Source organism: Mustelus asterias, chromosome 11, assembly GCF_964213995.1.
Source record: "Mustelus asterias chromosome 11, sMusAst1.hap1.1, whole genome shotgun sequence".
NCBI classification, from domain to species: Eukaryota; Metazoa; Chordata; class Chondrichthyes; order Carcharhiniformes; family Triakidae; genus Mustelus; species Mustelus asterias.
The window spans coordinates 100919585-101207942 of record NC_135811.1 but is presented as its reverse complement, the minus strand read 5'-3'; the positions used below and the strand labels follow the sequence as shown (position 1 = coordinate 101207942).

The window sequence follows — 288358 nt, the reverse complement described above, 5'->3', positions numbered from 1 at the left end:
CACATATTTTACCCGCTAATGTACGCATCTCAGGACTCTAAGGGGCAATTTCTAACCTGGCCAATCAACCTAACCCACACATCTTTGGACTGTGGGAGGAAACCGGAGCACCCGGAGGAAACCCACGCAGACACGAGGAGAATGTGCAAACTCCACACTGACAGTGACCCGAGCCGGGAATCGAACCCGGGACCCTGGAGCTGTGAAGCAGCAGTGTTAACCACTGTGCTACCGTGCCGCCCGAATGTAATGTTCCTATGAAGCTCCTTGCTATGTTTTACTACACAAAGACACCATATAAATACAGAAGTTAGCGTTCTATTTCCCATTTTAATAGACCAGAGCATTTTTAAAATTCATTTTACAGGATGTGGGCATCGCTGGTAAGGCCAGCATTTATTGCCCATCCCTAGTTGCCCATGACATTGCTCGTTGTAAGGACAGGGCTAGTATATCTTATACACAATGTATTATTTTGAAGTGGAGCTGTGCGCAGAGGTGCTGGAAATCTCGACTACTCCGACCACACATCAATAAGTCAGTAAAAGGTGGCACCATGGTCAGCACTGCTGCCTCACAGCGCCAGGGACCTGGGTTCGATTCCTGGCTTGGGTCACTGTCTGTGCGGTGTCTGCACATTCTCCCCGTGTCTGCATGGGTTTCCTCCGGGTGCTCCGGTTTCCTCCCGCAGTCTGAAAGACGTGCTGGTTAGGTGCATTGGTCATGCTAAAGCCTCCCTCAGTGTATCCAAACAGGTGCCGGAGTGTGGCCATTAGGGGATTTTCACAGTAACTTCATTGCAGTGTTAATGGAAGCCTACTTGTGACACTAATAAATAAACTTTACTTTCTGAAGGATCGTCCCACTGCAAGCAGTCATTGTGTCTCAGGTTTGCCATAGAATCCCTACAGTGCTGAAGGAGGCCATTCAGCCTGTTGCGTCTCAACCACGTCTCTGAAAGGACTTCCATCCAGGCTCATCTGCACTATCCCTGTAACCCTGCGCATTTACCATGACTAATCCCTCTAACTTACATATCTTTGGATACCAAGGGGCAATTCAGCATGGCCAATCCACCTACCCTGCACATCTTTGGACTGTGGGAGGAAACCGGAGCATCTGGAGGAAATCCACGCAGACACAGGGAGAACATGCAAATTCCACACAGACAGTTAGGTTAGGTGCATTGGCCATGCTGAATTCTCCCTCAGTGTACCTGAACAGGCGCTGGAGTGTGGCAACTAGGAGGTTTTCACAGTAACTTCATTGCAGTGTTAATGTTAGCCTACTTGTGACAATAATAAATAGTCTTTAGAACCTATTTTTCTGTCTCCGGTTACTTGGGAAATGTTTCTTGTTGCTAGGGCCCTTTTCCTGTAGATTAGCAAATATGATTACCTACTACGGTGGCATAGTGGTGATGTAACTTCCAGTCTTTAGCTAGGCTACTAATTTAGAAACACAAGTTCAAACCCCACCTCAGCAGCTAGGAAATTTCAATTCCGTTAAAGAAATCTGGAATTAAAAAGCTACTATCAATGATAGCCACCATGCAGATTGTTGTAACAACCCATTAATGCCCCTGAAGGACGTTAGCTGTTGCCTTTACCGGGTTGTGACAATAATGTGATAGATTCTTAGCTGCCTCCTGCAACAGTTTTGCAAGCCTCTCAGTCGTGTCAAACCTGCCAGAAAAACTATAATAAGAAGTCTAACAACACCAGGTTAAAGTCCAACAGGTTTATTTGGTAGCAAAAGCCACTAGCTTTCGGAACAGGCTGTTCCTTCATCAGGTGGGTGGGAGTTCTGATCACAAACAGGGCACAAAGACTGTGATCAGAACTCCCATCCACCTGACGAAGGAACAGCCTGTTCCGAAAGCTAGTGGCTTTTGCTACCAAATAAACCTTGCTGGACTTTAACCTAGTGTTGTTAGACTTCTTACTGTGTTCACCCCAGTCCAACGCCGGCATCTCCACATCAGAAAAACTATAACCCACATGCAGTGCAGGGGTTTAAGAGGCAGCTTACCACCACCGTCTGAAGGGGAATTGGGAATGGGCAATAAATGCGACACCTGTGTTCCATGAATGAATATAAAATAAAACTTGCACTCTTGTTTCTCACTGAAATGACTAAGTTACCGCCAAATGTGGCATAGAAATTTGCATATGTGAGCCCTGAACTGCGATAGACTCAACTCAAAATGGTTAGAGGTCAGTGATTTCATTCCATTTTCACTTGTGGCTTCTGGTTCTGTTTATTACTGTGTTCCTTCATATGTAGCGGCCGGAATTCTCCCAAAAAAATTCTAAGCATTGAACTCGCATGAAAACTGGAGTAATTCATGTTGGTTGTTTCACTGGGTGTTCAGACTAGAATCTCCCATACTCTGTGCACTGCAGAGGCTACCAGTGTGAATATCATTACATTTCAGGGACGGGGCCTATTCCCACTGGAGAGGCTGAAATCAGCGGGTTATGCGGGCCACTGTGCATGTGCTGATCTGTCAGCGCCGAGATCGGTGCATGCACAATGGCCCCACACTGCCGGCCTCCCAACTGCTGGCTGGCTCGATCGCTGGCCAGACCCGCGACCCCCGCAACGCTGGCTCTTCGCACCCCCCATGGCCCGATCGCTGCCCCCCCCCCCCCTCCCAGCCTGTTCCGATCTCCAGCACACCCCCCACCGATTTCCCCCCCCCCCGACGGTTGCCCCCACCCCCACAGTCCCAACCCCTCCCCGCAGTGCTGTTCCCCCCCCAGGTCTTCTACCAGGCTACACAGAAGCTGCCTGACCTGCTGAGTAATTCCAACATTTATTTCTGATTTTGTGAGGTCCGGCGGCGCAGTGGGTTGGTGGCCCTGCCTCTGAGACAGAAGCCTCGGGTTCGAGTCCCACCCCAGGACTCGAAGGGCATAACGTGGCCAAATAGGTTGAGTATCAACCGGTAAATCTTTCCAAACACGCCAATGGCTGGTGGTAAGAGCAGGAGAGACTCCCAGTTAGCCATGCCTGATTTGATTTGATTTATTATTGTCACATGTATTAACATACAGTGAAAAGTATTGTTTCTTGCACGCTATGCAGACAAAACATACTGTTCATAGAGAAGGAAATGAGAGAGTGCAGAATGTAGTGTTACAGTCATAGCTAGGATGTAGAGAAAGATCAACTTAATGCAAGGTAAGTCCATTCAAAAGTCTGACAGCAGCAGGGAAGAAGCTGTTCTTGAGTCGGTTGGTACGTGACCTCAGACTTTTGTATCTTTTTCCCGAAGGGAGAAGATGGAAGAGAGAATGTCCGAGGTGCGTGGTGTCCTTAATTATGCTGGCTGCTTTGCCGAAGCAGCTGGAAGTGTAGACAGAGTCAAAGGATGGGAGGCTGGTTTGCGTGATGGATTGGGCTACATTCACGACCTTTTGTAGTTCCTTGCGGTCTTGGGCAGAGCAGGAGCCATACCAAGCTGTGATACAACCAGAAAGAATGCTTTCTATGGTGCATCTGTAAAAGTTGATGAGAGTTGTAGCTGACATGCCAAATTTCCTTAGTCTTCTGAGAAAGTAGAGGCGTTGGTAGGCTTTCTTAATTATAGTGTCGGCACTATAGTTAAGGGGGGACCAGGACAGGTTGTTGGTGATCTGGACATCTAAAAACCTGAAGCTCTCGACCCTTTCTACTTCGTCCCCATTGATGTAGACAGGGGCATGTTCTCCTTTACACTTCCTGAAGTCGATGACAATCTCCTTCGTTTTGTTGACATTGAGGGAGAGATTATTGTTACTGCACCAGTTCACCAGATTCTCTATCTCATTCCTGTACTCTGTCTCGCCATTGTTTGAGATCCAACCCACTACGGTGGTGTTGTCAGCAAACCTGAAAATTGAATTGGAGGGGAATTTGGCCGCACATTCATCGGTGTATAGGAAGTATAGTAGGGGGCTGAGAACACAGCCTTGTGGCGCACCGGTGTTGAGGATGATCGTGGAGGAGGTGTTGTTGTCTATCCTTACTGATTGTGGTGCTTGATGTGGGTTGGCACCTCCTCAAACTATAATCCCCTGGTGACAGACTAGTGACCTGTTCCGGGAATTACTAGCTATGGGAACAGAGAAACGTCCGCCTTAGTGCGTCACTAAGTGTGGGAAGAGAATTGGAATTTAAGATTAACAGAGTCTGTAGTACTTTGTTTTGGTTTTAATACTTAGGGTGGGATTTTCTGCCTGCCCCCTGCTGTTTTCCTGCAGCAGATGCAACATGCCATTGGCCGCTGACCAGATCTTCTCGTCCCACTGATGTCTAGGGTGTTGTGCGTAGCTCCCCTGTCCCCATCGTGCAGGGATAGCCTTTGGTGGGACTTTAGTTAATATCAGGGCAAAAATTGTACCTCATTGCACCCATGTTACGAGCATAAAAAAGAGAGACAAAGAAGACCAATTTCAAGGGCTAATATCCTGCCCTTGGAGGATTCCTGAGAGAGGTCCAAATTGATATTGGTTCAGGCCCTAATTCTGCTGTTCCCTGCTGTGACTTAAGAACATAAGAACATAAGAAATAGGAGCAGGAGTAGGCCATCTAGCCCCTCGAGCCTGCCCCGCCATTCAATAAGATCATGGCTGATCTGAAGTGGATCAGTTCCACTTACCCGCCTGATCCCCGTAACCCCTAATTCCCTTACCGATCAGGAATCCATCTATCCATGATTTAAACATATTCAACGAGGGAGCCTCCACCACTTCAGTGGGCAGAGAATTCCAGAGATTCACCACCCTCTGAGAGAAGAAGTTCCTCCTCAACTCTGTCCTAAACTGACCCCCCTTTATTTTGAGGCGGTGCCCTCGAGTTCTAGCTTCCTTTCTAAGTGGAAAGAATCTCTCCACCTCTACCCTATCCAGCCCCTTCATTATCTTATAGGTCTCTATAAGATCCCCCCTCAGCCTTCTAAATTCCAACGAGTACAAACCCAATCTGCTCAGTCTCTCCTCATAATCAACACCCCTCATCTCTGGTATCAACCTGGTGAACCTTCTCTGCACTCCCTCCAAGGCCAATATATCTTTCCGCAAATAAGGGGACCAATACTGCACACAGTATTCCAGCACCATGCTTCCCAGCTAACTTCAATACATAACACAAGCCTGAGATCTTTCTGACTTGATCACCTTCCCAGAGGGAAGGTTCTATGAACTGTCTGAGTAGCTCAACTAAATACAAATGCAAAATCATCCGTCTTTTGAATGAAGAGGGGGCCAGAATTTTACCGCGGCTCACAGAACTGCATTCTCCGCTGGCCTCGGGCGGGATCTTACCAGCCTCGAGTGGGTGAGGCAGTTAAATTCCAGCACTCCTGTCTGCCCTCTCGGGTGGATATTAAAAAAACTATACTATTGTTTTGAGGGAGTTCCCGCCATTGTCCTGGCCAGTACTTATCCTTCTGCCAACCAGATTATCTGATCATAGAGATAGTCTTTGCTCGTGGGATCTTGCTGTGTGCAAATTGACTGTGGCATTTCCTACATTTTTCTTACAACAGTGACTTACACTTCAAAAAGGACTTCATTGGCTAGAAGGTGCTTTGGGATTTCCTGAAGTTGTGAAGGATACAAGAGAAATGCCAGCCTTTCTTTTATCAACACGCCTCGTTAAAAATGGAAACAATTTACTAAAGGAAACATATACTTGATTGGCTTGCTAGTTTATTCAGTGACTGCAAGGTTACAAATGATTTCTCCTTCTAGTCTATAGTAATCGGTTTAATAACGATGGCAGGGGAATCCAACTTTTCATATTCAATACAGAGACATTGTTTTACAGTAAAATCTGGCCAGTCTCAATTCTCACTAGACCTTTGGAAAAATCAGAGAAATTGAGAGCAAGGCTCCTTAAACAGCATCTTCCAAACACACGACCACTACCATCTAGAAGGACAAGTGCAGCAGACACTTGGGAACACCACCGCCTGGAGGTTCCCATCCAAGCCACACATCATCGTGACTTGGAAATATGTCACCATTCCTTCCATGTCACTGGGTCAAAATCCCAGAACTCCCTCCCTAACAGCACTGTGGGTGTACCTACAAGGGCAATTCGGGATGGGCAATGAATGCTGGCCTAGCTAGCCACACCCATGTCTCTTGAATGAATAACAAAAACATTCAGATGCTTGGATCGGACTGAAACACTGGGAGACACAGAAGATTCCTGATTTGATGGGGATGCATGATTGTCTTAGGGAAGAGAACTCTCATTTATGTACACATCCCACTATCTCAGGGTGTCCCAAAGTGCTTCACAATGAATTAAGTACTTTTGAAGTGAGGTTTCTGCTGTAATTTAGGAAAACCTGCAGCCAATTTGTACACAGCAAGATCCCAGAAGCAGCCATGAGGTGATGACCAAGCGATCCGTGTTAATGATTTTTAATTATCAGCCAGGACAGCAGGAAGCCATGTCCTGCGGTTCTTTGAAACAGTGGCATGGGATCGCTTAAATCCATTGCAAAGAATTCTTGATGCAGCATCTCATCTGAAAGACAGTATGGCACTTCCCTCACCCTGCAGTGAAGCGTCAGGATTGATTTTGTTCTGGATGTTGCTGGACTGGGCCTTGAACCCACAAGGAACTGATCCCCGAGATGAGAGAGCTGCCAAACTGATACATGGGTTATGTTTCTCTAACTTGAGGAGGGCTGTGGTTTCATTGGAGGCAGTTCAGAGGAGGTTCATTAAATTGATTCTAGAGGCGAGGGAGGTGAGGCGATTCTCCCATCCCGCTGCACTGATTCTTTAGCGCAATGGGCCAGGAGGTTCAAGCGGTGCCCAATTAGCACAATCCACGCTGGATTCCATGGCCCTGAGCACTCTCCCAGTGCTGGATACACGGCGCTGTCAGCTCCATGCCAGAAATAGGCCGGAGCTTAATACATTATGCATCAGGTAATTTGCATAAAATTTCAATGCAATTAGCAGGCCCGGGACTGAAATCTCCAGACCCGCTACCATAGAATCGTAGAATAGAATCATAGACTCCCTACAGTGCAGAAGGAGGCCATTCGGCCCATCGAGTCTGCACCGACCACAATCCCACACAGACTCTATCCCCATATCCCCATGCATTTACCCTAGCTAGTCCCCTCGACATTAAGGGGCAATTTAGCATGACCAATCCATCTAACCTGCACATCTTTGGACTGTGGGAGGAAACCAGAGCACCCAGAGGAAACCCACGCAGACACGGGGAGAATGTGCAGACTCCACACAGACAATGACCCAAGCTGGGTGTCGAACCCAGGTCCCTGGCGCTGTGAGGCAGCAGTGCTAACCACTGTGTTACTGTGCCACTCCCCCGCCCCCGCCAGAAGTGATTCACTCCAGCGGGGTTTACAATAGCTCCCCACTTGCGGGGAGCTGGTGGCCTGACCCCGCTGGAGTGAAGGGGGGGGTGGGGGCAATCGAGGCCCCACAGGGGGTCGGGCCAGCGGGGGAGTGGTGCTTCCTGGGCATTGGCACCTCGGCAGTGCCAGCATGGGTCCCCTGGAGGAGGTAGGAGTGATAGGGAGGGGCAAGGCCATGCATCAAGAATTATTATTCTGGAATTGAAATTACTGTTCTCTTACCTGAATTGAACCATTTTGTGGGAGGATGCTGGCAACTGCACAATTCACTTGAGAAGCATTGTTAAGCTGATCGATTTGGAATGAAATTGAAGTCTCTAACATTATGAGTTGTGATCTTCTGTGTAGGATTAGCACCAGACTTTCCTCTTCAAGTATTTGGAGAAGTTTTTTTGTTCTGTATTGGAAATAAACCACGCGTTTTTAATTCCTCAAAGGCTGCTTAACTTCCTGTCACGCTGCGATATACAGAGTATGAGGCTATTTTGACTTGCACCTTTCTGATTGTATGTGGGGTCTGTGCTCACCTTCAATTTTGAGATTTTTATCTCGTTGCGTTAAGAAGGCGGCGAAATAATGGGCACAGAAAAATAAAGCAAAAAGACGCCTTTTACACCCTGACACAATATTCTATTGAAAGTCAAAGAATGTGCTGTGTTAAATTGTGTAGATCACAAACGACAAATTTCAGCACAACCTTCGCCAAATGTCGGATTGTTGAGAAAACACTCCATTTTAATTGTCAATTTTCTGTTACACAATTTACAAGCTTATTTACTTTTTGTGTGGTGTCTGCTTTGTAGATATTTTCCCGTTCTCTCTCTATGCACCCTCTCATGGCTCTGTGGGTGAATATACACGGTCAACATTAAAGTAGACAAGTCCCCAGAGCCTGATGGGATATACCCCAGAATACTGAGAGAGGCAAGGGAGGAAATTGCTGGGGCCTTGAGAGAAATCTTTGTATCTTCACTGGTTACAGGAGAGATAAGAAGTCTCACCAGGTTAAAGTCCAACAGGTTTATTTGGCAGTGCAAGCTTTCGGAGTCTTGCTCCTTGTTCAGGTGAGTGAGGAGTTGTGTTCACAAACAGGGCATATACAGACACAAACTCAATTTACAAGATAATTGTTGGAATGTGAGTCTTTACAGGTAATCAAGTCTTAAGGGTACAGACAATGTGAGTGGAGAGAGGGTTAAGCACAGGTTAAAGAGATGTGTATTGTCTCCAGCCAGGACAGTTAGTGAGATTTTGCAAGCCCAGGCAAGTCGTGGGGGTTACAGATAGTGTGACATGAACCCAAGATTCCGGTTGAGGCCGTCCTCATTTGTGCGGAACTTGGCTATCAGTTTCTGCTCAGCGATTCTGCGTTGTCGTGTGTCGTGAAGGCAGCCTTGGAGAATGCTTACCCGAAGATCAGAGGCTGAATGCCCGTGACTGTTGAAGTGTTCCCCGACTGGAAGGGAACACTCCTGCCTGGTGATTGTCGAGCGGTGTTCATTCATCCATTGTTGTAGTATCTGCATGGTCTCCCCAATGTACCATGCCTCGGGATATCCTTTCCTGCAGCGTATCAGGTAGACAACGTTGGCCGAGTCGCAAGAGTATGTACCGTGTACCTGGTGGATGGTGTTCTCACGTGAGATGATGGCATCAGTGTCGATGATCCAGCACGTCTTGCAGCAGTTGCTGTGGCAGGGTTGTGTGGTGTCGTGGTCACTGTTCTCCTGAAGGCTGGGTAGTTTGCTGCGGACAATGGTCTGTTTGAGGTTGTGCGGTTGTTTGAAGGCAAGAAGTGGGGGTGTGGGACGTGATGTACCCCACGACGAAGGGTACTCTGTCCGGCGTGTCCCGTGTTTGTCTTCTGAGGAGGTCGGTGCGGTTTTTCACTGTGGCACGTCGGAACTACTGATCGATGAGTCGAGCGCCATATCCTGTTCTTATGAGGGCGTCTTTCAGCGTCTGGAGGTGTCTGTTGCGATCCTCCTCATCCGAGCAGATCCTGTGTATACGGAGGGCTTGTCCGTAGGGGATGGCTTCCTTAACGAGGAGAGGTCCCAGAGGATTGGAGAACAGCTACCCTTAAATTCTGCATGAAATATTTCCAGAAATGCAAATCATCTGGAACATCATAACCCGATGGTGGCACAGTGGTTAGCACTGCTGCCTCACAGCACCAGGCTTCGATTACGGCCTCGGATGATTGTCTGTGTGGAGTTTGCACGCTCTCCCCATGTCTGTGTGGGTTTCCTCCGGGTGCTCCGATTTCCTCCCTCAGTCCAAAGATGTGCGGGTTAGGGTGGATTAGACATGCTAAACTGCCTCTTAATATCCCAAGATATGTAGCTTAGGGGGCTTACCTGGATAAATACATGGGGATAGGTCTTGGTTGGAGTTCTCTGTCAGAAAGTCTGTTGCAGACTCGATGGGCTGAATGTCCTCTTTCTGCACTGCAGGGATTCAATGTGCGTTTCTATGTGACTTCATAGATGCCGATTGACCCTCTGTGTATCTCCAGCACGTTCCTGTGTTCTGATAACAGTTTGCGACATTCAGCAGAGTTATTTTTTTTCCTCTCCACTTTTTAATGTCAGTAGAAAATCTGACACCAGGAAAAGCAGCGAATCACTCCTGAATGTTCTGGCAACACAACAGGAACAGTGAAGCATCTCCCTGACATCTGTACCTGTTCCTTTCTGCTGAGTGAGAATTCCTGCAGCATTGCTACAGAGACACGCCAACAATACTTAGAGAGGAAATGCAAGCGATTCCTGGCAGCTTTCAGTAGTCATTTATGTTACTTAAGTCACTGCGGCAACCTGACAGGAATTTAATACTGTTTAATTTTCCTTCCATAATAGCATAGCGTCTGCTCAGACACATGTGTTAATATAATGCGGGAGGCAGGAAAGAACAATGCAGAACCAAGCTCAAAGCCACTGTTTAATTTTGCAGACAGGGGGGAAAATGTGGGTTCATTTGCCAACAGAAACCAGAGGTTAGGAATTCTAAGACCTAATCCAATGAGCGGGATTCTCCAGCCTCCCCACGGCGTGTTTCTCGCGATGCGCTGTTGGCCGGCGGTGAGATCTTCTGGTCCCGTCACTGTCAATGAGATCTCCTACTGAATCCATCCCATACCGCTGGTTAACCTACGGCAAGGGTGTTCCATTGGCGGGACCAGAATGTTCCGCTTGCAGGAAAAGCTGGAAGGTTCCGGCCAACGACTGTGCAACAAGTAGGTATTCTTCAGAGAGGGTGGGACGGAGAAGAGTGGGAGAATATTTGTGTGGAGCGTCAACATCGACATAGACTCTGCAAAACCTTAAAATGGTGGGCAGGACCAAGGACTATTATTATGTCATTATAAATGCTTGGCTGAGTTTCAAAAGTTACAATTACCTCAGCAGGGGCTTCTGAGCACATAATTTGATTGACAGTTTAAAGGCAATGTTAAAAGATTAGCTGTCTCTGATTTTGGGTCTGCATATTAGCTTGCTGGATATTAGCCACTTGAGGAGATTTAAAAGTTTGAATAGATTTCATGAATAGGATTTTTTCACTGTCAAGTTTGTACAAGTCAGAGCTGTATTCGACTGTGAGATGTTTATTTTTTTAACCTCCACATGTCTCCTAAGCTCTACCCCTGGTGAACACTGGGTGAGTGACTGTGGAGGTGGCAGGGGCGCAATGATGGGGCATGGACAATGGGTGGGAACATGAATTAGCATTGAGTTGGCATGGAGGGTATTCAGGGGCCATGGTCTGGGTCGTGGGGTGTGTGGGGTAAAGGTTAGAGGGTCATAGAGTCAGAAAGTTATAGAGGTTTATAGCATGGAAACAGGCCGTTCAGCCCAACTTGACTTCAGTAAGGCCTTTGACAAGGTCCCTCATGGCAGACTGGTGCAGAACGTGAAGTCGCATGGGATCAGAGGTGAGCTGGCAAGGTGGATACAAAACTGGCTCGGTCAAAGGAGACAGAGGGTAGCAGTGGAAGGGTGCGTTTCTGAATGGAGGGCTGTGACAAGCGGTGTTCCTCAGGGATCAGTGCTGGGACCTTTGATGTTTGTAATATATATAAATCATAGAATCATAGAAACCCTACAGAGTCTGCACTGACCACAATCCCACCCAGGCCCTACCCCCATACCCCTACATATTTTACCCACTAATCCCTCTAATCTACACATCCCAGGACACTAAGGGGCAATTTTAGCATGGCCAATCAACCTAACCCGCACATCATTTTGGACTGTGGGAGGAAACCGGAACACCCGGAGGAAATCCATGCAGACACGAGGAGAATGTGCAAACTCCACACAGACAGTGACCCAAGCCGGGAATCGAACCCAGGTCCCTGGAGCTGTGAAAACAGCAGTGCTAACCACTGTGCTACCGTGCCACCCAACCACTGTGCTACCGTGCCGCCATGTGGCATATATGATAAAAATAAATGATTTGGAGGAAAATGTAACTGGATTGATTAGTAAGTTTGCGGACGACACAAAGGTTGGTGGATTTGCAGATAGCGATGAGGACCATCAGAGGATACAGCAGGATATAGATCAGTTGGAGACTTGGGCAGAGAGATGGCAGATGGAGTTTAATCTGGACAAATGTGAGGTAATGCATTTTGGAAGGTCTAATACAGAGAGGAAATATACAGTAAATGGCAGAACCCTTAAGAGTATTGATAGGCAAAAGGATCTGCGTGTACAGGTACACAGGTCACTGAAAGTGGCAATGCAGGTGGAGAAGGTAGTCAAGAAGGCATACAGCATGCTTGTCTTCATCGGCTGGGGTATTGAGTTTAAAAATTGGCAAGTCATGTTGCAGCTTTATAGAACCTTAGTTAGGCCGCACTGGGAATATAGTGTTCAATTCTGGTTGTCACACTACCAGAAGGATGTGGAGGCTTTGGAGAGGGTACAGAAAAGATTTACCAGGATGTTTCCTGGTATGGAGGGCATTAGCTATGAGGAGATGTTGGAGAAACTTGGTTTGTTCTCACTGGAGCGACGGAGGTTGAGGGGAGACCTGATAGAAGTCTACAAGATTATGAGAGGCATGGACAGAGTGGATAGTCAAAAGCTTTTTCCCAGGGCGGAAGAGTCAATTACTAGGGGACATAGGTTTAAGGTGCGAGGGGCAAGTTTTAAAAGAGATGCATGAGGCAGATTTTTTACACAGAGAGTGGTGGGTGCCTGGAACTCGTTGCCGGAGAGGTAGTAATTGCCCTTTCTGGCCTGCGTTATTTTCTTCAGCTGTTTTCCTTAGTTTGATTCTTTTCCGTCCTCCCCTATCTTTAATCATGCAGTCTCATTGTTAGCTTGTTTACATAAACATTTAAAAACTTTTCAAAAAGAAGCTAACTTTACCCATGGTATGGACACGCTTCTAAGAAAATAGATAAAACATTCGAAATAACAGCAGGATTTGACTATATTCCTCGCAAGAGATCATAGAATCCCTACATTGCAGAAGGAGCCCATTTGGCCCATCGAGTCTGCAATGATCCTCCAACAGAGCATCTCACCCAGACCCACTCCCCACCCTATCCCCACACATTTACCACACTAACCTATACATCTTTGGACACTACAGGACAATCTAGCATGGCCAGTCCACCTAACCTGCACACCTCTGGACTGTGGGAGGAAATTGGAGCACCTGGAGGAAACCCACACAGACACGGGAGAACGTGCAAACTCCATACAGTTACCTGAGGCTGGAATCGAACTCGGGTCCCTGGCGCTGTGAGGCAGCAGTGCTAACCACTGTGCCACCAGGTTGCCCTCTTGTGCTGAACCCTCATCCAATGTGATCTAAGCTGATCTCCTGCATGAACTCCACATTGGTGTGTCTGCTCCCCACACCCCTTAATTCCAAGATCAATAATCGATCTATCCAAGCCTTGAATACACCCAACACTGGAGCATTCACAAACCTCTGGGGTAGAGAATTCTGAAGTTTCACAACCCTTTTAGTGAAGATATTTCTCTTCCTGTGAGTCCTATATAATTGACGCCTTATTCTAAGACAGCGCCCCTGTGTTCTAAACACCCCAGCCAGGTGGAAAAACCACTCAGTCGTAGAGTCATAGAGGTTTACAGCGTGGAAATAGGCCCTTCAGCCCAACTTGTCCATGCCACCCTTATTTTTTTTTTAAAACCCCTAAGCTAATCCCAATTGCCCGCATTTGGTCCATATCCCTCTATATCCATCGTACCCATGTAACTATCTAAATGCTTTTTAAAAGATAAAATTGTACCCGCCTTTACTATTACCTCTGGCAGTTTGTTCCAGACACTCACCACCCTCTGTGTGAAACAATTGCCCCCCTGGACACTTTTGTATCTCTCCCCTCTCACTTTAAACCTATGCCCTCTAGTTTTAGACTCCCCTCCCTTTGGGAAAATATATTGATTATCTACCTTGTCTGTGCCCCTCATTATTTTATAGACCTCAATAAGATCACCCCTCAGCCTCCTACGCTTCAGAGAAAAAAGTCCCAGTCTATTCAGCCTCTCCTTATAATTCAATCCAACAAGTCCCGGTAGCATCCTAGTAAATCTTTTCTGCACTCTTTCTATTTCAATAATATCCTTTCTATAATAGGGTGACAGAACTGCACGCAGTATTCCAAGTGCGGCCTTACCAATGTCTTGTACAACTTCAACAAGACGTCCCAACTCCTGTATTCAATGTTCTGACCAATGAAAACAAGCATGCCGAATGCCTTCTTCACCACTCTGCCCACCCGTGACTCCACTTTCAAGGAGCTATGTACATGTACCCCTAGATCTCTTTGTTCTGTAACTCTCCCCAACGCCCTACCATTAACTGAGTAAGTCCTGCCCTGGTTCAATATATCAAAATGCATCACCTCGCATTTGTCTAAATTAAACTCCATCTGCCATTCGTCAGCCCACTGGCCCAATTGATCAAGATCCCGCTGCAATTGGAGATAACCTTCCTCACTGTCCACCATGCCACCAATCTTGGTGTCATCTGCAAACTTACTAACCATGCCCCTATATTCTCATCCAAATCATTAATATAAATGACAAATAACAGTGGGCCCAGCACTGATCCCTGAGGCACACCGCTGGTCACAGGACTCCAGTTTGAAAAACAACTCTCCACAACCACCCTCTGGCTTCTGTTAAGAAGCTAATTTTGTATCCATTTAGATACCTCACCCTGGATCCCGTGAGATTTAACCTTATGCAACAACCTACCATGCGGTACCTTGTCAAAGGCCTTGCTAAAGTCCATGTAGACAACATCAACTGCACTGCCCTCATCTACCTTCTTGGTTACCCCTTCAAAAAACTCAATCAAATTTGTGAGACATGATTTTCCACTCACAAAGCCATGCTGACTGTCCCTAATCAGTCCTTGCATCTCTAAATGCCTGTAGATCCTGTCTCTCAAAATACCTTCCAACAATTTACCCACCACAGATGTGAGGCTCACTGGCCTGTAGTTCCCAGGCTTTTCCCTGCAGCCCTTTTTAAACAAAGGCACAACATTTGCCACTCTCCAATCTTCAGGCACCTCACCCGTGACTATCGATGATTCAAATATCTCGGCTAGGGGACCCGCAATTTCCTCCCTAGCCTCCCACAACGTCCTGGGATATACCTCATTAGGTCCCACAGATTTATCTACCTTGATGCGCTTTAAGACTACCAGCACCTCCTTCTCTGTAATATGTACACTCCTCAAGACATCAATATTTAATTCCCCAAGTTCCCTAACATCCATGCTTTTCTCAACATAAATACTGATGACAAATATTCATTTAGGATCTCACCCATCTCTTGTGAATCCACACATAGATGACCTTGTTGATCCTTAAGAGGCCCTACTCTCTCCCTTGTTACTCTTTTGCCCTTTATGTATTTGTAGAAGCTCTTTGGATTCTCCTTTGCCTTATCTGCCAAAACAATTTCGTGTCCCCTTTTTGCCCTCCTGATTTCTCTCTTAACTCTACTCCTACACCCCCTATACTCTTCAAGAGATTCACTTGATCCCAGCTGCCTATGCATATCATGTGCCTCTTTCTTCTTCTTGACCAGGGCCTCAATATCCCAAGTCATCCAGGGTTCCCGACTTCTACCCTGTGTCAAGACCATTCAGAATCTTGTGTGTTTCAATGCGATCACCTTACATTCTTCTAAACTCCAGAGAGGACAGCTCAAATGTACTCAACCTCTGAACAGAGGACAACACTCATCCAACAAACCACTCTAGTGAACCTTTGCTGCTTTGCTTCCAATGCAAGTAAATAATTCCATCTGCACACAATACTCCATTTGATTTGATTTGATTTGATTTATTATTGTCATATGTATTAGGACACAGTATTGTTTATTGCGCGCTACATAGACAAAACATACCGTTCATAGAGTACATGAGGAGAAGGAAAGGATAGGGTGCAAAATATAATGGTGTGATTCTCCCAAAAGCGCTGAATGGGCGGGAAAACTGTTCGAGATCCTGGCTTTTATCAGTTCAACTTCTCACTCGAATCTCCGCACTCCGTGCACTGAAGAGGTCCCAATCGTGAATCTCAGTAAAAACCCACGGGAGGGCGGGACTTATTCACGCTGGAGTTTGACAGTTCCGGAACTCTGCGCATGCGCAATGGCCCCGATCTGCCAGACTCCCCGTTTGCTGACCAGCTCGATCGCTGGCCAGCCCGGGACACCCGCAGCGCTGCCCCTCCAGCACCCCCCACGGCCCAATCGCAGCCCCCACAACAATACCCAGGCCAGCCCTGACACCCCCACCCCCCCGTCCCGGAGCACCCCAATGTCCAGCACACAACCCCAGCAGTGGCGATCCCCCCCCCAACCCTGGCAGACCTCCCCCCTCCCCTCCCACTGATCTCCCCACCTCCCCGTGGTCAGGCCCCCCTGCCCCAGGAGGCAGGCCCCCCCCCCGCCCCCCCTGGCAGACCACCCCCTCCCAGCCCGTCTCAATCGCTGCCGTCCCTTCATCCCAGACCGATCCCAATGCAGAGTGGCAGCAGGACCCCACATCCGCACTGATTGTCTCTAGGCTCCGCCCACAATAGACCCCGTCCCATTGGCACTGCCCGATGCCCGGTGGGCAATGCGCAGGTGCATGGGCACTTTGCCCCTTGGGCCATGCCAGGGGGCACAGGCTGGCACTGCCAGGTGCCCATGCCCAGGGGGCACCACCCCCTGCCGCCCGACCCCATTGGGAGCGCCGATTGCCCCCCCTTCATTCCAGCGGGGTCTCCCCTAGTTCCCTGAATGTGGGGAGCTACTCTAAACTGCACCGGAATGGAGTACTCCTGGCGGGGTGGGAGATTCAACCGGGACTGGTAAGTTCCCGATAATGAAATGTAAAAGATATTTAAAACATATTAAAAACAGTTTCAAATGACTTACCTGCCTTCCCACCGGTTTCCAGCGTGGTCTGGCCTGCAATTGTTCGCCGGCTCTGGGAGATGTAAACGCGTTCCCGGCGACGCGCATCTCCCACCCCGACCCGCCAGAAACATTGCGGGTCGGGCTGGGAGAATCGCGGCCAATGTTACTGTCATGACTAGGGTGTAGAGAAAGATCAGCTTAATATATGGTCGGTCCATTCAAAAGTCTGATGGCAGCAGGGAAGAAACTGTTCTTGAGTCGGCTTGTATGTGATCTCGGACTTTTGTATCTTTCTTCCGATGGAAGAAGGTGGAAAAGTGTATGACCAGGGTGCATGAGGCCCTTGATTATGCTGGCTGTTTTTCCGAGTCAGCGGGAAGTATAGACGGAGTCAATGGATGGGAGGCTGGTTTGAGTGATGGACTGGGCGACATTCATGACCTTTTGTAGTTTCTTGCAGTCTTGGACAGAGCAGGAGCCATACCAAGCTGTGATACAACCAGAAAGAATGCTTTCTATGGAGCATCTGTAAAAGTTGATGAGAGTCATAGCGGACATGCTGAATTTCAGGCTTATTTTACGAAATCCCTATACAATTGCAGCATGGGCTTACATTTCCTTAGCACCTTACAAGAGATCAGGGTGTTGCAAAGTGCTTTACAGCCAAAGAAGTATTTTTAAAGTGTAGCCACTGTTGGAATGCAAGAAACACAGCACCCAATTTGCACACAGCAAGCTCTCACAATATGGTAATGACTGGTTAATTTGGTGTTGGTTGACAGCTCCAGGTACCAGGTGGAACTGCTCTCACAAAATTGTACCGCGGGATCTTTCACGTCCACCTGGGGAGGCAAATGGGGCCTTATTTTAATGTCTCATCCAAAAGACAGCACTCACAACAGAGCAGCACTCCCTCGGTACCGCACCGGGAATGTCAGCCTGGATTTTATGCTCGAGTCTCTGGAATGGGATTTGAATCCACTGCTTTCCTTCCAATGGACAAGTGTTGCTACCAACCATGCTGTAACTGACACTTGCATTTTCTGCTCACACTAAAGTGAAAATAATTCATCTAATTTATACAGATCATACGTGACATGTTGTGCTGTGACAGGGGCTGTCATTTGAGTGGTGTACACCCCAACGCCTGTCACAATGGAGATTTAACAGACACGCATCATCCACTCTCGAGCCGTTTGCTCCAAATACCAACCCCCCACCAACCCCAGAACATCAACCTGAATTTATGTGACGCCTTTATTACAGAAAAATGTCCCAAGCTGCCTCTTAGAAGCATAAAAAAAACCTGAGACGTGGAGATAAAGATGGAAACCTCGGATGGTAGGCCAACGAGCTTGATTTTAATGTGCGTCTTGGAGGAAACGTGGATATAGTTGGATATAACGCACAGAAACAGGATTTCCAAGCTCCACTCAAACTCCTCCTAACTTCCCTGAACTAAATCTATCTCGATTCTCTTCTCTCTCAAATATTTATCTAGCTTCCCTTTAATCGCACCTGAGCTCTTCATTTCAACCACTTACTGTGGCAGCAAGTTCCACATTCTCAACACTCTTTGGGGAAAGAAGCTTCTTCTGAATCTGCTGTTGGATTTCTTGCTGATTTTCTTATATTCTCTTTGAGTTGTGTCCAATTCCCCACAAAAGGAAATCTTCTCCCTGCATCTACCCTATCAAAACCTTTGATAATGTTAAAGACCTTTATTGGGTCACCCGGCACGGTGGCGTAAGTGGTTAGCACTGCTGCCTCACAGCACCAGGGACCCGGGTTCGATTTCTGGCTTGGGTCACTGTCTGTGCGGAGTTTGCACATTCTCCCTGTGTCTGGGTGAGTTTCCTCCGGGTGCTCCCGGTTTCCTCCCACAGTCTGAAAGATGTGCTGGTTAGGTGCATCGGCCATGCTAAATTTTCCCTCAGTGTACCCGAACAGGTGCCGGAGTGTGGCGGCTGGGGGATTTTCATAGTGACTTTGTTGTAGTGTTAATGTAAGCCTACTTGTGACACTAATAAGTAAACTTTAAAGTCAGCCTTCTCATCTCAAGAGAAACAGTTCCAGCCTATCAATTCTTCCTGATATATGTACCCACAGATTTCTGGTAACACCCTTATAAATCTTGGCCCCCCCTCTCCAGTACCTATATAACCTTTCTATAATCTGTTGAACTCAGTGTATCTAACCAAGGTTCAGTACAAATTTAGCATAACTTTTTAATTCTGAACAAAAATTTTTGAAAGAATATGAGGTGAGCACATTGAATCATCCAGGATTCTGACGGGGTTTGACAGCTCCAGGTTCAAGCCCCACCCCAGGAGTTGATGACCAAGGAGGGCGCATTCATAACAAAGAACAAACTACAGCAAAGAACAAAGAAAACTACAGCACAGGAATAGGCTTTTCGGCCCTCCAAGCCTGCACCGACCATGCTGCCTGACTTAAATAAAACCCCTTACCCTTCCAGGGACCATATCCCTCTAATCCCATCCTATTCATATATTTGTCAAGACGCCCCTTAAAAGCCAGTACCTCTCCTGGCAGCGAGTTCCAGGCATCCACCACCCTCTGTGTAAAACATCTGCCTCGTAAATCTCCTTTAAACCTTGCCCCTCGCACCTTAAACCTGTGCCCCCTAGTAATTGACTCTTCCGCCCTGGGAAAAAGCTTCTGACTATCCACTCTGTCCATGCCTCTTATAATCTTGTAGACTTCTATCAGGCTGTCCCTCAACCTCCGTCGTTCCAGTGAGAACAAACCAAGTTTCTCCAACCTCTCCTCATAGCTAATGCCCTCCATACCAGGCAACATCCTGGTAAATCTTTTCTGTACCCTCTCCAAAGCCTCCACATCTTTCTGATAGTGTGGCGACCAGAATTGAACAGTATATTCCAAGTGCAGCCTAAGATTCTATAAAGCTGCAACATGGCTTGCCAATTTTTAAACTCAATGCCCCGGCCGATGAAGGCAAGCATGCCTTATGCCTTCTTGACTACTTTCTCCACCTGCGTTGCCACTTTCAGTGGCCTGTGTACCAGTACACCCAGATCCCTTTGCTTATCAATACTCTTAAGGGTTCTGCCATTTACTGAATATTTCCTACCTGTATTAGACCTTCCAAAATGCATTACCTCACATTTGTCCGGATTAAACTCCATCTGCCATTTCTCCGCCCAAGTCTCCAACCGAGCTATGTCTGGCTGTATCCTCTGATGGTCCTCATCGCTATCTGCAAATCCACCAACGTTTGTGTCGTCCGCAAACTTACTAATCAAACTATTTACATTTTCCTCCAAATCATTGATATATATTACAAACAACAAAGGTCCCAGCACTGATCCCCGAGGAACACCACTTGTCACAGCCCTCCATTCAGAAACGCACCCTTCCACTGCTACCCTCTCACGGTCAAACAGGTTGAGTGTCAACCTGCAAATCCTTTCAAACACGGCAATGGCTGGTGGTAAGAGTGGGAGAGACTCCTGGTCAGCCACGCTTGATGTCAAGTGGCACCTCTCAAGGTATAAGCCTCTGGCAACAGACTAGCGACCTGTTCTGGGAATTGAAAAAAAAATTGGGCAGGAGATGAGATGGGGAAGTAGAGAGTGACCAACTGAAGTCAGTTAGGGTCAAAGAGTAATAAGACAAGCTTGGCTGTCCAATAAAGATAGCCAGGAAGACATAATGCACTGGTCATTATTAGAGAACAGTCTAAACATTCAAGGCAAAAGAAGACGCCTGTCTTTCTTACAAATCAACACAGTTGTAATAACTTGATTGGAGCAGTTGATTTGCATGTGACACAAAGAGATCATTGAAAACATCTGGAGGAACCAAGTCACTGTGAGTGGAGCAGTTCCATGATCCAAGTGTGGTGGCTGAACTTCCTGTAGACATATCTTCCCCCACCCCATAATGGTTTTCATTGGTTTCCATGGTACCATACTTATAAATAGCTTGCATTAAACACACAATAGCATGATAATGCCAGGACTGAAATGTAAGCATAGCATTCACAAAGCAACGCCACCTTGAACATCACAAATCCACGCTGCAAGGCTGTAAAGTGGTCAAAATGCTACAAATCTTTTCTCTGCTTATTTCCCTCATGAGTTAATTTACATTAACCACTTCTCCCTTCTATCTCTTTCTGTCTGTCTCCATCTGTCTCCCCCCCCCCATGGTGGGAGAGTTCGGAACTCGGTGTCATAGTTTGAGGAAAAGAGATAAACCTTTTTGGGCTGAGGTGAGGAGAAATTTCTTCACCCAGAGTGTGGTGAATGTGTGGAATTCACTATCACAGAAAGTAGTTGTGGCCAAAACATTGTGTGAATTTTTAAAAATTCATTCGTGGGACATAGGCATCACTGGCTGCCCTGTATTTATTGCCCATCCCTAGTTGCCTTTGAGAAGGTGGTGGTGAACTGAGTGGCTTACTCAGCCATTTCAGAGGGCAGTTGAGAATCAACCACATTGCTGTGGCTCTGGAGTCACAGGTAGGCCAGACCAGGTAAGGATGGCAGATTTCCTTCCCTAAAGGACATTAGTGAAGAAGAAGTTAGATATAGCTCTTGGGGCTAAAGGGATCAAGGGATATGGTGGGAAAGGGGGATCAGGATATTGAATTTGATCATCAGACTTGATCAAAATGAATGGCGGAGCAGGCCTGAAGGACTGAATGGCCCACACCGCTTCTATTTTTCATGCCTCTTCCCAGTGTGCAGTTTGAAGCACCTCAAACTGAGATAGAATCATAGAACCCTATAGTGCAGAAGGAGGCCATTTGGCCCATCGGGTCTGCACTGACAGCAATCCCACCTAGGCACAATCCCACAACCCCACATATTTACCTTGCTAATCCCTCTAACCTTCACATCCTGGGACACTAAGGGGCAATTTAACATGGCCAATCCACCTAACTTGCACATTTTTGGGTTACGGGAGGAAACCGGAGCACCCGGAGGAAACCCATGCAGACATGGAGACAATGTACAAACTCCATGCAGACAGTAACCCAAGCCAGGAATTGAACCCGGATTCCTGGCGCTATCAGGAAGCAGTGCTAACCACTGTGCTACCATGCTGCCCGTTTGTCTAAGGAAAATCTAATGCTGTAAATATGAAGCAAGGAATAGAATATAAAGGTAAGGAAGTATTGTTGCAACTATACAAGGCATTGGTGAGGCTACACCTGGAGTGTTGTGCACAGTTTTGGTCCCCTTATTTGAGGAAAGATGTAGTGGCATTGGAGGCAGTTCAGAGGAGGTTCACTAGATTGATTCCAGAGGTGAGGGGTTTGTTGTATGAAGAGGGATTGAACAATTTAGGCCTATACTTTCTGGAATTTAGAAAAATGAGGGGAGATCAAATTGAGGTATACAAGATGATAAAAGGTATGGATAAAGTAGACGTGGAGCGGATGCTTCCTCTTGTGGGGCATTCTAGGACAAGAGATCATATTCTTAGGATAAGGGAGAGCAAATTTAAAACAGAGTTGAGGAGAAACTGCTTCTCCCAAAGGGTTGTGAATCTGTGGAATTCACTACCCTAAAGTGCGGTGGATGCTGGGACAGTGAGTAAATTTAAGGAGGGTTAGACAGGTTTTTAATTGGTAATGGGTTGAAGGGTTATGGGGAGAAGGCAGGAAAATGGGGATGAGGAGCATATCAGCCATGATCGAATGGCAGAGCAGACTCGATGGGCCAAATGGCCTAATTCTGCTCCTATATCTTATGAACTTATGAGCATGTTTCAATAACCAACATGATTCTGAGACCATTTCATTAAAGTGGGTCCAACAACACTTTGAAGAGTCTCTTTGGTCGGGTCGTGGAGGCGGAAAAAATCACAGCCTCAGTCAGATGATATGATTGGGGTGGAAACATACATCCCTTAGTCTGAATGAGTGAACTGAGAGGCCCAATGGATTCCCTCTGCCCAATCTATTTCACAATCTTGTGAATACTGTACAATAACTCAATGAGGCATGGCTTCTCATCCTTATCTATAAGTTTTAGGGCTGATTTTAACTCTTGGCAGTGGAAGAAAGTTTATGTTAGCTGAATAGCTACATCCTCCTCATTTCTTCTTTGCTCTGAAGTCAACAATAAGGGAAAAAAGTCTTTGCTCTTTCATGGAATGTGGGTATTGTTGGCAAGGCCAGCACTTGTTGCCAATCCCTAATTGCTCTTGCACTGGATGACTCACTAGGCCATTTCTGAGGGCAGTTAAGAGCCAATCATGTTGCTGTGGATCTGGAGCCACATGTAGGCCAGACCAGGTAAGGACGGCAGATTTCCTTCCCTAAAGGACATTAGTAAACGAGATGGGTTTTTACAACAAGCGATGGTAGTTTACCACTTACCAAGACTCACTTTTGATTTCAGATTTTTTATTAATTGGATTTTAAGTTCCACCAGCTGCCATGATGCGACATGAACCCATCTCCTTTGAGCATTAGCTTGGATTGCTAGTCTAGTACCCCAAAGCCACTATCTCCACAAATTGGACATGGTGCATAATGGACGGTTGATCGGTCTGCTGCAGTGAGATTTACACCATTTCCCCAAGCTAAATCTGACCCCTTATCCATTGCAATCACAGGTTGAATTTTTAGTCCACTCACATGGTGGAAATGGGGCTCTAGTTCCCTGAAAATGGTAGACAATGACTTGTTGCCGCAGTGGCAATGTTCCCCCGTATCTACTGCTGGGTGACTCCCATAGTCGCATAGGAGGTCCATTTTAAATCACACTTTGGGTCCTCCCATAGAACCCTATTGCCATCTTTAGAATGGGCTCTCCAACCAGAATTAGCTCATGGTCCCACCTAGGGGATCCTTTGGGGCATTGTGCCATCATGTTTCACATTATGTTGCTAGGAGCAGGAGCCCCTCCAGAATCCATGAAAATACTGAGCTCTGCTGTTCTACCCAAATTCACCCCCTCCTTGGCCTCATCTCTCATGAGCCTCCCCCACCCCTGACCCCACCAGCCCCGCCCTTCCCCAGGACCCAACCACAAGCGCCTCCCTTATCCTGACCGGCTGATACGCCTGAGGGACAAAATCTCAAAGCTGCCTTGGGTTGCCTGCCTGCAGTTTGCTATTGGGATTCAGATGAGGCCCGAGCCACAAAATCGAGGTGAGGGTGTCAGGGGGTGGTTGGCACTGGAGGAGGAGATGATGATGAAATTCTCCATCATTGGACAGACCGATCAGCCAACGGGTTGGCTGGTGAGCCGTGCAAAGGGCAGAATCCTGACCTGTACAAATGCGTTTTAGAGACCATGGCCAGGATTCTCCAGGCCCACCCAGGCCGGATCAGAAATTCCCGTCAAAAGCCAATGGGTGGCACGGTGGCACAGTGGTTAGCACTGCTACCTCATAGTGCCAGGGACCCGGGTTCGATTCCCGGCTTGGGTCACTCTCTGTGTGGAGTTTGCACATCCTCCCCATGTCTATGTGGGTTTCCACTGCGTGCTCCGGTTTCCTCCCACAGTCCAAAGATGTGTGGATTAGGCTGTGCTAAATTCCCCCTTAGTGACAGGGAGACTAGCTGGGGTAATAGATGGGGCTGTGGGGATAGGAACTGGGTGGGACTGTGGTCGGTGCAGACTTGATGGGCCGAATAGCCTCCTTCTGCACTGTGGGGATTCTATGACCCTTTGGTGGCCAGACCAGGTTTCTCCTCCCACCTGCCCCAGTCCATATCTTGCTGACTAAAAGTCAAGTCAGCCAGTCCCTGCGTTCACGTATATTTCATCTTCAACTCCATTCCTTTCAGCCTTGTTCTGTCGTCCAATCTTCAACTAGCTTAGTCAAATAAATTTTTACAAGAGATCAGTTCTGTTCACCTCAAGGTCCATTATTTTTTTAGATGTGCTGCAAAGGGCAGAGGAAAAAGTGTGGATTAATGGAACGAGTTCAGTTTGGTTTGAAGCCATTCACTTCAAACTCGACAAAATCCAATAAACATGAGTTTCACAAAAGAGAAATCAATAGAAAAGTAGAGAATTGAGACAGAGAATTAGACACTGATCATGTTTTACTTCAAGCACTTAGTTGTTAATGATGATTAATGCCCTCTGTCACTGTAGTCAAGTGGTAAAAGTGGAAATGAGCAATGATTTCAAAAGGAAATCGGATGGAGACTTGAGGAAAATAAACCTGATGGATTTAGGAATAGAGCAGAGGAATAGGACCAATTGGATTGCTCTACTGAGAACCAGCATGAACCTGCCTGAATCTCCTTCCTATTGCAATTTGACTCCAATGACTGTGTATTATTGTCCTTGAGGCTAAAAGGTACCTTAAGTGAGTATTTCCTAAATGGTAAGAAATTAGAATGTATAGATATACAAAGGGACCATGGTCTCCTCATCCACGGCACAGTAGCACAGTGGTTAGCACTGCTGCTTCACAGCTCCAGGGATCTGGGTTCGATTCCCAGCTTGGGTCACTGTCTGTGTGGAGTTTGCACATTCTCCTCATGTCTGCGTGGGTTTCCTCCAGGTGCTCCGGTTTCCTCACACAGTCCAAAGATGTGCGGGTTAGGTTGATTGGCCATGCTAAAATTGCCCCTTAGTGTCCTGAGATGCATAGGTTAGAGGGATTAGTGGGTAAGATATGTAGGGATATGGGGGTAGGGCCTGGGTGGGATTGTGGTCGGTGCAGACTCGATGGGCCGAATGGCCTCTTTCTGTACTGTAGGGTTTCTATGATTTCTATCCATGGAAGGCTAAAATGCAGGTGTAACGAGCTATTAGGAAGGCTAATGGAATGTTAGCCTTTATCGCAAGCTGATTTGAGTACAGGAGCAGTGAGATCTTGCTTCAATTGCATATAAAGCTTGCTTCGACCATACCTGTGTGTACTGTGTGCAGTTTTGTTCCCCTTACTTCATAGAGAGAGAGCAACGAAGGGTCATCAGACTTGTTCCGGGGATGGCGGGACTGCCTTTTGGAGAGAGATTGGACAAATTGGGCTTCTATTCTCGAGAGTTTTGAGGAATGAGAAGTGATCTCATTGAAACCTACAAAATATTTAAATGAATGGACAGGATGGATGAAGGAAAGATGTTTCCCTTGGTTCAGGAGTATGGAGCCAGGGGGCGCAATTTCAAATGAAGGGAAATGGCACTTAGAATTGAGATGAGGATAAATTTGTTTACACAGAGGGTTGTGAATCTTTGGAATTCTCTAACCCAGAGGGGTTTGGAAGCTCTGTCATTGCCCTACAGAGGGGCGGCACGGTGGCACAGTGGTTAGCATTGCTGCCTCACAGCACCAGGGACCCGGGTTCGATTCCTGGCTTGGGTCACTGTCTGTGTGGAGTTTGCACGTTCTCCCCGTGTCTGCGTGGATTTCCTCCGGGTGCTCCGGTTTCCTCCCACAGTCCAAAGATGTGTGGGTTAGGTTGATTGGCCATGCTAAACTGCCCCTTAATGTCAGGGGGATTAAGTGGGTTACAGGGATAGGACAGGACCAGAGTGGGATAGTTGTCAGTTGCGGCTCGATGGGCCGAATGGCCTTCTTCTGCACTGTTGATTCTATGATTGAGTATGTTTAATGCAGAGATTGATAGATTTCTCATTAGCAATAACATAAGGGATTATGGGGATAGTGTGGGTAAAATGCATTGACGCGTTCGATCAGCCATGATCGTATTGAATGGAGGAGCAGGTTCAATGGGCTACTTCCGTTCCTAAGTAGTTTGATGGAGGTCAACCAGTGGTTCAGTGAAATTCTGGCTTGATTCTTCAGGTTGCATACAATCCAAAACTGTTTTGGTGTCCTGGCTTCGTGTGACGTGTGAATCAGGAGTTGTTATCATTAAGCATCATAGAATCCATACAGTGCAGAAGGAGGCCATTTGGCCCATTGAGTCTGCACCGACAACAGTCCCACCCAGACCCTATCTATATAACCCTACAATTTTACCCTGCTAATCCCCCTGACACTAAGGGTCACTTGAGCATGGCCAATCAACCTAACCCATACATATTTTGGAATGTGGGAGGAAATCAGAGCACTTGGAGGAAACCCACGCAGACAAAGGGAGAACGTGCAAACTCCACACAGACGGTGACCCAAGCCGGGAATTGAACCCGGGTCCCTGGCGCTGTGAGGCAGCAGTGCTAACCACTGCGCCACCGGCTTGGTCAGAGAGGTAGGTTTTAAGGAGCATCTTAAAGAAGGGAAGAGAGGTCGAGAGACAGTGAAATTTAGGGAGTGAACTCCTGAGCTTAGAGCCCAGACAATTGAAGGCAAATCTGCTTATGATGGAGTGGTTAAAATGAGGGATGGTCTGTAGGCCAGAATGGATGGAGTGCTGAGATCTCGGGGTGTTGTGAGGCTGGAGATTATGGAGATAGGGTGAAGCCAAAACATTGAGGATTTGAATACAAGAGTAGGAATATTAAAATATAAATAGGAATATAAATAAAATTGCTTGACTCGGAGCCAAAGTAGGTCAGCGAACACTGATGGGCCAATGGGACTTGATGCAAGTTCTGACAAGTGCAGCGTAGTTTGAATGGGTTGAGTGGGAGACTAACTGGGGGTGTGTTGGAATAATCATGTCCAGAAGTAACAAGGATATGGAGGAAGGTTTCAGCAGAGATAAGCTGAGGGAAGGGCAGAGTCAGGTAATGTTGTAGGGAAGGAAGTAGCCAATCTTCAAAATGGAGTGCAGTGGGAAGCTCATCCTGGAGTCAATTATAGCACTGAATTTGTAAGCAATCTGATTCAGCTTCAGAAAGTTGGATTCGGTCGCTAGGAGGTTGGGTCTGTGATGCCAATCAAAGACAATGGATGCAATTCTCAAGTGTTGTCCCCGGTGGGAAAAGCAGTGAGATTCCCGTCGGCAAAGTCAATTTCTTGGAGCTTGGGAAGATTCCCGCTGGGAGGGAGTTGTGCGCGACATAAAGATACTGGCAAAGCTGGGCCCTTGGAGATTGGGGCACCATTTTTGAAGGGCACCCCGATTTCCAGACACCCCTACAGCCTGCACCCCCCCTACTCACCAGCAAAGACCCACTCCCCTCCCCCCCCCACACTACTCACAGTCATCAGCCCCCCCCGCAACATTGCTAGTGTCAGCGGCAAACCCAACCCCAAACTGCGTGTCACCCTGCAATGGGGTTACCGAAGACCCCCCTTCCTTTTAGACCACCGCTCTCATGCCCACCCCCTCCCTTCAGGCCACGCCATTTGCAGTGCCAACCTGGCAGTGCCACAGTGCCAGAAGGTAGTGCCAGGGCACTACCTAACCATGCCCTTGACCAGCTGAGGGCTTCAATGGCCGCTGAGCTCCCCAGCATGGTCATCGTGTCTGAACTCCATTTGTAGAGGCCATGATGCGGAGATGCCGGCGTTGGACTGGGGTGGGCACAGTAAGAAGTCTCACAACACCAGGGTAAAGTCCAACAGGTTTATTTGGTATCATGAGCTTTCGGAGTGTCACTCCTTCATCAGGTGAGTGGAGAGGTGAAGGAGCAGTGCTCCGAAAGCTCGTGATTCCGAATAAACCTGTTGGACTTTAACCGGGTGTTGTGAGACTTCTTACATTTTAGAGACCAATAGTGATTCCCGCTGGCTTCACATTGAGCCGGTGGATCGGTGAATTTCGGGAGCCGGGTGAATCCGGCTGAAAACAGAAAATGCATAAATCAGTAAATATGCTAATGTCCTTGCAGCGCATGAACCAGATTGAATCGTTGGCTGGGAGTGGGGAGAATCTCAAAAGGGGTTCTCCTTGCTGCAACTCGCATTATCATCCCTCTTGCGATATTCCCTGGCCATAACGCCTTTTGCGCCTGTGCATGCGGGGTCCGAGAATCACCCCAGTGACTTCTATCCTCCCAATATCTACCTCCCAATATCTACCCGGAGGAACCTTCTGCTCACCCATATCGGAGGTTGGACAGGTGGCCTTTTCAAGACGGAGGAAGGATCAAACCAGGTGGAATTGAAAAGTTTATTTATTAGTCACAAGTAGGCTTACATTAACACTGCAATGAAGTCACAGTAAAAATCCCCCAGTCGCCACACTCTGGCGCCTGTTCGGGTACACTGAGAGAGGATTTAGCATGACCAATTCACCTAACCCGCACATCTTTGGACTGTGGGAGAAAACTAGAGCACCCAGAGGAAACCCACGCAGACACGGGGAGAACGTGCAAACTCCGCACAGACAGTGACCCAAGCTGGGAATCGAATCCGGCTCCCTGGCACTGTAAGGCAGCAGTGCTAACCACTGTCCCACCGTGCCACCCCAAAATCTTGTGCCATTGGCGTGCATATGGAGACTGCTGTCACATTGCCAAGAGGTAAAAAATAGAGAGGGGGGGGTGGGTGGGGCGGGGGGGCGGGTGGGGGGGGGCGGTGGCAGGGGGGGGGAGGGGGAAGGGGCAAAGATAGATTCTTCAGGAAAACCAAAGGTAACAGTAAAGGATCAGGAAGAGAAGCCATTGCAGGTAACTTTCTTAAGAACATAAGAAATAGGAGCAGGAGTAGGCCATCTAGCCCTTCAAGCGTGCCCCGCCATTCAATAAGATCATGGCTGACCTGATAGTGGTTTAGTTCCAATTACCCGCCCGCTCCCCATAACCCTTAATTCCCTTATTGATCAGAAATCTATCTACCTGTGACTTAAACATATTTAACGAGGTAGCCTCCACTGCTTCAATGGACAGAGAATTCCAGAGATTCACTACCCTCTGAGAGAAGAAGTTCCTCCTCAACTCTGTTCCAAACTGACTCCCCCTTATTTTGAGGCTGTGTCCTCTAGTACTTGTTTCCTTTCTAAGTGGAAAGAATCTCTCTGCTTCTACTCTGTCTAGCCCCTTCATTATCTTATATGTCTCTATAAGATCTCCCCTCAGCCTTCTAAACTCCAAACAGGCCCAATCTACTCAATCTCTCCTCATAAGCTAACCCCCTCATCTCCGGTATCAACCTGGTGAACCTTCTCTGTACTCCCTCCAAGGCCAATGTATCCTTCCGCAAATAAGGGGACCAAAATTGCACACAGTACTCTAGTTGCAGCCTCACCAGTACCTTGTACAATTGCAGCAAGACCTCCCTGCTTTTATACTCCATCCCCTTCGCGATAAAGGCCAACATTCCATTTGCCTTCCTGATTACCTGCTGCATCTTCAAACTGAGTTTTTGCGATTCATGCACAAGGACCCCCAGGTCCCTCTGCACGGTAGCATGTTGTAATTTTTCACCATTTAATTTTCCATTTAATTTTTCACCATTTAATTTTCCAGCAGAAACTGGATATAGATCAGAATGAAAGCAGGCAAGTTGCAGCCACATTCAGCCAGGTGATAGTGAGGGGATGTTGGAACAGAATTTTGTGTCAAAGGCTGGAGAATGAGGAGGAAAGGTTATTCTTTGGCACAGTCACTTAGGATGTCTTTTGTGACTTTGATAAGAGCCATTTCAGTGCTGTGACAGGGGCAGTTTGCAAACAAAGTTAGAGCACAGTAGCACAGTGGTCAGCACTGCTGCCTCACAGCGCCAGGAACCCAGGTTCGATTCCCAGCTTGGGTCACAGTCTGTGCGGAGTCTGCACGTTGTCTGCGTGGGTTTCCTCCGGATGCTCCGGTTTCCTCCCACAGTCCGAAAGACGTGCTGGTTTGGTGCATTGACCCAAAAAGGCGCCGGAGTGTGGTGACCAGGGGAATTTCCCAGTAACTTCATTGCAGTGTTAATGTAAGCCTTACTTGTGACTAATAAATAAACTTTAAAAAAAACTTTAAGATTTCAGGGCTCCTCCCTAATACATTGCACTACATAACTGATACCCACAGTTGCATAACAGTGAATACAATCAAAGGTGTGATGAGGAGGTGAGAATAAAATGTGCAACATCAGATCAGTAAACTGTGGCTCGGAGAAGTGCCTCTGCAACACAAGAAGGGCATGATTGCCAACTTCCTGCCAGGATTGATGTCAAATGCTGCTTGTGAGATTGCTTCTTATAGTTGGTTCTACTTGGAACCAACTATCAATGGGAAATGGAACAACTTAAATAAAAAAGTAATTACTCTTCCAGCACTATCTGCACCCTAAGGCCTATTGCTCGCTATTACATAGAGGTATTAGCTCATAAACAGGTTAAACTATTGCGATTAGTCCACACAAGCCTCTCCTATCTGACTATATCCCACCTCTCAATATATCCTTCTATTCCTTTCTCCATTATTTATTGAGTTTCCCCTTAATTACATCTAGCAATTCACCTCAACTACTCAACTACTTCATGCTCAAACCATTCACTGCAGTTTCCCCTGCAAGCCTTCATGGATTTATTAGTGACTATCTCCGACTTTTGAGCCCTAGATTTAGATTCTCCATTATCGTTCAGTTTTGTCCCAATCATGGAACATTACTATATGCACTGAATTTGGTAGAATCATGGCTTGCTTTGACTTCAGGAACCTGTGTCCAAATCCAGGCAGATATCGAACTCTCAGCTGGAAGAGATAAAAGAAAGAAGGAGGAAATCTGAAATAAAAACTGGAAATAAGCAACAAGCCTCTTGTGTATATTGAAGTTCAACCTCCTCAAGGGTAATTAAGGATGGGCAGTGAATGCTGGCCTTACAGACAATGATGTGGAGATGCCGGCGTTGGACTGGGGTAAACACAGTAAGAAGTCTCACAACGCCAGATTAAAGTCCAGCAGGTTTATTTGATAGCAAAAGCCACTAGCTTTCGGAGCGCTGCTCCTTCGTCAGAACTCCCACTTACCTTGGTACAAAAAAATCACACGCAGACACAGGAAGAATGTGCAAACTCCACACAGACAGTGACCCAAGCTGGGAATCGAACCCAGGTCCCTGGAGCTGTGAAGCAGCAGTGCTAACCACTGTGCTAACCACTGTGCTACCGTGCCGCCCCGATGTGTTATCCAGTGAAGTTGGCTGAGAGAGCAATGTTGGCCGGGTAGCCTGAGATCCGTCCTTCAACCTAATCACTCAATAACCTAATTACTCAATGACCCGACCAACGTCTTAACTTCAGTACATTCATTCGCAGAATCATAGAGTCCTACAGTGCAGAAGGAGGTCATTCGGCCCATCGAGTCTGCACCGACCACAATCCCACCCAGGCCCTATCCCCATAATCCCACGCATTTACCCAACTAGTCCCCCTGACACCAAGGATCAATTTAGCATGGCCAATCCACCTAGCCCGCATCTTTGGAGTGTGGGAGGAAACCAGAGCACCCGGAGGAAACCCATGCGGACACGGGGAGAATGTGCAAACTCCGCATAGACAGTGACCCAAGCTGGGAATCAAACCCGGGTCCCTGGCGCTGTGAGACACCAGTGCTAACCATTGTGCCACCATGCCCAATGACCCACATTTTCATTTCACTGACTACTCATCGAACTATCTCAGCACCATTGTGCCCATTGACTACATGCATTCCCTGTATTCCCTGCTTATTCTGCAATAAATGTTTTACCCATCGCTGCCAAAGGTCATCATCCACAAGAAAGGGATTGGATTGTCGGTGATCTGGACACCTGAAAACTTGAACAGAATGTAGTAGAAAACATGGAACGAGAGTATTAGAGAATATGCTGGGCACAGCACTCAAGAAGTTGCCAAACTCTGGTGCCATTTTGGATATTCTGGATCCCAATGTATGTTAATGCTTCTAAGGGTTCTGTCATTTACTGAAAGCTTCCCTCCAGCATTAGACCTTCCAAAATGCATCACCTCACATTTGTCCGGATTAAATTCCATCTGCCATTTCTTTGCCCAGGATTCCGGCCTATTCATACCCTGCTGTATCTTCTGGCAATTCTCCACATCATCCTCCTTCATTCCAGAAAGAGTCTGACTCTCATTTCAGTTACTTATTAACTCTCATGTTTTTATCATGGACAATATTCTTTTAACCAAATTTTCGCCCTGATTAAAACAGTGACGCCATTGGCAGCAGGTGCTGATCTCAAACGAAGAGTTCGGGTGGGGGTAAGAAAGCGAAGAATGGAGTTGTGGCAGAATCTGGTTTTACAACTACGACTGGATTTACATGGAAGAGATGTCTGAGAGCAAATTCCCTGGGCAAGGGGAGGGGGAGGTGGTGAGCAGAAAGGTGCAGACTGACAAGGGGGATTGTCATGGGGTTTTTTTTCCCCAGAGGCTTTCGGCAGTAATTTTAACACAGCCCATTGCTCTGTAGTAAGATTCTGGGATTTTACTGAAATCTGCAACTTAGATTCTGAGATTTTTCGTGTTTCTAAAATTAGAGTTATTAAACAAAAAACACTTCGCCTGAAGGTGCAACATTTTAAGATTTATACATCAGTTGTTTCTACTTCTTACCATTGTGTTGTTCCACTTCTGGAACACTAGATTGACACCTGATAGCTGCAAGCTCTGAATTATTCACAGAAAGATTGAGATGAGTAGATTAGACATTTCAAGAAGTTTTGCATTGATTGGAGACGAACTTCCTGGAAAACCTTCTGCTTGATTCTAAATGTTGTTTCCTTTTTGGCAATTAATGACGGGTACTGATTGTTATTTATGTCTTAGGGATATCATAGAATGATAGAATCTACGGTGCAGAAGGAGGCCATTTGGCCCATTGAGTCTGCACCGACAACAATTCCACCCAGGTCCTATCCCCGTAACCCCACATTTTTACCCTCCTAATTCCCCTGACACTGAGGGGCAATTTAGCACGGCTAATCAATCTAACCCACACATCTTTGGAGTGTGGGAGAAAACTGGAGCACTCGGAGTAAACCCACGCAGACACGGGGAGAATGTGCAAACTCCTCACCGACAGTGACCCGAGGCCGGAATTGAACCCGGGTGACTGGCGCTGTGAAGCAGCAGTGCTAACCACTGTGCCACCATGTGCCACTGTGCCACCATTACCGTGCTGGTAATTTAAGGAATTGTTGTGCTTTCCACCTCAAATGGCCAAAAAAAAAATGTAATCGCAATTGGCCGGGTCAACTGAAAAGAATTCTGCAAAAACAAAATGCACAGTAAAACTTCCATTGTGTTCGGTGGAAATCTCCGTCTTGTGGGTTCAAACCCAACTCCAGAGACTTGGACACAAAATGTAGACCGATCCCGCCTGCACCGAGTGAGTGCTGCAGTGTCAGAGGTGCTGTCTTTTGGATGAGATGTTAAACCACGTTTCTGTCTACCCTCCCAGGATGATTCCCTGGCACAATTCTGAAGAAGAACGGGAATACCCTCCCTGGTGTCCGTGGCCAATATTTGACCAACATGTTAAACGTATACTCTGGTCACTATTTCATTGCAGTATGTGGAATCCTGCAGTGCACAAATTGGCTGCCGTATTTAGACCATAAGACCATAAGACATAGGAGCAGAATTAGGCCACTCGGCCCATCGAGTCTGCTCCGCCATTCAACCATGGCTGATATTTTTCTCATCCCCATTCTCCTGCCTTTTCCCCATAAACCCTGATCCTCTTATTCATCAAGAACCTATCTATCTCTGTCTTAAAGACACTCAATGACCTGGCCTCCACAGCCTTCTGCGGCAAAGAGTTCCACAGATTCACCACTCTCTGGCTGAAGAAATTCCTCCTCAACTCTGTTTTAACGAATAGTATTTCCTATACTGCAGCAATGACTACACTTCAAAGTTGCTTGTTTTGCTTTAAAATGTTTTGGGATGCCAAGATCATGAAAGGCGTATATAAATGCAAGCTGTGTTTTGTTCTGCTTGCACCAATTTTGATTGTTTCAATGTATAACTAAAAATAAAAAAAGTGCCATTTCTGTGGCTACCTTTTGTGCACACACAAAGAGGTCTTAGAAACATAGACAATAGAAGCAGGTGTAGGCCATTCGGTCCTTCAAGACTGCTCCACCATTCATTATGATCATTGGCTGATCATTAAACTCAATATCCTGATCCTGCCTTCCCCCTCCATAACCCTTGATTCCTTTAGCCCCAAAAGTATATCTAATTTCTTCCTGCAACCACACAGCGTTTTTGCCTCAACTACGTTCTGTGTTGGTGAATTATCAGCTCAGAATTTCCATGGAGTGGCAATCACAGTCCGATCACCATTCCGTTTCTTTTCAGTTACCTAAATCAGGAACTGCACATTTCCATCCCCGATGTTTCAACTGGGTCCTGCTACAAAATGTGCAGCGTACAGGCTCCCATACAGCAACATCCAAAGGAATGAAGCCTCCTCCCCCTTATTACAGCATTTGCTGCTGCAAAACGGGTAAGTTTAAAGGTCCCAGCCACTTTGACAAGTCGGGGGGCAGGTAAGTGTGTGAAGGGTTAGAGTGGGGGGGGTGATAGGATGGGTCGGGGGAATAGGAAGGGTCAAGGGTTGATAGATGGGTCAGGGTGAAGGATGGATCAGGGGAATTGGATGGGTTGGGAGGGGGGGTGGTTGGGCCAGGAGGGTAGTTGGGCTGGGGGTTGTGGTGAACCATAGATGGTTACCACTATGGGTACTGAACCATAGATGGTTACCACTATGGGTACTTGTACATATGTTACTCTTGTTACTGTTGGGGTTAGGGTTGGGGTTGGGGTGTTTCACCTGTTAGCATTGTTCTGTGGTACACTCCAGTTGGCTCCGCCTTCCTATAGGAGTATAAAGGTCACTGCACTTCCTAGTGACCCTTTAGTCTGGGATTGTATTGTTAAGCAGTATGCTCTATTCTTGTTGCGAATAAAAGCCTTTATTCCCAGGTACGATCTAGCCTCCTGAGTGGATTAATCGCGCATCAGGGGTTAGCTGGGTCGGGAGGGTAGTTGGTGGCAGAGAGGTTAGCACTGCTGCCTCACAGTGCCAGGTATCCAGGTTCGATTCTGAACTTGGGTCACTGTCTGTGTGGAGTTTGCACGTTCTCCCCGTGTCTGCGTGGGTTTCTTCCAGGTGCTCCGGTTTCCTCCCACAGTCCAAAGATGTGCAGGTTAGGTGGATTGGCCATGCTAAATTGTCCCTTAGTGTCCAAAGATATGTAGGTTAGGTGGATTGGCCATGGTAACTGTGTGGGGTTACAGGGATAGGGTTAGGGAAATGGGTATGATGCTCTGTCAAGAATTGGTGCAGACTCCTTCTGCACTGTAGGGATTCTAAGTGCGTTGAAGTGTGAGCAAGCTAGCTGATCTGGGAGAGGCAGGGCATAAAGATGGCAAGGGAAAGCTATTAAAGTTGGACTTAAGGCTCTTGGTTACATGGTTTGAGTTGTTCAGCACTATAGCTCAGGGGTACTGGTGTCAACTCGAATCTCCTGATCATTGGGTCGGGTGCAGGCCAGAAGTTAAGCCTGGGGCATTCCTGATCTAAGTAGCTCGATAGCACATCAGACAGTGCTAAATGGAAAGGTGCAGGAACTCTGTCACAGCATTCTGTAAAATAGTTTTCATACATTTGGATAGATGGACTTAGTGGCCCATTTAATCTCTCTCCCCATTTTCATTCCCCGGGAAACCATTCTGTGTGCCTTTTCCGAGCTCGTTCTACCCATTCTCCACACCTGTGGCTTCTGCCCTTATTTTCTTGTTTGAGGAACCCCATAATAAATTATGAAATTCTGTGGGATCCCCAACACTCTGTGCCTCCTCCCCTCCCACCAGGTATATATATTACAAACCAAAATTGAAAAGAAAGTAAACACTATTGAATGAATAAATGATTATTTTCGTTAAATGTAAGAACATCGAAACATTGAAACAATTGCTACAATTTTCAAATGTGTTGAAAATTACACAGAACCCTTTGATATGTAGGGTTCACAGAATCCCTACAGTGCAGGAGGAGGCCATTCGGCCCCTCAAGCCTGCGCTGACAATGATCCCACCCAGGCCCGATCCCTGTAACCCCACATATTTACCCTGTTAATTCCCCTGACACTAATGGTCAATTTAGCATGGCCAGTCAACCTAACTTGCACATCTTTGGAGTGTGGGAAGAAACAGGAGCACCCGGAGGAAACCCACGCAGACACGGGGAGAATGTGCCTTTAGGGATGTGCAGGGATACTTTGGGTCCCAGGGAACCCTGGTTGAAGAGCACACTTCATAAACCCCTGTGGGTCGGAGATTTTGTTCTAACTCTGTGATGGAGGAAGGCCCATTATCTTATGCAACTTCATAAAATAAATTGGCCCTTGCCTGCTGAGGTTCGATGAGGTTTTAAGTGTTCTCAATCATCTGCCTCTGGTTCTGCTTGTTATCAGGAACACGGAATTGAAATCTGCTTGGTGACTGAGATTGTGATTAAATACTAGGCGTGAGACACAGCTCTCCCAGTGCCCTGGTTAAGATTATCCAGAGTGTAACCATGCCACACAGGTGAGGGACTTCCCACTTTCGCTGTCCAATATGAACTGAGTTTGATTTGATTTGATTTATTATTGTCACATACAGTAGTATACAGTGAAAAGTATTGTTTCTTGCGCGCTATACAGACAAAGCATACCGTTCATAGAAAAGGAAAGGAGAGAGTGCAGAATGTAGTGTTACAGTCATAGCTAGGGTGTGGAGAAAGATCAACTTAATATAAGGTAGGTCCATTTAAAAGTCTGATGGCAGCAGGGCAGAAGCTGATAATGGTGGCACAATTGCCCATTTACCCCGTTTAATGACATTTAAATTGTGGGCGGCACGGTGGCACTATTGTTAGGACTGCTGCCTCACAGCACTAAGGACCCCGGGTTCGATTCCTGGCTTGGTCACTGTTTGTGTGGAATCTACACGTTCTCCCCGTGTCTGCTTGGGTTTCCTCCGGGTGCTCCGGTTTACACCCACACTCCAAAGATGTGCGGGTTAGGTGGATTGGCCGTGCTAAATTGCCCCTTAGTGTCAGAGGGACTAGCTCGGGTAAATGCATAGAGTTATGGGGATAGGGCCTAGGTGGAATTGTGGTTGGTGCAGACTCAATGGGCAGAATGGCCTCCTTTTGCACTGTAGGGATTCTATGAAATGAATGGAAATCAGGTTCACACTTTTCTGGGTGTCAACCTGATCCCATCACCGGTGGGAGGAGGGGAATCGGCAGGGATGGCGGTGGCGGGGGGGTGGGAGGTGGTGGGGAGCTGGAGATCTCAAACTGAGGTCTCACTGGTGCAATCCCATTCTGGCCCTCTCACGAGATTTAGCAGTTGTAACAGGATTTGCCCACATGTCAAGCGGGCCTGAAAAATCTCACCCTCTGCCTTTAGGAGTGGAGAAATGAGGGAACCATTGGGAACCAACTTGCAAGCTTCAGGGCAGTGCAAATGGGGGCACACCCACCCCCGTAAGTTCCCAGGTTGGCATCACATGGCTACTGCTTGGGAAATGCAAACCTCTGATGGGCAATTACCCTGTGCTGGGAACCATCTGAAAATGCAACTTAGATCTCAAACTTCGGATGGAACTGAGTGTGTCGTGTCACAGTGACAATTATAAAACCCCTTCCAGCTTCTGGGTGACTATTGTACAGACCCACAGTGACCGCTCCCCCTGACCCCACCATGAACTCCCACCACTCCCTAAACCCCCAGGACCTCTACTACTTTCTAATAACTTTTTTTAAGTTTAAAGTTTATTTATTAGTGTCACAACTAGGCTTACATTAACACTGCAATGAAGTTACTGTGAAAACACCCTAGTCGCCACACTCCGCCACCTCCTCGGGTACACTGAGGGAGAATGCACTGGCATCTATCCAGCAATGTGGAAAATTCCCAGGTAGGTCCTGTACACAATAAGCAGGACAAATCCAATTACCGCCCAATCAGTCTACTCTCGATCATCAGTAAAGTGATGGAAGGGGTCATCAACAGTGCTATCAAGCAGCACCTGCTCAGCAATAACCTGCTCAGTGACGCCCAGTTTGGGTTTCGCCAGGTCACTCAGCTCCTGACCTCATTACAGCCTTGGTTCAAACATGGGCAAAAGAGTTGAATTCCAGAGTTGAGGTGAGTGACAGCCTTTGACTTCAAGGCCACATTTGACCGAGTGTGCCATCAGGGAGCCCTAGCAAAACTGGAATCAATGGGTATCAGGGGACAAACTCTCCGCTGGTTGGAGTCATGGTACATAGGTAGATGGTTGTGGTTGTGAAGGATCAGTCATCTCAGCTCCAGGACATCTCTGCAGGAGTCCCTCAGGGTAGTGTCCTAGGCCCAACCATCTTCAGTTGCTTCATCAATGACCTTCCCTCCATCATAAGCTCAGAAATGGGGATGTTCGCCGATGATTGCAAAATGATCAGCACCATTCGCAAGTCCTCAGATACTGAAGCAGTCCACGTTCAAATGCAACAAGATTTGGCTGGACAATATCCAGGCTTGGGCTGACAATTGGCAAGTAACATTCATGCCATACAAATGCCAAGCAATGACCATCACCAATAAGAGAAACTCTAACCACCGCCCTTTGACATTCAATGGTGTAACCATCACTGAATCCCCCACTGTCAACATCCTTGGGGTTGCCATTGACCAGGAACTCAACTGGACTCATCACATAAACACAGTGGCTACAAGAGCAAGTCAGAGGCTAGGAATACTGCGGCGAGTAACTCACCTCCTGACTCCCCAAAGCCTATCCACCACCTACAAGGCACAAGTCAGGAGTGTGATGGAATACTCCCCACTTGCCTGGATGGGTGCAGCTCCAACAATACTCAAGAAGCTCGACACCATCCAGGACAAAGCAGCCCGCTTGATTGGCACCACATCTCCAAACATTCAATCCCTCCACCACCGACGCTCAGTAGCAGCAGTGTGTACCATCTACAAGATGCACTGCAGCAATTCAGCAAAGACCCTTAGAAGAGCACCTTCCAAACCCACAACCACTTCCATCTAGAAGGACAAGGGCAGCAGATAAATGGGAACACCACCACCTGCAAGTTCCCCTCCAAGCCACTCACCATCCTGACTTGGAAATATATCACCGTTCCTTTGCAGTCGCTGGGTCAAAATCCTGGGATTTCCTCCCTAACGGCATTGTGGGTCAACCCACAGAACATGGACTGCAGCGATTCAAGAAGGCAGCTCACCACCACCTTTGCAAGGGCAACTAGAGATGGGGAATAAATGCTGACCAGCCAGTGACGCCCGTGTCCCACGAATGAATTTTAAAAAATGACAGTGACCCAAGCCAGGAATTGAACCCGGGTCCCTGGTGCTTATGAGGCAGCAGTGCTAACAACTGTGCCACATATTTTTCAGAGCTTGGGGCCCAGCACAGGAGCAATTAAAATTGGGGATGGTTAAGAGGCCAGAATTAGATTGAACCTCCTTAGAGGCCCAAAGATCCCTTTTTCAGAGCATATTAACACCTGTGAGCAGAGGACGTATTTTCCACGATTAACTTTCCTTTCCCCACAGTAATGCCCCACTGCTCCACCGGACTCATTGCCCTTGAAGTAATACTTCTGGTTTTTCCTGTATTTCGACCGTTCCGTTACATTTTTCAATAGCAAAATGCAGATGCATGTGACAGGGCTGTCCCCTCGAGTTAACCCTGATCAAACCCAGCTTGAATGCTACAGCATTTAATGCAGCGGTGACCTGGTCTGCTCTGGACGATTTCGAGATGATCTGTGACAGTCCTTCACGCTTACGGGGGAAACCAGTGTGACATTCACTCTCCTGGACTGTGGCAAAAGGAACGCTAAAGAACAATGATTCATGAAAACAAAAGAAAGGGCTGGCAGTGCTATTTTTTAAAAAATTTCCCTTCAACGGAAACTGTGAGATTCTCAATTACAACCTAATATGGAATAAGTAGAGCACCTTTTTAAGAAATCGATGGGTAAAATAATACAGCTTTCCCTGTGTGGAAATAGTGACAAAGACAGAACAGTGTTATGCACCAAGAAGTCTTTAAGGGTTGCAGAGTTGATCCAAAATCGCATTGCAAATAAACGCCAAGTTGGAGTGGGGGGAATTCAAACTGTTGCCAATAAAAATGGATGTCAGTCCCTTTAATTTCCATACTTTCATTCTGAATGAAAAATGCAAAGTGACACTTGGCAGCAAGTCAAAAGCACAGCCTGACCTCCTGGTGAACTCAAGACCCTGTTCTATGAAAAAAAAAATCCCTATCATTGACTCGCTGGTGCAAAACGATTTGAACCTCGATGTGTGGAGGCGTTAAAAATCTGGTAGTGCAAAGTCACAACAGGATAAGCCCATGAGCAAGTATCTGTGGAGACAGCGGAGATAAAGGGGCATGTCTGGCATATCAGTGCAGGCCGATCTATTATTGATCGATGTTAACAGTAACCGGACATGATTCATTCCCAACATGATCATCCCATGTTCCTTTTACTCATCTGTTGCCATGCCAACCACCATTTTGAGACAAAGCCTTTGATGTTCTAATTCCTGATAATGTTATCTCTCTGTAAAATCATAGAGTCATAGCATCCCTACAGTGCAGAAGAGGCCATTCGGCCCAGCAAGTCTGCACCAACTCTCTGACAGAGCATCTTACCCAAGCTCTCTCCCTACCCTATTCCTGGAACCCCACATATTTTACCATGGCTAATCCATCTAACCTACATATCTTTGGACACTAAGGGGCAATTTAGCATGGTCAATCCACCTAACCTGCACATCTTGGGATACTAAAGACCAATTTAGCAAGGCCAATCCACCTAATCTGCACATCTTGGGACACTAAGGGGCAACTTAGCTTAGTCAATGCACCTAACACACGCATCTTTGGATATTAAGGGGCAATTTGGCATGGCCAATGCACCTAACCTGCACATCTTTGGATCATGGGAGGAAACCAGAGCATCCGGAGGAAACCCATATAGACACAGGGAGAACATGCAGCCTCCACAAAGGCCGGAATTAAACCCGAGTCCCTGGCGCTGTGAGGCAGCACTGCTAACCACTGTGCCATCATGTTGCCCGATGCACTGGGCACTGGGGATGGGACGGCACATTGTCATTCTCTGTTGATCTTGCAATTCTGAACCTGATGTTTGAGAAAATAAATTAAATTGATCATGATCCTTTTCAATCATCTTTCTTTTATGGTCACAGCGGGAGATTGGGTCCAGAGGGTATGATGAACCAATGTTTATAAACGTTTCAGATAGCTTCGGGAGATGCCCTCACCTGAAAGCAATGACCTGCAAGGCTACTGGGAAATCCTTAGAGGAGTGTGTAAATAATGCTTAGGAGTGCTTGACTACCAAATTACTGAGCTTGATTTCTGTAATGACCTCAGTGAGTCCCATGAGGGTGGCCTCTTGGAGTAGGAGCACCCTGATTGAGGTAATGATTGTCCAATCAGGGAGTCTCACCTGTATATAAATATGGGAGTGTCAGGGCTACTGACACTCCGGATTCTGACTTTGTACCTGAAGCACTCTTAGGAGTGGAGATAAGTTTGTAAATAAAGGGAATCTGGTGAAGGGACACCAGCCTCTGAGGAGTTATTGGAACCTCCAAGAGTGCCTAGCACTCAAGCCCCATTCTCCTCCTTTGCCCTGTCTCGTTGCATCACAGAACATCCATTGAATACAGCACAAATGATGGAACTCACTAACTTTATAACCAGTGGTCGCAATCTGTACCGTCTATTCTACATGACACACAGCAGCAACCCGCCAATGCCCCTTGACCACCTAGGAGGACAAGGAGAGTGGGCTCTCGGGAACCCGACAACCCGACAACCTCCAAGTCACTCACCGTCCTGACTTGGAAACATATCGCTGTTCCTTCATTGTCACTGGGTCAAAATCCTGGAGCTCCTTCCCTGACACCTCCACCACTGTCACGGTTCAAGATATCAGCTCACCGTCGCACGTGTATTTAGAGATGGGCAATAAATGCCAGTGATGCCCACATCCCATGACTGAATTAAAATTCCATGGAGCGGGGAAGTGGAGTTGGGTGGGGTAGAGGGGGAAAATAACAGAATCGGGTGACATTATCTTAGCTGTCATCACTAAAAGGCTTTCAAGATGCAGTATTGATAGGGCAGGGAGACAAATGTTCTTCGAACCCAATTAAAACTCCACCCCCTCGCCCGCTGCACTCGGCACTTGTGGCCTGCTTGCTCATGGGGGAAATGGTGTGGCAAAGATAATTTGAATGAAAACAATGGAAAAAAAAGGATGTAAAATTGGGTTCCACTTTATCTCATAACCGTGACCTTAACAAGACAAAACCTCTTGTGCACCTCACAGGGTGGGACTCTTTCCACAAATACCACAGCAAGTTCCAATAGATGGTGAATGCAGATATGACAGATAGCAGCGCTAATATGCAAGCGAACAATATGCATTCATTAGACGAAAGCGGGACTAAAATAGACTTCAAGTATTCGGAGGTTGGCCGCTTGCTTGAAGGAAAGTGTATCAAGTTGTGCAGAATACTTTATCTAAAGCTACCTAACTAGGACATAGTTCAATTTCACCAATAAAACCTTGATTTGTTTTAGATTAAGTTTTGTTAAATTGAGAATTTTTTAATTAAGTCATGGGACATGGGCACTACTGGCTGGTCAGTATTTATTGCCCATTCCTAGTTATTGCCCATCCCTATTTATTGCCCATCCCTAGTTGCTCTTGGAGAGCAGCTGAGGGTCAACTGCATTTCTGTGCTTCTGAAGTCGCATGTAGGCCAGACCAGATAAGAACATAGAACACTACAGTGCAGTACAGGCCCTTCGGCCCTCGGTGTTGCGCCGACCAGTGGAACCAATCTAAAGCCCCTCTAATCTACACTATTCCAATATCATCCATATGTTTATCCAATAACCATTTGAATGCTCTTAATGTTGACGAGTCCACTACTGCTGCAGGCAGGGCATTCCACGCCCTTACTACTCTCTGAGTAAAGAACCTACCTCTAACATCTGTCCTATATCTCTCACCCCTCAATTTAAAGCTATGTCCCCTCGTGCTAGCCATCACCATCTGAGGAAAAAGGCTCTCACTATCCACCCTATCTAATCCTCTGATCATCTTGTATGCCTCTATTAAGTCACCTCTTAACCTTCTTCTCTCTAACGAAAACAACCTCAAGCCCCTCAGCCTTTCCTCATACGATTTTCCCACCATACCAGGCAACATCCTGGTAAATCTCCTCTGCACCCTTTCCAACACTTCCACATCTTTCCTATAATACGGCGACCAGAACTGTACGCAATACTCCAAATGCGGCCGCACCAGAGTTTTGTACAGTTGCAGCATGACCTCCTGGCTCCGAAACACAATCCCTCTACCAATAAAAGCTAACACACCGTACGCCTTCTTAATAACCCTATCAACCTGGGTGCCAACTTTCAGGGATCTATGCACATGGACACCCAGATCCCTCTGTTCATCCACACTACCAAGTATCTTACCATTAACCCAGTACTCTGTATTCCTGTTACTCCTTCCAAAGTGAATCACCTCACACTTTTCCGCATTAAACTCCATTTGCCACCTCTCAGCCCAGCTCTGCAGCTTATCTATGTCCCTTTGTAACCTGCCACTTCCCTCCGCACTGTCTACAACTCCACCGACTTTAGTGTCATCCGCAAATTTACTAATCCATCCTTCCACGCCCTCAGGTCATTAATAAAAATGACAAAGAGCAGTGGTCCCAAAACAGATCCTTGCGGTACACCACTAGTAACTGAACTCCAGGATGGATATTTCCCATCAACCACCACCCTCTGTTTTCTTACAGCTAGCCAATTCCTGATCCAAACCACTAAATCACCCTCAATAAGGACGGCAGATTTTCTTCCCAAAAGGACATTAGTGAACCAGATGGGTTTTTCTGACAACGGTTTCATGGTCATCTGTAGATTCTTAATTCCAGATATTTTTTATTGAATTCAAATTCCACCATCTGCCGTGGTGGGATTCGAACCCGGGTCCCCAGAACATTAGCTGAGTTTCAGGATTAATAGTCTAGCGATAATACCACTAGGCCATTGCCTCCCCAGATAATGGGGCTGAATTCCTGCCTGACAACAGCTATACCCCTCAAAAGTAATTCATTGATCGTGAAATGTTCTGGACATTCTGGGTGGCACAGTGGCATTGCTGCCTCACAGCGCCAGAGACCTGCGTTCAATTCCAGCCTTGGGTGACAATCTGTGTGGAGTATGCACATTCTCCCTGCATCTGCATGGGTTTCCTCCGAGTGCTCCGGTTTCCTCCCACAGTCCAAAGATATGTAGGTTAAGCGGATTGGTCATGCTAAATTATCCCTTAGTGTCCAAAGATGTGTAGGTTAGATGGATTAGCGGGGTAAATGCATAGGGTTACAGGAATGGGGTGAGCCTGGGTAAGATACTCCATCAGAGTGCCGGTGCAAACTCGATGGGCAGATTGGCCTCCTTCTGCACTGTAGGGATTCTTCTTGTGAAAGGCGTTATATAAATGAAGGTTATATCTTCCCAACTTTCCTTTTTCTCTTCTGCCCAGTTGGTTTGTTTCTTTTTTGAATTGGTGGGCATTTTGAGGGATAAGGACTGTCCCGGACACCAAGCATAACGCCTCTTCTCATCTTCCAGTGGCTGTAGTGGGCAGACTGGGCTTCCATTTAACGTCTCATCCAAAAACGTACAATTCTGACAGCACCTCCTCAGAACTACACTGGAGTGCCAACCTAGATTCATCATCTGATATAAATACTCATTGATACTTGGCCAGTGGGTGACAGTACTGGAAGAGTGACAGTGTTTGCGGAACTCAATCCCAGTGAGGGATTGAGACCGTCAGGGGACAATGTCGGGATTGAAGAAATAGTTCTATTTAAAGGACATTAAAAAATGGAGACAATGGCGGAAGACAGTGAGCGAGACAGAGACACTGAAGGCAAATGGAAGAGAGTAACGGGGAGATCAAAAATGAAAGACAAAGACAGAAAGAAAGAGAGGAAGAGAGAGAAAAAGTGAAAGGTAGAAGAAACTTGAAGGGGCAGAACAAAAACATCGACATGACAAGGAATCTTCGCCCTCAAAGGAAAAGTAGTCTCTGCTCTTTAAAACCTGAATCAGGTTTTATTTTCTATCTTTAATTCACAGAATCTTTATAGCATGGAAGGAGGCCATTCAGCCCATCGAATCTGCCCAGGCTTAGTGAAAGAACATTCTATCTAGCCCCACTCGTTTGTCTCATCCCTGTAACCTTGCACATTCTCTCTTTTCAGATAGCAATCCAATTCCCTTCTGAATACCTCGATCAAAGCTGCCTCCACCATCACCACAGGAAGTTCATTCCAGGCTCCAGCCACCATCTGGGTGAAAAATATTTTCCTCATATCAATTTTTACTGCTTTTGCTGATTATTTTGAATCTGAGCCCTCTAGTTCTTAACGTTTTCTTGAGAGGAAACAGTTTCTCACTATTTCATAGAAACCCTACAGTGCAGAAGGAGGCCATTCGGCCCATCGAGTCTGCACCAACCACAATCCCACCCAGGCCCTACCCCCACATATTTTACCCGCTAATCCCTCTAACCTATGCATCTCAGGACTCTAAGGGGCAATTTTTAACCTGGCCAATCAACCTAACCCGCACATCTTTGGACATTTACCCTGTCCATACGCCTCAGGATCTTGAATACCTCTGTCGGGTCTCCTCTCTGCCTTCTTTTCACCAAGGAAAACAGACCCAACCACTCCAATCTATCCTCGTAGCAATACTTGCTAATCCCTGGAAACATTCTTGTGAATCTCTTCTGTACTCTCCTTCAGATCCTTCCTCAAGTATGGCACCCAGATCTGGACACAGTACTCCAGATGAGGCCAACCCTGGGTTTCCCCCAGGTGGGTTTCCTCCAGTGCTCCGGTTTCACGGTGGCACAGCGGTTAGTACTGCTGCCTCACAGAGCAAGGGACCCGAGTTCAATTCCCGGCTTGGGTCACTATCTGTGTGGAATTTGCACGTTCTCCCCATGTCTGCGTGCGTTTCCCCCAGATGCTCCGGTTTCCTCCCACAATCTGGAAGACATACTGGTTGGGTGCATTGGCCACGCTAAATTCTCCCTCAGTGTACCCGAACAGGCGCCGGAGTGTGGCGACTAGGGGATTTTCACAGTAACTTCACTGTGGCGTTAATGTAAGCCTACTTGTGACACTAATAAATTTTTAAAAACTTTCTTCCCACAGTCCAAAAACGTATGGGTTAAGTTGACTGCCAATGCTAAAATTGCCCCTTAGTGTCAGGGGGATTAACAAGGTAAATACGTGAGATTGGGCATTGGGAATACATGGGATTGTTGTCAGTGCAGGCTCAATGAACAAAGAACAGTACAGCACAGGAACAGGCCCTTCGGCCCTCCAAGCCTGCGCCGATCATGGGCCGAATGGCCTCTTCTGCACTGTGGGGATCCTATGACCTATTGACTGTGGGAGGAAACCACAGTCTATTCGGGTCAATGCACCTAACCCGCACATCTTTCAGAATATGGGAGGAAACCGGAGCACCCGGAGGAAACCCACGCAGACATGGGGAGAACATGAAAACTCCACACAGACAGCGACCCAAGCCGGGAATTGAACCCGGGTGCCTGGCGCTGTGAAGCAGCAGTGCTAACCACTGTGCTGCCGTGCCGCCCCCATTTTGCCTCTATTACGAACTTTCATAAGAGTGACACACCTCAAACAGTCAAAGGGGAATTACAGAGGGGCAGAAAGAACTAAGGTTGTATGTTAACAAAATGATTTGACATTTTATCTTTGGTTAATGAGCTTGGTCCAATTTGAGTCCTTTCAAACTTTCGCATTTGGCAGACCATGCTACCTTCAGACTTCAGCACCAAAACAGAAGAAATTCTGCACAAGCAAAGCGCTAACTTTTCACTGCTTTGAACTGAACAATGCATTCTACACCATCATTGAACATGGCTCAGAAGACTTTAGCACCTTTAGTTTTAACAAGATTTGAACTAGCGAGGACTGTAGGTGTGAACTGAGTCTGTTAACCACTGTTGCTGTGAGGAATAAAGGGACCATGCCTCTAAAACAAATATATAAAACAGAGTTCCAGCTGCCTTCATTCGTGGCATCGAGAACAAGCTGATTAGGACTTCTTGCGAAATATATAATGCACCATTTTTTGAAAGTTTGGGTGTTAATGGTATATCACAGTGGAGTTGAAGGTTGCTACAAGAAAGGTGGGTGAAGCTACTATTGGTATGGTCAGTCATTACTAAGAACTATTTTTTTTAAAAACCTCTGAATAGTTTCAAAATATGTAACCGCCTGCCCTTGAAGTTACAAGCCAGAGAGGGATCGATACGCCCCAGCGATAGGCAGGTTTAACTCTCTTGTGACTGTATAATGCTGTTATGTGTTCTATACTTATCACAGAAGCTTACAACACAGAAGGAGGCCACTGTGCATATACCATCTTTTTGAAAAAAAACAACTCACTCCCTTTTCCCCATCACATGACAAGGCAGGGAATAAATAGAGGGATAAAAGCAAATTACGGCGGATGCTGGAATCTGAGGCCACAAGAGAAAATGCTGGAAAACCTCAGCAAGTCTGGCAGCATCTGTAAAGGGAGAAAAGAGCCGATGTTTCGAGTCCAGCTTTGACGAAGGGGCATCTGGACTCGAAACGTCAGCTCTTTTCTCTCCTTACAGATGCTGCCAGACCTGCTGAGATTTTCCAGCATTTTCTCAATAAATAGAGGGATATGGACCACGTAGAGGCAAGAAAATATTAGATTAGAGAGGCATCTGTGTCAGCACAGACTTGGTGGGCCGAAGGGCCTGTTCTTGTGCTGTACTGTTCTTTGTTCTTAGTTTAACCCATTTCCTTTCCAAATTCGCTCTGGAAAGTTACGATCGAATCTGCTTTCACCGATCTTGCAGGCTGTGTTTTCCAGATTGTAATACAGCTCACTGTGTAAAATAAATTAATCCCCCCTCATCGTCCCCCCCTCCACACACCCCCGATTCCCTTGCCAGTGACCTTATATCTGTATCCTCTGACCCTCCTTGCCAGTAGAAACAATTCCTCCCAATCTACTCTATCAAAACCTCTCCTATCACTCAGCTCTTAGACTGAGTTCACACTGTTTGATTTGACTGTGCAATTGTGGGATCCTGTGTGAAAGTCGCAACAAGCAAGAACCTGACATTTTTGCACATCTTCCGCTAACGTTCATTAATCTAAAGCTAGATTAAACACATGTGAGTAATTCATTAGTGCGTCATACTGACACTATCAGTGCTATGTCTACAACATTTAGTTAGGACAGTAAGGTTGTCCCATGGCCTTTATGACTTTAACCGATTGTATACTGTAGGATTCCACTGTACAGAAAGCCCCCGCCAGTTAGTATAGTTCGAGATGAGTGAGATATCCATAGCATGTTCATGCCTGAAGGACTATGATGTTTCCAGTCACATGCCCAATGTCAAGCAACAACCCTGATTGTTCCAATTTCTTGACAAGTTTCAGTGCCTGACCCCAGCCATTATGTCTCACGTGTAAAAACAACTGACAGATTAACAATGATAAAGGGAGAGAGCCCCTTTGGGCTTCGGATGAACTTATAAGCTGTGTAAGGGCATTTTTACAGATGGGTGTTGTGGCCAAAAGCGGATCGCGGCATCATGCGCTGAGCTGGGGAAATTTCAGTTAATCAGAAGCAGCATGAAGAATTGCCCTCAAGAAGTCAAAATGATTGACAGAATTAATCTTATCATTTTAAATAGTGCTAAAATAATAGGCTGCCCTGAAGGCCCCAGACCATGCTGGAGCTGTGATGGAAATATGGAATAATGAAGGCTACATGGGGAACTAACATCGCCACGTCTGCCACAAGGTTTATTTTAGCATGCTCGCGAAAGTCATGGATTACAATTGGATGACCACAAATGCTGTAGAACGTACATGCTGCCTATGAATGACCTGTTTCAAGCTACAATACATTAGATACAAGAAAATCCACTTCTGGCCATGCTTGAGCAAATAAAGGGAAGAGTCAAGGCCCATTGTGCAGAACATGTTAGCCAGCCTGGAAAAAAGGCAATCTTTAGTTACGATATCTTCAAGGAATACCAAGGAGCTTTCTATCCAATGAATTATATTTTTTTAATGTGATCATTGTGTAATGTGTTATTAAACAGAGCAGCCAGCCTGCTCGCAGTAAGATGTCACAGGCAGCAAATGATCTAATGAGCTGTCAGTTATCCGGGTTTCCATGTTAGTTATTGAGTGGTACTTGCAGGCTGTATTATAGGACCCGATCTTGTTGTTAACAATGTTCATGTTATATGTAGCTTGGTAGGTCTCACAAAGGGATTCTGAGTCTTGTATAAATGTTTATTAACTATTCATACCTATGTAGATATAGAAACATAGAAGATAGGAGTAGGAGGAGGCCATTCGGCCCTTCGAGCCTGCTCCGCCATTCATTACGATCATGGCTGATCGTCCAACTCAATAGCCTAATCCTGCTTTCTCCCCATAACCTTTGATCCCATTCGGCCCAAGTGCTAAATCCAGCCGCCTCTTGAATACATTCAATGTTTTGGTATCAACTACTTCCTGTGGTAATGAATTCCACAGGCTCACCACTCTTTGGGTGAAGAAATGTTTCCTCATCTCCATCCTAAATGGTCTATCCTGTATCCTCAGACTGTGACTCCTGGTTCTGGACACCCCCGCCATCGGGAATATCCTTCCTGTATCTATCCTGTCTAGTCCTGTTGGAATTTTTTATCTCTATGAGATTCCCTCTCATTTGTCTGAACTCCTGTAAAAACAATCCCAACCTAGTCAATCTCTCCTCATACATCAGTCCCACCATCCCCAGAAACATATATAGTATAAAGCCTAAAATAGGAGCTGTCTCCATGCTGGCCTCTATACACGTCTTTGTCCAGTACAAGACTGCTCCCAAGACTCGGGTCATGTGTTCCTTTACATCACAGTGTGGGCGATACTGTACCCAATTCCACGTTAACCATTTCTGTACCAGACCGAGAGACAGTTACCATAACCTGGAGTTAAAGATCTTCATAAAAGGGAAGTCTTCAACAGATCTAGCCAACAGTTAGAGGAGTGTTTAGCACAGAACCAGCAACTTTAACTCCATCCCCTGATCAATGATTCACACAGTAAGAAGTTTAACAACACCAAGTTAAAGTCCAACAGGTTTATTTGGTAGCAAAAGCCACACAAGCTTTCGGAGCTCTTAGCCCCTTCTTCAGGTGAGTGGGAATTCTGTTCACAAACAGAGCTTATAAAGACACAGACTCAAATTACATGAATAATGGTTGGAATGCGAATACTTACAACTAATCAAGTCTTTAAGAAACGAAACAATGTGAGTGGAGAGAGCATCAAGACAGGCTAAAAAGATGTGTATTGTCTCCAGACAAGACAGCCAGTGAAACTCTGCAGGTCCACGCATGATGTCCCGAGGCATGGTACATTGGGGAAACTATGCAGACGCTGCGACAACGGATGAATGAACACCGCTCGACAATCACCAGGCAAGACTGTTCTCTTCCTGTTGGGGAGCACTTCAGCGGTCATGGGCATTCGGCCTCTGATATTCGGGTAAGCGTTCTCCAAGGCGGCCTTCGCGACACACGACAGCACAGAGTCGCTGAGCAGAAACTGATAGCCAAGTTCCGCACACACGAGGACGGCCTCAACCGGGATATTGGGTTCATGTCACACTATTTGTAACTCCCACAGTTGCGTGGACCTGCAGAGTTTCACTGGCTGTCTTGTCTGGAGACAATACACATCTTTTTAGCCTGTCTTGATGCTCTCTCCACTCACATTGTTTCGTTTCTTAAAGACTTGATTAGTTGTAAGTATTCGCATTCCAACCATTATTCATGTAATTTGAGTCTGTGTCTTTATAAGCTCTGTTTGTGAACAGAATTCCCACTCACCTGAAGAAGGGGCTAAGAGCTCCGAAAGCTTGTGTGGCTTTTGCTACCAAATAAACCTGTTGGACTTTAACCTGGTGTTGTTAAACTTCTTACTGTGTTTACCCCAGTCCAATGCCGGCATCTCCACACAATGATTCACAACCAGAAGCTGCCGCAGTAACAAAAATTAGACTATTTATCATTGCCTTCTGGCCTCCAAAGTCAACAGGAAAATTAAAAAGCAAGATTAATTTCCAACGGGTGAAAAATAGTTTGTACGATAAAATTCACATACCTGTATTATTGATGGTAAAATACCATTTTCCTTTCTAAGCAGAATACAAAGTGTTGTGAATTAGTTCTATTCATGTTCTGCTGTATATCTGACAAAAGAAACGCCACAATTAGGAAACAAATTATTGAGAAATAGATAGGGCGGAGTGGTGGCACAGTGGTTAGCACTGCTGCCTCACAGAGCTAGGGACCCGGGTTCGATGCCCGACTTGGGTCACTGTCTGTGTGCAGTCTGCACGTTCTCCCCGTGTCCGTGAGGGTTTCCTCCGGGTGCTCTGGTTGCTTCCCACAGACAAAAGACGTGCTGGTTAGGGGCATTGGGCCATGCTAAATTCTCCCTCAGTGTACCAGAACAGGTGCTGGAGTGTGGCGACTAGGGGATTTTCAAAGTAACTTCATTGCAGTGTTAATGTAAGCCTACTTGTGATACTAATAATTAAACTTATTTAGTAGATCACAAAATTGACTCCTGGGAGAAAACGCAACATACATTTTCTGTATGTTGAAAGAAAACAAGGCAGTCCGTGATCAGGCATTTAATAAAGGGAGCAATATAATTTGCAGATTGTGGCATCCTCCCTATTAGAGATATAAAGAAAGACTAGCATTTATATCACACCAAAGGATGTTGCAAAGCCCTTGACAACCAATGAAGTACTTTTGAAGAGTAGTCAATGCTGTGAGCTAGGAACTATGGTATGAAATTTACACTGAGAAACTCCGAAACGCAGCAGTGTAACAATGTCCTTGGCTGGGACTATTTTCGATGTGGAGATGCCGGCGTTGGACTGGGGTAAACACAGTCAGGAGTCTAACAACACCAGGTTAAAGTCCAACAGGTTTATTTGGTAGCAAACGCCACTAGCTTTCGGAGCGCTGCTCCTTCGTCAGATGGAGTGGATATCTGCTCCATCAGATATCCACTCCATCTGACGAAGGAGCAGCGCTCCGAAAGCTAGTGGCGTTTGCTACCAAATAAACCTGTTGGACTTTAACCTGGTGTTGTTAGACTCCTTACTGGGACTATTTTCCCCAGAGCGTAGGAGGATGAGGGGTTGCCTTACAGAGGTTTATAAAATCATGAGATACGGTGAATAGCCAAGGATTTTTCCCCCAGGGTAGGGGAGTCCAAAACCAGAGGGCATAGGTTTAAGGTGAGAGGGGAAAGATTTAAGAGGGACCTGAGGGGCAACTTTTTCACATAGTTCTATGTGCTTATGTGAAATGAGCTGCCAGAGGAGGTGGCAGAGGCTGGTACAATTACAACATTTAAAAGACATTTGGACAAGTAGATGGATAGGAAAGGTTTAGAGGGATATGGGCCAAACACAGGCAAATGGGACTAGTTTAGTTTAGGAAACCTGGTCGGCATGGACAAGTTGGGCCGAAGGGCCTGTTTCCATGCTGTATATCTCTATGACTCTATGACCTGGTGATCTGTTTTTGTGACTAATGTTGATATCGTCTGCCTTTTCTGTCAAGCACACAGTAACTTGTATTTCCATAACACGCTTCATGCACAATAGCTTCCAAAAATCTCCATTGATAATTATATGTGTGCATATTAATTTTTGCATAAAATCTTTTAAAGCAAGATATGGAGAAAGGAACTGTAATTTTCAGTTTTAGATTAATGATTTTTTTAGTTTCCAGTATTAACACGGTGTTGTTGTTCCACTTTATTATTAACCATGGTTTCAAACCAAGCTGCGCATGTTTTTGGTGAAATGCACATTCAACTCAGTGACTAGTCTTGCTTTTCTTTCCATTCATTCATGGAATGTGGGTGTTGCTGGCAAAGGCCAGCATTTATTTGCCATCCATTGAGAAAGTTGTGGTGAGCTGCCTCTTTACGCTGCTAAGTTGATGTGGTTTTAGGGAGTTCCAGGATTTTGGCCAGGCGATGGTGAAGGAATGGCAATAAGTTTCCAAGTCAGGGTGGTGAGTGAGTTGAAGGGGTACATGCAGTTGTGGTGTCCCCATGCTCCTACTGCCCTGGTCCTCCTAAGCGATAGAGGTTGTGGGTTTGGAAGGTGCTGTCAAGGAGGCCCTGGCTGTTGCAGTGCCCATGTAGAGGGTCCACACTGCAGCCATACTGCACTGGTGGTGAATGGAGTGAATATTTAAGCTGGTGAAGAGGGTGCCTTTGTCTTGGGGTATTCAATCATAGACTTGTGCCTAATTGGAGATGATGGAAAAGCTTTGGGGAGTCAGGATATGATTCACTCAGTTTAAGATACCCAGCCTCTGACCTGCTCTTGTAGCCAAAGTTCAGGCTGGTTCCGTTTCTTGTCAATCGTGACTCTTTGGATGTTGATGTGGAAGTTTGATCATGAAAATGCCACTGAAAGTTAAGGTTATTCTCTCTTCTTGGTCATTGGCTGACACCTGTATCACTTATTATCCCGAGCCTGTTGGTTACCCAGGTCTTATTGGACTGCATCAGTTTCTGAGGATTCACAAATGGTGCAGAACACTGTGAAATCAACGAATATCTCCACTTCTGACCTTATGGAGGGAACATCATCAACGAAGATGATTGAGACTGGAACACTACTCTGAGGATATTCTGCAACGATATCCCGAGAGTGAGATGATTGACTCCAATAATCATAACCATCCTCCTTTGTGCTGGGTTTGACTCCAGGCTGTGGAGAATTTTCCCCGATTGCCGTTTGAGTTTAATTTTACATCCCACACTGGTTCAAATGCTTCCTTGATATCAAGAACATTCACTCTCACCTTCCCCTCTGCAATTCAACTTCTTTGTTCATGTTTGGACTAAGACAGTGGTCCTGGCAAATGGAGTGTTTGTGAGCAGTGTATAGCAAAGTGCTACTAGATAGCACGCTGACGGCACTTTCTTTTGGTTTGATTTATTATTGTCACGTTTATTGATATACAGTGAGAAGTATTGTTTCTTGCGCGCTATACAGACAAAGCATAAATGATTTGGAAGAAGGTGTAACTGGTGTAATCAGCAAGTTTGCGGATGACACAAAGATGGCTGGACTTGCGGATAGCGAAGAGCATTGTCGGGCAATACAGCAGGATATAGATAGGCTGGAAAATTGGGCGGAGAGGCGGCAGATGGAATTTAATCCGGATAAATGCGAAGTGATGCATTTTGGAAGAAATAATGTAGGGAGGAGTTATGCAATAAATGGCAGAGTCATCAGGAGTATAGAAACACAGAGGGACCTAGGTGGGCAAGTCCACAAATCCTTGAAGGTGGCAACACAGGTGGAGAAGGTGGTGAAGAAGGCATATGGTATGCTTGCCTTTACAGGACGGGGTATAGAGTATAAAAGCTGGAGTCTGATGATGCAGCTGTATAGAACGCTGGTTAGGCCGCATTTGGAGTACTGCGTCCAGTTCTGGTCGCCGCACTACCAGAAGGACGTGGAGGCATTGGAGAGAGTGCAGAGAAGGTTTACCAGGATGTTGCCTGGTATGGAGGGTCTTAGCTATGAGGAGAGATTGGGTAGACTGGGGTTGTTCTCCTTGGAAAGACGGAGAATGAGGGGAGATCTAATAGAGGTATACAAGATTATGAAGGGTATAGATAGGGTGAACAGTGGGAAGCTTTTTCCCAGGTCGGAGGTGACGATCACGAGGGGTCACGGGCTCAAGCTGAGAGGGGCGAAGTATAACTCAGACATCAGAGGGACGTTTTTTACACAGAGGGTGGTGGGGGCCTGGAATGCGCTGCCAAGTAGGGTGGTGGAGGCAGGCACGCTGACATCGTTTAAGACTTACCTGGATAGTCACATGAGCAGCCTGGGAATGGAGGGATACAAACGATTGGTTTAGTTGGACTAAGGAGCGGCACAGGCTTGGAGGGCCGAAGGGCCTGTTTCCTGTGCTGTACTGTTCTTTGTTCTTTGTTCATACCATTCACAGAGAAGGAAACGAGAGAGTGCAGAATGTAGTGTTACAGTCATAGCTAGGGTGTAGAGAAAGATCAACTTAATGCAAGGTAAGTCCATTCAAAAGTCTGACAGCAGCAGGGAAGACGCTGTTCTTGAGTCGGTTGGTACGTGACCTCAGACTTTTGTTTCTTTTTCCCGAAGGAAGAAGGTGGAAGAGAGAAGGTCCGGGGTGTCCTTAATTATGTTGGCTGCTTTGCTGAGGCAGCGGGAAGTGCAGACAGAGTCAATGGATGGGAGGCTGGTTTGCCTGATGGATTGGGCTACATTCACGACCTTTTGTAGATCCTTGCGGTCTTGGGCAGAGCAGGAGCCATACCAAGCTGTGACACAACCAGAAAGAATGCTTTCTATGGTGCATCTGTAAAAGTTGGTGAGAGTTGTAGCTGACATGCCAGATTTCCTTAGTCTTCTGAGAAAGTAGAGGCATTGATGGGCTTTCTTAACTATAGTGTCGGCGTGGGGGGACCAGAACAGGTTGTTGGTGATCTGGACACCTAAAAACTTGAAGCTCTCGACCCTTTCTACTTTGTCCCCATTGATGTAGACAGGGGCATGTTCTCCTTTATGCTTCCTGAAGTCGATGACAATCTCCTTCATTTACTTTTCTGATGATTGAGAGTAGCCTGATCGGGCAGTAATTGGCTGGATTGATTTATCCTGCTTTTTGTGGGGAACACATACCTGGACTATCTTTTTTTATTCAGTTGTGGGACATGGGGCATCACAGGCTGACCAGCATTCATTGCCCATTCCCTAGTTGCTTGAGGGCAGTTGAGAATCAACCACATTGCTGTGGCTCTGGAGTCGCACGTAGGCCAGACCAGGTAAGGGCGGCAGATTTCCTTCCCTAAAGGACATGAGTGAACCAGTTGGGCTTTTCTGGTTTCATGATCATCAGTAGATTCTTAATTCCAGATATTTTTTATTGAATTCAAATTCCACCATCCGCTGTGGCGGGATTTGAACCTGGATGCCCAGAACATTAGCTGAGTTTCTGGATTAACAGTCTAGTGATAATACCACTAAGCCATTGCTAGTTGTCGGGTAGATGGCCGTGTTGTAGCTGCACTGGAACAGCTGGGCTGGGGCCGAGGGCAGTTCTGGAGTACAAGTCTTCAGTACTACAGCCAGGGTGTTGTCAGAGCCCATTGCCTTTGCTGAATGCAGTGTATTGAACCATTTCTTAAGGTCACATAGAGTAAATATAATTGACATGGGACTGGCATCTATGGTGGTGGCAAAGGATTTTAGAAAGAGACCAATAAGGATCATCCACTCAGCACTTTGGGCTGAAGTTGGTTGCAAATGCCCCTGTCATTTGCCCTCAGAGGCTGGGCTCCACCATCAGTGAGGACGGGACATTAATGGAGCCTCACCCTCCCATTAGTTGTTTAATTGCCCACCGTCATTCCCAAATATAGAACTTTGATTGAATCTGTTGGTTGTGGGGTTGCTTAGCTCTGTCATCATTTCTGCTGTTTAACTACACTCTGCGTGTAGTCCTGCTTTGTAGCGTCACCAGGTTGGCACCTTATTCTTAGGTATTACTGTTGTTGCTCCTGATATGATTTTCCACAGTTCTTGAACCAGGGTCGGTCCCTTGACTTGCTGGTAAGAATGGGGTGAGGTTACAGATTGAAGGGCAATACTATTCTCCTGGGCTGCCAGCGTACAGCCTTTACATGGAGAGAGGAAAAGACAGGGATATACTTCAGATGTAATCAGTCAGAAAATCTCCAATCATAGATTCATAGAATCCCTACAGTGCAGATGGATATTATTTAAAAATTTTTAAAGTTTATTTATTAGTGTCACAAGTAGGCTTACATTAATACTGCAATGAAGTTGCTGTGAAAATCCCCTAGTCGCCACACTCCGGCGCCTGTTCGGGTACACTGAGGGAGAATTTAGCATGGCCAATGCACCTAACCAGCACGTCTTTCGGACTGTGGGAGGAAACCGGAGCACCCGGAGGAAACCCACACAGATATCGGAGAATGTGCAAACTCCACACAGACACTGACCCAAGCCAGGAATCAAACCCGGGTCCCTGGCGCTGTGAGGCAGCAGTGCTAACCACTGTGCCGTCCATCCGGCCCATCAAGCCTGCACCAACAACAACTCCACCCAGGCCCTCTCACTGCAACCCCACACATTTACCCTGCTAATCCACCTGGCAAGGCTCAAATCACCTAACCCGCACATCTTTAGAATGTGGGAGGAAACCGGAGCAGCCGGAGGAAACCCACGCAGACATGGGGAGAACGTGCAGACTCCACACACGGTCACCCGAGGCTGGTATCCAACCCGAGTCCCTGGCAGACCCACAGTGAGGCAGCAGTGCTAACCACTGTGCCACCCGATAGATAGGAAAGTTTCAGGTTTTTCCTAAAGGCAGTTTTAGCGTCACTAACTTTGCGTCAAACCTCCGGAATCGTGGAGGTGAAAGATGTTTCGGGTTGTAGAACAATACAGGTGCTTGTGAATTAGCTATTCATTTTACACTCTGTTTGATTTATTTCCCACATAAAACAGGGCACCCAGTTCATCATCACTCGAACGCCCTGCCTCACAAACTGAATATCGCCCCGTGTAAGCCTAACAAAGTCAACACTCGAAATCTCATTTTAGTTAATACTGAGTTTTCGGAACATACACAATAAATACAGTAACAAACACTTCAAAGGTTAACCCAGTTATATCTGAAAAATAACAGGAACTCTGTGTGGTGATTAATGCAACAGGTTATTTGCTAAGTGCAAGGGTGAACCCCTATCTTGATGAATCGACAGGAAATCTAACTTGGAAATGCAGCAAACGCTGCAACAAGCAGTTTAATGGGTAAAGTGCTCAGTGAATTCACATTTCCTAATGAACTGAACAAGAGTTGGCACTGAGTCACATAAAGTGATATTTGGGCAGTTTTTATAAAGAATTTTCACAGGGATGTGTCATCCCTGGCTAGCATTTATTGCCCATCCTGAATTCCCCTTGAGAAGGTGGTGAGCCGCCATCTTAAACCATCCATGGGGTGTAGGTACACCCATAGTGCTGTTAGTTTAAAGTTTATTTATTAGTGTCATTAACATTGCAATGAAGTTATTGTGAAAATCCCCGAGTTACCACACTCCGGCGCCTGTTCGGGTTCACTGAGGGAGAATTTAGCACGGCCAATGCATTTAACCAGCACGTCTCTCAGACTGTGGGAGGAAACTGGAGCACCCGGAGGAAACCCACGCGGACACGGGGAGAACGTGCAGACTCCGTGCAGACAGTGGCCCAAGGCGTGAATTGAACCCGGGTCCCTGGCGCTGTGAGGCAGCAGTGCTAACCACTGTGCCACTGTCCCATATGTAAGGGAGGGAGTTCCAGACTTCTATGTCCAGGATTTTACTGTTCCGCCATGGAATGTCTCCCCCCCAGAGAATGAGGTGGGCCAGTTATATTGCCGTTTACTTTGGAGGGACTGAAATACCCCGTTAGGTGGGAGGGGCCATAAAATCCTGGCCTGGAATTCTTGGATTCTAGTCCACTACAGGTGACCAAAAGCTTGGTGAAAGATTTTGGGGGTAAATTTTCCAGTCCTATCTTCCGTGGGATGGAATTTTGATGGACCGTTTAAAGATCTGTTGACCTCAGGCAAGAATTTCCAACCTTGGGTGGGAAAAATCCCATCCTCGGTTTTCAGGTCTGTTTTAAAAGGAGGGAGCTCGGCACAGAGACAAGAGGTGTTAGTGGTGTTTGAGGGGGGCGGGGGGGTGGGTGGTGGGAATTCAGAATTCCGTGCCTATATCACTGGTGGTGGAGAATTGGAAATAATGAGCGGGTTTTTAAAAAAATTATTTGTTGGACATGGGCGTCACTGGCTGGCCAACATTTATTGTAAGAAGTTTAACCACACCAGGTTAAAGTCCAACAGGTTTATTTGGTAGCAAAAGCCACACAAGCTTTCGGAGCTCTAAGCCCCTTCTTCAGACTCACCTGAAGAAGGGGCTCAGAGCTCCGAAAGCTTGTGTGGTTTTTGCTACCAAATAAACCTGTTGGACTTTAACCTGGTGTTGTTAAACTTCTTACTGTGTTTACCCCAGTCCAACGCCGGCATCTCCACATCACAACATTTATTGCCCATCTCTAGTTGTCCGAGGACAGTTGAGAGTCAACCACATTGGTGTGGCTCTGGAGTCACATGTAGAACACACCAGGTAAGGACGGCAGATTTTAAATGTGCCGGTTAGGTTAGTTGGCCATGCCAAATTGACACTAGTGTTCGGGGGATTAGCAGGGTAAATAAGTGTGGTGTCACGGGTGTAGGGCCAGGCTGGATAGTGGTCAGTACAGACTCAATGGGCCGAATGGCCTCCTTCTATACTGTAGGGATTCTATGATTTCTTTCCCTAAAGGACTTGAGTGAACCAGATGGGTTTGTCTGACAATCGGCAATGGCTTCATAGTCATCAGTAGATTCTCAATTCCAGATAATTTTATTGAATTCAAATTTCACCATCTGCCGTGGCGGGTTTCGAACCTAGGTCCCCAGAACATTAGCTGTGTTTCTGGATTAATAGTCCAGCGATAATACCACTTGCCATTGCCAATTGTCAGATAGATGTCAGTGTTGGAGCTGCACTGGAACAACTGGGCTGGGGCCGAGGGCAGTTCTGGAGACCTCAGAGCATTTTGCTGTGTTTCTGGATTAATGGTCTAGTGATAATACCACTAGTCTATTTCCTCCCAAATTTCCCGATACTCTGAACTCATCTTTGTCCGCCCCGCTGCAAGTGAGAATGGAGAATCTGGCATTCCAGCCAAGACCCACTCACTTTCAACGGCACCAGGGAATCTCAGCCGCGAACGAGGATGGAGGTTTTCGGCTAGTGGATGTGAGAGAGGTCAGAATCGCAGAAACCCGGGGCGGGTTGCAAGGCCGGAGGAGGTTGCAGAGAAAGGGAAGGGTGGCGGCCATACAGGAAGACGTAACTTGAAGGCTGTGACGGGCTTAGGGGCTAATATAGGTCAGAGAGCACAGCGGGGATCAGTGAGCAGGGCTTTAGTTTGAGTTAAGATGCAGGCAGCAGATTTTTGAGTGAGCTGTATCTGATAAAATGTGGTAAATGGGAGGGTGGCCAGGAAAGAATTGGAATAGTCAAGCCTGTAGGTATCAAACATATGGATAAGGGTTTGAACAGCAGATGGGTTGATGTAGGGGTGGAGATGGGCGATATTACGGAGGTGGAAGTGGGCGTCTTAAACATGAGAATTTTGAATTTGAGGCATTGGGACAAAAGCCATAAATGACGCTAATTAGCATAACCCCCTTCAGCTCATTAACTCCATTTGTATAAATATTTTTATGAACTCAGAGGATGTTTGGTCCTTTAAAAATAGCCTTACTAGGTAAAGGGGAAAGAATACAAAGTGTTGTCATGTAGATCTAATTTCTAAAGATGTTTGGTAGATAAGCCAATGAGTGCAGAAAGCACGCTGCCACTTTCAGCTCTGTCCCTGTCTCTTTAAGAAGCTTTCAGCCAGCCTCTGCACTGTCAGGTGCAGAATCACTCTAACGGTTTCAGAACCACAACAATCGTACCTTTTATCAACACTTCCACCCTCCCAAGAAAAAGCCTTTTTTTCACAGGCCCACTTTTTAAGAGGTAATATTTCCTCTGGTGGCAATACAAATGTTACAGTTAGGAGACAATTTTCAGGGAAATGTTGGCGGGAATCTAAAATTCTCTCTCAAAAGGCTGTGGACGCCAGATCTATTACCTTGCATTAAGTTGATCTTTCTCTACACCCTAGCTATGACTGTGACACTACATTCTGCACTCTCTCGTTTCCTTCTCTATGAATGAACGGTAGCACAGTGGTTAGCACTGCTGCTTCACAGCTCCAGGTACCTGGGTTCGATTCCCGGCTGGGTCACTATCTGTGTGGAGTTTGCACATCCTCCTCGTGTCTGCGTGGGTTTCCTCCGGGTGCTCCGGTTTCCTCCCATAGTCCAAAGATGTGCGGGTTAGGTTGATTGACTGTGCCAAAATTGCCCCTTAGTGTCTTGAGATGGGTAGGTTAGAGGGATTAGCGGGTAAATATGTAGTGATATGGGGGTAGGGCCTGGGTGGGATTGTGGTCGGTGTAGACTCGATGGGCCGAATGGCCTCTTTCTACACTGTAGGGTTTCTATGAATGGTATGCTTTGTCTGTATAGCGTGCAAGAAACAATACTTTATGTTAATACATGTGACAATAATAAATCAAATCAAATTGTGTGGCACGGTGGCACAGTGGTTAGCACTGCTGCCTCAAGTGCCAGGGACCCGGGCTCAATTCTGGCCTCGGGTTACTGTGCGGAGTTCTCCCCGCGTCTGCATGTGTTTCCTCTGGGTGCTCCGGTTCCCTCCCACAGTGCAAACGATGTGTAGGTTAGGTGGATTAGCCATGCTAAGTTGCCTCTTAGTATCCAAGGATGTGAAGGTGAGGTGGATTAGCCATGCTAAATTGCCTCTTACTGTCCAGGGATGTATAGGTTAGGTGGATTAGCCATGTTAAATTGGCGCTTAGTGTCCAAGGATGTGTAGGTTAGGTGGATTAGCCATGCTGAATTGCCTCTTACTGACCAGGGATGTGTAGGTTACGTGGAGTAATGTGGTAAATGTGCGAGGTTGGGCCTGGGCAAGATGCTCTTTGAGAAGTCCATACAGACTCGATAGGGAATGGCCTCCTCCGACACTGTACGGATTCTATGGTTCATAAAGTAACCTGGAGTCTTGCTTTGTACAACAGCAAGATTGTTGCGCCATCACAGGAACGCAAATTTAATAATTGCTACTTTGCTGAACATTTTGTCTCATTCTATTTTAAATGCTCGATTAACAGTTCCAGCTACACTGAATTCAATTTCCTGGTCAAAGCGGTTACTTTCTGAATTCCATTTGCAAACTCACCAAATAGCCAATAGCGACAAGGAGTTTTGCAAGTGAAACTCCCTAGAGCTTAGGTAACATCTCAACTGTAATAAAGGAACAGAAACTTATTAATGCGCTTTGCATCAATCAAGGAAAAGATGTGAGCCCATCGAACATTTCCCGGAGGCTGTAACACTACGTTCTGCACTCTCCCCCTTCCTTCTCTATGAGTGGTATGCTTTGACTGTACAGCGCGCAGGAAACAATACTTTTCACTGTATGCTAATACATGTGACAATAATAAATCAAATCAAACAGCCAGGCCTTAATAATTATCAGCCACGCCATGCGCATGTACAGGTGTCAGCTTAGGGGCAGTACATCTGCCTCTGCGTCTGAAGGTTGTGGGTTCATGTCCTGCTCCAGAAACATGGGCACAAAATCTGGGTGGACAGTACGGAGGGGGTACTGCGTTATCTTTCGAATGTGACATCAGCCCTCTCAGGTGAAATGCAAGATGTGGAGATGCCGGCGTTGGACTCGGGTGGGCACAGTAAGAAGTCTCACAACACCAGGTTAAAGTCCAACAGATTTATTTGGTAGCACGAGCTTTTGCAGCGCTGCCCCTTCATCAGGCGAGTGCAGGATTGGGTTCACAAACAGGGCAGATACAGACACAAACTCAATTACAAGATAATGGTTGGAATGCGAGTCTTAACAGGTAATCAAGTCTTTACAGGTGCAGACAATGCGAGTGGAGGGAGGGATAATCACAGGTGTAAAAGGTGTGAATTGTCTCAAACTAGGGCAGTTCGTGAGATTTTGCAAGCCCAGGCAAGTCGTGAGGGTCACAGATAGTGTGACATGAATCCAAGATCCCGGTTGAGGCCGTCCTCATGTGTGTGGAACTTGGCTAACAGTTTCTGCTCGGTGATTCTGCGTTGTCTGCACTTGTAAAGACTTGATTACCTGTTAAGACTCGCATTCCAACCATTATCTTGTAATTGAGTTTGTGTCTATATATGCCCAGTTTGTGAACCAAATCCTGCACTCGCCTGATGAAGGGGCAGTGCTTCGAAAGTTTGTGCTACCAAATAAACCTGTTGGACTTTAGCCTGGTGTTTTGAGACTTCTTACTCTCAGGTGAGCTTGGAGATTGTAAAGAAGAGCAGGGGAGTTCTCCCCAATGCCCTGCACAATATTTATCCCGCAAAGTCACTGGAAACAGATTGTCTGCTCATCGTCTTATTGTTATATGTGGGATCTTGCTGTGCACAACTTGGGTTACCCCAACATATCCACAGTGCCAACAATTTATTTCATTTTCTGTGAAGCACTTTGGAATACCCTGAGGTCGTAAGTTTTTTAAAATTCATTTGTGGGACATGGGCGTCGCTGGCTGGGCCAGCATTTATTGCCCATCCGCCCCTGCTTGGGTCCTTCGGGTGCTCTGGCTTCTTCCCATAGTCCAAAGTTATGCATGTTAGGTGGATTGACCATGCTAAATTGCCCCTTAATGTCCCACGATGTGTTGGTTAGATGCATTAGTTATGCTGAACGTGTGGGGTTACAGGGATAGGATGGGGAGGTGGGCCTGGGTAAGATACACTGTTAGAGAGTTAGGGCAGATTTGATGGGCCAAATGGCCTCCTTCTGCGCTGTAGGGATTCGATGAACCTTCCGCCTTGACCAAACGATGAAAGAACCCGAAAATCAGGGTCAACATTGTCAAACCCTTGTTTGCGTTCCCTTTTGTTTGTGTTTTGTTGAAACCAGATTGCTCTCGTTTGCATAATGAATCGATAGCCCACGTTGCACTCTGTCCGAATTTGATTTCCATTGTGGGAAGCAGTCAATTGATTCATCAACGCACAGGGCAAACTTACACTGGCATTTCTCCAAGAAGCACAGCAATTACTGCGACTGGAATTTGCCCTTTCACCTCCATCACACCACTCTGTACCAGCCTCCATACTCTCTGAAAAAATGCAATCATAGCCAAAAATACATTTTCTACCACATATATAAATTATGCAACTGGCTGGTAATTTAATTCTTGAGTTAAACCGAAATTGATGAAATGTGACAGCAGATTACATCATTAGAGCAGTTCAGCGAAATATAGGCCTCATAATTCATGTACTGTGGTCTGTAAAAATAACAGACTTCAAAAAGCCAAGACTAAACCATATAGGTTTCAGATCTGAGCCACCAGTACATTGAATTAATAGATCTCAGCCAGGGCCAGAGTTATCCTCACAAGTGCTTGGAAATCTGGCACTGAGCTGCATAAATGGACACCTGGACAGATGACAACAAGCTTGCCCAAAGAACTACATGCTAAAGCATGTCTTAAAAGGAAAAACCCATTTGGTTCACTAATGTCCTTTAGGGAAGGAAATCTGCCATCCTTACCTGGTCTGGCCTACATGTGACTCCAGAGCCACAGCAATATGGTTGACTCTCAACTGCCCTCTGAACAAGGGCAACTAGGGATGGGCAATAAATGCTGCCCAGCCAGCGACACCCATGTCCCATGAATGGATAAAAAAATAAAATCTCTTAGTACTGAGGTGTCTCCTCAAGAACTACCCCACAGCCAGGCATCAGGGGACACAGATCTTTATTCAGTCTACTTGCTCCACACTCCACACGTTGGTCTGACCACTGAGGGCGGTTCTCAGCCAGCTCACCCCACACCCCAAGTCACATGACCCATTACCTTAAAGGGGCTGTGCCCCAACATACATAACAATAGTTCTATTAATCTATAAATGATCAAGTGTTTTCTATAACTCATGAAATATTCAGTGTGCATTAAATGTATTTAATCTTATTCATGGGGTCATATTGAGTGAACAAGCCCAATTTCAATCTTGTGGCCTGCTGAGATGAAGGAGGGCCACTCATTCGGTCCACTCACTAGCCTAGGTTGCCCATCACTGGACTGAAGGAATAGGGTGTAAATATTCCAGGGTTCTTGCTCCTGATTAATTCCAGTGACTCCCTGCTAGAAAGTGTTCTTGTACAGATGTTAGATGAGAATAATTCAGGCTCAGATGTTCTCACTGGTCAAATGGCATAGATAAACATCATTTGAGTGACAAAGCTTCAGAAAAAGTTGCCATGTTTTCACAGAGCCACAGCCAATCCAATGTCCCACGAATAGATTGTGGGACAATCTTGCCCCAGCGCAGGGGACACCTTGGGGGGGGGAGGGGGGGTGGGGGAGAAAAGGGAGCTGTCTTTCTCTGGAGTGGAAAGATCTAGTGGAAAGGAGAAGGGGCTTGGGGCTCCGAAAGCTTGTGTGGCTTTTGCTACCAAATAAACCTGTTGGACTTTAACCTGGTGTTGTTAAACTTCTTACTGTGGAAAGATCTAAGCAGCCCACCTTGGCACCTGCCCACCATCCTGACCACCTGTACTTTTGCCTCTGGGGCCAACAGGTCCGACCACACCCCACCCCCACCCCCACCCCCCCCCCCGGAGCTAAAACCACCCATTTCGGGGTAACTGAAGTTAGTTCAGCCAAAATCCAGCCCTCAGTATTAGGGTTAGATTCACAGAATCATAGAATCCCTACAGTGCGGAAGGAGGCCATTCAGCCCACGAGATTCCTCTCAGTACAGATCATTTCCATTGGAAAGAAACATGGTGTGGCTTCACTTGGTAATGATTTGGTTCAATTGGCCGGTTAAGTTATAGGAAAGGCAAATATTCAGCATCTGTTTGTAAGGAGGTTCATTCAAAGGCAGGATTTGGGTCAGGTCTGGGAAATAGTTACCAATTAGCAACTGGCAAACCAAATCCTCTTGGCTGCGCTCCAATTCTCCTGCGTTGATGCAAAATTAAAAGCTTCCTGTTCATCCACCTGCACTTTGTGTTGCATCGTGCAGCAAACCCTGGTTACTGTGGGAGGCGCGTTGGCACAGTGGTTAGCACTACTGCCTCACAGTGCCAGGAACCCGGGTTTGATTCCTGGCTTGGGTCACTGTCTGTGTGGAGTTTGCACATTTTCCCCATGTCTGCGTGGGTTTCCCTCCGGATGCTCCAGTTTCCTCCCACAGTCCAAAGATGTGCAGGTTAGGTGGATTGGCCATTCTTAGTGTCAGGGGGATTAACAGGGTAAATACGTGGGGTTACCAGGATAGGGTGGGATTGTTGTCGGTGCAGGTTCGATGGGCCGAATGGCCTCCATCTGCACTGTAGGGATTCTATGATATTGAGCAAGCGCTGGGAGTGATGAGGAGCTGTTTATACGGAGTTCCCCAGTGTTTGCAGTGATTAAATTGTTGAGGGGCGGGTGAATCAGAGGGAACACGCTGCAAGTGTGGCGTGATTCTTGAGGGCAAAAAACCTTTCACTAATGATGCACAAAATTTGGTCCAAAATCACGCCGGTGCTGTCGACAGGATTCACTCCGATTTTTGTGCCGGAACCAAAACACAGCCATTCGTTTGGTAAGATTTCACCCATTGACTCTGTTTCTCTCTATACAGACGCTGCCAGACCTGCTGAGGTTATCCAGCATTTTCTGCTTTTTCATTTCAGATTTACTAGTGGCTTGGCCAACACAACCTAAACAGGTCATAAAATCATAGATTCCCTACAGCGCGAAAGAGCCCATTTGCCCCATCAACCTGTACCAGCAACAATCCCTGAGGACCCGGGTTCGAATCCCGCCACGGCGGATGATGGAATTTGAATTCACTAAAAAATATCCGGAATTAAGAATCTACTGATGACCATGAAACCATTGTCGATTGTCGGATAAACCCATCTGGTTCACTAATGTCCTTAAGGGAAGGAAATCTGCCGTTCTTACCTGGTCTGGCCTACATGTGACTCCAGAGCCACAGTAATGTGGTTGACTCTCAACTGTCCTCTGAATAAGGGCAATTAGGGATGGGCAATAAATGCTCGCCAGCCAGTGACGCCCATGTCCCATGAATGAACAAAAAACAAATCCTATCCCCATAACCCCACGTATTTAAGCTGCTAATCTCCCTAACACTAAGCGGCAATTTAGCATGGCCAATCCTCTTGACCTGCACAACCTTGGATCGGCAATGACAGGAAAGATAGTAAGAAGTCTCACAACACCAGGTTAAAATCCAACAGGTTTATTTGGAATCATGGAGCGTTGCCCTTCATCAGGTGAATGCAGATCCAAATACAGCGCTCCGAAGGCTCGTGATTCCAAATAAACATGTTGGACTTTAACCTGGTGTTGTGAGGCTTCTTACTGTGCCCACCCCAGTCCAACGCCAGCATCTCCACATTACAGGAAAGATGGCAGAGCTCAGACAGCGCAGCACTCCCACAGTGCCGCACTGATGTGTCTGCCCACACTAAGCGCTGAAATCCCTGGAGTTTGTGCTTGAACCCACAATCTCTCTGACCCACAACTAAAAATGCTGCCAGTAAAGCAAGCTGAGACTAAAGCCCGACTTTCACCTTTACCCCAACCCCCAAATAGATAAAGGCAATAAAACTGTAGCCACAGGGTCATGACATCAAAACCTCAAAGCGTATTTTGCAAGCTGCCAGGACACTGGCTGATCAAAAGGTTCAATGCTGCGGTAACACCTTCCTGAGTCTTCATGTAGAGTTATTTAGTTTGAAACTTGCAGGAGCAATTACTGCTTCTCTAGTGAAGAGCAGTCAGAAAGTCTGAAAGCACAGACCTGGGGATCGGTGGTTTACCAAGAAAATAAACCACCAAGTCATTCTGGCTAATAAAGCCCCAAGTTTGAAGGTCTACGTGAGTTTGGCAGCCCCATCTTGATTAGTTGTTTATTTTGTTTCTACGCAGTGCCTGCCACATCTTGATCAAGCCACACCTGGGCTGATTTGTTCTTAAGAACACGAGAACATAAAGAATAAGAGCAAGAGTAGGACTAGACAGTCCCTCGGGCTTGCCCTACCATTCAATAGAATTATGGCACATCTGATCTTGGCTTCAACTCCACTTTCCTGCCTGTTCCCCACAACACATGACTTCCTTACAGTTCAAGGATCTGTCTGTCTCAGCCTTGAATACATTCAAGGGCTCAGACTCCACGGCTCTCTGGGGCAAGGAATTCCAAGATTCCAAAGAGAGGAAATTCTCCCTCATCACTGTCTTATTCTGAAACTATTCCCCCCCTTTCTAGTGACCACTTTGCCAACCTAGAAAGTTAGACAATCCTTTATTCATGCCATTATATTATTCCCAGCACCATGGGCGGAATTTTATAACCTTGCTCGGGCGAGGCTCGTAAAATCCCGCCCAAGGCTAACGGGGAATTCCGTTCTGATTCTGGGGCGGGCGGGCAGGGAAAATTCCGGCCCATGAGTTCTCATCTTGTGCAGTAAGCTTTCCTTATCGAATGCCTTTTGCAAATCCAATACATGAAATCTATTTGTTCCCCTGTATCCACCCTGTCCTTTTATCCTCAAAAAACTCTAATCAATTCCTCAAACACAATTACTTTTGCACAAGACCAAGTTGAATCTGCTTGGATATATTATAACTTTCTAAATATCCTGCAACTTCTTCCTTAATGCTGGATTCCAGCATTTTCCCAACAACCTCTCGTCTCCTGCTTTCGGAATGCCTCTTTTCTTGATTCTGAGTATTACATTTGCAGTTTTCCAATCCGCTGGGATTTTTCCAGAATCCAGGAATTTTTGGAAGATTACTGATGCATCCATTACCTCTGCCGCTGCTTCTTTTAAGATCCTAGGATGCAGGCCATCTGGTTCAAGAGAATTGCCAGCCTTTAGTCCCGTTAGTTGAGGGCCAGTTTAGCTCAGTGGGCTAGACAACTATTAGTGATGCAAAGTGATGCCAACAGTATGGGTTCAATTCCTGAACTGGCTGAGGTTTTTCATGCGGGCCCTGTCTTCTCAACCCTGCCCCTCACCTGAGGTGTGGAGACCCTCAGGTTAAATCACCACCAGTCAGCTCTCCACCACTTAAATGGGGGGAGCAACCTATGGTCATCTGATACTTCCTCTTTGTTGACCCTGATTTTTTTTCCTTTATTCATTCAAGGGATGTGGGCATCGCTGCGCTCGGCCAGCATTTTATTGCCCATCCCTAACTGCCCTCTATTTCAGAGAGGATTTGAGAGTCAACTGAGTAAGGACGGCAGATTTCCTTCCCTAAAGGGCATTAGTGAACCAGATGGGATTTTACGACAATCGACAATGGTTTCATGGTCATCAGGAGATTCTTAATTCCAGATTTTTATTGAACTCAAATTTCACCATCAGCCACGGTGGGATTTGAACCCGGATCCCCAGAGCATTACCCTGACTCTCTGGATTAATGTCCAGTGACAATTCCACAAGGCTATTACAATATCATGTTCCTCTCTCCTTTTTGAAACTTGATTTTCTACTTTTATTGGAATGCTTTAATGTCTTCTAGAATCATAGAATCATGCAGCACAGTAGAGGTCCCCCGGTCCATCGAATCCGCACCAACACATTAGAAACACCAGATCTCCCACCTAATCCCATCTACCAGCACTTGCCCCATAGCCCTGAATGTTATGATGTATCTGGTGCTCCCCCACATACTTTTTAAAGGATATAAGACAACCCACCTCCACCACCCTCCCAGGCAGCGCATTCCAGACCATCACCACCTTCTGGGTAAAAAGGTTTTTCCTCACATCCCCCCCCCCCCCCCCCCCCCAACCTCCTGCCCCTCACTTTAAATCAATGTCCCCTCGTGACTGATCCTTCAACTAAGGGGAACAGCTGCTCCTTATCCATTCTGTCTATGTCTCTCATAATCTTGTACACCTCGATCAGGTTTTACCATGAAGACTGAAATGAAAATATTTTGCAAAGTCTCTGCCATTTCCTTGCTTCCCATTATTAATTCCCCAGGCTCATCCTCCACGGGGCTAAAGTTTTCTCCGCTACTCTCTTCATTTTACATACTTGTTAAAGCTCTTCCTGCTGTTCTTTTTATTTTTCTTTCTCGTTTATTCTCATAAAAAAAGATAAAGAGGGAGATAGCAGATTAAGACATCCTTTGCTGGTTTCTAAAGTTTCTCAATCTCATGCTTTACTGTTTCTCTTCGCAACTTTGTATGACCTTTCTTCCAATTTGATGCCAACCTTAACTTCCTTAGCTAGCCACGAATGGTTCACCCTTCTGATAGTGCCTTTCTTCCTCAATAGAATATATCTTTGTTGAAAATTATAAAATATCTCCTTAAGTATCTGACACTGCTTATCTACCATCTTGTTGTCTGATCTATTTTCCCAATACACATCAGCCAATCTATCTTCATACCTTTGCAATTTCCTTTATTGAGGTTTAAGGTACTCGCCTCGGACTTACGTTTCTCGCCCTCAAACCAAATGTAAAACTCTGCCATATTAGGATCACACTTCCCTAAAGGATTATTTACAATGGGATCATAATTTATTCTATCTCATTGCACATTATGAGTTTCACAGGAGTCTGATCCATGCTTGGTTCCACAACATATTGTTCTAAGAAACTATATAGTCTAGGAATTAACTCTCAAAGACTACCTTTGCCAATTCGATTTGTCTACCCTTTATGAATATTAAAGTTGCTCACAACTTTTGTGGTATATTCCTTATAAGATCCCACAATTTCTTGATTTATACTCTGCCCTACAGTGTAGCTATTGTTAGAGAGCCTATAGACTATTCCTATCACGACTTCTTTCCCTTGTTTTTTTTTATCTCCACCCAAACTGATCTTAATCTTCTGGTCCAAATCAATTTCTCACTACTCTCCTGATCTTATCCTTTATTAAGAGAGCTAGCCTACCTTTCCTCTTTGCCGACCCTCCTTCTGAAATGTCAACTTTGTCTGAATATTTAGTTACATTACTGTAGCTTAGTCCACAATTCCAATTTAAACCTAGTTTTCATATTTATTCGTTATAAATCAAACAATACCTCCTATCCCCTCCTCACCAAATTTTCACATTTACAAATTGCCTTGCACTCAAATGGGCGGCACGGTAGCACAGTGGTTAGCACTGCTGCTTCACGGCTCCTGGGTTCGATTCCCGGCTTGGGTCACTGTCTGTGTGGAGTTTGCACATTCTCCTCGTGTCCGCGTGGGTTTCCTCCGGGTGCTCCGGTTTCCTTCCAAAGATGTGCGGGTTAGGTTGATTGCCCATGCTAAAATTGCCCCTTAATGTCCTGAGATGCGTAGTTTAGAGGAATTAGCGGGTAAAATATGTAGGGATAAGGGAGTAGGGCCTGGGTGGGACTGTGGTCGGTGCAGACTCGACGGGCCAAATGGCCTCTTTCTGCACTGTAGGGATTCTATGAAATCTGCACTCGGGTGAAGCTGCTCTGTGCCAATGCTTTTTGTTCGCCATCCCTAATTTTTATTTATTAGTGTCACAAGTAGGCTTACATTAACACTGCAATGACGTTACTGTGAAAATCCCCCAATCGCCACACTCCGGCGTCTGTTTGGGTACACTGAGGCAGAATTTAGCATGGCCAATGCACCTACCCAACACGTCTTTTGGACGATGGGAGGAAACTGGAGCACCCGGAGGAAACCCACGTAGACACGGGGAGAATGTGCAGACTCTGCACAGACGGAGACCTAAGCCAGGAATCGAACCCAGGTCCCTGGCGCTGTGAGGCAGCAGTGCTAATCACTGGGCCACTGTGCCCAATTGCCTTTGAGAAGGAGCTGATGAGTGACCTTATTGTTAATTCCTTATTGCTTTACTTACCCTGATTCAAGTGTTTAATTTCCTTGTCTAGTTTAGAGAGAGAAAGAAAAAGCAAAGAGAAAAGCTTACTAATCAGTCTCTTATCTGCTTTCTTGTGACATCTGTCTACATTTCCCACTGCCTCAGAAAAACGGCCAGCAAAATTAAGGACCCCTTACACCCCGGACATTCTCTCTTCCACCTTCTGTTCAATTCTTGTTGCCACACTACCAGAAGGATGTGGAGGCTTTGGAGAGGGTACAGAAAAGATTTACCAGGATGTTGCCTGGTATGGAAGGCACTAGCTATGAGGAGAGGTTGGAGAAACTTGGTTTGTTCTCAATGGAGCGACGGAGGTTGAGGGGAAACCTGATAGAAGTTTACAAGATTATGAGAGGCATGGACAGAGTGAATAGTCAGAAGCTTTTTCCCAGGGTGGAAGAGTCAATTACTAGGGGGCATAGGTTTAAGGTGCAAGGGGCAAGGTTTACAGCAGATGTACGAGGCAGATTTTTTACACAGAGAGTAGTGGTTGCCTGGAACTTGTTGCCGGGGGAGGTAGTGGAAGCGGATACGATAGTGACTTTTAAGGGGTGTCTTGACAAGTACATGAATAGGATGGGAATCGAGGGATATGGTCCCCGGAAGCATAGAGGGTATTAGTTAAGTTGGGCAGCATGGTTGGTGCAGGCTCGGAGGGCTGAAGGGCCTGTTCCTGTGCTGTAATTTTCTTTGTTCTTTGTTCTTCCGTCGGGAAAAGGATACAAAAGTCTGAGGTCACGTACCAACCGACGCAAGAACAGCTTCTTCCCTGCTGCCATCAGATTTTTGAATGGACCTATCTTGCATTAAATTGATCTTTCTCTACACCCTATGACTGTAACACTACATTCTGCACTCTCTCCTTTTGGGACGGCATGGTGGCACAGTGGTTAGCACTGCTGTCTCACAGCGTCAGGGACCCAGGTTCCATTGCTAGCTTGGGTCACTGTCTGTGTGGAGTTTGCACATTCTCCCTGTGAACATAAGAACATAAGAAATAGGAGCAGGAGTAGGCCATCTAGCCCCTCAAGCCTGCTCCGCCATTCAATAAGATCATGGCTGATCTGATAGTGGGTTCAGTTCCACTTACCCGCCCGCTCCCCATAAGCCTTAATTCCCTTAATGGTTAAAAATCTATCTATCTGTGACTTAAACACATTTAACGAGGTAGCCTCTACTGCTTCATTGAGCAGAGAATTCCAAAGATTCACTACCCTCTGGGAGAAGAGGTTCCTCCTCAACTCCGTTCTAAATTGACTCCCCCATATTTTGAGGCTATGCCCCCTAGTTCTTGTTTCCATTGTAAGTGGAAATAACCTTGCTGCTTCTACCCTGTCTAGCCCCTTCATTATCTTATATGTCTCTATGAGATCTCCCCTCAACCTTATAAACTCCAATGAGTACAGGCCCAGTCTACTCAATCTCTCCTCATAAGCTAACCCTCTCATCTCCGGAATCAACGTGGTGAGCCTTCTCTGTACCCCCTCCAAAGCTAATATATCTTTTCTTAAATAAGGGGACAAAATTGTACACAGTACTCCAGGTGCGGCCTCACCAGTACCCTGTACAGTTGCAGCATGAACTCCCTGCTTTTATACTCCATCCCTCTCGCGATAAAGGCCAACATTCCATTTGCCTTCTTGGTTACCTGCTGCACGTGCAAACTGAGTTTTTGTGATTCATGCACAAGGACCCCCAGGTCCCTCTGCACAGGTTGTAATTTTTCACCGTTTAAATAATAGTCCATTTTACTATTATTCCTTCCAAAGTGGATAACCTCACACTTACCAACATTATACTCCATCTGCCTTGCCCACTCCTTGCCCACTCATTTAGCCTATCCAAATCTCTCTGCAGACTCTCTGTATCCTCCACGCAATTTACTTTCCCACTCATCTTTGTGCCATCCACAAACTTTGTGCCTGTGTGGGATTCCTCTGGGTGCTCTGGTTTTCTCCCACAGTCCAAAGATGTGCAGGTTAGGTGGATTGGCCATGCTAAATTGGCCCTAGTTTCAGGGGGATCAGCTAGGGTAAATATGTGGAGTTACAGGGATAGGTTGGGATTGTTGTCAGTCCAGGCTCAATGAGCCGAATGGCCTCCTTCTGTACTGCAGGGATTCTATTCTTTCCTTCTCTATGAACAGTATGTTTTGTCTGTAGAGCATGCAAGAAACAATACTTTTCACTGTATGTTAATACATGTGACAATAATAAATCAAATCAAATTAAATCAAAACATCACACTTTGATCATTTTCCCAGCATTCACTGAATTTGCAAATCAATCCGTCCACTCCCACTGCTGAGGGAAAGGCGTGGCTTTACTTTGTGCGGAGTCATCTTGGATGAGACAGGCTGGTCTCAGTGAAATTGCACAATCCCAACCACACATTATTGAGTTATTGAATTTGTCATACCGCGGTTGGTGCTATGGAGAGATTGGCAGAGCAGTGGAAAGTCGTGGTATTACTATCAATAAAAACAAATCAACAATAACCTTCAAGAAAAGGATATTGTGGTAAGACTAACTAAATGTGGTGTCCTGTCCTGATGGGTTACTTGGTAAATGCATTATCTGTTGTGGAAGTGAATCACATAGACCGGAGAAACTTGATTTAGTTTCCTAACTAGTGTAGCGGATCCTGACCTAAAGCAGGGGTAGTGTTAGGAAATCAGCAGTAAGCAGTTCGGACAAAGGTTGAGGCTCCGGCTATTGCAGTACAGTGATACTCTTCTGAAATTGCATATTGGTTAGCACCAAGTAAAGACAGAGGTTACCTGGACTTTGATATTCCCCAAGTGAGCCATTCACTCATTGAAGTTCAGCCATGACTAATAGACATCATGGCAACATACCAGGCTTGATGGCACCCAAGGAACTCAATACCCTGCAAAAAAAAATGAAGGGGCAAAGCATAAAGGCAAAGCGTAGGAGATCTTAGCATTGATATGTTGAAGTATTGAGTAGAAAAGCAAGGAAGTCATGCTGAACCTTCATAAATTTCTGGTTAGGCCACAATCAGAGTATTGGCTGCCGTTCTGGTCACTACACTTTAGTAAGGATGTAAGGGGCCTTGAGAAAGTGCCATACTGTCTCCCGGAGTGAGTGACTTCAGCTACAAGATTAGGGTTGGAGAAGTTGGTTCATTCTCCTTGGAGTAAAGGAGGTTAAGGAAAGATTTGGCAGAGGCGCACAAGATTATGACAGGTTTAAGGTGAGCAAGGAAAAGCCTTTCCCATTCGCTAATGGTACCAGGACTGGGGAGTCCAGATGTAAGGCTTTGGACAAGAGATACAAGGGAAATATGCGGAAGAGCTTGTTTATAATGCAGCGAGAGTTAATGACTTGGACCTTGATGTTGGTGAGGGAGATGCAAGTGGAAACAATGTATGACTTTCTTCAAAAGTAAATTGGTTAGGGACTCAAAGAAAATAAGCTTTTAGAGCTATGGAGATAGAACAGGATATTCATTTATGGAATGTGGATGCTGCTGGCCAGGCCAGCATTTATTGTCCATCCCCAATTGCCCTTAAGAAGGCGGTGGTGAGCTGCCTTCATGATCTGCTGCAGTCCCTGAGGTGTAGGTATACCCACTGCGCTGTTAGGAAGGGAGTTCCAGGATTCTGACCCAGCAAAAGTGAAAGAACGGCTGATATATTGTGGCATTGTGGATCAACACACAGCATGTGGACTGCAGCAATTCAAGAAGGCAGCTCACCACCACCTTCTCAAGGGCAACTAGGGATGGGCAATAAATGCTGGCCAGCCAGTGACGCCCATGTCCCACAAATTAACTTGAAAAATTTTCCAAGTCAGGACGGTGAGTGACTTGGAAGGGATTTTCCATATGGTGGTGTTCCCATATGCTTGCTGCCCTTGTCCTTCTAGATGTTAGAGGTTGTGGGTTTGGAAGGTGCTGTCGAAGGAGCCTTGGTGAGTTGATGCAGTGCATCTTGTAGATAGTACACACAGCTGCCACTATTCATCAGTGGTGAAGGGGTTGAATGTTTGTGTAAGAGATACCAATCAAGCAGGGCTGCTTTGTCCTGGATGGTGTCAAGCCTCTGCAGTATTGTTGGAGATGCACTCATCCACACAAGTGGAGAGTATTCCATCACACTCCTGGCTTGTGCCTTGTAGACTGTGGATAAGCTTTGGGGAATCAGGGGATGACTAGCTTTGACTAGCTCTTGTAGCCACAGTTTTTATATGGCTAGTCCAGTTCAGTTTCAGGACAATGGTAACTCCCAGAATGTTGATATTGCTGAATTGCTCAGCAGAGTGTTGCTATAGGATTGAGGGATGAATGATTTTCATCTGTGCTGTTATGATACTAGAATTGTGGACTTTTTTGCGATAGTGTAAAATAGATAACAGCAAATCACCATTCTGTTTTATAATTATAGTGAGTGGCATGGTGGCACAGTGGTTAGCACTGCTGCCTCACAGTGCCAGGGTTCAATTCCGGCCTCGGATTACTGTCTGTGTGGAGTTTGCACATTCTCTCTGTGTCTGCGTGGGTTTCCCGCGGGTGCTCCAGTTTCCTCCCACAGTCCGAAAAATGTGTGGGTTAGGTTGATTGGCCATGCTAAATTGAACCTAGTGTCAGGGGGATTAGCAGGGTAAATATGTGGCATTATGGGAATAGGGCCTGGGTGGGATTGTGGTCGGTACAGACTCAATGGGCCAAATGGCCTCCTTCTGTACTGTATGATTCTATGATTTTAACTCTTCCAATCTTCATTTCCACTGTAAAAGTAGAAAAAACTAGAACCCGAGGGCACAACCTCAGGCTAAAGGGACAATCCTTTAAAACAGAGATGAGGAGGAACTTCTTCAGCCAGAGAGTGGTGAATCTGTGGAACTCTTTGCCGCAGAAGGCTGTGGAGGCCAGGTCATTGAGTGTCTTTAAGACAGAGATAGATAGATTCTTGATTAATAAGGGGGTCAGGGGAAAAGGCAGGAGAATGGGGATGAGAAAAATATCAGCCATGATTGAATGGTGGAGCAGACTCGATGGGTCAAGTGGCCTAATTCTGCTCCTGTGTCTTATGGTCTTATGGTCAATGCACAATCACATGAGTCAAGATCTGCCTCATAAAGAGTGCTGTAAAAATTCAAAGGGTCTTCAAAGGCTTTGACAAAGGATCATCTGGACTCAAAGCATCAGCTCTTTTCTCTCCTTACAGATGCTGCCAGACCTGCTGAGAGTTTCCAGCATTTTATCTTTTGTCTGTAAAAATTCAGATGCGCCTGGCAGAAGGATTAATAATGTGGAGATGCCAGCGTTGGACTGGGGTTAGCGAATGTGGTACCGTTATTTAAGAAGGGTAGCAGGAATAACCCGGGTAATTATAGACCGGTGAGCTTGACGTCCATGGTAGGGAAGTTGTTGGAGAGGATTCTTAGAGACAGGATGTATGCGCATTTAGAATGGAACAATCTCATTAGTGACAGACAGCATGGTTTTGTAAGAGGGAGGTCGTGCCTTACAAATTTGGTGGAGTTTTTTGAGGAAGTGACAAAAACGATTGACGAAGGTAGGGCTGTGGATGTCGTCTATGTGGATTTCAGTAAGGCATTTGACAAAGTTCCTCATGGCAGGTTGGTTAAGAAGGTTAAGGCTCATGGGATACAAGGAGAGGTGGCTAGATGGTTAGAAAACTGGCTTGGCCACAGGAGACAAAGGGTAACAGTCGAAGGGTCTTTTTCCGCTGGAGGTCTGTGACCAGTGGTGTTCCGCACGGCTCTGTACTGGGACCTCTGCTATTTGTGATATATATAAATGATTTGGAAGAAGGTGTAACTGGTGTTATCAGCAAGTTTGCGGAAGACCCGAAGATAGCTGGACTTGCGGATAGCGATGAACATTGTCGAACAATACAGCAGGATATAGCTAGGCTGGAAAATTGGACGGAGAAATGGCAGATGGAATTTAATCCAGATAAATGCGAAGTAATACATTTTGGAAGCACTAATGTAGGGGGGAGTTATACAATAAATGGCAGAGCCATCAAGAGTATAGAAACACAGAGGGACCTAGGTCTGCAAGTCCACAAATCCTTGAAGGTGGCAGCACAGGTGGAGAAGGTGGTGAAGAAGGCATATGGTATGCTTGCCTTTATAGCACGGGGTATAGAGTATAAAAGCTGGAGTCTGATGTTGCAGCTGTATAGAACACTGGTTAGGCCACATTTGGAGTACTGCGTCCAGTTCTGGTCGCCGCACTACCAGAAGGACGTGGAGGCTTTAGAGAGAGTGCAGAGAAGGTTTACCAGGATGTTGCCTGGTATGGAGGGTCTTAGCTATGAGGAGTGATTGGGTAAACTGGGCTTGTTCTCCCTGGAAAGACAGAGAATGAGGGGAGACGTAATAGAGGTGTACAAAATTATGAAGGGTATAGATAGGGTGAACAGTGGGAAGCTTTTTCCCAGGTCGGAGGTGACGATCACGAGGGGTCACGGGCTCAAGGTGAGAGGGGCGAGGTATAACTCAGATATCAGAGGGAGATTTTTTGCACAGAGAGTGGTGGGGGCCTGGAATGCGCTGCCAAGTAGGGTGGTGGAGGCAGACACGCTGGCATCGTTTAAGACTTACCTGGATAGTCACATGAGCAGTCTGGGAATGGAGGGATACAAACGAATGGTCTAGTTGGACCAATGAGTGGCACAGGTTTGGAGGGCCGAAGGGCCTGTTTCCTGTGCTGTACTGTTCTTTAACACAGTAAGAAGTCTCACAACACCAGATTAAAGTCCAACAGGTTTATTTGGTAGCAAAAGCCACTAGGTTTCGGAGCGCTGCTCCTTCGTCAGGTAAGTGGGAGTTCTGTTCACAAACAGGGCATATAAAGACACAAACTCAATTTACAAAATAATGGTTGGATTGCAATTCCAAGGATTAATAGCCAGGCAGACCAGCTAGTATCATCTAGATGGTTCGATTATTATAATTGTAAAGCTTAAATGAGGTTAAATCATGTGCTGAGTACAGAGAGTTTGAGAACCCAATAGTTAGGTGTGGGTTGATGTGAAAATGGGATGTTAATTGCTAGATTAGCACCTGAGTGTCTGGGAATCTGAGTGTGTGAAAGGAGAATAAAGTTCTCTTTAAATAAAGATGATGAGTATGTGAAGGCTATCAAGGTCAAATGTAGTCATTCGCGAGTGAAGAATGTCCAAGAAATAATAAGCATGTTAATGAGCATGAGAGTGAAGTACGCGTCTGCTGACAAGTTTACTAATGAACCAAGTGTATACAAGTATTAATATCACTTAGCTGAAACGTGCTCACATACTGGCTTTGCACTCACCTGACTATCAAAAGGTCATCAAGCCTGAGACATTCATTCCATCACCCTCTCCACAGACGCTGCCTGACCCGCCGAGAATTTCCCACATTTTTTTGTTTTTATTTTGGATTTCCATGTCAAGGTGCCACACTGCCACGCACAGCAACAATTCTAATTCATCTTTATATCGGATTGCCATCAGCAATCAGAGGCCGGTGGTCGCAAACTCTTGACAAGTTCTTTATTAATGAAACTATTTGGTACCAGTCTGAGCACTGCACGCAATGGCTTATCATAGAATAGAATCATAGAATCCCTACAGTACAGAAGGAGGCCATTCGGCCCATCGAGTCTGCACCGACCACAATCCCACCCAGGCCCTATTCCCGTAACCCCACAGATTTACCCTGCTAATCCCCCTAACACTTAGAGACAATTTAGCATGGCCAATCTACCTAACCCGCACATCTTTGAAGTGTGGGAGGAAACCGGAGCACCCGGAGGAAACCCACGCAGACATGGAGAGAATGTGCAGACTCCACACAGTCACCCGAGGCCGGAATTGAACCCAGGTTCCTGGCGCTGTGAGGCAGCAGTGCTAACCACTGTGCCACCGTGCTGCCCCTTTATAGAATCATACAGTGCAGAAGGAGGCCATTCGGCCCATCGTGTCTGCACTGGCCACAATCCCACCCAGACATTATCCCCTCACCCTATGCATTTACCCTAGCTCATCCCCCGTATGTGTGCAAAATATGAAACCCTTAATAATGGACTCTAGCAACTTCCCTAGTCCTGACATTAGGTTCACTGGTCTATAGTTCCCTGTTTCTCTCTACCTCCCTTTCTGTGGGCTTACATTAGCAATAGCTTATTGGCATTGAGCACTGACGTGCCATAGAACTTGGCCAGGACAGCGCCCCGCGGAGGTGAGAGAGGCTGGGCCTGTCGCTGTTCAGGGAGCAGCACCGCAGATGCATGAGCCTCGTAGGTACTGGCCAAGGGTATTCTGAAGTTGGTCATCGCACCTGCAAATCTCCGAGATTCAGTGGTGTGGAAGGCTGCATCTCTCCCGGGGGATGGTGGGCCACCTCTGCCAGACCCTTGCAGGAACTGACACAGAGTGAATAGAGGACACCCACTGCCTGTGGCCCTTAAACTCAAAGGCACTCTGAATTCCTCTGCAAGTGGCTCATTCCAGGGCAGCATGGGTAACCTGTGTGACATCTCGCAGTGGGCCACACACCAATGCGATTGGGAGATCACAGATGCCCTTTATGCAAGTGTTCACATGTACATCGAGCTGAACTGGGACCAGGGACATACCCAGAAGGATGCGCCCATGCCATTGCCAGGCGTCATGGGCAGGGCACTAAAGCCTTTGGCTGGACTCTGTGGGAGGATGATGATGACTCGCATTGAGGACACAGCGATGCTCCTCTCATCATCAGTGATATGTCTGACTCCTTCCTGACAGAGAGTTTAACGCATCCTACCATCGAATGGGCTTATCATAGTGCTCAGAACACAGGGTGCGCAGTGTCAATTACTATGAGCCGCACTGACGTTAGGGGGCCTGGTGTTCACATCCATCTTAAAGCCTGGTGCACGTGATAGTCATGGAGCGTAAAAACTATTACTAATGAGGCAGAAGATTCAGTCCGAAAACATGCCGGTGCCCTCTGTGGGAACACTCTGTTTCTTATACCGGAGCAAACACTCTGCCATTTTTTGGTAAGGCTTTGCCGTGTGTGTGTGTGCGTGTGTGTGTGTGTGGCAGTCTGTGAAAGAGAGTACGTGTGTGTGTGTGAGTGCAAGAGTGTGTGTGTGTTTGTGAGTGTGTGTGCGAGTGTGTGTGTATGTGTGTGTGAGTGTGTGTGTGAGTGTGTGTGAGAGTGTGTGTGTGTGTGAGAGAGTGTGTTGTATGAGTGTGAGTGTGTGTGTGTGACAGTGTGTGTGACAGTGTGTGTGAGTGTGTCTGTGTGTGAGAGAGTGTGTTGTATGAGTGTGTGTGTGTGTGTGCGTGTGTGTGTGCGTGTAAGAGTGTGTTGTGTGAGTGTGTGTGTGAGTGTGTGTGTATGAGTGTGTGTGTGTCTCTGTGTGAGAGTGTGTGTGTATGAGTGTGTGTGTATGAGTGTGTGTGTGTCTCTGTGTGAGAGTGTGTTTGTGTGAGTATGTGAGTGTGTGTGTGTGAGAGTGTGTGTGTGTGAGTGTGACTGTGGGTGTGTGTGTGAGAATGTGTGTGAGAATTTGTGTGTGTGAGTGAGTGCATTTGTGTGTGTGAGTGTGTGTGAGTGTGTGTGGGTGAGAATGTGTGAAGATATACTATTAAAAAATCAAACATTTCTCAAGTTCTCAGTGTTTGTATATTAATGGGAGAAGGTGGAGAGCAGGGTAGGGATTCTATTGGGAGAAAAATGGAAACAATTTCAATGGGGTGGGAATAGTGCATTAGTAACTGGTGAACCAGAGGGAAGTGACACGTGATTCCTACCTAAAGTCTTCTTGGTCTGAGATGGAAAGCAATAGTTTGCTCATTCAGTGAGGGAAGAAGGGCGGCACGGTAGCGCAGTGGTTAGCACTGCTGCTTCACAGCTCCAGGGTTCCGGGTTCGATTCCCGGCTCGGGTCACTGTCTGTGTGGAGTTTGCACATTCTCCTCGTGTCTGCGTGGGTTTCCTCCAGGTGCTCCGGTTTCCTCCCACAGTCCAAAGATGTGTGGGTTAGGTTGATTGGCCAGGTTAAAAATTGCCCCTTAGAATCCTAAGATGCATGGATTAGCGGGTAAATATGTGGGGGTAGGTCCTGGTTGGGGTTGTGGTTGGTGCAGACTTGATGGGCCAAATGGCCTCCTTCTGCACTGTAGGATTTCTATGAATTCGAAATGTAAATGTAGCAGTTGACCCTAAAGGCCCGTGGAAGAGTAAGAGGCCTGTGAGTGGAATTTCTGGCTCTGCAAACCAGCTTGCAGTGAGAAAGGAGGTTTAGAAAAAATATCTTTTGAGAAGAGCCAAGTGGGAGGTGAGTCTGTGTCACTTATTTTCTTCCCTATTCTCTGCAAAAGGGGAAAGACTCAACTAGAACCAGTGGCTCCATGTATCTTACACAACTAACCCTCATCTCAAAGAAGATCGGGATTGTTGTCCCTGGTGTCTTGGCCAATATCTTTCCCTCAGTCAATAGTCACTAAAACATTGTTAATGGTGGGATCTTGCTGTGCACATATTAGCTGTAGTGTTTCCTTCGTTACTACAGTGACTACACTCTGAAACTACCTCGATGGCTTTCATGCTTTGACAGGAATGCTGATAGTGAAAAGCAAAATATAACGATAATTTTCTCTCTCGGATGTGTAAGTCTGAACAGTATTAGCCACAAACAATAGCAAGGATGAGGTTCAAAGCCTGGGTCAAAGCCTGTTGATCTTGCTCGATGTCTACATGCACGCACACAAGCATGCATACAAACACATGCATGCATCCATACACACACACACATGCATGTACATGCACACATGTTGCAGCAGAGGTCATTTGGAAAGGGACCAGGAGTATGAACCTGGTCTGTTTCTCCATATCTCTAGGCTGGGTATTTGAATCCAGGTGTATTCCTCAGTACCACTTGCAAAGAGAACAGTCACAGGCATTCAACCTCTGATCTTCGGGTAAGCGTTCTCCAAGGCGGCCTTCACGACACACGACAGCGCAGAGTCGCTGAGCAGAAACTGATAGCCAAGTTCCGCACACATGAGGACGGCCTCAACCGGGATCTTGGGTTCATGTCACACTATCTGTAACCCCCTCGACTTGCCTGGGCTTGCAAAATCTCACTAACTGTCCTGGCTGGAGACAATACACATCTCTTTAACCTGTGCTTAACACTCTCTCCACTCACATTGTCTGTACCTTTAAGACTTGATTTCCTGCAAAGACTCGCATTCCAACCATTATCTTTAAATTGAGTTTGTGTCTATATGTGCCCTGTTTGTGAACACAACGCTTCACTCACCTGAAGAAGGAGCAACGCTCCAAAAGCTTGTGCTACCAAATAAACTTGTTGGACTTCAACTTGGTGTTGTGAGACTTCTTAAAGAGTACACAGCACAGACTGAGATTGAAGGATTGGTTTCTTTCTCTGTTGAATAGCAGATTTGACAGTGTAGATTAAAACAAGGTTGTACTATGTTTATTTGCTTGCTTCAGCATTACGGCATGGTATCTATTTACAGGACAAAGCCCAGTTTGAAAGCCCCCAGGTGTCATTGATTTAAGGCAGTTGTAGGTTTGAACGTACTGTGGCTGATGTTACAAGATAACAGACTTGTATCAAGCTCTGCTCGACCCTACTTCAAAAATAGCATTGACACATTTCAAATAAAAAGACAAACATCACACTTGAACTGGCAGAGAGAGAGAGAGGAATTTGATAGGAACAGGTTAGGGGCAGTCATTTCCACACACAGGTAGCTTAGAACTCTTGAACTGTACAGGGAATAAACAAACAAAAAGTCAGAGTTCCTGTTTCAGCAGCCCCCCTCCCCCCAACCTTCAGGAAAATTCCCTGCTCTGAATTTTGGGCAAGGGTAGACCAAGTTTGGCAGAAATGCCCAACGCAGTTGAATAGCCATCCAGTATTTACTTCTGTAGACACACATGAAAAATGGCCACGTCTGTGAGTTACAGGAATACAACTTGGGATCACAGCTCACCCTAAAAAAGAACTTGGATGAGAGAAAATGTTTTTAAAATTCATTTGTGGGACATGGATGTCGCTGGCTGGGCCAGCATTTATTGCCCATCCCTAGTTGCCCTTGGGAAGGTGGTGGTGAGCTGCCTTCTTGAATCGCTGCAATCCATGTTCTGTGGGTTGACCCACAATGCCGTTAGGGAGGGAATTCCAGGATTTTGACCCAGCGACTGCGAAGGAATGGCGATATATTTCCAAGTCAGAATGGTAAGTGACTTGGAGTGGAACTTGCAGGTGGTGGTGTTCCCAGGTATCTGCTGCCCTTGTCCTTCTAGATGGAAGTGGTCGTGGGTTTGGAAGGTGCTGTCTAAGAATTTTTGGTGAATTGCTGCAGTGCATCTTGTAGATAGTACACACTGCCGCTACTGAGTGTTGGTGGTGGAGGGAGTGGATGTTTGTGGATGTGGTGCCAATCAAGTGGGCTGCTTTGTCCTGGATGGCGTCAAGCTTCTTGAGTGTTGTTGGAGCTGCACCCATCCAGGCAAGTGGGGAGTATTCCATCACACTCCTGACTTGTGCCTTGTAGATGGCAGATAGGCTTGCAACCTTCAATAATTCAGCCCCAAGTGAAAAATAGACAGTCTAATTCAGCATTGAATATAGGGAGTTCTCAATGCCTCTAGTTGATGAAACGAAGATTGGCTTCAGTTCCCTGAGTTGGAGGGTGAAAAGAAAGTCAGTCACAATGAGTGTTCCTAATGGCTGGCTGGTTCTCCTGCAGGTTGACACGTATCTGTGAATGTTGAAGGTACTTTTATTTTTGAAGAAGAATTTTTCCAAACCCTCTGTCTCGCTGCAGTCTGATTTGATTTGATTTATTATTGTCACATGTATTAGTATACAGTGAAAAATATTGTTTCTTGCACACTATACAGACAAAGCATATGTTCATAGAGAAGGAAAGTTTTTTAAAAGTTTAAAGTTTATTTACTTATTGGTGTCACAAGTGGGCAGCATGGTGGCACAGTGGTTAACACTGCTGCCTCACAGCGTCAGGGACCCGGGTTCAATTCTGGCCTCGGGTCGCTTCCTGTCTGTGTGGAGTTTGCACATTCTCCCCGTGTCTGCGTGGGGCTGCTCCGGTTTCCTCCTACAGTCCACAAATTTGCGGGTTAGATTGATTAGCCATGCTAAATTGCCCCTTAGTATCAGGAGGATTAGGAAGGTAAATATGTGGGGTTATGGCGATAGGGCCTGGGTGGGACTGTTGTCAGTGCAGACTCGATGGGCCAAATGGCCTCCTTTTGCACTGTAGATTCTATGAAATAGTTTTCATAGAAATCATAGAAACCCTACAGTGCAGAAAGAGGCCATTCGGCCCATCGAGTCTGCACCGACCACAATCCCACCCAGGCCCTACCCCCATATCCCCACATATTTACCCACTAATCCCTCCAACCTACGAATCCCGGGACACTAAGGGGCAATTTTAGCACGGCCAATTAACCTAACCCGCACATCTTTGGACTGTGGAAGGAAACCGGAGCACCCGGAGGAAACCCACGCAGACACAGGAAGAATGTGCAAACTCCACACAGACAGTGACCCAAGCCGGGAATCGAACCCAGGTCCCTGGCGCTGTGAGGCAGCAGTGCTAACCACTGTGCCACCGTGCCGCCCACAAAGGAGAGGGTGCAGAATGTCGTGTTACAGTCATAAAAGAGTTAGAATAGAGTTTTAGAAGCATTGGACCAGAGTAAATGAAAGCATTAGAGGATATGCTGGGCACAGCTTGCAAAAGCTCGCCATGCTCCGATGCCATCTTGGATTAGCTGTAACTGTGGGGGAGAGGATCAAAGCAGAAACTGCTGAAAACACTCAGCTGGTCTGGCAGCATCTGTGGCGAGAGAAACAAGGGTCAGCATTTCAGGTTGATGACTTTTCATTCAGGTCAATCAGACTGGATTGAATATGGTCTGTCATGACACACAACATGGCGGCTGGGCCAATTTGATTCCAAAAAAGGCCAGTCAGTCAGTCTCGTGGTTGTGGGAAAGTCTCCCCCAATTAGTGTGGGTATGGGCCCATGGGGTAATCATGCCCATTTACGGCAGGTTGTCAATTAGGCTCTTAATTGAGCCAATTGACTTAAATTATCCCAGAACCTACTGGAATTTACTGATGGTGCCACAGTGGCACAGTGGTTAGCACTGCTGCCTCACAACGCCAGGGACCCGGGTTCAATTCCAGCCTCGGGTCACTGTCTGTGTGGAGTTTGCACGTTCTCCCCGTGTCTGCCTGTGTTTCTTCCGGAAATTCTTCTTCAAAAATAAAAGTACCTCCGGTTTCCTCCCACAGTCCAAAGATGTGTGGATTAGGTTGATTGGCCATGCTAAATTTCTCCTTAGTGTCCCAAGATGTGCAGGTTAGATGGATTATCCATGGAAAATGTGGGGGTTACAGGGATAGGGTGGGGGGGGGAAGGCCTGGGTAAGAGAGTTGGTGCAGGGTCAATAGACTGAACGGCCTCCATCTGCACTGTAGGGATTCTATGATTCTATAATCCTCAGTGTCTGAGCTCATAGAAGCAGAATGGAAACTTGGGTGAAGATAAGGAGGGAGTTCATAATGACAGGAAAGCACAAATAAGACACCAGCACACATAAAAACAGAAAATGCTGGAAAATCTCAGCAGGTCTAACAGCATCTGTGGAGAGAGAATAGAGCCAACATTTCGAGTCTGGATGACCCTTCGTCACAGCTGGCTCTCTCTTGCCCCTTAGTGTCAGGGAGATTAGCAGGGTAAATATGTGGGGTTACGGGGATAGAGCCTGTGTGGAATTGTTGTCGGTGCAGGTTCAATGGGCCGAATGGCCTCCTTCTGCACTGTAGGGATTCTATGATTACAACAAGTGCTTTGGGATATAGTGGAAGGTGTTTGATAAACGGTAGACTCTCTTTCCCTTTTATTCGCAGGTCTTTGCTTGTGTCCAGTTTATAGTCAGCCAACAGGGAGAGGTGGCAATGTAGTGATGTTGTGACAGGACTAGTAATCCTGTAGACCCAGGGTCAGTCTCTGGGGACCGAGGCTCGAATCCCACCATGGCAGGTGGTGAAATTGGGAGTTAAAATTCCAAAGATGGTCATGAAACCATTGTTGATTGTTGTAAAACCCCAGCTTGTTCATTACTGCCTTTTTATGGAAGGAAATCTGCTGTCTTTATTTGGTCTGGCCTACACATGACTCCAGACCCACAGCAATGTGGTTAACTCTTAAATGCCCCCTGAAATAGCAAGCCAATCAGTTTAAGAAATGGGCAATAAATGCTGGCCCAGCCAGTGACGCCCACATCCCCTAAACAAAAAAAAGACCAAACAACCCCACAGCGCATTCCCAAAGATTTATTGTGCTCTGTACCATGTGAGGAAACTCCCAATAGGAACTTTTACTTTGGTATACCAAGCACTTTCAACTCCTCGAATAGGCATATAACTAAGGGTTAAAGACATGGTAGACATGGTATCGAAATAGCACTGTGACTAGGCTGTATGCAATAGCACATTGGATAATTACACTTGTTTGTATGACAAGATTTATAATGTTGACAAGATAATTAAATTTTTAATATTGATGGCTAAGTTTGTTTTGTCATTTGCTCAGAACTAGGTAGGGGATACAGTGGCATCGTGGTATTGCCACTGAACAAGTAATCCAGAGACCCAGGGTAATGCTCTGGGGACCCGGGTTCGAATCCCACCACGGCAGATGGTGAAATCTGAATTAAATAAAAGTCTGGAATTGAAAGTCAAACGATGACCGTGAAACCATTGTCGATTGTTGCAAAATCCCATCTGGTTCACTAATGCTCTTTGGGGAAGGAAATCTGCCGTCCTTGCCTGGTCTGGCCTACATGTGACTCCAGACCCACGGCAATGTGGTTGACTCTTAAATGCCCTCAGGGATGGGCAACAAATGTTGGCCCAGCCAGCGATGCCCACATCCCATGAAAGAATAGAAAAAACTAAAACTTTACATGTTCAAGCATCATTCCACAAGAACTCTGGGAAGGAATGAAAATTAATTTGGACCATTAAGAAATGAAATGACACAATGAAAGTGAGATTAAGCCAAAGAAACTTACATTACAAAAGGAGGCTATTTTGGCCCATCCTATGTCTATTGCCCCTTTCCTACGGCAACCAAAAAATGGAAATAAAAACAGAAAATGCTGGAAAACCTCAGCAGGTCTGGCAGTATCTGTGGTGAGAGGAACAGAATTGGCATTTCGGGTCCATGTGACTCTTTTACAGATCTACTGGGCTTCTCCAGCATTTTCTGTTTTTATTTCAGATTTCCAGCAACCACAGTATTTGGCTTTTATTTTAGCAATCAAAAACCTACCCTATTAGTCTGTTCTGTATCTGGGATCAACTACCTCTTGCTACAGGATGTGGAAAAATCTTCACGAGCAGCCTGCCAACTTGGCTTCCTGGAGTGGAAGATAAAAAAAAAGACTGGTATAGATATATAGCACCTTTCACAACTATTGGGTGACTGAAAACACTTTGCAGCCAATTGAATATTTGTAGTGTATCGCCATTGTTATAATCATCGCCAGAAGTGCCAAGTGGATGCCTCATCTCGGCCTCCTCCTGAGATCCCCAGCATTACAGTTACCAGTCTTCAGACAATTCGATATCACTCCAGGTGATATCCAGAATCAGCTGAAACCACTGGATACTGCAAAAGCTATGGGCCCTGACAACACTCCAATACTTGTGCTCCAGAACTAGACGTACTCCCAGCCAAGCTGTTCCGGTACAGCGACAGCGCTGGCATCTACCTGGCAATGTGGGAAATTGCCCAAGGTATGTCCTACACCCAAAAAGCAGGACAAGTTCAGCCATTTACTACCCAATCAGTCTGCTCTCGATCATCAGCAAAGTGATGGCAGTGAAGTTGACAGTGTTATCAAGCAGCACTTACTCATAGAATAGAATCCTACAGTGCAGAAGGTGGCCATTCGGCCCATGGAGTCTGCACTGACCACAGTCCCACCCAGGCTCTATCCCTACACATTTAGAACAAAGAACAAAGAAAATTACAGCACAGGAACAGGCCCTTCGGCCCTCCAAGCCTGCACTGACCATGCTGCCCGACTTAACTAAAACCCCCTACCCTTCCGGGGACCATATCCCTCTATTCCCATCCTATTCATGTATTTGTCCAGCCGCCTCTTAAAACTCAAAACCTAGCTAGTCTCCCTAACACTAAGGGGCAATTTAGCATGGCCTACTCACCTGCCCTGCACATCTTTGGACTGTAGAAGGAAATTGGAGGAAACCCATACAGACACGGGGAGAACTTGCAAACTCCACACAGGCAGTGGCCCAAGCTGGAAATTGAACCCGGGTCCCTGGCGCTGTGAGGCAGCAGTGCTAACCACTGTGCCACCGTGCCACCCCATCAATAACTTGCTCACTGGCACCCAGCTTGGGTTCTTCCAAGGACAATCAGCTCCTGACCTCATTACAGCCTTGGTCCAAACATGGACAAAAGACCAAGAACTCAAGGGCTGAGGTGAGAGTGACTGCCCTTGACATCAAGGCAGCAACTGACTGACTGAGTGTGGCATCGCTTCCATCACAGCATTATATTAGCTGCAAGACTAAAATGATTTATCTCTCAGTGTCTCTCAATGACTTAATGAGTGGTTGACCCAGAAACCCAGGAAAATCTCAGCTTCAACCACCTGACTTACTAATCACAACCAGAATATCAGCTGTTACTCAATGTTAGCACTCTTCTCTGAGTCACAAGGTTGTGGTTTCAAATGCATTGCTGAGGGAGTCTTGCAATTGTCAGAGGTGCTACACTTTGGATGAGATGTTAATCTGAGGGTGTAGAGGGTCCTGGCGTTTGAAGACGAACAGGAAAATTTTCACCAGTAAAATGTTTAGCTTGTCATTTACCTCATTGCTATCTTGTTGCGTGACTGCTGTATTTTCCTGCATCAACACATTGAAAAACATCATTCAAAACACTTTGGAGCATCTTAAGATTGCAGAAAGTACAGTATTAATAACTGTCCCTGGACCTACACATATTTGTTGCAATCTCTCCGAGCTCCCGGCAATCACTGATCTTTTGGCGGCATGGTGGCACAGTGGTTGGCACTGCTGCCTCGCAATGCCAGGGATCCGGGTTCGATTCCTGGCTTGGGTCGCTGCCTGTGTGGAGTCTGCACGTTCTCCCCGTGTCTGCGTGTATTTCCTCCGGGTGCTCTGGTTTCCTCCCACAGTCTGAAAACGTGCTGGTTAGGTGCATTGGCCGTGCTAAATTCTCCCTCAGTGTACCCGAACAGGCGCCGGAGTGTGGCGATTAGGGGATTTTCACAGTAACTTCATTGGAGTGTTAATGTAAGCCTACTTGTGACACTCATAAATAAACTTTTAACTTTTAACTTTACTACTCTGCTCCCCCTCTCTTATACAGAATATAATTTATCACATTTCTCCCTGACAGGAGAAGAGTCATACAGATTCAAAACATTAACTTGCTTTCTCTCTCCAAAGATGCTGTCAGACCTGCTGAATTTATCCAACATTTTCTGTTTTTTGTTTCAGATTCCAACATCTTCAGTATTTTGCTTTGCTATTATTGCAGTAAGAAGTCTCACAACACCAGGTTAAAGTCCAACAGGTTATTTGGAATCACAAGCTTTCAGAGCGCTGCTCCTTCATCAGGTGAGTGACTCATCTGATGAAGGAGCAGCGTTCCGAAAGCTCGTGATTCCAAATAAACCTGTTGGAATTTAACCTGGTGTTGTGAGACTTCTTACTGTGCCCACCCCAGTCCAATGCCGCATCGCCACATCATTGTTACATTATTAATAAATGACTTCATGTAACCCCACCACACTGTTCTGTGGAGGGAATATCTTCCTAACTGTCCTGTTTTGACAGCAAGTGAGGCCGTAAAGTCAAAGAACAAAGAACAAAGAAAATTACAGCACAGGAACAGGCCCTTTGGCCCTCCAAGCGTGCACCGACCATGCTGCCCGTCTGAACTAAAACCCTCTACCCTTCCGGGGACCATATCTCCCCATTCCCATCCTATTCATGTCATAATTCTCACCCTTTTTGCTTCTGTTTTATTTTGCTATTCACCTTAATTGAGTTCCTTCATTTTATTGACCCTTCAGCTGTTGAAAGCATCTCTTTATTTGCTCTTTATACACCTCAGTCAAATCTCCTCTCTGCTCCAAGGAGGATAACTCCAGCCTCTTCAGTGTATCCACATAACTGTAACCTGCTCATCACAGAACCATTCACTCCTGTACCCTCTCCAAAGCCCCCACTGGACACAGAACTGGTCACAGTCCCCCAGCTAGATCGCTAAACCTGTTTGAAATATATTGTTTTGCTTAGCAATAGTAACAGCCTCAGCGCAATAGCTTGCCTCACTCATAATTCAACTTGTGTTCTCCTGGTCCTGCGCTGGGAGCCCAACACCAGGAGTTAGAGTACGTGATGCAGACTTGCATTCCCCCACAGTACCAGGACAAGGCTACGTTGCTGAAGATGCCATCTTTTGACTGGGACATTTCAAATTAGGGCCCATCTAGTTGCTCAGCTGTATGTTGAAGATCCCACAGCATTATTCAGGGAGAAGTTGAGAGATGTCCCCGAATCCAACATAATCAAATTGGAGCGAAGGAAAAATAAACTGGCGGTGGGAAGGCAGTGGGAATGTATGGAAGGAGAAACAAACTCAATCATGCCATGAATTTAGAATCATATTATAGAATCCCCACAGTGCAGAAGAGACCACTCAGCCCATCAAGTCCACACTGGCCCTCCGAAAGACCAACCCACCAAGCCCTTTCCCCCACCCTATCCCCATAACATTTCCCATGGCTAATCCATCTGATCTACACGTCTAACCTACACCTAACCATTTATCATGGTTAACCCACCTAAACCACATGTCTTTGGACACTAGGGGTCAATTTAGAATCATAGAATAATAGAACCCTACAGTGCAGAAGGAGGCCATTCGGCCCATCGGGTCTGCACCGACCCCAATCCCAGCCAGGACCTTTCCCCATAACCCCATGCATTTACCCTAGCTAGTCCCCCTGACACAAAGGGGCAATTTAGCATGGCCAATCCACCAAACCCGCACACCTTTGGAGTGTGGGAAGAAATCGGAGCACCCGGAGGAAACCCACGCAGACACGGGGAGAACGTGCAGACTCCGCACAGACAGTTTAAACTGAATAGTTATCTTAAAGTGTTTTTAAGAGTTTTAAGCCTTGCCATCAAAGGCCCAGTGATCAACCCTGCAACCAAATTACCATATAAATTACCATATAAAGCCACATTATTTATTTTTTGTGCTGAAATTGAAAACGGATGAAGTGTCTGTAGTTAATTCTGGGCACAGGCTGCTGGAGCTCAATGTTCAATAGCCTCTGCCCCTGTCACGGAATGAAACGGTGACTGCCAAGGGTGTGGACCAAACCACAGAGCCATTTGTGACATTAGGAACAAAGGCTTTTAAACCACGTACAACAATAAGCCCTTAGCGCCATCACTGAAATACTGCAGCAGCAAAGGAACTGTGGAAGTTTCAGAAAATTCCGATGAAGCATTGCTCAGTGTGCAGCAGAAAGGTCAATTGAAGTGGGTTTGAGTGTGTGAGAGAGAGAGAGAGAGAGAGAGAGAGATTATATCCCTCATTTGTTAACCTAATGAGATTAGAAAGCAAGATTTACGTTTACGTGGCTATTTCATGATGTCCCAAAGTGCCTTACGGCCAATTAATTGCTCTTGAAGCATCATTGAATGCAAGGGGAAACATATTGTGGTAACCATTTAAAGTTTAAAGTTTATCTATTAGTCACAAGTAAGGCTTACATTAACACTGCAATGAAGTTACTGTGAAATTCCCCCAGTCGCCACACTCCGGCGCCTGTTCGGGTCAATGCACCTAACCAGCACGTCTTTCAGAATGTGGGAGAAACTGGAGCACCTGGGGGAAACCCACGCAGACACGGGGAGAACGTGCAAACTCCACGCAGACAGTGACCAAGGCGGGAATCGAACACGGGTCCCTGGCACTGTGAGGTAGCAATGTTAACCACTGTGCTATTTTTCACACAGCATGATCACACTAATAGTGTCGGCAGCAATAGGGCGGTACGGTGGCGCAGTGGTTAGCACTGCTGCCTCACAGCGCCAGGGATCCGGGTTCGATTCCTGGCTCGGGTCACTGTCTGTGCGGAGCCTGCATGTTCTCCCCGTGTCTGCGTGGGTTTCCTCCAAGCGCTCTGGTTTTCCTCCCACAGTCCGAAAGATGTGCTGGTTAGGTGCAATGGCCATGCTAAATTCTCCCACAGTGTACCCAAACAGGAGCCAGAGTGTGGCAACTAGGGGATTTTCACAGTAACTGCATTGCAATGTTAATGTAAGCCTACTTGTGACTACTAAATAAAGTTTTAAAACTTTTACTTTCGTGTCATAGAGTACAGTCATACAGCACGGAAAGGCCATTCGGCCCACCGTGTTTCCACCAATAATAACCACTACTAAAGTCATGCTAATTCCATTCTCCTGCACTTGTCCCATGTCCTTGATATTTCAAATGCTCATCCAAACCATTTATAAAGATTGTAAGGTTTCCAGTCTCCACTACCTTCCCAGACAGTGCATTCCAGATTCCCATCACCCTCTGAGTGAGAAGATCTTTTTCTCAAATCCCCTCTGAATCTCTTGTCCCCTATCCTTAAACTATGCCCCTCGTGATTGACTCCTCATCCAAGGGGAACAGCTGCTTCCTCTCACCCTGTCCATACCCTTCATATTCCTTTACACTTCAGTCATGTCCCTCCCTTTGCCTGATAGCAACATGATAATGAACAGACAAACCGACTATTTTTTTGGGAGATCGGTTGAGGGATAAATATTGGCAAGGGCACTGGGGAAGGCCTGTTCTTCTCAACAGTACTGCCATAGAATCTTTTATATCCAACTGGGAGGGCAGATAGGGCCTCGGCTTAATGCCTTGCCCAAATGGCGGCATCTTCAACAGTGCAGCACTCCCTCAGTACTGCACGGTGGACTTTCAGCCTGGGTTTCATTCCCCAGACTCTGGAGTGGGATTGGCGCACAAAACTTTAATTGGAAATAATGGTTGCTTGGGAACCAGTGGCTGGCAGTGATTCCACCCAAGGACTCCAATGAGTTTATTGGCCTCTCCAGGGCAATTAGGGATGTGTGATGAATGCCAGCCTTGCCAGTAATGCCCACACCCTGTGAATGCATAAGAAAAATGCCCCCGTGACTAATAAAAGTATTGAAGTCAGTTCAAATGAAGAGCAAGAGTCAGTGAGGATTTCTATTGAACCTACAGGCCGGAATTTCACCGCCCCGTCCACCACAGGAATCGGAGTGGGCGAGGGATGGAGAATGGGAAGGTCTGTTGACCTCGGGCAGGATTTTACGTTTCAGGATGACGGGATGAGCAAGGCTGTAAATTCCCCCCCATTGAATCAGAAAACAATCTAAGGAAAAAAAGAGTTTCCATTGATTTAGTGTCTTTCTTTACCTCAGGATGTCACAAAATGCTTTAGAGCCAGTGAAGTACTTTGGACATTTAGCCACTGTTGTAATGTAGAAAGTGGAGCAACCAATTCATGAACAGAAAGCTCTGACAAATAGCAATGTCATCATGATCATTGGTTGAGAGATGAATATTCTTTGGGACACCAGGGAAAGCTCAAGAGACACAGACAACGCTCAAAGACCAAGAACAAACCTCAAATGTTTAATTCTCATGCGAGCCCTCAAAGCTAAATCAGCACCACCACCGCCACCCTCCCCACCCCACCCCCCCCAATCCCCACCCACCCCCCCAATCCCCACCCACCCCGGCCAATAGACGTTTTAATGACAGTGGTTAGCACAGCTGCCTCACAGACAAGCCCTCCGTATACACAGGATCTGCTCGGATGAGGAGGATCGCAACAGACACCTCCAGACGCTGAAAGATGCCCTCATAAGAACAGGATATGGCGCTCGACTCATCGAGCGACAGTTCCGACGCGCCACAGCGAAAAACCGCACCGACCTCCTCAGAAGACAAACACGGGACACGGCGGACAGAGTACCCTTCGTCGTCCAGTACTTCCCCGGAGCGGAGAAGCTACGACATCTTCTCTGGAGCCTTCAACAAGTCATCGATGAATATGAACATCACGCCAAGGCCATCCCCACACCCCCACTTCTTGCCTTCAAACAACCGCACAACCTCAAACAAAACATTGTTCGCAGCAAACTACCCAGCCTTCAGGAGAACAGTGACCACGACACCACACAGCCCTACCACAGCAACCTCTGCATGACGTGCCAGATCATCGACATGGATGCCATCATCTCACATGAGAACACCATCCACCAGGTACACGGTACATACTCTTGCAACTCGGCTAACATTGTCTACCTGATACGCTGCAGGAAAGCATGTCCCGAGGCATGGTACATTGGGGAGACCATGCAGACGCTTCGACAATGGATGAATGAACACCGCTCGACAATCACCAGGCAGAAGTGTTCTCTTCCTGTTGGAGAACACTTCAGCAGTCAAGGGCATTCAACCTCCGATCTCCGGGTAAGCGTTCTCCAAGGCGGCCTTCACGACAACGCAGAATTGCTGAGCAGAAACTGATAGCCAAGTTCCGCACACATGAGGACGGCCTCAACCGGGGTCTTGGGTTCATGTCACACTACCTGTAACCCCCACGACTTTCCTGGGCTTGCAAAATCTCACTAACTGTCCTGGCTGGAGACAATACACATCTCTTTAACCTGTGCTTAACCCTCTCTCCACTCATATTGTCTGTACCATTAAGACTTGATTACCTGTAAAGACTCGCATTCCAACCATTATTTTGTAAATTGAGTTTGTGTCTTTATATGCCCTGTTTGTGAACAGAACTCCCGCTCACCTGATGAAGGAGCAGCGCTCCGAAAGCTTGTGGCTTTTGCTACCAAATAAACCTGTTGGACTTTAACCTGGTGTTATGAGACTTCTCACTGTGCTTACCCCAGTCCAACGCCGGCATCTCCACATCATGGCCTCACAGAGCCAGAGACCCAGGTTCAATTCCGGCCTTGGGTGTCTGTGTGGAGTTGTACCCAGTATTTCTGGGTGCTCAGGTTTCCTCCCACACTTCAAAGATATGTGAGTTAGGTTGATTGCTAAATTGCCCCTTATTGTGAGGGGGATCAGCAGGGTAAATACATGGGGTTACGGAGATAGGTCCTGGGTGGGATTGTGGTCGGTGCAGGCTCGATGGGCCTGATTCTGCACTGTAGGGATGCTATGATTCTATGACTTTAGCTTCAAGTTTCTCATCCAATTCCTCATCGGGGGCACTGAATCTGACTGCGCAATATTTGTCTGTGGTACAATTTGATGTCTGTGTGAGAATTAATGATTGCAATATTGTCACTTTGCTGGAAAATCTACAGTTTATTGACAGGAAATTCTACCTTCAGCATATAGAATTCAGTGCTGCCTCTTTTATCACACAAGAACAAAACATACACAATGTAAACAATTGCTCAATAAACTGCTATCCCACAGCACCAGGTAACCTTTTGATGCTCTCCCGCCAATGTGATTGATACCATTTACTTATGTTCAAAGGCTTCTAACCTGCACTCAGCAAGATCACTCAACTCTTAGTGCTAGTGGCCTGTTACATGTTTAGTCAGGGGGTCCGAGTTGCTGTGACAACATACATTTTCACATGCGTGTTGTAGTCTGGAGCTACAGTGATGGTAGCTGCTTCAAACATCACATGACTGACCAGGAGTTTTTCTCACTGCCTGCTATTGGCGTGTGTGGAAAGGATTTGGAGCGCTGCTGCCTCACAGTGCCAAAGGCCCAGGTTCGATTCCCGGCTTGGGTCACTGTCTGTGCGGAGTCCGCACGTTGTCCCCGTGTCTGCGCGGGCTTCCTCCGGGTGCTCCGGTTTCCTCCCACAGTCCAAAAATGTTCAGGTTAGGTGGATTGCCCATGCTAAATTGCCCCTTAGTGTCAGGGGGACTAGCTAGAATACACACTGTGAATACAGAATACAGGAAAACACTTGCACCTTTCACCATCTCAAGATGTTCCAAAGCATGTTCCAGTTAACAAAGTACCTTCAAAATTTGGGTGGCAAGGTGGCACGATGGTTAGCACTGCTGCCTCACAGTGCCAGGTACCCGGGTTCGATCCCTGGCTTGGGTCACTGTCTGTGTGGAGTTTCCACGTTCTCCCCGTGTCTGCGTGGGTTTCCTCCGGGTGCTCCGGTTTCCTCCCACAGTCCGGAAGACGTGATGGTTCGGTGGATTGGCCGTGCTAGATTCTCCCTCAGTGTACCCAAACACTGGGGGATTTTCACAGCAATTTCATTGCAGTGTTAATGTAAGCCTAATTGTGACACTAATAAATAAAAGAATGGGCTCATTCTGTGTTGTATCACTCCACAATTCCACCTCAAGCATACAGCCGTCCCTCAATGCTGCAGTGGAACATCCATGCAGATTTTTGTAAGCCAGTGAGACTCGAACCCAGAACCTTTGACTGAGGGGCCAGACTGCTTCCACCTGAGTCACAATTAACATGGTTGTTTAGAGGGATGTCACCCCCAGTTATAATAATGAGTGGGTTGAAGCATTTATAAGAAAATAATACTGCGAGCAGCTTAGATAATATGATAAACTGTAAAGCAAAGCTCAAGTGTACCTGAAACCTGAGATGAAACTATTTTCATTACAAACACTCCCACACACCCGTTTTTGTCACATGTATGCAGCAGTGTTATCTTCACACCATTAAGACAAATTTGACCTGCTGTTGTCACGGAGAAGGTATTTACCTACAACATGTGTTATGACTAACATCATGGGAGGCACGGTGGCGCAATGGTTAGCACTGCTGCCTCACAGCTCCAGGAACCAGGGCTCAATTCCGCCCTTGGGTTACTGTTTGTGTGGAGTTTGCATGTTCTTCCCGTGTCTGCGTGGGTTTGCTCCGGGTGCTCCACTTTCCTTCCACAGTCTAAGGATGTGCGGGTTAGGTGGATTGACCATGCTTGATTGCCCCTCAGTGTCCAAAGATGTGCAGGTTAGGTGAATTGGCCATACCAAATTGTCCCTTAGTATCCAAAGATGTGCAGGTTAGGTGGATTGACCATGCTAAATTGCCCCTTAGTGTCCAAAGATGCGCAGGTTAGGTGGATTGGCCATGCTAAATTGCCCCTTAGTGTCCAAAGATGCACAGGTTAGGTGGATTGGCCATGCTAAATTGCCCCTTAGTGTCCAAAGATGCACAGGTTAGGTGGATTGGCCATGCTAAATTGCCCCTTTGTGTCCAAAGATGCGCAGGTTAGGTGGATTGGCCATGCTAAATTGTCCCCTTTGTGTCCAAAGATGTGCAGGTTTGGTGGATTGGCCATGCTAAATTACCCGAAGATATGTAGGTTAGTTGGATTAGCCATGGTAAATGTGTGGGGTTACGGGGATAGGGTGGGAGAGAGGGCCTGGGTAATATACTCTGTTAGAGAGTGTCGGTGCAGACTCGATAGCTGGAACGGCCTCCTTGTGTACTTGAGGGATGCTATCTTAACCCAAATGCAGTCCATTGCTAAGACGTGTAGAAAGATTCTCACTGCAAAACTGAACTCTTCACTGAGTTGCCATAGACTTTAAGGGTCGGCACATATCAGGGAAATGACACAGGGGTAGGGTTTCTTATGGCATTGGCCACACGTAAATTTACCACGCAAAACAGTCACCATTAAAAAAACCGCTCAACTTTCAATCCCACGGCTGGAAAGAAATTTGGGTTGATCAACTATGACAGATTCACACGCGGACAGCAGGTTGAAAATTTACCCCCTGCATCTCAGTGTTCGTAGATTTTATTGGTTCAACACCCTTCAATGAAAGTAATGTCAGCCAATGGAAAGTGAGATAGAACTGAACACAAGTCGGCTTGGTGCAGGCAAAAAACAGTTTATCATCAGGTTATGGTGGCCTGAATTCTCTGGTCATTCACGCACTGCCAGTGAGAATGGAGAATTTGGCACCCAGCCAAATCTCCATTCACTGCAGCGGGATCGGAGAATCCCAGCCGCGGGCGAGGTTGGAGAATCTGGCCCAGTAAATTATATGGCCAGATATTTCTTTTCATGAATATTATATGGGTATACATTAAAATTAAATACAAGCATTGCAGGAATATTTTGAAAAAAGACCATTTCCCGACACATTCCTTCTATTAACATAAGCGGTTCAAATGTTTACATAACTGTAAAACAACAAGGAAAGCATAAACCAAAAATGCTGCAAATACTCAGTAGGTCAGGCAGCATCTGAGGAGAGAGAAAGAGAGTGAACGTTTCACATCACTGATCTTTCATCAGAACTGGGAGAAGTTTGAGACGTAACAGATTTTAAACATGATCAGAGAGGCAGGGAAAGAAGTGGTCTGGAGGAGGTATAAATGATAACAGCAGAGCGATTACCAACAGCTGCTGTCCAAAGGGTCTACATAGAACATAGAACATAGAACATTACAGCGCAGAACAGGCCCTTCGGCCCACGATGTTGCACCGACCAGTTAAAAAAGAAAACTGTGACCCTCCAACCTAAACCAATTTCTTTTCGTCCATGAACCTATCTACGGATCTCTTAAACGCCCCCAAACTAGGCGCATTTACAACTGATGCTGGCAGGGCATTCCAATCCCTCACCACCCTCTGGGTAAAGAACCTACCCCTGACATCGGTTCTATAACTACCCCCCCTCAATTTAAAGCCATGCCCCCTCGTGCTGGATTTCTCCATCAGAGGAAAAAGGCTATCACTATCCACCCTATCTGAACCTCTAATCATCTTATATGTCTCAATAAGATCCCCTCTTAGCCGCCGCCTTTCCAGCGAAAACAATCCCAAATCCCTCAGCCTCTCCTCATAGGATCTCCCCTCCATACCAGGCAACATCCTGGTAAACCTCCTCTGCACCCTCTCCAAAGCCTCCACATCCTTCCTGTAATGTGGGGACCAGAACTGCACACAGTACTCCAAGTGCGGCCGCACCAGAGTTGTGTACAGTTGCAACATAACGCTACGACTCCTAAATTCAATCCCCCTACCAATAAACGCCAAGACACCATATGCCTTCTTAACAACCTTATCTACTTGATTCCCAACTTTCAGGGATCTATGCACACATACACCTAGATCCCTCTGCTCCTCCACACTATTCAAAGTCCTCCCGTTAGCCCTATACTCAACACATCTGTTATTCCTACCAAAGTGAATTACCTCACACTTCTCCGCATTAAACTCCATCCGCCACCTCTCGGCCCAACTTTGCAACCTGTCTAAGTCTTCCTGCAAACTACGACACCCTTCCTCACTGTCTACCACACCACCGACTTTGGTGTCATCAGCAAATTTGCTAATCCACCCAACTATACCCTCATCCAGATCATTAATAAATATTACAAACAGCAGTGGCCCCAAAACAGATCCCTGAGGTACACCACTTGTAACCGCACTCCATGATGAATATTTACTATCAACCACCACCCTCTGTTTCCTATCCACTAGCCAATTCCTGATCCAATTTCCTAGATCACCCCCAATCCCATACATCTGCATTTTCTGCAGAAGCCTACCATGGTGAACCTTATCAAACGCCTTACTAAAATCCATATATACCACGTCCACTGCCTTGCCCCCATCCACCTCCTTGGTCACTTTCTCAAAAAACTCAATAAGGTTAGTAAGGCACGACCTACCTGCCACAAAACCATGCTGACTATCACCTATCAATTCATTACTCTCCAAATAACTATAAATCCTATCCCTTATAATTTTTTCCAACATCTTGCCGACAACAGAAGTGAGACTCACCGGTCTATAATTCCCGGGGAAGTCTCTGTTCCCCTTCTTAAACAATGGGACAACATTCGCTAACCTCCAATCTTCTGGTACTATACCAGAGGCCAACGACGACCTGAAGATCAGAGCCAGAGGCTCTGCAATCACTTCTCTTGCCTCCCAGAGAATCCTTGGATAAATCCCATCCGGACCAGGGGATTTATCTATTTTCAGACCCTCCAGAATATCCTGCACATCCTCCTTATCAACTGTAATACTGTCTATTCTACTCCCCTGCAACCCAGTGTCCTCCTCAGCTATATTCATGTCCCCTTGCGTGAACACCGAAGAGAAATATTGGTTCAATGCTTCACCAATCTCCTCCGGTTCCACACATAACTTCCCTCTGCCATCTATAACTGGCCCTAAACTTGCCCTAACCAACCTTCTGTTCTTGACATACCTATAGAACGCCTTAGGATTCTCTTTAACCCTATCCGCCAAAGTCTTCTCATGTCCCCTTTTAGCCCTTCTAAGCTCGCTCTTCAACTCCCTCTTAGCCAATCTAAAGCTTTCTAGTGCACTACCCGAGTGCTCACGTCTCATCCGAACATAAGCCTCCTTTTTCTTTTTAACCAACAAAGAAACTTTTTTGGTGCACCACGGTTCCCTAGCCCTACCAATTCCTCCTTGCCTGACAGGGACATACCTATCACAGACTCGCAGTAGCTGCTCCTTGAAAAAACTCCACATGTCGGACGTTCCCAGTCCCTGTAATCTCCTAGTCCAACCTATGTTTCCTAATTCTCTCCTAATAGCCTCATAATTACCCTTCCCCTTCTAGAGGAGGTGTAACTGGCAATAGCTGGACCATTGCCAGCATCTGCTGTGCAAACAAACAATTGGAGCAATGGTTATGATTTGAAATTGTTGAACTCAATGTTGAGTTTGGATGGAATGCATGATTATTTAAAGGAGGTAAAATGTGAATATAATGGATCTTGTGGGGTGGGGGGTCAGGAGTGGGGGGTGAGTGGCTGTAATTAGGAGGGCTATAAATGGCCTCAGTATCGCTGGGCTAAGAAGGTGACAAATAAAATGACTGTAGATAGGGTTCTTGTTCCTGAACACTAAGCAGTGACCTCTGCTGGAAAGTAACAGCATGGATGTCAGCTTGATTTGCTGCCCTTTGTCATCTGATAACCAGTTGGTGCTCATTATGTAGATGCTTAGCTGAAAGCTGGTTAAAACACAGGGGAGGTGGGGTGGGTGGGGGGGGGGGGGGGGGTTATATATACCTGATCTCTGTGTGTTTATTCAACAGAGACTTGGTTAAGTGCAAGGCAATTCCCTTAGGATTTGGATGGGCTTTAAAATGATTAAATGGCAAAGATGTGCTCAGAAAATCTAAAGAGCAGCCCAGTGTGACTGGAGAATATTTCCTATTACAGCCCTTTCTGCTCCTTCAGCACAAGATCAAGGTCGACACTTCAGTGTGGAATACTGCGCAGGCAGAGGTGTTAAACTGAGGCGCCGCTCAGGCGAACATAAAAGATCCCAGAGATGTGTAGGTTAGGTGGATTGGCCATGGTAAATATGTAGGGTTAGTGGGAAAAGGGCAGGGTAAGATGCTCTTTCGGGGAGTCAGTGCAGACTCGATGGGCTGAATGGCCTCCTTCTGCACCGTAGGGATCCTATGGTTCTATGGACACTGCTGCAAGAAGTGTAGGCGGCTCTCCCCAGAGCCATGGACAACATTTACTCCTCACATTAAAAAAATAATCAGATGGTCTGGTCATTTCCATCATTGCTGTCTGTGCCAACACTATAGTTAAGGAAGCCCACCAACGCCTCTACTTTCTCAGGAGGCGAAGGAAATTCGGCATGTCCACTACGACTCTCACCAACTTTTACAGATGTACCATAGAAAACATCCTTTCAGGATGTATCACAGGTTGGCATGACTCCTGCTCTGTCCAAGACTGCAAGAAACTACAAAGGGTTGTGAACGAAGCCCAGTCCATCACACAAACCAGCCTCCCATCCATTGACTCTGTCGACACTTCCCGCTGCCTCGGAAAAGCAGCCAGCATAATCAAGAACCCCGCGCACCCTGGACATTCTCTCTTCCACCTTCTTCTGTCAGGAAAAAGATACAAAAGTCTGAAATCATGTACCAACTGACTCAAGTACAGCTTCTTCCCTACTGCCATCAGACCTTTGGATGGACCTGCCATATATTAAGCTGATTTTTCTCTAGACCATATCTGTGTCTGTAACACTACATTCTGCACACTTGCCTTTCCTCCTCCGCTATGTACTCTATGAACAGCCCATTTTGTCTGTATAGCGAGCAAGAAACAATACTTTTCACTACATCCCAATACATGTGCCAATAATAAATTAACTCAAATCAAATCAAATCAAATCAAATTTAATCAAATTAAATGTGTGCATAAACTGACTGCCGCATTTCTATACAACAGTGACCGCAAATCATTGGTTGTAAAGCAATTTGGAATACGGGCGGCATGGTGGCTCAATGGTTAGCAGTGCTGCCTCTTAGTGCCAGGGATCTGGGTTCGATTCCTGGCTTGGGTTGCTGTCTGTGCGGAGTCTACATGTTCTTCCTGTGTCTGCGTGGGTTTCCTCTGGGTGCTCCGGTTTCCTCCCACACTCCAAAGTTGTGCTGGTTAGGTGCGCTGACTATGCTAAATTCTCCTTTGGTGTGCCCGAACAGGCACCGGAGTGTGGCGACTAGGGGAATTTCACAGTAACTTCATTGCAGTGTGAATGTAAGCCTACTTGTGACACTAATAAATAAACTCTTACTTTACTTTAATGTCCTGAGACTGCAAATGTCTCTCCAGTTCTTGCTCTTGGATGAGATTGTGCCCACTTGGAAATAGAACATAGAACAGTACAGCACAGAACAGGCCCTTCGGCCCACGATGTTGTGCCGAGCTTTATCTGAAACCAAGATCAAGCTATCCCACTCCCTATCATCCTGGTGTGCTCCATGTGCCTATCCAATAACCGCTTAAATGTTCCTAAAGTGTCTGACTCCACTATCACTGCAGGCAGTCCATTCCACACCCCAACCACTCTCTGCGTAAAGAACCTACCTCTGATATCTTTCCTGTATCTCCCACCACGAACCCTATAGTTATGCCCCCTTGTAATAGCTCCATCCACCCGAGGAAATAGTCTTTGAACGTTCACTCTATCTATCCCCTTCATCAATTTATAAACCTCTATTAAGTCTCCCCTCAGCCTCCTCCGCTCCAGAGAGAACAGCCCTAGCTCCCTCAACCATTCCTCATAAGACCTACCCTCCAAACCAGGCAGCATCCTGGTAAATCTCCTCTGCACTCTTTCCAGCGCTTCCACATCCTTCTTATAGTGAGGTGACCAGAACTGCACACAATATTCCAAATGTGGTCTCACCAAGGTCCTGTACAGTTGCAGCATAACCCCACGGCTCTTAAACTCCAACCCTCTGTGGTAAGATCAGGGGCTCCGGTGAATGGTAACAACATAACTGCAGAGATCCACTAGTTCAGCACAGCTTAAGATTCGAACCAAACTTTCAGTGCAAGTCTTCAGCAGCTTGCCGCTATTGACACTCGCTCTGGCTGAGACTCCCTGTGTGGAGTTGCGAGCAGGTTCAACTCAAACGTGAATATTTGAAGCTGCAAATATCTGCCTTATTTTGGCCAACGATGTGGATTGCTCGAGTGTGAATCCTTTCAAGTTTACACCGCAGTGCTACTGCGTGGATCCATTTCTTCAATCTGTCACCGTTGTGAGGGGCCAAACACATCAAAGAACTCCTGAGCAGACCTGAAACTCAGTGAAAGCCCAAAGATTCCATTAAAGTAACTCGAACAGGGAGATTGTTTTAAAAAGAAATGGCACAGAGCATGTGGAAAGGATACAGAGAAAGTCAAGAAGAGATTTGGTAGATAAAAGCAAATTACTGCGGATGCTGGAATCTGAAACCAAAAAAGAGAGTGCTGGAAAATCTCAGCAGGTCTGGCAGCATCCGGGAAGGGAGAAAAGAGCTGACGTTTCGAGTCCAGGTGACCCTTTGTCAAAGCCGCAAAGAGGTTTGGTAGAGGTGTTCAAAACCATGATGATTGAACAGAATCCAGGACAAGCATATAGGGATTACGAGCAGAAGTAGCTAATTCAGCCCTTTGAGCCTGCTCCGCCATTCAATCAGATCATGGCTGATCTCTCCCTGGTCTCAAATCCACCTCCCCACCTGTTCCCCATATCCCTTTAACCCATTTTTTAAAATCAGAAATATATCCAGCTCCTTCTTGAAACCATTTAGTGATTCAGGCTCCACTGTGCTGTGGGACAGGGAGTTGCACAAATCCAACATCCTCTGCGACAAAGCAGTTCACTTGAATGTCGTCACATTTAACATTCACTCCACCATCAAACCAGGTCTGGGCTGAGAAACATCGACAAGATGCACTGTGGTAACTGTGAAGAACCCTGCCAGAGTGTCTCAAAACCCCAAAGGATAACTTGAAACACCGGTTCTTAGTGATGTATATTTGTTTGGAATAATGTGGGGGAACCCAGTGAGGAAACAGTCCAGTCGTTGTTAAAGTGAAAAACACGTGACATGAAAGATTAAATTACACTAGACTAGAAGTATATTAATAACTAAACACACCATTTTATCTGAAATTATCTTTTGTTCCCAAAATATACCCACATTCACTAAACTCACTAAGATACCCCTTTTCCCAAACAACATACACTTTACTAACACTATGGGTGGAATTTTTCCATCCTGCCCACCACGAGACCACGCAAAGGTTTACCTTTCTTAACTACTTGTTGGACCTGTTTGCTAGTTTTGTGTGATTCATGCACTAGAACACCTAGATCCCTCTGTACTTCACTCATCTGCATCCCTCTCCATTTAGATAATAATCTGCCTTTTGATTCCTCCTACCGAAGTTCATGACCTCACACTTCCCCACATTAAACACTATTTGCCAGGTTTTCTCCCAGTCACCCAATCTATCTATATCCCATTGCAGAGTCACAATATCCTCATCACAACCTACCCTTCCACCTATCTCCATATCATTGGCAAATTTGGAAATCTTACATTCTGTGTCTTCCTCCAGGTCATTAACATAAATAGTGAACAATTGTGGGCCAAGAAGTGATCCGTGTGGTGCTCCTCTAGTTACTCTGCAAAGGACCCATTCCAACTCTCTGTTTTCTACGTCACAGCCAGTTTTTAATCCATGCAAACACATTTTCTACAACTCCATGGGCTTTACTTCATGCACCAGCCTCTTATGCAGCACCTTGTCAAATGCCTTTTGGAAATCTAAATACACTACATCTACAGGTTCCCCTCTATCTTATCTGCCTGTTACATCCTCAAAGAATTTGAGCAAATTTGTCAAACATGTTTTACCGTTCATAAACCGTGTTGGCCAGGTTTGATTATATTCAACTTTCCTGAATGATTAGCTACTTCCTCTTTGCTTATTGACTCCAGTGTCTTTCCAATAATAGATGTTAAACCAACTGGCCTATAGTTCCCTGTCTTCTGCCTTTCTCCCTTTTTGAACAAGGGAGTCACATTGGCTGTTTTTTTTTCTGGTACCCACCTGGAATTTAGCGAGTTACAAAACATTTCAACCAATGGGTCCACAATCGCTGCAGCCACTTCCATTAAAACCCGAATGTGCAGTTCATCAGGCCCTGGTGACTTGTCTGCCTTTAGCCCCCTTGAGTTTCTCTAATACTCTATCCCTTGTGATTGGAATTTTAGTAAGTTCTACCATGTTATTTGAAATCAGCCCATCTGATATCTTAGAGATATTTGCCATGCCTTCCACTGCGAAGACTAATGCAAAAAATATATTTAGCATAGCTGCCATTTCTTTGTTTGCTGTTGTCAATTCACCCGCCTTGTTCAGTAGAGGTCACACATTTACCTTAGCTGCCTGCTTCCTATTTATGCAAAGAACAAAGAAAGGTCCTTCGTCCCTCCAAGCCTGCACCGACCATGCTGCCCTTCTGAACTGAAACCCCTACCCTTCCAGGGACCATATTTCTCTATTCCCATCCTATTCATGTATTTGTGAAGACGCCTATTAAAAGTCACTATCGTATCTGCTTCCACAACCTCCCCTGGCAGCGAGTTCCAAGCACCCACCACCCTCTGTGTAAAATAATTGCCTTGCACATCTCCTTTAAACCTTGCCCCTCGCACCTTAAGCTTATACCCCCCAGTAATTGACTCTTCCACCCTGGGAAAAAGCATCTGACTATCCACTCTGTCCATGTGCCTCATAATCTTGTAGACTTCTATCAGATCACCCTTCAACCTCCGTCGTTCCAGTGAGAACAAACCAAGTTTCTCCAACCTCTCCTCATAGCTAATACCCTCCATACCAGGCAACATCCTGGTAAATCTTTTCTGTACCCTCTCCAAAGCCTCCACATCCTCCTGGTAGTGTGGCGACCAGTATATTCCAAGTGTGGCCTAACTAAGGTTCATAGAAATCATAGAAACCCTACAGTGCAGAAAGAGGCCATCTGACCCATCAAGTCTGCACCAACCACAATCCCACCCAGGCCCAACCCCCATATCCCTACACATTTACCCGCTAATCCCTCTAACCTACGCATCTCAAGACACTGAGGGGCAATTTTAGCATGGCCAGTCAACCTAACCTGCATATCTTTGGACTCAATTTTATCTCCAGTAATGAAAATGAAAAGGTTCTATAAAGCAGCAACATGGCACGCCAATTTTTAAACTCAATGGCCCGGCCGATGAAGGCAAGCGTGCCGTATGCCTTCTTGACTAGCTTCTCCACCTGCGTTGTCACTTTCAGTAACCTGTGTACCTGTACACCCAGACCCCTCTACCTATCAATACCCTTAAGGGTTCTGCCATTTACTGTATATTTCCCATCTGTATTGGACCTTCCAAAATGCATTACCTCATTGCATTGCAATACAAAATGCATTATAATCCATAGAAACTCTAAGGCCGGGATTTTACGACCCAGCTTGGGCGAGGCTCGTAAAATCCCGCCTAAGGTCAACGGAGAATTCCGTTCTGCGAGCCTCGCCCGCCCTGATTCTGGGCCGGCCGTGCCGGTAAAATTCCAGCCTTAGTGTTTGTTTTTATGCTGTGTGAGGGTTTTCTCTCAAAATTCATTTTCTCCCTTCGTGTGAGCTTTTTAGTCTTTTGCTGCTGGATCCTAAAAACTTAGTAAGAAGTTTAATAACACCAGGTTAAAGTCCAACAGGTTTATTTGGTAGCAAAGGCCACACAAGCTTTCGGAGCCTTAAGCTCCTTCTTCAGGTGAGTGGGAATTCTGTTCACAAACAGGGCCTATAAAGACACAAACTCAATTTACAGAATAATGGTTGGAATGCAAATATTTAAAGCTAATCAAGTCTTAAAAGTACAAACAATGTGAGTGGAGAGAGCATTAAGACAGGTTAAAGAGATGTGTATTGTCTCCAGACAGGACAGCCAGTGAGATTCTGCAAGTCCTAAAATCTTCACAGCCCTCTGGTCTACCACTATCTCTTGCCACTTTGCATATCCTGCTTTTCAATTTAACATTACCCTTGGCGTTCTTCGCTGACATCACAGGATATCAGTTGTTAAAGTTGTTAAACGATCCCATTCCTAACTGGTCGTGAAAGTGAGTGTTATTTCGTTGAACGCTCTGTTAATGTGTCCCCGTTCCAAGTTCCCTCAGCTGTCTTTCATTGTGCTGCTCAGGCCAATGGCTTCTATCTTCGCCCGGTGAGGACATGTAGAATTAATTGGATTCTCAGTCAACAACCAACCTTGTGAAAAGATAGAGTCACAAAGCCAAAAAAAGGTTCATTTTCATTACTGGTGATAAAATTGAAAAAAAAAATGGTTTGCTGATTTTGAAGAAAAGGATCCAGACTTTGAGATGAGGTGATGGACTCTAAAACCAAGGTTCTGTGAAGCCCAGATAACTATCTGAAAGTCTGCCAGTTGTGAGTGTTGGAAGAGAAATGCATGTGGAGAGTCTCAGTCACAGTTTCTAGTGGGTGTAAGTATCCAAAGCAGAAACTTGCCCATGGTTTGAGATCAAATTGATGATTTTACTTAGCGAGGCCACAGAACAACTGGTGTGGGAGAACAGAATAATTCATGCTATTACAATAGGTGACAGTTTCTGAGGTTGTGCTTAAAATGCACTATTAGAGCTGATTGCCTCCCTCAGGAGGTTTTGTTTCATGTGATTTATTATTGTCACATGTATTGGGATACGTGAAAAGTATTGTTTCTTGCGTGCTATACAGACAAAGCATACCATTCATAGAATACATAGGGGAGATGGCGTAGGACATAGTGTTACAGTCATAGATAGGGTGTAGAGAAAGATCAACTGAATATAAGGTAGGTCCATTCAAAAGTCTGATGGCAGCAGGGAAGAAGCTGTTCTTGAGTCGATTGGTACGTGATCCAAAAACTTCTGTATCTTTTTCCCGTTGGAAGAAGGTGGAAGAGAGAATGTCCGGGGTGCGTAGGGTCCTTTGAATATACTGGCTGCTTTTCTGAGGCAAAGGGAAGTGTAGACAGAGTCAATGGATGGGAACCTAAAAGAGAAAATGCTGGAGAATCTCAGCAGGTCTGGCAGTATCTGTAAGAAGAGAAAAAAGCTGATGTTTCAAGTCCAGGTGACTCTTTGTCAATGGATGGGAAGCTGGTTTATCTGATGGACTGGGCTTCATTCGCAACCTTCTGTAGTTTTTTGCAGTCTTGGTCAGAGCAGGAGCCATACCAATCTGTGATATAGATTAATTGGGTGTAATTTGCCTTGTATAGACTGTGGAGGGAGAATGTGATTACATACTGTATGTGAGGCATTTGATGTTTTCAATGGGTGTTATATAGATGTAATTAAAGGTTACTCATGAAGGCCCGCCTTCTCAACCCTGCCCCTTGCCTGATGTATGGTGACCCTCCAGTTAAATCACCACCAGTCAAAGCCTCTGGTCATCTGAGACGATGGCGACTTCACCGTTTACCTTTACATAAATGTAAATCTTTTTTTGAAAAAAAATGGCTTTATAAACCTAATGACCTTTTTCTCATTTTATACTGAGACAGAATAACTCAAACACATAAGGAGGTGGTAGAGGCGGGTACAATTACAACACTTGAAAGACATTTGGACATGTACATGGATAGAGGGATATGGGCCAAACGCAGGCAAATGGGACTAGTTCAGTTCAGGAAACCTGGTCGGCATGGATGAGTTGGGCTGAAGGGCCTGTTTCCATGCTCTGTGTCTCTATGACTCTATGAAGTATTGCTTGGTCAGAAGCCAATATAGGTTAGCAAGCACAAGAGTGCCAGGAGAACGGTACTTGTATTGAATAAGGACACAGGCAGCAGAGTTTTGGATGGCGTCTAGGTTATGGAGGATAGAATGTGAGAAGCCAGTCAGGAGTGTAGAGAAGGCCCTGAGAAGCAAAGGGGTGAAGATCTGTTGTACCTGAAGTGACTGTACCTGAAGTGGTGAAGAAGGCATTCAGCATGCTTGGTTTCACTGGTCAGAACATTGAATACAGGAGTTGGGACATCTTGTTGAAGTTGTACAAGACATTGGAAAGGCCACACTTGGAATACTGTGTGCAATTCTGGTCACCCTATTATAGAAAGGATATTACTAAATTAGAAAGAGTGCAGAAAAGATTTACTGGGATGCTACCGGGACTTGATGGATTGAGTTATAAGGAGAGGCTGGATAGACTGGGACTTTTTTCTCTGGAGCGTAGGAGGCTGAGGGGTGACCTTATAGAGGTCTATAAAATAATGAGGGGCACAGATCAGCCAGATAGTCAATATCTTTTCCCAAAGGTAAGGGAGTCTAAAATTAGAGGACATAGGTTTAAGTTGAGAGGGGAGAGATACAAAAGTGTCTAGAGGGGCAATTTTTTCACACAGAGGATGGTGAGTGTCTGGCACAAGCTGCCAGAGGTAGTAGTAGAGGCGGGTACAATTTTGTCTTTTAAAAAGCATTTAGATAGTTACATGGATACCATGGGTATGGAGGGATATGGGCCAAATGCGGGCAATTGGGATTAGCTTAGGGGTTTAAAAAAAAAGGGCGGCATGGACAAGTTGGGCCAAAGGGCCTGTTTCCATGCTGCAAAGCTCTATGACTCTATGACTCTATGACCTGATGCTGACATTATGCTGTGGGATACTGTCACAGGGACATACGATACAATGATCTGAGATTCCTCTCTTTGCTGTGTTAGCAGTTAAACATGCGAACATCTATGCTAAGCTAGTGTAGAAAGGCACTTCAGACCAATGTGTCAAGTATAGCAAACTAATCAATAAATTCCTACAGGGCAGAAGAGGCCATTCGGCCCATCAAGTCTGCACCAACTCTCTGACAGACTATCTTGATTTGATTTGATTTGATTTGATTTGATTTATTATTGTCACATGTATTAGCATACAGTGAAAAGTATTGTTTCTTGCACGCTATACAGGCAAAGCATACCATTCATAGAGAAGGAAAGGAGAGAGTGCAGAATGTAGTGCTACAGTCATAGCTAGGGTGTAGAGAAAGATCAACTTAATGCAGGGTAGGTCCATTCAAAAATCCTGATGGCAGCAGGGAAGAGGGTGTTCTTGATTCGGTTGGTACGTGACCTCAGACTTTTGTATCTTTTTCCCAACAGAAGTAGGTGGAAGAGCAAACGTCTGGGGTGTGTGGGGTCCTTAATTATGCTGCCTGCTTTGCCAAGGCAGCGGGAAGTGTAGACAGTGTCAATGGATGGGAGGCTGGTTTGCGTGATGGATTGGGCTACATTCACAACCTTTTGTAGTTTCTTGTGGTCTGGGCAGAGCAGGAGCCATACCAAGCTGTGATACAACCAGAAAGAATGCTTTCTATGGTGCATCTGTAAAGGTTGGTGAGAGTCGTAGCTGACATGCCAAATTTCATTAGTCCTCTGAGAAAGTAGATGCGTTGGTGGGCTTTCTTAACTATAGTATCGGCTTGGGGGTACCAGGACAGGTTGTTGATGATCTGGACATCTAAAAACTTGAAGCTCTCAACCCTTTCTACTTCGTCCCTGTTGATGTAGACAGGGGCATGTTCCCCTCTATGCTTCCTGAAGTCAGTGACAATCTCCTCCTTCATTTTGTTGACATTGAGGGAGAGATTATTGTCGCCGTTCACCAGATTCACCAGATTCTCTATCTCATTCCTGTACTTTGTGTTGTCATTGTTTGAGATCCAACCCACTGCGATGGTGTCATCAGCAAACTTGAAAATCGAGTTGGAAGGGAATTTGGCCGCACAGTCATAGGTGTTTAAGGAGTATAGTCGGGGGCTGAGAACACAGGCTTGTGGGGCACCGGTGTTGAGAATGATCATGGAGTAGGTATTGCTGCCTTTCCTTACTGATTGTGGTCTGTGGGTTAGAAAGTTCAGGATCCAGCCGCAGAGGAAGCCCTACCCAGGCCCTCTCCCCTGACCTGTCCCTGTAACCCCGCACAATTCCCATGGCTAATCCATCTTACCTGCACATCTCGGGACACTAAGGAGCAATTTAGCGTGGCAAATCCACCTAACTTGCACGCTTTTGAAGTGTAGGAGGAAACCGGAGCACCCAGAGGAAACCTACGCAGGCACGGAAAGAACGCCCAAACACCACACAGTCTGTGACCCAAGGTCGGAATTGAACCCGGGTCCCTGGAGCTGTGAGGCAGCAATGCTAACCACTGTGCCAACATGCCAAAATTGTAAAGTGCTTTGTTGCCAATCTATTTTGCAAGTAACAAGAAGTATCTAAAACAGTTCTTGATTTGATTTAATTTGATTTATTATTGTTACATATTTTAGTATACAGTGAAAAGTATTATTTCTTGTACGCTATACAGACAAAGTATACTGTTCATAGAGAAGGAAAGGAGAGGGTGCAGACTGTAGTGTTACAGTCAGAGCTAGGGGGTAGAGAAAGATCAATTTAATGCGAGGCAGGTCCATTCAAAAGTCTGACAGCAGCAGGGAAGAAGCTGTTCTTGAGTTGGTTGATACGTGACCTCAGACTTTTGTATCTCTTTCCCGATGAAAGAAGGTGGAAGAGAGAATGTCTGGGGTGCGTGGGGGTCCTTAATTATACTGGCTGCTTTGCCAAGACAGCGGGAAGTGTAGACAGAGTCAATAGATGGGAGGCTGGTTTGCGAGATGGACTGGGCTACATTCACAACCCTTTTGTACTTTCCTGCGGTCAATTAAGTTCAATGGAGATAGTTATTTCAAAATATTAATTTTTGTATTCCAGGTTGCAGTTTGTTTCCCAACTCTGTTGGTAGTGGAAAGCTCGACTGAATTCTGCATCTTTCGTTTCCTCTTTTGGGATTAGTTACCTCAAGTTTAAGTTCATTCGTTCTTTCCTGAAGGGAAAGTTAATTGAATTTTTTTTGGTAAGTTCTGCTCGCAAACTAAGTGATTACTTTTTAACACGTTTTCTCAGCCCGGGGTTCTGATTGACATTCTAAATCAATGGAATTGGAATGAGACATTAAACTCCTGCTCACTGACGTCAAGTTTATGACCTTGGGCGATTTGAACAGCAGTGAGTCATCAGAAATGCACAGCTTCATACGGAAGAGAGAGAAAGAGGGGAAACAGCCGCTAATTTACATACATGCCTGTTAATGAGGGCCCAGTAATGCCGAGCGGTTCCTTCACCATTTCTTAGCCCTGCCTCTGCAGACCGTGAAGGGCGGCTGCAGTGTGCACCCTTTATCAAACGCATTGCACCAATTTGCAAAGATTTCTTCGACAGCACCTTCCAAACCGGCAACCGGCGACTGGTGATGGTGCGGTGGCACACTGGTTAGCACTGCTGCCTCACAGCGCCAGGGACACGGGTTCGATTCCTGGTTTGGGTCACAGTCTGCGTGGAGTCTGCATGTTCTCCATGTGTCTGCGTGGGTTTCCTCTGGGTGCTCCGGTTTCCTCCCACAATCTGAATGACATGCTGGTTAGGTGCATTGGCCATGCTCAATTCTTCCTCAGTGTACCCCAACAGGAGTGTGGTGGCTAGGGGATTTTTGCAGTAACTTCATTGCAGTCTAACGTAAGCTTACTTGTGACACTAATAAATAAACTTTGCTACCTAGAAGGTCAAAGGCAGCAGATGCATGGAAAGGCCATCACCTTCAAGTTCCCCTTAATCCTGACTTGATTGATTTATTATTGTCAGATGTATTGGGATACAATGAGAAGTATGTGAGCTATATAGATAAAACGTACCGTTCACAGAGTACATAGGGGAGAAGGAAAGGAAAGGGTGTTAAATGTGGTGTTATAGTTACCGATAGGGTGAAGAGAAAGATCAGCTTAATATGTGATAGGACCATTCAAAAGTCTTACAAGATTTGAAACTACATCACTGTTCATTTGCTGTCGCTGGGTCAAAATCCCAGGACTCCCTCTCTAACAGCACTGTGGGTGTGTGTACACCACAAGGACTGCAGTGGTTCAAGAAGGTGGCTCACCACCAACTTCTCAAGGGCAATTAGGGATGGGCAATAAATGCTGACCCAGCCAGTGATGCCCACATCCCAGAACAGAATAAAATAAAGCTCTGCTTGGAATATATTATTTGGTGTTTTTCACAGTGCTAGCGCGCACCCTTGATGCCTAAGGAGAAGTCGGATCCAATTTGTCAGGCAGTGTATTCCAGCTCATAACCATGTTGTGCCCTCTTTATCTGTCCCTCTGTACCTGATGTCTTATTTATAAATGCGCTGCCTGATGCAATATGCAACATGAAACAACATCAATTTGCACCTATGTAGTAGAAAATCGCTTCACAAACGCTCAAGAAACAGATGCTAAAGCCATTGAGGCAGAGATTTCAAGGGAATCAAATGTTTTATCTGAAAGATAGGTTTTGAGAGGGTTTTTGAAAGGAAGACAGAACTGGGGGAAGTGCTAGGAACTAGAGAAGGGTTGAGGCAGCTCAGCTGATGTTTCTGCACACATGTTGGGTAAGAATCATAGAATTCCTACAGTACAGAAGGAGGCCATTCAGCCCAACGAGTCTGTACCAACCACATCCCACCCAAGCCCTATTCCCGTAACCCCACACATTTACCCTGCTATTCCCCTGACACTAAGGGTCAATTTAGCATGACCAATCAACCTACCCCACACATCTTTAGACTGTGGGAGGAAACTGGGGCACCCGGAGGAAACACTCGCAGACACGGGGAGAATGTGCAAACTCCGCACAGACAGTGACCCAAGACTGGAATTGAACCCGGGTCCCTGGCGCTGTGAGGCAGCAGTGCTAACCACTGTGCCACCGTGCCGCCCACCGTGGAGGCAACGCACCAAAGATTTATGTTAGGACCAGGATGGCTGGAGGATGAAACAAAAGCTTAAAAATCCTGGAAATACTCAGCAGGTCAGGCAGCATCTGTGGACAGAGCTAATGGGGTAAATTTTCCAGTTCCACTTGCTGCGGGAATCATTGTGGGCGGAACTAACAATTCGATGGACTATTAAAAGGTCGATTGACGTTGGACGGGAATTCCCGGTCTCAGGGCGGGTGGGATCAGAAAATCCTGCGCAACATTTCAGGCCCATTTTGTTGGAGGGTCATCAATCTGCCATCCTTACCCGATCTGGCCTACACGTGAATCCAGATCCTCAGCAATGCGTTAACTTTTAACTTCCCTCTGAAATGGTCCAGCAAGCCACTCAGTTCAAGGGGAATAGACAATGGGTAACAAATGCTGACCTTACTAGCTACATCCACATCCCACAAAAGAATTTTTAAGAAGACCAACTAAACAAAGTGCACCCTTTAATTGCCCACTTAAGGATCTTAACTGGCAGTGGGACAAGGCAGCCACTAATGGGCCTTCCTGTCACAAACATAAGCAGGGTGGAGGCAGAAAGGTGATAGGGTTCACACCCACCATCAAACGCACCCCACCATCAAACCCACCATGGAAGAGGGCATTCTACTCAATCCCTGGCACTGTGAGGCAGCAGCGCTAACCAGAGTGCCTCCGAGAAAGCCACTCAAGTTGTACCATAGCTGCTATGATCAACTGCAGTGGTTCAAGAAGGCAGCTCACCACCATCTTCTGGAAGACAGTTAGGGATGGACAATAAATGCTGGCGATGGGTGACACGGTGGCATAATTATTAGCACTGCTGCCTCATAGCGTCAGGGACCCAGGTTCAATTCCGGCCTCAGGTGATTGTCTATGTGGAGTTTGCATGTTCTCCCCATGTCTGCGTGGGTTTCCTCTGGGTGCTCTGATTTCCTCACACAATCCAAATATGTGCAGTTTAGGTTGATAGGCCATGCTAAGTTCTCCCTTTGTGTTAGGGGGACTAGCTAGGGTAAATACGTGGGGTTATGGGGATAGGGTCTGGGTGGGATTGTTGCAGGTGCAGGCTCGATGGGCCGAATGGCCTCCTTCTGCACTGTAGGGATTCTATGATTCTTTGATTCTATGATGCCTGCCTCCCATGAATGAAGAAAATATATATGTATTATTGTGTCTGTAACTTCCTTAATGCGACGCGTTGTGTTTTAAATTGAGAAATTGAAGGGAACAGTTATAATCTATAGCATAAGTTGCCAAGTAGAGAAGAAAACAAGATAATGACAAGCATGGGTTTGAAATAGCTGTAGATTGGAGTTTGGAAGGTAGAATGAGGCAGTTGAAATGGTCACAGTCCAGGGCATGGGAAAGGTAAATCCAACTCTTCCATATATTTACGATCCACTATGGATGATATGACTTGGTGTCAGCTGTGGCTCAGTGAGTAGCGCTCTCACCTCTGAGTCAGCAGAGCAGTCAGTCCCAGCTGGTGCTCCAGTGCGGTACTGAGGGAACTCAGCACAGTCAGGGATGTTGTCCTTCCACTGCCGCAGATGGAGCTAAAAGATTCCATGCCACTATTACAAAGAAGAGCGAGGGGACTCCCCATTTCAGATGTATTAGCTGACATCTCCCGTTCAATAAGAATCCCTCGAGTACAGAATGAGACCATTCAGCCCATTGAGTCTGCACCAACCACAATCCCACACAGGCCCTATTCCCGTAACCCCACACATTTACCCTGCTAATCCCGCTGACACTAGGGTCAATTTAGCATGGCCGGTCAACCTAACCCGCACATTTTTGGAGGAAACCGGAGCACCCGGTGGAAACCCACGCAGACACGGGGAGAACCGTGCAAACTCCACACAGACGGTGACCTGAGGCCAGAATTGAACCTGAGTCTCTGGCGCTGTGAGGCAGCAGAGCTAACCACTGTGCCACCGTGCCGTCCTCATAATTGCCACTGATAGCCAATGGTAGAGTCACTGTCGCCAAAGCCAAGAGAGGCACCAGAGGTGATGTTTACCTGGACCTCCAGAAGGCAATATCAGTGCTGCTGATGGCTGCCTCGGGGCTTGGTTGATCACCCCCCTTTGTGAAGGACGGTGTTTTTATCCCCAATAAGTGGGTAGGTCTTAAGGACTACTTTCAGCCACAATGCACAGTCTAGCAGCAGAAATAAAATCACAAATATTAACCCGGACATTTGTCTGTGTGTAAATCCCTTGCCACAACTTTAAATACAAATGTGGATTCACAGCATTGAAATGACAGGGAGTTCAATTTGGTTCTGTGATGTAACCGGAACAGTAGATGTGACCCTGCAAGTTGCTGCCAATGATATTAGTGAACAACACTAACTGCATTCACAATGCTCGTTTTCATCTCACCCTCCAACATCTATCCATATCAACATGTCCCTCCTTTCATTTCTCATTCATCTGTTTCATAGAATCCCTACTGTGCAGAAGCAGGCTATTCGGCCCATCAAGTCTGCACCAATTGTCCGGATTAGCATCTTACCCAGACCCTATCCCCCCCATCCCCACACATTTACCCCACTCATCCCCCTAACCTACACATCTTGGGACACTAAGGGGCAATTTAGCATGGCCAATCCACCTAACCTCCACATCTTTGGAGTGTGAGAGGAAACTGGAGCACCCACGCAGACACGGGGAGAATGTGCAAACTCCAAACAGTCACCCGAAGCCGGAATCGAACCTGGGCTCCTGGCACTGTGAGGCAGCAGTGCTAACCACTGTGCCATCGTGCCACCCATTTGTCCAGCTCTCTTACCAATGTATGTTTTGATTTGATTTGATTTGATTTATTATTGTCACATGTATTAACATACGGTGAAAAGTATTGTTTCTTGCGCGCTACACAGACAAAACATACCGTTCATAGAGAAGGAAACGAGAGAGTGCAGAATGTAGTGTTACAGTCATAGCTAGGGTGTAGAGAAAGATCAACTTAATGCAAGGTAAATCCATTCAAAAGTCTGACAGCAGCAGGGAAGAAGCTGTTCTTGAGTCGTTTGGTACATGACCTCAGACTTTTGCATCTTTTCCCCGAAGGAAGAAGGTGGAAGAGAGAATGTCCGGGGTGCGTGGGGTCCTTAATTATGCTGGCTGCTTTGGCGAGGCAGCGGGAAGTGTAGACAGAGTCAATGGATGGGAGGCTGTTTTGCGTGATGGATTGGGCTACATTCACGACCTTTTGTAGTTTCTTGCGGTCTTGGGCAGAGCAGGAGCCATACCAAGCTGTGATACAACCAGAAAGGATGCTTTCTATGGTGCATCCGTAAAGGTTGCTGAGAGTCATCTGTTCGCTGTTCGCTTTAAGCATTCCACAAGGTAGCAAGTTCCTGGATTTCCCTCCCTAGCCGGGCTGTGGGTGTACCTACACCACACGGAGTAGAGCAGTCCAGGATGGCGGTGGCTCACCAGCAGGGATGGGCAACAAATGTTGGCCTAGCCAGCCAAGCCCACATCCGCTTTTCTTTTTTTTTAAAGCGGATGAAAGCCAGGAGCAGGATTTGAACATTGACCTCCAGAAGAGATCCCTTAATGTAAACGCTATGCTCACCCATCCTGAATTTTAAAAGTTTATTTATTAATCACAAGTAAGGCTTACATTAACACTACAATGAAGTTACTGTGAAATTCCCCTAGTTGCCACACTCCGATGCCTGTTCGGGTCAATGCACTTAACCAGCATGTCTTTCAGAATGTGGGAGGAAACTGGAGCACCTGGAGGAAACCCACGCAGATACGGGGAGAACGTGCAAACTCCACACAGACAGTGACCCAAGCCGGGAATCGAACCCGGGTCCCTGGCGCTGTGAAGCAGCAGTGCTAACCACTGTGCCACCGTGGGCTCAGGAAGGACTCCAGTTTGCATCCTGTTGGTTCTACGATGAAGGAAAGATTGAGAATTTGCCCTGCAAATCTCCCGTTGGCAGTTAGCACTTGGCAGCTAGGAAAGGTTTAGACTCACACGGCAGCCACATGTTAAAACCACAGTGGTTATGAATGAGAAGGCAGTGGAGAAGGTTTCATGGCATCCAGACGTGCAGCCCACCCTGTCTGCCTTCTCCCGGTCTGCAGCCACGGTGGACTCTCGTTTCCCAATGACACAGACCATTTTCAAGAAAAAGAAAGCATGTGTTCTTCAAAAAAGATAAAGCAGGAGACAATCTCTGAACATTATCGAGCGAGGGAGTGCGCTGGTTCTAATTGCGTTCTTTCCATTCAACCTCTTTGTGGTCTAAAAATTCAAAACAAAACTCGGGGGTTAACCACAAACCTTCATCTTTTCCAATAACAGTCAGACCCTCACTGATTGAGAAGGTTTTTATAAGAAATGAATCAAATTTGTGAGGGCTTTTCTTGAAAATTGGTTTTTCAAATGTGACGAAAACAAAAATTAAGGAAAAGTCACTCTGATTCAACAGAAAAGGGGAAATAAAAAAAACACTCGAACGCACCTGACCTAGAAACCTTCAAGCTGTCCATTACTTTCTGTTCATGGAGGTTGCTGTGACGCCTTATACTGTGTTAGGGACATTTTATTTTTAGTTATTGTACACCTACTGTTTGGTGGAGCAGTTATTTTGAGGATATTGTCTCTGTAGCAACAAGTTGCACCGCTAGCCTCACTAGGGTCAAAGACCCATTGACTCAAGAGCCAATGAGGACATGAAGTTCGGTTCCAGTCAGCCCTGAGTGGAACTATATTTTGGAACTATCGCCAATTGCAGGTGAGGTATTCAGTGTCTTACTGGGATGAAGTCAGAATGTTTAGCCTCAGCTCCCACTACCGCACAGCGGGCAAAAGCGCGCTTAGAAATGTGCGAAGCCACAAAGACCACAATTATCACAGGTTCAATCCACAGCAAAGGAGCTGATCTCAATTGGGATGGCAGTAGGGATACTTCCATTGGCCATTCAGCCTCTGGATTTGGGGAGGTGGAAAGGCTCCCCCAGACTGTTGTTCAGTGTCCCAAGCCAGCTATCGAACCCCGGGTCCCTGGCACTGTGAGGCATCAGTGCTAACCATTGTGTCACCATGCTGCCCCAAAGAAGATGCCAGATAGGTCAGAACTTCATTCAGCTAACAAGCTGTCTGGTCCAGTGAGGATACATGCCAGAAAGATACTAGAAGTTCATACCGGAATCTACATAGACATAGACTGAAAGGGAAAATGCTGGAAAATCTCAGCAGGTCTGGCAGCATCTGTAAGGAGTGAAAAGAGCTGACGTTTCGTGTCCAGATGAACCTTTGTCAAAGCTGGGCTGGGAATGGGCTTTGACAAAGGATCACCTGAACTCGAAACGTTGGCTTTTTCTCTCCCCACAGACGCTGTCAGACCTGCTGAAACTTTCCAACATTTACCCTTTTGGTTTCAGGTTCCAGCATCGGCAGTAATTTGCTTTTAGACATAGCCTATATACATAGAATCATAGAATCTTTGAATGTGACTGGGCAAGTTGATAGGATGGTTGAGAAAGCAAATGGGATGCTTTGCTTTGTAAACAGGGGCATTAAATAGCAAAAAAACCAAATCATTGGTTAGTCCTCCACTTTCTGGGCATCTCACTTTAGTAAGGATGTGAAAGTCTGAAGAGGGTGAACGGGAGATTTACCAGGATGATTCCAGAGATGAGGGACTTCATTAATGTGTAGAGATCAGAGAAAGTGATATTGTTCTCCTTCAAGCAGAGAGGGATAAGAAGCGATCTGAGAAAGAAAGGTATTCAAAACCATGTGGGGCTTTGAAGCACCAACCAGGTAACTTGACCTGGGCACTGAAGTCCTAGGTTTCAACCTTCTACAGATAGTCTGGACAACCCTTAACTGCTTGAGGATGGTCCAGGGAAGATGTGGCCACTTGCTCCACAAGTGGAACATGAGGAACAGTTCAAATGGCCATCCATTTCTAAAGCCATCCAAGTTAGGCCATTGTTCATAGACTGGACCACTGCCCTAAGTGATCCATTCCTGGTGGCATCTCAACCATTCTCTGAAGCCGTTGAACGGATTGGCAACCTCTACGTCAAACTATAACTGCTTTCCCATGATGTGGAGATGCCATGTTGGACTGAGGTGGACGCAGTAAGATGCTCACAACACCAGGCTAAAGTCCAACAGGTTTATTTGGAATCACGAGCTTTCGGAGGGCTGCTCCTTCGTCAGGAGAGACTCACATGATAAAAGAGCAGCGCTCCGAAAGCTAATGGTTGCAGATAAACCTGTTGGACTTTAACCTGGTGTTGAGAGACTTCTTACTGTGCTTTCCCAGACATACGAATATAAGATACAGCAAGAAAGTGGAACCTCTTTTCTCTTGCGAATGGGTGGGTTACCAGACGTCATAGATGTAAAACAAGTGGCAAAAGGATTAGAGAAGAAATGAGGAGGTTTTTTTTTCCAAACAGCATGGTAGAATTAGACTCCGTCAGAAATTTCTTCAGTAAATTGAATGTGCCGTTGAAGATGACTAATTTGCGGCACAATGGGGATAAAGCTGAGGGAATAAACTGGACAGTTCTATCAAAGAACTTGCACAGAAGGGCAGAATGGCCTCCTCCTGTACTGTGGTAATCAATGGTTTTCTGTGGTTTGGAGTTATTATTCCATTCTCCCAAAGATTTCAACTGATACAAACTTCATAGGTCTTGATTTTACCGGCACACCCACCCCAAAATCGGGGAGGGCGAGGCTCGCAGAACGGCATTCTCCATTGGCCTCAGGCGGGCGTGCCGGTAAAATCCCGATTGTGTCTATCTTGTGACAAAATAAAAGCGTGGGGCAGTGTGTTTAAAGGCATAACTCAGGGATCTACTGATGCTCTGAAGGTTATCTCAACCCTTGATGTGGCACTGATTTAAAATGGATCAACAGTGTTATCCAGCCATAACCGGGGACTGGTTCGACTGGGGAGCTAAACCAAGTGAGCACCGTGAAATTGGCAGCAGAAACTTCCTGCTTGGTTGGTGACAGGGGAAAAATAAACATGTGGCAATCGAGGAACGCAACATAAGCACAGAGCCGATTGTGGCTGGACACCATTCAGGGGAAACTATTGCACAATCTTTCCTTCATCTTGAAATGCTTTTGTTGCTGTTGTTGTCAGGTCACTCAGAGAATGTAGAATCATAGAAACCCTACAGAGCAGAAGGAGGCCATTTGTCCCATGGTGCCTGCACCGACAACAATCCCACCTAGGCCCCCACCTAGGCCCTATCCCCGTAACCCTACATATTTGCCCTACCAATCCCTCTAACCGACACATCCCGGGCCACTAAGTGGCAATTTATCATGGTCAATCAACCTAACCCGCACATCTTCGGACTGTGGGAGGAAACTGGAGCACCCGGAGGAAACCCGCACAGACACGGGGAGAATGTGCAAACTCCACACAGACAGTGACCCAAGCCAGGAATGGAACCCAGTTCCCTGACGCTCTGAGGCAGCAGTGCTAACCACTATGCTACCATGCCGCCCAGATGTGGTGGCTGAGAGAGATAACAAGGAAACAAAATCAAGATAGATTCACCAGAGGTGAAGGGCAAGAGATAATATATCAGAAGAAAGAAATTACACAGTGAGTTGTTCTGATCGGGGATGAGCTGCCTGAAAGATTGGTTGAAGCAGGTTCAGGAGTAAATTCAAAGTAGAGTAGGATACATCCTTGGAGAGCTGAGGAAGGCTTGGGAGGATGAAGCTCATCGGTAACAACTCCAACCCACCGAAAACCATAGAATACCACAGTCAGGAAGGGGGTAAACTTGTCGGTCTATGGGAAAAGGGTAGAGGAGTGGGATGAATTGGAAAGCTCTTTCCACGGTGGCACAGTGGTTAGCACTGCTGCCTCACAGCCATGATTTGGAGATGCCGGCGTTGGACTGGGGTAAGCACAGTAATAAGTCTCACAACACCAGGTTAAAGTCCAACAGGTTTATTTGGTAGCACAAGCATTCGGAGTGTCACTCCTCCTTCTACCAAATAAACCTGTTGGACTTTAACCTGGTGTTGTGAGACGTCTTACTGTGCCTCACAGCGCCAAGGACCTGGGTTCGAATCCTGGCTTGGGTCACTGTCTGCGTGGAGTTTGTACGTTCTCCCCGTGTCCACGTGGGTTTCCTCTGGGTGCTCCGGTTTTCTCCCACAGTCCAAAGAGGTGCGAGTTAGGTTGATTGGCCATGCTAAATTGCCCCTTAGTGTCCCAAGGTGTGTAGGTTAGGGGGATTAGCAGGGTAAATATGGAGATAGGGCCTGGGTGGGATTGTGGTCGGTGCAGGCTCAATGGGCTGAATGGCCTCCTTCTGCACTGCAGGGATTCTTGAATTCTCTGATTCTTTCAAAGAATTGATCCAGACATGAGTGACTAAAAAGCCTCTTTCTGTATTCTATCATCCTATCACTTAGTGTGGTCCAGAATTCAGTTGCAGTTTCAGTTGATGAATCATTTTGCCATAGTCAATCTTTCAATTAAGCTACATCCAGAACACATCTAGTGGAAAGTGTTTCTGTTTGTGAGGTCGCCAGAAAGAATAATTTAGATACGAAAAGCTTTTCTAATGTAGAAACACAGCTCAGTGAGCCCCTTTATATGGCACCAACATGTAATATGTTGATGAATAGGGTGGCACGATGGCACAGTTGTCACCATTGCTGCCTCACAGAGCTACAGACCCAGGTTCAATTCGCAACTTGGATGATTCTCTATGTGGTGTTTGCCCATTCTCCCTGTCTCTGCGTGGGTTTCCTCCGGGTGCTCCAGTTTCCTCCAACATGCCAAAGATGTGCGGGTTAGGTTGATTGACCATGCTACATTGACCCTTAGTGTCAGGGGGATGAGTAGGGCAAGTACCTGGGGTTACGGGGCTAGGGCCTGTGTGGGATTGTTGACAGTTCAGGCTCGATGGACCAAATGGCCTCCTTCTGCACTGTAGGGATTCAATGAAGTGCAACTCCGAGCCAGAAGGTATTGTCAGATGACCAAAAGCTTGGTTAATCGGGAGGTCTCAAGGAGCATCTTAAAGGGGGAAAGTGAGGTAAAGAGGCACGCAGGTTTAAGTAGGCAATTCCAGAGCTTAGGGGCCTAGGCAGCTGAAAGTGCAGTCACCAAAGGTCAAGTGATTGACATCAGGTATGCGCAAGAGGTCAGAATTAAGTGACCGTAAATGGCTCAGAGTGCTGTGGGGCTGGAGATAGGGAGGGGTGAGGCTGTGAAGGGATTTGAAAATGCGGACGAGAATTTTGAAATGAAGACGTTTCTTGACTGGAAGCTAGTGTGGGTCAGTGAGCGTGCAAGGTGAACTGGACTTGGTGTGAATTAAGACAGCAGAGTTTTGGATGACCTGTTATTTATTACTATGATGGTGTAGATGGTGTGATGTAGAATCAATCCATGGGTTACATGATTCTGGTCTGGGTGCTGCCCAGTGCACAGTAACGTACTCGTGGTCTGGGTGCTGTGTACTTTTCAGTCATTGTTGAACTGTTGACTGTTCAGGTCAGTTTCGAGACACTGATGAGAAACTGCAGGAAACCAAGTGTCTCAGCGCACCATTTGATTCTCTCAGATGTGGTGGCAGTCGGATAGGTCAGTGCTAAGTGGCTGAAGGTAATTTTCAACAAAGCATGGATGTGGGCAACTACCTCTAACATCCTGTAAGGGGAGGGTTGGGGGTGGGGGGTTGGCAAAGGAAATTGGGTTAGCAATCCATTTACAGAGGAAGAATAGTTACTACAACAGGCAGGGGGCAGATAAAGAGAAGCTTGCTCTAACCTCTCTCTTATTGAGAGTGGTGACTCACTCTGGTGTGAAGGTGCCCACCAACTGCCCACATTGCAACATGTCCCTCAACAACGAGCTATATGAAGTAAGAGCAGCATTTTCCAGCTCATGGTCAAACATCTATAAATACATTTCATCAGCGCTGCGGCTAACAACTTTATATTGACATGAGAGCTTTGAAGAAAATGATGAATAACCACGCCCAGATCAAGTTCCTTTTCCACCTTTCGTCCGTTGCACATTTCCTGTTCTGGTGCGCGCTTTACCTAGAATTAACTCTCTGTAGAAATCCATCTAGCACTCCCTGGCCCACTTTCTCAATCAGTGTAGATCTTTCAAACTTGACCACCTGACCAAATGTTATCCACGTCCCATGAACGATTAAACAGTCACCATATTATGGAAAGAGTATTAATTATTTTATAATATGTTGTAATATTGCAATGACATAGCTGGCCATTTCTAGAATACTGTTTTGTTTATTTATTTGTGGGACAGGGGGCATCATTGGCCACCCAGCATTTATTGCCCATCCATAGTTGCCCTTTGAAGCTGAGTGTCTTGCTAGGCCATTTCAGAGGGCAGTTTGAGAGTTAACCACATTGCTGTGGCTCTGGAGTCACATGTAGGCCAGACCGGGTAAGGACGGCAGATTTTCTTCCCTGAAGGGCATTAGTGAACCAGGTGGGTTTTTCTGACAATCGACAATGGTTTCATGGTCAGATATTTTTTATTGTTGAATTCAGATTCCACCACCTGCCATGGCGGGATTCGAACCTGGGTCCCCAGAACATTAGCTGAGTTTCTAGATTAATAGTCAAATGATAATACCACTAGACCATCGTCTCCCCATCTGGGCACCTACATGAAGGAATACCATGCAAGCTATCAGAGTCGTGTACATGGCTTTGAGTTTCAACAAGCGCAGAGGAAGAGGGATGGGGGTGTGGGGGAGTGGGGGGGGGGGGGCGCGGTGAAGGGGGTGGTAATACCAAGAGTAAGAAAGAGAATGGACATTCAATAGTCCATTCATCAAGTTGACCCTAAAGGTCACCACATATCTGGGAACCATAGACCATAGAATCCTACAGTGCAGAAGGAGGCCAATTCAGCCCATCGAGTCTACACCAACCACAATCCTGCCCAGGCCCTAACCCCATAACCTCCATGCATTTACCCTAGCTACTCCCCCTGACACTAAGGGGCAATTTAGCATGGCCAATCCACCTAACCCGCACATCTTTGGACTATGGGAGGCAACTGGAGCACCCGGAGGAAACTCACGCAGACACGGAGAGAATGTGCAAACTCCGCACAGACAGCGACCCAAGCTGGGAATCGAACCCGGGTCCCTGGCGCTGTGAGGAAGCAGTGCTAACCACTGTGCCACCGTGCCGCCCCCTAAACGATTGGGAACAAGAGCATCGCTGGCAAGGCCAGCAATGATCAATGGGGAACGATTCCCATTCCCCCACCCCCCCTCCACTCCATTTCGCTGCTTCCTCATCACCACTGTTGCCCAGTGCAGACTCGGATCCTTGCATTACACTGCTCTGTGTCAGAAGCACACTTGCTGTTCTGTTCCAATTACACTCTGCAACTTCCCTCCTCCCCCTCACCCTACTCCTGCCGCAGGCCTCTTATTCCGTGGATCACAGCTCTATCCCGCCACCTTCCCTTCTACCAAAGCGTGAAAAGAAAAACTTGTTATATCTATTAGCACTTTCAGTGGAGTGTTAGGTGCTGAACCTGGTGCCGACATATAATGCAATATGCTCTGCTGTTTAATCCTCCAGAGAGAGAGAGAGAGAGAAAGACAGAGTGAGAGAAAATGCGATGCAACTGTCAGAACACATCATCCCAAAGTAACCAAGTCAGAGGTATTGACAGACCCCTTTATGTGGTCCATGTCAGTTCATAATCCTTAAGGCCATTTGGGTCCTTCATACACATTGAGGTTTCCTTCCTCAGCAGAGGAACGGAGAGATTTTTGTATTCATTAAGAAAGATGTTCAAACTGAATAAACGTGGGGACGGGAGACTCATACTTAATCCAGTGTTTGTCATTCCAATGCTCAAGTACTGTTCCAAACTTGCTCGGGCAGCCTGTTCCAAACTTAAACCAGACACAATTTCATGACAAATTAATTATACGTCCTTTGTGTGTCCCAAGGAGACTCACATTATTCTGTTACCAGGGGAAAAATTGCTATTGCTACCAATCATTCTCCATGAACCCTAAGGGACTGAATTGCAGCTTTTGAAAGGCACTTTATTTAAACAGAGAAACCTCGGGGAAGGATCAAGACTCTGTGAAACATGAAAAATGAAAGATGGGTAAATCGGGGAATAAGATTTAAAAGGCTGTAGATTGTAGCAACTTTGAGGTGATGCATTAAAGAGAGTTTCGCTTGTACAGCGCCGTTCCAAAGCACCCATGGCCCGGATGATGTGCTTTCAAAATGTGGCCACTGCTGTAGTGTAGGGGGCCTAACAGGTACACAGCAAAATCCCACACACAGCAATGCAATCATGGCCAGAGGATCTCTGGGGTTTTCTTCAGGTGATATTGATTGAGGGATAATTAGTCAAAGGAGGGTACATAAGAACTAGGAGCAGTGAGTAGGCCATCTGGCCCCTCGAGCCTGCTCCACCATTCAATAAGATCATGGCTGATCTTCTCGTGGACTCAGCTCCACTTACCCACCCGCTCACCATAACCCTTAATTCCTTTACTGTTCAAAAATCTATCTAGGATAGAATACAAACATGCCGGCCGGAACTTTCCGGACTGTTCATGCCCCACTGCTGCAAGCGAAGACAGAGAGATTTGGCGCTCAGCCAAGTCTCCATTCCTTGCAGCGGCACCAGGGAATCCCGTCGGCGTGAACGGTTGGAGAATTCCGGCCGCCATGTTTATCCGGGTGGCGGGAACCGGGTCACAGCCATGACTCGGCAGGTGGAAAATTCCTGGCTGTCTCTTGGAATCACTGAGCAGAGGTCAAGATGTTTTCCCCAAACTGAAGGATGACTCACTGGACCCCACTGACGTGTTTTTTAAGAATCATAGAATCCATACAGTGCAGAAGAAGGCCATTCAGTCCATCGAGTCTGCACCGACAACAATCCCACCCAGGCCTTATCCCCTAACCCCATCCTGCTAATCCCCCTGACATTTAACATGGCCAATCAACCTAACTGGCACATCTTTGGAGTGTGCGAGGAAACCAAAGCACCTGGAGGAAACCCACGCAGACATGGGGAGAACGTGCAGACTCCGCACAGACTGTGACCCAAGCTGGAAATCAACCCGGGTCCCTGCAGCTGTGAGGCAGCAGTGCTAACCACTGTGCCACTGTGCCACCCAATGACCTAAAGGGTCCCAATCACTCATACGGGATTAGATAAACATGTTGTGGGTTCATCTATTTGTACTCGGTACATGGGAATATTTAGTCAGAAGTAGATATCTTGCAGCTGAGTTGTGTGACTGTGTGTGTGTGTTTTTGTGTGTGTGTGTGTGAATGTGTGTGTGTGAATGTGTGTGTGTGTGAACGTGTATGTGTGGGTGTGTGTGTGTGTGTCTGCGCACGCGCGCGTGTGTCGGTCTGCGTGTGTGTGTGTGAGTGTGTGCGTGTGAGTGTGTGTGTGTGTGTGAGTGTGTGTGAGTGTGTGTGTGTGTGTGAGTGTGTGCGTGTGTGTGAGTGTGTGCGTGTGTATGAGTGAGTGTGTGTGTGTGTGTGTGTGTGTGTGTGCGTATGTGTGTGTGTGTATGTGTGAGTGTGTGTGTGTATGTGTGAGTGTGTGTGTGTGTATGTGTGTGTGCGTGTTAGTGCTCTGCCCGAAAGCAAAAATGTAACTAAAGACTGGATCGCAGGACACACTTCCCTTTTGGTGATGTCATGCTGGTATCCCTTAAAGGCTTATTACAACACATTTGTCCATGGTGGTAGGAAGTGTTTGACCATCCAACATCTTCCTGTTGGAAAGTTGAAGCTTACTTTGTAGTCATTGCTATAGGAAAGGCAGCCAATTTATGCACAGCAAGGTCCCACAGACAACAAAGGCCATATTGGATCAATGGATGAAAAGGGACAGGAAAAGAGCATCTATGTACCAAAATTGACCTATCCGGCCAGGTTGTGGCCCAGAACGCACCATCAAATCACCCCGCTCCCCCTCCCATGGTTATGCAACTGAGGCAAAAGCAGAGGTAAAAGTGGGAAGTCAAAGTTGGCAAACTTTTGGAAAATTGTTCTCAGCCCTTCAATGATGATCAGGCATGCTGCAGGACAGCAGAATAACTCAGGACAGACTCACTGCCCTTCTCTTGTCTCTCATTTTCATGCATATCACCCACGACTAGAGATATCCTCCATTCCCATAGAGTCACACAATGCAGAAAAGGCCCTTCGGCCAATTGAGTCTGCACCAACAATGTCTCCCACCAAAGGTGCACCAATTCCATTTTCCTGCACTTGTCCCATATCCTTGAATATTATGATACTTCAAGTATAACATCTTTCTTTTAAAAACCTTATAAGATGTGGGCATCGCTGGCAAGGCCAGTATTTGCATTTCCCTTTATACTTGCAGAGAGCAGCTAGAGTCAACCATTTTACAGTGGATGGAGTCACATGAAGGCCAGATCAGGTAGGGATGGCAGATTTGACATCAGATGAGTCTTGATGACCATCAATAATAGTTTCATGGCCAACGTTACTGAGGCTAGTACTATTTTTCAGAATTATTATTTCAATTTAAATTCCACCAGCTGCCATGGTGGGATTTGAACTCAAATCCTCTGAGGATTAACCTGAGCCTCTGGCTTTACCAGTCTAGTGACATGACCACAATGCCACCAACTCCCACTGTTTGTAAACTTCCAAAGGCACTTTATCACAAAGATTTAACACTGAACCATATAGAGAAATATTAAGGTAGGTCAAAGAGGTAGATTTTAAGATGCACCTTAAAGAAGAAGGAGAGAGATGGAGAGGTTCATGGAGGGAATTTCAGAGCTTAGGATACAGATGATTGAAGACATGAGCCAATGAGCCAGACCAACTCTGTTTCAAATGAAGTCAATACTTGCCACATATGTTGATCTCACGGCATTATCTTGTCCAGCAGGCAAGGCTTAAAAGCGTGAGAGATCTTCCAGCTTGTCACCAACCCTCTTGGAGTCATTTAAGATTTTTTTATTCATTCATGGGACATGGGTGACGCTAGCTGGCCAGCATTTATTGCCCATCCCAAGTCTACCTTGAACTGAGTGGCTTGCTTGGCCATTTCAGAGGGCAGTTAAGAGTCAACCACATTGCTGTGGCTCTGGAGTCACATGTTGGCCAGACCAGGTAAGGACAGCAGATTTCCTTTCCTAAAGGACACTAGGGGTGGGATGGTGGCACAGTGGTCAGCACTGCTGCCTCACAGCGCCAGGGTCCCAGGTTCAATTCCGGCCTCGGGTCACTGTCTGAATGGAGTTTGCACATTCTCCCCATGTCTGTGTGGGTTTCCTCCGGGTGCTCCAGTTTCCTCCCACAGTCCGAAGATGTGCGGGTTAGGTTGATTGGCCATGCTAACTTGACCCTAGTGTGAGGGGATTTGGGGAGTAAATATCTGGGATTACGGGAATAGGGCCTGGGTGGGATTGTGGTCAGTACAGACTCAATGGGCTGAATGGTCTCCTTCTGTAGTGTATGGATTCTTTTTGAACGGGAGATGTAGCAAGGGGCCAAAGGTATAGCAGTGACCATAAGAGGTAGGTACAAGAGTAGGCCATTCGGCCCCTCGGGCTTGCTCTGCCATTCAATAGGATCATGGTTAATCCGACATTCATCACATTCACTTTCTTGCCCTTTCCCCGTAACCTTTAATTCCCATGGCGGATCAAATCCATATCCATCTCAGCCTTAAATATACACCAGGACACTGCCCAGCAATTAAATGCGGGACTGCAGCCCAACCCAGGCTGAAAAGGAAAAGTAGTTCCAGCTACTCACCTGATATAGTGAGGGATGCCTGTGATTTAATCTTCATGTCACTCTCCGAGATGCTTATGATAAGGTAAAGGCAGACATAACAAGACATGATAGTAGAATGGAAGAACTGGAAAAATCAGATACATTTGACAAACCCATGCAAAAGGTAGTTCTCACTGTAGTTCTCCTGAACATTGGGGTGGCATGGTGGCACAGTGATTAGCACTGCTGCCTCACAGCGCCAGGGACTTGGGTTTGATTCCCAGCTTGGGTCACTGTCTGTGCGGAGTCTGCACATTCTCCCCGTGTCTGCGTGGGTTTCCTCCGCGTGCTCCGGTTTCCTCCCACAGTCCGAAAGATTTTGATTTGATTTGATTTATTATTGTCACATGTATTAACATACAGTGAAAAAAATTGTTTCTTGCGCGCTATACAGATAAAGCATACCGTTCATAGAGAAGGAAAGGAGAGAGTGCAGAATGTAGTGTTACAGTCATAGCTAGGGTGTAGAGAAAGATCAACTTAATGCAAGGTAAGTCCATTCAAAAGTCTGACAGCAGCAGGGAAGAAGCTGTTCTTGAGTCGGTTGGTACGTGACCTCAGACTTTTGTATCCTTTTCCCGGGAAGAAGGTGGAAGAGAGAATGTCCGGGGTGCATGGGGTCCTTAATTATGCTGGTTAGGTGCATTGGCCATGCTAAATTCTCCCTCAGTGTACCCGAACAGGTGCTGGAATGTGGTGACTAGGCGATTTTCACAGTAACTTCATTACAGTGTTAATGTAAGCCTACTTGTGACACTAATAAATAAACTTTTTGTGACTGCAGAACAAATCTATCCAATACTGAATCGGAAAATAACTCACACTTGCAATATCCAGATATTTTTAGGAATGAGATTTCCAATCGAAGAAATAATGAGATGAATTTCCGATCAATTGAAAACACAAGGGTTGAGATTGTACTGTACAATATAAATGTATTCACATGTTCACATGAAGCTCTTTTATCTACTGTTTAGTAAACAAGTTAGGCTGTTTACATGAAGCAGCTTATTGGTTCCGTTCATTTAGCGGGCCAAAGGAATATCATGTGGACAATTAACCGGTGTCGCGAACACAGTGGAGCTGTGTGCTTTAAGAGTGAAAATCCCCAAAGTGGGTCACATATTTGAAGCAAGATGAATGAGTCTCACTCTAATGAATGAGATCTGACAGGATTTGATCATGTTGCTGTATGGATCTGATTTTCTTTAAGGCTATGATAGCAACTGAGATGGAAATCTGTGAACGTGATTCAGAAACTTCATCCAAGCAGGGACAACAATATCAGTTACTGTTGCCAGTGGCCGGGATCAAAGCGGGATTTGATATCTCACATCCATTCCCACTCCTGGTCATTGAGGTACCAAATTATATTTATCTTGAAGTGTTCCGCACCCCCGTCACATGTATTTGCCCAAACTTGATTTGCATCCCCTCCATATAGAAGACTGAGAGTGATCTGAGGGCGGCACAGTGGCATAGTGGTTAGCACTGCTGCCTCACAGCACCATGGACCAAGGTTCTATTCCGGTCTTGAGTCACTGTCTGTGTGGAGTTTGCACATTCTCCCCGTGTCTTCATGGGTTTCCTCCAGGTGCCCCGGTTTCCTCCCTCGCTCCAAAGGTGTGCAGGTTAGGCAGATTGGCTATGCTAAATTGCCCTTAAGTGTCCAAAGATGTGTAGGTTAGGCGAATTGGCCATGCTAAATTGCCCTTTAGTGTCCAAAGATGTGCAGGTTAGGTGGATTGGCCATGCTGAATTGCCCTTCAGTGTCCAAAGATGTGCAGGTTAGGTGAATTGGCCATGCTAAATTGCCCCTTAGTGTCCAAAGGTGTGCAGGTTAGATGGATTGGCCATGCTAAATTGCCCCTTACTGTCCAAAGATCTGCAGGTTTTGTGGATTGGCCATGCTAAATTGCCCCTTAGTGTCAAAGGGTAAAAACATGAGGCTATGGGGATAGAGCTGGAGTGGGATTGTGGTCGGTTTATGCTCGATGGGCCAAATGGCCTCATTCTGCACTGTAGGGATTCTATGATTCTAATCTGTTTAGAGTGTTTAAAACGTGAAAAGGATAAGGAACAGAGAAAAGAGACTTTCCTTGGTGGGGGAATCGTGAGCAAAGTGATAATTAGAGCTAGGAGTGAAATTTCAGGAGTGAAATCAGGAAACAAATTTTCATTAAAAAAGGAATCTGGAATTCTCTCTTCCAATGGGATGTGGATACTGAGTTAATTGGAACATTCAAGCCTGAGGTAGTTGTAGGAAAGGGAATCAAGGAATATGGAGCAAAGGTGACTGCGATCTACATGAATATTGGAGCAGGCTTGAGGGGCTGAATGGCCTTCCCTTGTGCCTAATGTTCCAATGACCCCCACAAACACAGACACACACATACACACAGTTAGTCTAACGTAGCTAATGAAGGACTCTGAACGTGAGGCCCATTAAACAAAGGCCGTCCTAATCTGTGTGTGTGTGTGTCGGGGGGCCCTCTATCCACCATCTGCCCGGACAGATTGAGTAAGGATTGACATAATGCGGAGGTGACATTTCCCAGCCCCTGGGCAGCGTGCTTGCAACAAAAAAAAAATAATGATTCCACTTCATCTGGAGTGACTGATCTGGAGATAGAATGGTGACAGCATTGAAACTCTCAAACAACTCAGCACATGACAGGTTACAAACTCAGAGTGCATTGACAGGTCATGGCCCAGACGATTACAAAAGCAACATCTAACTGAGGCATTTACTGTCAATAAAAATTAGTGGAGGTTGCGGCTAATTAATGAGCAAAAGAAAGGGTCAGAAATAACAGTGTTAAAGAAAAGGCATTTTGAAATGTGTTCAGAATTCCATATATTGGAATGCTTTACACATAACACAGTGTATATAGGTCCTTCCAGGCATAACGCTAAGAGTGATAAGTATTTGGAACAACCTACCCAGTAAGATAATGGAGATAAAGGCTGTTTAGGGCATTCAAATACAGTGGGACTGACAGGGGTTTAGCTACAAAAGAAAGAAACTAAATGGTTTTCCCATTCTTGACTGCTTTGTTTAAAGTTTATTTATTAGCGTCACAAGTAGGCTTGCATTAACACTGCAATGATGTTACTGTGAAAATCCCCTAGTCGCCACACTCCGGCGCCTGTTCGGGTACACTGAGGGAGAATTTAGCACGGCCAATGAACCTAACCAGCACGTCTTTCGGACTGTGGGAGGGAATCAGAGCGCCCGGAGGAAGCCCACACAGACATGAGGAGAACGTGCAGACTCCGCACTGACAGTGACCCAAGCCAGCAATCGAACCCTGGCGCTGTGAGGCAGCAGTGTGCCACCATGCCATGGTAGATTTTGACTTTCTACAGTAATCCATCTTGTACCTCTCCTGATTTCTATTTCCATATTGGCATCTCTGCTAATTTTGACATTTATTAATGCCCTGGGCTTGCTTGTACAGAGCATAGTTTCAAACATTGAAGATAACAGGAAAATTGGAAATGTAGTTGGGGAATGGACATAGACCTAAGGAGAATTGCAAAGGCATGCTGGGGGAATGGGCAGACACATTACAAATCAAATGTACTCAATGCAGGCAAGTGTTAAGTTATGCATCCTGGGAGGAAGAATGAGGAGAGGCAATAGAGATGAAATACTTTCATAGAGTTGCAGGAACAGAAAAACTCAGGGTGGTCCACGTATACAGATCTTTAAAAGTCCCAGGACTAGCTGAGAAGATTGACTTTATTAACAGAAGCGTAGAATGGAAAAAAACAAGGATATTCTGCTGAACCTTCATAAAACATTGGTTAGATGGAATATTGTCATAGAATCACAGAATCCCTACAGTGCAGAAGGAGGTTATTCGGCCCATCGAAGCTGCACCGACTCTCCGACAGAACCTCTTACCCAGCCCCACCCCATGCCCTGTCCCCGTAACCCCACACATTTATCCTGCTAATCCCCTAACCCACACATCTTTGGACACTAAGGGACAATTTAGCATGGCCAATCCACCAACCTGCACATCTTTGGGCTGTGGGAGCACCCAGAGCAAACCCATGCAGACACAGGGAGAATGTGCAAACTCCACACAGATAGTCACCCAAGGCCAGAATTGAACCCGGGTCCCTGGCACTGTGAGGCAGCACTGCTAACCACTGTGCCACCGTGCCGCCCCATGATTCTATAATTGTGTTCAATTATGAATTGTTCATGAGATGCAGTCATCTCTGGCTGGCCAACCAGGTGATGGTGAGATACCTTTTTGAGGTGCTGCAGTCCATGTGATCTAGGTGCACTGTCCATGAGGTGTAGGTACACCCATAGTGCTGTTAGGAAGGGTGTTCCGGGATTTTAACCCACTGAAAGTGAAGAAACAGAGATATAGTTCCAAATCAAGATGATGTGTGCCTTGGAGGGGAACTTGCAGGTGATGGTGTTCCCATACACCTGCTGCCCTTGTCCTTCTAGGTGGCAGAGGCTGCAGGTTTGGAAGGTGTGGTTGAAGGAGTCTTGGTGAGTTGCAACAGTACAACTTGTGGATGGTACACGCTGCTGCCATTGTGCCCCAGTGGTTGATGGTAGATGGGGTGCCAACCTATGCAGGTTTGGTTTGGAGCATCATGCCTAAGGAAAAATGACAAGATCTTAGAGAAGGTGCAGAAGTCATTGACTAAAATAGTACCAGGGATGAGGGACTTCAGTGATGTGGATTGTCTGGAGAAGCTGGAGGTACAGTGGATGGGCAGTGTGGCCTGGTGGTGGGGTCATAGCATGCTGTTCAGTTTAGAGCGGGAAATGTTAAGGAGAAAATGGATAGAAGTGTTCAAAAGCAAGAAGGATTTTGTCAGAGTTAATAAGGAAAATTGTTTTCAGTGACCGAAAGGTCAGAATCCAGAGGGCAGAGATTTCAGGTGATTGACAATAGAGTTGGAGACAACAACAAGAAATGAGTGAGATGTTGTGATCGAGAATGAACTGGCGAGAAGGATGGAAAAAAATTCAATATTAACATTTAAAAGAGAATTGTGTCAATACTTGAAGGGAAAATAATTACAAAACTAGGGAATTGGACTAATTGAACAGTTGTTTCAAGAAGTCCAGTCACAATGGGTCAGATGATGTCCTTCTGTACATTAGAGAGTCATAGAGTCATAGAGCAATGCAGCACGGAAACAGGCCCTTCGGACCAATCAGTCCATGCCATCCATGGTTCCCTCCCAGCGAGTCCCAATTGCCTGCATTTGGCCCATACCCCTCTAAACCTTTCTCATCCATGCACTTATCCAAAAGCTTTTTAAATGTTGCTATTGAACTTGCTTCAACCACTTTCTCTGGCAGCTCATTCCATATCCGCACCACCATCTGTGTGAAGAGGTTGCCCCTCAGGTCCCTTTTAAATCTTTCCCCTCTCACCTTAAACCTATGCCCCCTAGTTTTCAATTCCTCTTCCCTGGGGAAAAAGACTATGTGCCTTCATCCTATCGATGCCCCTCATGATTTTATACACCTCAATAAAGTCACCCCTCATTCTCCTACGTTCCAAGGAATAAAGACCTAGCCTGGCCAAACTCTAAGATAAAAGAACAGAAAGAGAGAAAATAGGAAGATAGGATGATAAGAACAGAAGTAGGACATTTACCCTCAAGTATGTTCCATCATACAGCAAGGCCACCTGTGACCAAAGTCCATGTTTCCGACATTGTTCAATACTGCTAACAAAAATCCATCAATCTCTGTTTCAAAATGAATAATTAATCCATCAATTGCCATTGATAGAAGAAAGTTTCCAACTTCTACCACGCTTGGTGGGTAGAAATGTTGCCTAATTTCACTCCTAAAAAGTTCTGGCTTTATTTTTTACACTGTGCCCCGAAATTCCTAAATTCCCCAACCAGGGGGAATATTTTTTCTCAATCTGCCCTACCTGTTGCCCTTAATAAAAACTTCAATCAAATCACCCCTTGACCTGTTAAATTCCAGGGAGTACAATTTTGGGGAGATAAGGTGATGTGTGGAAAGGAAAATTAAATAGAGGTTTTTGCTTTTGATTTTTGATTTGATTTATTATTGTCACGTGTATTAGCATACAGTGAAAAGTATCGTTTCTTGCGCGCTATACAGACAAAACATACCATTCATAGGGAAGGAAAGGAGAGGGTGCAGAATGTAGTGTTACAGTTACAGTTACTAGGGTGTAGAGAAAGATCAACTTAATGCGAGGTAAGTCCATTCATAAGTCTGACAGCAGCAGGGAAGAAGCTGTTCTTGAGTCGGTTGGTACGTGACCTCAGACTTTTGTATCTTTTTTCCAACAGAAGATGGAAGAGAGGATGTCCGGGGTGCGTGGGGTCCTTGATTATGCTGGCTGCTTTGCCGAAGCAGCGGGAAGTGTAGACAGAGTCAATGGATGGGAGGCTGGTTTCTTTTGCAAATGTCTTGACTGCAAGAAAGGAAAATCAGCAAAGTAAGTATTTGTATTTGTAACCACCGAGGAGAGAGTAATTTTAAAACGTAGTTCTTTTTTAGAGTATTGGAAGAATCTGCTCTCATGTTATCTGCCATCTGAAGTTTGTGGTCTGGGGAAATGGAGGTTGGATGACCAATTAAGCATGGCCATTGCAGATCTTGTGTGCAGGTCCGCTAAAGCTTACTAAAGCGTACATTAAGAATCCAAATAACTCAAAGCCGAACCGGTATAAATAGAATGCATATGTGGTTTTGTTAAAGACTAAACTCAGACCTACACCCATCAAACAATTGTCTTTTGTGTTGCTGAGCTGAAGAAGTCACATTGAGCACTGTATCACTGACAAAGAAATACTGACTACATCACTGAACATTGGCTCACATTAGAATCATCAAGCTCTCAAAATGGTCAGTTCCTCTATAATTAAGTTCAATATAGAAATGCAGAATCCCTACAGTGCAGAAGGAGGCCATTCAGCCCATCAAGTCTGCACCGTCCCTAGGTGTGATGCTAATCGGTCAGACTACTCTCTGTGTCACTGTTACTTACTCCGTTCTCCAATCAAATGGGATTAGTTCAGTTTAGGAAACCTGGTTAGCATGGATGAGTTGGGCTGAAGGGCCTGTTTCCATGTTGCATATGTCTATCTCTCTATGACTCTCCAACAGAACATCTTACTTAGACCCACCCCAATGCCCTATCCTTGTAACCCCATGCATTCACTTTGATTTGATTTGATTAGATTAGATTTGATTTATTATTGTCACATTTATTAGTGTACAGTGAAAAGTATTGTTTCTTGCGCGCTATACAGACAAAACATACTGAAAGGACAGAGTGCAGAGTGTAGTGTTACAGTCATAGCTACAGTGTAGAGAAAGATCAACTTAATGCGAGGTAGATCCATTCAAAAATCTGATGGCAGCAGCGAAGAAGCTGTTCTTGAGTCGGTTGGTACGTGACCTCAGACTTTTGTATCTTTTTCCCAACGGAAGAAGGTGGAAGAGAATATGTCCGGAGTGCGTGGGGTCCTCGATTATGCTGGCTGTTTCTCCGAGGCAGCGGGAAGTGTAGACGGAGTCCATGGATGGGAGGCTGGTTTGCGTGATGGACTACCTTTTGTAGTTTCTTGCAGTCTTGGACAGAGCAGGAGCCATACCAAGCTGTGATACAACCAGAAAGAATGCTTTCCATGGTGCATCTGTAAAAGTTGGTGGGAGTCATAGAGGGAAGTTATGTGTGGAACCGGAGGAGATTGGTGAAGCATTGAACCAATATTTCTCTTCGGTGTTCACGCAAGGGGACATGAATATAGCTGAGGAGGACACTGGGTTGCAAGGGAGTAGAATAGACAGTATTACAGTTGATAAGGAGGATGTGCAGGATATTCTGGAGGGTCTGAAAATAGATAAATCCCCTGGTCCGGATGGGATTTATCCAAGGATTCTCTGGGAGGCAAGAGAAGTGATTGCAGAGCCTCTGGCTCTGATCTTCAGGTCGTCGTTGGCCTCTGGTATAGTACCAGAAGATTGGAGGTTAGCGAATGTTGTCCCATTGTTTAAGAAGGGGAACAGAGACTTCCCCGGGAATTATAGACCGGTGAGTCTCACTTCTGTTGTCGGCAAGATGTTGGAAAAAATTATAAGGGATAGGATTTATAGTTATTTGGAGAGTAATGAATTGATAGGTGATAGTCAGCATGGTTTTGTGGCAGGTAGGTCGTGCCTTACTAACCTTATTGAGTTTTTTGAGAAAGTGACCAAGGAGGTGGATGGGGGCAAGGCAGTGGACGTGGTATATATGGATTTTAGTAAGGCGTTTGATAAGGTTCACCATGGTAGGCTTCTGCAGAAAATGCAGATGTATGGGATTGGGGGTGATCTAGGAAATTGGATCAGGAATTGGCTAGCGGATAGGAAACAGAGGGTGGTGGTTGATAGTAAATATTCATCATGGAGTGCGGTTACAAGTGGTGTACCTCAGGGATCTGTTTTGGGGCCACTGCTGTTTGTAATATTTATTAATGATCTGGATGAGGGTATAGTTGGGTGGATTAGCAAATTTGCTGATGACACCAAAGTCGGTGGTGTGGTAGACAGTGAGGAAGGGTGTCGTAGTTTGCAGGAAGACTTAGACAGGTTGCAAAGTTGGGCCGAGAGGTGGCGGATGGAGTTTAATGCGGAGAAGTGTGAGGTAATTCACTTTGGTAGGAATAACAGATGTGTTGAGTATAGGGCTAACGGGAGGACTTTGAATAGTGTGGAGGAGCAGAGGGATCTAGGTGTATGTGTGCATAGATCCCTGAAAGTTGGGAATCAAGTAGATAAGGTTGTTAAGAAGGCATATGGTGTCTTGGCGTTTATTGGTAGGGGGATTGAATTTAGGAGTCGTAGCGTTATGTTGCAACTGTACACAACTCTGGTGCGGCCGCACTTGGAGTACTGTGTGCAGTTCTGGTCCCCACATTACAGGAAGGATGTGGAGGCTTTGGAGAGGGTGCAGAGGAGGTTTACCAGGATGTTGCCTGGTATGGAGGGGAGATCCTATGAGGAGAGGCTGAGGGATTTGGGATTGTTTTCGCTGGAAAGGCGGCGGCTAAGAGGGGATCTTATTGAAACATATAAGATGATTAGAGGTTTAGATAGGGTGGATAGTGATAGCCTTTTTCCTCTGATGGAGAAATCCAGCACGAGGGGGCATGGCTTTAAATTGAGGGGGGGTAGTTATAGAACCGATGTCAGGGGTAGGTTCTTTACCCAGAGGGTGGTGAGGGATTGGAATGCCCTGCCAGCATCAGTAGTAAATGCGCCTAGTTTGGGGGCGTTTAAGAGATCCGTAGATAGGTTCATGGACGAAAAGAAATTGGTTTAGGTTGGAGGGTCACAGTTTTTTTTTTTAACTGGTCGGTGCAACATCGTGGGCCGAAGGGCCTGTTCTGCGCTGTAATGTTCTATGTTCTATAGCAAACATGCCAATTTCCTTAGTCTTCTGAGAATGTGGAGGCGTTGGTGGGCTTTCTTAACTATAGCATTGGCGTGGAGAAACCAGGACAGGTTGTTGGTGATCTAGACATCTAAAAACTTGAAGTTCTCGACCATTTCTACTTTGTCCCCATTGATGTAGGCAGGGGCATGTTCTCCACTACGCTTCCTGAAGTTGACGACAACCTCCTTTGTTTTGTTGACATTGAGGGAGAGATTATTGTTGCTGCACCAGTTCACCAGATTCTCCATCTCTTTCCTGTACTCTGTCTCGTCATTGTTCGAGATCTGACCCACTACGGTGGTGTCATCAGCAAACTTGGAAATTGAGTTGGAGTGGAGTTTGGCCACATTGGCATAGATGCATAAGGAGTAAAGTAAGAGGCTGAGGGCACAGCCTTGTGGGGCACCTGTGTTGAGGATGATCGTGGAAGAGGTGTTGTTGCCTCTCCTTACTAATTGCGGTCTATGGATTAGGAAATTCAGGATCTGTTCGCAGAGGGAGGAGCCAAGCCCCAAGCCATGGAGTTTGGAGATGCGTTTCATAGGAATAATGGTGTTAAAGGTTGAACAGTAGTCAGTACATAGGTGTCTTTGTTATCTCGCTGTTCCAGGGCCAGGGAGATGGCGTCTGCTGTGGACTTGTTGTGGCAGTAGATGAGCTGTAGTGGATCTAAGCAATCTGGGAGGCTGGAATTGATTCGTGCCATGACAAATCTTTGGAAGCACTTCATAATGATGAATGACAGAGCCACCAACCAATAGTCATTAAGGCACACTGCTTGGCTTTTCTTTGGTACCGGGATGATGGTTGTCTTCTTGAAGCGGATAGGGACCTCAGATTGTCGTAAAGAGAGGTTGAAGATGTCTGCGAATACCACCACCAGCTGATCCACGCAGGATCTGAGTGCTCGTCCGGGTACCCCATCTGGGCCAGTCGCTTTCCGTGGGTTGACCTTCGAGAAGGCTGCTCTGACATCTGCAATGTTGATCTCAGGTACATGTTAATCAGGGAGCTCATATTCTAAGAGGGCCACATCGTGGGCCTTGTTAAAGTCATTGCAGTAAAGGGTCGAACACAATGGCACAAATAGTTAAGGCAAAGACATTAGGAAGCATTCAAGGTGGAAATTATAAGCTGGGAAAGCTAAGATACCAATAATCTTTGCTTGTTCATAGATGCTGTAGTACCTTTAATGGGAGAGGGTTAAGATACTGTGGAGTCCTGAGCAGAATATGCCAAGTCTTTCCACTCTTCGAGGACATAGGTTTGAGGTAATTGGCAACAAGAAGAAATGGAAGATGAGAGTGTGGTGAGTTGTTCTGTGCACTGCCTGAAAAATATATACTGTTATATATTTAACAGGGTTGCAGGTTGCTTTAAGAGCTGATCACATGAGGTGTCATTAGGGTGTTGGCAGGGGCTGCAGTTTTACTTTCAGTTTGTAAAGTAGACATAGAAATATAGAAACCCTACAGTACAGAAAGAGGCCATTCGGCCCATCGAGTCTGCACCGACCACAATCCCACCCAGGCCCTACCCCCATATCCCTACATATTTTACCCACTAATCCCTCTAATCTGCGGATCCCAGGACACTAAGGGGCAATTTTAGCATGGCCAATCAACCTAACCCGCACATCTTTGGACTGTGGGAGGAAACCGGAGCACCCGGAGGAAACCCACGCAGACACGAGGAGAATGTGCAAACTCCACACAGACAGTGACCCAAGCCGGGAATCGAACCCAGGTCCCTGGAGCTATGAAAACAGCAGTGCTAACCACTGTGCTATTAGTCACAAGTAAGGCTTACATTAACACTGCAATGAAGTTATTGTGAAATTCCCTTAGTCGCCACAGTCCGGTGCCTGTTTGGGTCACTGCACCTAACCAGCATGCCTTTCAGACTGTGGGAGGAAACCGGAGCACCCGGAGGAAACCCACGCAGGCACGGGGAGAACGTGCAAACTCCACACAGACAGTGACCCAAGCCGGGAATTGAACCCGGGTCGCTGGCGCTGTGAGGCAGCAGTGCTAACCACTGTGCCACGGTGCCGCCCCAGCTCTGTACTCTGCACTTGATACTCTGTGCAGTGCAGAGAACATTTCTTTGATTAAAACCTGTTGTGTGTTAGTTTGACTGTACATGTGCAAACGTCTCTTCTTTTTGTGTAAAACCCACAACAGCTAACATAGTTAGGTCATTACACATTTGAACATACAAGCGCGCCAACATATGAATTAGGAGCAGGAGTGGGTCACTTAGTCCCTTGGGCCTGCTCCGCCTTTCAATAAGAAAATGGCTGATCTGATTGTAACCTCCCGCTTACCCCGATAAGCTTTCACCCCCTTATTTATCAGACCCAATAATAACTTTCGAAGGGGAATTTGATATTGAAAAGAACAAACATTTACAGAACAGTGAGGCAAGAACAAAGGAGTGGGATGATAGCTCCTTCAAAGAACCAGCAAGAACATGATGGGCTGAATGGCCACCTTCTGTGCCGTAAGATTCTGTGCTTCTATAGTTGAGAGTGTTGCCAATGTCATTGTGTCAGCACTAAAATCGGTTTGAAATTGCACTGCAAAAGCTAACGACAGCAAGTCCCAAGAGCTGATGTCAGCATTCCGTCTTGTTTGTATACAGAGTCAAGGAAATCCATAGCTGCAGGTGTTAACTGCTCAGAATGATCTTGCTGGCCTGACCTATTTTTAACATTTGATCTCTGCACAGAGTTTAAGTTCCTAAGGGGCTGCACTGTCTGTCCTGTATCGTGTCAGTCACTGGAAAGAGGAGGTTTAGCAGTTTATTTTCAGAGCACCTTTAACTCTGGCTATACTGAATCTCTATCGGTCAGACAGGGCATCTTGGAATCCCTACAGTGCAGAAGGAGGCTATTTTGCCCAGCGAGCCTGCACCGACAACAATCCCACACAGGCCCTATCGCCGTAACCCCACGTATTTACCCTGCTAATCCCCCTGACACTAAGGGGCAATTTACCATGGCCAATCCACCTAACCCACACATCTTTGGACTGTGGGAGGAAACCGGAGCACCCGGAGGAAACCCACATAGACACAGGGAGAATGTGCAAACTCTATACAGACAATGACCCAAGCCGGGAATCGAACTCAGGTCTCTGGCGCTGTGAGGCAGCAGTGCTAACCACTGTGCCTTTCCCCTCCCTGACCTCCTTTCGTTGTCTGGATGCTAATGGCATCAGTGAATATGAAGATAGCGGAGGAAAACGGCAGAGGGGTAGATGGTCGACCATGATCTGTTAAAAGAGTGGGCTCACTTGATGGGCCGGGTGGCTTACTCCTGCTCCTATTTCCTCTGTTCCTCCACCATCACGTAGACTGCATGTTTGCCGCAGTGAGTTTGAGGTGGATGGGACTCACAGTCTGTGGAACATGCAGCCAAATATATGTATTTTACCACAAACAAAGCTAAAGAATAGCATTCTATTTACGGATTATGTATAAAAAAAGTCTGTGAACTGTAGCAAGCAGAAATGGTGCACCAAATCAATCCCAGTCACTTACAGCAGTGTGGTCCCCAGCTGTGATTGCGGAGTTACACTGCGGCTCCACAATATGCAGCCCATTCTCATTGGAATATCATTCCACCCTCTGTTCTTCCACAAGAGGTGAAGGAGCAGTGCTCCGAAAGCTTATGGTATTTGCTACCAAATAAACCTGTTGGACTTTCACCTGGTGTTGTGAGACTTCCTACTGCTTCCACAAGAGGCCATTATTTGTATGTGAATGTCGCGAGGTGGTTCGAGCTTGGAAGGCATCAGAGGCTCAACTATTCCAGTCACCTACTTAATTAGCTGTCAGTTTGGTCTCCTTATCTGAGGAAGAGCGTTCTTGATATAGAGGGAGTCCAGCGAAGGTTTACCAGACTGATTCCTGGGATGGCAGATCTGTCAGATGAGGAGAGATTAAGTCGGTTAGGGTTATATTCACTGGAATTTAGAAGAGTGAGAGGGGATCTCACTGAAACTTACAAAATTCTAACAGGGTAGATTCAGAAATAACGTTCCCGATGGTGGGGGAGTCCAGACCTCGGGGTCGTAGTTTGAGGATAAGGGGTATACTTTTTAGGACTGAGGTGAGGAGAACTTTTTTCATCCAGAGGGTGGTGAATGTGTGGAATTCACTACCACAGAATGTAGTTGGGGCCAAAACATGTAAATTCAAGAAGAAATTAGATAGAGCTCTTGGGCTAAAGGGATCAAGGGATACGGGGAGAACGGGGGACCAGGGTATTGAACTCGATGATCAGCCGTAGTCATAATGAATGGCGGAGCAGGCTCGAGGGGCCGAGTGGTGCAAGTTAGGACACAAGTGGCAGAGTTTATGAGGGTGGAACATGGAAGGCCAACCAGCAGGATATTAGAATAATCAATCGAGAGGTAACAACAGCATGGATGAGGGTTTCATCATCAGGTGAATAGAGACAGGTATGAAGGTGGGTGACATTGCAGGGGTGGAAATAGTGTTAGTGAGGGTGTGGATATTTAGCTGGCAGGAGGTCCATCTCAGTGTCAAATATGTCATTGAATTTGCTATCAGCCTGGTTCAACCTGAGTTGCCAGGAAGAGGGATGGAATCGTAGTATCATAGAATCCCTACAGTGCAGAAGGAGGCCATTGGGCCCATCGAGCCTGTACCGATCCCAACAATCCCACCCAGGTCCTATCCCCGTAACCCTACCTGCTGGTCCCTCTGACACAACTGGACCATGGCCAATCAACCTAACCCACACATCTTTGAACTGCGGGAGAAAACCGGAGCACCCGGAGGAAACACACGCAGACACGGGGAGAACACGCAAACTCCACACAGTCACCCAATACCGGAATTGAACCCAGGTCCCTGGTGGGGCAGCAGTGCTAACCACCATGCTGCCCATGTTAGTGGCTAGGAACCAAAGTTTGCCACAGGGACTGAAGACAACCTCTTTGCCAAATCTTTTGGTCGCTTCTCCCATTGTCTCCAAATGCTGGACATTGCTTAATAACGCTCCTGTGAAGTGTGCTGTTTAATGTGCTACAAAAATGCATGTTGTTGTTCTCATCCAGGTCTGCAACACCACAGTCACCTTGCCAGTGTATACAACTGAAAGATAACTGGGTAGATTTTCCATTTGCAGCCCAATTGTAAATCCATTAGAGAAACCATCAGATCTTCATCTCTGCTGATATTATGTTTACACCCAGGTAGCAATTTGAAAAGCATACCATTCCTCACAGTGACTGGGAAGATTGCTTGCAAGATTCAATTAAACAGTTGCAGCAAAGAAGTGAAATCAATTTTAGCAACGCAAATAGAGGTATTCAGAATTAAGAGGGGGTCTGGATAGAGTAGATCGGGAGAAATTATATCACTGGCAAAAGGATCGATCTCCACTCCACCTGACGAAGGGGCAGCGCTCCAAAAGCTAGTTTTTTTTGGTAGTTACGGTAGCATTTGCTACCAAATAAACCTGTTGGACTTTAACCTGGTGTTGTTAAACTTCTTAAAGGATCGATAACCAAGAGTCGCCGATTTAAGGTAATTGATGAAAGAAACAAAAGGAGTTAAGGAGAATTTTGTGACACACCAATTTATGATTTGAACGGCGCTGCTTGACAAGATACTGGAAGCAGATTCAATAAAGAATTTCAAAAGGGAAGATGATAAATATTTATGAAAGAAGATAAAAATCGGAAGAGTATAATTAACTGGATAGTCCTTTCCGAGAGCTAGAACAGGCAGAATGATTTGATTTGATTTGATTTGATTTATTATTGTCACATGTATTAACATACAGTGAAAAGTATTGTTTCTTGCGCGCTATACAGACAAACGATACAGACATATCGTTCATAGAGAAGGAAACAAGAGAGTGCAGAATGTAGTGTTACAGTCATAGCTAGGGTGTAGAGAAAGATCAACTTAATGCAAGGTAAGTCCATCCAAAGGTCTGACAGCAGCAGGTAAGAAGATGATGGGCCTAATGGCATCCTTTTGCACTGTTGAGTTCTATGATTCTATGAACGGGGCCTTTAGTCCCAATCAGCCTTGTCCTTACTTAACCCCACTTCCCTGCAATCATAGCATGGGTTGAAATTCAACTTTGACACAGACATATAACGAGTGAAAGCAGTAAGTAAGGTCATGAGGAAGGGTGTCCTTGCTGTAAAGGGAGAACAGCAAAGGCTTACCAGGCTGATTCCTGGGATGGCAGGTCTGTCACATGAGGAGAGACTAAATTGGTTAGGATTATATTCATTGGCGTTTAGAAGAGTGAGAGGGGATCTCATAGAAACTTATAAAATTCTAACAGGATTAGACATGGTAGATTCAGAAAGAATGTTCCCGATGGTGGGGGGAGTCCAGAACTAGGGGTCAGAGTTTGAGGATAAGGGGTAAAACTTTTAGAACTGAGGTGAGGAGAAACTTCTTCACCCAGAGAGTGGCAAATGTGTGGAATTCACTACCACAGAAAGTAGTTGAGGCCAAAATGTTGTCTGATTTCAAGAAGAAATTAGATATAGCTCTTGGGGCTAAAAGGATCAAGGGATATGTATTTATTTATTTTTTATTAGTGTCGCTAAAGGGATTGAGGGATATGGGTGAGGGGGGGGGGGCGCGGGGGGGGTTGTGGAGGAGATCAGGATATTGAATTTGATGATCAGCCATGATCATAATGAATGGTGGAGCAGGCTTGAAGGGCCGAATGGCCTACTCCTCCTTCTAGTTTCTATGTTTCTTTGTTACGTGTGGAAAAAAACCCACGCTGTCCTTTGCAGGTTTAGACACAGTTCCAGTCAATTTTATAACACATCATTAAAAAACCCGTTATCGGCCTCTGCTGAAGTTGAATATGGCCCTTTTTCCCCAGCTGAAGTAACTTGGCTCGGCCTGGATCCGGACTAAACGTGGGATTTTTCCCAGCCTCTGTTACTCAATACCACTCTAGGTAGAGCGCTTACTCGCAAATGGGAGCTCACAACACCTAGACTTGTCATGAATTCTGAAGGAGCTCTCTCTTTCTCTGCTACCAACCCACGGAATAGGGCTCCCTGAATGTTTGTGCTTTCCACTGCACTCCAGGGGTGGCTGCTGTTGTTTCGCCCTGTGCTGGATTCTGTTGCCCCGAGACAGAGGCCAGCCATCGCTGTGCCTGTGCACGCTGGGTGGTGACCTCTGCCCATAGCGCAAAAAAAAATAAAATAACACATGTTCCATTTACTGGCCTTTCTGAACAGTCAGCCCACATCACAGCAACGGTACAAATTCTGACAGGCAGGGAGATGGACAGCCCGCAGCCACACAGTGTTTCTGTGGCGACCAGCTGCCCCTTCTTACAGCAGACCTGGGCAGCCTCGCAGGCAGTATCATAACACATTACAAAAACCTTGATCTGATGAATCAATTTGTGTAAAACTGTAATGAGATAACGAGCAAAAATGAAAATGGAGTCAGTTTAGTTTTTAAACAATCTGCAATATAGTGTGTTAGCTTTTACTAACAGGGGGTTGGAGTTTAACAGCCACGGGGTTATGCTGCAACTGTACAGGACCTTGGTGAGACCACATTTGGAATATTGTGTGCAGTTCTGGTCACCTCACTATAAGAAGGATGTGGAAGCGCTGGAAAGAGTGCAGAGGAGATTTACCAGGATGCTGCCTGGTTTGGAGGGTAGGTCTTATGAGGAAAGGTTGAGGGAGCTAGGGCTGTTCTCTCTGGAGCGGAGGAGGCTGAGGGGAGACTTAATAGAGGTTTATAAATTGATGAAGGGGATAGATAGAGTGAACGTTCAAAGACTATTTCCTCGGGTGGATGGAGCTATTACAAGGGGGCATAACTATGGGGTTCGTGGTGGGAGATATAGGAAGGATATCAGAGGTAGGTTCTTTACGCAGAGAGTGGTTGGGGTGTGGAATGGACTGCCTGCAGTGATAGTGGAGTCAGACACTTTAGGAACATTTAAGCGGTTATTGGATAGGCACATGGAGCACACCAGGATGATAGGGAGTGGGATAGCTTGATCTTGGTTTCAGATAAAGCTCGGCGCAACATTGTGGGCCGAAGGGCCTGTTCTGTGCTGTACTGTTCTATGTTCTATGTTCTATGCAATGGTTATGGAGGCGGGGTGGGGGTGGAGAGGGTTATGCTGGAGAGGGGCATGCTGGATAGGGTGGCAAGAGTTCACCTGCCCGGGTACATTGCAACCGTAACTACACTTCATAAGTGCTTCCTTGGCTATAAAGCACTTTGGAATGTCCTGAGATTGCGAAGAGCGCTATATAAATGCAAATCCTTCCATCTTTGGGCCATTCAGGCCGGATCTTCCAGTCCTGCCAACGGCACACCCCCACTGGGGGTTTCACAGCAGCGAGGGGTGCATTCAATGGAAAACCCTGTTGACAATGGCAGGACCGGAAGATCCCGCCATCAGCCAATGGTGGGCCACTTCCTGCCACTGTGATACACACGGGGGTTAGGTGGTAAACCCCACCCACAGTCTTTTCCTTTGTCAATATAGTTAAGAGCGGGGGATGATTTTACATTCCAATCTGAATATGATTGGTAGAGATTTTATACTTGATTAATGTCGGACAATTGCAGCTCTTTGAGCTGTGTAATAGTCACAAACTCCAGCCTCGCTGTTGGCTGACTGAGGGGTTTGAATTTTCTTGGCTCTCCCGGCCTGCCCACAATGAACCATAGGATCCCTACCATGCAGAAGCAGGCCATTCAGCCCATCGAGTTAGCACCAGCTCTCTGAAGAGGCCCATCCTGGCAGGTGAAAATAGAACTAGGGGGCATGGCCTCAAAATAAGGGGGCCAGGTTTAGGACTGAGTTGAGGAAGAACTTCTCCACACAAAGGGTTGTGAATCTGTGGAATTCCCTGCCCAGTGAAGCAGTTGAGGCTACCTCATTGAATGTTTTTAAGGCAAGGATAGATAAATTTTTGAACAGTAAAGGAATTAAGGGTTATGGTGAGAGGGTAAGTGGAGCTGAGTCCACGAAAAGATCAGCCATGATCTTATTGATTGGCGGAGCAGGCTCGAGGGGCCAGATGGCCGACTCCTGCTCCTAGTTCTTATGGTCTTATGTTCTTATCCCTGCCCTAAACCCGTAATCCTGCGTATTTACCATCGCTAATCCATTTAACCTACACACCTTTGGACTGTGGGAGGAAACTGGAGCACCCAAAGGAAACCCATGTAGACATGAGGTGAACATGCAAGCCCAACAAAGACAGCCACCCAAGGTTGGAATCGAACCCGGGTCCCTGGCACTGTGAGTGCTTTTTAAAAACAAATGTGTCAAGTCAACATTTGCTGTTCATCCCTAATTGCCCTTGAACTGAATGGTTGCTAGAGAGCAGTTAACAACCTAGTCCATTGCTGTGAATCTGGAGTTACATAGCTGGACTTCTCAGAATGGCAGATATCCCTTTCTAAAGGGCATTTGTGAGCTAGCTGGGGTTTTACATCAACCAATTATAGGTTTATAGTCCCTATTGCTGAGATTAACTTTCTGTCCCAGATGTTTCATTAATTGAATTTAAATTCCACCAGCTGCCACTATGTGATTTAAACCCATGGTCCAAAAGCATTAGCCTGGGTCAGTAGATGACCAGACCAGGAACATCACCTCTATGCCACCATCTCCCCCAACTGCACTGAAGCATTGGCATGGATCATCTGCTCAGGTCTCTGGAGTGGAGTCTTACAACTGTAAGATTTAAGGGAGGCAGTGGTATTGTCGCTGGATTAGTAATCCAGAGATCTAGGGGAACCGGGTTCAAATCCTACTGCGGCAGATGGTGAAATTTATATTCAATAAAAATCTGGAATTAAAAGTCTACTGATGACCGTGAAACCATTGTCATAAAAACCCCTCTGGTTCACTAATGTTGGCCTACATGTGACTCCAGAGCCACAGCAATGAGGTTGACTCTTAACTTCCCAGCAAGGGGAACTAGGGATGGGCAATAAATCGGTGCAGACTCGATGGGCCGAATGGCCTCCTTCTGCACTGTAGCGTTTCTATGATTTCTATGAAAGATTAACTTAATGTGGGGTAGGTCAATTCAAAAGTCTGATGGCAGCAGGGAAGAAGCTGTTCTTGAGTCAGTTGGTACATCCCATGAATGAATAAAAAAAATAAGATTGCTATGATTGGGAATGATGTCTTTAAGTTAAGGTAACATAGGGACTGTCATTTAACATCTTCTGAAGTCTGCTTGACAAAGCCTGAGAGATTGAAGATCAAAGGGCGGCCCAAATTGTGTCACTGGAGATGATGGTGTTCCCGATTGGAGATGATGGCAGCTGTCTCTGAGTTCACAATGGGTAGACTTTTTAAAAAATCACTGGGGGATGTGGGCGTCGCTGGCTAGTCCAACATTTATTGCCCATCCTTAATTACCCTTGAGTGGTGAGCTGTCTTCTTGAGTCCATGTGGTGTTGGTACACCCACAGTGCTGTTAGGGAGGGAGTTCCAGGATTTTTGACACAGTGACAGTGAAGGGACGGAGATATGTTTCCAAGTCAGGATGGTGAATGGCTTGAAGGAGAACCTCCAGGTTGTGGTGTTCCTAAGTGTCTGCTGCCCTTGTCCTTCTGGATGGTAAGTCGTGAGTTGGAAGGTGCTGCCTGAGGAACCTTGAAGCATTCTTGCATTGCATCTTGTAGATGGTAAACACTGTTGCTCCTCTGTGTTCTGGATGGGATCAAGCTTCTTGAGTGTTGTTGGAGCTGCACTCACCCAGGTAAGTGGAGAATATTCCATCACACTCCTTGTAGACTGTGGGCAGGTGTCACAATCCCAGTTGATGTCATAAGTGGATGGGAGGATCCCAGAATGGAATCCTGGCTCATTTAAACTTTTTAAATCAAACATGGAGGAACAGAGTCACACGACCACTAATTAATTTTCACAACAAGAAAAATCTTTTATTAAACATGGGGAAAAAGGGATTATAATACAATACTCCTGTACTCCCCCCACTTTGGCTAAACAAATTGCGTACAGGTTTTATGATTAATGACAAAATACATTTGAAGCAATAATGGTCCCATTAGCACACAAAGTACAAAGTAATGTTTATTTATTAGTGTCACAAGTAGGCTTACATTAACACTGCAATGAAGTCACTGTGAAAATCCCCTAGTCGCCACACTCTGGCACCTGTTTGGGTACACTGAGGGAGAATTTACCATGGCTAATCACCTAACTAGCACATCTTTCGGACTGTGGGAGGAAACCAGAGCACCCGGAGGAAACCCACGCAGACACGGGGAGAACGTGTAGACTCCGCACAGTCAATGACCCAAGCCAGGAATCGAACCCGGGTCCCTGGTGCTGTGAAGCAGAGTGCTGACCACTGTGCCACCATGTCACCCACAGTTAGTGTTTGCAGGTTTCTCCTCAAAATTCTCCCAGATGATTGTCAAATGAGATTTTCCAAACTCCACTCCCAAAAACACACTTTAAAAACTTTTCTCGTCGTAATACTTACCTTTAGCCGTTTTCATTCCAGAATCCAGTCCAGATTTTCTAAATGACACCTTCAAACAAAGCTTCTGTTCCACTTCTAACTGTGAATCCACTCCAGGATTTTGTACCAACCCCCTTAGGTTTTCGTTGCTTTGACTAACTTTCTCTGTTACCCAAATTCTGACATGAAGACAATACTTCCCAATTGCTTTGAAATTTGTTCACAGACAGTAGTAAGACATTCCAAATTTTAGGCTTAATTTAAAAATCTTTTTCTTGCATTCTCATCAATCGATTCCTTTTCAGTTATGTCTGGGGTCCATGAACAGTATCCTGTTTTATTTCTAGGTTCCCAAAATCCTTGGACCTGGGACTCTGAGTCTCACAATATCCCAAAAAGGTGATCAAACTATCGGGTTCTTAACAATGGTGATATAAACTGGCTATTTCGAAAATGCAAGAGAGTCAGAATAGTCAAGGGTGGCACGGTAGCACAGTGGTTAGCACTACTGCGTTACAGTGCCAGGGACCCGGGTTCGATCCCTGGCAGGGATCCGGGTTCGATTCCTGGCTTGGGTCACTGTCTGTGTGGAGTTGGCACATTCTCCCCATGTCTGCGTGGGTTTCCTCCAGGTTCTCCGGTTTCCTCCCACACTCCAAAGATGTGTGGGTTAGGGTGGATTGGCCAAGCTAAATTGATCCTAGTTTCAGGGGATTAGCTGGGTAAATATGTGGGGTTACGGGAATAGGGCCTGGGTGGGATTGTGGTCGGTGTAGACTCGATGGGCTGAATGGCCTCCTTCTGCACTGTAGGGATTCTATGGATAGTTAATCTGCATTTCTAGCTGATGCAGGGCTAATATTGCCATGGGGAAGAGTGCAGAGGAAGACATTTTTGCGATCAGGTTACAGACTTTCTTACGAATCAATGAACATCGTTGACAGTGTTTGGAATCTGTCTGGATCTGGGACAGAAGAGCAGCTACAAGCTGCTGCTCACCACACAGGATGTAGGTGCAGGCTTACACTTGGATTGAAAAGACCAAATTCTTGGGGACTTAAAACCAGGCTGGAAGAGTCACCTAGGTTGAGATGGAGGGTGTCTCTGGCTTTTAAAAGCAATTGTTTAAGTATCCAAAGAGTGTGGTGGAGGCAGATTCACACAGCAAGTGGTTAGGATCTGGAATGCACTGTCTGAGAGTGTGGTGGAGACAGATTCATACAGCGAATGGTTAGGATCTGGAATGCACTGTCTGAGAGTGTGGTGGAGACAGATTCACCCTCTGGGTGAAGACATTTCTCCTCACCTCAGTCCTAAAAGGTTTATCCCTTATCCTCAAACTATGACCCCTAGTTCTGGACTCCCCCACCATCGGGAACATTCTTTCTGAATCTACCCTATATAACCCTGTTAGAAATTATAAATTTCAATGAGATCCCCTCTCACTCTTCTAAACTCCAGTGAATATAATCTCAACCGATTTAGTCTCTCCTCATATTACAGACCTGCCATCCCAGGAATCAGCCTGGTAAACCTTCGCTGTTCTCCCTCTATAGCAAGGACATCCTTCCTCAGATAAGGACACTGCACACAATACTCCAGGTGAGGCCTCACCAACGCCTCAACAGGGAGGCAACACAACGTCCTGGCTTCATATCTGCAACCACACAAACATCTGTCTGGTTTGACTATTCTCAGGCTTTTAGACATTTTTAGGCAGGGGAGAGAATCAATATTTATTTTCATACTTTAGGCCAAAGCAAGAGCTTTGTATACAGCCGCGATTATACAGTTTTAGCCACTTGTAGACACAAGCCACAACCACCAGTGAAACAACACTAGCCAGTTAAAAATACACAAAGGCATGTGGTTCAACCAGCTGCCACTCAAGAAGGAAGAATTGCAGTTACACAAGACCATAGCAATCAGTTCATTGGTGTGCAGTAACTAAATAGATACTGTTGGAGATAACGTGTTGAGTTATAAATGAAACACTGTTCTCTATGTAACCTGGGCTCTCATAAGCGAGATTTCAGCATTTGTTTCACCTTACCTAGCTGGAGAAGAGTCATTCCCCGGGGACTCAACAACCAGAACAGTGGCAAATTCCACCTGAGAGTTTAGACAGTGAAATCTCAATGAGTCGAACGTGGAGGAGACAAGGTTCTGCTTGTGTCGAAGTAATAAACCATTTCTGCCCACAGGTTAGCAAAAACCATAGATCAATTCCCCTAATTAGCCAAAATTCCATATCGCTTCAGCCACTTTAGCCAAACTTTTCCTGGCAAGACAAATAATGCCAAAATCTCCCGCAAAAGAGGTGCTTGGACGGCAAGCAAACAAGCACCAACCCTCCTCCGTCAGGAGTCATGCGACCATGCCGACCAGTCTGAGCGGACAGCGGCACGGTGGCACAGTGGTTAGCGTTGCTGTCTCACAGCGCCAGGGACCTGGGTTCGATTCCTGGCTCGGGTCACTGTCTGTGCGGCATCTGCACGTTCTCCCTGTGTCTGCGTGGGTTTCCTCTGGGTGCTCCGGTTTCCTCCCACAGTCCGAAAGATGTGCTGGTTAGGTGAAACCAAAAGAGAAAATGCTGGAAAATCTCAGCAGGTCTGGCAGCACCTGTAAGGAGAGGAAAAAGAGCTGACGCTTTGAGTCCAGATGACCAATCCAGTAACCCTTTCAGGATTATTTCTAATGGAATCAATATCCTGGTCAGCCACCTACTATTAATTTGTTTTTAAAGTAGTTGGATCCAGGCATTCCAAACATGCTTGCATCGTGTCAGATCATCATAGAAACCCTACAGTACAGAAAGAGGCCATTTGGCCCATCGAGTCTGCACCGACCACAATCCCACCCAGGCCCTACACCCATATCCCTACATATTTTACCCGCCAATCCCTCTAATCTACGCATCCCAGGACACTAAGGGGCAATTTTAGCATGGCCAATCAACCTAACCCGCACATCTTTGGACTGTGGGAGGAAACCAGAGCACCCGGAGGAAACCCACGCAGACACGAGGAGAATGACTATAGAGATCCGTGACTATACACAAAACTTTCCTCAAGCTGAAATTCAAGGCAGTTCCTCGAGAATTTGCCTCATTGCGAGTTTACTATACTTCCGTCTGATTGTGCTAATTCTGCTGTGGATACATGGGGGTAGAATTTCATGCTCTCCCTCCCCACGCTGCCCCCATGCTGCATCTATCAGGGACAGTGGAATTTCCTCTCACAGGCAGTTATTGTAACTCTCTAATGTAGGCCTGTGTAAACAAAAGAGGAGATGAAATGGAAAGCAGTTTCTGACCATGATTCAGAAAGCTAACAATTTTGACCCAAAATTTGTGCTGAATGGGAATTTGCTTGGGCGCCTACCTGGATTACAAAAGGGAAAATTGGCTGGAGTTCCCATTCCTCATTGCTACTGGGCCCAACCTCCAACAGAATATACGTCGGTGCATAACCATGAGATGAGAATATATTGAATCTGGTTGGAATATCATTCATGGTTTGATAACCCACCGACACTTACCATCCAAGAGAATGGACATCTAGTGGAAGACACTGAAGGAAGCTTACCTTAGGAAGGACAGGGAAGTTTGTTTCTAAAATAAGTTCAAATTTAGTCTAGTATGCTGCTCAAATTCGCTGTACAATAATGCGAAGATTTATCGACCAATATCATCTCTATGACTCTATCATGGGTAAGATGGGTATAAAAGGATATGGGCCAAATGTGGGCAATTGGGACAAGCTTAGGGGTTTAAAAGAAAAGGGCTGCATGGACAAGTTGGGCCGAAGAGCCTGTTTCCATGCTGTAAACCTCTATGACTCTATCTATCGTTCAGTATGTCACTGGTAGGTTATGCAATGAAATTAGCCAATATATTTTACTTCATTCTCTGTGCCGCTTCCTAAGCCACAGTTCTACTAAATAATAATGATCAGCAGACATTTTTCCGCTTGGCATAGTTAGAAAAAAAGGAAAATTGGCAAAGAAGATTGGATTGGAGTTGCTGTGTAAAAATATTCAGCTGGGAAAACAGAGAAAATGCCTGCATAATTTAATCATTGCTGATTGGCAACCAGCACCTGTATTGGTATTCAGAGAATGTCGATGCAGCCAGTGAGGAATAGAGGGAATGGGAATGTAATCACAGAATCCAGCAGCAGTTCTGTGATCTGGTGGCAGAATGGCAGTGTCTCTGTCTTTGGGACAGAAGCTCTGGGTTCAAGGGTGGCACGGTAGCACAGTGGTTAGCACTGCTGCTTCACAGCTCCAGGGTCCCGGGTTCGATTCCCGGCTCGGGTCACTGTCTGTGTGGAGTTTGCACATTCTCCTCGTGTCTGCGTGGGTTTCCTCCGGGTGCTCCGGTTTCCTCCCACAGTCCAAAGATGTGCGGGTTAGGTTGATTGACCAGGTTAAAAATTGCCCCTTAGAGTCCTGGGATGCGTAGGTTAGAGGGATTAGTGGGTAAATATGTGGGGGTAGGGCCTGGGTGGGATTGTGGTCGGTGCAGACTCGATGGGCCGAATGGCCTCCTTCTGCACTGTAGGGTTTCTATGATTCTATGAAGTCCCACTTCAGGAAGATACAATCACAACATGGCCGAACTAGTTGATTATCAGTCTGTAAATCCATACAGTCTGCCTGATGGCAGATGGAGAGTTTCCTGGTCAGCCATATCACAGAAGGCATAGAAGCATGGAATCCTACAGTGCAGAAGGGGGTTATTCAGCCCATCAAGTCTACACCAACCACAATTCAACCCAGGTCCTATCCCCAGAACGCCATGCATTTACCTTAGCCATTCCCCCTGACACTAAGGGCAATTTAGCACGGCCAATCAATCTAACCCACACATTTTTGGACTGTGGGAGGAAACCGGAGCACCCGGAGGAAACCCACGCAGACACGGGGAGAGGGTGCAGACTCCGCACAGACAGTGACCCAAGCCAGGAATTGAACTCGGGTCTCTGGGGCTGTGAGGCAGCAGTGCTAACCACTGTGCCGCTTATGGCAAACCACTGCAGTACTTTGCCAAACATAATCTCAGGCATCCCCAGACCCACCACCAAGCTCATGCTCTACAGAACAGTAGTGATACCCACCATCCTGTATGGATCAGAGACGTGGATTATGTACAGCAGGCACCTCAAAACCCTGGGGAAGTGCAGAATCACAGAATCCCTACAGTGCAGAAGGAGACCACTCAGCCTATCGAGTTTGCACCGAGCTTTCAACAAAGCAACCCACGCTGGCCCTGCCACCCTATCCCTGTAAGCCCAGGTATTTAGACCACTAATCTACCTAAACTACGCATCCTGTGACTCTAAGGGGAAATTTAGCGTGGCCAATCCATCTAACCTGCACATCTTTGGACTGTGAGAGGAAACCAGAGCACCCGGAGGAAACCCACACAGACGCAGGGAGAATGTGCAAACTCCACGCAGACAGTAACCCAAGGCTGGAATTGAACCTGGGTCCCTGGCGCTGTGAGGCAACAGAGCTAACCACTGTGCCACCGATAAACATCACCAGCGCTGCCTCCGCTAGATTCTGCAAATCCATTGTCAAGTAGGATGATAGATTCTTCAACATCACCCTCAAAGCCTTCTTGAAAAGGTGCAACATCCCCACTGACACCTGGGAATCCCTGGCCCAAGGCTGCCTGAATTGGAGGAAAAGCATCTGGAAAGGAGCTGAATATCTCGAGTTTCATTGCCGGGGACCAAGCTGAAGCCAGGCGTCGACAGTGGATGAAGCACTGGCAACCCGGGCACCCCACCCACCGGCCCCTCCAATCACCATCTGCCCCACCTGTGACAGAGGCGGTAGGATATGCATTGGACTCCTCAAGTCACCTGAGAACTCATTTTTAATGAGTGAGCAAGTCATCCTCGGCTCTGAGGGCCTGCCTAAGAAGAAGAGGGGAGGATGTTCATGGAACAATCAAAACTGAGATCGTGGTTGCATATGCCCTCCTAGGGCATGGAACCTGGAGCAGGTATCTCCTGATCCAGGTGCCATGCCTAAGAGGACATAGTAAGGAGTCTAACAACACCAGGTTAAAGTCCAACAGGTTTATTTGGTAGCAAACGCCACCAGCTTTCAGAGCTCTGCTCCTTCGTCAGATGGAGTGTTTACCCCAGTCCAACGCCAGCATTTCCACATTAAGAGGACATATGCAACCTTTGGATGTCAAGAGAAGAACTCCAATAATTTAACAGGGTTAAGGACAGCTTTATTCAATGTCATTCCAATAGCATAGACTTAAAGAAATTGATAGAAAGGTTAGAGAGGAGATGATTAAATTGCATTTTCACCTAGAAGGTTGTGGGGCTTTGGAACTTACTGCCTGAATAGGAGCAGGAAACAACTCATTTGAAAGGTGTCTGGATAAACACCTCAAGTGCCCTAGCCTGCAGGGCTATGGACCGAATGCTAGAAAGTGGGATTAGGCTGGGTGGTTTGTTTAGAATCATAGATATACAGCATGGAAACGGGCCCTTCGACCCAACTCGTCCATGCCAAACAGGTTTCCTAAACTGAACTAGTTCCATTTGCTGCATTTGGCTCAAATCCCTCTAAACCTTTCCCACTCATGTACATAAGAACATAAGAAATAGGAGCACGAGTAGGCCATCGAGCCCCTCGAGCCTGCCCCGCCATTCAATAAGATCATGGCTGATCTAAAGTGGATCAGTTCCACTTACCCGCCTGATCCCCTTAACCCCTAATTCCCTTACCGATCAGGAATCCATCTATCCATGATTTAAACATATTCAACGAGGTAGCCTCCACCACTTCAGTGGGCAGAGAATTCCAGAGATTCACCACCCTCTGAGAGAAGAAGTTCCTCCTCAACTCTGTCCTAAACCGACCCACCTTTATTTTGAGGCTGTGCCCTCTAGTTCTAGTTTCCTTTCTAAGTGGAAATAATCTCTCCACCTCTACCCTATCCAGCCCCTTCATTATCTTATAGGTCTCTATAAGATCCCCCCTCAGCCTTCTAAATTCCAACGAATACAAACCCAATCAGCTCAGTCTCTCCTCATAATCAAAACCCCTCATCTCTGGTATCAACCTGGTGAACCTTCTCTGCACTCCCTCCAAGGCCAATATATCCTTCCGCAAATCCAAATGCAAATGTGCCTATCCAAATGTATTTTAGATGTTGTAATTGTACCCACCTCTACCACCTCCTCTGGTAGCTCATTCCACATACGTTCCTCTGTGTCAAAACGTTGCCCCTCAGGTCCCTTTTAATTCTTTCCCCTCTCATCTTAAACCTATGCCCTCTAGTTTTGGACTCCCTACCCTGGCGGAAAAGGCCTTGGCTATTCACCATATCTATGATGTGGAAATGCCGACGTTGGACTGGGGTGGGCACAGTAAGATGTCTCACAACACCAAGTTAAAGTCCAACAGGTTTATTTGGAATCATGAGCTTTTGGAGCGTTGCTCCTTCATCAGGTGAGTGATTCCAAAGAAACCTGTTGGATTTTAACCTGGGGTGTTGTGAGACTTCTTACTGTGCCCACCTTATCTGTGCCCCTCATGATTTTATAAACCTTTATAAGTGATGCGCTATCAATAAGGCGAAAGACTACCGATATGCCAATATAAGTGTAGGCTTTTATTCACAACAGAATCAGGAGCAGATCCCAACAAATAACCAACCTGGACTGAACAAGGGGGACGAGACAGCCACCTTTATACTAGGTGCCGAGGGGAGGAACCAAACTGGAAGGGGATGTGTCCAGGTATGACAAGCACACACAACGGTGGTCCATATAGGACAAAGGCACAACTGAGGTCCACCACAATAAGGTCACCCCTCATCCTCCTACGCTCCAAGGAAAAAAGTCCCAGCCTCTCCTTATAATTCAAACCTTCCAGTCCCGGTAACATCCTTGTAAATCTTTTTTGCCCCCTTTCCAGTTTAATGAAATCCTTCCTATCTATAGCTGGGTTTCTCTGATGGTGCAGCCACAATGGGCCAAGGTTTCAGTGCTGTAACCTTTCTATGATTCTATTCTATGAAAGCAGCATCCAGACACATGAGAACACCACCACCTGTAAGCTCTCCTTTATGTCACACACCTTCCTGACTTGCAAATAAAATGCTGCTCCTTCACTGATGTTGGGTCGAAATCTTGTAACTCCCACCCTAACGGCGCTGTAGATCTCTCTGCGCTGCGCAGACGATAGCGGTTAAGCAGATGGTTCATCATGACCTTTGCAGGAGCAGTTAGGGGTGAACATTTAATACAGGCCATTGTCAGTGACACTCGTAAAAAAGGTAATAACACGGATGTCAAACCTTCTGACCTCTTTTAGGCCACTCCTCAACCTTCTCTTATTTTAAAAAATATTTTTGCCTCCCCATGGACCAGTTGGGCCCAATGGCCCATTTCGACGTAATTCTATATTTTGTCTTCAGCGAATCATAGAAACAATGCAGAAAGAGGCCATTCAAGTCCACACCGGCTCTCCGACAGAGTATCTTTCCCAGGCTCACTCCCTGCCCTATCCCCCTAACCTCACACATCTACTCCACTAATCCCCCTAACCTACACATCTTGGGACACAAAGGGGCAATTTAGCACGACCAATCCATCCACCTAACCTGCTGCCTCAGAGAGCCAGGGACCCGAGTTCAATTCCGGCCTCGGGTCACTGTCTGTGTGGAGTTTGCACATTCTCCCCGTGTCTGCTTGGGTTTCCTCTGGGTGCTCCGATTTCCTCGCAGTCCAAAGATGTGTGGGTTAGATGGATTGGCCATGCTAAATTACCCTTTAGCGTCAGGGGGACTAGCAGTGAGGTTACAGTGATAGGGCCTGGATGGGATTGTGGTCTGTGCAGACTTGATGGGTTCATAGGCCTCCTTCTGCACTGTAGGGATTCTACGATTCAATGATCTTTGGACATTTGCAGAGGAGAGAGAGCTTAGCTCCAGTTTGAACTTCACAATGATATGTAAATAGAGCCTCCAGTTCACTTCCTCAACAGTAAAACAGATCCATTTACTGACTCTTCACAAGCCTGTCCATCCACCGATTTACATAATGAAATTTAATAATGATACTTCACCAGGAGAGACCAAGTGTAAGTATGTGTTAATAGGATTGCTTCCAGTGTCAGGAGTGCCTCTGGGGAGACAGAACTATTTACTGACTCATAGCACAAGGTTAACAACACAAGGATCAGGGGAGGGTAGGGGTTACTTTAAGAAAAGCAAACAGAGCCAAAGCAAGTTAATCTTCTCCTGCCAGACAGACCATGTTTGCAGCTTGTTAACACCTCTCTAAGATGGTAATTAGTTCATTTCACAGTTCATATTACACTGACTGACTGTGTGGAGCTGTATGATCAGTCTGTGTGTGTGCACGTGCGGGTGTGTGTGTGTCTGTGTGTGTGCACGTGCGGGTGTGTGTGTGTCTGTGTGTGTGTTTCCATGTGTGTGTGTGTGTCTGTGTGTGTGTTTCCATGTGTGTGTCTGTGTCTGTGTGTGCGCGCGCGTGCGTGTGTTTATGTCCGTGTGTGTGTCTGTGTGTGCATATGCACATATGTCTGTGTGTGTGTGCGTATGTGTATGCACGTCTATGTGTGTGTCCATGTGTGTGTGTGTGCATGTCTGTGTTGGTCCGCATGTGTGTGTGTGTGTGTGTGTGCATGTCTGTGTGTGCATGTGTGCGTGTGCGTGTGTGTGTGCTTGTGCATTTTCCCCTTTGGTTGAATGTAAAAGATTTTTCGGAATTTTAAAATAAGTGCAGTGATCTGTCGAAAACCAATCTTTGTTACTGAGGCTGCAGGAAGAGAAAATCTTCACTTAGCTTTTTTAAAAATGTGTTTATCTATGGAGCAGTTGTGTTTACAGAATAGCAAGGGCCCAGCTTTCATCCCCGCCTGTCTTGTATTCCGAGTTTACTGTTGGCCAGGAGGGTTCCAAATGTCACCCAGCTGGGGAGGGAATGGGTAGTGGGATTCGGGGCGCCCTCTCCTGATCTCCGTCCCCTGATCCCTGCACCTGAGGGCAGGATCAGCCTGTACTGCGATGCCACTTGGGTCAGTAATCCTGCTGAAACTTATTGGCAAGGTTCCTCCGTGAAGCCTGGCCACGTGTGCAGTGGAGGAGCTGCGTCTCTGTGAGAGAGTCAATGCTTTGCGGAAATGTGAAATTGGGGGGAGTTTTGGAAGGAAAAGCTTTTTAGAAATCAATGGGCTCAGTAACTAGCAGATGGATTTTTGTTATGTCAATCTGTGAACTGCCTTGGGACATGTTTTGCATTACAGATGCTACATAGAAACAAGTTGCTCTTGTTGGGTTCACACAACGTAAAATGGAAGGCAAGGAGAAATGCTCAGACTCTAGAGATAGACGACAAACCTTAATAAAGGCCCTGGAAAGTCTCTGACTCTTCCTCTATCAAGGCAGCACAGTGGCACATTGGCTAGCACTGCTGCCTCACAGCACAAGGGACCCCGGGTTCGATTCCCGGGTTGGGTCACTGTCTGTGCGGAGTCTGCACGTTCTCCCCATGTCCGCGTGGGTTTCCTCCAGGTGCTCCGGTTTCCTCCCACAGTCCGGAAGACATGCTGGTTAGGGTGCATTGGCCGTGCTAAATTCTCCCTCAGAGGAGATTTAGGAGGGGGTTTGAGGAAAAACTTCTTTACTCAGAGGGTGGTGATTGTCTGGAATGCGCTGCCTGGGAGGGTGGTGGAGGCGGGATGCCTCACATCCTTTAAAAAGTACCTGGATGAGTACTTGGCATGCCATAACATTCAAGGATATGGACCAAGTGCTGGCAAGTGGGATTAGGTGGGCAGGTCAGGGCATTTCATGCGTCAGTGCAGACTTGATGGGCCGAAGGGCCTCTTCTGCACTGTAGTATTCTGTGATTCTGATTCAGTGTACCCAAACAGGCATCAGAGTGAGGCGACTCGGGGATTTTCACATAACTTCATTGCAGTGTTAATGTAAGCCTACTTGTGACAAATTATTTAAAAATGTTAAAACTTAAAAAGTCATGTCTGTACACCTGATATGGAAGCCATTGAAAGTTGTTGCGATCTTGAGTGTGTAGTTTATTGTTTTCAATTTTGCCACCTGCATAGATTGTCTTTTGTTGATGCCATCACACTGTCTTCTTACAAGTTCCCTGAGAAAGTTGATTGATGTTATTTGAGGACAGGATGAAACTCTTCACAGAGAGTAAGCTCACTCCAAACCCAAATCAAACCAGATTTGTTTTACCTCATTCATCTAGAAACTTTTGTGAAGCTAACACTCTAAGAATCACCATTAATGGTACTGAGTTTGAGAATGTTAATTTGTTACTAACTGTGTTGTCAACACACTGACCCTTCAGGGAGTTCGTCAACAAGCTGAATGTATATTTGCTTTCCAAACCAATAAGCCACAGGGGACCAACATGGTGTAGGGGGCAGTGAGTGTGAGCCATGTCTACTGAAATCCAAAGACCTCAACATCTCCACCCTGAATCCCATCAAAAGAAGAAGCCAACCGACAGCACGGTGGCACAATGGTTAGCGCTGCTGCCTCACAGCGCCAGGGACCCAGGGTTCGATGCCCGGCTTGGGTCACTGTCTGTGCAGAGTTTGCACGTTCTCCCATTGTCTGTGTGGGTTTCCTCCGGGTGCTCCAGTTTCCTCCCACGGTTCAAAGGTGTGTGGGTTAGGTTGATTGGCCATAGTAAATTGCCCCTAGTTTCAGGGGGATTAGGGTCACGGGGATAGTGTGGGATTGTTGTTGGTGCAGGCTCGATGGGCTGAATGGTCTCTTTCTGTACTGTTGGGATTCTATGATTCTATGATCTGCAGGTCCTGGCATCAGAGAGAAATAGCCCAGTTGGAATAACTCTACGCTGGGGCCCAGAGAATCCTTAATGGGACTCAATTTCCTCCCAGTTTTCTCCAGACTGTCTCCTGTATCTCAACCTTGTGTGGCTTGTGTGTGGCTTTTGCTACCAAATAAACCTGTTGGACTTTAACCTGGTGTTGTTAAGCTTCTTACTGTCTCAACCCACTCTCAGGGCTTTTCTCAATCTAATTCTCAACACCTCTGAGAGGTGCTTTTATATGGGGAGGTTGGGTAGGAGGGCAACACAGAGGTATTGTCATTTGACTAGTCATCCAGAGACCCAGGGTAATGCTCTGGGGTTCAAACCCCACCACAGCAGAAGGTGAAATTTGAATTCAATATAAAATCTGGAATAAAAAATCTGATGATGGCTAGGACACCATTGTCGATTGTCGTAAAAACCCACCTGGTTCACTAATGTCCTTTCGGAAAGGAAATCTGCTGTCCTTACCTTATCTGATCTGGCCTACATGTGACTCCAGGTATTGTGGCTGACTCTTAAATACCCTTTGAAATGGCCAAGCAAACCACTCAGTTCACAGGCAATTAGGGATGGAAACCAAATGATGGCTTCAAATCCCCTGAATGAATTTAAAAAAGGACTAGTTTGTGTTGAGCGCCTTCCAAGGTCCCCCCCATATCCCGCGTGACACCATTAGAGGCTGTCTCTTCAACTGCCTGGGTCTTAAGCACTGGAATTTCTTGCATAAAGCTTTCAGTGGCTCTCTCCCGCTCTCTGTCCTTAAGACAAACAGCATGGCAGCACCTAGGCACAGTGGTTAGCACTGCTGCCTCACAGCGCCAGGGACCTGGGTTCAATTCCCAGCTTGGGTCACTATCTGTGAGAAGTCTGCACGCTCTCCCCGTGTCTGCGTGATTTCCTCCGGATGCTCCGGTTTCCTCCCACAGTCCGAAAGACGTGTGGGTTAGATGCATTGGCCGTGCTAAATTCTCCCTCAGTGTACCCGAACAGGCGCCGCAGTGTAGTGACGAGGGGATTTTCACAGTAACCTCATTGCAGTGTTAATGTAAGCCTACTTGTGACACTAATACTTAAACTTAAACAAATTTAAACTTAACTTACTTTCAAACATGTTCTTTGAACAAGGATCATGAGGAAGCCATATTCATCTCCATGTTAACTTGGTTTCTCTCTCTACAGATAGATGCCTGCTGAGCATCAGTACTTTATTGTTTTTATTTCAGATTTCTGGCATCGGTAATATATTTTATTCTTTTCTATGAACATGGTTTTTTGGTCACATTTATTTCCATGTCAATTTTTGTTTCATTTACACTCCTGCAAAGCAGCTTAGAACATTTTATTGCGTTAAAGGCACTAGATAAATGTAAATTGTTGTTGCACTGGCAGCAGCCAGTCAGAGCTGCTCTAAAAATTGGCTGCAGCATTCCTGGTTTCGGGATGAACCAAAGAAATCTCTTAGCATTCTTGCTCCGATAGCGGATCCGTAATCCCTCTGTGAAAAAATCCCTGGACTGCGGGTTAGCCTGCCAAAACTTATCAACCAGTCTCCTGCATGTAGAAAGTGCATTTTTTTATTCATTCAAGGAATGTGGACATCACTGGCCAGGCCTGCATTCATTACCAATCCCTAATTACCATCAAGAAGGTGGTGGCGAGCTGCCTTCTTGAACCACTACAGTCCCTGAGGTGTAGGCACACCCATAGTGCTGTTAGGGAGGGAGTTCTAGGATTTTGACCCAGTGACAGTGAAGGAACAGCGATACATTTCCAAGTCAGGATGGTGAGTGGCTTGGAGGGGAACTTGTAGGAGGTGGTGTTTCCATGCATTTGCTGCACTGGTCCTTCCACATGGTAGTGGTTGTGGGTTTGAAAGGTGCTGTCTCAGGAGCCTTGGTGAGTTCCTGCAGTGCATCTTGTAGATGGTATACACACTGCTGCTGCTATACTGTGCATCAGGAGGAAGTGAGTGTTTGTGGAAGGGGTGCCAATCAAGTGGGCTGCTTTGCCCTGGGTGGTGTCAACTTCCTGAGTGTTGTTGGAGCTCCACTCATTCAGGCAAGTGAGGAGTATTCCATCACAAGGCTGTGCCTTGTAACTTTTGGGCAGGCTGTGGGAAATCAGGGGGTGAGTTACTCAATGTAGGATTCTTAGTCTCTGACCTGCTCTTGTAGCCACAATATTTATATAGCCAGTTCAATTCAGTTTCTGGTCAATGCTAACCCCCAGGATGTTGATAGTGGGGGATTCGGTCATGATGATGCCATTGAATGTCAAGGGGAGATTGTTAGGTCCTGTCTTGTTGGAAATAGTCATCTTGCCACTTGTCCTGGATATTGCCCAGGTCTTGTTGCATTTGGGCATTGAAATGTTTCAGTATCTGAGGGGTTGTGAATGGTGCTGAACATTGTGCTATCACCAGTGAACATGCTCGTCATAGAATCCCTACAGTGCAGAAGGCGGCCATTCAGTCCATCAGGTCTGCACTGGCTCTCCAACAGAGCATCTTACCCAGGCCCTATCCCTGTAACCCCATGTATTTACCCCGCTAATTCCCCTAACCTATACATCTTGGGACACTAAGGGGCAATTTGCCATGGTCAACCCACCTAACCTGCACATCTTTGGACTGTGGTGGGAAATCGGAGCACCCGGAGGAAACCCACGCAGACACGGGGAGAACATGCAGATTCTGCACAAACAGTGACCTGAGGCCAGAATCAAACCCGGGTCCCTGGTGCTGTGAAGCAGCAGTGCCACCATGCCGCCTACATTTCTGACCTTATGATGGAAGAAAGGTCATTGATGCATAGGGCCTGATGGCACAGGGGACGGCAGGGGGGCGGTTCTCCCCACGTCTACGTGTGTTTCCTCCGGGTGCTCCTGTTTCCTCCCACAGTCCAAGGATGTGCAGGTTAGGCGGATTGGCCATGCTAAGTTTCCCCTTAGTGTCCCAAGCTGTGTAGATTAGATGGATTAGCCGTGGTAAATGTATGGGGTTATAGGGATAGGATGGGGGATAGGGCCTGGGTAAGATACCCTATCAGAGAGGCGGTGCAGACTTGATGGGCTGAATGGCCTCCTTCTGCACTGTAGGGCTTCTATGAAGCAGTTGAAGATGGTTGAACCTAGGACACTATCTTGAGGAATTCCTGCGGTGATGTCTTGGAGCTGAGATGACTGACCCCCAACAACCATCTTTCTTTGTGCTAGGTATATATCCGACTGAGGTCACAGAAGAAATGTATATGGGATGAATCATAGAATCCCTACAGTGCACAAGGAGGCCATTTGGCCCATCTAGCCTGCCAGGCCAAGAACCCCACCCAGACACAATCCCCGTAACTCCACATATTTACCCTGCTAATCCCCCTGACACTAAGGAACAATTTATCATGGCAAATCCACCACCGTGCCACCGTGCTGCCCATGAGACCACATCTTCAGGAGGCAAGATATGAAACTTGGGGTCAGTAACATGCAATCGAGGGGAACCGTTTGTATGAAAGGATTTCAATGTGTGTGAATAAGTAGAGTGACAGAAGCCCATTCACTGGCTCCTGTTTATCTATATATATAAGGTGTGTGTCTGTCTGTGTGCAGACACAAGTAAAAACATAAACTTTGGTGCTTAAAAAGACGGTCAGGGCAAAAGATCACCCGTTACCACGGATAATTAATAAATCGTGGTGTTCTCACCCTGTGCCATGTGAGCTGTCCCCCCACGGGAACTCAGAGAAAAGATGTCCAAACGCCAGGGCCGTGTAATCTGCCTCTTCCTGGTTTATATATAGACGGTAATAATACCATTCTGCTGCTTGGCAGAGAGGCTGGGGGGAGCAGCTGCCGAGGATAGGGTTATTGCGCCACATCTGAAATGCCTTGACAGTGCAGACTGTTCGACTGCAGGGGGACGAGGAAGGATCGCACATTTAACACATGATAGAGGAGGCCAGATGGGAAGGGAGGCAGATTCCTTTACACATCCTCCCTTGGCTCCTTTTCAGCAGTAACAGTGAACCAGCTACAAAGCGTCTCATCCCACCCTTCCAGCCACCCTCCCGAATAATTATCATTGCGGAAAAGGAAAACCTACATCTCAATAATTTGCATGTTTAAATATATGTACATTTATAAATATATATATATATATAAGCAATTTATATATGTGAGTGTAATATATATATAATAAAGCTGAGGTCTTTTTGTTAAGGGGTGTGGGGAAATTAAAGGTGGTCCCTTTTGAGACTCTGCACACTGTACAGTTCAGGTTTGATAGAAGGAGGCCATTTGGCCCACCATGTCTGTACTGACTCTCCAACGGAAGATCCCACCCAAGTCCACCCTGCCCTATTCCCATAATAAGAGTTTTAACAACACCAGGTTAAAGTCCAACAGGTTTATTTGGTAGCAAATGCCATTAGCTTTCGGAGCTCCGAAAGCTAATGGCATTTGCTACCAAATAAACCTGTTGGACTTTAACCTGGTGTTGTTAAAACCCTTACTGTGTTTACCCCAGTCCAACGCCGGCATCTCCACATCATGACTATTCCCATAACCCCATGCATTTACCCCACTAATCCCCTTACGTGCATTAGCCATGCTAAATACTCCCTCAGTGTACCTGAACAGGCGCCGGAGTGTGGCAACTAGGGGAATTTCACAGTAACTTCATTGCGGTGTTAATGTAAACCTACTTCTGACACCAATAAATAAACTAAACTTAAAACCTGCACACCTTGGGACATTAAGGGGCAATTTTTAGCATGGCCAATCTACCTAATCTGCACATCTTTGGAGTGTGGGAAGAAACCGGAGCACCCGGAGGAAACCCACAGAGAGAATGTACAAACTCCGCACCGACAGTGACCCAAGGCTGAATCGAACCCGGGTCCCTGGCACTGTTAGGCAGCAGTGCTAACCACTGTGCCACCATGCCACCCTCGCAAATCGGCCATGGATAGTGAGTGAGGGAGTGAACAAGCAGTTCCCATTGGCAGGCATGAGGCCTTCCACAACCAGTGGAACAGCAAGGACTGGACTGACTAATAGTAATAACTTTGCTTCATATGAGTTGACTCATCAGAATTCCTTTATTGGTTGCATCCAAATTATCTCCCAGAGAAGCAATGGGACAACCCATTGTCTTCAAACAATACAGCACTGAAGCAGGTAAAATACCGGGGATGCTGGAATTCTGACATTGAAACAGAATATCTTTTTTATTCCTTCATGGGAAGTGGGTCTCACTGGCAAGGTCAGCATTTGTTGTCCATCCCTAATTAGTCTTGAATCGATTCGTCTGATTCCTGAGGGGACTACCACATTGCTGTGGGTCTGGAGTCACGTGTAGGCCAGGCCAGGTAAGGGCAGCAGATTTCCTTCCCTGAAGGGGCATTAGTGAACCAGACGGGTTTTTCCCAACATCCAATGATGGTTTTCTATATAAAAAAATAATGTCCTATATCGAAATTAGGAGCAGGAGCCATTGGGCCCTTCAAGCCTGCTCCAACATTCAATATGATCATGGCTGATCCTCTATCCAATGCCATATTCCCTCTTTCTCCCCATATCGCTTGAACCATTAAAATCTAAAAATAAATCGATCTCTTTCTTGAACACATTCAGTGACTTGAATTCCACAGCCTTCTGTGGTGGAGAATTGCACAAGTTCCCCTCCCTTGGAGTGAAGATTTTTTTTCCTCCTGTCAGTCTCATCTGACACTGAAACTGGCTTTCAATTCCAGATTTATCAATTTTAATTTTCACCAGCCATGGTGGGATTAGAACCCATGCCCTCAGAGCCTGGGCCTCTCGGTTTCTCATCCATTGACGTTACCATTATGCCACCATCTCCCCCCAGGAGATGCAGGTCAGACAGCATCTGTAAGACAAACAATGGGTGGAATTTTCCAGGCTGCCCCCTCACTCTGTGGCATGTTCTCCTGCAGTGGAGGTGACTCGTCATTGGACGCTGGTGGGATCTTCCAGTCCCGCCGATGTCTACAGAGTTTTGCGAGGCTTGCCCGTCCTGCTGCCGGGGAACCTGCCGTGGGGGTGGGGGAGAGGCAGGGCAGGGGGTGGGGGAGGGGCAGTGCTGGGGGAGGGGCAGGGCTGGGGATAGGGGAGAGGCAGAGACAGGGCTGAGGGTGGGGGAGGGGCAGAGCTGGGGGTAGGGGAGAGGCAGGACAGGAGGCGGGGGAGAGGCAGAGCTGGGAGTGCGGAGGGGTTCACCTTCAGCAGGATTGGAAAATCCCATCCAGTGAACACTTCTCAAAGTGTTCCATAGGAGCGTACTGTAATCAGGCAAAACCTCACACTGAGGTATTTAATGAAATATTGGGACACGTTTACCAAAGTTTGATCAAAATACATGGTAGTGTGGATGAGCAGAGAGATCTCGGTGTCCATGTGCATAGATCCCTGAAAGTTGGCACCCAGGTTGATAGGGTTGTTAAGAAGGCGTACGGAGTGTTAGCTTTTATTGGTAGAGGGATTGAGTTTCGGAGCCAGGAGGTCATGTTGCAGCTTGTACAAAACTCTGATGAGGCCGCACTTGGAGTATTGCGTACAGTTCTGGCCGCCACATTATAGGAAGGCTGTGGAAGCGTTGGAAAGGGTGCAGAGGAGATTTACCAGGATGTTGCCTGGTATGGTGGGGAGGTCTTATGAGGAAAGGCTGAGGGACTTGAGGTTGTTTTCGTTAGAGAGAAGGTTAAGAGGTGACTTAATAGAGGCATACAAGATGATCAGAGGATTAGATAGGGTGGATAGTGAGAGCCTTTTTCCTCGGATGGGGATAACTAGCACGAGGGGACATAGCTTTAAATTAAGGGGTGATAGATATAGGACAGATGTCAGAGGTAGGTTCTTTACTCAGAGAGTAGTAAGGGGCGTAGAATGCCCTGCCTGCAGCAGTAGTGGACTCGCCAACATTAAGGGCATTTAAATGGTCATTGGATAAACATATGGATGATATTGGAATAGTGTAGGTTAGATGGGCTTTAGGTTGGTTTCACTGGTCGGTGCAACATCGAGGGCCGAAGGGCCTGTACTGCGCTGTAATGTTCTATGTTCTAAAGGGTAGGATCCAAGGAGCAATCTGAAAGGAGGTGGGAGATGGGGAGGTTTAGTGACAGAATTCAAGAGTTTAGAGCCCATCTGAAGGCATGGCCACCAATGATGGAATGATTTAAATTGGAAATGTGCAAGGAATCAGGAAAGTTAAAGTTTATTTATTAGTCACATGTAGACTTACATCAACACTGCAATGAAGTTACTGTGAAAATCCCCCAGTCGCCACACTCCGGCATCTGTTCGCGTACACTGAGGGAGAAGTTAGCACGGCCAATGCACCCTAACCAGCACGTCTTTCCGACAGTGGGAGGAAACCGGAGGAAACTCACGCAGACACGGGAGAGCATGCAGACTCCACAGAGCCAGGAATTGAACCTGTGTCCCTCGTGCTGTGAAGCAGCAGTGTTAACCACTGTGTCACCGTGCCACCCCTATTGGATGAACACATAAATCTTGGTGGAGTTTACTGAGACACGGAAGGGCGAAGGCCGCAGTATTTGAAAAGAAGGAAGAGCACAAATCATGGAACATATGTTTCTAACAAAGGATATGGGGGGGAAGGCAGGATCAGGCTTTTAGATCATAGAATCCCTACAGTGCAGAAGGAGGCCATTCGGCCCATCGAGTCTGCACCGACCACAATCCCACCCAGGCCCTACCCCCACATATTCTACCCACTAATCCCTCTAACCTACACATGATTTGGATGATCAGCCATGGTCATAATGAATGGCAGAACAGGCTCAAAGGGCTGAATGGCCTCCTCCCGCTCCTATTTTCTATGTTTCTATATCCAAATCCTCCTGCCCCTGTGTCATTCGACTCCACAATGGTAGACTCGCTGATCCATTTGTGGTTTTAATCTTTCTCCACTCATCCATCGCTTCAGGCCTCTCGTTCCTCCCTGCAGGGATCTGTCCAGCTGACACTGGCTACAGAAATGGTGAACGGGTTCCACTGGAATGCCCAACTTGGGAGTGCCTGATGTTAGCAATGAAGCACATGGGAATGTTTTACTCATCAGAGGTGCTATTCAAATGCAAGTTGTTGTTGTTGATTCCAGGGTAAACGTGTGGTATTGGACGAGGTAAAGCAATGTAACAAGCCCAGCTGTGAGACCCTGGTCATTTCTTTGGTTGAGCAGGATAGAGCGGAGGGGGCTGGGGGCCTGGTCAAGATGCTCTGTCAGAGAGTCGGTGCAGACTCGATGGGCTGAATGGCCTCCTTTTGCACTGTAGGGATCCTATGGGATCAGCCCATGGGGAACTAACATCACGAACACCCGACTTAACCCAGCCCCAGCATATAAACCAGCCTCAGCAGGGGCGGCACGGTAGCACAATGGTTAGCACTGCTGCTTCACAGCTCCAGGGTTCCGGGTTCGATTCCCGGCTCGGGTCACTGTCTGTGTGGAGTTTGCACATTCTCCTCGTGTCTGCGTGGGTTTCCTCCGGGTGCTCCGGTTTCCTCCCACAGTCCAAAGATGTGTGGGTTAGGTTGATTGGCCAGGTTAAAAATTGCCCCATAGAGTCCTGGGATGTGTAGGTTAGAGGGATTAGCGGGTAAATATGTGGGGGTCGGGCCTGGGTGGGATTGTGGTCGGTGCAGACTAGATGGGCCGAATGGCCTCCTTCTGCACTGTAGGGTTTCTACGATTTCTATGAGAGACTGATTAGCAAAGCAAATCAAAGGACAGAGCGACAAGCTCTGAATATGGAGACCACATTGCAGGCTTATCTGGTCCATTTGTGTATTTAATTTTCTGCTGCAAGACGCTGCATTCAAATGTAAGTGGATTTCCTGCCTTTGTGTGAAAGATAGGGAGGGAAGTCACTTCCCCTTCAAGCCATCTAGCTCGAATCTAGATGTTTAATTCGAGTGTTTAAAATGTAAAAGATTCCTATCGCACCTTTACTTTCACAAACCCCCTCTCCATTTTCTCCTCTGCTCAAAGGCTCTAGGTTTGGATAGCCCCTTCAGTCTTTGAACAGATCCGTGAAAAGAATGAAGAAAACAGATTCCCTTCACCCTTCCCTTCCCCTCTTGTTTCAGGGGTGTCTACTTATATTAGTGTCACCCATAGCTCAGTAGCAGCACTCCTGCCTCTGAATTTACAAGTATGTAACCTAGGCTGACACTGCCATTCTCCTGTACTGTTGGAGGTACCGTCCTTTGGATGGGCATGAAACTGAGGGCCCTTCCTCTCATGTGCTAGCACTATTTTGAAGATGTCTGGTGCCACGGACAACATTCCTGCCTCTGAGAATGAGATCTGATCATTTTCTACATTGCTGCTGTGGTAGATTGCTGGGATCGATTTTGACTGAGTTTCTCATACACTAAAAAAAGCAAGGTGGTTAGGGTTTGGCTGCAAACTCTTTTGGCGACATGATTATTTTCATTCCCTTTTCTCACCTTCCTTTAAATGTAGTCTTCCTCCTGGACATCCCTATCTCTGTAATCGCCTCCAGCCTTACAGAACATTCCAAGGCATCTGCACTCTTCCAATTCTGGACTCCGCATTTTAGCCATTCCACCATTGGCCTTTAGATGTCTCATCCCAAAGCCCCTGGAATTCCCTCCCTAAACCTCTCTGCCTCCCTACTTCTTTCTTCCCTTCATGCACTTCTTAAAACCTACCACTTGGAGCAAGCTTTTTGACCGTCACAGTACAGGCTTACTCAGCCTGATGGCAAATTTTGTTTGGCAGCACTTCTGTGAAGTGACCCGGAACATTTGATAACATTCAAGGTGCTATATAAATGCATGTTGATAACACCACTGACTCCGGATGCTTGGGGGCCCTTGTGCTAACTTCAAACGGACAACATTAGCTGCAAAGAAAAACAAGTGATACATTAAGAAAGCATCGGGAGTACAGTACATAATAACAGAAGAAATACGAGCAGGAGTAGACCATTCGGCCCATCAAGCCTGCTCCTTCATTCAACACGATCATGGCTGATAAGAAAATTTGGCATGTTCGCTATGACTCTCACCAACGTTTACAGATGCACCATAGAAAGCATTCTTTCTGGTTGTATCACAGCTTGGTATGGCTCCTGTTCTGCCCAAGACCACAAGAAACTACAAAGGGTTGTGAATGAAGCTCAATCCATCACTCAAACTAGTCTCCCATCCATTGACACTGTTTTCCCACTGCCTTGGAAAAGCAGCCAACATAGTTAAGCACCCCATGCGCCCCGGACATACTTTCTTCCATATTCTTCCGTCGGGAAAAAGGCACAAAAACCTGAGGTCACATACCAACCGACTCAAGAACAGCTTCTTCGCTGCTGCCATCAGACTTTTGAATGGATCTACCTCGCATTAAGGTGACCTTTCTCTACACCCTAGCTATGACTGTAACACGACATTCTGCACCCTCTTCTCAATGTACGGTATGCTTTGTCTGTATAATGAGCAAGAAACAATACTTTTCACTGTATATCAATACATGTGACAATAGGGGGCTCACAGCGCCAGGGATCCGGGTTCGATTCCCGGCTTGGGCCACTGTCTGTGTGGAGTTTGCACATTCTCCCCGTATCTGTGTGGGTTTCGTCTGGGTGCTCCGGTTTCCTCCCACACTCCAAAGATGTGCGGGTTAGGTGGATTGCTCCTTAGTGTCAGGGGGACTAGCTGGGGTGGATGCATGGGGTTGTGGGGGTGGCGCCTGGGTGGGATTGTGGTCGGTGCGGACTTGGTGGGCCAGATGTCCTCCTTCCGCGCTGTAGGTTTCTATGATTCTATGAATAATAAATCAAATCAAAAGATCCTGGGCTTCAACTCCATGTTCCTGCCCACTGTCCATATTCTTTAATTCCCAGCGAGACCAAAAAATCTGTCTATCCGTGTCTTAGATGCATTTTGTGGAGATGCCGGCGTTGGACTGGGGTAAACACAGTAAGAAGTTTAACAACACCAGGTTAAAGTCCAACAGGTGAGTGGCACCTGAAGAAGGGGCTTGGAGCTCCGAAAGCTTGTGTGGCTTTTGCTACCAAATAAAACTGTTGGATTTTAACCTGGTGTTGTTAAACTTCTTAGATGCATTTAACAATGAGGCATCCACAACTCTCTGGGGTAGAGAATTCCAAAGATTCACAACTCTTTGAATGAAGTAATTTCTTGGCATCTCGGTCCTAAATGATAGGCTCCTTATCCTGAGACTGTGCCTCTGTGTTATAGATTCCCAGCTGCGGAAACAATCTCTCAGTGACCACCCTATCAAACCCCCTCTTGGAGGTTTCAATGAGATTCCCTCTCATTGTTCTCAGCACCAGAGAATATAAGCCCAATTTACTCATTCTCTCATCATAGGATAAGCCTTTCATCCCAGGTACCAATATAGTACTGCCTTTAAGGCAAGTATATCCTTTCTTAAATGTGGAGCCCAAAACTGCACACAGGATTCCACAAAAACCCTGTAGTCTGTAGCAAGACCTCTTTATTCGTGTACTCCGATTCCTTGCAATGAAGGCCAAGAGGAGGCGATGGCCTAGGTGTATTATCACTGGACTATTAATCCAGAAACTCAGCTAATGTTCTGGGGACCTGGGTTCGAATCCCACCACGGCAGATGGTGAAATTTGAATTCAGTAAAAGAAATATGGAATTAAAAACCTACTAAACACCATGAAACCACTGTTGATTGTCGGAAAAACCCATCTGGTTCACTAATGTCCTTTAGGGAAAGAAATCTGCCATCCTTACCTGGTCTGGCCTATATGTGACTTCAGACCCACAGAAATGTGGTTGACTCCCCTCTGGACAACGGCAACTAGGGATGGGCAGTAAATGCTGGCCAGCCAGCAACACCGTTGTCCCATGAATGAATAAAAAAAAGTAATTTGCCTTCCCAATTGTTTGCTGCATCTACATGTTAAGTTTGTGCGTTCCTTGTACGAATACACCCAAATCAGGCGGCACGGTAGCACAGTGGTTAGCACTGCTGCTTCACAGCTCCAGGGTCCCGGGTTCGATTCCCGGCTTGGGTCACTGTCTGTGTGGAGTTTGCACATTCTCCTCGTGTCTGCGTGGGTTTCCTCCGGGTGCTCCGGTTTCCTCCCACAGTCCAAAGATGTGCGGGTTAGGTTGATTGGCCAGGTTAAAAATTGTCCCTTCGAGTCCTGAGATGCGTAGGTTAGAGGGATTAGCGGGTAAAATATGTGGGGGTAGGGCCTGGGTGGGATTGTGGTCGGTGCAGACTCGATGGGCCGAATGGCCTCCTTCTGCACTGTAGGGTTTCTATGTTTCTATGTAAAAATTAACACTTACAAGTTTCTCACCTATAAGAAAACATTCTTTTTTATTCTTACTATTTTTAGTACGAGTAATGTACTAGTCAGGCCGATGCAGAAATATTCGGAAACCCAATGAGGACGGGAGAGGGGTGGGCGTGGTCCCCTCTATTTCACAGATTCTGGTTTGAACATCCAAAGCAATGTCAATTGAAAAGGGTGCAGGAACAGAAAGACCTGGTTGTGTGCATCCACAAGTCTTTGAAGATGGCAGGACAATGTTGAAAAAGCTGTTTGGGATCTTTGTCATCACAAATAGAAATACAGAGTGTACAAGGATATAAGCGAAATATTGCGGATGCTGGAAATCTCAAAGAAAACAGAAAATGCTGGATAAACTCAGCATCTGTGGAGAGGAACAGAGTTGAATTAAGAGTCCAGTGATGATGATAAAATCATTGTCGAAAAACCCATCTGGTTCACTCATGTCCTTTAGGGAAGGAAATCTGCCTTCCCGAGCTGGTCTGGCCTACATGTGACTCCAGAGCCACAGCAATGTGGTTGACTCTCAAAATGCCCTCCAAGAGCAACTAGGAAGGGCAATAAATGCTGGTCAGCCAGTGACACGCATGTCCCACAAATGAATTTTTAAAAATCCTTCTGCAGACCCTGCCAAGGAAGGGTCATTTAGACTTGAAACATTAACTCTGCTTCTCTCCACAAACCTGCTGAGTTTATCCAGCATTTTCTGTCTTTATTCCATAATAACAAGGATGTTAAACTAAACCTTAAAGAACACTGATAAGACCATATGGTATAGGAGCAGAATTAGGCCATTCAGCCCATCGAGTCCACTCTGCCATTCAATCATGGCTGATATTTTTCTCATCCCCATTTTCCTGCCTTTTCCCCAGAAAATAAACTTAAAGGAAAGTAAAGCACGGGAACAGACCCTTCACCCCTCCAAGCCCATGCCGATCTTGATGCACTAACTAAACTAAACAAAACCTTCTGCCCTTACTTGGTCCATATCCCTCTATTCCTCCCTCTTCATGAAATTCAGATAATTTGAAGGTGGCAGATTATTTATCAGTGGGATATCATAGGTAACCCCAAATTGAACTTCTTGGTACTGTTGAGTGATTCTCCCCTGCACTCTCTCCAAAGCCTTGTCATCCTTCTCAATGTGTGGTGCCCAGAATTGAATGGAATATTCCATATGGGGCCTAACCAATACAATATTAGCATTCATTATGAGAGGACTAGAATACAAAAGCAGGGATGCACTTCACACCTTTCCTCTTTGTTCTTTGTTTTTTGTTCTATCTGTGCCCAGTAACCCCTTGAGCACAATGAACACGAAAGCTACTGATCCACAGCAAGACTGATAAAGGAACAAAATATGAAAATATATCCTACAGTGATGGCCCCCACCCCAGCACATTGGCACAGTGGTTGGCACTGCTGCCTCACAGCGCCAGGGACCCAGGTTCGGTTCCTGGCTTGGGTCACTGTCTGTGTAGAGTCTGCATGTTCTCCCCGTGTCTGCGTGGGCTTCCTCCAGATGCTCCTGTTTCCTCCCACAGTCCGAAAGAAGTACTGGTTAGGTGCATTGGCCATGCTAAATTCTCCCTCAGTGTACCTGAACAGGTGCCGGAGTGTGCCGACTCGGGGATTTTCGCAGTAACTTCATTGCAGTGTTAATGTAAGACTACTTGTGACACTAACTAATAAGTCTTTGGAGGCAGAAGTCCCTTCACCAAAATCCCTTTATTTACATACTTTAACAGCGGTGCACAGAGTGCTAGCAGTTAGCAGTCTATCTCCAGGGGAGGGTCAGAGGAACTGACATCCTTGATTAGGTACAAGGCAAAGACTCCCTGATTGAGCCATTAATTTGATTCTTGATCAGGGAGTTCATACTCCAATAGGCCAACCTCAATGGCCTGATTGAAGTCATTACACTAATGAATAAACTTAAAATCTTTTGAGTTACGGTGAATAAAGCATTATCAAAACGATACGCACTATCTCAAACATTATGGGGGGAAAATGAACTAAGAAGCCTTTTAAAATAGTTTCTGGAAAACGTTCTATTAGTAGCAAGCATCAGGCAAGTTAGCCACAAGCACCAGCCCTTTGGGTGCAGTTGCACTCCAAGGTGTGAAGAACTTGTTCCCTATCTGGCTTGGCCATAGGAGACAGAGGGTAGTGGTCGAAGGGTCTTTTTCCAGCTGGAGGTCTGTGACCAGTGGTGTTCCGCAGGGCTCTGTACTGGGACCTCTGCTATTTGTGATATATATAAATGATTTGGAAGAAGGTGTAACTGGTGTAATCAGCAAGTTTGCGGATGACACGAAGATGGCTGGAATTGCGGATAGCGAAGAGCATTGTCGGGCAATACAGCAGGATATAGATAGGCTGGAAAATTGGGCGGAGAGGTGGCAGATGGAATTTAATCCAGATAAATGCGAAGTGATGCATTTTGGAAGAAATAATGTAGGGAGGAGTTATACAATAAATGGCAGAGTCATCAGGAGTATAGAAACACAGAGGGACCTAGGTGTGCAAGTCCACAAATCCTTGAAGGTGGCAACACAGGTGGAGAAGGTGGTGAAGAAGGCATATGGTATGCTTGCCTTTATAGGACGGGGTATAGAGTATAAAAGCTGGAGTCTGATGATGCAGCTGTATAGAACACTGGTTAGGCCACATTTGGAGTACTGCGTCCAGTTCTGGTCGCCGCACTACCAGAAGGATAGAACATAGAACATAGAACATTACAGCGCAGAACAGGCCCTTCGGCCCACGATGTTGCACCGACCAGTTAAAAAAAAAACTGTGGAGGCATTGGAGAGAGTGCAGAGAAGATTTACCAGGATGTTGCCTGGTATGGAGGGTCTTAGCTATGAGGAGAGATTGGGTAGACTGGGGTTGTTCTCCTTGGAAAGACGGAGAATGAGGGGAGATCTAATAGAGGTATACAAGATTATGAAGGGTATAGATAGGGTGAACAGTGGGAAGCTTTTTCCCAGGTCGGAGGTGACGATCACGAGGGGTCACGGGCTCAAGCTGAGAGGGGCAAAGTATAACTCAGACATCAGAGGGACGTTTTTTACACAGAGGGTGGTGGGGGCCTGGAATGCGCTGCCAAGTAGGGTGGTGGAGGCAGGCACGCTGACATCGTTTAAGACTTACCTGGATAGTCACATGAGCAGCCTGGGAATGGAGGGATACAAACGATTGGTCTAGTTGGACCAAGGAGCGGCACAGGCTTGGAGGGCCGAAGGGCCTGTTTCATGTGCTGTACTGTTCTTTGTTCTTTGTTCTTTATCTGTACTTCAATTTGATGAGGCACCAATACTGTATGAGAAGCATTCAGGAATGTTGAGGGAAGTGAGGGTGGAAATTGCAGAGGCCCTGACCTGAATTTTCCAATCTTCCTTAGATTCTGGGGTGGTGCCAGAGAATTGGAAGAGTGCAAGTATTACATCCTTGTTCAAAAAAAAGTGGAAAGCTAAGTCCAGCAACTACAGGCCGGTCAGTCCGATCGCAGTGGTGGGGAAGCGATAATTCAAGACAAAATGAAGAATCATTTGGGCAATTGCAGGTTAGTTCATAGAGAATCATCATAGAATCCCTTTGGCCCATCGAGTCTGCACCGACCACAATCCCACCCAGGCCCTCTTCCCGTAACCCCACATATTTACCCTGCTAATCCCCTGACACAAGGGGCAATTTAACATGGCCAATCAACCTAACCTGCACATCTTTGAGTGTGGGAGGAAACCAGAGCACCCGGAGGAAGCCCACGCAGACACAGGGAGAACGTGCAAACTCCACATAGACAGTGATCCCAGGCCAGAATTGAACCTCCCGGGTACCTGGCGCTGTGCGGCAGCAGTGCTAACCACTGCCAGCACAACATTATTAAGGGAAAATTGTGTTTTGCTAAATTGCATTTTTTTTGATGAGCTAACAGAGAGGGTTAATGAGGGGAAAGCTGTTGATGTGTCATTCGATAATGTGTCACTCTACAGGCTTATGAGCAAAGTTAGACATTATGGATTAAGAGACAGTCGCAACATGGATTCGAAATTGGCTCACTGACAGGAAACAGAGAGTAGTGGTTAATGAGTGTTTTTGACTGGAGGAAGGTTCACTTCGAGTGCTCCCTTGTTACTTCCCAAGGCATCGGTGTGAGGGCCCCTGTGTCTCTTGATATATATTAATGACCTGGCCCTCAGTGTACAGGGCATAGATATGTTGGTGGAATGGGCAGACAAATGATTAAAAGCATGAAGTGATTCATTTTTATGCGAAGAATGTGGAGAGACAATATAAAATAAAGGATACAATTCTAAAAGGGACAGGTGCAGTGGGACTTGGGTGTGTATGTGCATAGAATAGAATCCCTACAGTGCAGAAGGAGGCCATTCAGCCCATCAAGCCTGCACCGACAACAATTCTACCCAGGCCTTATCCCCATAACCCCATGTATTTACGCTTCCATCTCCCCCGACACTAAGGGGCAATTTAGAATGGCCAATCAACCTAACCCACACATCTTTGGAGCGTGGGAGGAAACCGGAGCACTCGGAGGAAACCCACGCAGGCATGGTGAGAATGTGCAAACTCCACACAGACAGTGACCCAAGCCAGGAATCTACCCTGGGTCCTGGCGTTGTGAGGCAGCAGTGCTAACCACTGTGCCACTGTGTCACATAGATCATTGGAGATAGCAGGGCCGGTTGAGAGCAGTTAATAAAGAACACAATGTACTAGGGTTTATTAATAGAGACGTGGAGCACAAAAGCAAGGAAGTTATATTAAAATTGTCTAAATTTAACTGGTTCAGCCCAAACTGCAGTATCGTGTCCAGTTCTGGATTCTTCCCACAGTCCGAAAGACTGGCTAGGTGCAGTGGCCATGCTAAATTCTTCCTCAGTGTGCCTGAACAGGTGCCGGAGTGTGGAGGCTAGGGGATTTTCGCAGTAACTTCATTGCAGCGTTAATGTCAGCCCACTTGTGACACTAATAAATACAGAAAAGGTGTGAAGGCAGTAGAAATAGTGCAGAAAAGATTCACGGGAATGGTTCCCAGTGGTGGAGATCTTCAGTTACGTGGATAGATTGAAGAAGTTGGATCTGTTTTCCAGGGAGACGGGGAGGTTGAGAGAATATTTGATAGAGGTATCCAAAATAGCAAGGGTCTGAACAGAGGGAAAAACTGTTCCCCTTGGTGAAAAGGATTGAGGTTTTTGTAGTTGTGTGGATAGGGCCTGGAGTGAGATTATTGTCGGTACAGACTCGATGGGCCGAATGGCCTTCTTCTGCACTTGTAAGGTTCCTATGATTCTATGAACAGGAGAATACATATTTAAGATGACTGACAAAAGGGGCAAGAGTGATATGAGGAAAATTGTTTTCACACAATCAGTGGTTAAGATCTGGAATGCATTCCCTGAGAGCGTGATGGAAGCAGGTTTAACCATGGCATTCAATTGGGTTATTATCTGGAAAGGACAAATATGCAGGGCTTTGGGGGGAAGGTGGGGGAATGGCATTAGGTGAATTGTTCCTTCAGAGAGCCAGCACGGACATGGCAGGCCAAATGGCCTTGTCCTCTGCTCTAAATTCACCAAAAATCCTTATGTGATACCTTCCCAACCCACAAACACTTCCATCTTGAAAGACAAGGGCAAACAGATACATGGGAACATCACCGCCTGCAAGTTCCCCTCCAAGCCACTCACCATCCTGAATTGGAACTATATCACCGTTCCTTTGCAGTCACTGGGTCAAAATCCTGGAATTCCCTCCCTAACGGCACTATGGGCCAACCCACAGAACATGGAGGCAGCGCGGTAGCACAGTCGTTAGCACTGCTGCTTCACAGCTCCAGGGACCTGGGTTCGATTCCCGGCTTGGGTCACTGTCTGTGTGGAGTTTGCACATTCTCCCTGTGTCTGCGTGGATTTCCTCCGGGTGCTCCGGTTTCCTCCCACTGTCCAAAGATGTGCGGGCTAGGCTGATTGGCCATTCTAAATTGCCCCTTAGTGTCCCGGGATGCATAGGTTACAGGGATTAGTGGGTAAATATATAGGGATATGAGGATAGGGCCTGGGTGGGATTGTGGTTGGTGCAGACTCGATGGGCCGAATGGCCTCTTTCTGCACTGTAGGATTCTATGATTCTATGGACTGCAGCGATTCAAGAAGGTGGCTCACCACCACCTTCTCAAGGGCAACTAGGGATGGGCAATAAATTCTGGCCAGCCAGCGACGCCCACGTCCCACGATTGAATAAAAAAAACAACAATTCTGTGTTTGTGTGCAATGATAGCAAGGCTGTATTGTCTGCGACTATTCAGTGTGTTTACAGCTGCCATTAAAACCTAACACTTGCATCAGCGCTCTTGTGCATTGCGATGATTCATGGAATCTGCCGTGTGATTCAGCTATTACTCGACATGCTCACATACGCCAGGCCAGGCCTGAACAGGAAATCACCCGCAGTCTACAAGCCCTCACTGTGAAACCCGGTGTTGCTAAAACATGAGATGCCTCGACACAGCTTTCTAGCAAAATAGATGTGCAAAATGTCAGCGGAACATGCTGCCTGCTGGGCAATGATCCAGCCACGCTGCTGAGAGAAGATTCACTTTGGGACAACCGTCTAACGAGCATCAGCAATGTCGTTAATAATAGACAGGTTCAAAGGTTACTTCCTGCGGGTCAGTTCTCAACCGATTGCAAACTAAAATGGCAGACAGACAATGTATGCAGATTAATCAATGATTCATTGAAGAAATGTTTTCTGCAGCTGTAAATGGAAATATCCTGTTACCAGTCCTACATAATCAATGGCGGACCCCAACACTGTTCTCACCTCATGTCTACATACAGAAAGAACTTGCATTCATTTGATTTGATTTATTATTGTCACAGTGAAAAGTATTGTTTCTTGCGCACTATACAGACAAAGCATACCATACAGAGGGAAGGAATGGAGAGTGTGCAGAATGTAGTGTTACAATCATAGCTAAGGTGTAGAGAAAGACCATACTAAATTCTCCCTCAGTGTACCCAAACAGGCGCCAGAGTGTGGCGTCTAGGGGATTTTCACAGTAACTTCATTGTAGTGTTAATGTAAGACAACTTGTGACACTAATAAATAAACTTTAAAAATTTCTACGCATCTCAGTTTTAAATGACTGGCCCTTTATCTTGTAGCTATGCCCCGTTATTCGAGACTCTCTCACTGGTGAAAACATCTCACCATCCACCCTAGCCAGCTTCCTCAAGATTTTATTTGTTCACATGAGCGGTTGTCATGCATGGACTGGTTTTGTAAGAAGTCTCACAACACCAGGTTAAACTCAACAGGTTTATTTGGTAGCACAAGCTTTCGGAGCGCCGCTCCTTCATCAGGTGAGTCATAGACTGGCTTTGACAACCAGTGTTAGCAGGTTGTCCACTTGCAACGGACTTGTTAGCCACATGTTTCCAGCAGGGACTGATAGATTGCAATCAGGAATGCAAAACAGTCTTGTTCCATTTTGTCCCCTCTCTCTAAACCCAGTGATACTGAGGCCAAATGTAGCACGGCTATACTCACTGGGGCTCAAACCAGGACATTTTCTGCTCTGTAAGACTCAACTAATCATTGGATGCTTGTTTCTTCATTGGAAAAGACAGAATTCGCCAAATTCCATTTTTGCTGCGTGCGATTCAAGAATTTGGACTGAAGAAGACTTCAACCAAAGTTATTACTCCCACTAACTCACTACTGGGTCAAGTGCCTGTCTGTGTAACCAAGTGGCAAGAACAAAACCTGACTTAGAAATGATGGTCTCCTTGTCTAAATAGCCTACTGAACACTCATAGTCCAGTCTCACTGCTGGAAGTTTTTATTTGTTTGAGGTAGTAGTGGGAGGACAGACAGTGTTTATGGAATTATTTCCGAGTGAGTCATAGAGTCATAAAGGAATACAGCGCAGAAACGGGCCCTTCGGCCCAGCCGGTCCATGCTGACCATCGTGCCCTCCCAGCTAGTCCCAATTGCCCACGCTTGCCCCATATTCCTCGAATCCTTTCCCATCCACGTACTTATCCAAATGCTTTTTAAATGTTGCTATTGAACCTGCCTCAACCACTTTCTCTGGCAGCTCATTACACATACTCACCACCATCTGCGTGAAGAAGTTACCCCTCAGGTCCCTTTTGAATCTTTCCCCTCTCACCTTAAACCTAAACCCTCTAGTTTTCAATTCCCCTTCCCTGGGAAAAAAGACTATGGGTGTTCATCCTATCTGTGCCCCTGGTTGGATCCCTTGGGAGAAGAGAAAATAGGAACTGGTGAAAAAAATGTTCCCGTACCAGTGGGAGATGGCAGAATGGTTCTACATCATGGAAGCCAAAAGGAAGCTAAGAGCTGAAGGTTAATCACAAATGGTACTTTGCCAATGTGTCAGATAGGAATGTTTGTGTGTGAATTTGAAAAAAATGTGAGAGCGCGTGCGAGGGAGAATGTGTGGGAGGAGAAGGCAATTTATTTCAAATATCACATTGAGATTCTGTAACGAAAGTTCGCAGTTACTTTCAAGGATGCAGCTAAGGTGCATCTTTATCAGTACAAAGTGGCACACACAGGAACTATTCCAGTGCTATCCTGGCTGGTCTCCCATCTACTACTCTTTGTATACTTGAACTTATCCAAAGTTCTGCTCATCAAAGGATCTATCACCCTCCCATTCTCGGACGACACGGTGGCACAGTGGTTAGCACTGCTGCCTCACAGCGCCAGGGCCCCCGGGTTCGATTCCCAGCTCGGATCACTGTCTGTGCAGAGTTTGCACATTCTCCCCGTGTCGGCATGGGTTTCCTCCAGGTGCTCCGGTTTCCTCCCACAGTCCGAAAGACGTGCTGGTTAGGTGGATTGGCCATGTTAACTTGCCCCTTAGTGTCAGGGGGACTAGCTAGGGTAAATGCATGGGGTTATGGGGTTAGGCCCTGGATGGGATTGTGGTCAGTGCAGACTTGATGGGCCGAATGGCCTCTTTCTGCACTGTAGCGATTCTATGATTCTCCATAATGTATATTGGCTCCCTTGTCCAGCAAATCCTCATCTTGTGTTCAATTTCCTCCATGGCCCACACCTCTCTTCCTCTGTCGCCTCCTCCAGCCTTACATCCCTCTGAGAATTATGTGTTCTCCCATAACGTCTTTTCCCACGTTTCTTTGATATAAGAACAGTAAGTGTGCTGGAAAATTGCAGCAGGTCTGGCAGCATCTGTGGAGAGAGAAAGAGTTAACACTTTGAGTCCAATTGAACTCTTCTCCAGAACTGAAGAAGATTCATATTGGACTCGAAACATTAATTCTGTTTCTCTCTCTCTCCACAGATGCTGCCAAACCCGCTGCGTTTTTCCAACACTTGCCGTTTTTATATCCGACCTCTAGTATCTGCAGTGTTTTGCTTTTATTCCTGTCTTCTTTGACCCACCACTGGTGACCATCCTTCAGCTGTTTCAGCCCTAAGCTCTGGAATTCCCTCCCCAAACTTGTCAGCTTCTCTTTCCTCTTTAGTTAAGTTTAGAGTCATAGAAATATAAAGCATGGAAACAGGCCCTTCAGCCCAACTCCTCCATGCCTACCAGTTTCCTAGCTAGTCCCATTTGCTGGCGTTTGGCCCATATCCCTCTAAACCTTTCCCGTCCATGTACCTATGTTGTAATTGTACCCACCTCTACCACCTCCTCTGGCAGCTCATTCCATACACGCTCCACCCTCTGTGTGAAAAAGTTGCCACTCAGGTCCCATTTAAATCTTTCCCCTCTCACCTTAAACCTATGCCCTCTAGTTTTGGACTCCCCTACCCTGGGGTAAAATTCTTAGCTATTCACCTTATCTATGTTCCTCATGATTTTATAAGCCTCCATAAGGGAAAAAAATCCCAACCTATCGAGCTTCTCCTTATAATTCAAACCTTCCGGTCCCGGTAACATCCTTGTAAATCTTTTTTGCACCCGTTCCAGTTTAATAATATCCTTCCTACAGCAGGGCTACCAGAATTATGGTCATCTCTCTTATTTCCTTATGGCGGCCAGTGACCAATTTTATCTGATAACACCCCTATGAGGTACCTTGGGAAATTTTATTACGTTAAGTTTCCTATACAAATGCAAGTTGTTGTTGTTGTCTCTTTCTATTGACCCCACTCCTTGACATAAAGCACCTGAGTAATTTAGTTTTTGGAGCACAGTGGCACAGTGGTTAGCGCTGCTACCTCACAGCGCCAGGGACCCGGGGTTCGATTCCTGGCTTGGGTCACTGTCTGTGCGGAGTCTGCAAGCTCTCCCCGTGTCTGCGTGGGTTTCCTCCGGGTGCTCCGGTTTCCTCCCACAGTCCTAAAGACGTGCTGGTTAGGTGCATTGGCCATGATAAATTCTCCCTCAGTGTATCCGAACAGACGCTGGAGTGCGGCAACTCGGGGATTTTCACAGTAACTTCATTGCAGTGTTAATGTCAGCCTACTTGTGACACTGATAAATAAACTTTAAAACTTTTAAAACTTGCGGATCCCAACAAAAGGGGAATCAGTGAATTTACTGTTGACTGAAGGCCACCAATCGCTGGGGTGCAGTGCAGTTTCCACTGATGGAGTAATGTGTTACAGCCAATGCCAACACAGCTAGCACCAAGTGTAAGAGGAACTGTAAAAATAAGCAGTACAAAACCCTTTTGCAACTAAAGTGAAACATGCCCCACAAAAACTCCATGTAATAGTTCAAATTTAGACTGGTACACAGATGGTCTTATACCGTTTGAATAGTGCCGTTTAGCCCAGTGACTTCCTGGCCATTGGGTTCTATAGACTCTTAATTGGCAGTAACAACTAGACAGGAAGTGAAACGTTTTTCTTTCACGTGTTTTAATCAGAAACACATATTCCAACACCAACAATGCAGTTCAGGCAGAAACGTTGACACTGTTTGCAACAAGAGATGTAAAGAGATGCATTAGAAAAGTCAAACTCACAATTACCCCCAGGACAAAAAGTATTTGTCTTAAATATGAATAGGTCGCTCCCCATGAGGACCCAGGTGGAAGCATCTAGCTGGGTCCTCATGGTTCAGTTAGGGCAGCACAATGGCACAGTGGTTAACACTGTTGTCTCACAGCGTCAGGGACCTGGGTTCAATTCCAGCCTTGGGTCGCTGTCTGTGTGGAGTTTGCACGTTCTCCCCGTGTCTGCATGGGTTTCCTCCGGATGCTCCGGTTTCATAGAAATCATAGAAATCATAGAAACCCTACAGCACAGAAAGAGGCCATTCAGCCCATCGGGTCTGCACCGACCACAATCCCACTCAGGCCCTACCCCCATATCCCTACATATTTACCCACTAATCCCTCTAAACTACGCATCTCAGGACACTAAGGGCAATTTTAGCATGGCCAATCCACCTAACCTGCACATCTTTGGACTGTGAGAGGAAACCGGAGCACCCGGAGGAAACCCACGCAGACACGAGGAGAACGTGCAAACTCCACACAGACAGTGACCCAAACTAGGAATCGAACCCAGGTTCCTGGAGCTGTGAAGCAGCAGTGCTAACCACTGTGCTACCGTGCCTCCCACAGTCCGAAGATGTCGGCTTAGGACAGTGAATTTCCCTCCCTCAACCAGATGGGCTTTTACAACACTGGTTTCATAGTCACCATCAGACTTTTAATTTCAGATTTTTACTGAATTCAAATTTCACTAGAACCTAGGTCTCTGGATTACTAGATCACTACTCCACTCCCGCTGCTTATCTGAAAATGACTATCAGTGAAAAGTCAAAACCTATTTTTCCCTCTTGAATTTGATTCCAGACTGAATGGTCGCAAGTCAAGCAGTTCATTTCTCCGTGTCTGAGTGGGTTTCCTCCGGGTGCTCCGGTTTCCTCCCACAGTCCAAAGATGTGCGGGTTAGGTTGATTGGCCATGCTAAATTGCCCCTTAGTGTCAGGGGGATTAGCAGGGTAAATAAGTGGGGTTATGGGAATAGGGCGTGGGTGGGATTGTGGTCGGTGCAGACTCGGTGGGCTGAATGGCCTCCTTCTACATCAGAAACAGACAGGTTTAGATACAATACTGGTTTTACGCTCTGTGTGAATTTGCTCTCCACTGAAGTCGATGATATTGGGCAGTGTGTAATATCACCTGATTCCATGGTGTTCCAGCCAGCTCGTTAGAGTAAGATTATCCCCTAGGAGGCTACCAGCACTGCAACAGTTCAAGAAGGTGGCTCCCTGAATCTCAAGGGCAATGAGGGATGGACAATAAATTTTGGCCTTTGCTCATACATACATACATACAATGCAGAAGGAGGCCATTCAACCCATCAAGCCTGCACCGACAACAATCCCACCCAGGCCCTATCCCCGTAACACCACATATTTACCCTGCTAATCCCCCTGACACTAAGGGGCAAGTTAGCATGGCCAATCAACCTAACCCGCGCATCTTTGGACTGTGGGAGGAAACCTGAGCACACGGAGGAAACCCACGCAGACACGGGGAGAATGTGCGATCTCTACGCAGACAGTGACCCGAGGCTGGGATTGAACCCAGATCCCCGGAGCTGTGAGGCAGCAGTGCTAACCACTGTGCCACCTTAGTTAGGGATTGGATAGAATGAGGAACCACAAGGAGTGATGAAAGCGATGAGCATAGATGCATTGATGCTAGAAAATCACAAATGGGATAAATGGATGTGTTGATCGGGTTCTCAACCTCAGCCATTGATCAGGTCAACGCACATGGGGACCCCCTAAACTGGGATCCCAGCGAATAATTCTAATTCTAGCCTAACCAGCTGGCAACAGGTCAGTTGAACTCTGAAAGGTTTGTAATTTGGTGTTTGGTACCTCTGGTGCAGAACCCATCCCTCCCCTCCCCCAACACGGGAACATGACTTGTGATCAGATGGGGAATCAGTATGGGGACGTTTGCTTTGAATTGCAAATGGATCGGAGTTACCACAAGATACGCAGACAATGCATCCTCTGGAATAAACATTTATGGCTTTCACTCAAGTTCAAAGTAGGGGGATAATTTGGTAACCAGAAGTGACATCCTGCTGGGAAAGTTAGAACTTCCCTGACCAGAAGCAATTCAAAAGAACCCCCCAGCATGTAGCCAGAGACTAATGTTAGAGTCAAGAGAGAATTTCCTTTGCAACTCTTGAATAAAACAGAAAATTAGTTGATGGGTTTCGCACGACACAGAGCCAGAGAATGAAGGCTTTTTATTATTGATGGTACCCAGTTCCATCAGACACACAGCCAAGTACAAACCTCCAGAGAAACAACAGCATCTTAGACACACGGAAATATGGATCTAGCCCCACAGCCTTTCCAGATCACCTCGCTCCTTCAATTCTGGCCACTTGCGCATTTCTGATTTTAGTCACTCCAACTTGTCAGCCGTGTCTTGGTCCTAAGCCCTTAAATTCCCTCCCTAAATCTCGCTGTCTCTCTTTCTTCTGTTAAGTTAGAACTCAAAGCTTGATCAAGCTTTTAGTCACTTGTCCAAATATCTCTTTATGAGGCTCAGAGTCACATTTTGTTTGAGAATGTGCCTTGGGGGATGTGTCTGAATGCTATTGGCATTATGCAGGTTGTTGTTGCAGAGATGTTGTTAGGTGAGGCGCTGCTCTTTATCGAAGATAAATGTGGGGAACCTGTCAGCATTTCCCCACCATTAGGTTTCACAGCAGTGCCCAGCAGCAGCTGAGGATATAGAATCATTGAACCACAGATTCCCTGCAGTAGAGAAGGAGGCCATTCAGCCCTTCGAGTATGCACTGACTCTCCAAAGGGCATCTTACCCAGGCTCACCCTCCCGCCCTATCCCCGTAACCCCGTGCATTTACCATGGCCAATCAACCTAACCTGCACATCTTTGGACTGTGGGAGGAAACCGGAGCACCCGGAGGAAACCCACGCAGACACAGGGAGAATGTGCAAACTCCACACAGACAGTGACCCAAGGCTGGAATTGAACCTGAGTCTCTGGCATTGTGAGGCAGCAGTGCTAACCACTGTGCCACCGTGCCGCTGACACTGAAGATTAATTTAAACTGGGGGAGACGAGAGGAGAAAGCACTCTTCAATTAAACGAACAACATAGATTTAGAAGAATTTAGTTCCTACGTTTCACAGCTTCAGAACATCCCAGTATACTTTATAGTCAATGGAGGAGATTAATCAACGTAATATACAATGAAATATAAAATACAGTGGTCAATTTATGCACAGCAAGATTCCATAAAGAACAAAGCAACAGCAACCAGATAACAAAAACAGAAAATGCTGGAAAGACTCAGCAGGTCTGACAGCATCTGTGCAGAAAGAATAGACATGATGTGGAGATGCCGGCGTTGGTCTGGGGTAAACACAGTAAGAAGTTTAACAACACCAGGTTAAAGTCCAACAGGTTTATTTGGTAGCAAAAGCCACACAAGCTTTCGGAGCTGCAAGCCCCTTCACCTGAATTCCCACTCACCTGAAGAAGGGGCTTGCAGCTCCGAAAGCTTGTGTGGCTTTTGCTACCAAATAAACCTGTTGGACTTTAACCTGGTGTTGTTAAACTTCTTACAGAAAGAATAGAGCCAATGTTTTGACCTGGCAGACTCAAAACAATGGCTCTATTTTCTCTCGGTAAGAAGTCTCACAACACCAGGTTAAAGTCCAACAGGTTTATTTGGTAGCAAATTTGCTACCAAATAAACCTGTTGGACTTTAACCTGGTGTTGTGAGACTTCTTACTGTGTTCACCCCAGTCCAACGCCGGCATCCCCACATCATGTCTATTTTCTCTCTACAGACCTGATGAATTTCTCCAGCATTTTCTATTTTTGTTTCAGATTCCAGTATCTGCAGTATTTTTTAAAAAATTTGTTTGTGGGACATGGCTATTGCTAGCTGGCTAGCATTTACTGGCTAGCTAGCCAGCTAGCATTTGCTACCAAATAAACCTGTTGAACTTTAACCTGGTGTTGTTAAAACTCTTACTGTGTTCACCCCAGACCAACGCCGGCATCTCCACATCATGTCTATTCTTTCTGCACAGATGCTGTCATCTTCACATCATAGCATTTATTGACCATCCCTAGTTGCTGTGGCTCTGGAGTCACATGTAGGCAAGACCCAGTAAGGCCATTATTGAACCAGATGGGTTTTTCCGACAATCGTCAATGGTTTCATGGTCATCATTAGATTCTTAATTCCAGATTTTTTTTTACTGAATTCAAATCCCACCATCTGCTGTGGTGGGATTCGAACCCGGATCCCCAGAATGTTAGCTGAGTTTCGGGATTAATAGTCTAGTGATAATACCACTAGGCCATCACCCCCCCCCCCCCCCCCCCCCCCCCATGCTTTCACTTTCGCAACCAGATAAACTGTTTCAGTGATATTGGTTGAGGGATAAATAATGAATAAGACATGAAGAACAAGCTCCTTGCCCTTCTTCAAACAGTGTCACAGAATTTTTTACATCCACCTTTGAGAGAAGAGAAGACTTTGGTCTAACCTCTCATGAGAAAAGGCAGCATCTCTGAATGTTGCATTGAAGTGTTAACCGAGACTCTACGATCAGGTCTGTGAAGTGGAGCTTGAACCCGTAACCATCTGACTCAGTTACCACTGAGTCTTAACACTCGCCGCTGTGTGCAGGTGAGAAATGCAGCTAGTAGGCCCCATAAAGCCTTGGCACCAGTCCAGAAACTTGCCGCTGCGTGGTGCATGTATGACACTACTGTCAGAAGCGAGTGCTTACTGACTGCAGGAAGCCTGCCAGCAGCCAGGAACACCCAGCAATGACTGCCGCACATATAAACAATCTTGTGCATTTAACTTGATGTTGCCTGTGGCTGCACAAAACCCACAAGTTACCCACGCTTTAAACCTGGCCCAAACACAAGCATTGCATACCTCTGAGAATTGCTGAAACTTGAACCATGCCGTATGTAGTCTAAACATGGATCTCACTATTCATTATGCTACCCCTGCTAACGCAACTCGAGAAAGTGAAGAAAATTTAGATAGCACCTTATCACATAGAATCATAGAATTCCACAGTGCAGAAGAAAGCCATTCGGCCCATCAAGTCTGCACTGGCCACAATCCCACTCACGCCCTATCCCCATGCATTTACCCTGGCTAGTCCCCCTGTCACTAAGGGACAATTTAGCATGGCCAATCCACCTAACCCGCACATCTTTGGACTGTGGGAGGAAACCGGAGAACCCGGAGGAAACCCAAGCAGACATGGGAAGAATGTGCAAACTCCACACAGGCAGTGACTCAAGCCGGGAATTGAACCCAGGTCCCTGGTGCTGTGAGGAAGCAGTGCTAACCCACTGTGCCATCCTCAGAGTATCCAACACACTTTACAATCAATGGTTTTACCTTTCAAAGTGTCACGTAGGCGGTCAGGCGAGTCAACTACAAATGTTTCGCGTATGAATGACCAGTCCGAAAGACGCGTTGGTTAGGCGCATTGGCCGTGCTAATTTCTCTGAACAGATGCCAGAGTGTGGTGACTAGGGGATTTTCACACTAACTTCATTGCAGCGTTAATGTCAGCCTACTTGTGATACTAATAAATAAACATTAAAGATGATAGCCGGAATTTTACCGTCCCGCCCATCACGGGAATCGGAGTGGGTGAGGGGCGGGCCATGGGAAGGTCCGTTGACCTCAGGCAGGATTGGACGATTTTGAGACGAGCGAGGCCTAAAATCCTGCCCGGCGTGTTTTCGCTTAAGAAAGGAACGTTGGCCAGGTCACTGGGAGGATTCTCCAAATAGTGCCGTGGAATTATTGATGCTCATGGGAACAGGCAGATGGTTTAACATTTCATCAGCAGGGTAGCACTTCCAGCAGTGTGGCACTCCCTCAGCACCACATTGGACTTTTCACTTGTGTTTAAGAAAGTTTTAAAGTTTATTTATTAGTGTGACAAGTAGGCTTGCATTAACACTGCAATGAAGTTACTGTGAAAATCCCCTGGTTGCCACACTCCGGCGCCTGTTCGGGTACACTGAGGGAGAATTTAGCATGGCCAGTGCACCCTAACCAGCATGTCTTTCGGACTGTGGGAGGAAACCTGAGCATCCAGAGGAAACCCACGCAGACATGGAGAGAATGTGCAGACTCCACACAGACAGTGATCCATCCAAGCCGGGAATCGAATCCGGGTCCCTGGCGCTGTGAGGCAGCAGTGCTGACCTCTGTGCCTCTACGCTGCCGAAATTCATTTAAGCTCACAATTCATTGAGGCATTGAGGGAGTGGAGCAGAAGTAAAGGCACTACAACTGAGCCAATCGAGGTGTACAAAATTCTCAATGGCCACAGGCCTACAGATGGTAACAGAACGCACCCCCCCCCCCCCCCCCCCCCACCGCCCCACCCTCGAATGAGCTTCTTTACACAAAGTTTTATCTTCCACCTGAACCAGCACTCCCCTCAGTCTCCATCCTCCCCTTAATCCCTTCATTCTCTGTTACCCACACCATACAAACATATCATAAGAGTTTAGTAAGTTTTCAGGGAGAACATTCCTCTGGTATTGATATTGTAATTGCGTTGATGAAAGTTTGTTCAGCTTGACAATATTAAAAGTGTCTCAAAATATTCACAACTCTGCGAAGAAATAATCAAACGGGGAAAGCATTTGCGAATGGTCTTGATGTTGGTGCATGTGGCGACGGAAGGAATTCTTGCTCCTGCCAAGCTGTTTCTCAAGGCCCCATTCTCTGACACACACTCTAAGGAATGTCCTAGGAGCCACTTTCTGCTCATGTACAGGATATCTTGTTTATTTTGGTTCTGTCAGCTCATTAATGATATCACAATCCCTGAAGACTGCCGCAACCCTAAGAAAAAAACATTTGATTCTGCATTACTTAATAGAATAATTCCTTTTTTTTTAAATGAGGTTGAAACTAGGACATTTTTAAAGTTAGAAATATTAGTGTTGATGAAAAGAAAAGATCCATTTCTCGGCTCTGCGATTACGATCAGAATATTCGTACTTAAGAACTATTTCAAAGAGGTGACAGAATTGCATTCAAGGCCAACAGTGAGGTGAGAGTTTTAACTCCCAATCCGGAAAGAGACCTGGTAAGCATCAAACCACCTGGGAACAGCAATGGGAGGCCCAGCCTGAACTCAACAGCCGGAGATCATTAACACGCCACTGGCCAAAATGATTGGAAAGCAGCGGAGTTTTGGACAGCCCAGAGTCTCTCAACATGGGAATTAAAAGCAGAGTTAGACAAATTCAGCCCTTCGAGCCTGCTCCGCCATTTAATCAGATCATGGCTGATCTCTCCCTGGTCTCAAATCCACCTCCCCACCTGTTCCCCATATCCCCTTATCCCTTTTTTTAATAGAAATATATCCATCTCCTTCTTGAAACGATTCAACGATTCAGACTCCACTGCGCGATGGGGCAGCGAGTTCCACAAATTCACCACCCTCTGCGAGAAGTAGTTCCTCCTCATCTCAGTTTTAAATCTACCGCCTCTCAACCTATACCTGTGACCTCTTGCTCGAGATTGCCCCATAAAAAGAAACATTTGGTCTATATTTACTTTATCAATCCCTTTTAAAATGTTATATAGCTCGATCAGATTCCTCACCCTTCTAAACCCCAGCAAGTATAAATCCAAACTGTTTAATCTCTCCTCATACACCAACCCTTTCATCCCCGGAATCAATCTGGTGAACCTCCTCTGAACTGCCTCCAATGCCACCACATCCTTCCTCAAATAAGGAGACTAAAACTGGACACAATACTCCAGATGTGGTCTCACCAACACCCCATACAATTACAACAACACTTCTCTACTTTTATACTCCAGTCCCTTTGCAATAAATGGCAACATCCCATTTGCCTTTTTATTACATGTTGCATTACTAATCCTGCTTCTATTTTCTATGTTTCTATGTACAAATTGAATTGGTGCTTGCATGGAATTGTGCAAGAATAAAATAGACAGCATTGTATTGTACATTGACAGTAACCTATAGTTTAAGGGTTTCAAAATACACTTATATAAGCTGTACATATTGGATAATGAGTCATCACCCCAATCTCTCTAAGAGGACAAGGCTTAGAAACAACTTAAAGGAGATGGTCATTTTTCTCTTTCTGGTGTTTTCATTGAGTTCATGGACTTAAACTGTGAACCTTGACAAAACACATCTCTGACAATTAGCAGACCACAGGAACAGAAACAGGCCATTTGGCCCCTCAAGCTTGTTTCATCATTCCGTTAGATCATGGTAATCTGTATCTTGACTCCATCTACCCCTGCTGGTTCTGTAACCCTTAAGATCCTTGCCAAACTCTTATCGATTTAAATTCCAAAAATTTTAACTGATGCCAAACCTCAACAGCTTTTAGCAGGGACTGTCCCAGATTTCCAATGAAATGCAGAGAGAAAAGAGCCATAAATGTAACTTTTGGAATATGATGGACTTACATAAACTGAACTGCATGAAAGTTATAACCAAACAACGTAAGATGATGAAAACATAGGAGCAGGAGAAGGGCCGTTCGGTCATTTTTTCTGGCATGAGATATTGAATAACAAGAACAAATAAAAATATTTTTAAAAATGAAGAGGACTTTGGGATGATCATCTCAGAACACTTCAGTGTGGGATGAACCATTTCCTTTACATTGTTTCTGTTCATTCTCAACCTACACATTTTGATGTGATGACTTATTATCCAATTTATACAGTTAATGTAACAATCTTTCAACATCCTTAAACTACGGATTACTGTCAATGTGAGATATAATTAAATAGTCCTTTGGTGGTACAGAATTGGCCCTTTGTGGTTACACAGTCATCCCAAATTCCTCTTCATTTTTAAAAATATTTTTATTTGTTCTTGTTATTCAATATCTCATGCCAGAAAAGATGAACAAGTGGCCTACCCCTACTCCTATGTTTTCAACATCTTACTTGCATTTCATTGGAAATCTAGGACAGTCCCCGCTAAATCTGTTGAGGTTTGGCATCAATTAAAATTTTTGAATTTTGGGTCGATAAGAGTTTGGCAAGGATCTTAAGGGTTACAGAACCAGCAGGGGTAGATGGAGTCAAGATACAGATGACCATGATCTAACAGAATGATGAAACAGGCTTGCGGGGCCAAATGGCCTGTTTCTGTTCCTGTGGTCTGCTAATTGTCAGGGATGTGTTTTGTTGAAGTTCTAATGTTGGACCCTCTGTTTTGAGTTTTACAAACACGGGTTGAGTGGGTATGATCTGTACCTAGCCCGTTACGAAGAACAGAAAGGGCCTGCTGTTTAATACAATTCGCCAATCTTTAGGATGCACAGCGTACATACCTATACCATCAAACATAATTCTTTCCCTATGATCTATGCGCAATTCTAAATGATGTGGAGATGCCGGCGTTGGACTGGGGTGAACACAGTAAGATGTCTCACAACACCAGGTTAAAGTCCAACAGGTTTATTTCGTAGCAAATACCATAAGCTTTCGGAGCACTGCTCCTTCGTCAGATGGAGTGGAAATGTGCTCTCAAACAGTGCACAGACACAGAAATCAAGTTACAGAATACTAATTAGAATGCAAATCTCTACAGCCAGCCAGGTCTTAAAGGTACAGACAATGTGGGTGGAGTAAGAGATGTGTATTGTCTCCAGACAGAACAGCTAGTGAGATTCTGCAAGACCAGGGGCAAGCTGTGGGGGTTACTGATAATGTGACATAAATCCAACATCCCGGTTTAGGCCGTCCTCATGTGTGCGGAACTTGGCTATCAGTTTCTGCTCAGCGACTCTGCGCTGTCGTGTGTCGTGAAGGCCGCTTTGGAGAACGCTTACCTGAAAATCCAAGGCTGAATGCCCGTGACTGCCCACATTGTCTGTACCTTTAAGACCTGGCTGGCTGTAGAGATTTGCATTTTAATTAGTCTTCTGTAACTTGATTTCTGTGACTGTGCACTGTTTGAGAGCACATTTCCACTCCATCTGACGAAGGAGCAGTGCTCCGAAAGCTTATGGTATTTGCTACCAAATAAATCTGTTGGACTTTAACCTAGTGTTGTGAGACTTCTTACCCAATTCTAAATGAACAGCTTTTGCTATTTTTTTTCTAGAAAAGAGAAGGTTCAGAGGTCTTTAAGAGGTTAGGAAAAGATTTGATCGGGTGGTCACAGAGACGATGTTTTTCATTTGTGTGGGTGAACCAAACTATAAGATAGCTTATGTAATCCTAATGGGGAATTCAGGAGAAGGTTCTTTGCACAGGGAATGGGTAGAATGTGGAAGTAATTCGGTGTATCACAAGGAGAAGTTGAGGCAAATCATAGAATAGAATCCTTACAGTGTAGAAGGAGACTATTTGGCCCATCGAGCCTGCATCAACAACAATCCCACCCAGCTCCTATCCCCGTAACCCTACATAATCGACACATTTTTTTTTCTAAGATGGCGCCGGACTTCTTGCAAGCTGTGCCCAGCATACCTTCTAATTCTACCTTTTACTCTCGTTCCATGCTCCTACAGTAACACTATATTCTGCACTCTCTCATTTCCTTCTCTATGAACGGTATGTTTTGTCTGTATAGCGCACAAGAAACAATACTTTTCACTGTATTTTAATATATGTGACAATAATAAATCAATTCTTCTTGGAACATTAAGGGGCAATTTAGCATGGCCAATCAACCTAACCCGCACATCTTTGGACTGTGGGAGGAAACCCATGCAGTCACAGGGAGAATGTGCAAACTCCACGCAGTCACTCGAGGCTGGAATTGAACCCGGTTGGTTCCCTGGTGCTGTGAGGCAACAGCACTAACCACTGTGCTACCGTAGAAGCCATCAAAAGGAAATTAGTCAACACATGATGGAGAAAAGAAAAGAAGGTTAGATGAAAAAGGGCTGGAGGAGCTTAGATTGGCTGGGTAGATTGGCCTATTTCTGTGTTGTACACTTGATTTCATTCTATGCAAATCTTTGAATAGATGAAGATACTTTGCAATACAGCAGGATTCAGCCAAATACCCGACTGTCGAGTGGGAGCAACTTTGATTTTGTGCTTTATGTGAAGCGGGCGACAGCTACTGATTTGCTGGCAGGAAGCTGAGCTCCAAACTGCTTGCTCCTTATATTCGTGCTTCTACCAACTTTTCCTTTCACGCTGAATTCAATTCCAAAGACTGTTGTTCCTATCGTTAATTAATCACTTTTCAGCCAACAGATGGGGTGTTTGATGTTCATTAATCACAACAGTTAGATATAATAGTGATATTTGCATTAATCAACCATTTTATCAGGTCAAAAAGTTGAATTATCTCAAAGCACTTCACACAATGAATTACTTCTTATAGTGAGTGCTGTATCAGTCGCCATCTTTCAGGCATGTCAATAATCTCACTTTGTTCCTATTACCCGTCCAGTCCCATCATTGAGGGTGGCACGGTGGCACAATGGTTAGCATTGCAGCCTCACAGCGCCAGGGTTCAATTCCGGCCTTGGGTGACTGTGTGGAGTTTGCGCATTCTCCCCATATCTGTGTGCATTTTCTCTGCGTACTCTGGTTTCTTCCAAAGATGTACAGGTTAGGTAGATTGGCCATGCTAAATTGGCCCTTAGAATCAGGAGGATTAGCAGGGTAAATACTTGAGGTTATGGGCTAGGGCCTGGGTGGGATTGGTGTTGGTGCAGGTTTGATGGGCTGAATGGCCTCCTTCGGCACTGTCGGGATTCTATTCTATGGAATATGTTCAGTATTTTGGACTGGGGAGTGGTAGAGAGTTCAAATATGAAATTTCTCCAAAGCATTTACAGTTTAGCATGGGGACTGATAAAGTCTCATCAGCTGTTCCTGACTATCCAGGAATGGTTACCTTTATTAACCTAAATAGTGAATCCGAACAATAATTCTTACTGAAATGTCTGGCATTTGATATATATTTATGGAGAGGGAAAGTGCCTTTGCACCTCAGCTTTCTAGAATTCAATGTTCCATCTCCTTCAACTATTTCCTGTCTTTTTAAGAAAAAAGTAATTTGTTGATATTGGTAAGACCCCAATTCATAGAATCATAAAATCTACAATACAGAAGGAGGCCAGTTGGCCCATCAAGCCTGCACTGACAACAATCCTACCCAGGTCCTGCCCTATCCCCGTAATCCCCCTGACACTAAGGGGCAATTTATCATGATCAATCAACCTAACCCGCACATCTTTGGACTGTGGGAAGAAACTGGAGCATCTGGAGGAAACCCACGCGGACGCAGGGAGAATGTGCAAACTCTACACAGCCAGTGACCCGAGGCCAAAAGTGAACCCGGGTTCCTGGCGCTGTGAGTTAGTAGTGCTAACCACTGTGCCAACGTGCTGCCCACACCTAAGAAAGTAATGGGGGGCCTTCTCCTTGTTATTTTATTTTTAAGTTTTATTTAACAGTGTCACAAGTAGGCTTACATTAACATTGCAATGAAATTACGATGAAAATCCCCTAGTCGCCACACTCTGGAGCCTGTTTGGGTACACTGAGGAATAATTTAGCGTGGCCAACGCACCTAACTAGCAAGTCTTTCAGACTGTGAGAGGAAACCCATGCCGGCACGGGGAGAACGTGCAGACTACGCATAGACAGTGACCCAAGCCGGGAATTGAACCAGGTCCCTGGCGCTGTGAGGCAGCAGTGCTAACCACTGTGCGTTTGGAATTATGATTCATGATCACTAATCATCTGAACTTTTCCCATTTGCATTCCTAACGTCCTAATCCTGATCCCACCACTCTACCTATAATGGAAGGATTAGCATTATGTCTTATGAGACTTACATTGGCTTTACAGCCAATGAAGTGCATTTCTAATATAGTCACTGTTGTAATGCAGGAAATAGGGCTGCCAATTTGTGCATAGAAAGAGCCCACAAAAAAACAATGAGATAATGAGCAGGTCAGGAGCGGTATTGAATGGAGGAGATGGGGGTCTGTCCTGCTGGCAAACCCACGTCACCTCGTGTAGGGGAATCTCACTGAATTGAATGCTACTCAGGTATGAGAGCCACCTGAGGCCTAGCATCATCGCTGGATCCCAGGCCACAGGTGAGTTTTAGCTATGGGTTGTGCGGAGGGGGCGGGGTGGTGCAGGGTGCAGATTGTGTGGGGAGGGGGAGAAGGAGGGTCGGCTGCAAAGGCTGGGGCGGGGGGGGGGGGGGGGGGGTGACTCTCAATGGGCCCCTCACTACTCAATGTTGCACCTTTTGATCAGGTACTGAGTGTTTTGAACAAGAAAGCCCGCAGTCAACCCCGCACAGCTTTGCTTCCTGTGCTCCTCCCAGTGGGGATGGTTGGAGTCAGGGAAGGAGAACCGATCACAAGATTTCCCACCAGGGACGTAATCAGGGTGGGGGAGGAAGGCGGCAGCATCTTCATTCACCACCCCCCAACCCTATTAAATGCTCCCCGCTACCAAACTCACCACAGGAGAGGGCATTAAATTCTGCCCCACTTGTGATGTTGATTGTGGGCTAACTATTGGCTAGGATATCAGGGACAGCTCCCTTACTCTTCTTTAAGTAATACCATTGGAACTTTCATGTCCCCCTGAGAAGGCAGAAAGGGTTTCAGTTTCATGTCTTATTGAATGACAGCTGCTCCGACAGTTCAGCACTTCTTGGGATGGCAGGCACTGCTGCTTCACAGTGCCAGGGACCTGGGATTGATTCCCGGCTTGGATCGCTGTCTGTGTGGAGTTTGCACATTCTTCCAGTGTCTGCGTGGGTTTCCTCCGGGTGCTCCGGTTTCCTCCCACTGTCTGAAAGACGTGCTGGTTAGGTGCATTGGCCCGAACAGGTGCCGGACTGTGGCGACCAGGGGAATTTCACAATAACTTCATTGCAGTGTTAATGTAAGCTTACTTGTGACTAATAAGTTAACTTTAGCTTTACTTCATTGAAGGGTCAGCCTAGATTTTGGCCCAAGCCTTTGGCTAGGTAAAGAGTGTGCTTTCCCTGAACCATAGCTAACACCATGTTCAAATGAAGGCCTGCTGTATTGTCTCCAGTTCCAATTATTTCGCCAGAAGTTAACACTATGAAGCTCTTTCCCTGCACAGTGATCCCTTCTACATGCCATGTACACATGATTATAATGTCAAACGCACCTAACTTGTCTGGTTTTCTCTCTTACTGTTTCCGATCTTTTTGCAATTGGGATCTTGACACTTCACCTAGATTTCCCAATTTAAAAAAATGATACCATGCTGTAAGATAGAGAGTTGCAAAGGGAAATTGATCATATTTCCTTCATGAACTGATGACTGAATCTTTTGCACATTACAGTGCTCACAGTGCCCCCCACCTTCCCCCCCCCCCCCCCCCCCACCCCCCACCACCACCACCTCCTACCTCAATTTCAAATGTTATTTTAACACAGAATGAGAATGGAACAAAAGTACCTCATCATTACCCAGCCTAACGCAGGCCCATACCTTAAAACATATAAACAGTATTCAAACTCCACTTTCCAGCAATTTAAATAAAATTATGGTAAAAGTGTTTTGTTTTAAAATGCACTGGAAAACATTTCTAATTGCAGTTTTTGTAAATCTTCTGGGATTCTTTATAAAACCGGAATAATTGTTTCTTTTTTGTCTAATAATGCTCCATGAAATGCTTTGGGATGTTTTACTCTGTTAAATGTTCTGTATAAAGATGAAAGTATGGAGTACTGCATGCAGTTTTGGTGTCCTTATCTGAGGAAGGATGTCCTTGCTATAATGGGAATGCAACAAAGGTTTACCAGGCTGATTCCTGGGATGGCAGGTCTGTCATATGGGGAGAGACTAAGTCGGTTAGGGTTATATTCATTGGAGTTTAGAAGAGTGAGAGGGGACCTCATAGAAACTTATAAAATTCTAACAGGATTAGACAGGATAGGTTCAGAAAGAATGTTCCCAAAGGTGAGGGAGTCCAGAATGAGGGGTCATAGTTTGAGGATAAGGGGTAATCCTTTTAGAACTGAGGTGAGGAGAAATTTATTCACCCAGAGAGTGGTGAATGTGTGGAATTCACTCCTACAGAAAGTAGTTGAGGCCAAAACTTGTGTGATTTCAAGATAAAATTAGATATAGCTCTTGGGGCTAAAGGGATCAAGGGGTATGGGAGAAGCGGGCATCAGGATATTGAATTCTATGATTAGCCATGATCGGAATGAATGGCAGAGCCGGCTTGAAGGGCTGAATGGCCTCCCCCTGCTTCTAGTTTCTATGTTTCCGTGAATTGTTGTTGTAAATACATTGCTTCCTTTAGATGGGCCGAAGCAGTGCTGAGAATTGTAATTCTGGTACAAGAAAGGTATAATTAACTGAGAGAATAAAAGCTGCAAGTGCTGCAAAATTAGAATTAAAACACAACATTCTGAAACTAGGTAGCAGGTCTGACAGCATCTGATAAGACAGTGAACACAGGTCAGCTGTTGGCGTTGAAGACAGTCAGATGTTCCAGAGCTCAATGTTTGAGACATTAACAACTTTGTTTTTTCAGTCGCTGCTGAGCTTGCAATATATTTCCAGCATTTGTTTGATCTACTTAAGTTGCTTAGAATTTGTGTGTGTATATGTATAAAAACAAGTATATATGTATTTATAAACCAGATATTTCAGAATTGTACATTCAGTGTAAAGAGTGCCAATGGATTCATAGAATCCTACTGTGCAGAAGGAGGCCATTTGGCCCATCAAGTCTGTACTGCCCACAATCCCACCCACGCCCTATCCCCATAACCCCATAAATTTACCCAAGATAGTCCCCCTGACACTAAGGGGCAATTTAGCATGGCCAATCCACCTAACCCGCACATCTTCGGACTGTGGGAGGAAACCGGAGCACCCGGAGAAAACCCACGCAGACACCGGGAGAACACGCAAACTCCACCCAGATATAGTGACCTAAGCCGGGAATTGAACCCAGGTCCCTGGTGCTGTGAGGCAGCAGTGCTAGCCACTGTGCCACTGTGCTGTTCCTAATAAGGGCGGCACAGTAGCACAGTGGTAAGGGCGGCATGGTAGCACAGTGGTTAGCACTGCTGCTTCACAGCTCCAGGGACCTGGGTTCGATTCCCGGCTTGGCTCACTGTCTGTGTGGAGTTTGCACATTCTCCTCATGTCTGCGTGGGTTTCCTCCGGGTGCTCCGGTTTCCTCCCACAGTCCAAAGATGTGTGGGTTAGGTTGATTGGCCATGCTAAAAATTGCCCGTTAGTGTCCTGGGATGCGTAGGTTAGAGGGATGAGTGTGTAAATATGTAGGGATATGGGGGTAGGGCCTGGGTGGGATTGTGGTCAGTGCAGACTTGATGGGAGGAATGGCCTGTTTCTGTGCTGTAGGGTTTCTAAGATTTCTAAGGATGGGAGCATGGATGTTGAATCCATAACATGGTTCCAACATTGCCCTGAAATTTCACAGTAACTTCATTGCAGTGTTAATGTAAGCCTTACTTGTGACTAATAAATAAACTTAAAAAAACCATTATGTGTTTTTATCTTATAAGCCTGACTGATGATTTTGCCAAGGGGTTAACTATATTCATAAGGCATCGTCTGGCCACTGTACTCATCATGTAAAGCAAGTAGTCCTTCAGATTGGGAACAATAGGGGGGTAAGGGGTTGGTGATTGTTCAGTGTCTGGTGAGTATAAATGTAGATGTCATGGTTTAAGAGAATTATCTGCTATCGAATTTCATGTGAATGTCAACCCGCTTCAAAGTCAAACTAAGATTGAAATCAAACAGAAGGCATTAACTTTCTGTTTCGTTATTGGGGCATTTCAAGACGGTGCATACATAAGCAATCCAAAGTACATCCCACCTCTACTTGAAATTTCTGTACCTCACCGCTTTCGTTTGACTTCTCTCTCCCTCGTTCACATTTATCACCTTTTGTTATTCTCTCTTTTCGTCTTTTTTAAAAAATTTCTTTCCTTCCAGTCTTGCACTTGCAAAATCTGACCTTTAATCCTTTTGAGAATTGACAAACAGTGGCAAGTGGCGGAGGGAGAACGGCAGAAAGAACCGAGCCATTGTTAACCCTTTAATATTTAACTCTCGCCCCTATCACTCTGCAGCAGATTTCAAATCAGCGACGAGGAAACAGTCATAAAGCAGTGGTAATTGAGTGGATGAGATATTTATAGAAGTGAAAGGAGCCACACAACCTTCTCGCCATCTGTACCAGTCTGTGAGTCAACTCCAATTTAAAAATACTTCAGATTGACTGTGCCAATCTGAAGATAACAGCATAAATCTAACTGAAACAGGACAGATTCTATGTCCACCGAGAGGGAACTAACAGCAGAACATTGGTAGAAAAGCGCATTTCACAGCTTCCTGCCGCTTAATGGACACCTCGAATTCTTTGGGAACCCCGCTATTTCCAATCACTAACACGCTTACATATTTCAGAATCAGTGTGATTAGCTGCAGTTCATCAATCCCTCTGCAACAGGCTGAATGCACAACGGGTACGTCAGCTTCCGATAGAGGCAGATGAGAATTTCAGTAGTTGACTATCTTTACAGGAACTCAATTTCAATATCAGGGGAATCTAGAATTACGGGAAACGCCAAGAAGGTGGATGTGAGGAATGTCCAATCAGCCATGACCCTATTATAAGACCATAAGACCAAGGAGCAGAATTAGTCCACTCGGCCCATCGAGTCTGCTCCGCCATTCAATCATGGCTGATATTTTTCTCACTCCCATTCTCCTACCTTTTGCCCATCTCTGTCTTAAAGACACTCAATGACCCGGCCTCCACAGCCTTCTGTGGCAAAGAGTTCCACAGATTCACCACTCTCTGGCTGAAGAAATTCCTCCTCATCTCTGTCTTAAAGGATCGTCCTTTCAGCTTGAGGTTGTGCCCTCTGGTTCTAGTTTTTCCTACTAGTGGAAACATCCTCTCCACGTCCACTCTATCCAGGCCTCGCGGTATCCTGTGAGTTTCAATAAGATCCCCCTCTCATCAGCTCAAAGGGAGGGGCCGATTGGCCTACTAGTGCTCCTATCTCTTATGGTCTCAAAAGATATAGTTTGCCCTTTTAGTGGCATAACTAGGATCTCTCAATGAAAAATCAATCCCTGATAATGTATCAAAAAGGTGGATTTCAGCAAATACTTATATAAGTAAGTGGCTTTGGAGAGAGTACAGAAAAGGTTTACCAGGATGCTGCCTGGTATAGAGGGTATTAGCCATGAGGAGAGATTGAATAAACTGGGATTGTTCTCCCTGGAAAGACGGGGGCTGAGGGGCGACCTGATGGAAGTTTATAAAATTACGAGGGGCATAGATAAGGTGAACAGTTGGAATATTTTTCCCAGGGCAGAAATGACAATCACAAGGGGGCACAAGTTCAAGATAAGGGGGGGAAAGGTTCAGTAGAGATGTGCGGGGGGAGGTTTTTTACACAGAGGGTGGCGGGGATTTGGAATGCACTGCCAAGTGAGGTGGTTGAGGCAGACACGTTAGCGACATTTAAGACTTATCTGGATAGGCACATGAACAGATGGGGAATAGAGGGATACAGGTGGGTGGTCTAGGTAGGACAATGTGATCGGCGCAGTCTTGGTGGGCCGAAGAGCCTTTTCTTGTGCTGTACTGTTCTTTGTTCTAAAAAAATTGTCCTGGGAATAAGTATCTGATATTAGTATATATTATTAGGAATATCTGTGTAGTATTGTAGTCAAATTAAACATGGTGTTGTAATGCCACTATAAATTTAAGTTATGTCATTCCTATCTAACCGATAGAACATAGAACATAGAAAAGCTACAGCACAAACAGGCCCTTCGGCCCACAAGTTGCGCCGAACATGTCCCTACCTACTAGGCTTATCTATAACCCTCTATCTTACTAACTTCCATGAACTTATCCAAAAGTCTCTTAAAATACCCTATCGAATCCGCCTCCACCACCACTACCGGCAGCCGATTCCACGCACCCACCACCCTCTGAGTGAAAAACTTACCCCTATCATCTCCTCTGTACCTACTCCCCAGCACCCTAAACCTGTGACCTCTTGTGGCAACCATTTCAGCCCAAGGTAAAAACCTCTGAGAATCCACTCTATCAATACCTCTCAACATCTTATACACCTCTATCAGGTCACCTCTCATCCTTCGCCTCTCCAAGGAGAAAAGACCTAGCTCTCTCAACCTATCCTCATAAGGCATGCCACCTAATCCAGGCAACATCCTTGTAAATCTCCTCTGCACCCTTTCTATGGCTTCCACATCCTTTCTGTAATGAGGCGACCAGAACTGGGCACAGTACTCCAGGTGGGGTCTGACCAGGGTCCTATACAGCTGCAGCATTATCTCCCGACTCAATTTCTCTATTGATGAAGGCCAGCATTCCATACGCCTTCTTAACCACAGCCTCCACCTGCGACACTGCTTTGAGCTTCCTATGAACCCGGACCCCAAGATCTTTCTGATCTTCCACACTGCCAAGCGTCTTACCCTTAATATTATATTCTTTCATCCTATTCGACCTGCCAAAATGAACCACCACACACTTATCTGGGTTGAAGTCCATCTGCCACTTCTCCACCCAGTCTTGCATCTTATCTATGTCTCGTTGCAATTGCTGACATCCCTCTACACTATCCACAACACCACCAACCTTTGTGTCATCAGCAAACTTGCCAACCCATCCTTCCACTTCCTCATCCAGGTCATTTATAAAAATCACAAAGAGCAAGGGTTCCAGAACAGATCCCTGGGGCACTCCACTGGTGACCGACCTCCATGCTGAAAAAGACCCATCTACAACCACTCTTTGCCTTCTCTGGGCAAGCCAGTTCTGAATCCACAAAGCAATGTCCCCTTGTATCCCATGCCCCTTCACTTTCTCAATAAGCCTTGCATGGGGCACCTTATCAAACGCCTTGCTGAAATCCATATAAACTACATCTACCGCTCTTCCCTCGTCTATGTGTCTAGTTACATCTTCAAAAAATTCAATTAGGCTCGTAAGGCATGATCTGCCTTGGAAAAAGCCGTGCTGGCTATTTCTGATCATACTATTCCTCTCCAGATGTTCATAAATCCTGCCTCTCATGATCTTCTCCATCAACTTACCAACCACTGAGGTTAGACTCACTGGTCTATAATTTCCTGGGCTATCTCTTCTCCCTTTCTTGAATAACGGAACCACATCCGCAATCCTCCAATCCTCCAGAACCTCTCCCATCTCCATTGATGACGCAAAGATCATCGCCAGAGGCTCAGCAATCTCTTCCCTCGCCTCCCACAGTAACCTGGGGTACATCCCATCCGGTCCCGGCAATTTATCTAACTTGATGCTTTTCAAAAGCTCCATCACATCCTCTTTCCTAATGTCCACATGCTCAATCTTCTCAGTCCACTGCAAGTCTGCACTGCAACTACCAAGATCCCTTTCCACTGTGAATGCTGAAGTAAAGTATTCATTGAGTACCTCTGCTATTTCTACCGGTTCTATACAGACTTTCCCACCATCACATTTGATAGGTCCTACTCCTTCACATCTTATCTTCTTGCTCTTAACATACTTGTAGAATGCCTTGGGGTTCTCCTTTATCCTGTCTGCCAAGGCCTTCTCATGACCCCTTCTTGCTCTTCTAATTTCCCTCTTAAGTTCCTTCCTACTAGTCGTATACCCTTCTAGATTTCTAACATTACCTTGCTCCCTGAACCTTTTGTAAGCTTTTCTTTTCTTCTTGACTAAGTTCGTTACAGCTTTCGTGCACTATGGTTCCTGTAACCTATCATAACTCCCCTGTCTCATTGGAACGTTGCTGTGCAGAGCTCCAGACAAAATATCCTTGAAAGTTTGCCACATTTCTTCTGTACATATCCCTGAGAAAACCTCCTTCTAATTTCCTGCCTAATAGCCTCATAATTGCCCTTACTCCAAATAAACACTTTCCTAACTTGACTGATCCTATCTCTCTCCAATGCTAATGTAAAGGAGATAGAGTTATGATCACTATCCCCAAAATGCTCTCCCACTGAGCGATCTGACACCTGTCCAGGTTCATTCCCTAATACCAAATCAAGTACAGCCTCTCCTCTTGTAGGCTTATCCACATACTGTGTCAGGAAGCCCTCCTGAACACACCTAACAAACTCCTCCCCATCTAAACCCCTTACCCTAGGGATATTCCAATCGATGTTTGGGAAATTAAAATCTCCCATCACGACCACTCTGTTATTATCACATCTCTCCAGGATCTGCTTCCCAATCTGCTCCTCCACATCCCTGCTACTATTGGGCAGCCTATAGAAAACACCCAGTAAAGTTATTGACCCCTTCCTGTTGCGAACCTCCACCCACAGAGATTCCTTAGACAATCCCTCTGTGGCATCCATCTTTTCTACAGCCTTGACACTATCCCTGATCAACAGTGCCACTCCCCCACCTCTTTTGCCTCCTTCCCTGTCCCTCCTGAAACATCTGAAACCCAGCACTTGAAGTATCCAGTCCTGTCCCTGAGATGACCAAGTCTCTGTAATGGCCACCACATCACACTTCCAAGTAGTGATCCACACTCTAAGCTCATCCATTTTGTTCACTACACTCCTTGCATTAAAATACACACATCTCAACCCTTCAGTCTGAGCGCTCCCCTTCTCCGTCACCTGCCTATCCTCCCTCTCACACTGTCTACAAGCCCCTTTTATTTTTAAACTAACCTCCTCTCTCCCAGTCACCTCATTTTGATTCCCACCCCCCAACCATTCTAGTTTAAACACTCCCCAGTAGCCTTAGCAAACCTTCCTGCCAGGATATTGGTCCCCCTGGGATTTAAGTGAAACCCGTCCTTTTTGTACAGGTTGCACCTGCCCCTAAAGAGGTCCCAATGGTCCAGGAACCTGAATCACTGCCCCCTGCTCCAATCCCTCAGCCACGCATTTATCCTCCACCTTATTCCGTTCCTTCCCTCACTGTCTCGTGGCACAGGCAGCAATCCCGAGATTACTACCTTTGTGTTCCTTCTTCTTAACTCCCTACCTAACTCCCTGTATTCTCTTTTCATAACCCCTTCCCCTTTCCCGCCTATGTCAGTGGTATCAGTATGCACCACGACCTCTGGCTCCTCTCTCTCCCACTTCAGGATTTCTTGGATACGATGATCAGGATTGATCAAATAATTCATCAACCTCTGTCAGTATCACAAACTGTGATTAATCAACAAACATTAATCAACAAACATTAATACTTGAAATATTAATGGTTGAGAGATATCGAATGCAAATTCTGTTCATAGATTTACTGTAATACTCAAGATATTAGGCCTTAATGCCTTTATTTACCAGAAGTAGTTACTTCACAAAAGCCACAAAAAATAAAAAATAGTTTTACAGTCCTCAAATCTTGATGAAGGGTTATACACCTAAAACAGAATAATCTAGATTTTCTCAATCTAGATCTTAATTGATTTATTTTTTTCTCATTCTGGGGATCTGAATGTTGCTGGTAAGGTGAACAGTTATTGCTAATCCCTTGAAAAGTTAATGGTCAGCCGTCTCCTTGACAGCTACAGACCATGAAGTTTATTCGTTATTGTCACAAGTAGGCTTACATTAACACTGCAATGAAGTTACTGTGAAAATCCTCTCGTCACCACGCTCCGGCGCCTGTTCGGGTACACCGAGGGAGAATTTAACATGGCCAATGCACCTAACCAGAACGTCTTTTGGACTGTGAGAGGAAACCAGAGCATCCAGAGGAAACCCACGCAGACATGGGGAGAATGTGCAAACTCCACACAGACAGCTGGGAATCAAACCCAGATCTCTGGCGCTGTGAGGCAGCAGTGCTAACCACTGTGCCACTGTGCCGCCCTAGTGGTGTCAGTGTACACCCACAGTGCTGTAAAGAAGGAAATCCAGGAATTTGACCCAGTGACCATGAAGGATTGGTGAAATAGTTTCAAGAGAGGATGGTGTGTAACTTGAAGGGGAAATTGCAGGTAGTATCCCTATACTTCTTTTGGCTAGGTGGTATAAGTCATGGGTTTTGAAGACGCTGTTGAAGGATCCTTGGTGATTTGCTGCCATGCATCTTGTAAATGGTACACACTGCACTCCAATGGTGGGGGGAACTAATTTTTAAGGTAGTAGTTGGGGTGCCAATGAAGCAAGTTGCTTTGTCCTGGATGGTGTCGAGCTTCTTGAGTGTTGTTTGAGCTGCACTCATCCAGGCAAGTGGAAAGAATTCCATCACATTCCTGATTTGTGCTTTGTAGATAGTGGACTTTCTCAGAAGACTAAGGAAATTTGGCATGTCAGCTACGACTCTCACCAACTTTTACAGATGCATTCTTTCTGGTTGTATCACAGCTTGGTATGGCTCCTACTCGGCTGAAGACCGCAAGGAACAAAAGGTCGTGAATGTAGCCCAATCCATCAAGCAAACCAGCCTCCCATCCATTGACTCTGTCTACACTTCCCGCTGCCTCAGCAAAGTAGCCAGCATAATTAAGGACCACACGCACCCCAGACATTCTCTCTTCTACCTTCTTCCTTTGGGAAAAAGATACAAAAGTCTGAGGTCACGTACCAACCAACTCAAGAACAGCTTCTTCCCTGCTGCTGTCAGACTTTTGAATGGACTTACCTTGCATTAAGTTGATCTTTCTCTATACCCTAGCTATGACTGTAACACTACATTCTGCACTCTCTCGTTTCCTTCTCTATGAACAGTATGTTTTTTCTGTATAGCGCGCAAGAAACAATACTTTTCATTGTATGTTAATACATGTAAGAAGTCCAACGCCGGCATCTCCACATCATGTTAATACATGTGACAATAATACATCAAATCAAATCAAACAAGATATGAGAAATTAGGAGCTGAGTTATTTGCCACGGACTTCCCAGCCTTTGACTTGCAGTTGTAGCCATGGTTTTTATGTGGCTGGTCTGCTTAAGTTTCTGGTCAGTATTATCTCCAGGATATTGTTAGTGGGGGATTCAGCAATGGTAATGTTGTTGAATATCGCAGGGAAATGTTTAGCTTCTCTCTTGTTTGATCTGCTGAGTTTGCAGTTTTTTTGTTAACATCTTTATTTATACATTTTTTCAAAACACTTCCATCAGTCTCCCTCCCCTTCTACAGCCTGGAAGTTTCAAATCCCAGGTTGGGCGCTCTCGTTTTCAGGCTCTGGAGTGTGACGACTAGGGGATTTTCACAGTAACTTCATTGCAGTGTTAATGTAAGCCTACGTGTGACAGTAATAAAAAAACAACAGCTGTCTTCATTCGCCTCTTCCCTCCTACAGCAATATGGGCCTTGATCCATAGTTACATGGTGATATATGTGGATGATTATCTGTAGAGAACAAGCATTTTATTTAATAGCATGTTTTGGCTTTATGATCTATGACAATATTGTCGAATTCGACTAATAGTCAAATTTATTGTTATTTTCTGTTCAAGAGGGAAGGAAGTCCAGGATCTAGGGCAGCATGGTGGCACTGGGATGGCACACTGGAACAGTGGTTAGCATTGTTGCCTCACAGGGCACAGGTTCAATTCCAGCCTCGGGACACTGTGTGGAATTTGCACATTCTCCCCATGTCGACGTGGGTTTCGTCTGGGTGCTCCGGTTTCCTCCCACAGTCCAAAGATGTGTGGGTTAGGTTGATTGGCCATGCTAAATTGACCCTAGTGTCAGGGGGATTAATAGGGTAAATACATGGGGTTATGGGAATAGGGCCTGGGTGGGATTGTGGTCAGTACAGACTCATTGGGCCGAATGGCCCCCTTTTGTACTGTAGGGATTCTATGATTCTATGAATGCTTTTAGCCGCACTTGTGTCACAGAAAAATGACCCAACCAGATGATCCAAACTAGAAAATTAGGAAAAGCTCCAGAACACCCCAAAAAGATGAAAATCTAATCATCTGAAAGTAAATAACGACTTTGTTTTTGTTTTTTTAAGTGGCAGATCCCTTGTATTTCAAAATGTAATAGTGTGACTACCTAAAGAGGGAACCCAAACATTGAAAGGTCAAACAATAAACTCTGTAAATGATAAGGTTCACCATAGAGAGAAAAAAACAGATTTTTATCTTAAAAATAAATGTGTTAATATTTATCAATTCATAGATTTTAATTTTATGAAGCAAAATGAATTGCCTTAAAATTACCTCAGGAGACACCCTCTGACATTCAGCCCCCAACCCAGTCGAGAGAGACACCTCACCCTTTCCAATCCTCTGATATTTAATTCACCACTCTTTTACAAAGACTGTCTCTCCTCCCTGTTCCCCAGTCCTCCTGTTCCCCAGTCCTCCTGTTCCCCAGTCCTCCTGTTCCCCAGTCCTCCTGTTCCCCAGTCCTCCTGTTCCCCAGTCCTCCTGTTCCCCAGTCCTCCTGTTCCTCATTCATTTCACCCCTGCCATGTGTATACTCACTGTGCCATGTGTAGGGTTTAATTTCTGTCCCCATTAGCTCTGTGTTACCAAGTGCCACCTTTTGATCCAATTGGCAGCACGGTGGCACAGTGGTTAGTACTGCTGCCTCACAGGACCAGGGACCCAGGTTCAATTCCCAGCTTGAATCAGTGTCGGTATGGAGTTTGCACATTCTCCCAGTGCCTGCGTGGGTTTCCTCCGGGTGCTCTGGTTTCCTCCCACAGTCTGAAAGACGTGCTGGTTAGGTGCATAGTGATGCACTATCAATCAAGCAAAGACTATTTGTATGCAAGAACAAATAGGCTTTTATTCGCAAAAGATTTGGAGCACACCCATGCTGATGAACTGGTCCAGAGACTGAGGCAGGGGGGTTGGGAGCAGTCACCTTTATACCTGGACGGGGGGGGGGGGGGAAGAGTCTCAGGCAGGGCTGGCAGGGGCATGCCCAGGCATGTCACACACACACACACACACAGGCAATAAGCTTAACAGTGGTTTACCACACATTGGCCATGCTAAATTCTCCCTCAGTGTACCTGAACAGGCACAGGAGTGTGGTGACTAAGGGATTTTCACAGTAACCTCATTGCAGTGTTAATGTAAGCCTACTTGTGACATTAATAAATAAGCTTTAAAAATAGTCCCTGCAGAGGCAAGGGGCTGATCTGCATTAACGATAAGGATAAATCTGCATCTGTAGACCTTCCACAATCTCAGGATGTCACAAAGGCAGGTCATGAAGCCCTCCTGACGCATAGTCACTGCTGCAATGTAGGAAAAGCCCGCCTGTGCACAGTAAAATCCCACAAACCGCGCAGTGACACTGGCCAGGTAAGTTGTTACAATTGGCCAGCTGAGGGTAAGTGTTAACGAGCTGCAGGAAGAACTCTTGACATTCTTCTGAGTGGTTTACACCCACGTGAGAGAGCTGACTGCACCCACTTGCAGCTTGGCTCGGGGGTGCGAAGTTAAAAGCATGCACTTGAACTGGGGCGAGTTGTTTCGCTGGTTGGCGAATTCGCACACAAAAAGCTTCTCCACAAACAGAACTTGAGGCCAGATAATGTTTGGTGAGGGGGTTGAGGAATAAATGTTGGCCAGGACACCATGCACCATGCTATGGTGTCCTGGCCAACATTATGAATAATGCCATGGAGAGAGAGAGAGCAAAGCACCTTACCTGAATTGCTGACACTTCCAACAGTGCGAGACTCTCTCAGTGCTGCACTGGGAGTGTTAGCCTAGATTCTATGCTTCAATCGGCTGCGACCTGAACCCACAATTTTAAGCTTCAGCCGCGACTGGGGTGCTACCACTGAACCCTTAAATCCATCATTCCCCAGGCTGGAAGGTATCGACATTTAGCCACAGCATCAGGTAGCTTCACACATGTAGAGTTCGTTGCTTTGCCTGTTTTCCAACGGCCGTTCCGGTGTTTGAATTCAATTTGGGGAAAAGAGTGGTCTCAACATATTGGCGACACAGCCAGCAAACTTCATTGAGGAAACTTTTGATGTTTGAGAACGTTGCCCTTATTAAAAGTAAGAATTATTTGTTCGGTCGAAGCGGTAATATTTTAAATTGGATATATTTAACTGGCTACAATCAGTTCCAAGACACATGGATATATTTAACTGGCTACAATCAGTTCCAAGATGTAGAATGTTGCAGAGATTTCTTTTGTGAAGGATACAGTTATTAAAATTAATTTTTTTTGGAATAATGCATTTTTAATCAATGAAGAGGAAATATTGGTGAATTGGATAAAGAATCGAAGATTTAGGTACGGCCACATGTAAAGGAGTTTCTAACAGAGGTACTGTAAAAATTCACTCAACTACAAGGATTTTCCCACACAACAAGATACTGACACATTTAGGTAAGATTTAAAATAAAAAGCTGTACCATCCAATGACATCAAATGATGCATAATCACATATTGTATAACACCAGTGATTTTTTTTTTCATTACTGGGGTATGAAATGACACGAATGATTTCGCACTTTTCTTCCCACATTCTCATTTGCTGGAGTTGTCAGTTTGTTCATTTTTTTTAATGTGGCGATTTTTGTTTTCCTCAAGTCGCCGCCTTGACCATCGAGAGTGTGACCGCAAGCACCGCAAATCCTACACAATTCACTAAATCGCCGAAACCAAATGGAAGACGGCTGCCAAGTGAATAATGGACAGTTAATGAAATTATATTCCACTACAGCGTGTGAGAGGCAAGATCCATAGCACCCCACCCCCGCCCCCCCAAATCAGAGCCAGCAAGTCGTTGAGTTAGTGTGGTGTCCAATGTAAAAGGTTAAAAAAAGTAGGGAATCTTAATTATGGAGATATTTTACCATAGGGAGCAGGTAGACTCTGATTTGAATCATATAACAAACGCGTTTGATTAAATCTTGCATCTACTATACATTTCTAAAATATTCCAAATCGACTCTTTAAACCTCCTGCAAGGTTACCAAGAGAAGACATTTATTTTACGTATGTACAGAATCATGGATTAAAATATACATTAAAATCTAATCAAATACATATTGCTGCATTCGAGTGACAGTAAATAATATATTCCCCCTTGCCCTATATTATCCATAGGGTTACTCCATGTGTAAACTGTAGATTGATGTTTATTTAATTTACCCTAGACATTCCTCATTTAATTTGTTGTTACAAAATGAACATTACAAATGAGCAATAATCTCCATTCATTTCACAAATTGGCTCTGAGCGCCGGTGCCATTAATAATTGTGTATAAATGTGTGTCCGGATCAGTGTGAGACTGTTAAATCCTCATCCCAACTACTGTACTTCGGGGGACACTTGGCCGATCTGTATTGTAAAGAATCGTCAACTGCTTGTGACGATGGGAAGAGACTGTCTGTGATAAGTTAATGGCTGTTTAAATGCTCGCTTTGTTGTGGATTGCAGGTCGCAAAGGTTTGTCACAATGGGGGAAAAGCTTGAACACTTCACACTCAATCGTGGCGGGCCGGGCGGCGGGGCGGGGAGCTATTGGCTTTGACACGTGTAGGAGGGCAGCTGTCTGGGTCCCAGTACACAACGGCAACTGCCTGCAACCCATGTCTGCAAAATCCAGGAAGGTGGGAGGATAATCTGGGAGATGTCGTTGCATTTTCCGCTTCCCAAATCACCTTTATTTCAGGGAGAGATATTTATTATTTTCTGTGAATTGGAAGGAGGAGATTAGAATGTGGCTAGCGCTTCACCTTAGTTAGTTTGCTTTGAAAACGTATTTCTGAATGAGTTTGAGGGATCTTTTTTGTGATAACCTGTGGCTGTGATATAATTTCCCCACTTTCTAAATATAATGCGATGTAAAGTCGGCACAGTCACTTCTTATTTAGATAACATTGCCTCTGATGTAAGGTTAGTCAGCGACACTGGATTTCTTCACGTACACAAAAATGACTGTAAAATTGTATAAATGCAAACCCGAAATTGGGTGTTAGTGTGTGAGCCAATTAAATAATTGGTTTTTTTGTCGCTTTTATTGCCCAGTCTCCTCCCCCTCCCTCTTTCCTTTTCATCAACACCCTACCCTTCTGGAAACAATGACTTTCATGTTATTTATTCCAACCAGCCCTTTTGGTAGAAGTTATTTTTCGTGTTTACCCGTGTGGGTTACGTACGTGAGCAAGAGTTGAGGTTCTCCCAATTGATTCAACCCTACTTTTGCAAGTTGGAAATGCGGGGTCGATCGTCTCATCGCTACTTACATCGTCTTCGAGATCAAAATCTTCAGGACAAGTCAGCTAACCGTCAAAACCGAGTGGACAGATTGAAAGAAAAACAGTACCTGGGAAATATAGCACAGTGACAGAGGGGAGATATGAGACACATTGAGCTAAAGTGCATGTTTTAACAGATTGGGAGTCAAATAGATCACAGCAGATTCATTTATTCATTTATCAGTCTCACAAGTAGGCTTACATTAACACTGCAATGAAGTTACTGTGAAAATCCCCTAAATTTTTGGGCTTGGAAACATTACCTATCTCGGAATTGTCTTAGACCCAATTTTTAAAAAAATTCCCACAGAACAGAGGCTATTCGGCCTGTCGTGACAATGCGAGCCCCTTGAAAGAGAGCATCCTCAGTGTTTTGGCCTCTAGCCAACTTTTAGCTCAATCTTTCGTCCAGACATAACTCAACTCTCAAGTGAATGTTCAATTTGCCTTTTTTTTAGAAAGCCACAGTAATCACTTCCCCAGCCAATATAGTCATTAGAGGTGAATGATTTTTTTTTAAAAAAGTCCCATAAAAATCATGCCATTCACGTATCTCCTCTCCCTTCCTCCCTCCCTCCCTCAGTATCCCTCGCCCTCCTCAGCATCTTTCACCACTCTCTCCCCCTCCCCTTTATTCTGGGCGTTAACTATGCAAATAGAAACATTACCTTGAACCAATGAGAGACAGGCTACTAATAAGGCTGAACCAATCGGAGTTGAACGAGCCTGGGGCAGTAGGCTGTAATATTTAACAAGAGCTGGTACCTGGGAAGCTGGTACATGAATGTTGGCATCGGAATGGACATTATTAACTATCAGAACCTCTAACAAAGTTTGATTACCTTCAGTTTTTTTTAAAGTTTATATATTTTTTTATTTTTGTCTCTCTGGACAGTCCATGGGAGGATCGACTCCAAACTCCGGCTCCAATTTCTCCATCAACATGTTGAACCAGCCAGAATCCAGCGAGAACTTCAGCAAGGAGACAGACAGGAATAAGCCCATGCAAGACTTTCAGGAGCTGAGATACGGGATGCAGGACAGGTTTTACTTGACGGGCGAGCAATGCCAAAGCAGCCCGGACCCCGTCCCACTCCCCTACCCCAGCCAACACATCTCGGCCACGGGTATCGCCGTGGGCAACGCCAGCAGGTACCTGAGTCCACCCTTGCCCAACTGTCCTTACCCTGCCAACAGAGCGCCGGTCCCCGGAGCGCCGAGCTACACAGCCCCGGGAGCCGAAGTGTATTCGGCGGGCGCTGACCCCTTCTCGGCCCCTTACCCTCACTCCTTCCCGAGGACTTCTCTCTATAACTCTTCTCTTCCGGGACTCCAGGTATCCGGGAAGGTGCAGATCCTCCTCTGCAACTACCAGCTCTGGGCTAAATTTCACAAACACCAGACGGAGATGATTATCACCAAACAGGGCCGGTAAGTGGGATCATTTATCTTCACTCTTTCCCATTGCATCCCTGAGATTTCCCCGGGTCGAAATTCAACAACTCGCTCCAGACGTTCAGGCCGGTGAGGCAATATCCTGGACAGGGTTAGACATTTCCACCAATTTCCAATGGAAGGAGGCTGGATTTGTCCCGATTCTGGCTGCTATCTGTCTCTCCGCCTCCAACCCTCTGGGCGCTTGCTTTAAACCCACCTTCCACTCATATACTGAGGTTAAACTGAGGACCGCCGGGGTTTCAGAATTACACACTGCGTGTGGTTTCCAAATGTAAAACAATCTCTTTCGCTTTTGTACTAAAATACTATAAATTCTTCACGCGCGCTGGGGGGCCAAAAATAAAGTTTAAAAATAATGAGGCTGATTTGATACCTCCATCGACAAGAATTCAGGACCATTCATGTCCTGTTTGTCCCCGTCGGGGTTTTATTTAGGGACTGGAGTGACAATACATATCCACCACTCTTCCTTTTAAAACATCTTCCTTGCCCCCATCCTCTTCTCCCCCGTCTTGGACAAAGATAGGGCTCCCCCGCCAAATCTATCCCCATTATCAGATGCGTTCAGTGGCCAAGAGTGGTTAAAGTTTCATTGGCGCTCTTTAGTTGTTCAGGGGCGGCCTCGGCTTTGTCTGCACAAATTGGCTGTCTCTGGTGTGTATGTTCACCCTGTAGAACTCACGCCCCGTGGACAAGGCGCTGTCAACAGAACTTCCAGCCCCTTTTAACACACTGGACTCAACGAATTGATCTCTTTGGCGTAGTGGGGTATAGAATACCGTCCCAGCCGTGGCTGGGGTGTATTATCGACCCCGATAATCACCTTTTAATTTCATGTTTTAAGATTCCTTTCGACTTTGTTTTTTGTTCGGGCTGTTCCCCCTTCCTTTTGGGGAGCTGCCCCTTTTACTTTGTCCCTAAATTATTTTGCGTTCGTTTATTTGGTTGGTATCAAAAGACATACCGTCCCAGCCGTTTAAAACTTTCCCCACACTATCCCAGCGGCTAGGTACTCCACTCAGTTTACAGGTTAAGTGAATAAGAGAGCATTTGCACACATGAATCTAATATAGGGCGTGGATTCAATCAGATAACGATTTAGCTAAATAAATCGAGTTCAGGATGGTTTGAAATATGTTAAACATCCTTTCAATTCGGCGCCTTCTCTAGTCTGTAGTTATCTACATTTTTAAAACGTTCAGTGAGTGGCTGAAGGGGTTAATGTTGGCGGAGGGAATGAGGCCACAGACTTTAAACCTCTCCCTTGAAGTTGAAATCCGAGTTTGTGAGAGGCTGAATGATGACTTTTTTTGAAAATGCAGTAACTCCCCTCGAATCTGAAGCATTTTTTAAAAACACACAAACCGCTCCAAGGCGCAGGTGGCTGCATATTCTGTTCTTGATGTTTTTTTGTAAAGTGATCTATTCGATAAACTGTGGGTTGAATCTAGGCTGACGGGAGGGGAGGGGAGTTGGGGGGGGGGGGGGGGGGGGGGGGAGACCCAAAATGGCACCTGCCACTCAGGTTCTCAGACACCCCCTATTTTCCTGCAATCCAGGATGACTCCTTGATGCTGGAAGAGCTTCCCTAACTTTCTGTAAACTCTTCCAAAGAGTTTGGACCATTTTCAACAGAACTGAGGGATAGTTTAAAGGGACACCTCGCATCTAAACGGTTGCAAAGGAATAGCATCAAGTCTCTGCTACCTGAGCGGCTTGTGTTGATGACTGACTAAGTTGAGGTTTGTAAGTTTAATCGACTCCTTTATTACTCTGAACCTGCTGTGTGTGTGTGTGTGTGTGTGTGCACACATGTTCTGGTACCACAGCCAATCTGCTAGTCAATGTGGTCTACACAGAAGTTTATTTGACTGCCCCTGTGAATGTTTAGCTTATTGACACCACCAAAGTCAATTTAACCCATTAAGTCCTGATCAGAAAACATTTAAGCCCATTTTTTCCCCTTTAAGATGTGCGTGAGGAATTGTTGGATGGTAAATTATCCATCTCCCTGCCACCCCAGTGGTCCAATGACCCAAATGACACCAAAAAAAAACCCTCCAGCGGTGAGGAACGTTTGACAGCCACGATTCGAAATTCACTGGCCCTTTCCCTCCCAAATTATATCTTCCGGACATGCAATCTTCACCCCATTATCCAGAGCCACATCATTCTTAATGTATACTTTTTTTTTAAAAAAAGCAATTCCCCCTTTGCTGGTCTTGGTTTCCCCACGGGCATCTTGTAGACATCTTGACCCAGTGAGCGTTCACCCTGCATCAACCTGAAAATAAATCCTCAGATTATTAGATTGTGATGAGCAGGCGAATCCAAACCTCTGGCCGGGACACATTGCTTTTTATTTTTGCACAACTCCTCTATTTCCTACTCGACACCGATTAGCATGCTGCAATAGTAGTATGCTGGGGTTGCAAAGCAACTTTACTGACATTCTGAGGTCTTGCAAGGGGTGTGGGGGGATACAGGAATGCAAGTTATCTCTCCTGTTGGTTGATAAAAGGTACAGGAACATTTCTCTGTATTAATCCTTTGGGGATGTATTTTGGTGTGCCCCACCTCTGGCACACCAAAATACATTCCCAAGGGATTACGTTCAGGAGCTCCCTGAGTAGAATCTGGTTTGTGCCATAACAAAATACTGCGGATGGATGCTGGAATCTGAAACAAATGCCGGAAACGCTCAAAAGGGACTGGTAGCGTCTGTTCCCTCCCTCCAGAGGCTGCCAGATCCCCTTAGCCTTTCCAGCATTCTCTGTCTTGTTTCAGAGTCCAGTTGGTAGCTGCTGTACTGAGTTCACAAAAATTAAGCAGAGAAGCATTGAGACCAGCACTTGAAACGCCACAGCATACAAGTGCTGGAAAGTGGGATAGGTGCTTGATGGTCGATGGGCCAAAGGGGTTGTAAGGCACTCTTGACTATGAGTCTTACTGGCCACTCTCAGGTCAATTGCTAACCAGTCCAGCCTAAATATCCCCTAGTATAGAATTGGCGCAATTTTAAACAAATGTAAAGTTTATTTATTAGTCACAAGTAGGCTTACATTAACACTGCAATGAAGTTACTGTGAAATTACCCCAGTCGCCACACTCCTGTTCGCGATTTAAAGTGGATATGTCAAATAATTCGATACAGATATCCCATGGCTACTTTTTGTTTGAGGGAGAGGGTTGGGGGCTAGGGGCTTTTTATAGTAAGAAACTTTCTTGTACCTTTTAACACCAAAATATCAACCAACATATGCGATAACTTGCATTCCTGCAACCCCCCCTCCCCCTCAGGATGTCAGTAAAGTTGCCTTGCAACCCAAGAGCTACTATTGCAGCGTGCTAATCGGTGTAGAGTAGGAAATAAAGGAGTTGAGATCGTGTGCAAAAAATAAAAGGCAATGCATTAACAGCTTCGCTGTACCGATAGAGAACAAAAAACCCCCAAATGTTTGAACGTTTTACTGCGGGTTGCACTGACAACGGGCAGAACGCAAATAAGAATTTTAACACTAACTCCCGATAACATGCACATTTCCAGTTTCTTTACAGTTAAAAAAAAATCATATTTGGTTAAATTCCAGTCCTTTTTGGAGTTTAATTGCTGCATTTTTAGAAAGACAGTCAACCCATAATCTCAGTTTGGGGGAAAGTGTGTATCTGAGCTGTTATGACCAAGAGTGCTGAAACAAGAAAGATACCTTAAATGACGGGCTGCAGTATGATTTGTTCATTTTAAGAGATTTCTTGTAAAATTAGATTTATTATGTTGATATTGGCGGTGGGGCTTGGACGTCATTTGAACAAAAATAGTCTTAAGCAGAGGCGAGGATATCGAAGCAAAGTGACCCAACTAGTTATTGTGCTGAAGTTACATTTTGTAGAACCGTTTAAACAGCTGCTGTATTGTAACCCCAACAACCAGACCTTATATATTTTTTCCCCTAATTGAAAATGTTCTCTTTATTCTCCGAGCTTTTGTATTTTCTGCGTCATTCATTCTCCCTGTGGTTTCTGTCTGTGGAGTTAATCTTGTTGTGGCTCTGCTACTATTGTTTAATCACTCGATCTGCAAGTACATCCTCATATCTCTGCATTTTCCCCTTTCTATCTGTGAATTTGCTCTCTTTTTTTCTGCTTTCCTTCTCCCCCCCTCCCCACCCTTTTCTTTTGTGTCTTCTCTTGCTCTTCCTGTCCCTTCCCCTCTCACCCGCTTTCCCGGCCCAGTTGGACGCTTTCCCCTTTAATTCCTTTCAAATCTGCGCGTTCCCCCTCTATCCTCTTTGCCCTTTGTGCGTTGAGTTATTTCTATCCCGGAATTTCTTGAAGAGTCCCCAATCCGTATTTTGAAGTAGTTTCAGCAGGTTGTAGCGGCCTTGTGTATGTGTGTGGTGTGTGTCTAACCTGCCTGTTTTGTGCTTTCATCTAAATCTTACGGAAATGAATGCGCAAACCACAAAGTCAAAACTTTGTTTGCATCTTCGCCCCAGTGCTGTGACTCTTCCCCAAGAACAACATGGTCTTCTCATCACTCTGCAGCATTTTTCAGATAAGCATTGACTACAACAACCCCCCCGCCCCCCCCGCAACACAACCCCCCCCCCCCCCGCAACACACACCCCCCTAACAAAGAGGGAGAGAAACCATTCTGAATGCTACAGGGACCGTTTGGGAGGGTGGGGAGGGGGAGGGATAGATATTGGGGATGGAATTATTTCTAAAAAGCGCCCACTTCGTCAGAATGTTCAATGTGAAATGAGTAACTCGGAGGTGATTCATCAAACTGAATTTTTTTGTTAAAAAGTGTAGGAGTTTATTTTAATTCTCTCCTCTTCAAAGAAATGGCCTCCCTCTCTGCTCCTCCCCCCCCCCCCATTCATATCCCTGCTAGAAAAAAACTGTACTGTACACAGTATTCCCTTTCAGAATGATTCTTCACAAATGAAATTGCTTCTAAATCAAAGAAACAGATTTCTCCCAAACTTTTAATCATAGTTTTCAGGGGATCAAGTGAAATATTGCCTGGTTCAATTTTTAACCAGTTTTTAATTAGGAACTGGAGTGTCTCTGCCCTTAATGAGATTCAAATACTTTTTCAAATTGGTCTCTGGTGCACCAACTCATTTAATTGGTTCTCCGTTCCCATTTTGATGCCCTTACACTGACCTAAAGTTTGTCTGAACTGACTATTACGAGCATGGTACACTCTGCAGCAATAATCCTTACACGACTGACCCCTATTTATCTCTTTCACCCCTATTAAAGCCTTGTATAAACAGAAAGATACTTTCTTGCTCCTGTGTTTGTGACAGACTTGAACCAAAATGCTGGCTAAAAGTTGTACCCTTGAATAGCTATTGTCAATCCGGAGACTGCCAACCCCTTTCTAATACACATGTCTGAAAATAGTCAACCATCAGCATTAATCTTTATAAATAAACCTGGGGCAGTTCTGTATGCTTCATAGCTTGCATATTATTTGCAGCCTTTATGTCACTTCAGTGCATAAAGGCAATATTTTAAAGAATCGCAAGCTTCTTGGCAAACACAGCAAATCAAAGTTTGCTATATATATATATATAGGTGCAGGCTATATATATATATATATATATCTATATATATCTATATATATATATCCTGCACCAATATATATCTTTTTGTTAATATTCATTCATGGATGTGGGTATTGTTGGCTAGGCCAGTGTTTTGTCCTCTCTAATTGCCCTTGAGAAGGTGGTGGTGAGTTGCCTTCTTGAACTGCTGCAGTCCATCTGGTCCTATGTGTCCTGGTGTTGGTTCAGGTGAGTGTTGGAAGTCCCCAAGGTACAGCCAGGCGAAGACAAGCAGTCTCCCGGCCAACAAACATCCCTTGGCCAATTTTAATGTGTTATGCCTGGACAGGCGATTCTGGACAGGTCCTCAGCCAACATTCACGCATATGCATGTTACAGCTGGAGATCATTGGATGATGATCAGAAGCTTTGGCCAATTTATGTTTTTTGCCATCCCTAGGCTAAAGGTGCTGAGACCACATGCAGCAATACAGCTGTTCAAATGATCTAACTGAGCACAGATCAAGGAGTTGAGACCGAGATAAGAATTTGAAGGGCCAGAAATTATACGACCCATGAAGGAAGCAAAGAATGATAAATGACAAAAATAGCTCAGAGTTTTAGCAGATTGAATAATCATCTTAAATGGTTCATAGTTAAACTGCATCATGCACATAACAGCCAATTGCAACTTAGTCATATTTGAATAATTGTGACAGCGGATGTCTGCAATTTTTGTACTATTGTCTACTTGAACTGTAAAAATTACAGTACACAATTTTGACCATATATAATCATGGGGATGTGTTTATCGGGAAATATTTTGTGTTACATTAGACTGAAGTAAATTACAGGCCTGTGACTGGTGGGAACACATTGAAGTGAAAAGCCTAGAGCAGTAGACAGAATTTGAATAAAAAGACTTGCATTTATATAGAATCCACCATGACTACAGGACATCCCATAGTACTTTACAGCTGTAGCACCTCTTTCTGAAGTGTAGTCACTGCTGTAATGTAAATTTGTACATAGCAAGTTCCAAATAAACAGAAATGTGGCAATTACTAAATAATCTGTATTAGTGGTGTTGGTTAAGGGATGTATATTGGCCAGGACACCAGGAATAACCCCACTCTCCCCCTCTGAAATATCGTAGGTACAGCTTCTCTCCAGTATGTTGGTCCCAGTATCTGAAATAATTCTAGGGGAAATAATCCAAGGAAACGAAGCAACATTTTTTGTGCTCGTTTGCTTAAAAGAAATGTGATTTGATTGTTTTTTGACAACACGTACTTTATAATTTCCTGCATCGGGGGGGAGTAAAACGTACATTATGCTTTTAGAACCATTTTGTCTGAGGGTTATTTGTATCCAGCATTAATTGTCAACCGATGTACAAACTTTAAACCTTCCAAGAGAGGAAAGGCTGAGGGACTTGAGGTTGTTTTCGTTAGAGAGAAGAAGGTTAAGAGGTGACTTAATAGAGGCATACAAGATGATCAGAGGATTAGATAGGGTGGATAGTGAGAGCCTTCTTCCTTGGATGGTGAGAGCTAGCACGAGGTGACATAGCTTTAAATTGAGGGGTGATAGATATAGGACAGATGTCAGAGGTAGGTTCTTCACTCAGAGTAGTAAGGGCGTGGAATGCCCTGCCTGCTGCAGTAGTGGACTCGCCAACATTAAGGGCATTTAAATGGTCATTGGATAAACATATGGATGATATGGGATAATGTAGGTTAGATGGGCTTTAGATTGGTTTCACTGGTCGGCGCAACATCGAGGGCCGAAGGGCCTGTACTGCGTTGTAATGTTCTATGTTCTATTAAAGAAGTGTTTCCTATCACACCACCGATACCAAGATCCAGATATGTGACAGATTGAGGTGTGCGAATGTGCAGACTTCAGCAAAACAATCTTTTGAATTTCTGATGAACTCATCATCTTGAAATATTTTGTTAGGGTTGGGGGGAACAATCAGGCCAACTTGTCTAAATATTCATGCAGCAGCATTGAGGTTTCCGTATGTCTCCTGGAAGCTTATAGCAAGTTTGTCTCCTGATCTACTATTCCCTGAATTGTTCTTGTGTATTATGTTCATTATGCTCTTTTAATTATGCCTGTCATTTACTCATTCTTTGTATGTGCGAGTGTGGTAATATCTGGCACTTCACTTTTCCTTTGTGTGGTATTTAGTGAGTCTTGATATGACCATGTGTGTTCCTTCACAATGAATGTGTGTAAAAGGGATTACTCCTTGTGTACAGCAAGCTGCAGATAAATGCTCTCCTAATTTGATGGGAAACCTATGCCCATATTATTCTCCTTAAACAGAGCAGATGAATGCAGTGGGACGTTTTATGCTCAGATGAAATATCACAAGTTGACAGGAAATGCATAGCAAGTCAAATGGCACGGGAAACCGAATGGAGAGGGTTAACATTTTAGAAAGACCCTTCAATTCTCAAATGTTTAGGTTGCTTTTTTTAGATTCAGTTGAGTGTTGTCTATTTTTCTGTTCTCATTTCAAATTTCTAGGATGTAGCATTTTCCTTTTGTTTTAGCTATGATTACTGGGACTAGACTGTGTGTGTGTGTGTGTGTGTTGTGAATGAGTGAGATAATATGCTGCTGCATTTTCCTGAACTGCTGTGTGTCGTTTGTTCTTCAATGCTTGGTGTTAACAGAATATCTCATTTGGCCCGTGTGAAGTCCTTGCCAGCTCTGTAGTAGCACGTGTTGGTGTTGTTCTGGGAGTAGCTGAACTCTGTGTTACCCCAACGCTGTCAGGAGACATGTTTATAAACCTGTTCAATGAGCCACGGCATTGTCAGCCCTGAGGCTGGATGAGATTTAGCTTCTTAGAAGCAACCTTTCCTCCAACTACATTAAATATGAAATAAAGCCCACTTAAGAGGGCAGGATTTCAAATGGCAATGTCCAATTATTGTATCTTTCAATATTTGATAACGGTGCATCTTAAATGCCACAATTGGCACATAATATACACATAATTATCCGTATATGGCATGATTGAGATGTGTTCTAATTGCTTTAGTCATGAAAGGGAATTTTCTAAATTCAACTGAGTTCAGGAATCTAATCGGTAATGTTTTCACAAAGTGAAAAGTCCCCTGTTTATAGAAGTGGCTGAATAAGTAACAATGCACCAAAAAGCTGGTAATTGAGAAAGTATTCCATAGGCAGGTCCATGTAAAATTGTTCTGTAGTTGTTTTTAGAATAAAAATTGGATGTTTATCATTTATTTCCCCAATAACCTACAAGCGAAGTCACCGCTACCATAAGCAATCATTCCTTATCTGATCAATACAAGAAATAGTTTAAAACATAAATAACATACAATGTGTGAAACTGTATGTCATCCTTAACACAGTTGAGTGGGCTTTAGAAATGCCCAGGAAGTATAGGCCACCTAGAATTGTAAATGTGAGCAAGTGCCTCGAGCCTAGGACTGCTTATATTAATTCTGAGAATGATAAAACATAATGTTCTCCACTCATATCTTAAATAGTTTTGCACTTAGCTGTTTTACCACTGAACTTTTCTATAGAAGGCACTGATCCATTGGCCGTCCTCCCAGTACTTGGTCTTAACGACTGTTCTTTATATAGGAGCCTAGATGGTGATTATTGGTCGGCTTGCCGACCAGAGATTAGGGGAGGGAGTTGGGGGAATTAAAGTTGAGCCTCACCCAGACGCCCCCCCAACCCGGCCTGATATCCATAGTCCAGCACAACTCACCTGGAGTCCTGGCCCATTCTTGCCATTCTGCCCAAGCCACAGGCACTGAGGCCTATGGTAGTGCCCTAAGATCAAGTTTCTTCTTCAAACCTAAGAGGCTTCAATGCCACATCAGGGCGGGGGAAAGGGAGGCCATTGGTTTCAGATGAACAATGGTACACCCCAATTCCTTCACTTTATTCTTTCAAGCTGTAGTTTACAAAGTGAAAAGTCCCCTGTTTATAGAAGTGGCTGAATAAGCAATGACCCACCAAATAGCTAGTAATTGAGAATTTATTCCATAGGGAGGTCCATGGCTCATTGTCTGCTGATGTGTCATTCTGAGCAGGTTCCATGGTAATTTTTGTCTGAAGTCGGCTGTCTTTACCTTTCACTGTCAGGCAGGGTGAGAAGACTAGATACCACATCTACCTCAGCTGGAATGGGAATCGAACCCACACATTTTGGCGTTATTTTGAACCATACATTAGTCCAGCTCCCCCTGTTCAGAATTAGAATTATAGAATCCCTACAGCACGGAAGGAGGTCACTCGGCCCATCGAGTCTACACCAACCACAGTCCCGCCCAGACCCTATTTCCGTAACCTCACATATTTACCCTGCTAATCCCCCGACACGAGGGTCAATTTAGCTTGGCCAATCTGCACATCTTTGGACTGTTATGTCCAATTATGGAGCATTATTAAGATACAAAATATTAACCCTGTGACTGGCTGAAAAACAATGATCCCAAATGGCTTGAATAGTAAATCCAGTGTGGTAGGGATCCCAGGAAAGAACGAATTTGACGCATCAACATGCGTGCTATAATTGACCTCAGAATCCGTGGCTTAAGGAGGTTAAGATTCTGCCAGGGTTTCCCAGCTGACATATCTCCAGCAACCACACCAGTACCCACCTCCCACCCATCCCAGCATGCTGTGAAAGTTCATGTTGGCGGGGCACTGGATTTATCTGGACTTTGGCGGCCACCCACCATCAAATAGTTTGGGACTCAAGTTCTGGATTCAAGCATGAACAATTCCCCCTTGGATACATATAGGGTACTGGAGAGATGGTCGGAACATTTTGGATCTTGTCCCTTGTCATGACGGAAGGGGGAAAATTGAGGATAGAAAGGTTGAAGAAAGGAAAGAACAATTGATGTTCTGTTGAAGTACTTATCATGTTAATCAGGTCATCCAACCTCAGCACTTCTTATCCATTTACACACAATACTCTTCAGTCATCAGCAAATTTACCACATCAGAGATGGTCCTAAATGCAGATGAGAGACTGAACAACAACTTGCATATTCTGCAAAAAAAACTTTAAAAGTGGAGGGGATTACAATGCATAAAATCACCTTACTAAAGCACTAGGCTTGGTTAGCATATCGATATCAGGCCAAAAGCCAACCACATTATTGTGGATCTGGAGTCACGTGTAGGCCAACCGTGGCACAGTGGTTAGCACTGCTGCCTCGTAGCGCCAGGGACCTGGGTTCAATTCCGGCCTCAGGTGACTGCCTGTGTGGAGTTTGCACATTCTCCCCGTGTCTGTGTGGGTTTCCTTTCGGTGCTCTGATTTCCTCCTACACTCCAAAGGTGTGCATGTTAGATTGATTGGCAATGCTCATTAGCCTCTTAGTGTCAGGGAGATTAGCAGAGTAAATATGTGGGGTTATGGGGTCGGGCCTGGGTGGGATAGTTGTTGGTGCTGGCTCAATGGGCCGAATGGCCTCTCTCTGCACTGCCGGGATTCTCTGAATTACCAACATTCCAGTGGCAACATTGTAGTAATCCTATACAACCAAGTCCCAAATAGTCTAATGGAATGACTACCCAATAGTGTGATGTTGCTTACACATTTACTTTGCTTGCAAAGAAAATACACAAAGATGGTTCTAATCTGGGACTGAAAATGTTGGAATGCAATTAATAGCTGATATTTCTTGGGGTCAACCCAATTCGGACAACTTTTGAGACCTCTAGCTTCACATCTTCGTAAATGATGTGGATCTAGAATTCACAGTTAAGAAGGTTAGGCTTTTCAGATGATAAAGAGCTAATAAAGGCGATAGACTCAAAAATGGAAAGGGGTAAGCTACAGGCAGGATTTGAGTGTACTTGAGAGTTGTGTAGACTAATGACTGATGAAATTCAACGAAAAGCATTGCAAAGTGTTTTACAGGGGGGCAATTAAAATCCAAGAAGGGGCTATCTCTTAAATAGAAGAGAGATAAGGAGCATGGAAAATGAATGCAATCTGGCAGTCCTGACTGACAATTTGAAGCTATTGCAATAATGCTTGGTCACAGTGAGTGAAGCAAATCAGATGCTGAGATACCTCGAAGATCAATATTGAGCTAAAACAGTGAGGTAATCCTGCCACATTATAAATCATTGGTATGACTACATTTTAGACTATTGAGGGTTTCCTCGCCGCCTCTTGTAAACTAATTAATAACAATCAATTGCTTTGATTAGTCAAAAACTCCATTATTGTTCTAACATGTGACTACCAGAGTGGTTGCAAATAAACTAGATGGATCGCAGCCACTTTTCATCCATCAATTCCCTCTGTTTTTCGTTGGATTGCTTATTATAGAAGCATAGAATCCGACAGTGCAGAAGGAAGCCATTCGGCCCATCGAGTCTGCACTGACCATAATCCCACCCAGGCCCTATCCCCATAACTCCATGCATTTACCCTAGCTAGACCCCCTGACACTAAGGGGCAATTTTGCATGGCCAATCCACCTAACCCGCACATATTTGGACGAGGAAATTTCACTGCACTATGTTACAGTTAGTGGCTTGCACGTCAGAGAATTAACCCAGGAAAATGTTTCGGAAAAGAGGCATGAGTCACCAAATTTATAATCTCAAAATCAAATCAACCCGGAAAGATTTATTTGTTCCATGGCCTGACTCGAAGAGTTGAAAGCTTTTAAACAATGCCGGACTTGCACTTTAGTTGAGATTTTAAAAATGCATTTCAAAAATACTACCGTGTATGGCAAGTTCTGGATTTGTGATTTCTGTGGAACTGTATTCTTATCAATCCAGAGTACAGTTCCAATTTCCCTTGAATCTGTAATCAAGTGGCTTCTCTTCATGTTTAAACTGGAAGTAAGGCTCGGCAGTTTATTGAATTGTCATCGTTGAACCCTTTTTTGGCGAAGCTTTTATTTGTCATTTTCTCCTTTGCGTGTGCCAAATTTTTTTTTTTTTGCCTGAAAACCAGGGATTGAGCCTCGGACTTCCTGGCCTGTGTGCCTGTTTCTCACCAGGAGGTAAATTTACCCAAAGTCTTTGATATTTACCTTATATTCACAGAGCTGCATCAATCTCATTTCTCTCGTCCTAAATGCGTAAATATGCTTCCGTCAGCAATTAGCAGGAAACCAGTTTTTGATCACTGACATTAGTCTCAAGACACTTTGTTCTCAAATATATAATTTACACTTTCAGCAGCTTAGGGTTTCTGTGTACATTGCAAAGTTAAAGCAACCTCCAACCTGAACCATGCAGACACCTCACATTTAACTTTCAGCCTCATGTCTATTTAAATCGGCGTGTATATGTAAATTAGTCATAATGCCCACGCCAATAAAATAATTTCATCAGCATTATGCCAATATAAATGTCTTTTTCGATATGAATATAAACTGCAACAGCAGCCGACCAAAATGCTTATTATTGCAGATTTAATATTCCTAAAGAATTCGATAAACTCACTTTTGTCAGAATCTCTTCCATTTGTTTTCTATTCCACCAAGAACAGTAGGCATTAAAGCAAGGGGGTTTCTTAAAGATGAGACATTAATCAATGCAAGAGTTTTCAGTTTTAACTAACAAATAGGTGCAACCTTCCATCCCCAATGTGACCTCATGTCAGTTAGTACATGCCAACGCAAAATTCTCATCGTTCAAATCCCATCATAGCTTCGCCCCCCTCCTCCCATGCCCCGTAATCTCCTCCAGCTCTATATCCTTCCAAGAACCCTACGTTCTCTCCAATAGCCCCTTGTATATTTCCTATCTCTCCATTCCAAGCAGCTGTCTTCAGCTGTTTAGGTTTTGTAATTCCTTCTTTAAAACTCTCTGCTTCTTCCTTAGGGTTCCTCAAATAACCTGACCAAGGGTTTGACCAGCCCTTGTAATATATCTCTCGCTCAGCATAAATCTGTTATGACGGTTGTGAAGCACATTGGGGGTGTTTTACAATATTCAAGGTGCCTCATAAATGTAAGTTGTTATCTTGTTGCCATCCCAGCGAATGAGTGAAGCAGGCTTCACATACAGGTGGCACAAAGGTTAGCACTGCTGCCTCACAGCGCCAGGGACCCAGGTTCAATTCCGGCCTCGGGTGACTATCTGTGTGGAGTTTGCACGTTCTCCCCGTGTCTAAGTGGGTTTCCTCTGGGTGCTCTGGTTTCCTCCCACAGTCCAAAGACGTGCAGGCTAGGTTGACTGGCCATGCTGAGTTGCACCTTAGTGTCAGAGGGATTAGCAGGGTAAATATGTGGGGTTATGGGGATAGCGCCTGGGTGGGATAGTTGTCAATACTGGTTGGATGGGCCGAATGGCCTCTTTCTGCACTGCAGGAGCACTACTATACAACAGCTGATGGAGCATGTTTCAGTGTAAACGCATTTGTGGTAATTAGTAGATGCCTCAGAATCAACAGCTTAATTACTGTCCACCAGATGTCAGGGGAGAAAGTTTCTCAAAGAGAAGGGAGATGCTCCCAACACAGATTACTTGCAATGATGCTGATCAAATTTAGAATACACAAACATTTTATTTGAATGTGTTGTAATAGTGGGCTCCCTTTTTTGGCATCTACTTTCTCTTTAAATTGCAACCCATGAAAAATATATAGTCAGGTATCCACTTGCGTGCTTCTGTTAAAGAAGGAACTTGCATTTATATAGCACCTTTTGCAAGTTTAGGACAATCCAAAATGCTTTACAAATAGTGGAATAATTTCTGAAATGGAAGCATTGTTCTGGTGTAGGGAAACACAGCAGGTGGTCCAATAGAAAGTGTCTAGATGATCACCGTTAGTGATGTTACTTGAGGGATTTACTTTGGCCTGGCCATTGGAGAGAATTCCTTTGCTGTTCTCTGAAATACTGCCAATGCAATTTGACATATCTGCCTGAGAGAGTTGACAAAGATCTCAGTTTACCATCTCATCCGAAAGATGACACTCCCTGCAGTGCAGCACTCCCTCAGTATATCATACCAAAATGACATATTAGAGTTGTGGGTGGAAGTATGGGTTCTGGAGCCTGTTATTGATATTTGGATTATATGTTGCAGCAGTTGTGACCTTTTCTTTTCAGTTGACACCTTTATTTTTATATAGTGTTTTTGTAATTTCATGAGATACTGTGCATTGTAGGATGTGCATTTGGGTGAATTTGGAAACATTGTTAAATGTGTTATTTTTGATTTGAATCATTGCTTTCAGTTAGAGAGGTATATTCAAGAGATAGAATGGTGGGCAAGCAGAGATTGGATGTGATAGAATCCAGGGGGTGCAGAAAGCCATGTGCCTTTTTTAAAATTACAGCTCGGGGAGCCTTCAGTTCCATATTCTCTATGGCAATGCCTTAGCTCAGTAAGAAGTTTAACAACACCAGGTTAAAGTCCAACAGGTTTATTTGGTAGCAAAAGCCACACAAGCTTTCGAGGCTCTGAGCCCCTTCTTCAGGTGAGTGGGAATTCTGTTCACAAACAGAACTTATAAGACACAGACTCAATTTACATGAATAATGGTTGGAATGCGAATACTTACAACTAATCCAGTCTTTAAGAAACAAAACAATGGGAGTGGAGAGAGCATCAAGACAGGCTAAAAAGATGTGTATTGTCTCCAGACAAGACAGCCAGTGAAACTCTGCAGGTCCACGCAACTGTGGGAGTTACAAATAGTGTGACATAAATTCTGATTCTAGGATCGCATGATAAAGACTCAGGAGGAAAAAAGCAGAAATATTTATGTGAAATAGTGTGACATAAACCCAATATCCCGGTTGAGGCCGTCCTTGTGTGTGCGGAACCTGGCTATCAGTTTCTGCTCCGCGACTCTGCGCTGTCGTGTGTCGCGAAGGCCGCCTTGGAGAACGCTTACCCGAATATCAGAGGCCGAATGCCCGTGACCGCTGAAGTGCTCCCCAACAGGAAGAGAACAGTCTTGCCTGGTGATTGTCGAGCGGTGTTCATTCATCCGTTGTCGCAGCGTCTGCATAGTTTCCCCAATGTACCATGCCTCGGGACATCCTTTCTTGCAGCGTATCAGGTAGACAACGTTGGCTGAGTTGCAAGAGTATGTACCGTGTACCTGGTGGATGGTGTTCTCACGTGAGATGATGGCATCTGTGTCGATGATCCGGCACGTCTTGCAGAGGTTGCTGTGGCAGGGTTGTGTGGTGTCGTGGTCACTGTTCTCCTGAAGGCTGGGTAGTTTGCTGCGGACAATGGTCTGTTTGAGGTTGTGCGGTTGTTTGAAGGCAAGAAGTGGGGGTGTGGGGATGGCCTTGGCGAGATGTTCGTCTTCATCAATGACATGTTGAAGGCTCCGGAGGAGATGCCGTAGCTTCTCCGCTCCGGTAAACTTCTTACTGTGTTTACCCCAGTCCAACGCCGGCATCTCCACACAATGCCTTAGCTAATCAGAGTTGACATGCCAACCAATCAGCAGCTTTTTCTCCTGTAGTATAAAGTGTTGAGAGTGTTTTGAAATTTGGTATTCTTGTGTTGCCCTGATGAGTACAAGATAAAAAGTTTCAGCAACAGGTCATTCAGCAACATCATCCCTTGGGAAGTAAGCCAAAGGATAGTGAAGGTGTTGGGGATAAAAAATCCCGAGCATTTTCCTTTCGCCAATAGTGCAAAGAACAAAGAAAAGTACAGCACAGGGACAGGCCCTTCAGCCCTCCAAGCCTGTGCTAATCATGATGCCCTAACTAAACTAAAATAAAACTTCTGCCCTTACTCAGTCCGGATCCCTCTATTCCCATCCAGATTCCTCTTAAATGTTGCTAATGTGCCTGCTTCCACCTCCTCTGGCAGCGCGTTCCAGGCACCCACCACTCTCCGCGTGAAAAACGTTCCCCGTACATCCCCTTTAAACTTTCCTCCTCTCGCCTTGAATCTGTGTCCCCTTGTAATTAACACAATTAGTATTTAGTATTTATTCCAATTTAGTGTGAGTGTTTAAATATTTAGATGGAATTTAAGACTGCTGTTTAGTCAACTGAATCCCAATATCTACTCAGGATTGCGGTGGCTTTTCATCAGCCCAGCAAGCAGCATAGAATCCAATATTCCAGCACCCATTATAAAATAATATTAGAAACAAGTCACCCTCGTAGCAGTCAGTGTAGTTCACCATGCTAATCCGGTCAACGTTCACCTGGTGAGGGAAGAAACCAAGTCAGTCTGTCTTCAACATATGTTTATTTAAGGGCGGCACGATGGCATAGTGGTTAGCACTGCGACCTCACAGTGCCAGCGACCCGGGTTCAATTCCCAGCCTGGGTCACTGGCTGTGTGGGTTTCCTCCGGGTGCTCGGGTTTCCGCCCACAGTCTGAAAGATGTGCTGGTTCGGTGCATTGACCCAAACAGGTGCCAGGGCGTGGCAACTAGGGGGATTTCACAGTAACTTCATTCCAATGTTAATGTAAGCCTTACTGGTGACTAATAAAAACTATTCACAAAACTCAGCATAACATAAGTGCAGATTGCTTTTCACACAAGATTCTTATAGATGTGCCCTAACCTTTCCCCAATTATTATCAGATGCTCTTAATCACAACTCGAGCACAGACATAATTGTCATAGCATTTGCAACATTAACGTTCCCAATGTAGTGAAAAAACACATTCCCGACATGTATAGCAAAGATCTAAGATGTTTTAACTTTAATTTTATTTATCAATGTCACAAGTAGGTTTACATTAACACTGCAATGAAGTTACTGTGAAAATCCCCTAGTCGCCACACTCCAGCGCCTGTCCAGGTACACTGAGGGAGAATTTAGCATGGCCAATGCACCTAACCCGCACATCTTTTGGACTGTGGGAGGAAACTGGAGCAGCCGGAAGAAACCCGTGTAGACACAGGGAGAACGTGCAGACTCTGCACAGGCAGTGACCCAAGCCGGGAATCGAACCCGGGTCCCAGGCGCTGTGAGGCAGCAGCGCTAACCACTGTGCCACCATGCCGCTGACGTGCTGTATTTCATATCCAAAAAACAACGCAATGTCTTTTTCCGGAGAATTCCTTTTATGTGACTGATTCCGTCTGCTTACGCTTAGAGTTGTCATGTTACATTTTCACAATCCTTCTGCATTATTGTGGTTGTTGACTTGGAAGTGTGGACAGTTCTTTAAACTAAAGCAAATTCAGTCTGTGAATTTTGTTTCCTAATGGCAGTCTTGTTCGATAGGGCAGTGAGTGACACATTGGGACTTCTTCTCCATTGTGGTATATATGAAGTGCATAAAACACTGTGGAACAGATTGTCCTTTTACACATCTATTCACCACCATGCTTTTGGATCAATTAGACCAGCTGTGCTCTCACCTGTGCATTGCTCTCTGCTGTTCCAATAAACTTGAGTTTGATCCCTCGCCAAATTACTTCAAACCAAGAGGTGATGGGGCCAAACAAAGTGGAAATGCCTCTCTGTTGACATAGCCTGAATGTGAAAAATTCTTGAATCAAGTGTTCTCCATCCAACATATCCTATGCTAGCATTTTTCTTTACAGTGGAGAAATGGGAAAGGGATCTAGGTGAGATACATCCATGTGGTCAAAGGAAGAAAACTTGCATTTATGTAGCACTTCTCACAACTTCAAGATGTTCTGAAACACCTTACAGGCAATTGCGTACTTCTGAGTGGAGGTCTTGTGGCGCTGTGGGATGCCTCTGGGTCAGAAGCACTGGGTTAAAGTTGCACCCCAGGACTTGATGGCCAAGGAAGGTGCATTCATAATGCGGCCAAACAAGCTGGTTCTGTCAACCTGTCAATCTTTCCAAAATACACCACTGGTTGGTAGTAAGAGTGGGAGTGAAGCCTGATCAGCCACATTTGATGTGGAACAAAGAAAAGTACAGCGCAGGAACAGGCCCTTCGGCCCTCCGAGCCCGTGTCGATCATGATGCCCTAACTAAACTGAAAAAAAAAGTCTCTCAACACCAGGTTAAAGGCCAACAGGTTTATTTGGAATCACGAGCTTACGGAGCGCTGCTCCTTTGTCAGATGACCTGGTGTTGTGAGACTGTGCCCACCCCAGTCCAATGCCACTATCTCCACATCATAAACTTAAAAAAAAAACCATACCCAGTCCGTATCCCTCTATTCCCTCCCTATTCATCTACCCATCCAGATGCCTCTTAAATGTTGCTTATCTGCCTGCTTCCACCACCACTCTGGCAGCGCGTTCCAGGCACCCACCATTCTCTCTGTGTGGAAAAACCTCCCCTGCACACCTCCCTTAAACTTTCCCCCTCTCACCTTGAATCTGCGCCCCCTTGTAATTGACACTTCCACCCTGAAGTGGAGTGGCGCGCCCCTCAAGCTATAAGCCCCTGGCGACAGAGCAGTGACCTGTTCTGGGAATTAATAGCCATGGGAATAGTCAAAAGAATTGGAAGTACTTCTGAAATGCTGCATTAATATAGAAAATCAGGCAGTCAATTTGTGCACAGCAAAGGCTCATGGGCAGTAATATGATCACTTAATGGCTGGATTATTTGTTTTATTAATGATTTTGGTTAGGGGATGAATGTTGGCCAGGACATTAGGGTGCACTTCCCAAATGTTTTTCCAGTAAGTAGTCTCACAACATCAGCTTAAAAGTCCAACAGGTTTATTTTTTTTTTATACTTTTCCAATTCAATCAAATCAAATCCAATTCAGAGTCTCAACAAGTTGAGACATTTCTGATCCAGGCTGACAAGACAGGGCAAGTGACCAAACCACCCTGTTCTGGGCCCGATCTACATGAGCCAAGCTGATTGGAGAAGGGGGAGGTTCCTTCTCCAAGACTTGGGCTCATTTGCATCTTAGCCAAAAGGCCGAGATGCCGCTTTTAAAAATTGCTTCATATGAAACATATGAAGCTTCAGTGTAACCTAATGGCCCCAACCAAGTGCAGCATCCTCTCCATACTACACTTGATCTTAGCCAAAAGGCCGAGAAGCGTTTATTGGTAGCACAAGCTTTCGGAGCGCTGCTCCTTCATCAGGTGATAGTGTTCCTTCCAATAATGTTATTCGGTCTTTACTAGAGAGGGTAGGTGTGGCCTCAGTGCTGCACTGACGTGTCACCTATGGTAAGAGTTTTAACAACACCAGGTTAAGGTCCCAACAGGTTTATTTGGTATCACCTATGCTCAGGTTTCCAGAGAGGGCCTTGAAAGGAAAACTTTCTGACTCAAGAGGCTCAAGTGTTACCCATGGTACCACAGGAATTGCGTAAGGTTAGCCATTTTAGCACTGAATTCTGGGTGCTTTGTGTCAGCGTCCATGCCTATTGGGTTGATGCCGCCTCAACTTCAACTAACATCCTGTTAAGAGAGAGAAGACAGCTTTGAGTCGCCACGGAATCCATTTTAACTCTGGTTTCCCCTCGATGATTGCAATCCCGCTATAACATGAACCTCGCAGCCCCTCCCCCGATACTCGAGACTTTTAGATCATTTGCGAGGCCTGGTTTCAGTTCAAATCGACACTCTCGTTGGAAACCAGCAATGGAACTCGGCTACTGTATTTTCTTTCTCCGCTCGACCGGTTTCCACTGAGAGCATTTCGGTCACGTGAACCACTCCTCTTTCCTGCACATACCAGTGTGAGCAAGTCAGAACAATCTTGTAACTAATGAACCTTAGCCGGTTTCCTCTCCCTGCTATTCTGGTTGCGGGCTTTTGATTTTACTTTTTTAAAAACTATTTTTAAAATAAGTTTATCAAATGTTATTTATCCAAAAAAAAAATCCAAGCCATGTCACAAGCAGAAAGTTTTAATTCATAGTATTATAGAAACCAATTCAAGTCACGGTTGAATCATACAGTGGAGGCCATTAGGCCCATTGATTCTGCACCGATGCTCCGACGCTCTACAGCCTATCTTATGATGTGGAGATGCTGGCGTTGGACTGGGGTAAACACAGTAAGAAGTCTCACAACACCAGGTTAGAGTCCTGGACTTTAACCTGGTGTTGTGAGACTTCTTACAGTGTATCTTACCCAGGCCCTATCCCCATAATGCCGCACAAATACCATGTCTAATCCCATTCAATCCACACATTTTGGGACACTAAAGGGGCAATTTAGCATGGCCAATCCACCTAACCCGCGCATCTTGTGGGAGGAAAACGGAGCATCCGGAGGAAACCCACGCAGACACAAGGGAGAATGTGCAAACTCCGCACAGACAGCGACCCAAGGCTGGAATTGAACACCGGTCCCTGGTGCTGTGAGGCAGCAGTGCTAAAATTCCGGCCTAAGTGTCATAATGGCAAGAATACCGGAATGATTCGCGGCGTTCTGTCAGGTGCACTCCGGATTTCAGTCGCCCTTCACTCAATTACTTTTTCGGAGAGTGGTGTGTTGCGCGCCGGTACCGTGGGGGATGGGGCTCAAGCAGGCCTGTGAGCCTGGCTGCGGAGCACTGAGGCGTCACTTTGCAAGGGCGTTCTAATCTCTCAGTGCATCGGGAGGCCCTCTCCCTCCCCCACAGACATCAGGATGATTTTCCCCTGACCCGTCTTCCCCTGCCTCATCCTTGGCAACCCCACCCCCTCCATGACACGGGTCGCCACCATTGGGACATTGGCACCCTCCCGATGGGTCCCCATGCCTGACTCCCAACATGCCCATCCATCGTGATCCCCTCCCCCCCCTTATGCTCCTCCCCTGCATGGCCTCCCTGTCATAGCCCCCACACCCTTGGCACTCCCCTGTCACAATAGCAGTGCCCAACTGGCACTGCCAGGGTGTCCAATGGACACTGCTGTGGTGTCAGTTCGTGAAGGGGGACAATCGCGTGCCAAACTCGCTAATGACATTGATATCAAGTCAATCTCATGCTAATCGGTTCTGGTTTGCATTGATAGTAAGAGGCTGGGACAGTTGCAAACCGTTTGGCGCCAGGTGTGGAACTAATTTTTTGACCGCACGCTATCTTCTGGGATTGGTCCAATCTGCGCCACGCGTGATGAGGTCAGAAAATCACCCCCATCGTTTTTAACCTGGCAGCAGCCTCCCTTTCCTTGCCAAGCTTGTCCTTGAGCGTGTTGCAGCCCATCTTTCTGGAAACTTCCATGGTTGAATCCAGTCGGCTTTCTGCCCCTGCCACAGAACCGAAACAGCTCTTTTCAAAGTCACCAATGGCATCCTGTGTGACCGTGAAAAAAGTACACTTTCCCTCCTTGCCCTTCTCTCTGATGCTTGCAGCCGTTGACACATTGACCACAACATCCTCCTCCAACACCGCTCCACTGCATTCCATTCTTACTTAATCGAAGCAAAAGCATCCCTTGTGGTGGCTTCTCTTCCTGCTCTTGTATCATTACACCTGCTGTCCTCCAAGGGTCTATCCTTCTGTGACACCAACATGGGTGGCACAGTGGTTAGCACTGCTGCCTCACAGCACCAGAGACCTGGGTTCAATTCCAGCCTCGGGTGACTGTCTGTATGGAGTTTGCACATTCTCCCAGTGCCTGTGTGGATTTCCTTCAGGTGCTCCAGTTTCCTCCCACAGTCCAAAAGTGGTGTGGGTTGGGTTGATCGACCGTGCTAAATTGTCCCCTAGTGTCAGGGGGGTTAGCAGGGTAAGTGCACGGGGATAGGGCCTGGGTGGGATTGTTGTTGATGGGCCGAATGGCCTCCTTCTGCACTGTATGGATTCTATGATCCTTGGGTCCCCCTCCGATTTCTTGCCTCCATGGTAACCATATTTTACGTAGCTCAGTGCCTTCTATTTCTTTCATAATGCTCCTGTGAAACTCCTTGGAACTTTTTATACTGTTGAAGGTGCTACAAAAATATGAATTGTTTCTGTTTTATCCAAAGAGCTACCTTATTTTTGGTTTCTTTTGTAAATTATCATTCCTTATCTGTTTTATTCTTGTTTCAATTTCATAATAAATAGGCTGTGGTATTTAAAAAAAAAACCCTTTGAGACATTCTTTCTCTAATTTGATGTATTCTGGTCGTCCAAATTTCCCTTCATGATTGAGTTGATTTGGATGACTTCTGACTTATCACGTACTTTTAAAAAGAACTCATAGCCACAATTGTAATATTGGGAAATGTGGCAGCAATTTGCACAGTCAGGTATAACCAGAAAACATGTAAAAGTATAAAATTGACCAGGTAATTTCAGTGATATTTTGGTTGTGGGCTACTTTTTGGTTGGCTGCTGGATTTCTGATTAGCCATTGTGCCCAGGTGATTTTTTAATTAATTAACTGGATGGCTAGGCCAATATTTATTGCCTATCCTGAATTGCCCTTACTAGGACATTTCAGAGTCATAGAACAAAGAAAAGTACAGCACAGGAACAACAGCCTTCGGCTCTCCAAGCCTGTGCTGATCATGGTGCCCTAACTAAAGAGAAAACCTTCTGCCCATACTCGGTCCGTATCTCTCTATTCCCTTCCTATTCATGTACCCATCCAGATGCCTCTTAAATGTTGCCAATGTGCCTGCTTCCACCACCTCCTCTGGCAGAAGGTTCCAGGCACCCACCATTCCCTGCGTGAAGAACTTCCCCCGCACATCTCCCTCAAATCCTGAACCTGTGCCCCCTTGAAATTGAGTCAACCACATTGCTGTGGATCTGGAGTTGCATGCAGGCCAGACCGGGTAAGGACAGCAGATTTCCTTCCCTAAAGAACATTAATAAACTAGATGGGTCTTTATGACACTGGTTGCATGGTCACCATTAGACTTTTAATGACAAGGTTTTTACTGAATTCAAATTTCACTCAGACACAGGTCCAGTGACAATACCACTGCCTCTGTGTATCTGGGAATGACAATCAGTGAAAAGTCAAAACTTACTTTTCCCTCTAGAATTTGATTCTAGACTGAATGGTAGAAAGTCGAGAAGTTTGTATCTTTCTGCAAATCTAAATGTGCAAAAATGTTGACCTTTTCCTTCCCCTCTTTTTTTTTCAGGCGGATGTTTCCTTTCCTGAGTTTTAACATCACGGGGCTGGATCCTTCTGCTCATTATAATATTTATGTGGATGTTATCCTGGCAGATCAGCATCATTGGAGGTACCAGGGAGGAAAGTGGGTACAGTGTGGCAAAGCAGAAGGCACTATGCAAGGTTAGTGTGCCAGAGGCTAAAGAAGCGTGCACCCGTGGCTACTGTGCTAGAGTGTTATGCAATGTGCTTTAAATCCTTCCACAAGGAAAGGGAGATGTATTCTGTGCCCTCCGTGCATTGGTACATGTGTTGGGGGGGAAAAATTCATCTCATGAGGTGGTATAGATTCAAGGTGACGCCGGAGTGTGGTGACTTCTTGCGAGCTGTCCCCTGCATACCCTCTAATTCTATCTTTTACTCTTGTTCTATGCTTTTATATTCTGCACCCTCTCCTTTCTTCCTCCCCTATGTACTCTATGAACAGTATGCTTTGCCTGTATAGCAGGCAAGAAACAATACTTTTCACATGTGACAATAAGAAATTAAATCAACTTAAATCAGAGGGCGTTGCTTCAGCAGCTTATTTAACACAGCTCCAGATATTGAATGCTAGCATAATGGCACAGTGGTGAGCACTGCTACCGGGGACCCGGGTTCAATTACGGCCTCGGGTCACTGTCTGTGTGGAGTTTGCACGTTCTCCCTGTGTCTGCGTGGGTTTCCTCCGGGTGCTCCAGTTTCCTCCCACAGTCCAAAGATGTGTAGATTAGGTGAATTGGCCTTACTGAACTGACCCTGGTGTCGGGGGGGGGGGGTTGGCAGGGTAGATGCGTGGGGTTGCGGGAATAGGGCCTGGGTGGGATTGTGGTCAGTGGGTCGAATGGCCTCCTTCTGCACTGTAGGGATTCTTTGATCCTATGAAACTGATCATCGGGCACCATATGTAACAGGCAACCCATTTGATATTGCCCATTTTGAGGCACCACCGTGAGAAATTTCATAGATCACCAACTTTATATAAGACAGCAGATGCCAGCTTTTGTGCATGAACCCAGATACATATTTAATTCTGAAGTCTTAACTCTTCAAGGTGGAAACAGCTTTGCCTCAGCTCAATATACTTCAATGTATTAGTGCTGGAAAACAACAGTAAAAAACAAACCCATACCTCTATACTTCAATGTTAAGTCAATAGGTAAGAGTGAGAGTTTAACCTCAGCGCACGATGGGGCATTTGATAATACAATAATTCATCAGTGAGCAATGGCCAACCTGCAGCAATGCATTTGAAAGGCAGGCTTTGTCCTATTCATTAGAGTCGGAACTGCAGCTACTAAACTTTACAATTGCCACTGGTAGCAGACCAATTTTTTAAAGTAAAATATAAATATTTTGCGTTGTCCTGAGGACATGAAAGCTACAACTTAATTCTTTCTTTAAATTCACCAGGAAACCAAAATAATGGTTTTGCTTCACTGCGGAAACTGATAGCCAGGTTCCGCACACATGAGGACGGCCTCACCGGGATCTTGGGTTCATGTCACGCTATCTGTAACTCCCACAACTTGCCTGGACTTGCAAAGTCTCACTGACTGTCCTGTCTGGAGATAATACACACCTCTTTAACCTGTGCTTAACGCTCTCTCCACTCACATTGTCTGTACCTTTAAGACTCGCATTCCAATCATTATTCATTATTCTGTAAATTGAGTTTGTGTCTTTATGTGCCCTGTTTGCTGTTTATGAGCAGATCTCCCACTCACCTGACGAAGGAGCAGCGCTCCGAAAGCCAGTGGCGTTTGCTACCAAATAAACCTGTTGTACTTTAACCTGGTGTTGTTAGACTCCTTACTGTGTTTACCCCAGTCCAACGCCGGCATCTCCACATCATTGCTTCACCGCGCCAGGGACCCGGGTTCAATTCTGAACTTGGGTCACTGTCTGTTTGGAGTTTGCACATTCTCCCCGTGTCTGTGTGGGTTTCCTTCGGGTGCTCTGCTTTCCTCCAACAGTAAGAAATCTAACAGCACCAAGTTAAAGTCCAACAGCCCAAAGATGTGCAGGTTAGATGGATTGGCCATGCTAAGTTTCTGCTTTAGTGTCCCACAATATGTTGGTTAGGGGGGGTTAGCGGGGTAAATGCATGGGGTTGAGGGAATGTGGCTGGGCGTGGGCCTGGGTAAGATGCTCTGTCAGGGAGTCAGTGCAGACTCAATGGGCGCTGTAGTGATTCTATGAATTCATCCCCTCCATGGGCTGAACACTACAGTTAGGAAAGATCATTTAGAAATCTCGGTAACTGCAGGCAATAATTCCCATTTGAATATTACTGAAAAGGAAACATGTTGCTGAAGTTTTTTGCCTTGCACTCATCAGCACAAACACAAGAATACCAAATTTCATACAATCACTCCAATTTATTATACCACAAATATAGATATAGTTTCAGCAACATATCTCTCTTTTAAGCAATTTCAAGTTCTGTAGTACCTAACGTATGTTTGGGTGGCACGGTAGCACAGTGGTTAACACTGCTGCCTCACAGTGCCAGGGATCCAAGTTCAATTCCCAGCTTAGGTCACGGTCTGTGTGGAGTTTGCACGTTCTCCCCGTGTCTGTGTGGGTTTCCTCCGGGTGCTCCGGTTTCCTCCCACAGTCCAAAGATGTGCGGGTTAGGTTGATTGGCCATGCTAAATTGCCCCTTAGTGTCAGGGGGACTAGCTAGATGCATGGAGTTATGGGGATAGGGCCTGGGTGGGATTGTAGTCACTGCAGACTCGCTGCAGAATGGCCTTCTGCACTGTAGGGATTCTATGATTCTATAACTCCAATTTATTTTTGATGGGGAGTGCCATTTTCAATGGAGGATAAAGGGTGTTGAGTGGACTTAGAAGAGAGGAGAAATTATGGCTGAAAATAATGGGAAAATATTGGGGTTATTGAACCCTTAAAATGCTGAGAGATGAAGAAGGGAAGGGTAGTTTTATTGATTAGGGCCCAGACAGCAGAAGGCTTGGCCATCAATGATGGAGTGGAGGGGATTGGGGATATGTACAGTGTTTTAACTCCCACATCATTCCCCAGCATCTCACTGGGTTTGGCTCTGGTGACTTGCACAACCAAAGAGTCGATTGGCAATCACTCCAAGACTCCACATGAAGGATGAACATTTGACCAAATCCACGGGGATGGGGCAGAACGTTGTCCCGCGTTGCACTAAGAAAAGGGAGAAAATAATTTAAACAAAATCTAAATCCTACTTTAGAATAAAAGTTACCGTCGCACTTTGTGTTGTGTTACTCCCTGAAGGAGTCAGAAATCAGAGAAAGCCCCTCACACAGTGGCCAGAATTCTCCGGCCATTCCCGCCTCGCTGCCAGCGAGGACGGGGAAGTTGGCGCTCAGCCAGATCACCGTTCACTGCAGCGGGGCCGGAGAATCCCACCGGCGTGACTGGCCGGAGAATCCCACCCAGTACACACACAAGAACCTCCTTGTCTTTGACGCACTGAACTATATTCTACGTTTCTTGTTTTACATACTCCTATATGTAACCGCATTCTCATGATAGTCACTTTGCGGTGTAGTTTATGCACTGGTTTTACTTTCCTCCTCCGATTAAAAATTCATTCATGCCAAGCACATCAATAATTTGGATTTATCCCAGGCAGCGTAATATCTACTCATGTCAGTCACAATCATGTTTGAAATATGAGATGTTTGTTGTGAAGCTGTGATGGTGGGTATTTCTCAGTCATTTGTCTCCTCTCCCCCGGGCCCTATTTGGGTACAGCTCTACATGCCAGAAGCTTCTGTACCTTACCAAATAGAACCATAGAATCCCTACAGTGCAGAAAGAGGCCATTCGGCCCATCGAGTCTGCATCGACCACAATCCCACTCGGGCCCTATTTCCGCATCCCCACATATTTACGCTGCTAATCCCCTGACACTAGGGTCAATTTAGCATGGCCAATCAACCTAACCTGCACATCTTTGGACTGTGGGAGAAAACCGGAGCACCCGGAGGAAACCCACACAGACACGGGGAGAATGTGTAAACTCCACACAGTCACCCAAGCCAGGAATTGAACCCAGGTCCCTGGCGTGCTGTGAGGCAGCAGTGCTAATCACTGTGCCACCGTGCCGTCCAGCGAAAACTGGATCATAAATAGCCAGTGCTAATGGCCGTGTAAACCTTGAGAGTACAGATCAGCCACTGGGCTCTGTCAGCACATCCTACTGTTCTCACCTGACATCCAGACACATCCATTTTAACAGGGGTTGGGCATCTTGCCTCTTGTTCTGTCCTGACCATCAGGGTCTCACCCACAATCGATTGGAGACTTAATCTAGAACTTTCCTGATCTGTAGGAGAGAAAGAAAGCGCTTGCATTTATTTCACATCTTTTACAACCACCAGGTTTTGCCAAAGCAAATAAAGTATGTTTTGTTGTCACCATTGTCATCACGGCAGCCAATGTGCAAACTTTCAAACAGCAATGTGACAATGATTGAATCATCTATAATAATATTATAAATATTAGCCAGGATATCAGGGATTAATCCCCTGCTTTTCTTCGAAGTAATGTTATGGAATCTTGTACATCCATCTAAGAGAGCTCACTTTAACTAACATGTCGTCCAAAAGTGTAGCATCCCCTCCAGTATTGTACTGGATTGTCAATGTAGGTCTTGTGGCAGCGAGGGGGGGGTGGTTTATATTCTGGGAACACAGCCTTTTTGACTGTGAGACAACAGTCTCATCACTGACAGTTGCTGACCATAAATACACGCACCAGAGAGGACAGAGTGGGACGGCACAGTGGGTTAGCACTGCTGCCTCACAGCGCCAGGGACCCAGGTTCGATTCCAGCCTCGGGTCACTCTCTGTGTGGAGTTTGCAGGTTCTCCCCGCGTCTGCGTGGGTTTCCTCCGGGTGCTCCGGTCCCCTCCCACGATCCAAAGATGTGCAGGTTAGGTGGATGGGCCATGCTAAATTGCCCCTTAGTGTATTAAGATGTCTAGGTTAGATCGATTTGCCATGGTAAATGTGTGGGATTACGGGGAGAGGACCGGAGAGAGGGCCGAGGTAAAATACTCCATCAGCGAGTCACTGCAGAAAGAGGCCATTTGGCCCATCGACTCTGCACCAACTCACTGATGGAGTATGGCATTCTATAGAAGATGTCCAGGTGGATTGAATGATACTGTCAAAGATTGGTTTGAGAATCTTACAAGTCTCTGAGATGCTTTTGGTGCATCAATACTTGGCATAGGAGCAGGCCCAATAGCTGACCTGTATCTTAACTGAATCTCCCTGCCATAGCCCCACAGTCCTTAATGTCCGTTACTAGTTAAAAACTTATCAGTCTCAGATTTCATCATTTTAATTGACCCCCCACCCCCAGTGCTTTTTGAGGGCGAGTGTTCCAGCTTTCAACCAGCAGTGAGGGTGGTGAGTGTCTGGAACAAGCTGCCAGAGGTAGTAGTAGAGGCTGGTACAATTTTGTCTTTTAAAAAGCATTTAGACAGTTACATGGGTGAGATGGGTATAGAGGGATATGGGCCAAATGCAGGCAACTGAGACTAGCTTTGGGGTTTAAAAAAAAAGGGCGGCATGTTCAAGTTGGGCCGAAGGGCCTGTTTTGATGCTGGAAACTTCTATGACTCTATGACTTGCCTGGTTTCTGACATCACCCTTAAATGGCCAAGTTCTAATTTGAATAACTTTTAATGGAGATATTAGTCATTTCACATTCGATGGAATAACATCTCCACTGATGTCGCAGAGAAAGAGGAATGTGAACAATACCTCTGCTCCTGGGAATTTCATTTCCACAGTGACAGTGGCAAAAAGATCAAGGGTTGTCTGAATTACACACAATGCATTATACAGCCCCCAATTACGTTTAAGTTTTTATTTATTAGTGTCACAAGTTGGCTTATATTAACACTGCAAAGAAGTTACTGTGAAAATCCCCTATTTGCCACACTCTGGCGCCTGTTCGGGTACACTGAGGGAGAATTTAACATGACCAATGCACCGAACCAGCACGTCTTTCAGATTGTGTGAGGAAACCGGAGCACCCGGAGGAAATCCACGCAGACACAAGGAGAACATACAAACTCCACACGGACAGTGACCCGAGGCCAGAATTGAACCCGGGTCCCTGGCGCTGTGAGGCAGCAGTGCTAACCACTGTGCCATTGTTCGTAAAGTAGGAGATTCGATAGGAAATTGGATAAATACTCCAAGGCAAAACATGGCAGGGCTCTGAGGAAAGGTCAGGGGAGTGGAACTAATTGAACAGTGCTGAACCAACAGAATTCTTAAGGGCCCAGGAAGGCAGATGCAGGAAGGGTGTTTTCTCCTGGCTGGGGTGGGGTTCTGGAACTAGGGAGCAGAGTCTTAGAAATGGATAGATTTCTAGGTAGTGAAGATATCAAGGGCTATAGGTATAGTGTAGGAAAATAGTATTGAGGTATGAGATCAGCCATGATTAACTATATGGTGGGGTGGGCCAGAGGGGCAGAATCGCCCCCTCCTATTCTCGATGTTCATGTCAAAGAGATGGATCAGACATGATGAGCCGAGTATTGTTTGCAGTTTTGGTGTCCTTATCTGAGGAAGGATGTCCTTGCTATAGAGGGAGTGCAGTGAAGGTTTATCAGGCTGAATCCTGGGATGGCAGGACTGTCCTACAAGGAGAGACTAAATCGGTTAGGATTGCATTCATTGGTGTTTAGAAGAGTGGGTGTGAATCTCGTAGAAATTTATAAAAATCTAACAGGATTAGACAAGGCGGATTCAGAAAGAATGTTCCCGATGGTGGGGGAGTCCAGAACTAGGGGTCATAGTTTGAGGATAAGGGGTAAACCTTTTTGGACTGGGGTGAGGAGAAATTTCTTCATCCAGAGGGTGGTGAATCTGTGGAATTCACTACCACAGAAAGCGGTTGAGGCCAAAACGTTGTGCGATTTCAAGAAGAAATTAGATATAGCTCTTGGGACTAAAGGGATCAAGAGATATGGGGGGAAGGGGGGGGGGGGATCAGGGTATTGAATTTGATGATAAGCCATGATCAAAATGAATGATGGAGCAGGCTCAAAGGGCCGAATGGTCTAGTTTCTAGTGACGGCCTAGTAATGCTTCTAGTTTCTATGAATGGCCACTGTGCTGACCCATTCTATGGTTCACTGAAAACTGGATTCCAACAATGATTTACATAGGATTCCATTCCCCTTTGGTCTGTGCCTTTTAAACTCTGGGTCATGGCGGTGTTTTTAAAAAATTGTTTTCGCAACGTATCCTCTCAGCTTTAAAAAAAGGGAAAATCCATGTGCACAGTTCTGCTGTGGCCAGATCTCCCCTGCAGCATACACAAGCCGTCCCATTAACCTCACTGTTCTGGCATGCAGGTTGGCTACTGGCAGTAGTGGAGCCATTAAATACAGTTTAAGATCACATTCCTGCATCCTAATGACTTGTTAATGGCTACATTAACAGCCAGTCTTGAAGGCACCCGTTCATCTCAACATTAACAAATGAGTTGATCATGTTGCCTATTGTTTAATGAGTAGATATGTCACAGCTCAATTTGCAGTTATTAGGGTCCCATTTACACAGTGACTAAGAACTTTGCACATGCTTGTATCAAATCCAGTTCACATTTAAACCTGTGACATCTGTTACAGCAGCATCAGTAACTCGGGAGAATTCATAGTCATAGAATCCCAACAGTGCAGAAGAAGGCCATTTGGTCCATCGAGCTTTCACTGACAAGCCCCTAACCCCGTAGCCCCATGTATTTACCTCGCTAATCCCCCTAATGTACACATCTTGGGACACTAAGGGGCAATTTAGCATGGCCAATCCACCTAACCCACACATCTTTCGGACTGTGGGAGGAAACCAGATCACCCGGAGGAAACCCATGCAGACACGGGGAGGTTGTGCAAACTCCACACAAGACAGTGACCCAAGGCTCGAATTGAACCTGGGTCGCTGGCGCTGTGAGGCAGCAGTGCTAACCACTGTGCCACCCTGGTCCACTCAGGTAGTTGGGTAATTTGCTGTAATTGATTGCGTAAGGCCTTTCCAATGCCCAAACGAAAAGGAATCCTAAGAGAGCTTGTCACATTGTCTCTAAGAAATGCAGGGGGGGCGGTTAGCACTCTGGAATTGTGCTGGTTAATGCGAGACAGACTGTCCAATAGCAGTGAAACGGTTGTATTCAGAAGCAAGTACAATTCCAAACTCCACGCCCAGAAAATTCAGATGAAAGCAAACCAAGAAGTTAGGAATATTAAGTTTCCAGGGATTCAGGAGTTGCCCCTGGCTGGTAGAGTTTCTGTTCTAATAAAGAACAGTACAGCACAGGAACAGGCCCTTCGGCCCTCCAAGCCTGCGCCAATCACGTTTGCCTATCTAAACCAACTGCTTATATCCCTCTATTCCCCATTTGTTCATATGCCTCTCAAAATAAATCTTAAATGTGGTTAACGTAACTGCCTCAACCACTACACTTGGTGGTGCATTCCAGGCCCCACCACCCTCTGTGTAAGAAAAACTTTCCCCGCACATCTCCACTGAAACTTTCCCCCCTTATCTTGAACTTGTGCCCCCTTTGTAATTGTCATTTCTGCCCTGGGAAAAAGCTTCCAACTGTTCACTCTATCTATACCTCTCATAATTTTATAAACTTCTATCAGGTCGCCCCTCAGCCTCCGTCTTTCCAGGGAGAACAATCCAAGTTTATTCAACCTCTCCTCATAGCTAATACCCTCCATACCAGGCAACACCCTGGTAAACCTTTTCTGCACTCTCTCCAAAGCCTCCACATCCTTCTGGTAGTGTGTAACACATTATGTAACACATAGACGCTTGTTAATGTTGTTCTTAATACCAGGCAGAATGACCTAATCTGTTCGGAAGCAAATAAATGGATCCACCCCAATCTATTGCCGTGTAACTGGGGTTCTCTGGTCCCTCAGACATTTAGACAAGCTGTTTCCATGACTCATGAATTTTCCGTCAGTGCTCCGCTGTCTCTGCAGCCATTGCAATGTAATATTTTCCAACCAAATCCTCATATTATAACAATCTAGTGTTACAGCAGCTGTTTCTGTGCAAGATTCCTGATGGCTTCAGTTGACATTCCTGCGATTTTACTGCCTTCATACATCAGACTGACCCCAGTACATAGCCTGCTGATGGCAAGGCCTTAGGAAGCTGAGGGGTGACTTGAAAGGGGTGAACAAAATTCTGAGGGGAAGAGATAAGAGTGGACAGGATAAAAAAAAATTCCCTTGGTGGAGAATTCTAGAACCGGGGACGTAGATTTCAAGAGAAGTGGCAGCAGGTGTAAAGGGGGCATGAGGAAGAACTTTTTTACACAGAGGGTGGTGGGTGCCTGGAATTCGCTGATCGAGATACTGGTGAAGGGAGAGACCTTAAACTTTTAAAAAACAGCTGGATCGGCACCTTAAGTGCTGTAAGCTACAGGGCCATGGGCCGGCTGCAGGAAGGTGGGATTAGAAAGGGCACCTGGCTAACATGAACAAGATGGGCCGAAAAGCCTCCTTCTGTGCTGTAACTTTTCTATGGTTCTAGAAGCCATTGGGGCAGGTTCTCAATTTCCCAAATGGAAAAAAATCTGCATATTCGTTTAAAAAAAAATTCATTTGTGCGGCATGGGCGTCGCTGGCATTTATTGCCCATCCCCAGTCGCCCTCAGAGGACAGTTGAGAGTCAACCACATGGCTCTGGAGTCACATTTAGGCCAGACCAGGTAAGGACGGCAGATTTCCTTCCCTAAAGGACATTAGTGAACCAGATGAGTTTTCTGACAATCATCAATGGTTTCATGGACATCAGCAGATTCTGAATTTCAGTTAGCTGAGTTTCTGGATTAATAGTCAAGTGATACCACCATTAGGCCAGCGCCTCCCTGTGCTAATTAGACAAATAAATGTTGGGAATCGGAGACCAGCATATGCCATGGCATCTGAGGCATCCATTTGGAGGCGTTTGAGGCCCTCAGACCTCTCCACCCTGTTCTGCTTGGTGTTTTCATACAACAAAACTGGGATCAGGAGTTCTATGGAGCCAGTGTAAGCCACCTCTTATTCATCATCTGGCCCCAGCGAGTCTTTAACCCAAAATGTGCAGCTTGTGTTAGTGAATGTTCTTCCTTGGGCTACAAATCTGGTAGATGTCACACTGCCAGCTTCGGTTAAGTTGGTTAAATTCGAAGGATATGGATTGAAATCCCACTCCAAGCACCGAGTGCTGATTCTCCTCTGTGCAGTATTAGGGGAGTGTTGCACGGTCAGAAGGGCTGTCTTATAGGTGAGATGTGGACTCAAGCCCACCTTTGCCCTCTCGGTGACTGTCAAAGATCCAACAGTATTATCTGAAGAAGAGCAAGGGAGTTATGCCTGATGTCAGGGTCAACAATTATCCCTCAACGAACATCAAAGCGACCTGGCTATGATCAAATTGCTTTCTGTGGGATCTTGCTGTGCACAAACTGTGTTTTCTACATTGCAACAGTAGCGAGACATCAGAAGCCTCACATTAGCAATGTCTTGCGGGGATGAAAGGGCTAACGTTTGAGGAGAGATTAAACAGTTTGGGCTTGTATTCGCTGGAGTTTAGAAGGGTGAGAGGGGATCTCATCGAGGTATATAAACTACCAAAAGGGATTGATAAAGCAAATGTAGACCAAATGTTCTCTCATATGGGGGAAATCGAGAACAAGAGGTCACAGGCATAGGTTACAAGGCGGTAGATTTAAAACTGAGATGAGGAGGAACTATTTCTCGTAGGGGGTGGTGAATTTGTGGAACTTGCTGCCCCATAGCGTGGTTGAATCATTGAATGGTTTCAAGAAAGGGATAGATATATTTCTGATTTTTAAAAAAAAAACAGGTTAAACAGGTGGAGAGGTGGATTTGAGACCAGGGAGAGATCAGCCATGATCTGATTGAATGGTGGAGCAGACTCAAGGGCTGAATGGCCTACTTCTCCTAATTCCTATGTGCTGAGTAGCTTTTGACGGTTTTCACGCACGGAGTTGACTCCTGATCCTCGGGGCCTTCATCCATCAGCTGTGAAGTGGAAGTAAACTTGCTGCCTGGAGAGCGGGGAGTCTTTTCTTTCTTGTATAAATACTTTGAGCTTGCGGCCAGCTGTGGAAGACCCAGACGGCAGGAGCCAGCCGTGGGCTTAGCAGGGTATAAAGTGACTCAGCCTAAAGGTCAATGGGCCACTTTTATGCAGCTTCTCTAAGAAAGCCAAGTTCAGCCTCGCGTTAATCAGCGTCTTGTTTCTGCTCGTCAGCCAGCAACTAAAATTGCAGCAGCACGCTGCAAAGGTTTACCACCGGTTCCACATGCCCACCCTCATTGCAGATGAGTCCTCGTTAACTTTTTACTGTGCTAACACTCTTTCTTAGAAACACCTCGTGACTCATTTAAAATTCTGTTAAAGTGCAACGCGTCTTATCGTGAGTCATTCGTTCCTCACGAAGTAAGGTTGAAAATTTGCCTTTTGTGATCTGAACACCATCGTTCCATTGTAGGCAACCGAATGTACGTCCACCCGGACTCGCCCAACACAGGGGCACACTGGATGCGCCAGGAAATCTCCTTCGGCAAACTCAAGCTGACCAACAATAAAGGAGCGTCTAACAACGTCACTCAGGTGAGCCGAAATAAATCCACCCCGACAAATACATCTTCTTTAACATGGGGCCCCCATCCCCTGGTGCACTCTGGCTGCAATACGATTATTTTTCTTTTTTTAAAAAATTCATTTGTGGGACATGGGCATCATAGAATCCCTACAGTACATGGTGGCACACAGCGTCAGGGACCCAGGCTCGATTCCCGGCTTGGGTCACTGCCTGTGTGGAGTTTGCATGTTCTCCCTGTGTCTGCGTGGGTTTCCTCCGGGTGCTCCGGTTTCCGCCCACAATCCAAAGATGTGTGGGTTAGTTAGATTGGTCATGCAACATTGCCCCTTAGTGTCAGGGGGACTAGCTAGGGTAAATGCATGGGGTGATGGGCATAGGGCCTGGTTGGGATTGTGGTCGGTGCAGACACAATGGTCCAAATGGCCTCCTTCTGCACTGTGGGATTCTATGATTCTACAGAAGGAGGCCATTTGGCCCATCTGGGTCTGTACCAACCACAATCCCACCCAGGCCCTATTCCCGTAACCCTCACTTACCCTACGAATCCCCCCCCTGATGTTAGGGTCAATTTAGCATGGCCAATCAACCTAACCCAACCTAACTTTGGACTGTGGGAGGAGACCGGAGCACCCAGAGGAAACCCACGCAGGCATGGGGAGAAAGTGCAAACTCCACACAGACTGTGACCCGAGGCTGGTATTGAACCCAGGTCCCTGGCGCTGTGAGGCAGCAATGTTAATCACTGTGCCCCGGTGCCACCTACTGGCTGGCCAGGATTTATTGACCATCCTTAGTTACCCTTGGAGGATAGTTGAGAGTCAACCAACTGCTGTGGCTCTGGAGTCACATGTAGGCCAGACCAGGTAAGGACGGCAGATTTCCTGCCCTAAAGGACATGAGTGAACCAGATGTGTTTTTCCGACAATTAACAATGGTTTCATGGTCATCAGTCGATTCTTAATTCCAGATATTTTTTTATTGAATTCAAATTCCACCAGCTGCCGTGATGGGATTCGAACCCAAGTCCCCAGAACATTCGCTGAGTTTCTGGATTAATAGTCTACCGATAATACCATTAGGCTATTGCCAACTCTCTAGAGGTTTGGTCTGGAGTCTACAGGACACTGCTGTGTGGAACTCTGGGGCTTGACATGGTAAATGCTGAGAGGAGTTTTTCCCTTCATGGAAAAGTCTAGGGTATAGTCTCAGAATAAAAGGGCGCCAATTTAAGACTGATATGAGGGGGAATTTCTTCTCTCAGAGGGTTGTGAATCTTTGGAACTCCTTGCTGCAGAGAGCTGTGGGGGCAAAGGCCTTGTGTATAGTTAACAGGTTTATTTGGAATCATGAGCTTTCAGAACGCTGCTCCTTCCTCAGGTGAGTGAATGCTCATCACTCACCTGGTGAAGGAGCAGCACTCCAAAAGCTCATGATTCCAAATAAACCTGTTGGACTTTTACCTGGTGTTGTGAGACTTCTGACTGTGCCCACCCCAGTCCAACGCCGGCATCTTCACATCTTGTGAGTATTTAAGGCTGAGATAGCTAGATTTTTGATCAGTAAGGGAATCAGGGTCATGGGCAAAAGGGAAGGAAAGTGGATGTGAGGAATGATGTGCTTGTAGTCGGTACAGACTCAATGGGCCGAATGGCCTCCTGTACTGTAGGGTTCTATGATTCTGTGAATGTGTTGGACCAACGAATGTTTCGACTGAATGGCAGAGCAAGCTTGAGAGGCCGAGAGGCCTATTCCTGTTCCTATTTTTTATGATCTAACACTTTTTTGTTATTTTCTTTGAACATTTCTCTTTGCCAGAAAACTTTAAAAAGGGTGGGGGGGAGAAGGAGGGGGGGTTGGGGGGAGGGAAGAGAGGCTGTTTGACTAACAGTCAAGCATCTTCCAATTGAGGGATAAGTCTTTTTATTTTCCGATTGGGTTGGGAAGGCAATGCTTCACAGTGGTCAATGTGTCGACCAACTCATGGCTGGAGTGTAGGGCCAAGCCGTGTGATGAGACCTCCAGGAATACAAAGAACAAAGAGAATTACAGCACAGGAACAAGCCCTTCGGCCCTCCAAGTCTGCACCGACCATGCTGCCCGACTGAACTAAAACACCCTACCCTTCCGGGGACCATATCCTTCCATTCCCATCCTATTCATGTATTTGTCCAGACGCCCCTTAAAACTCACTATCTTATCTGCTTCCATGACCTCTCCCGGCAGCGAGTTCCAGGCACCCACCACCCTCTGTGCAATAAACTTGCCTCGTACATCTCCTTTAAATGTTGCCCCTTGCACCTTAAACCTATACCTCCTAGTAATTGACTCTTCCATCCTGCGAAAAAGCTTCTGACTATCCACTCTGTCCATGCCTCTCATAATCTTGTAGACTTCTATCAGGTCGCCCCTCAATCTCCGTCGTTCCAGTGAGAACAAACTAATTTTCTCCAACCTCACCTCATAGCTAATGTCCTCCATACCAGGCAACATCCTGGCAATCTTTTCTGGACCCTCTCCAAAGCCTCCACATCTTTCTGGTAGTGGGGCTGCCAGAATTGAACACTATATTTCAAGTGTGGCCTAACTAAGGTTCTATAAAGCTGCAACATGACTTGCCAATTCTATGACCGAGTAAGAAGTCTCACAACACCAGGTTAAAGTCCAACAGGTTTATTTGGTAGCAAAAGCCACAAGCTTTCGGAGCGCTGCCCCTTCGTCAGGTGAGTGGGAGTTCTGTTCACAAACAGGGCATATAAAGACACAAACTCAATTTACAAAATAATGATTGGAATGCGAGTCTTAAAGGTACAGACAATGTGAGTGGAGAGAGCGTTAAGCACAGGTTAAAGAGATGTGTATTGTCTCCAGACAGGACAGTTAGTGAGACTTTGCAAGTCCAGGCAAGTCATGGGGGTTACAGATAGTGTGACATGAACCCAAGATCCCGGTTGAGGCCGTCCTCATGTGTGCGGAACTTGGCTATCAGTCTCTGCTCAGTGACTCTGCGCTGTCGTGTGTTGTGAAGGCCACCTTGGAGAACGCTTACCTGAAGATCCGAGGCCGAATGCCCGTGACCACTGAAGTGTTCCCCAACAGGAAGAGAATACTCTTGCCTGGTGATTGTCGAGCGGTGTTCATTCATCCATTGTCATAGTGTCTGCATGGTCTCCCCAATGTACCATGCCTTGGGACATCCTTTTCTGCAGCTTATCAGGTAGACAACGTTGGCCGAGTTGCAAGTGTATGTACCGTGTACCTGGTGGATGGTGTTCTCACGTGAGATGATGGCATCCATGTCGATGATCTGGCACGTCTTGCAGAGGTTGCTGTGGCAGGGTTGTGTGGTGTCGTGGTCACTGTTCTCCTGAAGGAGAACCTATTAACAAGCCAGTTCTGAATCCACCATGCCAGTTCACCTCTGATCCCATGCGACTTCGCCTTCTGCACCAGTATGCCATGAGGGACCTTGTCAAAGGCCTTACTGAAATACATTCAATCACAGTTGGCAAATGTAGGCTACAGTGTCCTGCACCCACTTGAATTTCTGGATTCAGGTCCTGGAACAGGCCCGAATATCTGGCAGAGACCCGGACCAAGTGTCTTGGGGGCTGCCACTGGCTCCTCAATTACAGCAGTCAGCTCCTCAAGGTGGAATGCAATGGACAGCAGCCATGGACAAGAAAGGAAGGAACAGCATTCACGCTGGTTCACATTGAACCCACTGGAGTTGATATCAAAACAAATGTAAAGCGAAGTACCACGGCCCCATGACACTTTTATACCATCAGGCTGAAGACTGTTCAGGCTCACTGGAAAAGTATTTAAAAATATTACAAAGATAATACGAAAACTGGGTATTGCTATGAATACCAGTGTCATGGTTTAAGGGGCTATTAATTGCCAATGGCTACATTTCTGGCTCCCCAGTTCCCCGCACCCACCCCACCCCCTCCACCTTTCTGTTCCTTTGACATTGAGATCCCAAGATGATTTCCAGGATCTTTAGTTCCTGTCCACATTGGGTCCTGACCCCACAGCGCACTGCAATCCAGCCCCCTATCTTTTCACTATACCCAGAATTAGGGATGGACATTTGGCCAACACCGGAGGCCTCAGAGAATCTTTGACAGGCATAAAGGTGGAGAACTGCCCCTGAGAGATGTTAATAAAAGGTTTTGTTCAATGGTTTAGCTAAAGTGTCAGGTCTCATAGTGGTAAGACACATTTCAGAGGGGAAAGTAAGGATTGTATCACCAGGTTTTCGATCACAAGATGAGACCAAGCACTTCGGGAAGCAGGAAATAATTTAGATGTTCTCCTTCAACACCCCCCCAACCCTAACCCGCCCCAGACCCTCCTGCCAGATTGTACCTGTGGGCTGCCTCAATGTTACATCAGCCAAAATTGTCAGCCCTTCCACCAATTGGCACCCACAGCTCACCAGACGAGGGCCAAGGTCAGCTTTTGTACAGATGTGAGGTGACCAGAGAATGGCACATGAAGCAATTGCTTCACTGACTTGCCATGCTTCTTTGGGCATGATGCGGAGATGCCACTGGGGTGGGCACAGTAAGAAGTCTCACAACACCAAGTTAAAGTCCAACAGGTTTATTTGGAAACAGCTTTCGGAGCAAAGGTTCTTCATCAGGTCTTTAGGCATGTTTCCACTGGCACCAGGCATACCCTGGTATCGCGCCAACCTGACCACACATGAATCTGGTGAGAATCAGCAGGGCATTTGAGTCTTGCCAGGAACATGCTAACGTGGTGTTTCATATGACTAGGTGTCATTGCAATGGCTTTCTGTATTCTCACTGCCTCCTGTGATTTCAATTGCAGATGATTGTATTGCAATCCCTACACAAGTACCAGCCGCGGCTCAACATTGTGGAAGTGAAGGAGGACGGCACTGAAGACCCATACCTCACGACAAAAACGCAAGCCTTCATATTCCCTGAAACCCAATTCATCGCTGTTACTGCCTATCAGAATGCAGATGTGAGTTGACATCAATAAAAGTTTCATACATTTTGTCAGCCAGCATTACTTGAGAGCGAGAGAGTGGATTTGATTTGATTTATTATTGTCACATGTTTGAAAAGTATTGTTGCTTGCAAGCCGTACAGACAAAACATACTGTTCATAGATTACATAAATGAGAAGGAAAGGAGAGGATGCAGAATGTAGTGTTACAGTCATAGCTAGGGTGTAGAGAAAGATCAACTTAATATAAGGTAGGTCCATCCAAAAGTCTGATGGCAGCAGGGAAGAAGCTGTTCTTGAGTCGGTTGGTACGTGATCTCAGACTTTTGTACCATTTTCCCTGCGGAAGGAGGTGGAAGAGAGAATGTCCAGGGTACGTGGGGTCCTTAATTATGCTGGCTGCTTTTCCGAGGCAGCAGGAAGTGTAGACAGAGTCAATGGATGGGAGGCTGGTTTGCATGATGGATTGGGCTACATTCACAGCTGGTTTGCATGGTGGATTGGGCTACCTTCACAGCCCTTTGTAGTTCCTTGTGGTCTTAGACAGAGCAGGAGCCATATCAAACTGTGATACATCTGGAAAGGATGCTTTCTATGGTGCATCTGTAATAATTGGTATGTGATGTATCTCCCTAATAACTAAGGAATTGGGATATATAAGGAGTGGTCAATAGCTCCTGGTTTCCTGAAGCTTGATTGTTACCTGAGGGAGAAGCAGGAATCGACAGGGCTGGTTATTGGTGAGGGTGTGCACGTGGTTACACCATCTAGTGCTGAAGGGGTTCCTGGACAGATCTCATGGTCTTTTCAAACTCTTCATTTCATATCCAGTCCCCCTCCTCCGCCCTATTCCCATAAGCCACACATTTCCCATGGTTAATCCATTTAACCTGCACATCTTTGGACTGTGGGGGGAAACCAGAGCATCCGGAGGAAACCCATGCAGACACGGGGAGAACATGCAGACTCCACACAGACAGTGACCCAAGTGGGGAATTGAACCTGGGTCCCTGGCGCTGTGAGGCAGCAGTGTTAACCACTGTGCCACCATGCCCCTCATCAGGTTGGAACCATTCCCCTCCCTCTGTGCCTGATTTTCCATGACATCAGCAGGAAAACACACTGGTCCAGAGCAATGTGGCGTGCAGAATACAGGTCTGACCTGAAGAAGGTCTGGTGGGGCGCCCTCTGGAGTTCGAGATGGGGGCCACATGCGACCCTGGGACATAGAAGAAGAACAACAGTGGGTGGGGGGGGAGCATCTACCAGGTGGATCTTCCAGCTTCAGCATCTCTGAGGAGATCCATCCTCCAGCCTCAGGAGTGTTCCGGGAGATCCATATGTTTTCTTCAACGATGGGTCAGTGATGTTAGGCAACTTTTAAATATGCCACTCAAATATCAGAGTGGGATGTGCACCATCAAGTCCACCCCTCCACAGAAGATGGCAAAAAACCCCATAATTAATTACACGGGGGGGTGGGGGGCATGGGGGGGGGGGGGGGGGGGGGGGGGGTGGAAGATATGGCGAGGTTTCCTGTCGGCACCTGCTGTGGGAAAACCCCCACGTCCCTGCCTTAGACCCAGATGGGAGAATTCCGCCCATGATATATTTGATGAAAGCTTGTTCATGGATCTCTCCTGTAACCCTGAGACCAGCAATTATTAGCAGTGAAAATGAGCAAGGAAACCCTTAGTTTACCTGAGATGTTAAATCATTGAGCGTTTGTGGTGATGAACTGCTGGGGCAGCACAGTGGTTAGCGCTGCTGCCTCACAGCGCCAGGGACCCGGGTTCAATTCCCAGCTTGGGTCACTGTGCAGAGTCTGCACATTCTCTGTCTCTGCGTGGGTTTCCTCCGGGTGCTCCAGTTTCCTCCCACAGTCTGAAAGTTGTGCTGGTTAGGTGCATTGGCCATGCTAAATTCTCCCTCCGTGTACCCGAACAAGCGCTGGAGTGTGGCGACTAGGGGATTTTCACAGTAACTTCATTGCAGTGTTAATATAAGCCTACTTGTGACACTAATAAATAAACTTAACTCCTGTGAGAATAAGGCCAAATTGTGTCTGAATGGGTTAAAGAGACGCTGAAATCCTACCTTAACTGGAGGAGTGGAAACTCAAGAGATTTTAAAAATCTTTTCCACTGAAAACATTGAGGTGGCTTTTTCCGAAAAAGAAAATCAACCAATAAAACTGCTGGAGGGAGGCAGTGTTTGGAGGTGTGTAGGAAAATGTGTCCGTGCTTAACTGTTGTGGAATATTTTCTTTCAGATCACACAACTTAAAATAGACCACAACCCTTTTGCAAAAGGCTTCAGGGACAACTTTGATTCGTAAGTATGTTTATTCTGCAAGATCGACATCGGCTGCTAATTAACTCCATTTTTTTTAACAATTTAACTGTGTGGAATTGAAGGGAATAGTTCTAACCCCTGGCACAAACAGGGGTTAAAATATCACTGGTTACTAGCCCACTCTGCAGAGGTCAAGAACTTCCAGTCTTATATAAAAGCAAAATACTACAGATGCTGGAATCTGAAACAAAAGCAGAAAATGCTGGAAAATCTGAGCAGGCCTGACAGCTTCTGTGGGGAGAGAATAGAGCCAACGTTTCAAATCTGGATGACCCTTTGTCAGAGCTCTGATGAAGGATCATCTAGACTCGAAACGTTGACTAGGGCACACTACTGCCTCACAGCATGAGGGACCCAGGTTCGATTCCCGGCTTGGGTCACTGTCTGTGTGGAGTTTGCACGTTCTCCCTGTGTCTGTGTGGGGTTGCTCCGGTTTCCTCCCACAGTCCAAAGATGTGCTGGGTAGGTGAATTGGCCATGTGAAATTCTCCCCTGTACCTGAACAGGCGCTGGAATTTGGTGACTAGGGAATTTTCACAGTAACTTCATTGCTTTGTGAATGTAAGCCTACTTGTGACTAATAAATAAATAATAAAACACTCAACTTCCAGCCTTAATTGTTTTGACTGCATCCAAAGTTGGTCCATTTTCACATGTGTAACGGGTGTCTCACTGGTGCAATTTTAACTTGCCGTGCTGAAGGGACAAAACAAGGTGAGTTTCCTGCCCGGTCAAGCCCAGTGGATAAGATGTCCCAAAGAAACGTACTTTATTTTGCTTCCTTATCGGCTAGGAGAAGCAGGAATGCTTCCCCCAGGTAACACAGGGTCCCAACTCAGCTTTGCCTCTCCCTTACAGCACACATATTGCCCCTCAAATCCCCCCCCCCTCCTCCAACAACATTACGCTGAGTGCCACTCCCATGGGTTCTCCCATGGCATTGGATATCTGCCCACTGTTTTTAGACAGGAGGCACCGTTTTAATGAAAGCCCGCAAGATAAACCGGTCCAGAGCAATTTCTCAATTCTTCATCCCATTGTGCCCATTCTGAATGTACCCTGACCCCGAATTAACACAGTGGCTATAAGAACAGGTCAAAGGCTGGGAATACTGCGGCGAGTAACTCACCTCCTGACTCCCCACCACATACAAGGCACAAGTCAGGAGTGTGATGGAATATTCCCCACTTGCCTGGATGGGTGCAGCTCCAACAACACTCGAAGAAGCTTGACACCACCCAGGACAAAGCAGCCAGCTTGATTGGCACCACATCCACAAACATCTACTTCCTCCACCACCGATGTTCAGTAGCAGCAGTGTGTACTGTTTACAAGATGCATTGCAGCAATTTACCAAAGATCCTTAGACAGCACCTTCCAAACCCACGACTATTTTCATCTCAAAAGGCAAGGGCAGCAGATACATGGGGACACCACCACCTACAAGTTCCCCTCCAAGCCACTCACCAAACTGACTTGGAAAAATGTCGCTGTTCCTTCGCAATCGCTGGGTCAAAATCCTGGAATTCCCTCCCTAATAGCATTGTGGGTCAACCCACAGAACATGGACTGCAGCGATTCAAGAAGGCAGCTCACCAGCAACTAGGGATGGGCAATAAATGCTGGCCAGCCAGAGACGCCCATGTCTCATGAATGAATTTTTAAAAAATTGAGGGGCACATCATCTCAGTGAGGTTGGCAACAGCCCTGCGCTCGGGGATGCCAAGTGTGCGCAGAGCTAAACCAACATAACTCCCTGGTGTAAACTTTTCTGCTGCTTGCACGGTGAGGACCAGTGTATCCACTGGTGTATTGTCTTGCTGAGTTATGTGGAAAAAAGGTCCCAATGATAGATCTAGCATTCCAACAATGAGTGAGACTGGTTGTACTGTGGGGGACTTCTTGATTTAGTTACGAGCATGTTAATGTGAAGTACAGGCTCACTCCATTCTGCTTTCCCATCATTGGGTTCACCATCTAGAAGCCAAGCTGGTTGCAATGGAACCTGGATTGTCCCCCTCACAGTAATTCTGGATCATCCTACTCCCTCTCAAAGTAGGAGTGTCCAGAATTATTCTCGAAAATTCCTACTTATACTCGCAAATTAGTTAGAATTCTGTGGTCATTTCTTTGGGTATGATTCACCAATTTATTTTCAGTCTGTAATGCCGAATCATCCAGTTATCTGATCATTCACTTAGTGGACAGCGTGTGTACACTTATACCTTCAGAAATCTGATCCGTACTGTGAGCAGTTCTCGGCGCCACTTCTTAGGAAGGATATGTTTGCTTTGGCGGGAGTGTGATGTAAAATTAGGAGGATGACATCTCTACTCCAAGGGTTAGGTTACACAAAGATTACACTGGCTAGGCTTGTATTCCTTGCTATTAGCAGGTGAATAGACATATAACATGGAACAGTTTGGCACAGGATCAGGCCCTTCGGCCCACGGTGTGCTGAACATGACGCCAAATTAAACATATCCCTTCTGCCTGCCCTTGGTCCATATCCCTCTATTCCTTGCATATTCATGAGCTTATCTAAAAGCCCCTTAAACACCTCTATCGTATCTGCTTGCACCACCACCCCAGGCAGCGCGTACCACTCTCTGTGTAAAAACACTTGTCCTTCACATCTCCTTTGAACTTTCCCCCTCTTCACCTTTAAATGCATGCCCCCTCGTATAAGACATTTCAACCCTGGGAAAAAGATTCTGACTGTCAGCCCTATCTATGCCTCTCATAATTTTATAAACTTCCACCAGGTCTCCCCTCAACTCCAGAGAAAACAGCCCTAGTTTGTCCAGCCTCTCCTTATAGCTCATACCCTCCAATCCAGGCAGCATCCTGGTAAACCTCCTCTGCACCCTCTCCAAAGCCTCCACATCCTTCCTGTAATGTGGCGACCAGAATTGAACATAATACTCCTAAGTGCAGCCTAACCAAAGCTGCAACGAGTGAGTGACTTGATTGAAGCTTTCCAAGATATTAAGAGGAACAGATAGTCTGGATAAAGAGGAAATATTTCTATTGGTTGGGAAGTTTAAGAGGAGGGGCATAGTCCAAAAATTAGAGCTAGAACAGCGTAAGGAGACAGATCTGCATAAAAAAATGGTAAAGGTTCAGAATACACTTCTGAAATCAGAAATGGGGCAGCACGGTAACACAGTTGTTAGCACTGCTACCTGACGGCACCAGGGACCCGGGTTCGATTCCTAGCTTTGGTCACTGACTGTGTTGATACTGCATGATCTCACTGTGTCTACGTGGGTTTCCTCCCACAGTCTGAAAGATGTGCTGGTTAGGTGCATTGGTCATGCTAAATTCTCCCTAAGTGTGCCCGAATGGGCACCAGGAGTGTGGCCACTAGGGGATTTTCACAGTAACTTCATTGCAGTGTTAATGTAAGCCTACTTGTAGTAATTAACTTTTTAATTTAATACTAGATCAATTATTATTTGTAAATCTGAGACCAATATAACTTTTTGTTATCCAAAGGTATTAAGGGATATGGGTCAAAGGTGTGAGTTTCCTCTGATGCTCCGGTTTCCTCCCACAGTCCAAAGATGTGCGAGTTAGGTTAATTGGCCATGCTAAATTGCCCTTTAGTGTCAGAGGATTAGTAGGGTAAATATATGTGGTTATGGCAATAGGGCATGGGTGGGATTGTGGTTGGTGTAGACTTGATGGGCTGAATGGCCTCCTTCTGCACTGTAGGGGTTCTATCACTCTGTGACTCTTCTATATTGATTCAGGTTATAGATCAGCCATGATCTCACTGGATAGCAGAACTGCTCGGGGGGGGCTAAATGGTTTCCTCCTATTTTTATGTTCCTATGTGAACCTCTATTTCATTTCTTTCAGAATGTACGGCAATTCCGAAGGAGACCGGCTAACTCCCTCTCCACCAGACCAGCAAAACTGCCAGCAGTTGGTTCCGGGGACACGGTACCAGCCTTTCCTACACGATCAGTACATGAATGCCCTGCCACAGGGTAGGTACTACAATGGGGATCGGACTGTGTCTCACGCATCCAAGCACAGGGATGACATCACAAACCCTCACCGATGGTTCATGCCGCCGGTGCAGCAGGCCAGCACCAATCGGCTGGATTTCGGCTCCTACGATCCAGAGTACACAGGGAATGCGTTTATGACTTACAGCATGAAAGGCTTTCCACCTCTTCAAGCCACCCCCCACGCCCTGGGCTACTACCAGGAACATCCGTTCAGTTCAGGGAACGCCTGGGGTGCGAGGGGGACTTCTCAGTATCACCATAGCAAAGCCGGCTCTGCACTGACCTGGTACAGGCCGGTTGCCGATGCCAGGCCAACCCTGATCAACTTGGAGGAAAAGAGCAAGGAGACGGAGGACTCATCCTGGCTCGAGCCTCACTCCGTAAAGTCGGCAGACTCGTCCGACTCGGGCTTGTACGAGATTGATTGTAAACGGAGGAAAGTGTCTCCTTACACCTCGAGCACCGAGAACTCGCCCCCCAATCAGAACGGCGAGAAGTACGAGAAGGAAAACGGGAGCGACACCGGGTACTGCAGCTTCTACACCAACTGACTGTCTTCCGCGGCAGCGTCGGGTAACGCCCGGGCCTCACAACATGTCATTCGATGTGTCATCTGTGCTGCAAATCAACTCTGCATCCAGCCCTGAGACTGGTCACTACCTCCTCCCTCCATGGAGCGGGGGTGAGGTGGGGGGGCGGGGAGCAGCAGGAAGTGGAGGGGGGGGGGGGGAACACCCTTTTCAGATCTTTCGGGTCTAGAAAGTTATCCAGAAAGCAATATTGACCTCGGAGAGATTGGAAAAGTGTTATAATCCTGTTGGGGAGGGGTTTTCCTTTGTAAAATTGGCCTTTCCCACACAGGGAGCTAGCTATCTGCAATATTCTGAGGTGTATCAAGTGTTTATATTGAGAGGCATGTTTTGTTGGTTAACATTTGACACAAATGGGTATTGCAGGGAAATAAAAATTCTTAACTGAAGCGCATTTATCATCAATCACTGCTGAATTTCCCAGACCCAAAGATGTCTTGCAGTTTTCTGCAGCCTGCAGGAGCCCATCCACGTCCCTTAGGATTGCGAAGATGTGGCACAGTGGTTACTACGGCTGCCTCACAGCGCCAGCGACCCTAGTTCGATTCCCAGCTTGGGTCACTCTTTGTGTGGACTTTGCACGTTGTCTGCATGGGTTTCCTTCAGATGCTCCGGTTTCCTCCCACAGTCCAAAAGATGTGCTGGTTAGGTGGATTGGCCATTGCTAAATTCTCCTTCAGTGTACCCGAACAGGCGCTGAAGTGTGGCGACTCGGGGATTTTCACAGTAACTTCATTGCAGTGTTAATGTAAGCCTACTTGTGACTAATAAATAAACTTTATTTTACATACAGAGGGAGAAATCGATGCTTAGAAACTGGTGACAGTTGGATTTCATTTGAACCATTTAAATGGCTGCCAGGAGGTGGAGGTCAAATTTGGGGGTCACGGTGGCATAGTGGTTAGCACTGCTGCCTCACAGCACCAGGGACCCGGGTCCAATTCCAACCTCAGGTCACTGCCTGTGCGGAGTTTGCACATTCTCCCCGTGTCTGCGTGGGTTTCCTCCGGGTGCTCCCTCACTACAAAGATGTGCATGCAGGTTAGATTGATTGACCACGGTAACTTGCTCCTTAGTGTCAGGGGGATTAGCAGGGTAAATTCATGGAGTTACGGGGATAGGGTCTGGGTGGGATTGTTGTCAGTGCAGGCTCGATGGGCTGAATGGCCACCATCTGCACTGTGTGGATTCTATGGTTTCTTTTTTTAATTGTGATTCCAAGATTGTTTCAACTTCAAGAACGTGCTTTTTAAAAAAGTAAAATTCTAAAAAAAAATTACATTGCATTTTTAGGCAACAAGAATGTTTTTTGCAGTAAGCTGAGCCCTCTCTAAGGAGAGGAAGCAACATTATTGGGGTTGTGATGTTGTGCGTGGGCCAGTATCATAGCTAAGCGTTTTGATTGTTTTTGCTTTTGATTGAACAACTTAAATGTCCAGAAAAAAAAATAGCCATGCTCAAAAAATTATATTTTTCTCTGTTGGATCTTAAACCTGGCAACACTCTCCTTTTGCTTTCCCCTTTATCGTTCTGATTTATTTCTCCGATCTCTCACGCCCTTAACCGCTACCTCACCGTCACCCCCTTTTCCAGCCACCTCCCCATCCCTTCTCATCCTGCCCCCTCAGCGGGGTGCAGTCCCATCCTCCAGTGGCTTAGCCAAATGTCCATTCTGCAGGAGAAAGGCTGGAAATCCGAGTGGAAATCTGGTTACTTATAATTACGATGGGCATCATTGCCAGTCTCAGTGTTATTGTCCCCCCCACCCACCCAAAGCCCATTATGGCAGAGCATCCTGCGTGGCAACCGTGAGTGGGAAACCTGGCTAATATTATTCGCCCATCCCATAACCCCCTCCTCCCCATTCCCCATCATCCTCAGCTGAGACTAGCTAACCCGGAAGAGAGCGGGAATCAAATCTAGGTTAATTAGCTATTGAGCCATTGGGAAGGGAAGAGCTATTCTGTATCGGCACACATACCACATTAAGACCACATGTAAATATATATATTTATATATACTGTGTAATTATCTGGGACCAATTGTAAATTAATTCATTTATATAAATGTGAGACAAACATTGAACGCAAATGTGACTTAAAGATTAAAAATGCACAAGAAATGAATGATGTATATATTAAAAGAAAAGATTTCTCCTATTGTGTCAATGTTCAGTGTAGAACCACTCAACTTTTATTTCTAATTTATTAAAACCATTGGTTTTGTACAGGTTAATGTATATGTTTAATAAATAGACAATAAATGCACAATGGTTGTAGCTATTTCATTTTTGTAATAAAAAAAACAGAAAAACTTCAAGTCCAACTTTCCATTGTTGAAATTGTGTTTTTTTTAATTGAAGCTGATACCCCAGGATTTCTGGTGAGGCTTGGAGGACCTTCTTAATAAGGACTGGGGCATTCTCCCTTATAATGCACAGTCTAAGGTTCTGCTGTTGAAATGGCACCGTGTGTAATTGCTAATTCCATGTGTCCCTTTAAGATTTGATTGATGTAAAAAGATACATCCTTGGGTCAAATGCTGTAAATGTCTACCCAAACGGGTGCTGGAGTGTGGCGACTCGGGGATTTTCACAGTAACTTCATTGCAGTGTTAATGTAAGCCTGCTTGTGACACTAATAAATAAACTTAAACTTAAATAGGCACAATCTGTGATCTGTGGTTAGCACTGCTGCCTCACAGCCCCTGGGACCCGGGTTCGATTCCTGGCTTGGGTCACTGTCTGTGCGGAGTCTGCACATTCTCCCCGTGTCTGCGTGGGTTTCCTTGGGGTGCTCCCACAGTCCGAAAGGAATGCTGGTTAGGTGTATTGGCCATGCTAAATTCTACCTCCGTGTAACCGAACAGGCGCCGGAGTGTGGCAACGGGGGGATTTTCACAGTATCTGCATTGCAGTGTTAATGTCAGCCTACTTATGACATGAATAAATAAGCTTAAACAATCCTCACTAATGCAAGTAGACATATTCTGATACTAATTGTTGAGAGGGTTTGTTGACTGACAGCTCCTCTATAAATGCCCACGGTCAGAATTTATTGAAGTGCACTGAAAATGTGAAAGAATGTCTAGCATCAAGTATGTCTAGGTGGATTGGCCATGCTAAATTGCCCCTTTGTGTCGCAAGATGTGTAGGTTAGATGGGTTAGCCATGGTAAATGTGTGGGGTTACAGGGATACGGTGGGGGAGAGAGCCTGGGTAAGATGTCAGAGAGTCAGTGCAGACTCGATGGGCCGAATGGCTTCTTCTGAACTATAGGGGACTCTACGATCTAGCATTTATCAATTTTACAGATAAATCAAGGGCGCGATCTTACTGGCCGTTCATGCCACTGCAGCAACGTCGGAGAATTTAGCGTCCAGCCAAATCTCTATTCCCTGCAGCAGGATGGGAAAATCCCACCGGTATAAACGACTATAGATTATCAAAGTGGATATTTTTCCTCCATCTCCTTGCCATCACCTCCACACCATCCCATTCCTCCAATACCAATTTCCTGTAGGCACTGTCTCTTTGCAGGGGACATTCTGTAGCTCCAGAGTTCCCTGGTACTTTTGCTAAGTGTCTTCTTTGCAAGCATGAGCCTGTACTGTGATTGATAGAAAGCACATTCAATTGCTCCAGTTCATAAAAGACAGAGCTCACAGAGTAACGGCGCCTTACATCGACTCCCCATGATCCAAGTTCATCCCAGCGCTCTTATACAAGGCCTTGGTGAGGCCATACTTTTGAGTATTGTGTGCAGTTTTGGTCTCCTAGTCCTAGTTTGGTCTCCTAGGAAGGATGGCACGGTGGCACAGTGGTTAGCACTATTGCTTCACAGCACCAGAGACCCGGGTTCGATTCCTGACTTGAGTTACTGTCTGTGTGGAGTTTGCATGTTCTCCCCGTGTCTGCATGGGTTTCCTCCCACATTCTGAAAGACGTGCTGGTTTGGTGCATTGACCTGAACAGGCACCGGGCTATGGCGACTCGGGGAACTTCACAGTAACTTCATTGCAGTGTTAATGTAAGCCTTCCTTGTGACTAATAAATTAAGCTTTTAAGACATTCTTGCTTTTGAGGGAGTCCAGCAAAGGTTCACCAGGCTGATTCCTGAATGGCAGGACTGACATATGAAGAGAGGCTGGATCGACTGGGCTTGCACTCACTGGAATTTGGAAAAGAGAGGAGATCTCATAGAAACATAAAAACATCCTGATGGGACTGGACAGGCAAAATGGGGGAAGAATGTTCCTGCTGTTGGAGAAGCGCAGAACTAGGGGTCACAGTCTAAGAATAAAGGGTAAGCACTTATGAGATGAGGAAGAACTTTTTCACTCAGAGAGTTGTGATCCTGTGGAATTCTCTCTCACAGAAAGCTGTTGGGGCCAGTTGGTTAGATATGTTCAAGAGGGAGCTGGATGTGGCCCTTGTAGCTAAAGGGGTATGGAGAGAAAGTGGGAGTGGGATACTGAAAGTGCATGATCAACCATGATCATATTGAATGGTGGTGTAGACTCGAAGGGTCAAACGGCCTTCTCCTGCACCTATTTTCTATGTTTCTCTATCCGCAGTTTAACCTGGCAGTCCAATTCCCCACCAACGTTGCCCAAATTATACTCTTCCCTTCTGACAAGTTCATGTGAGAACTCCCCCCACCCCTCAGCACAGTGGTTAGCACTGCTGCCTCACAGTGTCAGGGTCCTGGGTTCAATTCTGGCCTTGGGTCACTGTCTGTGTGGAGTTTGCATGTTCTCCCTGTGTCTGCGTGAGTTTCCTCCGGGTGCTCCGTTTTGTTTCGTGGAGCATGGGCGTCACTGGCCAGCCAGCATTTATTGCCCATCCCTAGTTGCCCTTGGAGAGCAGTTGAGAGTCAACCACATTGCTGTGGCTCTGGAGTCACATAGGCCAGGTCATGTAAGGATGGCAGGGTTTTCTTCCTGAAAGGACATTCGTGAACCAGATGTGTTTTTCTGTCAATTGGCAATGGCTTCATGGTCATCAGTAGATTCTCAATTCCAGATTTTTTTCCGATTGAATTTAAAGTCCACCATCTGCTGTAGCAGGATTCACACCCGGCTCCCCAGAACATCAGCTGAGTTTCTAGATTGAGAGTCTAGCGATAATACCACTAGGTCGTTGCATCCTCCCACAGTCCGAAGATGTGCAGGTTAGGTGGATCGGCAATGATCGATGCATGGGTTTATGGGGATAGAGAGGGGGAGTGGGCCTAGGTATAGTGCTCTTTCAGAGGGTCGGTGCAGACTTGATGGGCCTAATGACTGCCTTATGCACTGCAGGGATTCTATGAAAATCCCAACGTTTAATGCTAACACTTCCTGCCCACCCTTTCTAGTTTCGCTCCCTTCCTCTCATAGTTCTGTCCCCAGCTTTTGTCTCATCCTTTTTATCACAATCCTCCTCATTGCGATCAATTCCCCTCTAAGCCATTTCTTTCCCCATCCTATGCATTCTAGCTCCTCCTCTCCCTGTCTTGCTGAACGCTGGCACTTCCATTCCCTCACCATTCACTTCGTCAATGTCCCCCTCCTTGCTACGCACTTTGCCCCCATCATATCTTGACTTTGTATTTTCTCCCCATCTCGCTACCCTAATGCACCAGCCAAACCCTCTCTGCAGTGGCCCACGTTACCCCTCTGTAATGGCAAGACTTCACATCAACTGAGGTGGCAATTGGAGACAGCGGCGTTAGTAGTGCAGAATAGGCCTGTCTAGTGTATAGGCCGCTAGGCTCAGGAGGAGAGAAAGAGGAAATGGGCTAAATGGAGGGAACACTAGTTGCTGTGGGGTTGGGGAGGAAACAAAAACATTAAGAATATCATCAAAAGGCACACTGATAAACCAATGGATAACACAAACCATTTTGTGAAATGGGTCATTTTTAAATTTTGTTTATTCTGAGCATTTGAATTTCAGTCACTGAGAGAAAAAAATGGCAGGCAAAACAAAATAGCGGTGTGATTAGAGTCAAAGTTAACTAATTCAGTACAGACTGAACCTTGGGTCTTCTTCATGTTCTGCCCAGTTTTACACTTTTTCATAATCTGATTACTAAGTACCCAACAGGTCATTTAAAAAGCTAATTAAGAGGCATCAGGATGGATACCTGCATGAATAGGGAGGGAATAGAGGGCTACGGACCAAGTGAGGGTAGAAGGTTTTTTTTTAGTTTGGTTAGGGCATCATGATCAGCACGGGCTTGGAGGGCCGAAGGGCCTGTTCCTGTGCTGTACTGTTCTTTATTCTTTCTTTATGACTACACAAACATGAGCGCTAAATGCAATGTCTCACACCAATGTGCACTTGTTTTAATTTGAGTCATCTTTAGTGCCACCTTATTTTGTCCCAACAGTATTTGGCGAGTTTTTGTTAGTGCCATTGTTTCCTACGGTACTTCAGGTTAAAATTTGGATCTGTGTATTCATAGAAAGAAAGAAATATCATAGAAACCCTACAGTACAGAAAGAGGCCATTCGGCCCATCGAGTCTGCACCGACCACAATCCCACCCAGGCACTACCCCCATATCCCTACATATTTTACCCACTAATCCCTCTAATCTACGCATCCCAGGACACTAAGGGCAATTTTAGCATGGCCAATCAACCTAACCCGCACATCTTTGGACTGTGGGAGGAAACCGGAGCACCCGGAGGAAACCCACGCAGACACGAGAAGAATGTGCAAACTCCACACAGACAGTGACCCAAGCCGGGAATCGAACCCAGGTCCCTGGCGCTGTGAAGCAGCAGTGCTAACCACTGTGCTACTGTGCCGCCCAATATTGATATTGAAACTTCACGTTTGAAGCGGTTCAGAGGTTTACTAGACTAATACAGTGCGGCCCCGTTATAACGCGATGGTTGGGGTCCATAAAATGTTATCGCGAAAAAAGCGGGGTCACGCTAAATCAGGGTCGTGCTAAATTTTAGCGGGGAAAAAAAGGGTCCAATGATTCATCGTGTTATATCCGAATTCGCGCTAAATCGGGGTTCCACTGTACCAGGAATGGCCAGGCTGTCTCACCAGGAAAGATTCAAATTTGCTGATGACGCCACCGTAGTGGGTCGGATCTCAAACAATGACGAGACAGAGTACAGGAATGAGATAGAGAATCTGGTGAACTGATGCGGCAACAATAATCTCTCCCTCAATTTCAAAAAAACGAAGGAGATTGTCATCGACTTCAGGAAGCGTAAAGGAGAACATGCCCCTGTCTGCATCAATGGGGATGAAGTAGAAAGGGTCGAGAGCTTCAAGTTTTTAGGTATCCAGATCACCAACAACCTGTCCTGGTCCCCTACCCCACCATGCCGACAGTTAGTTAAGAATAGTTAAGAAAGCCCACCAATGCCTCTTCTTTCTCAGAAGACTAAGGAAATTTAGCATGTCAGCTACTCACCAACTTTTACAGATGCACCATAGAAAGCATTCTTTCAGGTTGTATCACAGCTTGGCGTGGCTCCTGCTCTGCCCAGGAGATCCCAGCCCAAAGCTTCACAGTCAATGAAACGCTTGACATGTGGTCACTGTTCATAGAATTCATAGAATCCCTACAATGCAGAAGGAGGCCGTTCAGCCCATCAAGTCTGCACCGACAACAATCCCACCCATTTACCCCGCTAATCCCTCTAACCTATGCTTCCCGGGACATTAAGGGTCAATTTAGCATGGCCAATGCACCTAACCTGCACATCTTTGGACTGTGGGAGGAAACTGGAGCACCTGGAAAAAACCCACAGGGAGAATGTGCAAACATCACACAGACAGTGACCCAAGCCGGTTATCAAACCCAGGTCCCTGGAGCTGAGAGACAGCAGTGCTAACCATCGTGCCACCCTAAATGTTGTAATGTAGGAAACCTGGCAGCCAATTTTCTTGGGTTCAGTACAATTGAGAACCATTCTTTGAGCTTGCAAAAGGCAGCTTTAGCAATAGAACTGCAAAAAGATCAGCAAAGGGCTAATAGCGTTAAAAGATGAAGAGTGAAGCTATTAATGGTTATGTCACACGAGTGTAGGTTCTCCAACTGACCACAGTTTCAAATCACGTTAGACCTGGTCTTGCTATGTGCTTGGGGTTTAGGTTCTATTTCATACAGCATACCAATGCTAGCAGTAAATCTCCAGCTTTCAAACCACGTAAAAACTCTGCATACTATGCACCTCTGCATGCCTGAGCTCTCCACTGCGAGCTCCTGTTGTGAGCCAACAACTTCTCTCAATGGGAATCGAGATGTTGAGATTTGATCAGTGTCAATCAGTACAATTCCTTTCTTTGTTCAGAAACACGTTTTCTATCTTTAAAGGTCATCTTTGCTTTATTTCAAAAACAGATAACATGAAGCAAATTGTTACACAGAGGAAATCAGCACTTTGTGCTTATTTTTATGGGTGCAATGCAACCTTGTGCTGAGCCAGCTAACCTTCGTTTTTAAAAAAATATTCCTTCATGGGACATGGGTGTCACTGGCTGGCCAGCATTTATTGCCCATCCCTAGTTACCCGAGGGCAGTTGAGAGTCAACCACATTGCTGTGGCTCTGGAGTCACGTGTAGTAAGAGGTCTCACAACACCAGGTTAAAGTCCAACAGGTTTATTTGGTAGCAAAAGCCACTAGCTTTCGGAGCGCTGCCCCTTCATCAGGTGAGTGGGATTTCAGTTCACAAACAGGGCATATAAAGACACAAACTCAATTTACAAAATAATGGTTGGAATACGAGTCTTTACAGGTAATCAAGTCTTAAAGGTACAGACAATGAGAGTGGAGAGAGGATTAAGCACAGGTTAAAGAGATGTGTATTGTCTCCAGCCGGGACAGTTAGTGAGATTTTGCAAGCCCAGGCAAGTCATGGGGGTTACAGATAGTGTGACATGAACCCAAGATCCCGGTTGAGGCCGTCCTCATGTGTGCAGAACTTGGCCATCAGTTTCTGCTCAGTGACTCTGCGCCATCGTGCGCCGTGAAGGCCGCCCTGGAGAAAGTTCGCAGCTTTATATGCCGTGTGTGTGAACTGAAATCCCACTCACCTGACGAAGGAGCAGCGCTCCGAAAGCTAGTGGCTTTTGCTACCAAATAAACCTGTTGGACTTTAACCTGGTGTTGAGAGACTTCTTACTGTGTTTACCCCAGTCCAACGCTGGCATCTCCACATCGTCACATCGTGGGCCAGACCAGGTAAGGACAGCAGATTTCCTTCCCTAGAGGACATTAAAGGTGGGCGAACACTCTGCTCAACACCAGTTTGGAGACAGATTGAATTAAGTACAAAGAAAATTACCGCACAGGAACAGGCCCTTTGGCCCTCCAAACCTGTGACGATGATGATGCCCTAACTATAAAAAAACCTTCTGCCCGCACTCAATCCCTACCCCTCTTTTAAGGAGCAATAATTGTGAAGAATTGTGGCTTTTGAAAGAGAACGGAGTAATTTTCTAAAGAGGAAAGATGTGCAGGGCTAGTAGCACTTCGGAGACATAATGGGCTGAATGGTCTCCATCTGTGGTGTAACCATTTTATGAATGCATGAGGAATCAGAAAGATGAATTCCCTCACGAAACTTCTTCACTTCTCTTTCTGTTTACTGATCCTTAATATTTATGTTTCTTCGACTTTTAGTCACCTATCCTGTAATGTCTCTATATAGCAGTCTGATAATACTCCTGTGAAGTATTGATTTTACTCTGTTAAAGGCTCAATATATAAATTAAAACGTTGCTGCCGTTGTGTTACTGCGAGCTCATTAAATGGGCAAAAAGAAATTAATCACCTTTTTAACCACAATTCTTAAAAATCAGATCCCTCACCTGCAGGCACCAGTCAACACATTCCTGTTTAATTTTTTAAAAAATGTTCCTTGTTTAACTATATTATTAGAGGGAGGAAAACACATGATGAGCATAAATCCTCAAACAAGTGCAGCATTTGAATTGCTTTGTGTAAAGTTGCAGCACCATCTACTGTTAAAAATGTAACTAGGCCATCCTACACCCCTGACACAATTGGTGAAGAGGATTGCAAGGTGCTTGCATAGGGACATAGACAGGGTAAATGAGTGGGCAAAAAAAAAAGGCATATGGATTATAATGTGGGAAAATATGAACTTGTCCACCTTGGGAGGAAGAATAGAAAAGCAGTATATTATTTAAAAGGAGATTGCAAAACGCTCGAGGTGCAGAGGGATCTGGGTGTCCTGGTACATTTTTATTTATTCGTTCATGGGATGTGGGCCTCGCTAATTGGGCCAGCATTTATTGCCCCATCCCTGAGAGCATTTAAGAATCAACCACGTTGCTGGATGTCTCCAGACTCCAGACATGGGTCTGGAGACATCCAGACATGTAGGTCAGACCAGGTAAGGACGGCAGATTTCCTTCCCTAAAAGGTCATTAGTGAACCAGATGGGTTTTTACGACAATCGACAATGGTTTCATGGTCATCAGTAGACTTTTAATTCCAGATTGTTATTGAAATCAAATTTCACCATCTGCTGTGGTGGGATTCGAAGCAGGTCCCCAGAGTATTACCCTAGGTCTCTGGATTGCTAGTCCAGCAACAATACCACTACACTACCACCTCCCTTTATCACAAATCTCAAACATTTGGTACATAGGTACAGCAAATGAGGAGGAAGGTAAATGGAATGTTGCCATTTATTGCAAGGAGGGAAGATAGAGGTAGGGATATTTTGCCATAGCTGCATAGGGCATTGGGTGAGACCTTACCTAGAGTACTGTGTTTTGGTCTCCTTATTTAAGGAAGGGTATAAATGCATTAGCAGTTCAGAGAAGGTTCACTCAGTGATTATCTTATGAGGAAAGATTGGACAGGCCTGTCTTGTATCCATTGGAGTTCATAAGATTGAGAGGTGATCTTATTGAAACATACAATTTGGGGCACCACAGTGGTTCAATTCCAGCCTTGGGTCATTGTCTGTGTGGAGTTTGCACATTCTCCCCGTGTCTGCATGGGTTTTCTCCGGCTTTCTCCCACACGGCAAAGATATGCGGGTCAGGTTGATTGGCTATGCTAAGTTGCCCTTTAGTGTCAGGAGGATTGGCAGGGTAATATGTGGGTTAAGGGGATAAGGCCTGGGTGGGATTGCTGCCGGTGCAGACTCGATGGATGAATGGCCTCCTTCTGCACTAAAGGAATTCTATGATTGTATACAAGATACTGAGAGAACTTGACAGGGTGAATGCTGAAAGGATGCTTTCCACTGTGGGACGGACAAGAACTAGGAGACACAATTGAAAAATAAGGGATCTGCATTTAAGATGGAAGTGAGAAGAAATCATTCCTTGCAGAGGGTTGCGAATCTTTGGAAAACTCTTCCCCAGAGAACAAGGCAGGCAGAGTCAATGAATATTCTTAAGGCCGAGGGAGATTGATTCTTGACTAACAAGGGAGTCAAAGGTTATTGGGAGTAGGCAGAATGTGGTGAACATAAGAAATAGGAGCAGGAGTAGGCCATCTAGCCCCTCAAGCCTGCTCCGCCATACAATAAGATCATGGCTGATCTGATAGTGGGTTCAGTTCCACTTACCCGCCCGCTCCTCATAACCCTTAATTCCCTTAATGGTTAAAAATCTATCTATCTATGACTTAAACACATTTAACGAGGTAGCCTCTACTGCTTCATTGAGCAGAGAATTCCAAAGATTCACTACCTTCTGGGAGAAGAAGTTCCTCCTCAACTCTGTTCTAAATTGACTCCCCCATATTTTGAGGCTATGCCCCCTAGTTCTTGTTTCCATTGTTAGTGGAAATAACCTCACTGCTTCTACCCTGTCTAGCCCCTTCATTATCTCTATAAGATCTCCCCTCAACCTTCTAAACTCCAATGAGTGCAGGCCCAGTCTACTCAATCTCTCCTCATAAGCTAACCCCCTCATCTCCGGAATCAACCTGGTGAACCTTCGCTGTACCCCCTCCAAAGCTAATATATCCTTTCTTAAATAAGGGGACCAAAATTGTACACAGTACTCTAGGTGTGGCCTCACCAGTACCCTGTACAGTTGCAGCATGACCTCCCTGCTTTTATACTCCCCTCTCGCGATAAAGGCCAACATTCCATTTGCCTTCTTGATTACCTGCTGCACCTGCAAACTGAGGTGCTGAGGTCGCCACATGGCAAAGCAAGCTTGAGGGGCTGAACAGTCTACTCCAGCTCCTAATTCACATGTAGTTCAGAAAGCTATTCTAAGGAAACTATTCCAAAGAGGATGATGGAGGTACTTCTACCTTGATCAAGACGAATTGATAACTCAAAAAATAAATCCACAGCTCCCCACTCACCCTCCATCCCACACCACCTAAAGGTTCATTCACTGTTCCTGGGCCCAAAGCTAAAGTTATGCCATGGCCCTCTGGAACTCATTTTAATTTACCCAAGCCTCCCAGCTCTCCTCAGCAGTGAGAAGCTGTGCGGAGGACAGGGGGGCTCCTTTCATTAGCTTATTGGGTACAAGATTCTCTACCTTTTCCTTACATACTTCACAATTGTGGTGCTTCAGCTTTTATGGGTTGCTGACAGATACACAACTTCCCGTGGCTTTCCAAACGCTGTTGACTGCTTTCTGCCGCAAGGCTCTATGAGGAGCACTGTGGATTTCTTCCAATAGCTGCAAGCAAGGGCATACCTTCTAGCTACTTTTCTATCAAAATACAAACTGAAGTAGGCCCGCCAAAATTCCATGTGGTGAATGATGAAGTTGGTGTTTTCTCTGCTTGAATTGCTGGACTAAAATATCCACCTCAATCTGACAAGCTGCAGTTTTCACCAAAGCAAAGTTACTATTGCTGGTGAACTGCCTGTTCCGCCAGCAAACTCACGCAGACAAATTAAACACCAGGGTCTCGGAAGGAAGACACGTGGGTCACGGTTAGGAGGGGTAATAGTCAGAAGGGTGATGTGCCAGAAAGCACCCCAGTGGCAGTCTCCCATAAGAGAAAGGGATGGGCAACAGATGGGAGAAGGGAAGGGAGTGAGCAGTCTGTGGAGGGATCCCCTGTGGTTGTCCCCCTCCAAAATAGGCATATTGTTTTGGATTCTGTGGAGGGGGATGACCCTCCAGGGGTAAGCCACGAGGACCAGATCGCCTCCACGGAGACAGGCTCAGGGGTCCGGAAGGGAAAGAAGGGGTTTAGGAGAGCGATAGTTGTGGGGGACGCAATAGTTAGAGGCACGGACAGGCGCTTCTGTGGGACTGAACGAGAATCCAGGATGGTAGTCTGCCTCCCTGGTGCCGGGGTACTGGATGTCTCCGAGAGGGTAGGAAGCATATTTAAAAAGGAAGGTAGTCAAACGGATGTGATTGTACACATTGGGGGAAATGATGTAGGTAGGAAGAGCAGGGGGGTCATACGAGAGAAATTCAGGGAGTTGGGTGCTAGGCTAAAAAGTAAGACCTCCAGGGTAGCAATCTCTGGACTGCTCCCGGTGCCTAGTGCAAGTGAGGCTCGGAACAGGGAGATTCTACAGTTGAACGCGTGGCTAAAGGACTGGTGCAAGAGGGAGGGTTTTAAATTCATAGATAACTGGGAAATCTTCAAGTCAGGATGGCAACTGTACAGAAAGGATGGGTTACACCTTAACTGGAAGGGAGCAAATATCCTGGCTGGGAGTTTTGCTAGAGTGTTTCGGCAGGATTTAAACTAGTGTGGCAGGGGGGTGGGTAACAAAACAGGAGGTCAGTAAATACTGAGGCTGGGGTCGAGCTGGGGGCCAGGGCAAGGCTAGCTAAGAAGAGGAGCACTCTGGAGGAGGAGGACCTGACTGGGCCTGGAGGTCTGGAGTGCATCTGCTTCAATGCGAGGAGTGTAACGGGTAAAACAGACGAACTTAGGGCCTTAATGCTTGTGCGGAATTTGGATGTGGTTGCGGTGACGGAAACTTGGTTAAAAGGACAGGACTGGCAGCTGAATATTCCGGGGTATAAGTGTTTTAGGCGAGACAGAGGAGGGGCTAAAAAAGGTGGGGGAGTAGCGATATTAGTTAAGGAGCATATTACCGCGGTGCAGAGGGTAGACAACTTAGAGGGGTCATGTACTGAGTCGCTGTGGGTGGAACTCAGAAACAGGAAGGGTGCAGTCACTATGCTGGGGGTGTACTACAGACCACCCAACAGCCTACGGGAAGTGGAGGAAAGGATATGTCAGGAGATTCTGGATAGGTGCAGAAAACATAGGGTTGTTGTAGTGGGGGACTTTAATTTCCCTGGCACAGACTGGAAAGTGCTTAGAGCTGGGGGACCGGACGGGGAGGAATTTGTAAAATGCGTACTGGAAGGTTCTTTGGAACAGTATGTAGATAGCCCGACTAGAGAGGGGGCTATACTGGACCTAGTTCTGGGAAATGAGCCCGGTCAGGTCGTCAAAGTTTCGGTAGGGGAACATGTGGCAAATAGTGACCACAACTCTGTTAACTTTAGGATAGTAATGGACAAGGATGAGGGCTGTCCTACGGGCAGGGTGCTAAATTGGGGGAAGGCTGACTATAGCCGGATTAGGCAGGAATTGGTGGATGTTGATTGGGAGAGGATGTTCGAGGGTAAGTCCGCGTCTGGCATGTGGGAGTCTTTTAAGGAACTATTGATAAGGCTGCAGGATAGGCATGTGCCTGTAAAAAGGAAAGATAGGAAAGGTAGGATTCGAGAGCCGTGGATAACCAGGGAAATTGAGGATCTGATTAAAATGAAAAGGGAGGCGTACGTTAAGTCCAGGCAACTAAAAACAGATGGAGCTCTGGAGGAATACAGAGAGAGTAGGAAAGATCTCAAACGGGGAGTTAGAAGGGCAAAAAGAGGTCACGAGATGTTCTTGGCAGGCAGGATTAAGGAGAATCCTAAGGCATTCTATTCATACGTTAGGAACAAAAGAGTTGTCAGGGAGAAAATCGGACCTCTCAGGGACAAAGGAGGGGAATTATGCTTAGAACCCAAGGGAATAGGGGAGATCCTAAATGAATACTTTGCATCGGTATTCATGAAGGAGAGGGGCGTGTTAACCGGGAGTGTCTCGGAGGGAGGTGTTGACCCGTTAGAGAAAATCTCCATTACAAGAGAGGAAGTGTTAGGTTTTTTAGGGAACATTAAAACTGACAAAGCCCCAGGGCCTGATGGCATCTATCCTCGACTGCTCAGGGAGACGAGAGGTGAAATTGCTGGGCCTCTGACGGAAATCTTTGTCGCTTCTTTGGACACGGGTGAGGTCCCTGAGGATTGGAGGATAGCGAATGTGGTCCCGTTGTTTAAGAAGGGTAGCAGGGATAACCCAGGAAATTATAGGCCGGTGAGCTTGACGTCCGTGGTAGGGAAGTTGTTGGAGAGGATTCTTAGAGACAGGATGTATGTGCATTTAGAACGGAACAATCTCATTAGTGACAGACAGCATGGTTTTGTAAGAGGGAGGTCGTGCCTTACAAATTTGGTGGAGTTTTTTGAGGAAGTGACAAAAACGGTTGATGAAGGAAGGGCCGTGGATGTCGTCTATATGGATTTCAGTAAGGCATTTGACAAAGTCCCACATGGCAGGTTGGTTAAGAAGGTTAAGGCTCATGGGATACAAGGAGAAGTGGCTCGATGGGTGGAGAACTGGCTTGGCCATAGGAGACAGAGGGTAGTGGTCGAAGGGTCTTTTTCCGGCTGGAGGTCTGTGACCAGTGGTGTTCCGCAGGGCTCTGTACTAGGACCTCTGCTATTTGTGATATATATAAATGATTTGGAAGAAGGTGTAACTGGTGTAATCAGCAAGTTTGCGGATGACACGAAGATGGCTGGAATTGCGGATAGTGAAGAGCATTGTCGGGCAATACAGCAGGATATAGATAGGCTGGAAAATTGGGCGGAGAGGTGGCAGATGGAATTTAATCCGGATAAATGCGAAGTGATGCATTTTGGAAGAAATAATGTAGGGAGGAGTTATACAATAAATGGCAGAGTCATCAGGAGTATAGAAACACAGAGGGACCTAGGTGTGCAAGTCCACAAATCCTTGAAGGTGGCAACACAGGTGGAGAAGGTGGTGAAGAAGGCATATGGTATGCTTGCCTTTATAGGACGGGGTATAGAGTATAAAAGCTGGAGTCTGATGATGCAGCTGTATAGAACGCTGGTTAGGCCACATTTGGAGTACTGCGTCCAGTTCTGGACGCCGCACTACCAGAAGGACGTGGAGGCATTGGAGAGAGTGCAGAGAAGGTTTACCAGGATGTTGCCTGGTATGGAGGGTCTTAGCTATGAGGAGAGATTGGGTAGACTGGGGTTGTTCTCCTTGGAAAGACGGAGAATGAGGGGAGATCTAATAGAGGTGTACAAGATTATGAAGGGTATAGATAGGGTGAACAGTGGGAAGCTTTTTCCCAGGTCGGAGGTGACGATCACGAGGGGTCACGGGCTCAAGCTGAGAGGGGCGAAGTATAACTCAGACATCAGAGGGACGTTTTTTACACAGAGGGTGGTGGGGGCCTGGAATGCGCTGCCAAGTAGGGTGGTGGAGGCAGGCACGCTGACATCGTTTAAGACTTACCTGGATAGTCACATGAGCAGCCTGGGAATGGAGGGATACAAACGATTGGTCTAGTTGGACCAAGGAGCGGCACAGGCTTGGAGGGCCGAAGGGCCTGTTTCCTGTGCTGTACTGTTCTTTGTTCTAAAAGAACCTTCTCACACCCCATCCTGTCTCCATGACAATGTGGCTTGGTTTGGGATGATTCAACCAGAAAGATGTGTGGGTTAGGTGGATTGGCTATGCTAAATTGCCCGTTAGTGTCAGGTAGACTAGCTAAGTTAAATGCATGGGGTGATGTGGACAGGGCCTGGGGGGGATTGTGGTCGGTGCAGACTCAATGGGCTGAATGGCCTCCTTCTGCACTGTAGGGTTCTATGAAAAGTCTATGAAATGCAGACAAATTATTTTCCCTTCAGCATATCTTTGATCCTGTAACTCATATGAGATTTTTGTTTTTCTTTTCCAAAATTGCTAGCTTTGATCTTTTTAAATGGAGATAACGATAGATGCCCTTGTCTCTGCCCAGGGTTCTGGAAATGGATCGTTCACTGCTTACACTTCTAACTCTAACCTTGAAGATAAACCTAGGTTAGCTTTTAACTGTAATTAAATTCAAGCTTGTTAACAATTGCATTTACTTCAAGGTTCCTTATCAGTTTCTCAATCAGATCACCGAATATTTTAAACTTAAAATTTAATTTCAGAAACTAAAAGTTGGATTCGAAAAGTATTATGACGCAGATATTTGCAACACAAAGTTGCATCAGTTTACTAGCCTAACGATCCAGGGAATCCAGCCTAGGCAAGAATATACGGAAAAAGGGTCAATTAATCAGCTGAGAAATTCTTTTTTGAGGACTCAGAAGAAATGATCCCAATACCCGCTTTACACTCCATGGCACTTCTAACACGACCACAACTTTAGAAGCAATGCACTCACTATAGTGTCCCACAATACCAAAGAGGAGGCAATGGCCTAGTGGTAATAGTCACTTGACTATTAATCCAGAAACTCAGCTAATGTTCTGGGTTCAAGCCCCACCACGGCATTTGGTGGAATTTGAATTCAATAAGAAGTATCTGGAATTAAGAATCTACTGATGGCCATGAAACCATTGTCGATTGTCGGAAAAACCCATCTAGTTCACTAATGTCCTTTAGGGATAAAATCTGCCATCCTTACCCGGTCTGGTTTACATGTGACCCCAGAGCCACAGCAATGTGGTTGACTCTCAACTGCCCTCCAAGGGCAAGTAGGGATGGGCAATAAATGCTGGCCCAACCGGCGATGCCCATGCCCATGAATGACTAAAAAAAATACATTGAGCATGAGGCTACTGTAGCAAGGCACAGAGAACACAACCCCCACCCTCACAACCCCGGTCCCCTTTAGGTACTCACGGGGAGGCAGTGGCATAGTGGTATTGCCACTGGACTAGCAATCCAGAGACCCAGGGCAATGTTTTGGGGACCCGGGTTCGAATCCCACAGCAGATGGTGAAATTTGAACTCAATAAAAATCTGGAATTAAAAGTCTAATGATGGTGAAACCATTGTCAATTGTCGTAAAAAAAAACCCCATCTGGTTCATTAATGTCCTTTAGGGAAGAAAATCTGCCATCCTGACCTGGTCTGGCCTACATGCAACTCTAGATCCACAGCAATGTGGTTGACCCTCAACTGCTCCTTCAAAGGCAATTAAATGCTGGCCCAGCCAGCGACACCTACATCTCATGAACGAATAAAAAAGCAAGCACATTTACCAAACCACTTCAGTCATTGGGAGCGAAGCAGAGATGGATGACTTTCTTTGTTAAGAAAGTTTACTAAGGATTAGGGAGTAGAAGATACAGATTATCCATGATCTAACTGCATGATGAAACGGTGGCACAGTGGTTAGCACTGCTGCCTCACAGCGCCAGGGACCCAGGTTCAATTCCGGCCTCAGGTCACTGCGTGGAGTTTGCACGTTCTCCCCGTGTCTGCGTGGGTTTCCTCCGGGTGCTCCGGTTTCCTCCCACAGTCCAAAGGTGTGTGGGTTAGGTTGATTGGCCATGCAAAATTGACCTTAGTGTCAGGGGGACTAGCAGGGTAAATGTGAGAGGTTACGGGAATAGGGCCCGGGTGGGATAGTGGTTGGTACAGACCCGATGGGCCGAATGGTCTCCGTCTGTACTGTAGGGGTTCTATGAAACAAGCTCAAGGGGCTCAATGGCCTCAGCCTGTTGTGCAAATTGTTTATCAAAAGGTGAATCGTGTCTGAATGTACAGTTTAAGTTGGGGAGCTAAAAAGCCTAATACAGATCTTGAGAGGCCTGCTGGAAAAGCATTTGTAATAACACAATTAAACTATGCTATGATGATCAACCTTCTCAATGAAACTCACCTTCTGGATGGACTGATCAAGATTCATAGATAGGTCACAGGAGGCGCCCATTCAGTCACTGTGTCTATGCAAAATGGTTACTGTAGAAAGGCACAGAGGATACACACACTCACTTGGGGGGGGTGGGGGTGAGGAAGGGGAGGAGAAAAATACTCAAATACGCATAAATTTCAGACAGAATCATGTGTTTAATAAACTTTTTTTTGAAGGTGCCAAGTACAATGTTTCAATAATTTATTAAACATCTAGTCAGATTGTGCTCAAATGGAGGTTCCACGTTCTTTCGATACAAATTAGGCATAAGTAAATCTCCTGATTATACGAGACCCCATTTGAATATTGCTTAAATCATCATTTCCCCAAATTAGACAAAGAATTTCCAAAATTCATAATTTAGACAGAATCAATGATATGTTTTTTTTTCTTCCAGAAGCTCCAGATTTGCTGCAAACATTTCAGAATGAGTCTTACTAGTTGTTTCCATGCCTGGATCAGTCCAGTTATGATGTGGAGATGCCGGCGTTGGACTGGGGTAAACACAGTAAGAGGTTTAACAACACCAGGTTTATTTGGTAGCAAAAGCCACACAAGCTTTCGAAGCTCTAAGCCCCTTCTTCAGGTGAGTGGGAATTCAGTCCAGTTACCCATCCCTTAAATCTCAAAGTTGTGTGTCAGTGATGTTACTTAACAAGAGCGTCAGTCCCAAGGCTGTACGGTGATTCTACACTTAATGGGCACCGGATTTTAAAAGTGGAAGAACCGACAACATACATTGTCGTGGCAAATTAAGAGCCTGATTTACACTGGCGTAGGTATGAATGCGTCTTGGAGAACTGAAGACACAGTGGAAGGACATTGGAGTTACTAAAGAGTTTCCATGCTTGGTGCTGGGATGGGGCAGACAAATGGTGACCAAGCACTTGGCCCCTGAGAATAGAATCCTGAGCTGCTCAAGTCACATTTCTTGACTCCTGCTTGAGAAGCAAGTGTCATGTGGGTGTACGATGGGGGAACAAGGTCACAATGTTCCTCACAGCTGCGTGTGTATGCTTAGATGAATACGCTGGAGATTGGATTTTACCACAGGGAAAGTACAGATGGACAGAGCAGAATTGGCTCTCACCGTATTAAATAAGCTGGGATACAGTTCAGGATTATAAGGTCTGTGGAAGAAATGGGCTTGAAGAGTTAAATGACCTTTTTTATATTCAATGTTTTCTGGTATATTTAAAACAAAACAGAAAATGCTGAAAAACATTGCTTCTGTCAGGAGAAACCCAATCTGAACTGGATCACTGGAAAATGAGGAGCCCCAATAAATCAGGGACCCAGACCTCAGAGTTCCATTCTCCAACTCACTCTCCCTTAGAATGAGGTCCCCCAACAGAGATAATCATACATAATCCACTCTTTTTTGTGACCATGATCACAGAATCCAGTTGCAGGCTTACATTGGTAAATCTCACTCCCAGTGAGATTAGAGGATAAAAAAGGTGATTTTTCCTCATTAACCGAGCCATGGTATGTATGATATCGTAATTCTTTTATCAACAGTACTGCGGTAACCTGGATGACTATTCAATGAAATGATATTCATGTTTCAAGTCTTGCAGGGACTATAGATAGAAACATAATCAATTTTCCTTGAAAAATGTTGGATCGCAAGGTTAGAGAGACAACCTGGAGTTTCACCTGGTTGCCACTGAGGGATGTGGCAAAGGTGAGGGGACATGGTTAGGAAGATCTCTGGAAGTTATGCGGCGTAGTTATTCATTTCACTCCAATAGTGCAAATTGGGGAGACAGCAAGAGGGCCAATAGCACCCAGTTTATCAGAGTGGTGAACCAAAGGATCATTGCATATCATGTCTTATTAAAAGTCACCGACTCTGGTAATGAACCAAAAGGTTTCCAACAACTGTAGTGAGCAAGGCATAGAAACAAGTCAATGAAAGACTTCTGCACAGAGACATTATCCTCTCAAGAGTGGCATCGAAAAGTGTCCAAAATCAAATCCGTTTTACACATGATTTTTCACCAATAAAGAACCTGCCTAGCATACACCTTCCCTTCCCTCAATTATAACACACAGTTCTGGGAGGAGGGGTAAAATGGCAGTGACATAGGGCAGGGATAGGTTGCTAATCAGGTTAGTGGAGGAGGGCAACTAGTGTAGGGTCAAAAACACTCCTAGAATCCTTCAGTGCAGAAAGAGACTATTCGGCCCATCGAGTCTGCACCGACCACAATCCCACCCAGCCCCGATCCCCATAAGCTCATATATCTTACCCTAGCTAGTCCCGCTGACATTAAGGGGCAATTTAACATGGCCAATCCACCCAACCCACACATCTTTGGACTGTGGGAGGAAACTGGAGCAGCCGGGGGAAACCCACGCAGACACGGGGAGAATGTGCAAACTCCACACACTGACTCAAGCCAGGAATTGAATCCGGGTCCCTGGCACTGAGAGACAGCAGTGCTAACCACTGTGCCACCGTGCCATCCTTCTGACGCCACTTGCAGTGAAAGTAGGATGTTATTTTTGAAAGAGGCTTCAGCTTTGACCAGGATGAAAAAAGGAGCCTAAAGTTTAGACATTACAGTGTATTGTTCCTTCTTTGGTAGCGTGTATTGCTTTCACTTTAAGCAGCTCTGTAGTCAGCAGTGGGCAGTCAAATACAATAACCTGATCAGAAGTCCCAGCTGAGCCATGGCTAGCCTCATCAGTAACAGACCGGCATTGCTTTGCATGTCTCAAGCAATAATGGAGCAAGTGGGCAAAGGTACTTCAAGAACGACGACCTTTAATCCGTTCAAGACCTGTCAAACTATTAAAGAACCACAGTGGTTGTGACCAAAGTCGATCATGGTGGTGGAGAAGCGTGGTGGTATTGGCCAGAGTGCAAAACCCATTTCCAATTTGGTATCGTCAGTTCTGCACTATTTTGTCCAAGGCATTGATGCCATGAAACGTCTTGGGCCTGAGGTTTGCACATTTGCGCAGCAAGAGTACATTTAAAAGAGAGGGAATATAAACAATATTTCTTTGCATGGAGTATGTTCCCAGCTGGAAGATTCAGGCAAACTGAAGAACGATTGAGTCCAAGTAGCTAATACACTTGGTATCCTTGGAAGGATGAAATCAAATGGATTCCCTGCGTTCAAACCTGGAGAACACTCATCGTTCCCAGACTGGAAGATAATTTAGGGTGGGTAGAACTGTCTGAAAGTTAACAGTAATTTGGAAAAAGAAAATTACACATTTGCTGCTTAACTAACGTTAAGGGAATTCCCTAAATCCACTTTCATTTTTCAGGTCATAAACAAGTGTTGTTATTGCTCTGATATCTCAGGTCACATGTTGGACAGATTCGATTTTGGTAATTTTAACAAATCTTGCTCTGGTTTACAAAAGAGACTGTGTCTCAAAAAAAAGTTTACAGAAGTGCACTGATCAGAAAACGGATTCCAAGAATTATGTTGAGTATAATTAATGGATAGACAAATCATCGTACCTCAGTAAATAAAAAGGGGAAGATCACGTGTTCTGATAGGGATGTCTACCGCCTGCCCGCAGACAATAACATCCCACTTTATAGGTATAAATACCAGCTTTATACAGCATTATGATCGGACAGTAATTAGGTCAACAAATGATAAATGAGAGAGATGAA

At 45.9% G+C, this 288358-nt stretch overlaps 2 protein-coding genes across 6 annotated transcripts in view; one reads left to right on the top strand and one right to left on the bottom strand.

Moving 5' to 3' along the window:
• The first annotated feature begins 133044 nt into the window (after positions 1-133044).
• Positions 133045-265838, top strand: tbx21 (T-box transcription factor 21). The gene is made up of 7 exons (XM_078224122.1): positions 133045-133097; positions 218074-218609; positions 242145-242299; positions 253706-253827; positions 258659-258817; positions 261075-261136; positions 265022-265838. The coding sequence occupies exons 2-7, from the start codon at positions 218077-218079 to the stop codon at positions 265725-265727; spliced, it is 1737 nt and encodes a 578-aa protein (XP_078080248.1). The 5' UTR covers positions 133045-133097; positions 218074-218076; the 3' UTR covers positions 265728-265838.
• A 19021-nt stretch (positions 265839-284859) lies between these two features.
• The window catches only part of osbpl7 (oxysterol binding protein-like 7), a 99964-nt gene continuing 96465 nt past the window's right edge, over positions 284860-288358 (bottom strand). For all 5 annotated transcript variants that reach the window (XM_078224117.1, XM_078224121.1, XM_078224119.1 and 2 more), the window contains one exon: positions 284860-288358. This exon is cut by the window's right edge and continues 3982 nt beyond it. The gene's annotated coding sequence lies outside the window, so the exon portion shown is untranslated.

What these genes read in the sequence shown, in the direction of transcription:
- tbx21 (XM_078224122.1), top strand. Translation starts at nt 218,077, where the DNA reads ATGGGAGGATCGACTCCAAACTCCGGCTCCAATTTCTCCATCAACATG. An exon ending in ATTATCACCAAACAGGGCCG is followed by an intron (nt 218,610 to 242,144) that starts GTAAGTGGGATC and finishes TTTTTTTTTCAG; the next exon opens with GCGGATGTTTCCTTTCCTGA. An exon ending in AGCAGAAGGCACTATGCAAG is followed by an intron (nt 242,300 to 253,705) that starts GTTAGTGTGCCA and finishes GTTCCATTGTAG; the next exon opens with GCAACCGAATGTACGTCCAC.